We start from the raw sequence: 287,110 nt of genomic DNA, 5'->3' as shown, positions 1-287,110 counted from the left end.
AGGGCAGCCTGTAGCTGTGCACCTCTGGGGCCTGCTCCAAGCTATGTAGCCGTGGCAATGGCACCTCCAGGGCTAGTCTCAAGTGCCTCCCGTGGCCGCAGTGCCTTGGGTCTGGCTGCATGGCTGCAGAAGCGGCGCCTCTGGGGTGTCCTGTGGCTGCAGTGCCTTGGGACTAGCCCTGGATTGTGTGGCCACAGCAGTGGGGTCTCCAGTCTCTGGGACTGCATGGGGCCTCCCTCTGGGGTGGCCGGGACAGTGTGGCTGCAGCACAAAGCCAGGTAAGGTTCCCTTTCATGCGCAGACCCTCCACCCCAGTCCCGTCACTCCCACTCCAAGACCCAGAACCCCCAGCTTGCTCTGACACCCTCCCTTGTTCTTGTACCCTCTCTCCTGGCCACGTATCAGAAACAAGTACAGTACAAGGCTGCTTGTCCTGTGTTCTTGACATGGTCTCCCAGACCAGGCTTAATCTGCATTGTTATGCAAAATATTTCCTGACTCTCTGGCCTTGCCTGCACGATTTGTTACAACTGACTTGAGACCAGCCAGAAATCCACACTTTGGACAAGGCAAACATCACCATTTACTGCCAACTGATTTTTTGTGGGTCAGTGACCCCCAATGATGACCCAATGATTATTTCTCTGTGGGTCAGTGACCCAAAAATGATTCCCCACCCCTCCCATAAATAAAGAAAACATTGAAACCTTTTGTGTTGGACATAATATTTTACTTCAGTTAAAATGAAGTTTGGTAAACTAACATGAGGAAGTTAAAACATTTAATCTGTTTCATAATTTAAATTCATTTAAATTAAACTGTTCTTACTAGCTGCAGCTGGTTCAGAAAATAAGGTCTCTGTACCCAGCAGGGTAGCTCTCAAGCCTGCTCCTTTCAAGGCCGCACTCCTTCCACCCGAGGCCCCACCCCTTCTGGGTCAGCCCACGGTCACTTCCAAAATGTGTGAAGCGGCCCCTTTTCCAAAATTATTTCCCTCCTCTGTATTAAATGTTAAGAGCTAGGACAACAAACTGGAGATAAAGCTTGTTCTTATCATAACTTAAAGCAATATAAGTGCCAGAAAAATGAGATGTGCCTAGAATAGGATTGGCTTCTCATAAAACCAAACAGAAACAATCGAAGCCAAACCAAACAATCACCAAATCAAGTACAGAAAACTTAATTGAGTTAAGGACCCAAACAACACCCAGTAAATCTCCTAGTTTGAAATACTGCTACACTGTACAGTACAACATGATAACAAAGGATGATGTTTCCAATTCAAAGTGCTTTGGAGGGGTTCCAACAGAGGCATAAGAAATAGAAAGGGACCCAGAAAATAGCCCTGAAGGTCAGAGGGAGGGATTTGATGGTAAAGGCATGAATGTGTATATTTAGGGTATGCACATGTTAATTGTTTAATTACCCTGTCATTTCATTGCACTAGCTTCAACATATATGGACTAATGAACAACACCATCTTTGATATAAATCTGCCAGTTTATTGGCAGCCAGTGTAATTAGGTCCTGATCCAAAGCCCACTGAAATAAATGGCAATCTTTCCACTTATTTTAATGGATGTTGGTTGAATCTTTACTGCATGGTGGGCACAATTCAGACGCATGGTTGCCCAAGCCCATGAGGATGCCTGGGTTATAGTGAATTATAAATAGAATGAGACAACAGCGTGATGTGGGAAAGGAAAATGTCATTCTGGGGCATATCAACAGGAGTGTTGCAGATACCTATTTCCTTCGGCCTGGCACTGGTGAGATCCCAGCTGGAATACTGGGTCCAGTTTGGGGCACCACACTTAAAAGAAGTTGTGAACCTAACTGGAGGGATTCCAGAGGCGAGCCAAACAAACGAGGAGAGGTTAGAAAATAGAACATCTGAAGATAGGTTGAAAGAATTGGAAATGTTTAGTCTACAGAAGAGAAGGCTGAGCGGGGGCCTTAAAATATGTGAAAGGCTGTCATAAAGAGGGTGGGGTCGATTATTTTGCATGTGCACCGCAAGAAGGACAAGAGGTTAATCAGCTTGGTCTGCAGCAGGGGAGATTTAGATTCGATACTAGGAGAAACTTTCTATCTAGGACAGGGGTGGGCAAAAGCCTCTCAATGGGCCGAATCCACTGAGGGCTTTGATCCAGCCCACATGGCTGTTCCAGGCTCCCCCCTCTGGTGTGTTGCCTGGGAGCTGGAGCCTCGTGAGCCCTTTTAACTGCTTCTATTTAAAGGGCTCACACCTTCCCTATGCCTGTCAGGCCTCACTAATTTCCCTTAGCATTTCATAGTCACTATCACGATCCTGGTCAGGTGGCTGGTAATATATTGCTACTGCATACTCTTATTATTAGAGCATGGAGATGCTATGGAACATTTTGGGTCATATAAGATTTTTACTTCATTTGATTCTACATTTTCTTTCATGCAAGGTGCCATTCCCCCACCAGCATGACCTGTTCTGTCCTTGCAATATATTTTGTACCCTTGTATGACTGTTTTCCATTGATCTCATTCCACCAACTTTCTGTGATGCCTATCATATATATAGTATCCCAATGTCTGTGACTCTGTAACACTGTAGCATTACGAGTTGCCTCTAGGGGGCGCTGTTGCCTCCCACCGTGGCGCTCGACTGACTTCTGCGCCACTCAGCTGGGCTGCCGCGGGGGAGCAAGCGGCACAAGTGGCTGTTTGGGCCCCACGGTCCCCATGCAGCACCCCTGCGTATGTCACCCTCTTCCCCTCCTGCCGTGGCGCTTGGCTGACTTCTGCGCCACTCAGCTGGGCTGCCACGAGGTAGGGGGGCGGGGTGATGACGTACATGGCCAGGGGGCGGGGCTGTCTATGTCATCACCCCTCCTTCCCCTCTCCCACGGTGGCCCGGCTGAGGGGCGCACCACTAAGCGCCACGGCGGGAGGAGGAAGGGTGGGCGGTGACGTACACGGCCCCGCCCCCTGGGCGTGTACGTCACTGCCCCACCCCCCTTCCCGTCCCACCAGGGCTCAGCTGGGCGGCGGCGGGGGAGCAAGCGGCGGCAAGCGGCCGTTTGGGGTCCGCGTTCCCCATTCATGCCACTTGCCACCCAGGGCCCAGCTGAGTGGCGCTCCCGCCGGGAGGGACGCCTGGCGGGGGCGGGGGAGCGACTGGGAGGCAGAGCGCAATTGGCTTTGGGAGCCCTGTGGTCGCGTGCAAAAGCCGGGTGGGGCAGGGGCCGGGACTCCCAGACACCCCCCCCGCCCGGCTTTTGCATGCGACCAGAGGCTCCCAGTGCCAATTGTGGCCCATCTCCCAGCTGGGAGCCTCTGGTTGTAAGCAGAAGCCAGGCGGGGAGAGTGGCTCCCATCCCCACCCCCGCCAGGCTTCTGCTTGCAAGTAAAGGGAGCGCCTGCCGGGGTTGTGGCCGGAAGGACTCTGGCTGCGGCCAGTGGCTGCACCCCCTCCCCGCCAGATCTGCTTCCTGACCCCCTTCCTCTGTCCCCCCTCATCCCGTTCAGCCCCACGGCCCCCGATATGCCCCCCAGCTCTGCTTCACGCCCCCTCTTCCTGCTGGCCAGCCCCACAGCCCGGACACCCCCGTCAGTGCTGCTTCCCGCCCCCGTTCCTCCAGGCCCCCCCATCCTCCCCTCCAGCCCCACAGCCCCCGATCCTCCCCCCAGCTCTGCTTCCCGCCCCCCCTTCCCCTCCTTCCATGGCACGCTCAGCGGGGAGCACTCAGCTGGGCCCCGACGGGGGAGCAAGCGGAGGCAAGCAGTCATTTGGGGTCCGTACTCCCCATGTGTGGGGAGCGCAGACCTCAAACGGCCACTTGTCGCCTGGGGCCCAGATGAGCAGTGCTCCCGCCAGGGCCCAGCTGGCTCGCCATGGATGGGGAGCGTGGACCCCTAATGGCCGCTTGCTGCCGCTTGCTCCCCCGCCAGGGCCCAGCTGGCTCGCCATGGATGGGGAGCGTGGACCCCTAATGGCCGCTTGCTGCCGCTTGCTCCCCCGCCAGGGCCCAGCTGGCTCGCCATGGATGGGGAGCATGGACCCCTAATGGCCGCTTGCTGCCGCTTGCTCCCCCGCCAGGGCCCAGCTGAGCGGCACAGCACTCGGCCGAGCCACCACAGAGAGAGGGGAAGGGGGGCAGGGCCCTGACGTACACAGCCAGGGGTCATGGCCATGTACGTCAGTGTTACAGATGCACAGACAATGGGCTACTATATATATGACTAGCCAATTAGCCCACCATAAGACAGGATTTTCAGGTCTCTCCTCCACATCGGTCTTCTCTCCATCTCTCTCTCTCTCTCCTCCTCCTACTGCCTCCCCCCCTCTCAGCTCTCCTCCGCCTTCTGCCTCTCTCTCAGTCTCTCTCTTTCTCTTCTCCCCCTCCTGCCTCTCACCCCCGTGCTGCATGGGGAGTGGAAACCCCAAATGGCCTCTTGCGCTGCTTGCTCCTGAGCGGCGCAGAAGTCAGCCGTGTGCCATGGCGGGAGTCAACAGCGTCGCCCAGAGGGAACAGCCAGTGTTTCAGCGTTACAGAGTCACAGACATTGGGCTACTCTATATATGATCCTTCTTTGTTTTCCCTTCCAGATTATTCTGTTTACTGCTTAAATGATAATTAAGGCAAGCACAGATTCCTTTGTTTAGGACAGATCTGTTTGCCAACTTCTACTTGGGCGGGCTGTGGGGTTTGAAACATGTGCAATATCATACAGGCAAATTGTATAATTACACCTACTATGTTGCCACACCTATTTTATCAGGACTACATTGACCAAGAAATTATAGTTTTCATATGATGAAAAGGCATGCCTTCTTCAGAAATGATTACAATAGCGTGAACATGGGTATATTCTGTCACTGTAGGGGTGTATTCTCCACACCTCTGTCAATAGGAAATTATGTATAGAGAGTAGGGACTGGACCTCGGTCTTACAGGAAGTCTGTAGTAAATTGAAACTGCATCTCTAGAGTCTCAGTCCAGCACCTCAACCGTTGGGCCATCCCTCCTCCTGGGGGGACCATGGAGACTTCCCAGAGCCAGAACCTTCAGAATGGAGTAATATTACCAAGGGAACAGGATGGACACTTGTCCTGTCACTGGCCATTCTGCATCTGTTTTGTGGCCTAATAGAGGCCCTAGGTCTTCCAGTGTGATCAACCCAGCACCTTCCACCAGCACATTGTCTTTTAGAATGACTATTACTAGCATCACCTGTCCCATTGTGATGGTAGATGTACACGTGGCCTCCTCCCTCCCTGCTGGTCCCAGGACCCAGGGGGTTGGGCCATGTGTCCTCTTCACTCCAGGGATGCTGGGGCATGCGTGTGCTCTTCCCCTCCCTGTCATGTGTGTGTGTGGGGGGGCGGGGCACACACACTCGGCATGCTGCTCCTCCTGCTCCCCTCCCCATGGTGGGGGAGGGGCCTCAGCAGAGGGGGTGGGGCTGGGGGCCTGCCTCCCCCTGGAAATTCTCAAGTCTTCTTAAATGTTTTCTGTGACAAACATGATGTACACCTCTCCTTTTATATAGAGATGGTATATGTTTTTTTCTGTAACTTTATATTAGCTTACAGATTAAATTTGTAAATGGTCAGTTTAATTGCCATGCAATTAAGTTCAAATGACATGAGAAATAACAGTGTTAAATGTATTAAATTTGGCTAAAATTACTATTTAGTAACAAGATAATTAGCTCTCACTTGTTTACTGTTCTGACACTAAGTGGTGCTTATGCTTATCTTTCATAAGCTTCCTCAAGATGCCGGCTAACACGAATGCATATTAAGTATTTAATATGTTCTCTTAATGTCCTAGTAAAAATCTCATTATGTGTAATGTTATGGAGATTCAAATCACTCATGTGGTACTAAAATTAATCATGTCCACATGTTCACAAATTCTCTTTCATCAGCCTCGATGTACCAATTCAGTATCGCAATAAGTACAGTATCTCACGTCCCACAAATATGTAGCACATAAATAACAGTACTTAGCACACAGACAGTTCACCCATCTATTTCAAAGAGCTGTACATAAGGCCTGATTTTCAGAGGTATTGAATAGCAGCATCTGCCCTAGACAACAGCTGGAGTAGTGGCTGTGCAACATCTTTGAAAAATCATGCTCTTTGGATGAAACCTTAGTGATGCTGAAACCAATAGCAAAATTGCCATTGATTTCAATGATAGAATCATAGAACCATAGAACTGGCAGAGACCTCAGAAGGTCATCAAGTCCAGCTCTAGGCAGGACCAATTCCAACTAAATCAACCCGGCCAGGGCTTTGTCAAGCTGAGACTTAAACACCGCTAGGGATGGAGACTCCACTACTTCCCTAGGTAGCCCATTCCAGTGCTTCACTACTTTCCTAGTGAAATAGTTTTTCCTAATATCCAACCTGGACCTCTCCCACCACAACTTGAGACCATTGCTCCTTGTTCTGCCACCTGTCACTACTGAGAACAGCCTTTCTTCAGCCTCTTTGGAACCTCCCTTCAGGAAGTTGAAGGCTGCTCTCAAATCCCCCCTCACTCTTCTCTTCTGCAGACTAAACAGACCCAACTCCCTCAGCCTCTCCTCATAAGTCATATGCTCCAGCCCCCTAATCATTTTGGTTGCCTTCTGCTGGACCCTCTCTAATGTGTCCACATCCTTTTTGTAGCGGGGGGCCCAGAACTGGACACAATACTCCAGATGTGGCCTCACTAAAGCCGAATAAAGGGGAATAATGACATCTCTGGATCTGCTGGAAATGCTCCTCTTAATGCAACCTAATATGCCATTAGCCTTCTTGGCTACAAGGGCACACTGTTGACTCATATCCAGCTTCTCATCCACTGTAACCCCCAGGTCCTTTTCTGCAGAACTACTACTTAGCTGGTTGGTCCCCAGCCTGTAACAATACTTGGGATTCTTCTGTCCCAAGTGCAGGACTCTGCACTTGTCCTTGTTGAACCTCATCAGATTTCTTGTGGCCCAGTCCTCCAATTTGTCTAAGTCACTCTGGACCCTATCTCTGCCCTCAAGCGTATCTACCTCTCCCCCTAGCTTAGCGTCATCCGCAAACTTGCTGAGGGTGCAATCCATCCCCTCATCCAGATCATTAATAAAGAACTGAACCCTGGGGCACTCTGCTAGAAACCGACTGCCATCCTGACATTGAGCCCTTGATCACTACCCGCTGGGCCCGGCCTTCTAGCCATTTTTCTATCCATCTTACCGTCCATTTATCCAATCCACATTCCCTTAACTTGCTGGCAAGAATATTGTGGGAGACCATATCAAAAGCCTTGCTAAAGTCAACGTATATCACATCCACTGACTTCCCCATGTCCACCGAGCCAGTTACCTCATCAAAGAAGCTAATCAGATTGGTCAGGCACCACTTGCCCTTTGTGAATCCATGCTGACTGTTCCTAATCACTTTCCTCTCTTCCAAGTGCCTCAAAATGGATTCCTTAAGGATCCCTTCCATGATTTTTCCAGAAACCGAGGTAAGACTGACCGGCCTATATCATCCTTCTTCCCTTTTTTGAAGATGGGCACTACATTTGCCTTTTTCCAGTCATCCGGGATTTCTCCCTATCTCCCTGACTTTTCAAAGATAATGGCCAAAGGCTCCTCAATGACATTTGCCAACTCCCTCAGTACTCTCGGATGCTTTAAGTCCGGACCCATGGATTTGTGTACGTTTAGCTTTTCTAAATAGTTCCTAACCTGTTCTTTACCCACCACGGGCTGTCCATCTTCATCCCATCTTACGTCACTTAGCGCAGAAGTCCAGGAGACGACCTTGTCCGTGAAGACAGAGGCAAAGAAAGCATTGAGTACTTCAGCTTTCCCCACATCATCTGTCACTAGGTTACCTCCTTCATCCATTAGTTGCCGCACACCCTCTCTGATCACCTTCTTCTTGTTAACATGCCTGTAGAAACCTTTCTTGTTATCCTTCACATCCTTAGCCAGTCGCAATTCCATTTGCGCTTTCACCTTCCTGATAACCCCCCGGCATTCTTGAGCTAGACATTTAAACCCCTCCCTGGTCATTTGTCCAAGTTTCCACATTTTGTAAGCTTCCTTTTTGTGCTTAAGTTCACCAAGGATTTCCCCTGTAAGCCAATCCGGTCTCCTAACACATTTGCCTCTCTTGCTACACGTCGGGATGGTTTCTTTCTGTGCCTTCAATAAGGTTTCTTTAAAATACTGCCGGCTGTCCTGTACTCCTTTCCCCTTCATGTTAGCATCCCAGGGGATTCTGCCCATCAGATCTCTGAGGGAGTCAAAATCTGCTTTTCTGAAGTCCAAAGTGTGTATTTTACTACTCTCTTTTCTTCCTTTGGTCAGGATCCTGAAATCTACCATCTCATGATCACTGCTTCCCAGCTTGTCACCCACCTCCACTTCCCCTATTAGTTCCTCCCTGTTTGTGAGCAGAAGGTCAAGCTGCGCACGGCCCCTGGTCGGATCGTTCAGCACTTGTATCAAGAAGTTATCCCCAACATTCTCCAAAAACTTTCTGGATTGCCTGTGTACTGCCATATTGGTTTCCCAACAGATGTCAGGGTGATTAATTAATTTATTTCAATAAACCCCATGTGTCTAACTCCGAGCTAAGGATGTTAAGTATAGTATAATTCACTAATGGAATAGTCGATGCATTTTTGCATCGACTATTTGATTAGTCAATAGGGAGGTGCTGACCATTTGAAACATTCCCATGGCATTTCAAAGGGGCAGCACCACATGGAGCCCGGGATCAGCTGGGGACTCCCCAGCTGACCCTGGGCTCCTTGTGGCACTGCCACTTTGAAACGCTGTGGCAGCATTTCAAAGTGGCAGCGCCATACAGAGCTTGTGACCCCGGGCTCCATGCGGCACTGCCACTTTAAAGTACTCCCTCTTACCCCCCCCTTTGCTGCCTCTATCTGATAGAGGCAGCAAGGTGGGGGAGTGTTAAGGGCTTATTGGATGTCAACTATCCAATAAGCCCTTAACACCTTTACTCTGAATAGCCAAAGACTGTAATTCCAGTCGTAGAAGCCACATCTGAAAAGCTGTGCCTAACTGGCTAAGGACACATAATGAGTCAATGGCAGAACCAGGAGTAGAATCCAGATGTCATACACAACAACAGAAATCTCCGTCAAGCTGAGATTTTGTTATAGAAACCCTCTTTTTCACTAGTGACATCCTAGGACCCCTGAGTGTTTTAACCTGAAGCCTTGAAGAGTTGAGAGTACATTTTATTGTATAGAACCGCTGCATGGGGCTAAAGATTTCTTGCATCAAACGAGTCCAATCACCTTTAGAAAAATCTTTCCAGCGACTGGAGTAGCTATTACAAAACAACAATTGATATTTACTATGTCCTGGCCTACTATTTTCTCTATTTCAAAAAAACAACATCCAGATGGGCTGCATGGCAGCAGCATAGTCATTTGCTGCCTAGGAAACCATCGAATAGCCAGCAACCTCTTATTTACCATGCCCCTGCGTTGACCTCATCTCTTTATGGCTGCCTGTCTTTGTTTTGCTCCAGTGCTGTTAATTGTTCTCTGCAAGCGTGTGCCTGGCATTGGACATTCGTTGAAAGATTAACTTGAATCAATAGCAACGGCAAAGGTCGGACAAAATAAAAGATCATTCAGGATTACAGAAATTAAAGCCTTTGAAAAAAGCCAAACAAACAGGTTGGTTATTCACAGCGCTAGCCTCTCAATGACAAGAAAAATTAGTTTGTCTTTGGATTGATTATCTCTTTGGCTATCTCACCTACCACTGGTCCTTATCTGGATCCCTCATCACCACAGGACTTCAACAAGTCACAATTTTAAATGTATTTATCCTCATAACACCCTCCTTTGTGGTAGTTATCCCTATGTCACAAATGGGGAACTGAGGCACAAAGCAGCTCAGAGATCACAGCAAGTTGGGCTATCCTATGGGAAAAATCAACCTATAATATGCAATTCCAGCTATGTGAATAGCGTAGCTGGAGTCAACATACCTTAGCTTGACCACCATGGGAGGTTGACAGGAAAAACTTTCCCATCAACTTTCCTTACTTCTTGTGACTTGGTGGAGTTCTGGGGTCAATGGGGGCACCATCCGCAGTTGATTTAGCGGGTCCTTAATAGACCCACTAACTCAAACCCTTGCCGATCAATTGTCATAACATCGATCTCTGGATAAGTGAAGACAAGCCCTGACTGGCCATGTGGGCTCTACTGCCCTGCACTGATGTTCTATTTCAAGGCAGAGCAGATCAAAGCACATTAGAGAATCCTTAGCACCCAACAGCAGAGTCCACAGTTAGCTCACAGCAACCTGGGCTGTAACTGTAACTTGCTCCGTCCTGCTTTGTGCTAAATGTTTATGTAGACAAGCTCAAAGTGACTTTCCCAAATTCTCACAGGAAGTCTGTGGCAAATCAGCCAACAAAACCCCTGCTTTGCTAGGTTTCAGACTGCTGGCCGTCCTTCCTCCCTAGCAGCAGCTGCACCAACGTCACTAAAAGATGGTCCCAGTTGAAATAGCAGATTGGAACTTCTGTAGATTTTAGGAAAGCTTGGATCTGGTTCTTCAAATTATAACTGGCTCCTGTTTTGCTAATGGGCTGAACCAAAGCCCCCAGAGAAAGTTCAGAACCAAAACATGGCAGCTCAGACCCATCTGTAGCTCGGCTGCTGCCTGGACCAGAAGAGGAACCATCTTGTTGTTAAGATGGCCAGCTAGACTTTGAAAGATGTAGGTATGATTCCTGATTGTGCTACAGACTTTCTGGGGACTTTCTGACCTAGGGAAAGCCATTTAACCTTTCTGTGTTCCAATTCTCCATGGGGAGAACAGAATTTTCCTGAATTGCTGAGGTGCAGGGAAGCTCCATTCATGAATATCGGGGAGAGTCTTGGGCACTATGGGGAGGGAGTACTCTACAAATGCTGTAAACAAACAACCCAACCCATTGTCTGTTTTGATCTCCACATTTCAGATAGCTGCAGTGGCACAGGAGCCAAGCAAACAGAGCTGTAAACAGGGGAGTTTGAGTGGGAGTTTGTAAAGGGAGTTTGGATTGTGGGACTTGTTTGGAGTTTGTTTTTGCTGTGGAGAGGGTGTTTTGGTTTGTTTTTGTGTTCACCGGACTAATAGGATTTTGGTGAGAAAGTAGATAAAACACAGAGGCATTAGTGGCCATGGCCCAAGTAGTAGAGAACAACAGGAGGATGATTGGATGTGGTAGCTGCGGTATGTACATGATTCTGGAGGGGGTACCTGAAAGGAGTTTTGTTTGCATGAAGTGCCGCCTGATAGAGCTGATGGAAGAAAAGATCCGAGGACTGGAGATGCAGGTGGAAACGCTGGTCGAGTTTAGAAGGGGATTTGAGCAGATGATGGGGCAAAGGCATGACGTGGCTGAAGGGGAAAGCTTAGATATGCAGATGGAAGCAGGACCAAGGGCCTCAGAGGGGGGACTGCTGGGCGAAGAAAATGGACAGTGGAAGCATGTGACTCAGAGAACCAGGCAGAGGAAAAGATGGGTCAGTGAAGGAAAAATAGAGCTCAAGAACAGGTATGTGGAGCTGGAAAATGAAGAAGGGGTACACCAGGTAGATAATGAAGATGGAAGGGTGAGGAAGAAGAGAAGAGTGGCTAGTCCCATAGATAAAGGGGAAGACTTAATGGAGACTACACCAATTAGGATTACAAGGGAAAATAGGAATGGCAAGGACTTGCAGCCAGAGGAAGCTAGAGATAGACCAGTGAATCGCACTATCACTAGGAAAAGGCAGGTCTATGTGATTGGGGACTCCTTATTGAGAAGAATAGATAGGCCTGTAACCAGAGCTGATCCAGAGAATAGAAGGGTGTGCTGTCTGCCAGGTGCTAAGATACGAGATGTGGAACTGAGGTTGAAGAGAATTATTAAGGGAGCAGGAAGGAATCCACTGATCATCCTTCATGTAGGAACAAATGATACGGCTAGATTCTCGCTGGAACGAATTAAGGGAGACTATGCTAGGCTGGGGAGGATGCTTAAGGAAATTGAGGCTCAGGTGATCTTTAGTGGGATTCTGCCTGTTCCTAGAGAAGGACAACTAAGATGTGACAGGATTATGATGATCAATAGATGGCTTAGGCAGTGGTGCTATAAGGAGGGCTTTGGGATGTATGGTCACTGGGAGGCATTTATGGACAGAGGACTGTTCTCTAGAGATGGACTTCACCTAAGTAGGGAGGGAAATAGACTTCTAGGATGGAGGCTGGCTCAACTTATTAAGAGAGCTTTAAACTAGGAATTTGGGAGAGACGGTTGGGAGATGCCCAGGTAATCTCTACGCCAGATTTTAACACTGAGAGGGAGGAAAACGAAGTAAGAAAGGATATAGCTGGGGGTGGGAGAATGAACATGAGGAAGGGTGGGGTGGATACTAGTCTAATAGGTCATTTTGGAGGTATAACGTCTGTGCCAAATTCGGTAAAGAATGTGAATGAGGCCAAACAGCAAAAATTCAGATGTTTATACACCAATGCGAGGAGCCTAGGTAACAAAAAGGAGGAACTAGAGCTATTGGTCCAGGAAGTGAAACCAGATATTATAGGAATAACAGAAACATGGTGGAATACTAGGCATGACTGGAGTACAGGTATTGAAGGGTATGTGCTGTTTAGGAAAGACAGAAATAAGGGTAAAGGTGGTGGAGTCACATTGTATATCAAAGATGAGGTAGATTGTAAAGAAATAAAAAGTGATGGAATGGAGAAGACAGAGTCCGTTTGGGCAAAAATCACATTGGGGAAGAAAACTAACAGATCCTCCCCTGGGATAGTGCTTGGGGTGTGTTATAGACCACCAGGATCCAATTTGGATATGGATAGAGACCTCTTTAATGTTTTTAATGAAATAAATACTCATGGAAACTGTGTAATCATGGGAGATTTCAACTTTCCAGATATAGACTGGAGAACAAGTGCTAGTAATAATAATAGGGCTCAGATTTTCCTAGATGTGATAGCTGATGAATTCCTTCATCAAGTAGTTGCTGAACCAACAAGGGGGGATGCTATTTTAGATTTGGTTTTGGTGAGTAGCGAGGACCTCATAGATGAAATGGTTGTAGGAGACAACCTTGGCTCGAGTGATCATGAGCTAATTCAGTTTAAATTAAATGGAAGAATAAACAAAAATAAATCTGAGACTAGGGTTTTTGATTTCAAAAGGGTTAACTTTAGTAAATTAAGGAAATTAGTTAGGGAAGTTGATTGGACTAAAGAAATTATAGATCTTAAAGTGGAGGAGGCCTGGAATTATTTTAAGTTAAAGTTGCAGAAGCTGTCAGAAGCCTGTATCCCTAGAAAAGGGAAAAAATGTATAGGCAGGTATTTTAGACCAAGCTGGATGAGCAAGCATCTCAGAGAGGCGATTAAGAAAAAGCAGAAAGCATGTAAGGAGTGGAAAATGGGAGGGATCAGTAAAGAAAGCTATCTTATTGAGGTTAGAGCATGTAGGGATAAAGTGAGAAAGGCTAAAAGTCAGGTAGAGTTGGACCTTGCAAAGGGAATTAAAACCAATAGTAAAAGGTTTTATAGCCATATAAATAGGAAAAAAACAAAAAAAGAAGTAGGACCGCTAATTACTAAGGATGGAATGGAGGTTAAGGATAATCTAGGAATGGCCCAATATTTGAACAAATACTTTGCTTCAGTCTTTAATGAGGCTAATGAAGAGCTTAGGGATAATGGTAAGTTAACAAATGGGACTAAGGATATGGAGGTAGATATTACCATATCCAAGGTAAAAGCCAAACTTGAACAGCTTAATGGGAATAAATCGGGGGGCCCAGATAATCTTCATCCAAGAATATTAAAGGAACTGGCACATGAACTTGCAAATCCATTAGCAAAATTTTTTAATAAATCTCTAAACTCAGGGGCTACGTCTACATTGGCCCCTTTTCCGGAAGGGGCATGCTAATTTTTCAGATTGTAATAGGGAAATCCGCGGGGGATTTAAATATCCCCCGCGGCATTTAAATAAAAATGTCCGCTGCTTTTTTCCGGCTTTTAGATTACCAAACTGTCCCTCTTTTGGCCTTAAAATCCGAATCTATTTTGTATTAGGTACAACTTGTTGCAGTCAGAGCCACATGGTCACGGTCCTGCTGCAAGGCCGGCTTCCTGCCACAAGGCTTGTCCCGGGAGCCTGCAGCTTTAGGAGGTGCCAGGAGACAGGAACTGTAGATCTGTGATTACTGTGGATGGAGAGTCCACCAGGGCAACTGTGCGTTTTCCTGGAGGCAACTTTTTTTGAAAGACTTCCCTCTTTGGAAAAGGCCTTCCTCCTCATAGAATGAGGTTTACCGATGTTGGAAAAACCCCTGTGTTCTTTCAATTTTCTTTCAAAAGAACACGATTGTAATGTGGATATAGGTGAAGTTTTTTTCGGAAAAACAGCCATCTTTCTGGAAAAACTCTGTATTTAGATGCATCCTTAGAAAAGAGGAAACTAAGGGGAAATATGATAGAGATCTTTAAAATCATGATTGTTGTGGAAAAAGTGAATAAGGAAAGTTATTTACTTGTTCCCATAACATAAGAATAGAGGGTCACCAAATGAAATTAATAGGTAGCAGGTTTAAAACAAACAAAAGAAAGTTTTCATGCAGAACACTCAATCTGTGGAACTCCTTGCCTCGTTATAAGGAGACTTTAACAGGGTTATGAAGACCAGGACTTTAACAGGGTTATAAAAACACTAGATAAATTTATGGAGATCCATCAATGGCTATTAGCCAGGATGGGTAGGAAGGGTGTCCCTAGCCTCTGTTAGTCAGAGGCTGGAAATGGATGACAGGAGAGGGATCACTTGATGATTCCCTGTTCTGACCACTACCTCTGGCATTGGCCACTGTCAGAAGACAGGACACTGGGCTAGATGGAGCTCTAGTCTGACCTAGTATGGCCTTTCTTACATTCTTAATATAGATCCTACCTTTACAGCCTAGGAAACTGAGGCATGGAGCAGAAACATGTCTTTTCCTAGTTATAGAAGAAGAATAGGAAATAAGAGTCCCCTGAAAATCAGTAAATTCTAAATTTATGCACAGAAATATTTTTCCATGCAATGTGCAATTACCTATGGAACTCATTGCCACATGAGGTCATTATGCCAAGAATTTAAAAAGTTTCAAATGGCAACTGAATATTTACAAAAAGTACATCCAGAGTTATAATAGTAAATGCTCACAAAAAATTGGGAAGGTAGATAAAATCTGCTCCAGAATTTAATCCAATCTCTAATTATGAGGCATGAGGATGAGATCTTAATTGCAGAGCAGATTTTGTCACAATTACTGGCTGTGGGGTTTTCTTCTAGCACCCTTCCTCTACTAGCCACAGTCACAGAGAAGACACTGGACTAGATGGAGCATGAGTTGAGCTGGACTGGTGGTTCCCATGGTCTGACTGTCAGTCCCCTATTCTAACCCTACACAATGCTACTTTCAGAACAAACATGGTGAGGAAGCTGTGGGACAGAGTAGGAAATGCATGAGTAAGGGAAGAGACTTTTTAGGTCTCAGTGCTTTTGAAATGCCCTGCCAACTTGAAATGCTCATCTCCATCTCAGGACAAACAGATGCAATGGTACCGACTATTCCCAAACCACTCTGGCATCTAGCAGAGGCAGAGTGTGTGCAGAGATGATAGTTCTTTTGTCCTCACAAGGGTTTTTAGAATGCTATTTCAGCACAGAAAGGTAGCGGTGCACCGAGCTGTCTCCACACTTAATAGAAAGACGTGGGTCCTTTAGCACGGCACGTGGCTGCTGTCAAATGAACATCATCCGCACTATCAAGGCCATGACTGAGTCTTGTGTGCAAGCTCATGTGTTCCTCGTGGATTAAAATGCTGGTGCCACCCATCTGTTCACTGTCCTTTAATCCTGCACAATATCAGGTGAATCAAAATGAATAACTCACGCAACTGGAATCAGGTCAGAAGGGCTTTTCCACATTAGAACTCCCCCTCCCCCGAATACAATGAAGCAGACTCTGCCTCAGGGCTGCTGACAGGGGGGCCCCCAGGGGTAGCTGCTCTAGGGTCTGGTGATTTCAAAGGGCCCAGGGGCTCCCCACTGCTGCTATTGCTACCTCTGCAGCAGCAGTGGCCAGAGCCTTGAAATTACGGCCACAGCCCTCAATGGCCCACACCCTGCAGTGCCAGCACTTCTGGGGGAGGTTCTGCCCAAGGTCCTGCCCTTTCTGGGGGGCCTAGAGCCAGCCCCCCCAGTGCCCGATGAGGTCTCGTCAGCCCTGGCTGAAGGGAACAAGGCTGGACTGAGAGCATGCTTTAGTAAGTGCTAGGAAGGGAAAGGGATTTGCCTCCGTTTCAGTCGACATTCAGTGCATCTGTGTCCCCTAGTGCAGACACAATAAACAGCTATTGCCCATGATTTGCTCCCGTGTCTCTCCCCCTGGCTTTGCCTGTCTATGGAAAGGGATTGCTTTAGTACACGGGACCCATTGCTGGAATTATGGCAAATCACTCATATAGACAAGGCCTTAGAGAAAGCATCAGCCATCACAGGTGTTTCCTATCAGCTCTGTGCTCTTGGGGAACCAGGGCACAGGATCTAGCCCATCTGACTCATGAAAGACCTGCCCCTCCCAGCCTCTGCTTGAGCCAAAGCTGATCAGAAGGAAGACCTACCAAAAGCCATGAAAAGGCCGGGGACAGCACACCTAATTCCTTCTGGGCCAGGGAGACAGGGTTAAGGAAACCTGATTGCCGCATTTGCATCCAAGATAGGACAGGGAGCATACAGACTAGAAAACAGAGATTCCAAGGCAAGAACCGCTCTGTACTGTGAGTCGAGAAAAGCAGGGGAAGCATTGCATGATGGGTAATATCTGCTCCAGATGCTAATGAACCCATGCCTGCACAAGGGTTGTGAATGGGTAATTGGTTAACTGGTTACACAGTAAGTATCACCCTTACTGGGTGATGCCTACTTGTAACCAGTTAACTAGTGCCAGGGAGCAGCCCCTCACCCACAGTCCACCACGGACAGAGGGCTGCTCCTGCCACAGGCCCACCTTGCTGTGGGGTGGGGCGGGCAGAGCTGGCAGCCCCACCTGGCTGGTGAAGCCAGGGTCTGACAGCCCCGGCGGAGCTAGCCTCCTGCCGGTGGGATCCCATTTTCTCCATTAACCGGTTAAACTTAACTGCACACACCCAGTTCAGTAGTTATCAATTCAAGGAATAAATACTGGTATCCAAAATACCAGAGGGTATATCTACACTTGCAGCCTAATTTGAAATAGGGCTGCAAGTGTAGGCATTTGAAATTGCAAATCAAGCCCGGGATCTAAATATCCCGCACTTGATTTGCATGTTCCTGGCTGGGCACCAATTGACAAGCCCGGAATAACTGCCTGCGTCTACACGCGGCAGTGAAATGGGCGTTCGAAATAAAGCCCTAGTTTGAAATACCTGTTAAACCTCATTGCAGGAGGAATTACAGGTATTTCGAACTAGGGCTTTATTTCGAACGCCCGTTTCACTGCCGCGTGTAGATGCGGGCAATTATTCCGGGCTTGTCAATTTAAAAAAAAAATGGCTCCTAGCCAGGAACATGCAAATCAAGCGTGGGATATTTAGATCCCGGGCTTGATTTGCAATTTTGAATGCCTACTTTTGCAGCCCTATTTCGAATTAGGCTGCAAGTGTAGACATACCCAGAGCTGCTAATTGCATCTCAAAGAAACACTGGCCACAGCCAGCAATGATCAGTTTCTATTGTCTAACCTAAACAAAACAACTTTAGCATAGTTCTTGAATCATCTATTTAATCATAAACAAATCTAGTGTTCTCTCTTGAACCAGTGCTCTTTCCCTACTATAAGCTCCTATCTGCACTCAAGTAAGTACTCTGATGCCCGGATTCAAGATCTGCATCAGTTCCATTAGGACTTCATCTTCTCCTGACTGATCATGCTAGGGGCTGAGCCTGTCTCCAGCACCTCAGACCCCCAGCTATCACGGCAGCCTCAGAACCCAGATCGATTCAAGCTTCACAGAATGATGAGCACCATCTCCCGCACTCTTTCTAGGAATAGCCTTCTGAGCCTGACTGGTGTGATCAGTTGTAGTTTGCTAAACCTGACATTTGTAATCCAATTTAAGTGAGATTTAATATTATCATTGGTTGGTTTGGCTCCCCTTGTAGGATTACTACCTCGGAACAAATAACTTTCATGGTTAAGCTGGTTGCTCCCCCGCCCCCTTTTTCTCATGGGAATACTTGGCTTCCCTATTCACTCTACAGCAACACTTCTTGCACCCAAGTGAAAGATCCCTGCAGTGCTCAAATATTCTGGGGTGTTTGCTCATTGAGAGGGTTACTGCCGGAAAAATTGTAATGTGAAAGGGGAGATAGGGAAGTGCTGAACCTGGGCCATATGAGGGTGGCAACTTGGAAATGCTGTTCAATCCAGCCTGCTCAGGTGTACTCCTCTATTCTGGTGCGGTTCCCAGAGCATACTGGGAGTGCTGATTAACCCAACCCTCTCCAATGTGCTCTGTAAAAGTATGTGGGCATGTTCATCTCATTCTAGGGTGGGAAGAACCCAGCCTTGGGGAAACTAGGTCTTGCAGAATAGCTTCATTGGAAGGAAACTTGCAGAAGGGAGAAGAAGAGGCCCGTATGAGAACACGAGTAGTGCATTGTTAGAATTAACAACACCTCCCAAGGAAAAATGATGCTAATAAATCATCATACTTCAAAGTAATGGGCAAATCTGGTAACACAGCAGAACCTAGACATGGAAGGCAAAGAGAACAAGTTATGTGTGGAGGCTGGAGTTGTGTTTCAGTCCCTTGAGATAGAATGGGACTACCCAGGACTTCCTGTACAGAGCAAGGACAAAAGAGACTCAAGCAGTTGAAGATCAGAAAGGAGGGTCTCTAGACTGAAGGAAGTTTGGAGTGTTTTGAGGGAGCCTCGAGGAGAAGACTATGTATGAATTTCTGAAATGGGCTGGAGGCCAGTAAAACATTTCTGGGTCTGAGGCTTAATAGACTAAATCCTGGTCTGATTTACACTATTCAAGAGCATTTTACAGGGATTGAAAGGAAGGGCCTAGCTCCTACCAACTCTATTGCAATTGGACTGAGATGTGTGCATCACTTTTTATTTGAATAAGGATGGAAATGCGATTGATTTTGCTTTGCCTCCTATCAAGAAGGGGGTGTTTCCTGATTCATTGGCCATGAATTCAAGCTGTTGAGTTGATTTGCAGGAAAAATGCTCTCAAGATAGAAATAGCATCAGTGAGGGTCCCAAATGCAGGGAGATGCATTTAGAAGTAAAAAATGATGCTGGTAGAAAGTCAGCTGCAGAGAGGGACACATAATAGCAAAAACTGGATGGCATTTTAAATAAGCAACAGTATAATTGAATCACTAGGTGAGAAAAACAAACAGATATTGTCACCTGTAAATGCTGCAGATCTCAAAAGCTTCTCTGGAATTGAGAAGTGATGCAGAAGATAGCACTGCAGAGATGTTTTGCCAATGCCTCTGGAAAGGCTGTCTGTCTGTTATCACCTGCATATAATGTATAGCTATCTTGAATGGGCAAGTGGTTAAAGAAACATAGATCAAGTTAATGCACCTGGAATGTTGAAGGTAATGGCTGATGAAGTTCTGCTATGCAATCACTAAGGGTGAGCTGGTGTCAACTTGAAGCTCTGTTGGAAAAATAATTATTTGAGGTATTATTTATTACATGTATTTGATTATGGTATGTCATGAGTTGCAACAATGGACAAAGTCACAGTCATCAAGCACTGTCAAGGTAACTCAGGAAATATGGCTTGAAAGTGAATCTGATGTAAATCACATTCACAGAGCAAATAATTCCTAACCTCAGATTTCATTTATCCAGGGCTGTCAAGTCTACAGAAGAGAAGATTGAAACTTATTTAGTCTACAGAAGAGAAGAGTGAAGGGGCATTTGATAGCAGCCTTCAACTACCTGAAGCGGGGTTCCAAAGAGAGAGAGAGAGGCTGTTTTTAGTGGTGGCATATGACAGAATGAGGAGCAATGGTCTCAAGTTGCAGTGGAGGGAGTCTAGATTGGATAGTAGGGAAAACTATTTTACTAGGAAGGTGGTGAAGCTCTGGGATGGATTACGTAGGGAGGAACCTCCATCCCTAAGGGCTTTAAATCCCAGCTTGACAAAGCCCTGGCTGGGATGATTTAGTTGGGTTGATCCTGCTTTTAGCAGGGGATTGGAATCGATGACCTCCTGAGGTCTCTTCCAACCCTAGGATTCTATGACTAAGTTTGCATCATACTGTCTATATCCACACCTCAATGGATGGGCACAAAGATGAAAGCTGCAGGTCTATTTAATTGGTCTTCAGTAAGACTGATAAGTCTGGGAGCCAATGTTCAGCAGCAAGTGCTATCAAAGGCCAAACACTGTGAAAATGATCCACGTCTGCAAAACATGCGAGCACTAAAAGGGGAGAAGAATTGTAAGGCTGGTCTTATGGTCTTATGTACATATTTATAGATACTTGTAAACCATGTGTGGAAGCTCAGGTTTGAAACAATGCAAGGGCTACAGCAACAAATCCAGCAATAAAAAAAGCCACAGTGCGCTGTACTGTATTGGATAGTGGGCAATCAAATTCATAGACATCTTATAACGCCCCTTGAAGGGAAGATACATAAAGTGTCATCTCTAGTGCACCAATAAGGAACTTGAATCAAGAAGCAGTGAAATTTACTTGAGTAGAGCAAGTGTCAGAGCCCAGAAGAGAACCCCTGAGACTTTGCATCCTGGTATTTCCCCGGTGCTAAGAAGGTCTCTTGCATACCTGTGCATGGTCAGTCCTGATTGTAGCTGTAGACCCTATGTAGCCATCACAGTGATAGAAATTCGTTTATTAGATGAGTTAATGGACCCAAAGAGTAAAATTATTGGTGCATCTATCGCAGGGTAGGTATACAGTGCTCAGATAACAGACACAGAAAGTGTTTGACACATTCCAGTTGGGTTCCCAGCCTCATGGTAGCATTTCAGTAAGGGAAGTTAATGGTGTAGCTCAGGCATGTCAAACTTGAAGCCTACTGAGGGCCGCACAAACGAAAACTGATAGCTTTCAGGGCCACCAAAGAAAATGTCCTTCTTTTGGAAAGTTGTGATTATTTATTATTATATATCAGAGGGGGAGCCGTGTTAGTTTGAATCTGCAAAAGCGACGAGGAGTCCTGTGGCACCTTATGGACTAACTGAAGTGTAGGAGCATAAGCTTTCGTGGGCAAAGACTCACTTCGTCAGATGCATCTGATAAAATGGGTCTTTGCCCACGAAAGCTTATGCTCCTACACTTCAGTTAGTCTATACGGTGCCACAGGACTCCTTGTCATTTTTTATTATTATAGATTGTTTTAGGTATATTTTATAATATTTTTCCAGGTCTTGTTTATTATATGGAGCTATACCTATCTCCTAGAACTGGAAGGGACCTTGAGAGGTCATTGAGTCCAGTCCCCTGCCCTCATGGCAGAACCAAGTACCATCCCTGAGAGATTTACACCAGATCAAGAATTGAACTCACAACCCTTGGTTTAAGCAGGTCACTGCTCAAACCACTGAGCTCTCCCTCCCCCCGAATGAGTAGAATACAATAATTTGATGTGTAAAATTATTAGTTACATCCATGAAGACCAAACTCAAAAGTTTAAGGTGCTTCAGCCCACCCTGCTCTAAAACCCAATGCCCTTTCCCTCCCGCAGAGCCAGGCACCTCCCGCCTCCCTGCTCTAAGCCAATGCCCTCCTCTCCCTCAGAGCCAGGCACTCCCAGCCCCGCTCTAACCCAACCATCCTCCCCTCCAGTCCCTCCCCAGGAGCCACCCCCAGCCCTGCTCTAACCTAATGGCAGGGTCCCAGAACCGCCCCCGTCACACGCTTCTCCCTCCAGGTGCTGGGGTGTATGCACAGAGCGGCCGGCCGTGAGCAGTCTTGGCACGAGGCTCAGAACCAGCAGGAGCTGCATTTCCTTAATCAAAGAGCTGGGCCACCCTGTTATAAACAATGTAACCGGGCAGGCCTCACTTAGATAATTTATGAAGATGTAGTTATGGGCCGCAAAAAAATCAATCAGGCCGCATGTTTGACATGACTGGTGTAGCTGAATGTTGAGATGGTTTCACCACTAGATGGAGCTGTTGCTTTCTGCATTCTGCCATAGTTATCACCTATCCCATTTTAACTCTTCCAACTATCGATAACAGCAATGGCAACCTAGGCTAGTTACTGGGCTGCATGAGTGTCCGCCTTCCTCTCAGTGGGCTGCAAGACTATTGTAACCAAGGGTACGTCTAGCTACATCCCTCTTTCGACAGAGGGATGTAAGTTAGGTATTTCGAAATTGCAACTGAAGCCAGGATTTGAATTTCAAGTGCTTCATTTGCATAATCACGTAACGGCGCTCTTTCGAAAAAGCGCTATTTTGAAATTGAAACAGCAGTCTAGATGCGGTTCTTTCAAAAAAATGAGGTTTACAGGATCTTTCAAAAAAGCCTTTCCTTTTCGAAAGAATCGCATCTAGACCGTGGTTTTACTTTCGAAATAGCGATTTTTCAAAAGAGTGCCATTACGTGATTATGCAAATGAAGCACGGGAAATTCAAATCCCAGCTTCATTTGCAATTTCAAAGTGCCTAATTTACGTCCCTCTGTTGAAAGAGGGATGCAGTCTAGACGCACAGCAAGATGGTCTAAGAAGGATAGGGTAGTTCTGCTAATTGTGCTTGTGTACCTAGAATTTGTGGGATGTGCCAATTGAACCATTGCAGTGCTTTGATTAGATGCAGAGGGAGCGCGCAACTCTCAGGAAATGCCATGTGCAATCAGCATGCATCTCACTTCACATGTCCTGGTCTTACATGTGTGTCACTTTAGTAATATTGTCAGGGAAAAAACAAAACAGACAAACCCAGCAGAATCTGGCAACCCTGCATGTGGGCAGCTGCAAACAAAATGTCTCATGGGCCACACATAGAACCCTGATAGGCTCCATGTGGCTCTTGGGCTGTGAGTTGCCCACCACTGATTTATTAGCACTCCTGTGGCTTAAGTGTTGTGTGTGTATTCATTATATAAGATCATGTGAATGAAAAATGCAACACTTCTCAAGTCAGCCTGAGGCTGTATAAATCCCATCAGAACAAAGAGAGAGAACTGCTCAAAACCTAAGTGAAATGTTATATTTTCCTCTCGTGGGCATTTGTTCCAGAGTTTCATGACTTCGTCCAGGGAGCAGAAACAATACCATGTGACTGATCACAGCTCAGCAGCACAGCTTGAATTATGGATTTTGAACTACTGGTGCAATGGTTCTGCAAGCTATTGGTTTAATATAGTTTGTGACATTTCACTGAACAATTACAAACACTTAAAAATGTGCACAAATCACTGCCTACTGCAGACATCTCTCCAAAGGAAAAAGAGATGAAATATGTTTCATGATTTATTTAATTATTCCCTCAGATCCATCAAACAACAAATAATTACTGAATTTTATGGCTGCAGACAATCTGGAAAACATTAAAAGCTCCAAAACCAAAAGGCAAATAAAAAGCACGCAAACAGGTTTTATTTAAAAAGAAAAAAAAACTCAATAGGACCCTAGTCTATCACTGAAACATCTAGTGCTACCCAATCTAAATAACAGATAATAATTTTACTTTCTGTGAGTAATTTGCATGTAAAAAAAATTGCCATGAATTTTTGAGCTAATAAAATTCTAAGAAATATTTGAAACATTCAAATACATATTTACAAATTTTGACCCTGCATTCCAGAATTTAGCCCCAGCCAAAGACATCTAGAACCACTCAGAACCCCTGTGAAACAGATGATCTTTGTGGGCAGAATCACTGTATTTATTTTGAATACAGGGAAACCCTCTCCTAAAGAAAGTCCTGCCTGCAGCTCAGCCAAACGTGGGATTTTCAGGGCTGTTCCACTGGATATCTGACACTTGGAAGCCTGGGAGCTATGATGGATCATTGCATAATTTTCAAAGAAAGATTTTAAATGGGAGATTCACAGGAGAGGGGGATAACTAGTGGTTAGGGCAGAGCCACAAACTTGGGGGACCAGGGCTCCCTATTACTTTGAGTAAACCTTGGAACCTCTTTTTGCCTGTCTGTACAATGGGGATTAAAGCCCTGTCATGTTTCACTAGGGTCTTGTGACACATACATTGAAGATGGGACGTGGTTGGGGAGAACATGCTAGTGCCTAGAACAGACGTATGGAAGGACATAGGAAGAGAGATGCAGTTCCAGAGATGAAGGTCATCATGATAAATTGTAATTTACAAACGAGACTAGGGAAGTAGCATGGGGAGAGAAGAACAAGCAGTCCATAGGGAGAAGGTGGGAGCAGAGAGACACTCTGTGTTTAATCATCTGCTTTTGCAGAAAAACTTGCCAGCTGTCTACACTGGCCACTTGAATTTCCGCAAGAACACTGACGATCTCATGTAAGATCGTCAGTGTTCTTGCGGAAATACTGTGCTGCTCCCGTTCGGGCAAAAGCCCTGTTGGGCAAATCATTTGTGCAAGAGGGCCGGTGTAAACAGCACAGTACTGTTTTCCGCAAAAAAGCCCCGATCGTGAAAATGGCGATCGGGGCTTTTTTGCAGAGAAGCACGTCTAGATTGGCCAAGGATGCTTTTCTGCAAAAAGTGCTTTTGCAGAAAAGCGTCCTTCCAATCTAGACGCGCTTTTCCGAAAATGCTTTTAACGGAAAACTTTTCCGTTTAAAGCATTTGCAAAAAATCATGCCAGTCTAGATGTAGCCTGTATGTCTAGGGCCTTAAAGGTTAACGGGCGACCTACTTTATTTTATATTACTCCACAGTCAACTCTGAAACATATAGCCTGCCATTCCTTTAACTGGTTATCAGATTTGGTGGTAGATTACAATAAAATGAGAAGGTGAATGGGTTAGCTTCAGTGAAATAAATGACAAGGTCTGAATTTGGCCTTCTTGTCTTTATAGTGACAGCTACAGATGAAGGATAGCGAAACTAAAAGGAAAATAACTCACTATCCCCTGGCATATTGTTAAACAAATTATCCTCCCTGCATTAAAGCCAGGTGTTCACTGGCTTCCAAGCAAGATCAGAAAAATTAACTGAAGCAAATCATTGTATCTATTTAGCACATGCCCCACTTACTGTTTAATCGGACGGGGCTAATCAGTATTTTTGTAATCACCTGTCAGGACAGACATCATAGCTAATTCAGCTTTCTTTTTTTTTAAAGACAAAATGATTCAACTACTATCCATCAAGCGCAGATGATTCAAGCTGTTCATACATGCTGTATTAAAATTCCCCTTTTCCATCTGAGTTGTCTGTGCTGCTACAAGTTAGCTTAGGAGCAAAATACTTATACAGTGTACTTGTATAATGCAAAATATTATATAATATATCCAAAATACATTATCTAAGATACTATGGCTATATACATGGTGATCTTCTGGGGATATTTTCTGAAGACTTGTTTTAAAACAACACTAATCAATCCCCTTATTGGAAGTCTCAACAGAGATAAGATGTGCTGTTCTAATCTCCCCTCGTCACTGCCTTACTGTGTGTCCTTTGGCAAATCACTTCATTTCTCTGTGTCTCATCTCTAAAAATGAAGTAAAGATACATGTAGGGGTTTGTGAGACTAAATTTGTTAATAATTATATAGAGCTTTGAGCTGTTTGGACTGAACAGTCCTAAGAAGTGTGTGTCTGTTTATCTACACTAACCAAATCCATTCTCATCTCACACATTCCAGTGAAGATAGTCACACTGGGTCAGACCAAAGGTCCATCTAGCCCAGTATTCTGGCTTCCAACAGTGGCCAATGCCAGATGCCCCAGACAGAATGAACAGAACAGGGAATCATCAAATGATCCCTCCCCTGTCACCCATTCCTAGCTTCTGGCTAATAGAGGCTAGAGACACTATTCCTACCCATCCTGGCTAATAGCCTTTGATGGACCTACCCTCCATGAATGTATCTAGCTATTTTGTAAACTCTGTTATAATATTGTGCAAATATATAGATGGTTCAAATATTGTTATTATAGAAACTTCTAGAGGTGCAGAAGCTGGGAGCTGTACATACATATAACAAAAGGATGGTCTGTGCTTCAAAGATACAGGCTGAACCTCTCTAATCCAGCACGCTCTGGTCTGGCAACATCCCTGGTCCGGTATGATTCCAGTTAGCCCGATGTCCATTTAGCATGAGTGTGGCCAAGTTTCCCACAGTCCCATAAAGTTTGTTTACAGCCACCAGCGCTGGTTCTCAGTGTTCTGTGCTGTTATTTAGCTCTAATTTACCCCAAAATGTCTTCTACAAACCCAATGAGCAATGAAAGTGTTGGGAATGCTGCTAGACGATATTGTCCTCCCGTGGTGTTGGAACAGATTCTGGAAGCCGTATATGAAGCAAGCAGAAGAGTTTATTAACACACAGCACTGGTGGAGTGTCACTTTGCTTGTTAGGCTTGGTGAACACTGCCAGACGATAGCTTACAACTAATTATATAGGATGCTTAATGGGCAGATGAAGTGATGGGGCAGGGTGGGGCGGAGAGGGAAATCCCAGACCCCTGTATAGGTGCTAGTCATAAGGAAAAAAGAAAGCAATAATCTAAAGGTTACATGGGGTACGTCTAAACTACAACGTTAATTCGAACTAACTTAGTTCAAATTAGTTAATTTGAACTAACGGATCCAGAATAAAAAACTAGTTTGAATTAGTGTTTTGCTAATTCGAACTAGCATGTCCACATTAAGTGGACCCTGAACCAGGCTTAAGGCTGGCCGAAAGCAGTGCCGGCAGGGCATCAGATTAGGACTTAGAGCGTGGAGATGCTGTCTCAGGCTAGCCGAGGGCTGTGCTTAAAGGGACCCGACCCCCACCCCGGACAGACAGTTCTCAGGGGTTCCCCGCTTGCAAAGCAGTCCTGGCTTGGATTGCCTGGAGTACCCACACTGGGCACATCACACCACTCGGCCATCAGACCGGCTGCACTTGCCGCAGGCTGCCATCTGGGGAGAGGGGGAATTGGGGGGCTGCAGGAGAGCTTCCACCCGCAGAAGCCCGCAGAGCCAGCCCAGTCCTCCCCATCGGGGGCGCGTACCCCATTCCTCCCTCACCTCCTTCCACTTACCCTTCCCTAGCCCCTCTTCTTGATGTACAAAATAAAGGACAATTGTGTTCAAAAATGGAATCTGTCTTTATTGATCAAAACTGGGGGAGACTGGGAAAAGGAGGTGGGAGAGGGGAAGAGAGAGGGTGGGAGAGGGAAGGGCAACTAAAATGATGAGGGGTTTGGAACAGGTCCCATATGAAGAGAGGCTAAAGAGACTGGGACTTTTCAGCTTAGAAAAGAGGAGACGGAGGGGGGACAGGATAGAGGTTTCTAAAAGCAGGAGTTGGGTGGAGAGGGTGCATCAAGAAAAGTTCTTCATGAGTTCCCATAAAGAAGGACTAGAGGACACCAAAGGAAAGGAATAGGTAGCAGGCTTCAAACTAGTAACAGAAAGTTGTTCTTCACAAAGCAAAGAGTCAACCTGTGGAACTCCTTGCTGCAGGAGGCTGTGAAGGCTACAACTAGAACAGAGTTTAAAGGGAAGTGAGATCAAGTCATGGAGGTTGGGTCCATGGAGTGCTATTAGCCAGGGGGTAGGAGTGGTGTCCCTGCCCAAGGTTTGTGGAAGGCTGGAGATGGATGGCACGAGACAAATGGCTTGGTCACTGTCTTCGGTCCATCCCCTCCAGGGTCCCTAGGGTTGGCCGCTGTCGGCAGACAGGCTACTGGGCTAGATGGACCTTTGGTCTGACCCAGGATGGCCATTGTAAGCTCAGGGCTCAGGGTCGGGGGTCTCAGTGGACCCCCTTGATTCTCTTGCACACCTGCTCCTGGGTGGCCAGGCTGGCAGCTATCCTGCCCTAGACGGCCACTTTCCTGTGCCTAGTGCGGAGGTCGTGGATGAGGTCCACGATGTCCGCACTAGCCCAGGTGGGTGCCCGCCTCTTGCGGTCCCAGGCAAGCTCCCGGGAGCCGCCAGCCTGGTCTCGGGAAGAGGGGAAGGGCTGGGGGGCATCAGGTGGGTGGCTCGATCCGTGCCAGGTGCAGGGTCTGCTGGCTGGGTGCTGGCAGGCTTGCACCTGGCACGGGCACCATAGCCAGCCCGTGCCCCTTTAAGGGGTCCGGGGCCGGGAGGGGGGCATAGAGTTTCCCTGGTGTTGGCCAGAGTGGCCACCAGGGCAAGCTGGGGAGGGCTAGCCTCCCACTAGTTCGAATTAAGGGGCTACACACCCCTTAATTCGAACTAGCTAGTTGGAACTAGGCTTAATCCTCGTAAAATGAGGTTTTCCTAGTTTGAACTAAGCGCTCCGCTAGTTCGAATTAAATTCGAACTAGCGGAGCGCTAGTGTAGCGCCTATGAAAGTTAGTTCGAACTAACGTCCGTTAGTTCGAACTAACTTTGTAGTGTAGACATACCCATAGGCTACGTCTACACTGGCCCCTCTTCCGGAAGGGGCATGTAAATTTCAAGAGTCGTCGTAGGGAAATCCGCGGGGGATTTAAATATCCCCCGCGGCATTTAAATAAAAATGTCCGCCGCTTTTTTCCGGCTTTTAAAAAAGCCGGAAAAGAGCGTCTAGACTGGCCCCGATCCTCCGGAAAAAGTGCCCTTTTCCGGAGGCTCTTATTCTTACTTTGAAGTAAGAATAAGAGCCTCCGGAAAAGGGCACTTTTTCCGGAGGATCGGGGCCAGTCTAGACGCTCTTTTCCGGCTTTTTTAAAAGCCGGAAAAAAGCGGCGGACATTTTTATTTAAATGCCGCGGGGGATATTTAAATCCCCCGCGGATTTCCCTACGACGACTCTTGAAATTTACATGCCCCTTCCGGAAGAGGGGCCAGTGTAGACGTAGCCATAGTGTTTTCTGCCCATAGCTTACAGAATACCTTATATCTAGTTAAACAAGAATTTAAACAAAGCAATAGAAATGTAGCCGTGTTAGTCTGGTGTAGCTGAAGCAAAATGCAGGACTATGTAGCACTTTAAAGACTAACAAGACGGTTTATTAGGTGATGAGCTTTCATGGGCCAGACCCACTTCCTCAGATCAGCTAGTGGAAGAAAATATTTGCAACCATTTATACCAAAGGATACAATTAAAAAAAATGAACACATATGAAAAGGACAAATCACATTTCAGAACAGAAGGGAGATGCGGGCGGGGGGGGGCGGGGGGGGGGGGAGGAAGGTGAATGCCTGTGAGTTAATGATATTAGAGGTGGGGAAGGGTAGATGTCTGTGAGCTAATGGTATTAGAGGTGATAATTGGGGAAGCTATCTTTGTAATGGGTAAGGTAGTTGGGGTCTTTGTTCGCTCTCTGGGGAGGGAGGGGGATTGATCTGAGGATGTGGGTCTGGCCCACGAAAGCTCATCATCTGATAAACCATCTTGTTAGTCTTTAAAGTGCTACATAGTTCTGCATTTTAAATAAAGCAGACATCAATTATCAATTATGTGATGTGGTGATGTGTCTGTCAGCTTGAGGAAGGTATCTCTGCATGGATGTGATCCATTGGTGATGCATCTGGGGATTAAAGCAGAGTCAGTAAGCATTTGTTCCTAGCACCATTGAATGTGTTATATCCTGTCTCTCAACCGTTGTCTGGAATGTTAGTTCTATAATGACCTATAATGGGCTAGGTGGGGGAGGGAGGAGAGGAGTGGTGGTGGTACTGTGTCTGTGTGCCAGTTCCAGACTTGAAATTTAGAATAGGGGTTCTTAACAGAATATCATAGCCTGCCTCAGAAATTTTTGCCCTACATACGGCAATAAAAGCAGAAGTGAAAGATGAAGAAGGAATTTTTTGGTTCACAGAGCTCCAAAAAACTGAAAGAAAAAAAATCAGATCCAATAGTACCAGAACCCAATTTTTTCTTTTAGAAATTTTCAGGAAATAAAAAAAAAGGATCTAGTAAACCTAACATTTTGTGTTTGGTTCTGTTGCGAGAATCACAGGTCCGATGATGGGGAAGGTCCCCCCAAGGGGGGAAGGACAGAACCAGGGGGACCGTTTTAGCAAATAAAGGATATTTATTTACGACAGTGATGAATTTATAGTATTTATTCTAAGATTTTTAATAAACCATGTTAATAATGAATTTATTATATTTATTCTACGATTTCTAGTGAAACGTGTCAGAGATAAGGATGGGAATGGCAAGGGGAATAGTCTCTATTCTAACAATATCCAGCTACACTAATTAAATAACAGTGATAACTACAAACTCTATGTACTACCCAAAACAACTACAACACTAAGCTTATACAACGAAGAAAATCAAATCATACATACCAACTTACACAGCACACGGAACATTTCAAAGATATCGGTTCGGTTGCGAAGGTCTTGGTTATGCCCGAGAGTCGGGGGAGGTGGCTGGTCGGTTGATCAGGCCGGCAGCGCTTTGGAGTATACGGCACACTCACGGTGGTACGTGTGTTGCGAAGGCCTCCTCGAGCAAACTGTGCCATGGGTATTTATCCCCAAATCTGCACATCGCTTTCCTGCGCTTGCATGTTACCACATATGGCCCAATGGTCACCAAGTGGGAGGTCTGTGTCCCAGGGGTTGGGCTGAAACTGAGCAGGTTTCATGCAACCAGGTAAGCCCGGCAGTGCTCACGCCAAGGTGACGGGTGGGAGAGTCTGAGGCTTTTTCTAAAGGCAATGGTATGCAGGAAGGGTGTGGCCGGTTTCTCCCGAGGAGTACTGCAGCCCACTATAGCAAAAGCGGCCTGGCCAAACATTTTACTGGGGAGAGGGGGGGGCAGTTTTTTCTCTCTCAGGTTCTTTTAAAACATTTTTTATTTTAAAATATAAAACTAAAGGAAATTGTGTAACACTATTCCTAACCCAAAAATGGAAGAGGGAGGAGCTTCATTTTGAAATTGTAGATGAGAAACACTCAGATTTTCCAGACCGTCTTCTGGGTTTCTTTTTTTTCATTTTGTTTTTTCAAACACAGGAAAAAATTTCATGCACAAATTTTCATCTAGCTTTAATCCAACATCAATGGCTATTAATTCTGCTGTAAGATCTACCAATGGCGATTTCAGGACTAGGTCTGTTTTGCATCAGGTTGGGTGAGGAGAACTATTAGCAGTTGAACCCTTGCGTTGCCTAATGCAGGTGCAAACAGGGCATGTGATACATTGAGCATAATAGTTCAGAGGTCAATATCTAGAGATCCATATACCTGTGGGGCAGGAGTTACTGCTACTCCATTGACTACAGATCAGTGATTTATTATGAAAGGGCCTGTCTAGAGGAATCATCTACAAAAATGCAAGGAAGGAAAGAGCCCAGGATGGTAATGTCAGCAAATAGGTCCTGACAAGGATCTGACAAGAACAGGGTCACTTGCAAGGTTTCTAAAGGTGCTATGCAGTCAGGTTGTAGCAGATGTTCCTTTACTGGAATTTCTGCATTTGCTCCTGGCCATGTTGTAGGTGGGCAGGCCAAAGGAGGGCATGTCTACACTGCAGTGTTTTTCCAGAATAACGGGCTTTATTCTGGAAAAACAATACTTGCATCGACACTGCTATTGCATTCTTTGGACAAAAATGTGAAAGAATGGAGGGGTTTTTCCAACAGTGGTAACCCTCTTTCTACAAGGAGGAATGCCTTTTCCAAAAAAGCTTTTTCAGAAAAAGGCATGTGTGTGGATGTGGAAGAGGGAGTTCTGTCAAAAAAAGAGGCCTCCAGATGTGCCCTGCTGTCCGCTCTGTCCACACTCATCACAACTCTATAGTTCCTGTTCCCCCGGCAGCTCTTAAAGCCACAGACACCCAGGACAAGGCTTGTGGCAGGAAGCCAGCCCAGGGAGCTGCACCTCACTGCGGCTGCCACTACCACACTTTTCCGGACCCATGTCCCAGCCTCAAGCCCCCGAGAGCCCACTGGCTCTCCCAGGGAGCATGCCAGGGAAACAAAAAGGCCTGCGCTGTCACGGTCTGGGGCGGAGGTCTGGGGCGAGGAGAAGACCCTCCAGGATCTCTGCTCCAGACGGTGCAACACCAACATCTATGGCTGGCTAGCCGACACCCTGGCCATGAGGGACCCCCACCCCAGGAGTCTTCCTCAGGTGCGCAGCAAGGGAAAGGAGCTGCGGCAGGACTACCCCAGGGCCAAGGAGGACAGCTCTCGCTCTGGGGCAGAAAGACACTCCTGCCCCTGCTTCAATGAGATGCACCACACCCTGGGGGCTGGGACAGCCCCTTCCCCACTCCTGGTTGTGGTCTCAGGGTTGGAGACACCAGTCATCACCCACCTGGGGGTCCCAGCTGATGATGATGAGGAGGAGGAGGAGGAAGAGACAGCCAGCACTGTCACCAGACCCTGGAGCCAGTACCCCAGGGCCAGATGTCTCCCAGGCATCCTCTGAGGCTGGGGAGGAATCATCAGGTGAGTGCTCGCAGTTTTTCACACACACAGGGCAGGGGAGGCGGGTGCTGAGGGACTGGGATGCGATCGTCGCTCAGCCTGACCCTCATGCTGCAGTCCATGCATGTGCAGCGCAAGTCTGTTCCATGCAGCCCCATGAGGCAGCCCGGAGAACCCCCAGGCTCCTGCTCACAGGCTCTGGAGAGACCACACACACGTCTGACCGTTGTGGGAGACGCCCTCCCACCACCAGCCACCACTGGAAGGGTGCTGGGGACAAGGGCACATGCACACCCACACTCAGACTGAGGAGTGCATGCCTGCCCGCTCGAGGCACCGCCCACTCCCTGGGACAGCGCAGACGGGCACAGGTGTGTGTGGCCCCTAGGGAAGGCCAGGCTGCTCCAGGCCCCTCTCATGCCCATGGGATCCCACTGTGGACAGACACTTCCCCTGCCTGCTTGTCCATGGGATGGGGGTAGGGGTGGGGAGTATGGTCCCCTGGGCACCTCTAGGCCCCTTTGAGGCTCCTGGGACAGCTGATTCCTGGCTTGCACCGGTCCCCCCACTGCGCATCCCAGACCACACATGGCCTTGCTCCCAGGACATCGCTGTCCTATGTCTCGAGGACTGTTGCTCGCAGCTCACAGAGGAGAGCACGGCCTCAGGAACAGGGTGTGCGTGGATGTCTGACCGCCTCTCTCTCTTTATTCTTCACAGCCGGAGCAGCCAGGACTGACGGGCAATCACCAGCCGGCAAGTCAGCTGCCCGACCCTGGGGGAGCCGCAAGCGCTGGAGGGTCCACGAGGACCTCATGAGAGAGCATGCGGTCATCCTCTGGGACATGCAGCAGATCCTGGCTCAGAAGGTCTGGGATGACGCCTAATGGCGGACCCAAATGTGGACCGAGCTGTGCAGCAGGGCCACAGCATGTGTGCCACCATATGAGAGATGATGGCATAGCTGGCTCCTGTCCCTGCTCCTGTCCCTGTCCCCCCTGAAATGCCTGTCCCTGCCCCCTCCCCCTGCCATGCATGACCCCACTCCAGCCCCCCTGCTTCCTATCCCTCTGTTGTCCCTGGCCACCCCAACCCTGATGTCGCTGTGGTCCCTGGACCCAAGAAGGAATTTCGAGCTGCACCACGTGGCACTCCCGGCCCCAGCTCTGAGCCCCTCTCCTCCATCCAGGTTCTCAGCCCCCCTCCTCCACAGTTTCTTTGATTATACCAAAAATACAAACATTTTGAGTTAATACAAACTGTTGTATTTTTTTAAATACATTTAAAAGGCTGGTGCTCAGTGCTGGGGAGCTGGTGCCAGCCAGGACAGCGAATTCTCGGCTCCCTGCGGGTCCCCCATGCTGTGCTTCAGCTTTGTACATGTATTAAAAGCTGGCAGGTTCTTCATGTATTTAAGAAGCAGAGGTGCAGTGGGGGGCAGGGGACCCAATGCAAGCCGGGAATCAGCTGCCCTGTCTCACACTGGGCCCCCCATGCTGTGCTTCAGCCTTTTACATGTATTACGAACTCCCGGAGCAGCTGATTCCTGGCTTGTGCTGGTCCCCCCACTGCCCACCTGCCTTTTAAATGTATTAAGAACTCACCGGCTCTTAGTATATTTGAAAAGCAGAAGTGGAGAGGGGGGAAGGGACTGATGCAAGCTGGGAACCAGTTGTCCCCACTCGCGCAGGGTCTCCCCCACTGCGCACCAACTTTTTAAATGTATTAAGAACCTACCAGCTCTTAATACATTTACAAAGCTGCCGAGTAGTGCTGGGGACCCGGCACAAGCTGGGACAGCTTATTCCCGACTCATGCCAGGTCCCCCCATCCCCGCTGCACTTCTGCTTTTTAAATATATTAAGAGCCAACAGGATCTTAATACACTTAAAAAGCTGAGGCACAGCATCTGAGACTAGGCATGATCCGGGAATCAGCTGATTCGTGATTCGCGCCTGGTTCCTGTTACCGCTCTTCCTCCCCTGCCCCCTGTGGAGACAGTGCTGGGGGGAATCAGCTTTTAAGCCAGCTTCCCCTGGCACCTGCTCCTGCTCCCCCCACCTTGCTGTGGTTGCGGGGGGGAGTGTCGTGGTTGGGGGGGGGGAAGCGACTAGGGTCTAGTTGACTATGGGATAAGGTTATGCTTATTGGATAGTCGATTAGTCGACTAGCCTTTTACATCCTTAGCTGGACCATGGATGTTGCTGGACCAGAGAGTGCCAGGCTAGAGAGGTTCAACCTGTACCTTGAAAGACTCTTAGGGCTCGTCTACACTGGCTCCTTTTCCGAAAGGGGCATGTTAATTTGACAGGTCGTAATAGGGAAATCCGCGGGGAATTTAAATATCCCCCGCAGCATTTAAATAAAAATGTCCGCCGCTTTTTTCCGGCTTTTAGAAAAGCCAGAAAAGAGCGTCTACACTGGCCCCGATCCTCCGGAAAAAAAGCCCTTTTCCGGAGGATCTTATTCCTACTTTGAAGTGGACTTTGAAGTAGGAATAAGATCCTCCGGAAAAGGGCTTTTTTTCCAGAGGATCGGGGCCAGTGTAGATGCTCTTTTCCGGCTTTTCTAAAAGCCGGAAAAAAGCGGCGGACATCTTTATTTAAATCCCCCGCGGATTTCCCTTTATGACCTGTGAAATTAACATGCCCCTTTTGGAAAAGGGGCCAGTGTAGACGTAGCCATTATGGGTAGCAGGTTTAAAACGAATAAAAGAAAGTTCTTCTTCACACAGTGTGTAGTCAACCTGTGGAACTCCTTGCCAGAGGAGGCTGTGAAGGCTAGGACTATAATAGAGTTTAAAGAGAAGCTAGATAATTTCATGGAGGTTAGGTCCATAAAGGCTATTAGCCAGGGGATAAAATGGTGTCCTTGGCCTCTGTCTGTCAGAGGCTGGAAAGGGATGGCAGGAGACAAATCGCTTGATCATTGTCTTCGGTCCACCCTCTCTGGGGCACCTGGTGCTGGCCACTGTCGGTAGACAGGATACTGGGCTAGATGAACCTTTGGTCTGACCCAGTACGGCCGTTCTTATGTTCTTATGTTCTTATGTAATAGGTCTGGCAGGCTTTTTCACTTTTAAGTTAACTAGATCATCTCCGGAGGAAACAGAGCCACAGACCAAGGAGAGGAAGAGGTGTGTGGGTGCCCTATGCAACTGGGTATTCTACATCTGGGAATGATGGCTCTGGATACTCGCATGAATGAGGATGACTCACATGAGCAAAGGTTGAAAGATGGGGCTCTTAAGTAGCTTGTCAGGTTAATTAGTTTCACCATCAGGCACATTTTTTTTTGTCTCCCTTTGCCCCAGTAAGGGTCAGGTAAGCCCAAATCCAAATCTGTGAGAGGGTGGACAGGAATATTTTAAAACCCTTTCCTCCTACGCTGCCAGATGGCTGCCTTTCACAATTGTAGCTGCCATGCGATCAAACCTGCATGGTGTGGGTGTTCTCACAAGAGACTGAATGCTAGAACAACTCCATTATGTTAAAGCATTCTTATGCTGCCAAACGGTCAAGTACACAGCATGACTTGACCAATTCCTTGACAGTGCCTAACAAATAACAATCAACAACAACAAATTCCTTAGAACAACAACAACACGATTCCTTAGAAAGTCAGGACAACCTGCCTAAAGGACTTTTGCCCGAACGGGAGCAGCATAGTATTTCTGCAAGAAGCACTGATTTCTTACATGAGATCGTCAGTGTTCTTGCAGAAATTCAAGCGGCCAGTGTAGACAGCTGGCAAGTTTTTCCGCAATAGCTGCTTTTGCGGAAAAACTTGCCACTCTAGACACAGCCAACGAGTTAAATAACAGCACAGAACACTGACAGCCAGGACTGGTGGCAGTAAACAAACTTTATGAGTCCAGGGGAAACCCTGGCCACACCCACGGTAAGTGGACATCCAGCTAACTCAAATCATGCCAGACGACAGATGTTGCTGAACCGGAGAGTACCGGACTAGAGAGGTTTAAACTGTAGTGCCAACCTGAAGCTCCCCGTAAACAATGAAAGTATGTCTACACTACCCCGCTAGTGCGAACTAGCGGGGTAATGTATGCATACCGAACGTGCAAATGAAGCCCAGGATTTGAATTTCCCGGGCTTTATTTGCATAAGCCGGCCGGCGCCATTTTTAAATGCCGGCTTGTTCGAACCCCGTGCCGCGCGGCTACACGCGGCACGGGCTAGATAGTTCGGACTAGCAAGCCATTCCGAACTATCTGTACACCTCATTCCATGTTCCACGAGGCGTACAGATAGTTCGGAATGGCTTGCTAGTCCGAACTATCTAGCCCGTGCCGCGTGTAGCCGCGCGGCATGGGGTTCGAACAAGCCGGCATTTAAAAATGGCGCCGGCCGGCTTATGCAAATAAAGCCTGGGAAATTCAAATCCCGGGCTTCATTTGCACGTTCGGTATGCATACATTACCCCGCTAGTTTGCACTAGCGGGGTAGTGTAGACATACCCTGAGAGCATATTTTTTCAAAAGCTATGATTTTTCAACCAATTGGGGCTGTTTTGTTTCTGAGCCTTTATGCTCACAAATTGTGCACCACTGCCAGGGCTGGCCACTCCCAGATGGATGGATCCCCGGGGTCCCAGCCATCAGTACCTCTTTCTGTTACACCTCTGACCCCCATCCCAAGCAGGAGAATGCTCTGATAGCCACCCTTCCAAAAAACTGTTGAAATCCTCATTCCATAACCCCGTGAGTAAGCACTTGCTGACCCCATTGCATTGTCCAACTCCCTCAGGGTCCCACATGTTGTCCTTTTCATTTCCTGCAAGGTCAGCACAATGAAGCCAGCAATTCAAGGTCTACAAACACAAGATTTAAACAGCAGTGCCTCTGGATGGGGGCCAAGAAACACGCTCGTGAGCTGATAGGCTGTACTGATTCGGTAATGCTGCAGTGTAGCATTGCTGTTGTTATTTGTGGCTGGCTCTCCGCACGTCTGCATCGCCAAGCATGTGGAAAGCTCTTTAATTATTAACAGGGAGTTTCGTATTTTATGAAGGGGAGGGCTAGATGCTGAGAATCTTTGACCTCTTTTAAACAGATGTAAGCAGGGGCTGAGATGCTGCTTGCTATCAGCCAGCTAAAAGGAAGGGTGGGTGTGCCCTCTACAAGGCTGTGTCTACGCTGGCATGATTTTCCGGAAATGCTTTAAACGGAAAAGTTTTCTGTTAAAAGCATTTTAGGAACAGAGCGTCTAGATTGGCACGGATGCTTTTCCGCAAAGCATCCGTGCCAATCTAGACGCGCTTTTCTGCAAAAAAGCCCCGATGGCCATTTTCGCGATCGGGGCTTTTTTTGCGCAAAACAAATCTCAGCTGTCTACACTGGCCCTTTTGCGCAAAAGGGACTTTTGCCTGAACGGGAGCAGCACAGCATTTCCACAAGAAGCACTGATTTCTTACAGTAGGAAGTCAGTGCTTTTGCGGAAATTCAAGTGGCTGATTTTCTGGAAAAACTGGCCAGTCTAGACACAGCCTTTGAGTTTTTGGCTAGCTGTTCTTCAAACTCCTTTTTGGCTTTTCTTGTTATATTTTTACATTTAATTTGACAAAGTTTATGGTCCTTTCTATTTTCCTTACTAGGATTTGACTTCCACTTTTTAAAAGATATCTTTTTTCTGTCTCTGCTTCTTTTACATTGTTGTTAAGCCACGGTGGCACTTTTTTGGTTCACTTACTGTGTTTTTTAAATTGGGGTATACATTTAAGCTGGACCTTTATTATGGTGTCTGAAAAGTTTCTATGCAGCTTGCAGAGATGTTACTTTTGTCACTGTACCTTTTAATTCTGTTTAACTAACTTCCTCATGTTTGTGTAGTTCCCCTTTCTGAAATTAAATGCCACAGTGCTGGGCTGCTGAGGTGTTTTTCCCACCACAGGATGTTAAATTTTATTATATTATGGTCACTATTTCCAAGCAGTCCAGTTATATTTACCTCTTGAACCCTATCCTGTGCTCCACTTAGGACTAAATCAAGAATTGCCTCTTCCATTCTGGGTTCCAGAACCAGCTGCTCCAAGAAGCAGTCCTTTAGGGTATCAATACATTTTATCTCTGCATCCCATCCTGAGATGACGTGTACCCAGTCAATATGGGAAGAGTTGAAATCCACTACTATCATCAAGTTTTTTGAATTTGATAGCCTCTCTAATCTCCCTTAGTATTTCATAGTAACTATCACTGTCCTGAGCAGGTGGTCGGTAATAGATCCCTACTGCTATATTCTCATTATTGGAACATGGAATTACTAGCTATAGAAATTCTATGGACCATTTTGGCTCATTTAAGATTTTTACTTCATTTGATTCTACCTTTTCTTTCACGTATTATGCCACTCCCCCATCAGCATGTCCTGTTCTGTCCTTCTGATATATTTTGTATCCTGGTATGACTGTGTCCCATTGATTGTCCTCATTCCACCAAGTTTCCGTGGGTATGTCTACACTACAAAGTTAGTTCGAACTAACGGACGTTACTTCAAACTAACTTTGATAGGCGCTACACTAGCGCTCCGTTAGTTTGAACTTAATTCGAACTAGCGGAGCGCTTAGTTCGAACTAGGTAAACCTCATTTTACGAGGATTAAGCCTAGTTCGAACTAGCTAGTTCGAATTAAGGGCTGTGTAGATCCTTAATTTGAACTAGTGGGAGGCTAAGGCTTCCCAGGTTTCCCTGGTGGCCACTCTGGCCAACACCAGGGAAACTCTATTGCCCCCCTCCCGGCCCCGGAGCCCTTAAAGGGCCACGGGCTGGCTACACAGTTTGTGCCAGTTGCAAGGCTGCAAGCACCCGTGCCAGCACAGCCTGCACCTGCCACACCATGGGTATGTCTACACTACAAAGTTAGTTCGAACTAATGTCCGTTAGTTCAAACTAACTTTCATAGGTGCTACACTAGCGCTCCGTTAGTTCGAATTTAATTCGAACTAATGGAGCACTTAGTTCGAACTAGGTAAACCTCATTCCACAAGGATTAAGCCTAGTTCGAATTTACTAGTTCGAATTAAGGGCTGTGTAGACCCTTAATTCGAACTAGTGGGAGGCTAGCCCTCCCCAGCTTGCCCTGGTGGCCACTCTGGCCAGCACCAGGGAAAGTCGTCTGCACCCCTCCCGGCCCCGGACACCTTAAAGGGGCACGGGCTGGCTACGGTGCCCGTGCCAGGTGCAAGCCTGCCAGCACCCAGCCGGCAGACCCTGCACCTGGCACGGATCGGGAAGCCTCCAATGTCCACGATCTCCGCACTAGCCACAGGAACGCGGCCGTCTACAGCCGCATGGCTGCCAGCCTGGCCACCAGGGGCCACCAGCGCAGCCGGGAGCAGGTGCGCTGCAAAATTAAGGACTTGCGGCAGTCCTACTCCCGGGCCTGCCAGCCAGGGGCCGACCCGGAGGCCTGCCCCCACTTCCACGCCCTGGACCGCCTCCTGGGGGCTCATGCCGTCCCTGCCCCCCGGGACGTGATTGACCCCGGGGCAGAGGGCCCGCTCCTGGTGACGGAGGAGGAGGAGGAGGGCTCTGAGAGCCAGGAGCCTGCCGCCAGCCTGCCCAGGACCCGGGACCCCTGAGGCACCCCACAGACCCGCTCGCCTGCGTCGTCTGAGGCCGGGGAGGCGTCCACCTGTGAGTACCATCGTGTTCCCCTTATGTGTACGGGGGGCTGGGGTGAGAGGGAGCCCCGGGACTGTGCGCCTGAGCCTTGCCCACCAAGGAGCAGCAGCTGGGGATCCTGCAGGGGCCCTGGCCTTGCAGAGGGGAGCTGGGTTTCACACACCTGGGCCCCTGGGGTAATTGACCGCTGGTCTTGTTGCACCACAGCTGCAGCACCTGGGCCTGCAGGACGCACCACACCACCTGCAGCAGCTGCCCGTGCCCGGGCAAGCAGGAGAGCCAGGAACGAGGAGGAATACCAGAGGCGGCATCTCCGGTTCCTGGACCGACAGCTCCGCACCCAGGACCACTGGGTCCGGGAGGACCTGAGGCTGCGCCGGAGGAGTCTGGAGGCCCTGGAGGAGCAGGGCCGTGCCCTGCGAGGCCACCTCCAGAGCCTACTCGACTGCTTCCCATTTCCTCCTCCCCCTGCTCCCCCTGCTCCCCCTTCTCCTCCTGCTCCCCCTGCTCCTCCTGCTCCTGCTCCTGCTTCCGCTCCTGCTTCCAATCCTGCTTCCTCCACACCCTCTGTCCCTCCTGCCCCCCCCTCCACAGCCATTGAGAGGGGTGCAGCTGATGTGTGTGACATTACCCAGGACACTTATGATTAGTGTTCACCTCTGTTTAGAACTGTCTGAGCCCACTTGCCACACAGACATTTTTCATAGAGCAGCTGATGCAGTGAGTTAGTCCTTAGCAGCTTGTAGGGATCCATCTCTTGCTGGTTGCTAGTTTTTTGCTGCTGTCCCATCTTTGTTATTTGGCCTAATTTGCTTTATGTCTTTTTGGAACTAGAAGGGACCATCTGGCTAACATCTAATTATAAAGCTGTGGGGCGTTATGAGAGCCCAGCAAATATGGCTCCACCTACTCTTTTGTCTGTCTAGAGTAAGTTCTTCATCACGTGAAATGAGACGTACAGTCATTCTCCTCTGAAATCAAATCAGAGTTGAGACTGCACAGTATTTGGCTGGCTTGGATGCAGCTCCTGAAAGTATCTGTTGTTTACTTAAAAGAACAGGGCTAGTGCCTGGAAGCTTAGTTGGATGGTACTGTGCCATCGAACACTTGTGCAGCCTAGTCCAATCTTACTGTAGTGCTTACTGGAATTATTCTAGTGGTTCAGCATGACAAAAGTAGAAAATTATTTTGGCGTTTAACCTACAAGCAAGTGAATTGTTAGTTTCAATTTAGGGCACTCTACATCTGAATTGTCATCAGTCAAGATTCATCCCAATGGGTTCCCAACAGGTCCTCTACTCCATCAGTGATGATAAACTTTCGGCTGCGTGCATGCATGCATTTGTGCCCCTGTCTAGTGAATTAACCATGCACAACAGACTTCCGAGAGAGCCCCCAGAGACCACAAATTAGATACGGATCGAAATCACCCAAGCAGTTTATTGCCAAATGACATACAATAATAGCTGGCAGTGAACAGACTTGCCGCTGCACCACTACCCCTTCTGTAAGCCATGGCACCCACTAAGCACTTTGGATTTCCAGTTCCCCCTTATGGTCAGCCAGCAATCACCCTTTGGGGTGCACTTTTATACACAGGTACCAACAAGTTACACGTCATTCCTGACGTATCAGGATGCACCTGGTTATGCCCCTTTCCTCAGAAGTGGGGTTTATTTACTATCCATCATGCTGTCAAATTTGACCTGGTCCTGAACCTAGGTTGGTATGTATTTTATTTGTGGGGTGCCAAGATGTTTCTCAGCAAGGCGTTCTGTTATGACCCTTCTGAGGTCCCCTGTGCCTGGTACCTTTTCATATTCTTTATGCTGGACCTGGCTTATACCATTTCTCTTTAGCCAAGCCTCTTTCCTGCTGCAGTTCTACTGAGCCAAAGTCTTGCTCACTAGAGTTTAGGCCTGCTGATTTTATGTTACCGACCCTCAACTTACTACATGAATGCTCAGATGTTATGGCAATAGAGACTATCTGAGTTTCTAGAGAGAGAAACTATGGGCTAGTGATTATGAATATTGCAATTTTTGAGTACCCAACCCAAGAGAACTTAAATGGGCTTATTGGTCACAAAGGGCTAAGCACTGGCTTTGGAAACACAGGCCTAGAGTGTCTCATTTCAACAATGAAGGACTCTAAAATCATTAGGCTCTTTTGAAGCTATAGACCAGGGGTGGGCAAAAGCCACTGAGCCAGCCGAATCCGAGGCAATTATAGGCCCTGCCCCCTAATTACAGGACCAGGGGTGAGGGGAAGGGAGTGAGATGGGAGGAGCTACAGGGCCGTCCCAAGCTGTGAGCCCGTGGTAGCGGTGCCTCCGGGTCTGGCTCCGGGTCTGGCGGTGCCTCCAGAGAGACCTGAAGCTGTGTGGCTGTGGTGCCCCTGGGGCGGCCCCAAACTACGGCTCCGCTGGGGTGGCCCCACGCTGCATGGGCTCAGTTGTAGTGCCTTTGGGGCCGGACCCAGGCTGTGGTGCCTCCGGAGCGGCCTGTGGCCTCAGTGCCAGTCGAGGATCACGTGGCCGCAGCAGCGGGGTCTCCGGTCTCCGGGACTGCATGGCTGTGGCAGCAGGGCTTCCCTCTGGGGCAGCTAGGACAGCGTGGCTTCAGCTGTTGCTTCAAGGGAGCACAGAGCCAGGTAAGGTTCCCTCTCATGCCCAGACCCCTCACCCGAATGCTGTCCTTCCCCCCCCCAAGACCCAGCACCCCCAGCTTGCTCTGACACCCTCCCTGGTGCTTATACCCTCTCTCCTGGCCACACACTGCACCCTTCCTTGTTCCTGCTCCTTCCAGCTGGCCCGAAACCCTACTCCCAGCCTTCTTCTGCACCCTAGCTCCCTCCCAGATCCTGCACCCCATCCCTATCCTACTGCTGGGAGCTCTGTCTCGTGCACTGTACTCCTCAGTTTTGTCCATACCCCAGAGCCTAAGGAGATCTGAAAGATCCACTAACTCCAGAAAAGTAAATCTGGTCTATGGGAAGTCCTGAACATCAGTTTTCCCCTTCCCTTTTCCTCCCCTCACCCTGTGAGGTTGTGGCACTAGAGTAGTGAGGTGTCTTAGCTGGGGCTGCATCAGTGAGCGTGGGGGGTGGGATTTGGAGGCGTTTTTTTGCTTCTCACTTGTGTGGTCCCCAACTGATTTCTTGTGGGTCAGTGACCCCCAACACAAAAAGGGTTCCCCATCCCTTCCATAAATAAAGAAAACATTGAAACCTTTTGTGTTGGACATAATATTTTACTTTATTTAAAATGAAGTTTGATAAACTAACATGAGAAAGTTAAAACACTTAACCTGTTTCATAATTTAAATCTTACTGGCTGCAGCTGGTTCAGAAAATAAGGTCACTTCCCCAGCAGGGTAGTTCTCAACCCCAGCCCTTCTGAAGGCTTGCCCCTTCCACTCGAGGCCCCGCCCCTTCCAGGTCAGCCCGTGGCCACTTCCGAAATTTGTGAAGTGGCCCCCTTTCCAAAATTATTGCCCACCTCTGCAATAGACTAATAGGTCTGACCCTAAAGTCCTCACTCAGCAAAGATGTACTTTGAAGGCAATAGATGTTTAGAAGGACAACATGATTGTGTGTCAATGAGTCTTAACCCTGCACTTAAGGAAATCAAACAATGAGGCTAAAAACTGTCTACAACCATAACAAGTCATTTATACTGAGAGAGATGTACAGGATTAACAAAAGCAATGGAATCATTTGAACAACTATCCAATAGGAATGATAGGTTCTTCCTTTAGTGTCGATAGATCACACGTGTTTAATCCCATCAGGATCTAGTGTAACATTCCTCTCTACACTATATTCTTCTGGGCTTTCCTTGGTTTCGTTTTTAAGTAACTCAAGCTAAAAAGCCTCCACACAACTTTCAGAATAAAGGGATCTTCAGAAATATTTTAAAAAACAAGGACAATTTTTAGGAGATGGTTTTATTTCATGGGAAAGAAAAATTACGCACATTTCCCCACCTTTAAACAGAAGAAAATTGAAGGCTCGTTATATAAATAGCAAAAGCGAACTAATCCCACAATGTTAATGCTCCATTCTAAGTGACGTGCTAATCATTGAATAAGCAATCTGTGAATAAGTTGCGTTTAACTCTGTCATTTCATAACAATAGAAAGCATGGGATGGAGATAAATTTATCTGCCTGACGCAAAGTGGTAACGATAATAAGGGATGCAAAAATATGCCCTGCCAAACAGTAGTGGTAAAAATAAATCAAAGCCTGAGCACTAAAAATAACTCAGGGAAAGGGAAGAAATTTCCCCACACTGTAATACTTTGGGAGATCTCAAGACATGCAGGGCTGGATCTAATAAGTCTTTCCACTGATTTTATTGGATCAGGTTTCTCAGTTTTATCAAACAAATGGGGATTCTCTAAGAGCCAAATGTAAAAATTCTCACCTCAATCTAAGTGCCATAAGGTACAAATGCTGCCTTGCCTTTTTCTTCCTTGAAAATAGCAAGCTCCAGACACAGTATGGTCTGGTCAGGGCACTTTTGTTGCATAGCATTAAGCAATAAATCTGGTCAGCCAATGCACAGAGTGCAGATCTCCTGTGCACCAAGCAAGCTGCCTGTATGCTGGGAGGGAGAGGAGATACACTGGAATATTTGAGGGAAGGGTATTTGTTTGCTCATGGGAAGAAAAGGAACACAAATTGAATGTAGCACTGATGCTCCCAGGATTTATTAGAATCACTTATCTACCTTGCTTCCTTCTCTATCAATTCACCAACGTCTGATACTGGAGGGATGCAAATTGGAGTTTATCCACCTCAAATTTTACATAACTCCAGACAATCTGCACTGGGAATATTTAATTCATCCTTTCAAGAACATATGGCTGATTTTATATAGTATCCTTTCTCCTCCAGGTACAATATCCCTGCTGTGCTGAATATAAGAGACTTCTCTAAAACCAGATGAAAATGAATTGTCCCTGGTGTTTACATGATTAAATACACTATATTCCTTCAAGAACTGGTTCCTGTTTTATTGGCTTATCTGGTGTTTTTTAGAAACACGCTAATAGTTGGGCTAGCTTAAGTTCCTCCTGCAGCAATCACTTTCTCTTGCAGTAGCAGAAGTTTGGGGATGATAAAAGTGGCCCTACTGGGTCAGACCAAAGGTCCACCTAGACCAGTGTTCTGTCCTCTGACAGTGAGCAATGTCAGATGCCCCAGTGGGAATGAACAGAACAGGGAATCATCAAGTGATCCATCCCCTGATGCCCATTCCCAGCTTCTGACAGACAGAGGCTAGGAATACCATTCCTACCCATCCTGGCTAACAGCCTTTCATGGACCTATCCTCCATGAATTTATCTAGCTCTTTTTTGTACCCTGTTAAAGTCCTGGTCTTCACAACATCCTCTGGCAAGGAGTTCCACAGGTTGATTGTGTGTTATGTGAAGAAATACTTCCTTTTGTTTGTTTTAAACCTGCTACCTGTTAATTTCATGTGGTGATCCCTAGTTCTTATGGGAACAAGTAAATACCTTTTCCTTATTTACTTTCTCCACACCAGTCATGATTTTATAGACTTCTATCATAACCCTCCTTAGTTTCCTCTTTTCTAAGCTGAAAAGTCCCAGTTTTACTAATCTCTACTCATATGGCAGCCCCTGTCCCAAACCCCTAATAATTTTTGTTGCCCTTTTCTGCACTTTTTCCAATGCTAATATATCTTTTTTGAGAGGAGGTGGCCACATCTGCCTGCAGTACTCAAGATGTGGGTGTACCATGGCTTTATATAGAACGATTACTATAGTTTTCAGTATGTATTCACTTATCTAAGAGACTCTGAAAAGCACAAGTCTGCCTGGAAAAAGGCCCCCTCATAAAGGGAAAAATACATTTCCAAGCACACAAATGCTGCCACTTTTATGTGCATTATTTTGATCGTGGACTACATGTCTGAAATGAAACAGCAGCTCTCAGGCTGTAAATATTTGGCGGCAGATTTGATCTTTCCCAAAGTTTGGGTGATTTCAGGTTCAGAGTTTTATTGCAAACCTTACCTCAGTGAATTCTATCAGACTTTTAACTATAGACAGATGTGAGTAGGCTGGTGAGTAGGAATTGCTCGCAAAACCCTAGACTCATAATCAGGGCCCAAGGGTTTTTGGCTTCCTAGGTGAGCTATAATTTTGGCGCCCCTCCCACACATTCAAAATACAGAAAAATGAAGTTACTGCACATGCGAGGACATCATAGTAACACAAATCTGGTAAATTTGATCATTTTGATGTTCACTTAAAGCTATTTTAAAAATTAAACAGAAGGCCAGAATTTATATCATTACGAACATTATTGCAATTAGAACAGAAAGGAATGTATTTGATAAGTGGTATATGTTAACACTAGCACTCAGGTTCTCAAAAACCAGTACTTTACTGTTACTTTAACATTAATAGTCCACACTAAATACACAATCTCAATCTTACAAGGACTTGTGATTCTCTCTTTTTACAATCTTGTTAAAACCTCTTACCACATTTTTCAAGTCCAACACAACACAAATTATTTGTGGGCACAACATCTTCAGGATCACAGCCACAACATGACAGAACAGCTGTTATAGGTTGATGACAGGCCTTCTCTAAGTGGCAAGCAACACTGACTGTACGACTGACCAACACTGGGCTACTGAGAATGACTGAACTGCCAGGCTTCACCCCCAGGCAGTGCTCTTTTAAAGCTATGCTGAGACACATTTTAACTGTATTTACATACACAGCAGTAGTAAGATGAAAGCCTAAAACATAAGCCAATGCAGCACAGGCCTGGTTTCAGGCCTGAGTCCTAGCTAACAATGGACAAAACATGGCTAACATAAAGCAAAACTAAGCTGTGAGCAAGAGGCAGGTCTCAGCTCACAGAACTTGGCACAAACAGGGCTGAAAGTGCAAAACACTAATTGGTAATAGGCCCAGGTGCAGAACACTAATTGGTACTGGTCATAAGTGGAAAGCACATAACATCAATAGCTCATTAAAAAAGACCTTGGTACCCGCTCCTCACAGATAGACTCAGGTTCAGGAAAGGATCTACAGCATGATGGATATAGATGATCTAATCCAGGGGTGGCCAACCTATTTTACAAAGAGAGATGAAACAGCGGTGGAAAAAATGTGAAGAGCTGCACTAGAATTGTTAAGGGGGGGGGGGGGGGAAGAGAGAGGCTGCCCCTTTAAGAAACTAGCTTAGGCTTTTTGGCCATATCAGGCTCCCGTCGACAGCTGATATCCCTAGTGAGCATGGTGGAACTGGGGGCAGGAGCCATTGGGGGGGGCGCAGGAGCGGCTTCGCGAGCCACACTTTTGGGGGAGAAGAGCTGCATGTGGCTCGCGAGCCTCGGGTTAGCCACCCCGATCTAATCAAACCACGAGGTGCAGGGTGATGGGTGGTATCTAAGTAGTGTCAGAGGGTGGGAACCTGATATGTCAGCAGTGAGGTGTGATTTGTTGTACCTGTGTATAAGGTGGTGTCTTGGGGGAATAGTCTTTGAATGACCTAGGGGGCAGTGGGAGTCATTCCATTGTGGCAAGTACATATGTGTAGTGGTTCAGTAGAGTCTACTGACAACTATTACTGTACTTGGCTCTACAATAAACCTGGCCTGGCACCTTTGAACCTTATCTAGTTTGTGGTCTTTGGGGGCTCTCTTGGGTTCTGCTGTGAAAACTAAGTCCACAAGTCAACGCGGCACACATCACTGAGCACACACGCAAGCAGCCTTCTGGTTCTCATCACCAACGGAGCCAGAGACCTGTGAGGACACCTCGGCAGTAAATCCTGACTGGCCCTCTCTGAAGAATGACAACAGCCATTCTCTGCAATGTGAAACAAATAACATAGCTCAGCTTCTGACATGGCAGTGATGCACTGTTTGATGAGTACTGCATTTGACACTTTCATTTATAAGAGATAACATATTAATATTTTTAAAACAGAGAAAATAAATTCACTTCCATCTAATTTGGCATCCCAAGAGACTGCCTCATTCGCCTTACATTTGGGCCAGCCCTGTTCATTCTAGTGTAATTTTGAGAGCTTCACATTAAAGCAATGCAAGCGCTTGCGCCACATCTATACTGCAGGATTCTTGAGCAAAAAGTTCTTGTGCAAGAGCACGTCCACACTGCCATGTGCTTTTGTGCAAGAGCATCCATGGTGGTGTGGACGCTGTCTTGCACAAGAAAGCTCTGATGGCCGTTTTAGCCAGAGGGATTTATTGCGCAAGAAACCCCCGTTGCCCATCCACACGCCTTTTTGCACAAGAGGTCGTGTGGAGGAATAACTCTTGCTCAAAAGCCCTGTGTTCTCATAATTTACTGTGCTTTTTTTTTTTGCACAAGAATGCACTTGTAGTGTGGACGCTCTGCATATTTTTGTGCAAAAATGCCTGTTTTTGCGCAAAAACGCTACAGTGTAGACTTAGCCTTGGTGCCTCTGCATTCCAGCTAGTTAATAGCCAAAGAAGAGGCGGTGACTTATCCTGCTTACTAAGCTCAATGAATTGCCATGGCTTTATCTATGTGATTATGCAAAAGATATTTTGCCCTCTATTCTGCAGGATTTCTCACAAGCCTTTTGTGGAGATTCCTAAGTGCTTTTATTTCAATTAAATAAAAATAAGAAAAATGTCTGGGCACAACGTAGGTGCCCTTGGCTGTTGAATTTCTGCCAGGGTCCAAAGCCAAGCCCCGGATCTGCTTATGTAGCAGTGAACAAGAAAGCAGAGCAGGTCAGGAGGACATGTGATAATGCAGAAGCTCCCTCAGAGATAGATTGTAATACCTATATGTACTGGGTTAATGCAGCACTAAATCCTGAAACACTTTCTCTGATGTTTCCCTTTGTAACAATTCGCTCTTAACAATTTGAGCAACACTGTTTTGTACAAGTAAAATCCAGTCCACTTGCCCCCACCAGGCATGTTGCTGATAGAATGGGTCTGGGCCCAAGAGCACTGAGGCATGGACTAAGCAAGGTTTGCTCTGAATGGAGGTCAGATTGCTACATGTAGGCACGTTCTCAGGGTATAACATTTCTCAGAGGTCAGGAAGCATTTGGCCCCACTCTCCCCACGACCAGTACTGTCACCTGAGGGAGCCTTAAGCATAAGGAAGTCAGACAGACATCTGGGGACCTGGCTGTTTTAAAAGAAGCAGAGGGAGGCAAACCCAAAGAGAGATCCAAATTTGCAGTGGAGCAAGATGAGAAGCACACACCCGCAATCCCCTGCAGCAGCGTGGCCAAATGTGAAGGAATCTCCTGGCCTGATATCTCCCTCCCACTCCTTTACTTCCAGGGGCCCCTGAAGACTATAAGACCTTGGCTGAAACCCAGAAAGCCCTGAGTCATGGCCAAGTAAAGTTGTTTTCCAAATGCAATAGGGATAAATATTTAAGCTGCAATAATATCTTTGTGTTCCTGGTAACTGCCACTGCTATTGAGCCCATTCTTTGCAGGGCTTGTAATTTTTACAGTGATTTTATCTCATTCCCACCTGATCCAAAGTCCCTGGAAAAACTCCCATAGATTTGGTCTTGGATGAGGTTTGGATTAGGCCTGTAAGGTCCTGACAATTAAAGAAACCCAAGTTGTCCTGCCATGAGGGCAGGGGACTGGACTCGATGACCTCTCAAGGTCCCTTCCAGTCCTAGCGTTCTATGATTCTAAGTTAGACAGGTCGGACTCATCAGGGAAATCTCAGGACTTGGGGAAGTTGTTATAATGCCCAGTGGATTGGTTCAGTAACAAGACAACTTCAATCAACCTCAAATCAGAGTGGGAATTAAAAAACAAATCATGTCTGTACATTCACAGAACTTCCAGAATGTTGACACACTAACAATGCAGGGAAAAACCCCAGTCCATGTTCTTGAGACAGTGTTGTGACTCAAAAACGCCTTTTAAACCTTGCATTCAAGTTCCCCGCAAAGATATCACTTGGCTTGTCCTTGGAGCCAGTAAAAAAAAAAAAAAAAAAAAAAAAAAAGATGGAAATTATTATTCAAAGACAGGCAGTCCCCGGGTTACGTACAAGATAGGGACTGTAGGTTTGTTCTTAAGTTGAATCTGTATGTAAGTCGGAACTGGCATCTAGATTCAGCCACTGCTGAAACTGATCAGTTTCAACAGCAGCTGAATCTGGACACCAGTTCTGACTTACATACAGATTCAACTTAAGAACCCCAGGCATCCCCAAGTCAGCTCCTGCTGAAACTGATCAGCAGCTGATTCCTGGAAGCCCGGGGCAGAGCAACTCTGCCTCGGGCTTCCTGTAGTCAGCCGCTGGTCAGTTTCAGCAGCGGCTGACTTGGGGACGCCTGGGGCAGAGCAGCTGGGGTGCTGCTGGGTTGGTCCAGTAGCGCGGCCGCTCCTTGGCGCTACTGGACCAACCCAGCAGCACCCCAGCTGCTCTGTCCCAGGCGTTCTGATTCAGCCACTGCTGAAACTGATCAGCAGTGGCTGAATCAGGACTCCTGGGGCAGAGCAGCTGGGGTGCTGCCGGGTTGGTCCAGTAGCGCCAAGGAGTGGTGCTGCAGGACCAACCGGCAGCGCCCCACCTGCTCTACCACAGGCCCCGGGCTTTGCTCAACGTCTCCCTGGTCTGCTGGGGGGGGGGGCACTAGCTGCGTCCCCCTCCAGCAGACCAGGGAAACGCGGAGCAAAGCGGCGGAGGACCCGGGCCGGACCGCGGCGCTTCCAGCTGATCTGGAAGCGCCGCGAGTCCGGCCCCGGGTCCTCCACCGCTTTGCTCCGCGTCTCCCTGGTCTGCTGGCTCCCCCAGCAGACCAGGGAGACGGGGAGCAGCTTTTCTCACCCCAGAGGAGGCGGGCGGCGGGACCAGGCGTCCCGCCGCTCCAGTCCTCCGGGGAGAGAAAATCCCCGTTCGTAACTGCGGATCCGACATAAGTCACACGGAGTAAGTAGTTCGAATTAGGCTGTCTAATTTGAACTACCGGTATACCTCATTCGTGTAGCCGCGGGCACGGAGTCCGCACTAAGGGGGATTTAAAAATGGCGGCGCTTGACAAGATGCAAATGAAGCCCGGGATATTTAAATCCCGGGCTTCATTTGCAACTTCGAATGCCTACATTAGCCACCCTAGTTCGAACTAGGGTGGCAGTGTAGACATACCTGAAAGGACTAAGGGTATGTCTACACTAGCCCCCTACTTCGAACTAGGGAGGCTAATGAGGGCGACCAAAATTGCAAATGAAGCGAGGAGTAACAGCTAATTCGAGCTAAGAGGTTTACTTCGAACTCCCGTTTCACTGCTGCGTGTAGACACGGGCAGTTATTCCGGGCTAGTCAGTTTCCAAAATGGCGACTGCCCGGGAACATGCTAATGAAGCGCGGGATATTTAAATCCCACACTTCATTTGCAATTTCGGTCGCCCTCATTAGCCTCCCTAGTTCGAAGTAGGGGGCTAGTGTAGACATACTCTAAGGGGGAAAGGGATATGATAGAGGTCTATAAAGCCATGACTGGTGTGGAGAAAGTAAGTAAGGAAAAGTTATTTACATATTCCCACAATATAAGAACTAGGGGTCACCAAATGAAATTAATAGGCAGCAAGTTTAAAACAAACAGAAGGAAGTTTTTCTTCACTCAGCACACAGTCAACCTACGGAACTCCTTGCCAGAGGATGCGGTGAAGGATAGGACTTTATCAGGGTTCAAAAAAGAGCTAGATAGATTCATGGAGGTTAGGTCCATCAATCGCTATTAGCCAGCATGGGCAGGGACAGTGACCGTACCTCTGTTTGTCAGGGCTGGGAATGGATGGCAAGGGGTGGACCACTGGATGATTCCCTGTTCTGTTCATTTCCTCTTGGGCACCTGGCATTGGCCACTGTTGGAAGACAAGACCCTGGGCTAGATGGACTTTTGTTCTGACCCAGTCTGGCCGTTCTTTTTTTCTGAAGCCTCAGTGTCACATTCACCTAACAAATCCAAGCATACGCCGTAGTGAGAGGTGGGAGCAGGTTGATAACTGGGATCTGTGCTTTCAAAGCTCAGGCCTCTCCTATCAGATGATATAGTTGTCTCTCGTGATTCTGCCAGATGTACCTAGATGGCTGAGGGATCTGGGTAATTTCAGCCATAATAATGAATGAATAACTCCCTGTGCATGGCTTCAAAGAGATGAACCACTGATAAGAATGATAATCCTTTCGCTTCCATGGTGACTTCCATCTAAAGATCGCAAAGCACTCTGGGACCAATAGTTAAGCCTCACACTGCATCTCAGACTGCTTGAGGAGTAACCAGGGCCACTGACCGGGGAGGACACAGGGGCCTGGTGATTTAAAAAGACCCAGGGCTCCCACTGCTACTTCAGCAGCAGCTGGAGCCCCAGGCCCTTTAAATCATTGCTAGAGCTCTGGGTGGTGAATAGTGGTGTGCTCCAGATGGCTACCCCCAGCCCCACCCCTTCCACTTGAGACTCCTCCCCTTCCAGGTGCCTGGAACCACCACGGTACACCTGGCCCTGGGAGTAAGTTACTATACAACAAGAGCACGGATCATGATTTTAGACTGCAAGCTCCGCAGAGCAGGAAATATCTTTGTCTTGTAAAGTGCAGAAACACACCCTCAGTGTTTCAAAACAAAACAGCAGCAGCTGACAGTCTACTCCCTGCCATGCCATTTTATTAAAGATGGAGATGAGGGGGTGGGATATTTTGTGGCTTGTAAAAATGCCACAAACACCAAGACATTATGCTGCATTTTAATATGTTAGGGTTTTTGAACTCTTAGTTATCTCCTTCAGAACATTTATTTTGTAAATTAATGATTCTCCATCTAGAGCTATGCTGCAGATTACAAAAACCACATGCAGATGCCTTATTGGTCCCCAAACAGCAATAAAACTAGATACAATGTCAAATGGGCAGCCACAAGAGTATCTATTCCTCTGCAGTGGTTTTACACAGCAAAGCTGGCAAACTCTGATTGCACTGCAGGTCAAAACAGTGGGAAACATGAGATTGAATATAACATGGCAGGAGGCTTCTTACAGAAATATTACTGTTATACTGCAGCTGTTGGTAGGATTCTCTAGAAATCCTTGCACAGAAATGTGCTAACAGAAGAGGAACCTGCCAATGAGTTTCTCAGGAGATGGGAAACCCTTGTAAAACACAATATAAAAGGACAAACTAAACACGACGTAGGCAGGTTTCAGGTGTTAGTTTATGTGTCTAGATAGTCGCAATCCTATGTGAGATCACATTCCCACCAAAATTACATTTGCTAGCCTTTCAAACACATTCTTAAGGGGGAAAGCCGCAGATTCACAGAATTTGTGCTCCAGACCAAAGCATCTCACTTCCTTATAAACCAAATGCTCTCGGTACATCTACACAGTGATCAAAAATCCATGCACTGTGCGTATGTCTACACTACAGAGTGTTGTTGGAAAAACAGCCATTTTTCTGACAAAACCTGTGGAACGTCCACACTGCAATCACATTCTTTCTAACGTAAATCGAAAGAACAGAGGGGTTTTTCCAATGTTGGTGTAAGCAGGGGCTGAACTGCTGCTTGCTATCAGCCAGCAAAAAGGAGAGAGCTGCCCTGGGCGTGGGTGTGCCCACTACAAGGCTGTGTCTATACTGGCATGATTTTCCGGAAATCCTTTTAACGGAAAAGTTTTCCGTTAAAAGCATTTTCGGAAAAGGGCATCTAAATTGGCATGGACGCTTTTCCACAAAAGCACTTTTTGCGGAAAAGCGTCCGGGCCAATCTAGACGCGCTTTTCCGCAAAAAAGCCCCAATCGTCATTTTTGTAATCGGGGCTTTTTTGCGCAAAACAAATCTGAGCTGTCTACACTGGCCCTTTTGCGCAAAAGGACTTTTGCCTGAATGGGAGCAGTATAGTATTTCCGCAAGAAGCACTGATTTCTTACAGTAGGAAGTCAGTGCTTTTGCAGAAATTTAAGCGGCCAGTGTAGACAGCTGGCAAGTTTTTCCGGAAAAGCAGCTGATTTTCCGGAAAAACTGGCCAGTCTAGACACAGCCCAATTGTTTAGCTCTGCAAGATAATTAACTGTTAACTGTTGATATGTAAATAGAGCTCATGCCAGGAGGGGGAGGGAATCCGAGGTGTGGCTATGTAAATCCAATTCAGCCAGGGCTGATGGAGGATCAGTGTTGGAATGGAAAGTGGTATATTGTAAATAATTTGTTGTGGGGGTCACAAATCATGCTACCCCTAAATGTGGGAACTGTAAAACATGCCACCAGTGCTTGCAGGAGAGACACCACCATCATTGTAAGAGGTCTCCGAGGAACAAGCCTTCCCCCTTCCAGAGTTGAGTGAATGGAGCTGGGGGGAAGAGTTAAAGGGCTTGAGTCAGACTGTTTCATATCTGCCAGGTGTGAGCTGTAAGACTGGCCCAACCTGCCCCTTTTCCCTTGGCTGTGTCTATACTAGCACGGTCTTGCGCAAAAACTTGCTACCTGTTTACACTGGGGCTGTGTCTAGACTGGCCAGCTTTTCTGGAAAATCAGCTGCTTTTCTGGAAAAACTTGCCAGCTGTCTACACTGGGGAGCTACGTCTACACTGGCCCCTTTTCTGAAAGGGGCATGTTAATTTCACAGGTTGTAATAGGGAAATCCGTGGGGGATTTAAATATCCCCCGCAGTATTTAAATAAAAATGTCTGCCGCTTTTTTCCGGCTTTTAGAAAAGCCGGAAAAGAGCATCTACACTGGCCCCGATTCTCCGGAAAAAAGCCCTTTTCCGGAGGATCTCTTATTCCTACTTTGAAGTTAACATGCCCCTTTCGGAAAAGGGGCCAGTGTAGACGTAGCCGGGCTGTGTCTACACTGGCATGAATTTCTGGAACTGTTTAAAATGGAATACTATTCCGTTTTAAGTTTTTCTGGAAAAGGAGCGTCTACATTGGCAGGCTGCTTTTCCGGAAAAGCCCTTTTTCCGGAAAAGCATCTGTGGCCAATGTAGACGTGCTTTTCCGGAAAAGAGCCCCGATCGTCATTTTCGCGATCGGGGCTTTTTTTCCAGAAAAGACTACAGGGCTGTCTACACTGGCCCTTTTCTGGAACAGTGTTCCGGAATAAGGACTTATGCCTGAGCGGGAGCAGTATAGCTTTTCCGGAATAGCGGCTGATTTTGTACTGTAGAGCGTCATTGCTTTTCCAGAAATTCAAGGGCCAGTGTAGACAGCTTGCAGTTTATTCCGGAAAAGCGGCTGATTTTCCGTAATAAGTGGCCCAGTATAGACACAGCCTGGCTGCTTGAATTTCCGCAAAAGCACTGACTTCCTACTGTAAGAAATCAGTGCTTTTTGCGGAAATACTATGCTGCTCCTGTTTGGGCAAAAGTCCCTTTTGCGCCAAACTTTGGCGCAAAAGGGCCAGTGTAGACAGCTGAGATTTGTTTTCCGCAAAAAAGCCCTGATTGCAAAAATGGCGATCGGGGCTTTTTTGTGGAAAAGCGTGTCTAGATTGGCATGGACGCTTTTCCGCAAAAGCGCATCGTTATAACGCGAACTCCGCGCCAATCTAGGCACTCTTTTCCGAAAATGCTTTTAACAGAAAACTTTTCCGTTAAAAGCATTTCTGGAAAATCATGCCAGTCTAGACGTAGGCCCACTGTGTGTTCTTGTGCAAGTAAACTGATGTTCTACTGTATAAAATCAGGGCTTCTTGCGCAAGAACTATGATGCTCCCACTCAGGAATAAGCCCTTTTGCGCAACTGTTCTTGTGCAAGAGGCCTGTATAGACAGGCAACATGAATTTCTACTGACATTTTAGCAATAAGAGGGTGATCAGAGAGGGTGTGGGGCCCTTACTGGATGAGGGAGGTAACCTAGTGACAGATGATGTGGGAAAAGCTGAAGTACTCAGTGCTTTCTTTGCCTCTGTCTTCACAGATGAGGTCAGCTCCCAGGCTACTGCTTTAGACGATGCAGTATGGGAAGGAGGTGGACAGCCTTGGTGGGTAAAGAACAGGTTAGGAACTATTTAGAATAGCTAGACATACACAAATACATGGGTCCGGATTTAATGCATCTGAGGGTACTGAGGGAGTTGGCCAATGTCATTGCAGAGCCTTTGGCCATTATCTTTGAAAAGTCGTGGAGATCGGGAGAAATCCCGGACGATTGGAAAAAGGCAAATGTAGTGCCCATCTTTAAAAAAGGGAAGAAGGACGATCCAGGGAACTACAGACCAGTCAGCCTTATCTCAGTCCCCGGAAAAATCATGAAGGGGATCCTCAAGGAATCCATTTTGAAGCACTTGGAAGAGGGGAAAGTGATCAGTAATAGTCAACATGGATTCATGAAGGGCAAGTCGTGCCTGACCAGTCTGAGGCTACATAGACTGCTTTTTTCTACTGACAGAAGATATGCAAATTCAGAGCTAATTTGCATATCATCTTCTGATTGCATTATTGGAAGAGATTTTGTCGAAGAGAAAGAAGTTTAGATGTGGTTCTTTTGAAAAAAAACAACCCTTTTTTGAAAGAACCCTTCTTCCTAAAAAAATGAGGTGTGCAGGGTTCTTTCGAAAAAGGCTTTTTTCCCCAAAAGATCTGTGTCTAAATTGCTTTCTTTTTTGACAAAACCTCTTCTGATAATGCAATCGGAAGAAGATATGCAAATGTGCTCTGAATTTGCATATCTTCTTTTGTCAGAAGAAAGCCGTCTAGACGTAGACTGATTAGCTTCTATGATGAGGTAACTGGATATGGGAAAATCTTCTGTGGATATGGGAAAGTCAGTGGATATGATATAACTTGACTTTAGCAAAGCTTTTGATAGGTATCCTGCAATATTCTTGCCAGCCAGTTAAGGTAGTATGGATTATGTTAGGAGGGCTCTCAGGATATGTCTACCCTACAGTGCTAATTCGAACTAATTTATTTAGCAATAAGCTAATTTGAAATAACACATCTAGTCCCAAAAACTAATTTGAATTAGTGTTTTGCTAATTCAAAATAGCACGTTCACATTGAGTGGACCCTGAATCGAAGGGAGGGCTGGCCGGAACCAGTGCTGAAAGGGCATCAGGGTTGGACTTAGTGTGTGGGGCTGCTGCGTCAGGCTAGCGGAGGGCTGTGCTCAAAGGGACCTGACCCCCCATCCCAGACAGACAGTTCTCAGGTTTCTCTGCTTGCTGGTCCACCTTGCTAAGGGACAGGAAAGCATTCGTGTCTCGGAGTGCTCTGCTTGCCCTCACTTGGGACACCCCGGCACTCTGCAGCATGGAACCAAACCTGTCCCTGGGCACACCGGTGCGTCTTGTGGGGTTGTTGCCATCGGCCCGGCTGCACTGTCTGCAGGCTGCCATCCGGGAGGTCTATCGAGGGGATGTCTGGATCCAGGGGGCCCTGCGGGAGAGCTTCCACTCTGAGGAGTGCTAACAGTCTCCCCAGTCTGCCCCACCGGGAACTTGTGCCCCATTCCCCCCTCTCGTCCTTCCACTTACCCTTCCCTAGCTCCCCCTTCCTGATGTCAAATAAAAGACATGTATTTTCAAAAATAACAACACTCTTTATTCAACACAACTGGGGAGGGGGAGTGAAAGTGTGGGGAGACGGGGGAAAGGAGGCGGGAGAGGGCAGGAGAGAGGGTGGGAGAGGGGAGGGGGAAAATTGGGAGGAGGGAGCTGGAAGGGGGAAGCAAGGGGAAGAAGGGGGAGGGGAAGCTCAGGGATCAGGGTGGAGGTCTCGCCGGGCCAACCACCTCCCAGTATGGCGAGGGTGGGGGCCTCGGCATCCCCGGGGGGATGGGGTGGAGGGTGCGGAGGCTGAGGTGGAGGCTGCTCCTCCTCCTGCTGCCTCCCCCGTCTCAGCTCTCCTCCACCTCCTGTCTCTCTCTGTCTCACTGGGTATGTCTACACTACAAAGTTAGTTCGAACTAACGGACGTTAGTTCGAACTAACTTTCCTAGGCGCTACACTAGCGCTCCGTTAGTTCGAACTTAATTCGAACTAACGGAGAGCTTAGTTCGAACTAGGTAAACCTCATTTTACGAGGACTAACGCCTAGTTCAAACTAGCTAGTTCGAACTAAGGGCTGTGTAGCCCTTTAGTTCGAACTAGTGGGAGGCTAAGGCTTCCCAGGTTTCCCTGGTGGCCACTCTGGCCAACACCAGGGAAACTCTATTGCCCCCCTCCCGGCCCCGGAGCCCTTAAAGGGCCACGGGCTGGCTACTCACTTTGTGCCAGTTGCAAGGCTGCAAGCACCCGTGCCTGCACAGCCTGCACCTGCCACAGTATGAGCCAGCCATCCGAGGGCTCCCAGCCCTCCACTGCTCCCCACGACCAGCCTGGCGGCTCCCAGGAGCCTGCCCGGGGGCGCAAAAGGCGGGCGCCCGCCTGGTCAAGTGCGGAGATCGTGGACCTCATTGAGGTGATTGACCCCGGGGCAGAGGGACCGCTCCTGGACACAGAGGAGGAGGAAGAGGGCTCTGAGAGCCAGGAGCCTGCCGCCAGCCTGCCCAGGACCCGGGACCCCTGAGGCACGCCACAGACCCGCTCGCCTGCATCGTCAGAGGCCGGGGAGGCGTCCACCAGTGAGTACCCTCGTGTTCCCCTTATGTGTACGGGGGGCTGGGGCGAGAGGGAGCCCCGGGACCGTGCGCCTGGGCCTTGCCCACCACGGAGCAGCAGCTGGGGATCCTGCAGGGGCCCTGGCCTTGCAGAGGGGAGCTGGGTTTCACACACCTCGGCCCCTGGGGAAATTGACCGCTGGTCTTGTTGCACCACAGCTGCAGCACCTGGGCCTGCAGGGCGCACCACACCGCCTGCAGCAGCCGCCCGCGCCCGGGCAAGCAGGACAGCCAGGAACCAGGAGGACTACCAGAGGCGGCACCTCCGGTTCCTGGACCGACAGCTCCGTCTCCAGGACCACTGGGTCCAGGAGGACCTCAGGCTGCGCCAGAGGAGTCTGGAGGCCCTGGAGGAGCAGGGCCGTGCCCTGCGAGGCCACCTCCAGAGCCTGCTGGACCGCTTTCCATTTCCTCCTCCCCCTGCTCCCCCTCTTGCTCCCCCTCTTGCTCCCCCTGCTCCCACTCCTGCTTCCGCTCCTGCTTCCTCCACACCCCCTGTCCCCTCTGCCCCCCCCTCCACAACCATTCCCCACCGACGCCCCCGGACCCGCAGTGTGGCGAGACGGGAGAGGCAGCCGGACTCCCACCCCTGAGCTTTCCTTTCCCTTCCTCCCTTCCCTCCCCTCCCCTTCCAGCTCCCTCGTCCCAGGTTTCCCCCTCCCTTCTCCCACCTTCATTCCTCCCTCCCCCCACCCCAGTTCTGTGAAATAAACAGACGTTTTTGTTTGAAAAACAGGTGTCTTTATTTGACAGTAGGTAGGGAGGGGAAAGGGGAAGGGGGGGGGAGTAGGGTGGAAGAAGGCCCCAGTGGGGCATGCAGGGAGAGGTCAGTCCTCCTCCTCCTCCACCTGGAAGCTCTCCCGCAGGGCTTCCCGGATCCGGATGGCCCCCCGCTGGGCTTCCCGGATGGCGGCGGTGCGGGGCTGACCGTAGTGTCCAGCCATGCGGTCAGCCTCAGCCATCCAGGCTGGCAGGAAAGCCTCCCCCTTCCGCTCACACAAATTGTGGAGCACACAACATGCCGCCACCACGGGAGGGATGTTGTGCTTGGCCAGGTCCAGACGGGTGAGGAGGCATCGAAAGCGGGCTTTCAGTCGCCCGAAGGCCCCCTCCACCATGATGCGGGCCCTGGTCAGCCTGGCATTGAAGGCCTGGCGGGAGGGATTGAGGTGCCCCGTGTAGGGCTTCATGAGCCACGGCTGCAGTGGGTAGGCGGCATCCCCCACCAGGCAGACGGGCATGTCCATGTCCCCGACCCTGATGTGGCGGTCGGGGAAGAAGGTCCCGTCCTGCAGCCGCTGGCACACGGAGGAGTTCCGGTACACCCGTGCGTCGTGTGCTTTGCCGGACCAGCCCACATTAATGTCCGTGAACTGTCCCCGGTGGTCACACACGGCCTGCAGGATCACGGAGAAGTACCCCTTTCTGTTGACGTACCGGGACGCCTGGTGTTCCGGGGCACGGATGGGGATGTGCGTCCCGTCGATGGCCCCCCCGCAGTTGGGGAAGCCGAGGGCGCCGAATCCCCGGATGACGGCGTCCGGGTCGGCGAGGTGGACCACCCTGCGGAGCAGCACCCGGTTGATGGCCTTGACCACCTGCGGAGAGAGACACAGCAAAGCGCCAATCAGTGGGGCGCCCGGGTGGCTGGGAGCGTGCGTGTCCTGGCAGTGCCCCGCGCCCCACTCCTGGAAGCAACCCCCCTGGCGGCGTGTAGTACGGCCGGGACAGCCCGACCCCTCCAGTGCGGGGCGCTTTCGCCTCCTCCCGCCCCCCCCCTTTGTCCCTGGGGGTATGTCTACACTACCCCGCTAGTTCGAACTAGCGGGGTAATGTATGCATACCGCACTTGCTAATGAAGCCCGGGATTTGAATTTCCCGGGCTTCATTAGCATAAGCGGGGAGCCGCCATTTTTAAATCCCCGCTGCTTCGAACCCCGTGTAGCGCGGCTACACGGGGCTCGAACTAGGTAGTTCGGACTAGGGTGCCTATTCCGAACTACCGTTACTCCGCGCTACACGGGGTTCGAAGCAGCGGGGATTTAAAAATGGCGGCTCCCCGCTTATGCTAATGAAGCCCGGGAAATTCAAATCCCGGGCTTCATTAGCAAGTGCGGTATGCATACATTACCCTCCTAGTTCGAACTAGGAGGGTAGTGTAGACATACCCTGGGGCGGCCCATCCCCTCCTCGCAGCCCCCCTCCCCCCCGGCTCGGTGGCCGACGAGCGCCGTACCTGCATGAGCACCGCTCCAACGGTGGATCTCCCCACGCCGAACTGGTTCCCGACGGATCGGTAGCTGTCCGGCGTGGAGAGCTTCCAGAGGGCGATGGCCACCCGCTTCTGGAGGGGGATGGCGGGCCTCATGTGAGTGTCCCTTCTTTGCAGGGCAGGGGCGAGCCACTCGCAGAGCTCCAGGAAGGTGTCCCTCCTCATCCTAAAGTTCTGGGTCCACTGTCGGTCATCCCAGCGCTCCAGGACGATGTGGTCCCACCAGTGGGTGCTGGTGTCCAGACGCCAGATGCGGCGGGGCACGCCGGTGCCGGGGCGCCGCCGCGGCTCCTCCATGGCCCCCAGGGTGGCCAGGCGGAGAGGCAGGGGGCTGACGTTCCCCAGGTGGTGCCAGGCAGCCTCGAGCCATTGCTGGCAGGCTTGCAGCAGCAAGTCCAGAACGTGCACCAGAAGGTGCAGGGCGAGCCGTGGCTCCATGTTGCCACCTGCGGCGGCCCCCCCGAAGGGAAGCACCGACACAGATGGGCATAGAGACCGACGCTTTGCTGTCCCTCGGCGAGGTTGGCAAGCAAGCAGGAAAAGCTGAGAACCGGCTGTCCAGGGGGGTCCCTTTAAGCACGAGCCTCAGATAGCCTCAGACAGCAGCCACACAAAGCAACTACTGACCTGATGCCCTGCTGGAACCGGTTTCAGCCGCCCTTAAGTGCCCCCCTGCGTCCAATCAGTGTGGACGCGCTAGTTCGAATTAGCAAAACGCTAATTCGAACTAGTTTTTTAGTCTAGATCCGTTAGTTCGAATTAGCTTAGTTCGAATTAACTAATTCGAACTAAGTTAGTTCGAACTAGCGCTGTAGTGTAGATGTACCCCCTCTTTCTCTTCTCCTCATTATAAGTGGGCATCCAGCTAACAAAAATCATGCTGGACCCAGTCTGGCAGGGGCCAGGCCACAGGTGTTTTATTTCAGTGTGGTTGGTCCCTAAACATTCCATCTCCCTCTAGCATGCCAGGAATTTTTGGCCTCTGACTGCTTGTGTCAGGGAAAGGAATCACGTTCCACCTCACTGCCCCATTGACAGCATAACTTTTTACTCTATTTCTTGGCTGCCGGCCACACAATGGATTGCTGTTTCAATTGCTTTATTAGCTTTATCCTTTAGCTTCTTCTAGACTCCGTAATAATGGCTGATGCGTTTTACCATACCACTCCGTGGCTAGAATGCATTAAAACATTCCTTTGCCAGACTTTAACCATTTCAGCTGAAATACATAATAAGCCATTACTACAGGCTTAATTGATCCAGCCTGCATATAGAGAATATGGATCTTGGTCCCCATATAATGTCTGATCCATGTAAGAAGCTGAGTTACCTTTATCTAAAGGAATTTCTATTTGAACTTATAAAATTTCATGATTTTAGATTGGTGGGGTCTGGATTCAAACCTTGACTACAGCCCAAGTTGGGAGGACTGCTATAATGACTTTGCCAAATTTGCTTCTAAAAAGGGGGCTTTTGTTAATTCATGGAAATGAATCAAAATCTAGCAGTGGTTTCCGAATAATGACATGTTTTCTCCCACTTTCTCTTATCTGTCCTGAACATTTGTTTTTGATAAGGATCAGTTTTATGGATTCTTACACAATAAAAGTCTTATAAGCTTGACAGTCGACTCTACCGTTATCTATCCTGACCTCTAATCTCCAGAGGGACATTTACACTGAATCAGGATAGCTAAAAGCTTTATTAGTAAGGCTTACAATAGAATTAACTCACTAAGTGAAATACACTATGCTTCTAGGAGAAAAGTACTCCAGGGAAAGATCTGGACAAACCTTCAGATGTTAATATCAATGAAAATAGGAGGGACTGAATGACTCAGGGGTTGTTCATGGGATTTATAGACTTTCAGACATTGACTGCCTGTTTGAATCTTTTTATATATTTCTCAGCAGTTGAAAATCCCAAAACAGCAGCTAGTGCATGAGAAGCAAGAAGAGAAATCTAGGATCCTGGTTTCAATCTCTTAGCTGAAAAACAACGACTAGGAAATATTTGGGACCTTCTCCAAGCGGGGCAGCTGTCATTCCTCCAAGACATCCATGGTTTATAATGATGGGATGAACTAGGCTGTGAGGACCCCTAGTGGAGGCTATGAGATTCTGACACACCCTTTCCCAGAAAAGGGCAGCAGAAAGGTCCTCCAAGCCACCGAGAGTGGCTGTGTGCAAAGCAGCCCATCAGAGGTCAGCAGGTCAGTATGGGTGTGTCTACATGGCAAAGTTATTTCAGGATAATGGCTGTTCCAAAACTAGCCAATTAGCCCGTCACGACGGGATTTTCAGGTCTCTCCTCCACGTCGGTCTTCTCCCCTGAGCCTCTGGTCTCTCTCTCTCTCTCTCTCTCTCTCCTCCTCCTATTCCTCCCACCTCTCAGCTCTCCTCCCCCTCCTGCCTCTCTCTCTGTCTCTCTCTTTCTCTTCTCCTCTCCCTCCTGCCTCTCATTCTCTCTTTCTCTTTTCCCCCCCCTTCTGCCTCTCACTCGGGGGAGCGCGGAGCCCAAACGGTTGCTTGTGCCACTTGCTTCCACGCAGCGGCCCGGCTGAGCAGCGCAGACATCAGCCGAGCACCATGGCAGGAGGCGAAGGGGGGGGCGGTGACGTTCACGGCCGGGGGGCAGGGCCTGGAGCCTCTGTCATGCCGCACATCACTGCCCCACCCTCCTTTGCCTCCCACCGTGGCACCTCTGTGCTCCATGGGGACCACGGAGCCCAAATAGTCGCTTGCACTACTTGCTCCCCCGTGGCGGCCCGGCTGAGCGGTGCAGAAGTCAGCCGAGTACCACGGCGGGAGGCGAAGGATGTGACTCAGGCAACAGCACTGCCCAGAGGGAACAGCCAGCATTTCAGCGTTACAGTGTCACAGACATTGGGCACTATTCCAAAATAACTATGCGAGCACCTACACAGCAATTCTGTTATTTTGAAATAATTTCAAAATAACGGACTGCTTATTCCAACTTCTGTAAACTTCATTACATGAAGAATAATGCCTGTTCTGAAATAGCTAGTTCAAAACAAGGCATGTGTAGACACCCCACTTCCGCTATTTCAAAATAGCCCTCGGACTAATTTTGAGGCTCCCCTGTAGTGTTATTTTAAAATAAGCTATTTCAGAATTATTCCAAAATAAGTGTACACTGTAGACATAGCCTATAAGGGTACATCTAGACTGAAAGCTTCTTTCAAAAGAAGCTTTTTTTGAAGAGATCTTCTGAAAAATCTCCTTTCAAAAGAGAGTGTCCACACTTCAAAAGTGGATCGAAAAAGCGATCTGCTTTTTTGAAAGAGTGTCCACACTCATTGGATGCTCTCTCACATAAAAGGCCACCTGGAACCACTTCAGCCAGGGCACTAGGTCAGCAGTTACTTCCGGGTGCTGTTGTCTATGGCTATCTGAGTCATGTGCTTAAAGAGACCCCCTTTGGACAGCTGTTTCTCAGGTTCTGCTTCTTGCTTGCCTTCCTCTCTGAGGTACAGCAAAGCTTTCGCAGCGTGCGCTCTGGTTGCCCTGCTTGGCTGGACGCCACAGCAAGATTTTGTTTTTGGCGATGGAGCAATTATGCAGCAATTTCAGCAGATTGTCTTGACGGTCCTGCCCCAGCCTGATTCCCAGCTCATCTGTGAGTCCCTCTGCCTGGATGCGGGAGCAATGCCCTTGCCCCAGTACATTGCGGTCGAGAGGCGATTTTGGAGGCTGGACATCAGTTCTGACTGGTGGGACAGCCTGGTGATGGAGCGATGGGACCACCAGCAGTGACTCCAAAACTTCTGTATGTGGAAGGCCACCTTCTTGGAGCTGTGTGCCTGGCTCGCTCCTACCCTCTGGAGATGCAACACGCACCTGTGACCTGCCATCCCCCTGGAGAAGAGGGTTGCAATTGCCATGTGGAAGCTCACCACACCCAACAGCTACTGCTCGGTGGGACACCAGTTCAGCATGGGGAAGGTCATCAGGGTCATCTTTATGGAGGTAAGGCACTCTCAGGATACACTCCCTGCAGGGGGCAGGGCAAGGCTGGAAAAGGGGGACTCTTGGGAAAGGGGAGGGAGCGTGGGGGAGGGGCAAGGCCTGTTCCCGGGGCAGGAGGTTATGCTGTCCTGCCCTCACACAGCCATGCTGCTGGGGGGGAACCCTCATAGGCGGTGGCTCCTGGTGTCTTTGTGGGGGAAGGGAGGCGGGTGGGCACCTCGCAAGGGCTTAGACACCCCTCTCATTCTCTGTTTTGTGTGTTTCTATGTCTCCTTCTGCAGGTGGTGAGGGCCATTATCTCTGTCCTGCTGTGCAGGATCATCCACCTCGGAGACCTGGACTCTGTTGTGGCTGGATTTGGTGCCCTTGGAATCCTGAACTGTGGAGGGGCAATCAATTGTCCTTGGATCAGGGGATGGTGATGTCTCGAGAGCAAGGGGGCACAGCAGGCCCAGTCTCACAAGGGCCCTGAGGTGCCCAGGGGACCATCCTGCTTGTTTCCCCCTCCTCATGTACAAGCAGGCCAGAGAAGTGTCTGGCCAGAGTGGGCTCCCATGAGTGGGATAGGGGCCTGGAGTGGCCTTCCCCCCTCTTGCCCCCCGCACCTGGTAGCACTGTCTGCGGGAGTGGGTGGTGCCTCGTGAATGTAGGCATGGCCATGTGCTATGTGTGACACTTGTCGGTCTGTGTGGGGTTGTGTGCGCCCTTGTGCCCAGCCTGGTGGGGGAAGGACATCCCTCCCAGGGGCCATACATGTGTGGGACTGCCCCCCAGGCTGTGAGCAGCAGCCTGTGTGTGCTTCGGGGCTGGCTCCTGAGACCACCTGGTGCACACTGCCACTGCATGTTGAGCAATGATAACGCCCCACCCCCTATGCTCCTTCCTCCCCGGCCCTAAGTGTGTGACAACCTGACAGCACGCACCTGATGATTCCTCCCCACCATCAGCTGATGCATGGGAGATGTCCAAGGCCTGGGGTACTGGCTGTGAACAGGACTGGCTCCGAGCATGTCCAACGATGATCGTGCCCTATCCCCTGTGCTCCTGCCTCCCCTACCCTGTGGCTACGTCTACACAAGTTTTCCATTAAAAGCACTTTCGGAAAAGCACATCTAGATTGGCACGATGCTTTTCCGCAAAAGCACTTTTTGCGGAAAAGCGTCCGTGGCCAATCTAGATGCGCTTTTGCGCAAAAAAGCCCCGATCGCCATTTTCACGATCGGGGCTTTTTTGCGGAAAACAAATCTCAGCTGTCTACACTGGCCCTTTGGTGCAAAAGTCTTTCGGAAAAAGACTTTTGCCCAAATGGGAGCAGAATAGTATTTCCGGAAAATCACTGACGATCTTACATGAGATCGTCAGTGCTTTTCCAGGAATTCAAGCGGCCAGTGTAGACAGCTGGCAAGTTTTTCCGGAAAAGCAGATGATTTTGCGGAAAAATGTGCCAGTCTAGACACAGCCAGCCTGCGTGTGTGCCAATGTGACAGCACTCACCTGATGTTCCCTGCCCGGCATCAGATGATGCCTGGGAGATGTTGTAGCCAGACACAAACCCCATCTTGTTTTTCCACGAACCCCATCTTGTTCCCCGCCCCCAGAGAGCAAGAGAAAGGCAGTCAGCCTTTGATGCCCTGGGAACGCAGGTGTGCTGCCTGTCCCTGACTCTACCATAAACAGAAACCAGACAGTAAATGGGCTAGCTGACGACCCGGGGCCTCCCGTCGCCCTGATGGCTAGTACCAGTAATTGACACGCCTGCACTGTCCCAGGAGAGGAATGTTCGCCCATCACATACCAGAGGTGCCCATTGTCTGCATTTTCCCAGGTGTGAATTATGCTTTGCACCCTTCGTGGGAAACTTGGTGTTCAAAGCCATTTTTCCTAATTGGCCACTTGAGACCAGGAAGAAGCCTACATGACCCAAGGGGTATAAAAAGAGGTTCAGCAGCCCACCCCATTTGAGCTCCAATCATCTATACCTGCTGGCAGGTATTGATTGTCTCCCGAGGTCTGTGGGACGCCCAACCTCGCCCTACTTCTTCCCGAGGGATTGAGAGAAAGACGCTGGCCACGCCAAGTCTGGAACTCAGGGGTGAGAATATATACCTGCTAGGTGTCTATTTTGCATGTATTTAATAAGAGCTCAGAGAACCAAAAGGGTTTCATGGTACCTGTAAGTGACTTATTAGTGTAATTTCTGTCCTGTCCTTTGTAGTGTCTGTGTTATCCGTAACACAGCAGTAGCATTTAACAACTAAGTTTACCCTGTAACAATAAAATAGTAACTGTTTAAGCTTTAACCTGACTCCTTCAGTTGCTGTAACAGAACCAAGCACAATTTAAAGAACTTCAGCCGGTCATTAGGGACAGATATAGGGAGAGCTTGGGCGTTTGGATTTGTGTCACACCCAGGTGGCAAAATCCACTGGGGCACCTTTCAGTCTTTCCCCAAGGCTGCCCGCTGCGAAGGAATTACGAATTCTAGCAGCTGAAATCTAAGGTGTAATAAGTTCTTCCTATAAACTCGGGGCGTCTGAGAGCCTGTTGGCTGCCCTCTGCGACGGGACCCCGGTCCTAGCAGTAAAGTCACAGACATTAAACTATTTTTCGGGGCGCCCTCCAGCCTCCTAGGCTGCCCACTGCAATGAGACTTTGTGTCTCAGCAGTTGAAGACTTGGGTGTAACACACACGCACACACTGCTCTGACCGTCGGCTGACAGATGTCCAGGGCCTGGGGTACCGGTTCCAGGCTGAGGGTAACGACGCTGCTGGTGACCTCCTTGTCCCAAAGCTGATGTTCCTCCTCGTCTTCCTGCTCCAGGAACTCTGGCTGGGTGACCAGTGGTGTCTTGAGGCCTGAGTCCACCAGAGTGGCTGGAGACAGGGCTTGCCCACCACCCAGACCCCGGTGGAGCTCTTTGTAATAGCGGCAGGAGTGGGGCCCTGCCCTGGAGTGGGAGCTGCGCTGCCTGGCCCATGCGTAGCCTTGCTGCATCTCCTTCACCTTGCTCCTCACTTGCTCAAGGGCGCGGGGCTGGTGTCCTCTAGCTGAGAGCCTTGGCCATCCTGCCATAAATGTCTGTGTGTCTGCGGCATGACTGGAGTTCCTGGAGGGACTCCTCCTCGCTCCAGAGCTCCAGATCTCAGTCCCCAACCGGGATGGTGCCCGGCGTTTGGTGCCCCTGGGTGGGACCTTTGATCCCTGGGGCTGCTCCCTGGAAGGGCCAGGGGAGTCTTGGGGGACTTGGGGCTGTGCCATGGCTTGTTCTTGGTGTGGCAGAGAGAGCCATGCAGTCAGGGTGCTGCTCTGAGGCCGGCTTCATGCCCCAGGTGCCTTCAGCTTTAAGACCTGGCTGTAGACAGGAACTATAGAGCTGTGATTAGTGTGGATGGAGTGTCACCAGGGTACCTGTGCTTTTTCCTGGAGGCCTCTTTTTTCGATGGTACTGCCTCTTCCACACCCACACAAGCCCTTTTCCGGAAGAGCTCTTTCCTCGTAGAATGAGGTTTACCAATGTTGGAAAACCCCCTGAGTTCTTTCAATTTTCTTTTGACAGAACACGGTTGCAGCGTGGACATAGGTGACTTTTTTTGAAAAATGGCCATTTTTCTGAAAATCTAGATGCTCTCTAAGAAGAGCTGCAAGGCCAGAGCAAGAGCAATTCCTTGCTAGAACGGAAGGACAGCAGATGGAGCTCCAGGCTAGCTGCTGTGACTCCACTGGGACAAGGCACTGAGATATGGGTGAAGAGTGTTCTGGAGCCATGAGGAAGTGTCCAGGGAATTATAGCATCAATGCAGCTATTAAACAGACACGGCAGACAGCTGCTATCCATAGGTTCCATGGGACCCAGAATAGAGGGTGGGCCTGGTTCCCCACCAAATCCTCATTAGCTATTGACAGAAGTGGCCTGAACAGTGAGGCACCCTGGTGTGGGGTGCTGAATTATAGTGACCCAGCTGAAAAGCAGGGGCCAGAAAGACCCTGAGAGGGTGAAGACATTGCCTTAAAGGAAGGAGCCCTGAGGCACTGCTCTATTCCAGAGCATGGATAAACTGAAAGCCAGAAGAGGGCACTGAGGCCATGTCTTAATCCTAGTGAAGATCAACACTGCCGTGATCGATCTTCCAGAGTTCAATTTAGTGGGTCTAATAAAGACTCGCTAAATAGATCTCAGAGGGCACTCCCATCAGCGGCAAATACTCTTGCTTCTGCGAGGAGTAAGGGAAGCTGATGGGAGCATTTGCCAAAAATGGTGAGTAGGAAGATGGGAGAAAGAGGATGGGATCCAGAGCCTGTGACTAAGTTCCCTACTCCATCACCAACATCCTGTTAAGTGATCTTGAGGAAGTCACTTAATCTCTGTGGGTCTGTCTACACTACAGCGCTAATTCGAACTAACTTAATTCGAATTAGTTAATTCGAACTAAGCTAATTCGAACTAATGCATCTAGACTAAAAAATTAGTACGAATTAGCGTTTTGCTAATTCAAACTAGCATGTCCACACAGAGTGGACCCTGAACTGAGGTTAAGGCTGGCCGGAAGCAGTGCCGGCAGGGCATAGATTAGGATTTAGAGCGTGGAGATGCTGTCTCAGGCTAGCTGAGGGCTGTGCTTAAAGGGACCCGACCCCCACCCCGGACAGAGAGTTCTCAGAGGTTCCCCGCTTGCAAAGCAGTCCTGGCTTGGAGTGCCCTGAGTGCCCACACTGGGCACATCACAGCACTCGGCCATCAGCCCGGCTGCACTTGCCGCAGGCTGCCATCTGGGGAGAGGGGGCAATTGGGGGGCTGCAGGAGAGCTTCCACCCCCAGAAGCCCGCAGAGCCAGCCCAGTCCTCCCCATCGGGGGTGCGTATCTCATTCCTCCCACACCTCCTTCCACTTACCCTTCCCTAGCCCCCCCTCCTGATGTACAAAATAAAGGACACGTGTGTTCAAAAATAGAAACTCTCTTTATTGAACAAAACTGGGGGAGACTGGGAAAAGGAGGTGGGAGAGGGGAAGAGAGAGGGTGGGAGAGGGGAGGGCAACTAAAATGATCAGAGGTTTGGAACAGGTCCCATATGAAGAGAGGCTAAAGAGACTGGGACTTTTCAGCTTAGAAAAGAGGAGACTGAGGGGGGATATGATAGAGGTCTATAAAAGCATGAGTGGTGTGGAGAGGGTGCATAAAGAAAAGTTATTCATTAGTTCCCATAATAGAGGGACTAGAGGACACCAGATGAAATGAATGAGTAGCAGGCTTCAAACTAATAAGAGAAAGTTCTTCTTCACAAAGCAAAGAGTCAACCTGTGGAACTCCTTGCTGCAGGAGGCTGTGAAGGCTAGAACTATAACAGGGTATGTCTACAATACCCTCCTAGTTCGAACTAGGAGGGTAATGTAGGCATACCGCACTTGCAAATGAAGCCCGGGATTTGAATTTCCCGGGCTTCATTTGCATAAGCGGGGAGTCGCCATTTTTAAAACCCCGCTGGTTCGAACTCCGTGCAGCACGGCTACACGGGGCATGAACTAGGTAGTTCGAACTAGGCTTCCTAGTTCGAACTACCGTTACTCCTCATTTCACAAGGAATAACGGTAGTTCGAACTAGGAAGCCTAGTTCGAACTACCTAGTTCGTGCCCCGTGTAGCCGCGCTGCACGGGGTTCGAACCAGCGGGGTTTTAAAAATGGCGGCTCCCCGCTTATGCAAATGAAGCCCGGGAAATTCAAATCCCGGGCTTCATTTGCAAGTGCGGTATGCCTACATTACCCTCCTAGTTCGAACTAGCGGGGTAGTGTAGACATACTCACAGAGTTTAAAGAGAAGTGAGATAAAGTCATGGAGGTTGGGTCCATGGAGTGCTATTAGCCAGGGGGTAGGAGTGGTGTCCCTGGCCTCTGTTTGTGGAAGGCTGGAGATGGATGGCACGAGACAAATGGCTTGGTCACTGTCTTCGGTCCATCCCCTCCAGGGTCCCTAGTGTTGGCCGCTGTTGACAGACAGGCTACTGGGCTAGATGGACCTTTGGTCTGACCCAGGACGGCCATTGTAAGCTCAGGGCTCAGGGTCGGGGGTCTCAGTGGACCACCTTGATTTTCATGCAAACCTGCTCCTGGGTGGCCAGGCTGGCAGCTCTCCTGCCCTAGACGGCCACTTTCCTGTGCCTAGTGCGGAGGTCGTGGATGAGATCCACGATCTCCGCACTAGACCAGGCGGGCGCCCGCCTCTTGCGGACCTGGGCAGGCTCCCGGGAGCCGCCAGCCTGGTCCCAGGAAGAGGCGGAGGGCTGGGTGGCAGCGGGTGGCTGGCTCGAGCCGTGCCAGGTGCAGGGTCTGCTGGCTGGGTGCTGGCAGGCTTGCACCTGGCACGGGCACCGTAGCCAGCCCGTGCCCCTTTAAGGGCTCCGGGGCCGGGAGGGGGGCAGATGAGTTTCCCTGGTGGTGCCCAGAGTGGCCACCAGGGAAAGCTGGGGAGGGCTAGCCTCCCACTAGTTCGAATTAAGTTGCTACACAGCCCTTAATTCGAAGTAGCTAATTGGAACTAGGCGTTAGTCCTCGTAGAATGAGGTTTACCTAGTTCGAATGAAGCGCTCCGTTAGTTCGAATTAACTTTGTAGTGTAGACAGACCCTTTGTGCCTCACTTCCTCATACATAAAATGGGGATTGCCCTCCCCCACAAAGATGTTATGAATGTAGGAGAAAGAAAGAGCCTAAAGCGTGGGCCTAGTGCTTGAAGTGAAGTAAGCAAGTGTTATACTATGAGTAATAGACAAGCCTTGTCAAAAGCAAATGTTTGCCTGCAAGTCAGTGTCTCTCGGCACTGGACCTGCTAGCACTGATAAAAGCACATGAAATATGTAAATACATTCCATCAGGACAGTGCAAGGACAACAGCTGAGTTCATGATAAAATAGTTTGAAACAACAAGAGTGAAAGCATAACAACGGGCAGTGAATGATTTGGAGGAAAGTACAAGGGGAGGTACCAAACGCATCATTAATGTGTAAGATGATATGTAGAGTGTGTATCATAGATTGTTCATTTCAGTCTATAAAAGTTGGAGTACCTCACTTAAGTCTTTGGCTGGCCTGGGAGCAATAGTAAAATCCATACTATTAATTGAGCCGTGTCCATTGTCATGGGGACAAACGCATAGGGGCTCAGAGGCCATCTGACTACTGATGACTCTTAATGTCCTTCAATAAACCTGACTTGGGTGCCTTTGTATCTTATCTAAGTCTGTGCTCTTTGGGGCCTCTTGTAAAGTCTATTGTGCTAGCTACCTGCGCAGAGCTGGCAGAATATATTGAGGGAGCATAAAAAAACACATGCAACCAAATGTTTACCATCACTGACGGAGCAGGAGACCTGTCAGGATGCCACACCAGTGAATCCTGAATTTACTGTATTGCTATGCTCAACTACTATGGTTAGGACAAGATGAGGTGCTCAGACATTATAGCCAGGTCTATACTAAATGGAGCATCGACGCTATGGAGGTCGATCTTCTGGCATTCAATTTAGCGGATCTAGTAAGCACCTGCTAAATTAAATGTTGAGGGCACCACCGGAACACTTTGGAACTCCTTGGAGTTGCGAGGAGTAAGGGAAGCCAACCTCCCAATGTCGGTCCACTAGAGAAATTTGGTTCATGGTATGTTGACTCCAGCTACGTTATTGACATAGCTGGAGTTGTGTGTCTTACACTGACCTTCTGGTATAGGATAGACCTGCCCTATGATTACAGGGTCCAAAGAAGTGTCTTGGAGAGAAGATGACAATGATGTTTCCAATTAGGTACTAAAAGGAAAATGTAAAAGGTGACCATTAAAGTTCCAAGCCAAGGCTAAGAATTAATTCCAAACAGATGAGAGTTGTAAAAGAAAACCCCCCATACAGTAAGGCTTTTTTTTACATTATTTTTGCATTGTGCTAAGAAGCTAACAGCTGCAGTTTGGTACTCTATGTGTAACAAATGTTATATTGTGTCATTCGCACTAGCTAGGTGCTCAAATGACATTGAAAGTTAATGGCTGTTGGTGCCCTAATACCCATTTGTTCCTTAAATCTCTCCCTTTATCACCAGTTAGGGCAGTGGTCTCCAACCTTTTTACACCCAAGATCACTTTTTAAATGACAGACCAAGCCAAGATCTACCACCCCTCCCCTTCCTTGAAGCCCCACCCCTTCCTTGAAGCTCCGCCCCTCTATTCTCCTCCTCTCTGTCACTTGCTATCCCCAATCCTTATACTGCTGCTTTTTTTTTTTTTTTAAATCTTCTGTAGAAAGAGGTTTTTCCAACATTTGGCCTGTCTAGACTGGACTAAATGTTAGAAAAAAAACCTTCTTTTGGAAGCCCCCTTATTCCTCGTGGAAAGAGGAATATCGGGGTGACCGAAAGAGCATGTTTGCTCTTCTACTAAAAAAAGTGGAAGAACAAACGCATCCCTGGATGCAGAAGAGTTTTTCTGGGATATCTCCGGAATCCTGAAAAACTCCTGCAGTCTAGCCGTACCCTCGCTGTGTTGAGACAGGATGTGTGGGCTCCGGGGTGGGAATGAGGGATTTGGGTGTGGGAAGGGGTGAGAGGTGCAAGCTCTGGGAGGAAATCTGGATGGAGGAGGAGGTGGAGAAGGGGCCGCTGGTTCGGGGAGGGGGCTCCAGGCTGGGCAGTGTTGGGGTACTAAGTAAGCCACAGGCTTGTGGATGTGAGGGTGCAAGAATTTGGGTTGGTGTATGTGAGGGGCTCAGGGCAGGGGGTTCCAGTGTTTGATAGGCTCAGATCTAGGGTCTGGGAAGGGGGAATTCAGGAGTGGTCGTGGCCAGGTGGGGGCTTGGCCCAACTGGGGGTTTGTTGGCCAGGCTTCATTTTTAAATAAAATACTGTGTCAAACACAAAAGTTTCTGCATTGTCTTTATTTATGAGAATGGCAGGGAACCTGCCTTGAGTCAGGGGTCTCTGACCCATAGAAAAGTCATTCGGGAGCAGGGGACACAGTACTGGGGAGGAGTGCTAGTGGGTTCTGGGACAGGGAACAGGGTGTCAGTGGGGGCAGGAGAGAGAGGGCAGAAGGACAGGGGATAGTGTGCTGGGTGGGACAGGGTTCTGCAGAGGGAAGCAGGGGGACGGGTTTCTATAGTGGGGAAGGCAGGGGAACAGGTTTCTGCCATAGGGGACAGAGTGCCAGAGGGAACTGGTTTCTCCAGGGGCGGGCAGGATGCCGGGGGGAAGGTTTCTGCAGCGGGGCGGGAGGCCAAGGGAGAGGGAACACGGGGCCAGGAGGGCGGGGGACAGGTTTGGGGCAGGAGAGAGGGAACAATGTTCGGGAGCAGGGAGTCCCCTACACCAGCCACGGAGGGAAGCTTCCGTCCTGCGCTCCTTCCGGGCTGACTGCAGGGCAGCCAGACTGGAGCGAGGAGAAGCAGCTTCTCTTTGCTCCTGCCCGGCTGCCCTGCGCTGAGCCCGGGAAGCTTGCTCCAGCACAGTTGGAGCTAGGCGCAGCATCTCTGGGCTGGGCGCAGGGCAGCCGGGCTGGAGCGAGGAGAAGCGGCCTCTCTTCGCTCCAGCCCGAGAGGGGCGGGGGCTGAGCGCAGGGCAGCTGGGCTGGAGCGAGGAGAAGCGGCCTCTCTTCGCTCCAGCCCGAGAGGGGTGGGGGCTGAGCACAGGGCAGCTGGGCTGGAGCGAGGAGAAGCGGCCTCTCTTCACTCCAGCCCGAGAGGGGTGGGGGCTGGGCGCAGGGCAGCTGGGCTGGAGCGAGGAGAAGCGGCCTCTCTTCGCTCCAGCCCGAGAGGGGTGGGGGCTGGGCGCAGGGCAGCTGGGCTGGAGCGAGGAGAAGCGGCCTCTCTTCGCTCCAGCCCGAGAGGGGTGGGGGCTGAGCACAGGGCAGCTGGGCTGGAGCGAGGAGAAGCGGCCTCTCTTCGCTGCAGCCCGAGAGGGGTGGGGGCTGGGCGCAGGGCAGCTGGGCTGGAGCGAGGAGAAGCGGCCTCTCTTCGCTCCAGCCCGAGAGGGGCGGGGGCTGAGCACAGGGCAGCTGGGCTGGAGTGAGGAGAAGCGGCCTCTCTTCGCTGCAGCCCAGCTGCCCTGCACTCAGCCCGGGAAGCTTGCTCCAGCACAGCTGGAGGTAGGTGCAGCCTCCCTGAGCTGAGCGCAGGGCAGCCGGGCTGGAGCGAAGAGAAGCAGCTGCCTGGCCAGCTGGCTGTGGCTTTCAGCCCAGAGGAGGCTGAACCGCGCTCCAGCTGATCGGGCGGCTTCTCCTCTGCGCCTTCCCATGTGGAGCGTGGTACACCCTGGCTGAGCGTCATGGCCAGGTAGCCTGGCAGCCATGGCACTCAGCCAAAGTGCCCCATGCTCCACGTGGGCTTGCGCAGAGGAGAAGCCACCCAATCAGCTGGAGCGCAGGGCAGCCTCTTTCTGCTGAAAGCCACAGCCAGCTGGCCAGGGTGTTTCAGCCCTCCCAACCTCCCAGCTCCCACCATTCCGGAGCTACTCACCTGTGTTGTTGCTCGGTGAGTAGCTGCTGTTCAAATGAAGAAATCAAATGTTAATGTACTGAGCAGGCGCGCAGTTCAGAGAGGGCTCAAGAGCTACTCTTAGAGCCCCTGAGATCGACCGGTAGATCGCGATCTACCGGTTGGTGACCACGGAATTAGGGTGTGTCTAGACAACAGGGCTCCGTTGACGGAGCCATGTAGATTAGGTTTCTAGACATAGGAAAATGAAGCGGTGATTTAAATAATCGCCGCTTCATTTACATCAAAATGGCTGCCGCGCTGTGCCGATCAGCTGTTTGGCGGCTCAGTGCGGTAGTCTGGATGCCCTGTGGTCGACAAGGGAAGCCCTTGTCGACCGCCCCGTTATGCCTCGTGGAATGAGCCATGTAGTCTAGACATACCCTTACAGAAACAGGGCTTAACTCTGTTGGTGAAAATTAAAACACTTGCTGGGGGGGTGGGGAGGGGAATGGTAAAATAAATGGGATACAAATTTTCTATCTTGGTTTCCCTAGGTTAAGACATCCTTAAAAAGATGATAAGCAGCAGTTTGAGTGTGGTGATTTGAATATAATGTAATCATCTTATTATTATAATAACATTGATTATTTGCATTGCACTAGCACATAAGAGTCCCAGGCATGGACCAGGACTCCATCATGCTAGGCATTGTACAAAGACAAAAGAAAAAGACAGCGTCTCCCTGTCACAAAGAGCTCTCGATTTAAGTCTTGTGTCTCCCTTTAAACATGCGGGTGACAATCTCGTGTGTGGAGAACACTTCCTTGTATTCTGCAATGAAGATTCCAGCTCCTGCCCCCAAGACTCCCAATATAAATGAAAACGAGCAGTGCACATTTCAGAGCCAGCCCTCATGGACACGACACTGCTGGGATGTGAGCTATATTGAGTTGCTGTGGTCTCCTCATGCCCCAAGATTGTGCAAGATGCTGCTGCTGAGCCAAGACACGTGGAAGAAACGTTGTCTAACATGCTTCTATATTAAACCAATGAAAGGCAGGTGGATGAATCCAGTGGCCGTGTGGATCATGTTACTACAGTACATGCAGTTTTTTGTGGTGGCGTAAGTGCCTGGCAGCACACTGCCTCCTGGACAGCTCTGCATTGGAGGGAGAGCGCACTGGGATGATAGTGGTACAATTCAGATGAAAGATAGACCTTACAGATGAGCCAGGCTGGAAGGCAAAGGCTAGCTTTCTGATGCATGAGCATATTGTGCCAACACAAAAGTAGCAGTAGGATGATTAATTGTGAAGGGCAATAGCCTTTTTCATTTCCTCTCTGCCTCTTGGCTAAGATCAACTGTATCATAATATCTGAGCCCTTCTGTAGCCAGAAATTATACCCTGTACAGCTTGCACCTCCCCAAACCAGCACTCTCTGGTCTGGTAACATCTCTGATCCAGCAGTACCATGGGTGTTCCTGAGCCCCCAGCATCCTGGACAATGTGGGGCCAGGGTCAGAGCCCGTGACCCAGGGCCGGGGGCCACCAGTAGCGGGGCCAGCAGCCTGGCTGGGTTGTGAGTCAGCAGCAGCAGAGCCAGTAGCCCCACTGGGACTGGTGGTTGGTGGCAGCCCAGCCGGGGCCAGCAGGAGGTGAGGCTGGAGGTGGGGGTGGTAGCAGGGCCAGGAGCACTGAGGGGCAGCGGGCTGGGGCACCAGTGGTAGGGGACTTCCCCTGGTCCAGCAATTCCCTCATTCAGGACCAGTCAGGTCCAGAAGGTGCTGGACTAGGGAGGTCCAGCCTGTGCTTGCTGGGACATGGACTCCTAGGTAGCTTTTCTTCATGATCTTACCTCTCTGCTAAAGGACTCTCTCTCATGGGTCGTTAAGCAGCAGCCATGTAGCAACTGTTCCTACCTGATATTATGGTCAGACGAGGAAAGAAATTGTGATGGACATTCATATTCAGTAATAGAACCTCATAGTATGCAAGGGGAAAGTTAATCAATATAGCACATGCAACCAAGTTAATCACATTCTCCTCCTCTTAACAAAGGAGGAGAATTTGAACACCTCACTCCAGCCATTAATCAAACAAGCGAGGGATGGAAAAAACCACTTAGGTCACCAAAGACATCTCTTCGCCAGGATGGAATTGCTCCTACATTATCATCAATCATGTGTCTTATTTGCATTTGGGTTCTGATCTAGCTCCCACTGAAGCCCATGGAAAGACATTGATTGTTTCTTTTCCCTTGGGAATGGGATATGTTCCTTTACTCCTTACACCTGCTAAATGCAGTGGTATGCTAAAAGGCTGTATCTAGAACTCCCCCGTGGAATTCAATGGGGAATTTTGCCTTAATAAAATCACCACAAAGCAAACAGAGGGCAGTGACAGATGTAAGCCCAGATCCTCAGATGTATTTAGGGTCCTAACTCCCTCGAAATCAATGGGAGTTAGATACCTCAATAACTTCAAGGATGAGGCCCTACCGCCTTCACAGCAACACTTTCCTATCACAGCATTCCACTTGCAAGCAGCACAGCAACACCCTCTACATTTCCATTTCTTCCAGAGCAGCAGCGTCCTTTTCCTCTCACTGTTCAGCTGAGGCACTCCAGTAATAATTATGATGAAAGGCTCTATCTGTGCCAGTCCAGCAGGCTAGCAAGACTCAAAAGCAGAAATCCCATTGATTTATGCTGGGCAGCCTTGGACTAATTCTATTTTGCTACAAACGGTCTAGCCTTCAAAATTATATATCAGTAATGGACACCAAAAAAAAGCCTTAACTCATGCAGTCCTTTTGCCTACGTGGGTGAGCAGCACACACAGAGACAGATCCATCCGTGATGGATCTTCTGCTCTGCGGTTTGGAGATGCAGAATGGGTTCCTTCCCCGCATGCATGGGCAGAGAGAGGCTTTGGCTGTAAAAGCTTTCATCCTCTGACAGCCATTCAGTGATTCCTATGGCATTATCTGGTGATAATAGGTTAGTGCCTAGAGTAGGTCGCCTTTAGCTATTCTGGTCTCCTTTAGCTATACTCAGCACTCTCCCCAGAAGATTCATTAGAAAGATTCAGGCAGTGGTTCTTAACCTTTCCAGACTACTGTATGAGTGTGTCTAGACTACAGGGTTTTGTCGACAAAAGTGGACTTGTCGACAAAACTATACCTGCGTCCACACTGCCTTTGAGTTATGTCAACATAATGTTGACAAAACTCAGCAGTTTTGTTGACGTATGTAAACCTCATTCTACGAGGAATAACGCCTTTTATTGACAGAGTGGCTTGCTTTGTCGACAGACCTGGATGTAGTCTAGACGCTCTTTGTCGACAGAAGCTTTGTCAACAGTATCTGTCGACAAAACTTCTGTCGACAAAACCCTGTAGTCTAGACATACCCTATCTGTACCCCTTTCAGGAGTCCGATTTGCCTTGCATACCCTCAAGTTTCACCTTGCTTAAAACTACTTGCTTATAAAAATCAGGCATAAAAAGACAAGTGTCACAGCACTGTATTACTGACAAATTGCTTATTTTCTCATTTTTACCATATAATTATAAAAATACGTTAATTTGAATATAAATATTATACTTGCATTTTGGTGTCTAGTATAGAGAGGAGTATAAATAAGACATATTAATTTGTACTAACTTTTTCTGTAGCCTGTTGGAAAATTAGGTAAATATCTAGAGGAATTGATCTTCCCCCAGAAGACTTCTACAAAGCCCTGGCTGAGAACAACTTGGCTGAGGCATATCTAGAGCAGCACAGAGGGTTTCCATCAATGTAGCTAATCTTTCTTTCCACAAGGTGGTAGCTAGGTCAAGAGAAGAATTCTCCATTGACTTAGCCATGTCTACAGGTCGATCGAAATATAATGATCAGAGCATTATTTTTTTCACAACCTAGAGCAGCACTGCCAGGTCTAGCTAATTTTTAAGCATGGACCAGATCTAAGAACAGAATGAGGCTTGCAAACTTGTATGCCCTGTTTCTATTATCAACACGGATAGCTCTTTTACTTTGCCATAGAGCCTTTCTATGAAACAAGGTGCATTCTAACAATTATTTTAACTCATCCACTCCCATGGATGTTTTCTGGCCCACCACGCACCCACGAAAATGACAAAGAAAATTCCTGTATAAAGTAAACTATGCTAAAAATAACATGATATGACTGACTTGAAAACTGACAGAAAATTTCAAGTTATTACTGCAACTTTAATTTAGCCCACTGAGTTTCATCATATATACAGCAGATGTGCTGTTCCCTAAAGAGCCTGTAACTCACTGCTTTCCCTTGCTTTTCTGAGAAAATGCATTATCTAGGATCTCTTTAGTGATGGTGAGATTCAAACATCTTGCTATTTCAATAATTTATTATGCATTTGGTTTAGAGTAAAGAGAATTTTTCCCATGAGTGGGTTCTCTCATTAACAATTTCTACTCAAATTCCAGAAGGAATATTGAGTTAAATTTGTGGCTAGCTTAACTGAACTTTGGTAAAACAAGTTAAACAAAAAAAATTGCAGTATGATGAATTTGTTCGAAGAAGACTATATGAGTAGAGTAGCATATATGTAGCCTATATTGAAAAAAAGGTAATCTGCACAATAAACACATCTTGTCTGGACTAGCATCAACATACAAAATAAATGGCAACATGGAGAATGAACCTAGGCTTTCAATTGCTCGTGCATATTCTTATCATTAGTTGTGTGAGCAAAATTTAGGATATATTTATAAGACCAGGGCTAAAGTTTGTACATTGACTGGTCCTAAACAGAAGTCAGTTTTGACCTTAAATATGCCCATAATTGAATACGCTATGCATTTTATATAATCTGAGTCTTTTCATTAACTACTTATACTTAAGAAGCTACTTTGGTAAAATGAAATTAAACCACTTTATTTATTCAGCTATTTATTTTGCTCAGGAGATGCAAATGAACACACACAGAGGACAAATGTGATTGGGATGAGAGGGATCTGCTCTTATTAAGTATTTGATTATTTAAAATCATCAGAGATTTTGCACACATCACTTGTAGACATCCATAGTCCAAGTTTGGGGTGATATGTGTGACAAGGTTGAAAGGTGATAACATAAACTTGTTTGTAATTGGAAGTAGACTGATACAAACCCCATCCCAAATATAGCCAGACGTTTGAACTGCAAATTAATTTAAAAAAAAATAGCATTCAAATCCTCACACTCAAACTTTTTTTTTTAAGATCTGCTGCCATAATGAACCATCCTGAAGGTTAAAAAAAATCATTTTGCCATTAAAGATGCAAGGGCCATGTTTTCCAAAGTGGGCAGAGATGGAGCTCAGTATATTTGGCCAGAATAGCCTTTGAGAGTCTTTGGATCCCATGTGCCTTACAAAAATTAAAGGTAGGACACAATATAACACAAGCAGCAATTTTCTTATAGTCTGCATTTGTTCTGGGGGCAAATGTCAAGGATTCTTGCTTTCTTCTTTTCTCACACTTTCTTCAGTCGTGCATTGCTCTAGGAATATATTGCCACAGAAAGATATTTCCAAAGCGGTGATTCTGGTCCTTAGCCCGAGATATATCCAAACTCAAGCTCCTTCTATTCTCCTTCTTATAAGACTCTCCAGTCGAAGTTCCAACACTATAAACTTTCCAGTGTCAGCTTCATGACTTACATTTATCATAGCACCTTTATGCTGTACATACCTTAGACTCATAGGGCTGGAATAAACCTCAGGAGGTCATCAAATCCAACCCCCTACTAAAAGCAGAATCAAATCCAAATAAATCATCCCAGCCAGGGCTTTGTCAAGCCAGGACTTAAAAACCTCTAGGGATGGTGATGTGTAAAAGAAATTTATGCAACAATGGAGATTCCACCACCTCCCTAGGGAACCCATCCCAGTGCTTCACCACTCTCCAGTGAAATCGTTTTTCCTAATGTCCAACCTGGACCTCCCCCACTGTAACTTGAGACCATTGCTCCTTGTTCTGCCATCCATCACCACTGAGAACAGCCTCTCTCCATCCTCTTTGGAACCCCTCTTCAGGAAGTTGAAGGCTGCTATCAAATCCCCCCTCCCTCTTCTCTTCTGTAGACCAAATACACCTAAATCCCCCAGCCTCTCCTTGTAAATCATGACTGCCAACCCCCTAATCATTTTTGTTGCACTGGAGCAGTGTGACTAGCTAGGCATTCCTTATGGTACTTTGGAACATCCCCATCATGGGGGTAGGGAGCTGACGTGTTGCTACGTGTCTTGGTTTATAGATGTAATGAACAAACTTCAGCTGTCACATGGCCACTACCTTTGCTCATATAACATTGACTCAAATTAAATTATTTGCCTTCCTCCCGTCCAAAATGACTGTAGTATGTGGTAATATATTAGATATGGATAATTTGGTGGTGTCTAAAAACACTTGGTGTTCCGCGTGGATAATCAGTCATTTGCTGGTGCAAATAACACTTGCAACTTATAAGACATTTAGTTCTCAAAGGGCTTTTCAAACATTCTGTAATAAAGCCTCACAAAATCCCTGCTTGATAGGCATGTTATCCCCATTTTATAGACAGGGAAAAATGAATGCATGAAAAGCTCTACAGCAACTTTGGAGTGGTCTCTGACTAGAGATAGCAAAAGCATGCAAAAATAATATCTTGGACATGATCATCAGAGATGCTCTGCATCCATAAATCCAAGTTTGTCAGAAGCTGGGAATGGGTTAGAGGGGAGGGATCATGTGATGATTACTTTTCCCGTTCACTCCCTGAGGGGCATCTGGCATTGGCCACTGTTGGAAGACAGGATACTGCTAGATGGACCTTTGTATGACCCAGCATGGCCATTCTTATGTTCTTCTCAAACCATTCAATTAAACCAGGATGGCGTGAGACTATAACATAAGGGGGAGAAAAACTACTTATTTTAGCTCGGTAAAGCATCTTGCAGGCTTTCGGAGGCTATATAAAATAACTATATTTAGATAATGACCTCCTCATCACCAATGCAAAAAGCTGGCACTGGTGCAAACAGAGAAGCAGCACTCCATTACTGCAATGATAGGTGGCAGTATAAAGTCCGAAACGAAAGGCCCAGATGTTATGTACCAGCTGCAGCCAGACCCCTTTCGCACCAGAGTTTGGAGTGCACAGACATGGGATGCTCTGTTGCATCCTCGCCCCAAACGCAGCCCGGCAATCCCACGGCCCTGTTAAGCAAATACACTATCCAGTCCCTTTCCCGAAGAATCGCAGCTAGCATTTCTGTGGCGGCGGAGGCGGGGGGAGGGAAAAGCATTTGCTTCTGGGGCTGCCCTACTTCTTCTGGGTCAAGAGAGGAAGCAAAGAAGCTTAAAGAGAGAGTGTGGCTAATACACGTGACTTGCAAGTTGCTGCTGCCTGCACCCGCACTGCCAGTGCGAGCGAGCGAGCGAGCGGCAGCCACGCTGCAGCGCTCTGGGCTCCGCGGCGCTTCCACCCGCCCCCAGCCAGGCGCGCAGCGCAAAGGGACACGAGCGCAGCGCACCCGGAGCAGCGCGTGCGGACCCCGGGAGCGGCGCGCGCCAGCTGGGGCGCAGCAGGGCTCAGGCAGCCGCCGCGGTTGCTGCTCTCCCCCCTTCTCGCCTCCCCTTCCCATTGCACATTCTCTCCTGGCGGCGGCGCCCCACTTTGCAGCAGCCCCACCAGCCCCCGGCAGAGGAACATGGCGACAGGGAGCAGCTGTGGGGAGCTGAGCCTGCCCTGCCTGGCAGCCCTGCTGCTACTTGCATGGAGCCCCTCTCCGCCGGCCGCCGCCAGGACCCTGCTGCTGCACGCGGGGGCTGCGCCCCGGCCTCAGGACCGAGGCTTCGTGCTGCTCCAGGGAGAAGCGCTGAGCCCGGGTGACAGAGGCACGGGCAGGGCAGGCGAGAGGCTCCAGCCGCGGAGGAAGAGGAGCGCTGCGCAGCAGCAAGAGCCCATTAAGGTGTATGGACAGGTGAGTAGCTTGGCAACCCCTCCGACTCCCCAGCTGCAAACCTGCCCAGGCCGAGGCTTTCCTTGCCATACAACCTCCCCCCTCCGCCAAAAGGGAGCAGCGCGGGCAGTGGTGTGCACGCCTTGCAGCTCCCGGGCACTCGCCCCTTGCATCACATCCCCCTCCAGTTGCAAAGGGACACGGAGCCGTTGGGTGGCTCTGTGCAGCGCTCCCCTTATAGAGGGGGTGGCGAAAGCAATGCGCGCAGTCATTCCCTCCCGCTCCTTTGGCACGCACCCGTTCTTAATGCGACCGCAGCATCTTCAATTTGCACCCGCTGTCAACTCTCCTAGCTCAAAGAGGAAGAGACCCACCATGTCCGTTCCCAGAGCTCTCCTTCAGTGTTACATCTAATTTTCCCATTCCTGTATGTAAGAAATTTTGTTATGTGCACGAGGCACGTGTGGATGTGCACCACCATAGAAACTTATGGTGGTGGCTGTGGGTGCTCTGCTAATCAGCTGGTTAGCATTTGCATTTCCCCTGAGTGGTCACCCAAGCACCCAGTTTACAGGCACCACTGCTCTCCTCCCATTTTTCAGGAAAGTAGCTCTGGTAAGACACAGGTCCTGTTAGATCCAACTGACATGGTGCATTGCTTCCTGGCTGGGGAGCTCAGAAGTGTTTATTTTAATATTTGGCAGCTAAAAGCAAACAAAGCAGAAGAGAGCATTGCATCATTCCAGCACAAGGGAGTAAACACTGTTCTGCTTAGAATTGACTAATATTAAAAGCACCGTGCAGGCACCCCCTTATCAAATAATTGAAAGTGAAAGTCGGAACTATTTTACTTGGGGGTCTCTCTGGATAGCAAGGTGCTGCAACAGGAAGGGGTAAATTGTCCTCTGCAATACAGAGTTTAGGCTATCTTATAAACAATCTTATGCAGTGTAGGTGGCTTTCTCAGAATGTCTTGTCAAGTAATCAGACTTCCTCTTGAGCTTTAAAAAAACACCCGTGTTGTTAAACCTGCTGCTTTAGTGCATAAATTCAGGGTAGATTTGTGGTACTGACAATCTGACATTCATTTGTTGACATAGTGGGCAATACAATGAAAAGAACAAATTTGACTGACAATTATAAGTAGTTTAATATCAACTGTGCAGGGCTCTGTTCTGACACTTCTTGCTGTACAAATAACTTCCACTCCCACTAAAGTTGTGCCCAGTCCCATTTTGTATGTGAAATATTTGCCTTTTGCTTTGAGCAAAAAAGGCTGGGTGGCCTTTTTCCTGTAGTCAGGACATGTGCAGGGAGTTATAGGTTGAAAGTTTGGGTGCTGAAAGTTACTCAGCCTAGAAAGTGTCCCGAAATTACAGTTTTGAGGAACTAACCACAGATTTTTGACACAAAATAATGTTTCCCTTTCAGTTTGTAGCCCGCAACACTTCAACCTTCCAACTCCTTCCCCGGGCATTGGCCTAGAGACTGTTTTAGTCACATAGAGCAGCAGCAGGGAACCTTTGGACTTGAGTTATCTAAATGTTAGCATCAAATAAATACACACAGGCCCACGGGAGTGGGGGGGGGAGGGAGCAGTTGCCCCAGGGTCCAGTGAGTCAGAAGGGCCTGGGACTCCTGGTCACCACGGTGCTGGCCATAGCCTTGGGGTCACCAGAGCCCAGTGCAGCACGCTCCGGACAGTGCTAAGAGCTGGTGGGGGGTGGGGGTGGTTGCAGCATGGTCTGGGCAGTGCCGAGGGCTAGATGTCCCAGCGCTGACACTTTTGCCCAAGGCCCCGCCCATACTGCAGCATGGGGCCTGCCCTCCCCCCTCACCTCACGCCGGGGCCCAGCGATTCTGAATACACAATACTGTGTCCCTCTAAAACGGGATATAATCCTCTACAGAATTATTTTCCTAGAAGAAGGTAGGTCGTTTCTTTAGGAACGACTAAGGGAGGGGTGGGGAACCTCAGGTCTGATAGTTGGATGCACCCCCAGCTTGCCTGGATGCAGCGCCCAAAGTTCACAGCCCCCCCCCCACATTGGGGTGCCTGTGCTGGTGCTCCAGCCCCCTCGCAGCCTCACTATGGGGCTGGAGCACACAAAATCTACTAGGCTGTGCCCCCCTAGGCGCTGATGTGTGAGGGGAATGTGAGGAGTGTCTTTCTGCTTCTCATTCAGGCACCACATCAGTGAGGGTTTTTTGTGTGTGGCCCTCAACCCAAAAAAGGTTTCTCACCTCCGGACTAAGGGAAAAGAGATGATTACAATAGCAAATCGCGCATCTGTCTATAGAACTACAATACACATCCTGATGGGTTGGAGGCATTTTATTCAGACTGAACATACATCTGAGCTGCACTTTGTATTATGTGGAGGAGTGATTTGCACATAGTACTTATCATCCCACCCTTCTGCCATAAAAGAAATCCCACCCTAGGCTGCATTTTATACCAGTCTTTCAGAAGCCTTCTTGGGACAGATCTGGGATCTGCCCTCCATCAGCTACTGGGGGTCAAAGAAAGGTGTCTTGTTTCTGAACAGCGAATGGTGTGGAGACCGAACAGGAGCACAGAAGTTTTTACTGTAGTCTCCTTGCTCCAGTTTTAATATTGAACAAGTTTCACTGCACTGGCCACAGACTGATGAAACCCTTTGTTGAGAAATGCAGAGGTCACTTTAAGCAGGGACAGGAAAGGAGTGTTGCAATGCAGGCTGCGAGAGGCAGTCCTGAAGCTAACATAGCAATTGGTCCAATTTACAGAAGTGTAGGCCTCGCTACGTTAAATTATTTGAGTGATGACTTTTCCTTGGGCTCCCTTCTCAACACTGTGAGTTAATTGCTGCTAAAGGGAAGTGTAACTGGCCATTGCTTCATGCTTCTGTTTGGGTTTAGCCAAATAGAAATATCTAGTTTCCCCCCACAATCTAGCATGTAATGCCATTTCCGCTCATCACATCCTACAGATGTTTTGAAGTAGGGGATGTAGATGCTTTGGTGCAGTAAGAGCTGCTTTAATGTAGAAGCAAGAGAAGAGCAGGTTGGGGTAAGGGAGAAATGACGGAGGAGTCGTCAGGTTTTGTTGCTCTGAAGAGAGCCAATTCCTACACTTTTGAAGTGTTGCTTGTTGGCTTCCCTGACACTGAATTTAAGATACATAATGAGGTCATTTTAGAAGAACCTGACACTGTCTTTCACTTTTGGTACCACCGGTTTATCAGTGCCCACTCAGTCTCTGGTGGCTTTCTTTCAACCCTCCTGAACAGCTTAGGTGGAAAGTTTTTGCATCAGTCTGCAACATCAGTCATTGAGTGAAACTGATCACAGTAATTCCAGTACCAACCAGACCTGGACAAATAGAAAGCAGTAGGAGTTAAACATCAAAGTTCCACTCTATTTGGCCTTTTCTTGTTGGCTTTCGTTTTCAAAGAGTGCTTTCCCAGGAGAACTGAGTCACTCTCACTAACAGCCTCATGCACCATTTGAGGCTTGAGTTTTAACCTCTCACCCTTCCACTGCTGCAAAACAAGCTATGAGAAATCTAAGGCCCAGGTTCCAGGTATCAGAGGGAGAATGTCAGCTTGAAACTTCATTTCAGAAAGAAGTTCCTGCTACAATCTTGCAATTTTAACTATGACATGAAGTTGTTCTGTCCTCTGTTAGGTACCTAAACAGGGAAACTGTAGAACTGGTTGCACCTTAAGCGGTCTACTACTTCTCCCTCAGTCACATTTTTTTTGTAACAATGGCAGGGAAAAGAGTCAGATAGAAGGGGAATTTTAAAAAGAGTTAGTGTCAACTTTAGACTCCTGTTGAGTGACTTTGGACTGATCAGTCCAAGACTGCTGCAGTCTGTTCAGTTTCTGTCCTCTGTTCATGATACCCTCTGAGAAATGCACATCTAGCAAACTCTCATGCAGGCTCCATCCAGAGTTTACTAGTCCCCTGCTTTTCCTTTGACTTGAACAAAATGGGCAGTGTGATTCTTGGGGGTTACATGGATTTTCCTGGCACAATGTGACAGACACATGACTTGGGGCCTTTGCTAGTGGTCATGTCAGCTCTCATATGCCCATTGTTTCTCCAATAAGAAATCCAGCTCTGAGCCCCCTTCTCCTCCATCCCTCTCCAAACAGGAAGTAGAGAACCCAAACAAAAATGCAACACTAAGCACTGTTCAGCTTTTGAGAGATCTTTGCAAACCTGATCCTGGCTCTGTAAAATCTTGGACAAATTGCTAATCCTTTGATTTTCCTCATCAGTAACTAGGGGTTAGTACTTTCTACCTCAAAGGGAATCCTGCAATTAATTGGTTGTAGACTGCCTGGCTCCTAGTTGTGTATCTGCAGATCATCAGGGAGTCAGAAACAGGAAGGAAAAGACCTAAACTTGGAGAGGAGGGGGAGCTGCCAAATTAGGGCAGTAAAAATGGGAAACTTTTTGTTCTCAGTTGTCCCTTGGCTTAAGGAGACACGCCATTCTTTTTCTCCCCCGCTGCCTTAAGCGATAGTACCCTGGATGGTTTCCGATAGCCAATTTTCAAAAGCCTTGAGCACCTTAACTTGAGCTTTACTCAATAGGAGCTGCAGGAGCTCAGCACCTTTGAAAATCAGGCCCTGAACTTGAGACATACAACATACCGGTATTTGACTTTGTGCTGTGCCCCAAGTCAGACTTCTTTCCTTTGCCCCCTCTAGTCTCCATCTCTCTCTTGCTTGTGCTAAGGCATCAGCCGCTGTGTTTCAGCCCCATAAGCTGCAAACTAGATTTAGAAAACTCAGTTTCAAGATAAGTGTTTTGTTCCTGGGGGCGGTAGAGATGAATCATTCATCTGCCAACACAGTGCAGCTTTGGGTGCAACTCAGAGCTCTGTGCAGCCTGGGCAGGCCTGCCAGTGGTTCTGGAGCCTGCAGCCAGAGCACTTAGGTTGCCTGTGGACAGCACCTTCCTGTTGAAAGCCTCATCAAGCCATTGGACTCACGACAGTTGTTGCTAACTTGCCTGCAGCTGCTCCTCTCCAGTCCAACAGTTCACGCGCTTTGAACTTCTTGCTTCCTTCCATCTCTAGCATTCACACGCCTAGAGAGTCCCAGGAGTGTCAGACCAGCCTGCTGTCACAGATCTCTGCTGGGGTTTGGAGCACATTGTAGCCACCTGTATAAACTTCCTGGGACAGCCCAGGTGGGAGAGATGTGCAGTTCTGTAAGGGGAATTCCATTCGGAGCGTGCATTGCTGTGTGTGCGGTGGTGAGTGGGGATGTGAAGGACTAGTCAGCTAGTTGACTGTCCGATAAGCAAATGCTTATTGGATAGTGGACAAGGTTGTTGACTAGTTGCCCCCCTCTATCAGAAAGAGGCAGCGAGGGGGTGGGGGAAGGAGGAAGCAGAAGTGGGCACTTAAAAGCAGCAGCGGCATTGCTGCTTTGAAATGCCGGGAGAAGCTTGACGCCAGACTCCACAACGTTTCCAAGCGGTAGCGCTGGATGGAGCCCATGGTCAGTGGGAGTCCCCAGTTGACCCTGGGCTCCACCTGGCACTTTCGCCTTAAAAGGCTGAGAGGCCCGGTTGACTAGCCAGTTACTTGCAATTTAACAACCCTAGTGGGAAGGGGCGAAGAGAGATTCTTCAGTTGCTTGCCTGTTCTCTGGACTAGCTTCCTCCACCACTGTGAAATTCAGTCTCTTAATCCCTCTTGGAAAAAGAACCAGTATAAGTGAGATCTCAGTGGCTGTTTCCCAATTTCTGATGGAAACAAAGGAAACAGACATGTTCAGGAGTGCAATTTCGACAGCCTTGTTCCTTCTTAAAGTCAAGGGAGCTATATGTCATGATTTGACCCCTCGTTGGCCACAGAGACCTCTCATCCAGGCCTTTGTCTCCTGGACTAATTTTTATAACTTCTGACACCCATGCTGTCCTCCCTGCTCCTCTTCAGACAGAATAGAGCAGCAAAAAGTGTCTTGCTCACTGATTTCATGTTAAATCCCCTTTGAAACCTGCCACTGACTTTCTCTGCTGTATCAAGTTTGTTGTGGCTGTCAACGCCCTGTTTAATTCTGCCCCTTAAAAACTACTTTGCTACATTCCTTTTTGTAATGCCCCTACAACTTCACCCTGCCAACAATGCCAGCCTCCCGTCCAATTTGATCACTGTTCCCACTCCCGGGTTCTGCGTGGAGCATCTTCCTCAAACGCATCTGCAAAGCCCTTTAGCATTTAATTTAAACAAAAGAAACATCACTAAAACTAGGCCTGTCATCCTCTCAGTGACCCATCCTTTTAAGACATGTGTTTTGGGGGCAGAAACGATTTCTTCTGGAGTTTATAGAACACGCCATGCACTGAGCCCTACTGCAACACATTGATTAAACGGTTACTTGGTAAGCATCATCCTTAACAAGTGATGTTTACCAGGCAACAGTTAACTGATACCTGGAAGCAGCTACTTCCCCGCGGCCCAGCTGGCAGCCCAAATGTGGGGGCTAGGAGCTGCAGCAGTAGCACCCAAGGTGGGGCTGGGAGCAGAGGGGCTGGAACAGCGGTGGGGGCCTGCAGTGGGGGCCTCTCTCGCCTGACCCCAATGGGCAGAGGTGCCACTCTAACTCCACTGGAGTGCCCCCCTGCTCACGCCCCTTTTAACTGTTAAATGGTTAAATGCAGTGTCAGCACATTTTACATCCCTAGTTTTTACAAGGGTGGGTGGAAATAGGTGAAATAATTTTCTGAGGCCATGTTGCAGTGCAGAGTTTAAGTTTTAAGAGTCCCAAGCAATATTCCCCCATATCTTTTCCATCCATATCAAGAATAACTTTTGTTATGTGTGGCAAGGTATGTGCGAATGTGCACCACCACTAGAAACACAAAACCTAGCTGTGGGTGCTCTGCTAATCAGCGGGACAGCATCTGAATCTCTCCTGAGTGGCCGCATAAGTGCTCAGCTTACAGGGAACACTGATTCCATTCTGGTACCCTGTGCTCAGTCCAGTAACTGTTTTGTTTTCAACCTGATTACATTTGAGGATTGCCAGATCAGTTCTGTTGATTTGTTTACCCCACAGCTATGGGTACAAAACTTTTTGGGGGAGGGAGCCAATTGTGAGGGGGAAGAGGAGGAGAGAAGAGATATGATGATGTGGTTGGAGAAAGAGTATAGAAATCTGCTTGGCATGGCAAATTCCATCTAACTATGTGAAAGCCAAAATCAATTTCACTACATTTGAAATGAACCATACTTAATTTTGACCTAATTTGCCAGCCCATCAATTATGGGCCTTTGAAGAACAGAGTTTAACTTTCTAGCATCCGGCTTCTGTGCTGCATGTTGGTCGGAGTCTAGTACAAACAATAATTTAACAGCTCTTGAGCATTGTTAGGTAGCCAGCCTGCCTGCACTGTCAATGTACCTTTTGTATATTTCAGACAAGCTTACTCATAGCAATGCAGAAACTCAGCCAAAAGCTCCATTTTCTCCTATTTATTCCCAACAGATCATGTTGAAAATCATAGCATTACCCAGCCTGTATAAATCAGTTAGTTAACGAAAATGTCCAATATCACTCTCCCTCATCCCCAGACACACACTATACACATGGTGCAATCAAGGCACAAAGAAGTGAAGTGATTTATACAAGGACACATAAGAACAAGCATTGTGGGTCAGACCCGTGGGACATCTAGTCAAGGAGCCAGTACTAGAGCTGCAGGGGGCATGTAGACAACAGGGCAATTTTGAAGAGGGCTATCCACATCTCCCCTTCCTAGCTGCTGTCAGGTGTTGTTTTAGGGTCCCCCTACGCACAGGGTTACATCCCTGACCATCTTGACTAATAGCCATTGATGGACCTATCTCCCATGAACTTACCTAGGTCTTTTTTAAAATCCAGTTTCACTTTTGGCTCTTAACATCCCGTTGAAACAATTTTCACAGGTTAATTGTGCCTTTTGTGAAGAAGCACTTCTTGTTTGTTCTTGTTTGCTGCCTATTCATTTCATCAGGTGATCCCAGATTTTGGTGTTGTGTGAAACGGAAAATAACAAATAGCACCCAGGAGCAAAAACAGGACTGTAGCCCAAGTCTATAAAGTCCCAGTCCACTGATCTGTCCACTAGGCAACATTGCCTCTTGTAAGTTTCACAGTAGTGGGCCAACCAGTGTCTGCAAATATCTACTCTCTCTCTCTCTCTATCTATATGAGAGAGTTTGTGAAGCAGCAAGACTGTCTGTCTGTCCATCTGTTCAAGAATAAGAGCTAGAACCACCAAAGTTGGTATGCAGCTTTTTCACATCATAACTTAAAGCAAGGTCTGGGTTTTGTTGTATGGGGGAGGCAGGGCTGAAAGCTCCCCCCCTCCCCAGCCCTGATACATACAGGAATGCATAACACTGTACAGACAATAAACAGAATCATCAGGTAGGTGAAAGGGGCTGGCTGGGGGGTTTCTCTTCTGCCCCTGCCTTGGACTGTCCTAGCCCCAAGCCTCCCACCCACCAGGTGCTCTTTAGGAAGGAGAGCAGGGGGCTGTAGCTCTCTCTCTAGGGATAGGAGTAGTGAGTGACTCAACTAGTTGCTCCCCCCCACTGCCTCTATCAGAGAGAGGCAGCAGGGGAGGGGGAGCAGGAGCCAGTACCAGGGGGAGCTGACTTAAAAGCCGGTTTTCCCCAGCACTGTCTCCGCAGGAGGGTGGGGGAGCCAGAGGCATAGTGTGGGGACCAGGCCGGAACCAGGAATCAGCTGATTCCCAGCTCCTGTCCGGTCCCAGACGCCGCACCTCTGCCTTTTAAATATATTAAGAGCTGCCTGTTCTTAACACATTTAAAAGGCAGAGCCACAGAGGGGTTAGCTCACAGGGCCGGGAGCTAACTCCACTGTGGCTCTGCAGTTTCCCTCTTTATCAACTAATCAAGTAGTTGAGGGAACTTTTATTGACTACTCGATTAGCTGATTAAACTCAATTTAATGTCCCTATCCCCCCTCCCCCAATTCATATGGGAACATTGCTGGCTGGTCCCCTTTGTCAGGGAGTGAGGGGAAAGTGCACAGTTTGTGCCATTCCTCGCTCGCTCTGGTTGGGGATCGCAGAGGGGGCAGACATGCACCCCTCCCCCAGCTGTGCCCTCTGGAACTGCTGCGGTCATGGAGAGGCGTTTCTCACCTGGCCCTAAGCCGGTGTGGTGAGAGAGCTGGGACAGTCCTCTCTTCCCTGGGCAGCCTGCACACTGAGCCCCTCATCCCCAGCCTCATTCCAGAGCAATGATTGAAATGAAGAAAAACAAAAATGACTTGAGTTAAGGACCCAAGCAATGGTGGGGCAATCCTCTAGTATAAACGATAGCTGTCTGCATTTACATTCTGTCTTCAGCAGTGGGCTCTGCCCCTGCTTGCTTCAGGCTGAAACGTGGCAGGTAAAGTATTTACTTGGGAACTGTGCTGGGTCACAGTGTTTAGGCTTAAAAACAACAAATAGTCCGGTAGCACTTTAAAGACTAAAAAAACATGTAGATGGTATCCTGAGCCCAGCTTGTTCCTGGTCCCAGACGCCCGGTTCAGAAACAGCCCACTGTTCCTGTTAAAGCAGGTGGAGAGAAGTATTCATGGTTTCATTGTATTTTTGTCATGCAACAGCAAGTTTCAGTGTTTGGCATTTGGCTGGCCATTTGGGCAAATGCTGCTCTTAGTGACACTGGGGTAAGTCAGCAGTTGGGCTGGTGCAGTCAGTAGCATTATGCTAGTTGCACAGTTTGACCCCGTGTCCTTCAGCAGGAGTGCTTAATAACATATTTAGCTACAGTCCAAACAACAGAGTGGTCACAGCCCTAGTGCCGTTGCTGTTACCTCTAATGTTTTCCATATACTGATATTAGCAGAGCCTTAACTTTCCTGTTCCCATATTTGAAGTCCAGCTAAATTCCCTGGGATTTCACAAATTCTTTCTCCATGTTTGGAGACTCCAGTCATGCTGAATAGCTGTGAGCCCCAGGAGCACTGATTCAGTTTGGTGGAGCTGAAATCTAACTGGGTGCCAGTCCCATCTGCTGAGCAGGGAAACCAAATTATCCTAGGCTGTGTCTACACCACGCGATCTTGCGCAAGTAAGCTGACGTTCTAATGTGTGAAATCAGGGCTTCTTGCGCCAGAACTCTGATGCTCCCACTCAGGAGTAAGCCCTTTTGCGCAACTGTTCTTGTGCAAGAGGCCAGTGTAGACAGGCAACATGAATTTCTTGCGCAAGAAAGCCCTATGGTTAAAATGGCCATCAGAGCTTTCTTGTGCAAGAGAACGTCTACACTGGCACGGATGCTCTTGTGCAAAAGCACATGCCAGTGTAGACGCTCTCTTCTGGAAGAGTTTTTGCACAAGAACTCTTCCGCAAAAGAGTTCTTGTGCAAGAAGATGCCAGTGTAGATGTAGCCCCAGTGTTTGTGAATGCCAACCATTGCACACATCCATCCCCTTAAAAAGGGGTTTGAAAGGAAGATTTCTTGATAGGATGTAAGGAGCAAGGAGAAAACAAGTGACTTCACTGTAAAAGGATTATGCTAGTCTGATAGGGTATGTCTACAGTACCACCCTAGTTCGAACGAGGGTGGTAGTGTAGACATACCCATACTTAGTGCTTTGAAATGAATCATCGGGTATGTCTACACTAGCCCCCTAGTTCGATCTAGGGAGGCTAATGAGAGCAACCAAAATTGCAAATGAAGCGCGGGATTTAAATATCCCACACGTCATTGGCATGTTCTCGGCCAGTCGCCATTTTAGAAATTGACTAGCCTGAAGTAACTGCCTGTGTCTACATGCGGCAGTGAAACAGGATTCTGAATCAAAGCTGTTATTCCTCCTGCAATGAGGTTTACCAGCTAATTAGATTTAGGTCTTTAATTCGGAATCTCATTTCACTGTTGCGTGTAGATGTGGGCAGTTACTTTGGGCTAGTCAATTTCTAAAAGGGCGACTGGCCGGGAACATGCTAATGAAGCGCGGGATATTTAAATCCCGCGCTTCATTTGCAATTTCGGTCACCCTCATTAGCCTCCCTTGATTGAACTAGGGGGCTAGTGTAGACATACCCATCCATATTTCATACTAGTGCACAGAAGAGGGTTAGAATAGCCTTGCCTAAAAGCCCCTTGCTTTTGTTAATAAGAGCCATAGAATAATTTCACTTCTGACCCACTAGCACACAGAAAATTGCACAACTTTCTCAATAGCTTGTTTGAAGATCTCATAACTAAACTGCTTAAAGCATCGACTTGTTTCCTACAAGGTTTTCTTTTAAGCCTGGTTAGACAAATACCTGTCAGGGATGGTCTAGATCAGGGGTTGGCAACCTTTTCAAACCAAAGAGCCAAACTACATTACAGTTCAGAACAAGTGGTCAACAAAGAGCTGTATAAGAATGCCCATTTGCATGACTGAAAATATTATTGATAATTGACATAATAATTAATAATAGCATAGATGAAACGTTCTCACAGATTTATTTAACGGGACTTCTGCTGCTGAATCTTTTCACGCATTTCTTCGACGTTTACATAATTGGTCAAATCCAGCTCCATGCACACATTCAGGCTGTCTTCTGTCAATCTTATGGCATGGGGCTGGGGTTGTGCGAGTGCAAGAATTTGGGTTGGAGCGCATGAGGGGCTCAGGGATTCGGGTGTATGATTGGCTCAGAGCACAAGATTGGGAGTGTGGGGGTGCAAGAGTGTTATGGCAGGGGGCTGGGGACGTGGGGCTGCAGGAGTCTGGGCTGAGCTGTCTGAGGGGCTCAGAGCAGAGGGTTTGGGTATATAATGGGCTCAGGGCACAGGGTTGGGGTATGTGTGGGGTCTTATGGCAGGGGACTGGAGATGTGGGGGGATGAGGAGCTCAGGGCAGAGGGTTCAGGTATGTGATGGGCTCAGAGCACAAGGTTGGGGATGTGGGGGGCATGAGCGGCTCAAGGCAGAGGGTTTGGGTGTATGATTGTCTCAGGGAACAAGGTTAGGGTATGTGTGGGGTGTAGGATTTTATGGCAGGAGATTGGGGAGGTGGGTGCATGAGGGGCTCAGGGTTGGTGTGTTGGGGGTGCAGGAGTGTTAAAAATGGCCAGGCTTCATTTTTAAATAAAGCAAAATATTATGTCCAAAACAAAAGCTTTCACCATTGTCTATTTATTGGAGGGACGGGGAATCTTTTTTTGGGGGGGCCACTGAGTTTGGGTGAAGGAGGCAATAGTGACCCGAGGCACAGGATTGGAGTGCAGGAGTTTGGATTGTGACCTAAGGAAGGGGACTTAGGGTCGGGGGGGGATATGGGCTTAGCGGGGGGGGGGCAGAGGGTTTGGGTTATGTGGAGTGGGGGACAGATGGTTTGGGTTGTGTGGAGTAGGGGGGGCAGAGGGTTTGGGTCGTGTGGAGTAGGGGGGCAGAGGGTTTGGGTCGTGTGGAGTAGGGGGCAGAGGGTTTGGGTTGTGTGGAGTAGGGGGCAGAGGGTTTGGGTCGTGTGGAGTAGGGGGCAGAGGGTTTGGGTCGTGTGGAGTAGGGGGCAGAGGGTTTGGGTCGTGTGGAGTAGGGGGGGCAGAGGGTTTGGGTTGTGTGGAGTAGGGGGCAGAGGTTTGGGTCGTGTGGAGTAGGGGGCAGAGGGTTTGGGTCGTGTGGAGTAGGGGGGCAGAGGGTTTGGGTCGTGTGGAGTAGGGGGCAGAGGGTTTGGGTCGTGTGGAGTAGGGGGGGCAGAGGGTTTGGGTTGTGTGGAGTAGGGGGCAGAGGTTTGGGTCGTGTGGAGTAGGGGGGCAGAGGGTTTGGGTCGTGTGGAGTAGGGGGGCAGAGGTTTGGGTCGTGTGGAGTAGGGGGGCAGAGGGTTTGGGTCGTGTGGAGTAGGGGGGGCAGAGGGTTTGGGTTGTGAGGAGTAGGGGGCAGAGGGTTTGGGTCGTGTGGAGTAGGGGGGGCAGAGGTTTGGGTCGTGTGGAGTGGGGGGGAAGAGGTTTGGGTCGTGTGGAGTAGGGGGGCAGAGGGTTTGGGTCGTGTGGAGTAGGGGGCAGAGGGTTTGGGTCGTGTGGAGTAGGGGGGACAGAGGGTTTGGGTTGTGAGGAGTAGGGGGGACAGAGGGTTTGGGTCGTGTGGAGTAGGGGACAGAGGGTTTGGGTCGTGTGGAGTAGGGGGCAGAGGGTTTGGGTTGTGAGGAGTAGGGGGGACAGAGGGTTTGGGTTGTGAGGAGTAGGGGGGACAGAGGGTTTGGGTCGTGTGGAGTAGGGGGGACAGAGGGTTTGGGTTGTGTGGAGTAGGGGGGGCAGAGGGTTTGGGTTGTGAGGAGTAGGGGGGACAGAGGGTTTGGGTCGTGTGGAGTAGGGGGGACAGAGGGTTTGGGTCGTGTGGAGTGGGGGAGGCAGAGGGTTTGGGTTGTGTGGAGTAGGGGGAGCAGAGGGTTTGGGTTGTGAGGAGTAGGGGGGGCAGAGGGTTTGGGTCGTGTGGAGTAGGGGGGGCAGAGGGTTTGGGTCGTGTGGAGTAGGGGGCAGAGGTTTGGGTCGTGTGGAGTAGGGGGGGCAGAGGGTTTGGGTTGTGTGGAGTAGGGGGCAGAGGGTTGGGTCGTGTGGAGTAGGGGGCAGAGGGTTTGGGTCGTGTGGAGTAGGGGGCAGAGGTTTGGGTTGTGTGGAGTAGGGGGGACAGAGGGTTTGGGTCGTGTGGAGTAGGGGGGGCAGAGGGTTTGGGTCGTGTGGAGTAGGGGGGGCAGAGGGTTTGGGTCGTGTGGAGTAGGGGGGGCAGAGGGTTTGGGTCGTGTGGAGTAGGGGGGGCAGAGGGTTTGGGTTGTGAGGAGTAGGGGGGGCAGAGGGTTGGGTCGTGTGGAGTAGGGGGCAGAGGTTTGGGTTGTGTGGAGTAGGGGGCAGAGGGTTTGGGTCGTGTGGAGTAGGGGGCAGAGGTTTGGGTTGTGAGGAGTAGGGGGGGCAGAGGGTTTGGGTCGTGTGGAGTAGGGGGGGCAGAGGGTTTGGGTTGTGTGGAGTAGGGGGACAGAGGGTTGGGTCGTGTGGAGTAGGGGGCAGAGGTTTGGGTCGTGTGGAGTAGGGGGCAGAGGGTTTGGGTCGTGTGGAGTAGGGGGCAGAGGTTTGGGTTGTGTGGAGTAGGGGGCAGAGGTTTGGGTTGTGTGGAGTAGGGGGACAGAGGGTTGGGTTGTGTGGAGTAGGGGGCAGAGGGTTTGGGTCGTGTGGAGTAGGGGGGGCAGAGGGTTTGGGTCGTGTGGAGTAGGGGGGGCAGAGGGTTTGGGTCGTGAGGAGTAGGGGGGGCAGAGGGTTTGGGTCGTGTGGAGTAGGGGACAGAGGGTTTGGGTCGTGTGGAGTAGGGGGGGCAGAGGGTTTGGGTCGTGTGGAGTAGGGGGGGCAGAGGGTTTGGGTTGTGTGGAGTAGGGGGCAGAGGGTTTGGGTCGTGTGGAGTAGGGGGCAGAGGGTTTGGGTCGTGTGGAGTAGGGGGCAGAGGGTTTGGGTCGTGTGGAGTAGGGGGGGCAGAGGGTTTGGGTTGTGTGGAGTAGGGGGCAGAGGGTTTGGGTCGTGTGGAGTAGGGGGGGCAGAGGGTTTGGGTCGTGTGGAGTAGGGGACAGAGGGTTTGGGTTGTGTGGAGTAGGGGGCAGAGGTTTGGGTTGTGTGGAGTAGGGGGCAGAGGTTTGGGTTGTGTGGAGTAGGGGACAGAGGGTTTGGGTCGTGTGGAGTAGGGGGGGCAGAGGGTTTGGGTCGTGTGGAGTAGGGGGCAGAGGGTTTGGGTCGTGTGGAGTAGGGGGGGCAGAGGGTTTGGGTCGTGTGGAGTAGGGGGCAGAGGGTTTGGGTCGTGTGGAGTAGGGGGGGCAGAGGGTTTGGGTTATGTGGAGTAGGGGGCAGAGGGTTTGGGTCGTGTGGAGTAGGGGGCAGAGGGTTTGGGTCGTGTGGAGTAGGGGGGGCAGAGGGTTTGGGTCGTGTGGAGTAGGGGACAGAGGGTTTGGGTCGTGTGGAGTAGGGGGGGGCAGAGGGTTTGGGTCGTGTGGAGTAGGGGGGGCAGAGGGTTTGGGTTGTGTGGAGTAGGGGGCAGAGGGTTTGGGTCGTGTGGAGTAGGGGGGGCAGAGGGTTTGGGTCGTGTGGAGTAGGGGGCAGAGGGTTTGGGTCGTGTGGAGTAGGGGGGGCAGAGGGTTTGGGTCGTGTGGAGTAGGGGGCAGAGGGTTTGGGTCGTGTGGAGTAGGGGGCAGAGGGTTTGGGTCGTGTGGAGTAGGGGACAGAGGGTTTGGGTCGTGTGGAGTAGGGGGGGGCAGAGGGTTTGGGTCGTGTGGAGTAGGGGGGGCAGAGGGTTTGGGTCGTGTGGAGTAGGGGGCAGAGGGTTTGGGTCGTGTGGAGTAGGGGGCAGAGGGTTTGGGTTTTGAGGAGTAGGGGGGGCAGAGGGTTTGGGTCGTGTGGAGTAGGGGGCAGAGGGTTTGGGTCGTGTGGAGTAGGGGGCAGAGGGTTTGGGTCGTGTGGAGTAGGGGGGGCAGAGGGTTTGGGTCGTGTGGAGTAGGGGGCAGAGGGTTTGGGTTGTGAGGAGTAGGGGGGGCAGAGGGTTTGGGTTGTGAGGAGTAGGGGGGGCAGAGGGTTTGGGTTGTGTGGAGTAGGGGGCAGAGGGTTTGGGTTGTGTGGAGTAGGGGGCAGAGGGTTTGGGTCGTGAGGAGTAGGGGGCAGAGGGTTTGGGTCGTGTGGAGTAGGGGGGGCAGAGGGTTTGGGTCGTGTGGAGTAGGGGGCAGAGGGTTTGGGTCGTGTGGAGTAGGGGGGGCAGAGGGTTTGGGTCGTGTGGAGTAGGGGGGGCAGAGGGTTTGGGTCGTGTGGAGTAGGGGGCAGAGGGTTTGGGTTGTGTGGAGTAGGGGGGACAGAGGGTTTGGGTCGTGTGGAGTAGGGGGCAGAGGGTTTGGGTCGTGTGGAGTAGGGGGGGCAGAGGGTTTGGGTCGTGTGGAGTAGGGGGGGCAGAGGGTTTGGGTCGTGTGGAGTAGGGGGCAGAGGGTTTGGGTTGTGTGGAGTAGGGGGGGCAGAGGGTTTGGGTCGTGTGGAGTGGGGGGGCAGAGGGTTTGGGTCGTGTGGAGTGGGGGGGCAGAGGGTTTGGGTCGTGTGGAGTAGGGGGGGCAGAGGGTTTGGGTCGTGTGGAGTAGGTGGGGCAGAGGGTTTGGGTTGTGTGGAGTAGGGGGGGCAGAGGGTTTGGGTCGTGTGGAGTAGGGGGGGCAGAGGGTTTGGGTCGTGTGGAGTAGGGGGCAGAGGTTTGGGTCGTGTGGAGTAGGGGGCAGAGGTTTGGGTCGTGTGGAGTAGGGGGGGCAGAGGGTTTGGGTTGTGTGGAGTAGGGGGGGCAGAGGGTTTGGGTCGTGTGGAGTAGGGGGGGCAGAGGGTTTGGGTCGTGTGGAGTAGGGGGCAGAGGGTTTGGGTCGTGTGGAGTAGGGGGGGCAGAGGGTTTGGGTTGTGTGGAGTAGGGGGGGCAGAGGGTTTGGGTTGTGTGGAGTAGGGGGGGCAGAGGGTTTGGGTCGTGTGGAGTAGGGGGGCAGAGGGTTTGGGTTATGTGGAGTAGGGGGGGCAGAGGGTTTGGGTTATGTGGAGTAGGGGGGGCAGAGGGTTTGGGTTGTGTGGAGTAGGGGGCAGAGGGTTTGGGTCGTGTGGAGTAGGGGGGGCAGAGGTTTGGGTCGTGTGGAGTAGGGGGGGCAGAGGGTTTGGGTTGTGTGGAGTAGGGGGGGCAGAGGGTTTGGGTCGTGTGGAGTAGGGGGGGCAGAGGGTTTGGGTCGTGTGGAGTAGGGGGCAGAGGGTTTGGGTCGTGTGGAGTAGGGGCAGAGGGTTTGGGTCGTGTGGAGTAGGGGGGGCAGAGGGTTTGGGTTGTGAGGAGTAGGGGGGCAGAGGGTTTGGGTTGTGTGGAGTAGGGGGGCAGAGGGTTTGGGTCGTGTGGAGTAGGGGCAGAGGGTTTGGGTCGTGTGGAGTAGGGGGGGCAGAGGGTTTGGGTCGTGTGGAGTAGGGGGCAGAGGGTTTGGGTCGTGTGGAGTAGGGGGGCAGAGGGTTTGGGTCGTGTGGAGTAGGGGGCAGAGGGTTTGGGTCGTGTGGAGTAGGGGGGCAGAGGGTTTGGGTCGTGTGGAGTAGGGGGGGCAGAGGGTTTGGGTCGTGTGGAGTAGGGGGGCAGAGGGTTTGGGTCGTGTGGAGTAGGGGACAGAGGGTTTGGGTCGTGTGGAGTGGGGGGGCAGAGGGTTTGGGTCGTGTGGAGTAGGGGGCAGAGGGTTTGGGTCGTGTGGAGTAGGGGGCAGAGGGTTTGGGTTGTGAGGAGTAGGGGGGGCAGAGGGTTTGGGTTGTGAGGAGTAGGGGGGGCAGAGGGTTTGGGTCGTGTGGAGTAGGGGACAGAGGGTTTGGGTCGTGTGGAGTAGGGGGGGCAGAGGGTTTGGGTCGTGTGGAGTAGGGGGGCAGAGGGTTTGGGTTATGTGGAGTAGGGGGGGCAGAGGGTTTGGGTTATGTGGAGTAGGGGGGGCAGAGGGTTTGGGTTGTGTGGAGTAGGGGGCAGAGGGTTTGGGTCGTGTGGAGTAGGGGGGGCAGAGGTTTGGGTTGTGTGGAGTAGGGGGGGCAGAGGGTTTGGGTCGTGTGGAGTAGGGGGGGCAGAGGGTTTGGGTCGTGTGGAGTAGGGGGGGCAGAGGGTTTGGGTCGTGTGGAGTAGGGGGGGCAGAGGGTTTGGGTTGTGAGGAGTAGGGGGGCAGAGGGTTTGGGTCGTGTGGAGTAGGGGCAGAGGGTTTGGGTCGTGTGGAGTAGGGGGGGCAGAGGGTTTGGGTTGTGAGGAGTAGGGGGGCAGAGGGTTTGGGTTGTGTGGAGTAGGGGGGCAGAGGGTTTGGGTCGTGTGGAGTAGGGGCAGAGGGTTTGGGTCGTGTGGAGTAGGGGGGGCAGAGGGTTTGGGTCGTGTGGAGTAGGGGGCAGAGGGTTTGGGTTGTGTGGAGTAGGGGGGCAGAGGGTTTGGGTTGTGTGGAGTAGGGGGGCAGAGGGTTTGGGTCGTGTGGAGTAGGGGGGCAGAGGGTTTGGGTTGTGTGGAGTAGGGGGCAGAGGGTTTGGGTTGTGAGGAGTAGGGGGGGCAGAGGGTTTGGGTCGTGTGGAGTAGGGGACAGAGGGTTTGGGTTATGTGGAGTGGGGGGGCAGAGGGTTTGGGTCGTGTGGAGTAGGGGACAGAGGGTTTGGGTTATGTGGAGTGGGGGGGCAGAGGGTTTGGGTCGTGTGGAGTAGGGGACAGAGGGTTTGGGTTGTGTGGAGTAGGGGGCAGAGGGTTTGGGTTGTGAGGAGTAGGGGACAGAGGGTTTGGGTTGTGAGGAGTAGGGGGGGCAGAGGGTTTGGGTTGTGTGGAGTAGGGGGCAGAGGGTTTGGGTTGTGAGGAGTAGGGGACAGAGGGTTTGGGTTGTGAGGAGTAGGGGGCAGAGGGTTTGGGTTGTGTGGAGTAGGGGGCAGAGGGTTTGGGTTGTGAGGAGTAGGGGACAGAGGGTTTGGGTCGTGTGGAGTAGGGGGCAGAGGGTTTGGGTCGTGTGGAGTAGGGGACAGAGGGTTTGGGTTGTGAGGAGTAGGGGACAGAGGGTTTGGGTTGTGAGGAGTAGGGGGCAGAGGGTTTGGGTTGTGTGGAGTAGGGGGGCAGAGGGTTTGGGTCGTGTGGAGTAGGGGGCAGAGGGTTTGGGTTGTGTGGAGTAGGGGGGCAGAGGGTTTGGGTCGTGTGGAGTAGGGGACAGAGGGTTTGGGTTATGTGGAGTGGGGGGGCAGAGGGTTTGGGTCGTGTGGAGTAGGGGACAGAGGGTTTGGGTTATGTGGAGTGGGGGGGCAGAGGGTTTGGGTCGTGTGGAGTAGGGGGCAGAGGGTTTGGGTTGTGTGGAGTAGGGGGCAGAGGGTTTGGGTTGTGTGGAGTAGGGGGCAGAGGGTTTGGGTCGTGTGGAGTAGGGGGCAGAGGGTTTGGGTCGTGTGGAGTAGGGGACAGAGGGTTTGGGTTGTGAGGAGTAGGGGACAGAGGGTTTGGGTTGTGTGGAGTAGGGGGCAGAGGGTTTGGGTTGTGAGGAGTAGGGGACAGAGGGTTTGGGTTGTGTGGAGTTGGGGGGGCAGAGGGTTTGGGTCGTGTGGAGTAGGGGGGGCAGAGGGTTTGGGTTGTGAGGAGTAGGGGGCAGAGGGTTTGGGTTGTGTGGAGTAGGGGGCAGAGGGTTTGGGTTGTGAGGAGTAGGGGGCAGAGGGTTTGGGTTGTGTGGAGTAGGGGACAGAGGGTTTGGGTTGTGTGGAGTAGGGGGCAGAGGGTTTGGGTTGTGTGGAGTTGGGGGGGCAGAGGGTTTGGGTTGTGTGGAGTAGGGGACAGAGGGTTTGGGTCGTGTGGAGTAGGGGGGGCAGAGGGTTTGGGTTGTGTGGAGTAGGGGGGGCAGAGGGTTTGGGTTGTGTGGAGTAGGGGGGCAGAGGGTTTGGGTTGTGTGGAGTAGGGGGCAGAGGGTTTGGGTTGTGTGGAGTAGGGGGGGCAGAGGGTTTGGGTCGTGTGGAGTAGGGGGGGCAGAGGGTTTGGGTTGTGTGGAGTTGGGGGGGCAGAGGGTTTGGGTTGTGTGGAGTAGGGGACAGAGGGTTTGGGTCGTGTGGAGTAGGGGGGGCAGAGGGTTTGGGTTGTGTGGAGTAGGGGGGGCAGAGGGTTTGGGTTGTGTGGAGTAGGGGGGCAGAGGGTTTGGGTTGTGTGGAGTAGGGGGCAGAGGGTTTGGGTTGTGTGGAGTAGGGGGGGCAGAGGGTTTGGGTTGTGTGGAGTAGGGGGGCAGAGGGTTTGGGTTGTGAGGAGTAGGGGGCAGAGGGTTTGGGTTGTGTGGAGTAGGGGACAGAGGGTTTGGGTTGTGTGGAGTTGGGGGGGCAGAGGGTTTGGGTCGTGTGGAGTAGGGGGGGCAGAGGGTTTGGGTTGTGTGGAGTTGGGGGGGCAGAGGGTTTGGGTTGTGTGGAGTAGGGGACAGAGGGTTTGGGTCGTGTGGAGTAGGGGGGGCAGAGGGTTTGGGTTGTGTGGAGTAGGGGGCAGAGGGTTTGGGGGGCAGAGGGTTTGGGGCAGGGCTGGGGGTAGGGAGGGGGTGGGGTGCAGGGACAGACTTTGGCCAGAAGACTTACCAGTGAGTATCCAGGCCAATACCTCAGCACATTTCACGGGAGCCTGCTCTGCCCCACGGAGGCTGCAGGTCCACGTGCTCTGTGAATAAGAGCTGGAGGGGAGGGGGAATTGGTTCTGGAACCAGGCAGCTTCCCTTGGCCAGAGGCCAGCCAGAAGGATTGTGCTGGGGGGCTGGAGCAGCTGTGAAGCTCCCCTCCACCCTCCCTTCTGGGATCACAGTTTGTGAAAAACAAATGGCCCCGCAGACACTTTTCTGAGCAGCGTGCGGGGGTGGGGCACGCAGGGGAGTCTGCCTGGGGCCTCCCTGCTGCGTCCGTGGTTTGGACTGTTCTGCCCGGGCCTGCTGTTGTGCTAGTGCAGGCTCCCTTCTGTGGGGGGAGCTAAGGAGGGGCTGGGCTTGAGCTTTAAAAGTGCCATATTTGGCGTGCGAGCCATAGGTTGCCAGCCCCTGGTCTAGATCAGTAATGGGCAACCTAGACTGGCGAGGGGGCCACACGAGTGGCACTTCTTCACCTCCGTGGGCCACAGGATTGTTGGAACCAAGACGGGGTAGTTTTGCTCACCGTGCTTTTGTACCTAGGGTATGCAGGATGTGCTGATTGAACCATATTTCACTGGATGCAGAGGGGGTGCATAGCTCTTCGTGTCAATATTGTGTGCATGGCGGATTTGAACTTGGGAGCTCTGGAGCTCCATATAGGAGCCTCTACCATTTGAGCTAAAAGCCAGCAGGCTCTCAGCCCATGCTGTAGTGGTCTTTTGTCATCAGTTGCTGTGGTGTCGGTGCCGTTGCATGGGACAGTGAACCACACTAGCACTATGTCTACTGCAGGTTTCCTGCACAAGAACTTTTCGCAGAAGAGATCTTCCACAGAAAGTTCTTGTACAAGAGCATGTCCACACTGCCATGTGGCTTTGCACAGAGAGGGCTCTCCCAGTGCCACCTCCACAAGGGGAGTAGCTAACAGCACTGGGAGCCAGACCTGAACTGCCATGGACGCTCTTGCGCAAGAAAGGTTTGATAGCCATTCACAGAATGGCCATCAGAGCGCCAGTGCTTTTTCTGATAGAGAAAGAGGAATAACTCTTATGCAAAAAGCCTTGTCTTCTGACGATCTACTGTACTTTTTCTTGTGCAAAAATGCGCTTGTAGTGTGGACCCTCTGTGAATTTTTGCGCAAAAACTCTGCAGTGTAGACATAGCCAAGGAGTGTGGGTTACACAATCAGCATCACACTTTACATTTGTCCCACTTCAGTAAAACCAGGAAAAAACCCTACGTAGACAGAAACTAGTGGAATCTGGCAACCCTGCCCTTGGCCAATGATAACCAAAATGTCGCCTGGACCACACATAGTACTCTGATGAGCTGTATGCGGCCCTTGGGTTGCAGGCCACCCACCACTAGTCTAGATAGTGCTTGGTCCTGCCATGAGTGCAGCGGTTTGGTCTCAATGACCTCTTACCCCTTCCAGTTGCACGATTCCTTCTTCACAAGTTAAGTTTGAGGTATCACGGACAACTGCTCAGGTACTTGTGGGGGAGCATCGCAGAGCGAGTTCTTTATGAGTATTTTTAAGGAAACATAGAAATCTTTTCAGTCGACACCTGGAAGTCTAGGCACTTTCAGATCCTGTATTTGCCCCAGCCTAAAACAACAGTCTGCTGTCTCCTGCTGTCTCCTGCTGCTGCCCTATGAAAAGTCCACAGAAACAATGAGATGACTCTACTGTAGTGGTTGCCAGCCAGTAGATGGGGATCTACCAATAGATCTTGGAGCCTCTGACAGGTGATTCTGGCTGTTTGACCAGTAAGCTTTCCAGCGCCACTGTCCTATTCTCCTGCCCTCGGCCTTCGAGCTGCCCCCTGGGAGCCTCCTGCTTGCTGCGCAGGTTGTGGGAGGGATGCTTATGTCAGGGTGTTTCCCAAGCCCACACTTCTGTTCCCCATCTCCATACAGAGAGAAGGGGATGGAGGGAGATCGGTGAAGCAAATCTCTCTCACTCACTCACTGTGAGTGTCTGTCATTCTGACAAACGCTGCCCTTCCCTCATCTCCTGACCCCACACATAGGTGGGTGGTTGTTTTTGCTTCTTTTACTGCTTGCAAAGGCTAGGTCTACACTGCAAGGGTAAGTCAGAAAAGGGTAAGTATCTTTTTCCGCTTTACTGTTGAAAGAGGCTTTTCTGAAATTTGGCGCTTCTACGTGGTGCTGAATTTTGGAAAAAAGTGCTCTTTCAACACATCCCTTATTCCTCATAAAATGAGGTTTTCAAAGATCGTGAAAGTGTGTGTCTGCTTTTTTGAAAATTTTTCCAAAAAAGTGCACGCACCGTTGCTTTTCCGGGATACCTGGTGCAGTCTAGACGTAGCCAGAGTGGGTTAGTTTTGGTTTTTGACTGGACTGTGCATTTCATAATTTTCATTTCTCTTACGCTTACATTTAATTCTTTGAGTAGTGAGGTCTGTCGTGGCTGGAGTCATTATCCCTGTGGTAATTGCTGGTCTTGCAAGGGGCAGGCATGTCCCTGTAGCCCCTGAGAAAGGCAGAGCAGGGGGACTCTCCATGCTGTCCTTACCTGCTGACACCCCTCCTGCAGCTCCCATTGATCGATAACGGGGAACCGTGGCCAGTAGAAGCTGTGGGCTTGATGCCTGTGGATGAGGAGCAGCACGTGGCGCCATGGAGCCATCACTGTACATGTCAGCTGCTTTCAAGAGTGGTGCAGGGCCAGAGCAGGAGTAAGCCTGCCTTAACCCCACTGCTCCACCATCCAAAAGCCATCTCAGTTAAATGGTGCCCAGCCAAAGCCTGTATCCTAAACCCCTGACCCAGCCCTGAACCTGCTCCTGTACCCAATCTCCTGCTGCAAACGTGAGCCCTCTGCGCCCAAACTCCTTCCTAGAGCTTGTACCCTGAAACCCCTCCTGGACCCCAATCCTCTGCCCTGGGCTAATCCTGGAGCCTCTCCCACACTCTGAACCCCTTGGCCCAAGACCAGAGTCTGCACCTCAACTCCCTGCCCCAGCCTGGTGAAAGCGAGGTGGTGAGCAGCATGAGGCCTCAGAGAAAGTGGGGGAAGGGGAGCAGGGGCAGGACCTCAGAGAAAGGGCAGGAAGGAAGTGGGGTGAGGGTGTTTGGGTTTGCGGTAGATCTTACATTGCACTGAAATTGAAAAAGTGATCGTGTGGTTGAAAAGGTTGGAGACCACTGCTCTACTGAGTGTTGCCAAATGATTCAAGCAAATAACAACTTTGTACTTGAGACAGTTTGTTATCTGTCAGCCTTTTGAATTACTCGTTTTGTTGCATTGTTTTGAAGTCTAGGAGTAACAAAATGTGTTGAATTACACGTTTAAAAGGAGCTACATACAAGGAAGGGAGACTGTGATGAAATACTACGACACATGTTTGTGCAGTGCTGGTTTTATGATGTGCATAGCAGCAGCCTCCGAGTGCACGCCTCTCAGGATGTTCATTAATGAAGTTCCTTGGGGAAGGAGGGGCGGGGCTTGGGTCCATTCTGTTGTTAGAGTCGTAGTCAGCTTGCTGATTCTTAGCCGAATGAATGCACTGCTGCAGATTTAGATGACTGAGCCGGTTAAGAATAGCTTTAATAGCAGGCATTCAGCTATCATTACAGTTTTATGTTTAAGGATTCTTATGCTTGATGGCTTGTATTTTTTTTTAATTAAATTCAGTGCTTGTGACATATTACCAGCCCTGCTTCAGTTGTGGTCTGGAGAAACTCTTTCCTCATTAGGAGGGGAGTGCTTAGTGCTTGCTGCTAAGCCTAGATCATTAGCAAGTCAATGCTAGCCTGTTGGGGTCACTTGCCCTCAACATACAGGGGCTTGTCTACGCTGGCAGGTCATTGCATTATAACTTTCTTGCTCAGGGGTGTGAACCCCCCCTCTACCCTCCAACTGTGCGTCGAGTGCCAGGCAGGTCTGGCTCCCAGTGCTGTTAGCTACTCCCCTTGTGGAGGTGGCATACCTAGAGCCCTGGGGGAGCCCCCGTCCAGCACTTTTGCTGGGACTACGCTGCTGTGTTAAAGCATGTTGTGTTAAGCAGGGCCACAGCAGCGCTTTAAACAGTAATGTGTCAACAAAGCCTAGGTTAAGGTCATCAGCTTATTTCAGAACTTCACTGCTTTCATTAAATCAGCACAACGCGCTGTAATGGGCACACAGCTTCAACCTGCCCCATGTCCACACACAATTGTCCCCCATCTGACTAATGTTTGTGTAACAGTGACTTCAGTTCTAGGCACAACTTTGTATGCAGAGTGGGCTTGTTGTGACTTTCAAGCACACAAACAATAATATTTCTGTAGTTGTTGGAAGCACTAAAATAAAGACAAATGCAGAGGGAGGTTGAATCACTGCAAACAAACATTTTCCCCTCCCCCAATCTCTGAGCCATTCCACAGTTTGGCTCATCTGTGCAGCTCTCTGCATTGGAATCCAGAGGCTGCATTGGAAGCACGGAGCATCTGAGAAGGTTACCCCATCACAGAAAGGAACGCAACCAGGGAGCATCTACATTAGGGCTGCGTCTAGACTGGCGCTCTCTTGTGCAAGTACTTTTAACTCAAGAGTTCTTGGCTACGTCTAGACTGGCATGATTTTCCGCAAAAGCTTTTAACGGAAAAGTTTTTCCGTTAAAAGCATTTGCAGAAAAGAGCGTCTAGATTGGCACGGACGCTTTTGCGCAAAAGCACTTTTTGCGGAAAGGTGTCCGTGCCAATCTAGATGCGGTTTTGCGCAAGAAAGCCCTGATCGCCATTTTCGCCATCGGGGCTTTTTTGTGCAAAACAGTGTTCTTGCGCAAGAACTTGCAGCCAGTTTAGACAGCTGTCAGGATTTGGCCAATGTAGACACAGCCTAGCTGTAAATCTGCATAGGACAGTGCTTGTAGGTGGAGCTGTTGGGATGGTCATCTTGTTTCAGCTAAGCAGCTGTTCCAGTTAAGAGAAGACACTTAAATGGGGGGTGGGGGAGAACCTGGAAGAAACCCAGGAGCAAAATGTTGCACTAACTACAAATACAGTAAGATCTTCATTGCATTTTGCCTTTTTTTTCCCCTTCTGAACTTTTTGGTAGCTTCTATATTATAGGGGCAGCAATTATAATTTCATGCAGATTTCGCACCTACTTAATCATTTGGAAAAGATCAAAACATCCCCATTAAGTGGAATTGATGCCAATAGTGTCTCAATTAAACAGCAGACTTTGCCATTCTCTCATTAGGCTGAATCAGTTCCTGGGGAAGAGTTCCTCAGTTAAGCAGAGTACTGTGCACTCTGGCATATGAAGAGTTGCCAAAATTTAAAAGGTTTTAACTAAGGAAGGCACCCAGGCCAGGAGAGTTACATTGTTAGCTAATAACCTTTGTTTGCAGGTATCTCTACAGTTCACTGTACACATAATATACTCAGGTGATAAGCATCAGACATTACCAACTTGGGGCATGGCTGAGACCAGCAAAACAGAGAAACAAGCCTCCAAGTCCCATTCTTAATCCCCACAACAATTCAGTTCTTAGTTTCTCAGGATCATAAGAAGACCATACAGCTTCCGATTGGAGGCTCAGAGGACTTGGAGAATAGAAGCAGAAAGAACCCCTAAGCCTGGGTCAGTGCTGCATAGAAAACTCCAGGAAGCTTGGGAGTGAAAAAAAGGGAAAGCCCATTTGTGGGAGTGTCTACCTAATAGCTGAGCTATTTCTACATTCTCCCTAATCCGGAGTCTCACACCCTACTCAAGTGCATGCACCTTCTTGGGAAAACCATTGACAAGCAGCAGTTTATCTGCTATATAAAGATTCACCCTTAAATAGTCTTGTTAAAGGTAACAGGGTCATTTGGGGGCTAATTAGCTGATATTAATAATGAAACTCAGCTGTCTTTGCTCTCCTCCAAACACAGTCCCTCTCCTTCCCCTTTCCTCAGGCGTTTGCTCTAGAGCTGAAGAGATTTAGGCACCTACCTCACACAGGTGTCCTAGGCAGGGGATATGCCCTAGCATTATTTGAAAGAACCAAGAATTATTTGTGCTTGTATGTAAAACACAGAGTGAAGTGTTGTGGATGCAGTCTGTGATACAGCCAATCACAGTCCTGTCTTCATCTAAATTTTCCCCAGTATAAAGAACAGGAAAGACAACATGCAACTGAAAATATGATTAAGGAGAATCAAGCTAGGACCAGAATATTCCGACTGTCTTTAGGAAATACTGCAAAATTGCCAAAGGGCTTTTGGCTCTAAGAATAACTACCATTGACACACCCTTAAAGCCTTTCCAACAACCAATAAAAATAAATCATTAAAAATAAAATTATTTAATGATTAAAATAAATTAAAATAATTAAATCTATCCCCAAACAGCTATCCTACTCCCCAGGCAAAGATGTGACCCCAAAAAGGGAGAAATTCAGAAATTCCATGAAATTTGGTAGAGACTTCAATAGTTGCTATTGAGTTTTAAGTGGCAGGTACCCTGGTATTGCAATGATAGGTGGTAGTGAAGAACTCTAAGGTAGTTTGTTTAATTCCAAAAGTTTTCCATAATATCTCATTGGGGAGGAGGCTTTTAGGAATTCATAGCAGGCTAAAGCAACATAATATCGGAGTGCATGAGAGCCCAGCTGTTAAACGTGGCATCATTTAGAACAGGTTGAACCTCTCTGGTCCAACACCCTCAGAACCTGACTGGTGCCGAACCAAAGAATTTGCCAAATCATGGAAGGTCAATATTGTCTAGCAGCACACTGCTTAGATGACATTTAGGGGTAAATTAGAGCAAAGTAACAGCACAGAACACTGAGAGCCAGGGCTGGTGGCTGTAAACAATCTTTATGGGACCACAGGAAACTTGCCCACATCCATGATAAGTGGTCACTGGCTAAATAAAATCATGCCGGATCATGCATGTTGCCAGACCTGAGAGTGCTGGACTAGAGAGGCTCAACCTGTAGTAGCAAGAATCCCACTGTGCCTGCCAAATGTTCCTCATCCCGTGGAATGCTGCGCATGTCAGATTTGCTGTGCCCTCACTTTTGCTGCTGGATATTATTGCCATTGCAAATAAAGGATCATAGAACTAAGAGCCCATAGAGAGCTAGTTATGCTAAAGGAGGGACTTTTGCATTTCAAGTTTCCTGCAGTCATACCTTTCCTTGTGTGCCTCTGATTTTGGTTCTCTTGCACACATTTGGACAGGTTGAGAGGTGTACTGACAGTCTTGTCTGGTGTCTGATTTGCCTTCTGGGTGCATGTACTGTAGTCTCTCACATGTACAGTAGCCTTGTCTTTGCTAGTCTTGGAATGAGGCAATAGACAATTCCAGTGTGACAGAATTGGGTTCATTGTTGTTGATAGCCAATCCTTTCAATAACCCTGTGAGATAGGTATTACTACCTTCCTCAGTGGGGGAAACTGAGGCACAGAGCAGCGGTGAATTTAAAGTACAAGTACACACATTGAACCATTGGTATGGCTGGGATTAGACCTTACAAATTCTGAGCCTTCCATGCAGCATGATAGACCACCCCAGCTCTTGTAGTCATTAGAAATCATGCAAGGCTGGTGTGTGCTCTGTCTGTAGCTGATGCTGTTTGCTGACCTACATCTCCTCAGCATTTTCTGGCATGTCGCTTTGGCTCAGCTCGCCTGTATCAGGGGCTTTCTCTTACTGACAGGCAGTGACTCAGTGAGGGTGCAGCAAGGAGTTGGTCACGTGACTTTATGGGCTGCTGCTGACAGGCCATAGGAACATTTTCATTTTTCTTTCATGTAGCTATTACATAAGTGGAGTTTTTATTCCATTCTTCTTTTCCCCAGCAGAGCTCTCAGGATAATGGCTTTGTTTTTTACAGGCTTATTTTCCAGTTGCTAGAAGATTCTCCCAAACTCTTAACACAGGCTGCAGTCCTGTGGTGGTCAGGGCGAGCTTTCCATGCTAAAAAGTGTGAGAAAGGTTTGCAAGTTTGATTCTATATTTTTTATAGTTCTCCCAACTCCCTAAACCTGTCAGTCTGCTTCTCAAGTGCCCTGCAGCGTCTGTGACTATTCACAGGTGCAGCATGGATGTAAATTGCAAATCTGAGTGGTGGTCATTCCCACTCACTTTACGCTGCTGTAAATCACTGCCCATGGTGAGGAACTGGATCTTCAGTCTGTCTGTGGCCTCCTTTACACTTGTGTGTACCTGTTTAGTTAAACTGCTATAACAGGACTCTTACTTACGTTAGAATATGGCAGTGGTCCCCAACGCGCCGGGGCATTTGTGTGCACCCACCGACAACCTGGACCGGCCCCGCCCCCGGCGCACGGGAGGCACCGGCCCCGGGCGTGCGACATGCACCGGCGCTGGGTGCGCGGCGCTCGGGCAGCCCCAGCCCCGGGGCACATGCGGGCGCTCGGGCGCGCGGTGCTCGAGCGGCGCCGGTGCCGGCCCCAAGCGTGTGGCTCGGGCAGCAGCGCCGGCCCTGGGCCCATGGCACAAGGCGCTCGGGCGGCCCCAGCCCCGGCCCTAGGGCACACGCCAGTGCCGGGTGCAAGGGCATCCCAGTCCCCTGGCATGCCCCCGGACGTGCGGCCCCGCCCCCGGGCGCCCGACACGTGAGTGGCCCCCGCCTCCCGGGCGCCCGGGAGTCTCTAAAGGTTGGGGACCACTGGAATATGGGCTACTTGGGGCTAGTCTTGACTGACTGAAATAAGGTGGAGTAAGAGTGGCTACACAACCTTTCTTACTGTATCAGTTTAAAATCATGTAGACAAGACCAAAATGAGAGAACTAGGCGGGGCTCTCTAGCGGTTAGCATAGAGGTCAGGACACTTGGGTCTCTTCCTGGCTTCATTGGTGACTTCAGGCAAGTCACTTCTGTGTCACCGTTTCTTCCTTCCGAAAATAGCATTAACGACTGTGATCTGCCATATTAAAGTGCTCTCAGCTGAACAGCATCTTGTTGGTGTTCAGTGGCAATATTGTTAAACATTTCTTCTGCCTGACCGAACTCTCTCTGTCCTTTTCAGCTTGGGAAGTAATGGCTTTTCAAAAGCTGTATTCACTTTTATGTGTCCCTTCTCCCTTTTGTGCTAAATTTTACAACTCTTCATTGGCTGGTTTTTATTCAAATTTTTACCCATAGCCCTCTCCCCAAACCTACCAATCCAAAGCAAATTAATATAAATGCAAAAAAAAAAAATTAACCCCCTTTCCCAGCACATCAGAAATATAAATTACCATAACATCTTAAAATAATAACAAAGTTTATCCAAGGTGGGGCTCAAGCTCTCCATCTCTCTAGGGTTCCAATCCAATGAGGCACTTCAACATTAAGCATGGCTGTGGTCCACTAGGCATATGCTTATGTATTTTATTGGATTGGGTCCTGTTACTATACAAAGTAAGGCAACAATGTGTACATTTGTATTAGTGCTTTTAATTAACTGTTGAAACAATTTACCAGGGTAGAGTTGAAGTCTATTACAATGTTTAATTGCTGATTGGATGTTTTGCTAAACAGCTGTGCTAGGAATTACCTGGGAGAGGAAGGTCTGTGTTTTATGGCATACAGAATGTCAGACTAGATAGGCACAATGGTCCCTTCTAGTTTTAGAATCTGTGAATTTGTTTCGGTCTTCACCAAGAAGTTTGATAATGAAGGGCCTGATGTAATGCATCCTAGAATACCCAAGGAGCTGATGGAGGAGGTATCTGAGCCTTTAGCTATCATCTTTGGGAAGTCAGGAGAGATTCCAGAAGACAAAGGGCAAATCTAGTGCCCATCTATAAAAAGGGAAATAAAAAAAACCCAGGAAACTACAGAAACCCAATTTAATTTCAGTGTCAGGAAAGATAATGGAGCAGGTAATTAAGGAATTCATCTGCAAATATCTGGAAGACAATAAGGTGATAAGTAACAGCCAGCATGGATTTGCAAAGAACAAATCATGTCAAGCCAATCTGATAGCTTTGTTTGATAGGATAACAAGTCTTGTGAATAAGGGAGAAGTGATGGACATGGTATAGCTAGACTTTAGTAAGGCATTTGATAGTGTCACATGACCTCCTTATCAATAAACTAGGCAAATACAACTTAGATGGGACTTCTATAAGGTGGGTGCATAACTGACTGGTTCTCAGGGTATGTCTACACTACAAAGTTAGTTCGAACTAACTTTGATAGGCGCTACACTAGCGCTCCGCTAGTTCGAATTTAATTCGAACTAACGGAGCGCTTAGTTTGAACTAGGTAAACCTCATTCCACAAGGATTAAGCCTAGTTCGAACTAGCTACTTCGAATTAAGGGGTGTGTAGCCCCTTAATTCGAACTAGTGGGAGGCTAGCCCTTCCCAGGTTTCCCTGGTGGCCACTCTGGCCAACACTAGGGAAACTCTACTGCCCCCCTCCCGGCCCCGGACCTCTTAAAGGGGCACGGGCTGGCTACGGTGCCCGTGCCAGGTGCAAGCCTGCCAGCACCCAGCCAGAAGACCCTGCACCTGGCACGGATCGAGCCACCCACCCGATGCCCCCCAGCCCTCCCCCTCTTCCCGGGACCAGGCTGGCGGCTCCCAGGAGCTTGCCCGGGACTGCAAGAGGCAGGCACCCACCTGGGCTAGTGCGGACATCGTGGACCTCGTCCACGATCTCCGCACTAGGCACAGGAACGTGGCCGGCTAGGGCAGGAGAGCTGCTAGCCTGGCCACCCAGGAGCAGGTGTGCAAGAGAATCAAGGTGGTCCACTGAGACCCCCGACCCTGAGCCCTGAGCTTACAATGGCCGTCCTGGGTCAGACCAAAGGTCCATCTAGCCCAGTAGCCTGTCTGCCGACAGCGGCCAACCCTAGGGACCCTGGAGGGGATGGACCGAAGACAGTGACCAAGCCATTTGTCTCGTGCCATCCCTCTCCAGCCTTCCACAAACCTTGGGCAGGGACACCACTCCTACCCCCTGGCTAATACCACTCCATGGACTCAACCTCCATGACTTGATCTCACTTCCCTTTAAACTCTGTTCTAGTTGTAGCCTTCACAGCCTCCTGCAGCAAGGAGTTCCACAGGTTGACTCTTTGCTTTGTGAAGAACAACTTTCTGTTACTAGTTTGAAGCCTGCTACCTATTCCTTTCCTTTGGTGTCCTCTAGTCCTTCTATTATGGGAACTAATGAAGAACTTTTCTGTATGCACCCTCTCCACCCCACTCCTGCTTTTAGAGACCTCTATCCTGTCCCCCCTCCGTCTCCTCTTTTCTAAGCTGAAAAGTCCCAGTCTCTTTAGCCTCCCAACCTCTGATCATTTTAGTTGCCCTCCCCTCTCCCAGCCTCTCTCTTCCTCTCTCCCACCTCCTTTTCCCAGTCTCCCCCAGTTTTGTTCAATAAAGACAGATTCCATTTTGGAAGACACGTTATCTTTATTTTGTACATCAAGAAGAGGGGCTAGGGAATGGTAAGTGGAAGGAGGTGAGGGAGGAATGGGGCACGAGCCCTCGATGGGGAGGACTGGGCTGGCTCTGCGGGCTTCTGGGGGTGGAAGCTCTCCTGCAGCCCCCCAATTGCCCCCTCTCCCCAGATGGCAGCCTGCGGCAAGTGCAGCCGGGCTGATGGCCGAGTGGTGTGATGTGCCCAGTGTGGGTAGTCCGGGCAATCCAAGCTAGGGCTGCTTTGCAAGCGGGGCACCCCTGAGAACTGTCTGTCCGGGGTGGGGGTCGGGACCCTTTAAGCACAGCCCTCGGCTAGCCTGAGACAGCATCTCCACGCTCTAAGTCCTCCTCTGATGCCCTGCCGGCACTGCTTCCGGCCATCCGTAAGCCTGGTTCAGGGTCCACTCAATGTGGACATGCTAGTTCGAATTAGCAAACGCTAATTGGAACTAGTTTTTAGTTCTAGATACGTTAGTTCGAATTAGCTTAGTTCGAATTAACTAATTCGAACTAAGTTAGTTCGAATTAGGGCTGTAGTGTAGACCTACCCTCAAAGAGTAGTTATTAACAGTTCACAGTCATGCTGGAAGAGCATAACAAGTGGGGTTCTGCAGGGGTCTGTTTTGGGACTGGTTCTGTTCAATATCTTCATCAATGATTTAGATGATGGCATAGAGCAGTGGTCTCCAACCTTTTTATGACCAAGATCACTTTTTAAATGACAGAACAAGCCAAGATCTACCACCCCACCCCTTCCTCTCTATTCTCCTCGGGTATGTCTACACTACAATTTTAGTTCGAACTAACAGACGTTAGTTCGAACTAACTTTCATAGGCGCTACACTAGCGCTCCGTTAGTTCGAATTTAAAGCCCTTTTCCGGAGGATATCTTATTTCTACTTGCAAGTAGGAATAAGAGATCCTCTGGAAAAGGGCTTTATTCCGGAGGATCGCGCCAGTCTAGATGCTTTTTTCCGGCTTTTCCCCAAGCCGGAAAAAAAGCAGCGGACATGTTTATTTAAATCCACGGGGGATATTTAAATCCCCCGTGGATTTCCCTATTCTGACTTATCTGCTTTGCATAACTATTCCGTATTATGGGGCCAGTGTAGACGTAGCCCTGCAGTGTAGCCTTACCCTCGCTGGGTGGAAGCAGGATGTGTAGGCACTGGGGTGGGAATGAGGGATTTGGGTGTGGGAAGGAGTGAGAGATGCAAGCTCTGGGAAAACATCTGGATGCAGGAGGAGGTGGAGAAGGGGATGCTGGATTGGGGAGGGGGCTTCAGGCGGGCCAGTGTTGGGGTCAGATGTAGGGTTAGGGTACTAAGCAAGCCACAGGCATGTGGATATGAGGGTGCAAGAATTTGGGTTAGTGAATGTGAGGGCAGGGGGTTTCATTGTATGATAGGTTCAGCTCAAGGATCTGGGGGAAAGGAGAGCGCTGGAGTGTTATGATGCTGTGGCCAGGTGGGGGCTTGGCCCCAACTGGGGGTTTGTTGGCCAGGTTTCATTTTCAAATAAAATACGATGTCAAACACAAAAAGTTTCTACGTTGTCTTTATTTCTGAGAAGGGCAGGGAACCTGTTTTGGGTCGGGTGTCACTGACCCACAGAAAAGTCAGTTGGGGCCACACAAGTGAGATGCAAAATAAAAACTCCAAACCCCCCACAAGCCTCACTAATGTGGCCCCAACTGTGCTGGTGGGAGCAGGGCACATGGTATTGGGGAAGGGTCAGGGGGTACCAGAACAAGGGACGGGGTGCTGGGTAGGGTGCCAGTGGGTGCTGGGGCAGGAGACTGGGTGCTGGGGCAAGTGACAGGGGGCTGGAGCAAGGACCAGAGGGCCAGTGGATTCTGGCGCAAGGGCCTGGGGCAGAGGACAGGGTGTCAGTGGAGGCAAGGGACAGGGTGCTGGGGTGGGGACAGGGTGCCAGTGGGAGCAGAGTGCCAGTGGGAACAGGGGCCAGGGTGTTGGCTGGGGCAGGGAATGCTTGGCATGCGCCTCTTCCCCCCCCCCCCCCCCCCCGAGGAGGGAAGCTCTGGCAAGAGCCTCCTCCTGGGACTCCTCCCCCCTCCCCCGCAAAGGAGGAAAGCCCCGGTGCGCGTTTCCCCCCGGGACTCCTCCCCCCCCTCCCCGGTGCGCGCTTGCCCTCGGGACTCCTACCTCCTCCCCCGCAGAGGAGGGGAGCCCCGATGTACACGCTTCCCCTCAGGACTCCTCCCGCTCTCCCCGATGCACGCTTCCCCTCAGGACTCCTACCTCCTCCCCAGCAGAGGAGGGGAGCCCCAGTGCGCGCCTCCCCTCCCCTCTCTCCCCTCGTTCCACGAGGAGTAATGGTAGTTCGGAATAGGAAGCCTAATCCGAACTACCTAGTTCGTGCCCCGTGTAGCCGCGGGCATGGAGTCCGCACTAGCGGACATTTAAAAATGGCGGCGTCCGGCAATATGCAAATGAAGCCCTGGAAATTCAAATCCAGGGCTTCATTTGCAACTCTGGTTGCCTACATTAACCACCCTAGTTCGAACTAGGGAGTTAGTGTAGACATACCCTAGGAGTCAACAGTCTGACACTGTTGCAAAAAAAGCAAACATGTTTCTCGGATGCATTAACAGGAGCTTTGTGAGCAAGACACGAGAAGTCATTCTTCTGCTCTACTTTGCACTGATTAGGCCTCAATTGGAGTATTGTGTCCAGTTCTAGGCATCACATGTCAAGAAACGTGGAGAAATTGAGAAGGTCCAGGGAAGAGCAACAAAAATGATTAAGAGGTAGAAACTATGAGCTATGAGGCAAGGCTGAAGGAATTGGGCTTGTTTATTTTGGAAAAGAGAAGACTGAGGGTATGTCTACACTGCCACCCTAGTTCGAACTAGGGTGGCTAATGTAGGCATTCGAAGTTGCAAATGAAGCCCGGGATTTAAATATCCTGAGCTTCATTTGCATCTTCCCGGGCGCCACCATTTTTAAATCCCCCTTAGTGTGGACTCCGTGCCCATGGCTACACCTGGCACGGAGTAGGTAGTTCGAATTAGGCTCTCTAATTCGAACTACCGTTACTCCTCGTGTCTCTTGAGACATACCCTGAGAGAGGACATGATAGCGGTTTCCAGGTATCTAAAAGGATGGGAGGGGGAAAAATTGTTCTCCTTGGCCTCTGAGGATAGGACAAGAAGCAATGGGCTTAAACTGCAGCAAGGGAGGTTTAGGTTGGACATTAGGAAGAAGTTCCTAACTCAGGGTAGTTAAACAATGGAATACATTTCCTAGGGAGGTTGTGGAAACTCTATCACTGGAGATATTTAAGAGCAGGTTAAATTGACATCTGTCAGTCAGGGATGATATAGACTGTGCTTGGTCCTGCCATGAAGGCAGGGGACTGGATTTGATGATCTTTTGAGGTCCCTTCCAGTTTAAGTGTTCTATGATTCTATGAATTGGAGTGCCAGTAATGATCTTAGGCCTTGTCTACACTAAAAGGAAGATTGCAGTAATCGATTTTCTGGAGTTCAATTTAGCGAGTAAGGGTAAGACTTGCTAAATCGAATTCAGAGAGCTCCCCTGCAGGCATCCAGTACTTCTGCTCTTGTGAGGAGTAAGGGAAGCCAATGGGAGTATTTTCTCCCATCAGCCTTCTGCTGTGGCAATGCTGCCAAGCTCAGGTAAGTCGACTCTAGCTATGTGTTCTACTTAGTTGGAGTTGTGTACCTTAAGCCGAGGGGCTAGGTCGAGCATAGACCTGGTCTCAGTGCTAACCTCCATGGCTAGAAATATTTTAAAGTTGCTAGAGCAACTTGAGGGTGGTGAGGAATTGACTGTTTCAAGTTAGGGATGTGAACGACTAGCCGACTATCTGATAAGCAAATGGTTATTGGTTAGTCGACATGCTAGGTGACTTGTCGCTTCCCTTCTTCCCCCTTGCTGCCTCTATCAGGAAAAGGCAGCGGGGGCCGGGGGGGGGGGGAGCAGGGATGCTTCAAAGTTGCAGCACCATGTGGAGCTGGGGTCAGAACCCAGGCTTCACACGGCACTGCTGCTTTGAAAGCCCCCAGCTGGCTTAGGCTGCATGTGGCATTTCAAAGCGGCAGCGCCGTGTGGAACCTGGGGTCAGATGGGGACTTGCCCAGTGACTCCGGGCTCCATGCGGCCCTGCTGCTTTGAAATGCCACATGGAGTCTGACTCTGGGCTCCTCATAGCATTTCAAAGCAGCAATGCTGCATGGAGCCTGGGGTCACCTGGGGACCCTGGGCTCCATGCGGCGCTGCCGCTTTGAATGCCGCGGGGATTACGGGGCCCGCAGGGAACTGCTTGAGTCCCCCGCTGGCCCCATGCTCCCCGTAGTGCTTTTGCCTTTGAAGTGTAGCAACAGAGTAGTTTTGCTATCTGCGCTCGGCTACCTCGAATTTGTGGGATGTGCCGACTGAATCATAGCAACGCTTTGATTGGATGCAGAGGGAGGGCATGGCTCTGCACACAACATTGGCTGTAAATCAGCACACACCTCACTTCACATGACCTTGCTTTATGTGCATGTCACGTTAGTAATACCAGTAGGAAAAAAAGTGTCATGGTCAGAAACCAGCGGAATGTGGCAATCCTGTGAGTGAGCAACAATAAACAAAATGTCTCCTGGGCCACACATAGAACCCTGATGGATTGCGTCTGACCGTTGAGCTGCAGATAGCTCACCACTGTTCTAAGCTGTCTTTCTGGTTGAATGGCAGCATGTGTATCTGTCATGTTCTCACCTTTCATTGGCATTAGGTTGCTCCGGGATACAATTGCTGGCACCCGTCTGACATAATTGCGGTTGGCCAGCTTTTGTACCTGGTCTCTTGGGGAGCAGAAGAACAATGGATCTGAGATACACAATTGCATAGACTGATGGGTCTGGGTCGGAGTAACCTGTAGTGATTTTTAGATATGAAGTACTCTTGGCTTTTTCTTTTATGCTTGGTCAGGGTACTTGTGTACTGTGTGCATTGACTAAGGAACTCTTGTTCTTAGGAAAAAACAGCATGAACATTAGTACTGAAGAGAGGTACTGGCTACACAACACTGCTGACTGAATCCATAGGACAGATAGCTGTAATGTAAGCTTCCCAAACATTGCTTCTTGCTAATATGCTACGCCTCTGGCCACTGAAGCCTCCCCCCACAGCATGAGGAAGAGAAATCACTGGACCTGCCCATGTGCTTAAATCCTGCCTTGTACTTTTGGGGGCCTGTCATTTGAGTGGAACCAGTTTTGAAGACATTCTTTTGTGATGCAGCAAGGCACCTTCGAAATCATTTCTCAGAGGCATCCAAATAGCTGAGAATTACAACTCCCTGTCCCCACTGACTGGATCTGAATATGAACAGGTGGCCTAGAGAACCCTTGTACTCTGTTAAGGCATCAGTCCTGGAGCTGTGCAATCCTTCAAGGACATAGTCCTAAAGCCAACCAACTGTGTGTTAGTGTCTTCTCAGTTACATCGAATGTTCCGTTTACTTATATGAATTAAATCAGCTACTGCAAACACGTTTCTCCAACCTTTCACGTTCATAGGAAGGCAAGAAAGCAATTGACTCATGTGGGAGCTGTCTGTGTGTTTCTAAGTCCATTGTCTTGGGTAACCATTTTATATACATTTAATTTGTATTTCAGGTTAGCCTGAATGATTCTCACAATCAGATGGTCGTTCATTGGGCAGGAGAAAAGAGCAATGTGATTGTGGCCTTGGCTAGAGACAGCCTGGGATTATTGCGGCCTAAGAAAAGTGATGTAAGTATGTGGATTTTTTTATTATTATGATGAAAGCATTGAATGTACTTTTATGAGAGGTGACATGCTTTTCTCTATTTTGCCACTTGGTAAGAGCGTGCTGCTCTGTTATATGCTTGAAAGAAGATGTCTTATTTGTCTAGACTTTAAGGAATTTAGACTTTCTTTCTCCATAGATTCAAATTCTGGTAGGGTCAGCTCAACGGTTGAACCTGTGGAGGTAGGCAGATTGAGTCCCAGTGATCTGTGAATTCCATTGCTTGTAAATGTCCTTGACTTAGTGCTGCTAATATGACATAGGGAATAGAAAACAAAGCCTTGACTTGGAGTTTCCTTGATGTCTTTTTTTTAGGGAGGAGGGGATATTTGTCCCATCAAGGTGTCACAAGGTTCAGCTTTCAAAGCCTGTGCTTCCTTCCAATTTCTGCAAAGACCCCATATCTCTATATGGATTCAAATTCCCTATAGCGCAGTAGAACAACACTATTTAGTCTTCCTCTTACACCACACAGTGTTTAACTGGCCATCTGATAACCTCGGTGTGTTTGTGGTGGCACTACCTCCTTCACTGCATTAACCTGCTAGCTAGAACAGTTCAGTTCTGTTTCAGTGAATTTCATACTGGCGAAAGGTGGCAGATGGATAGCTTTAGAAATGTAGCATTCTCTTCCCACTGACTGAGAGCCACGCAGGCCTCACCAATCTGGCCTCAGCTGCCAATGTGCTTCAACCTGGATCTGGAGGGAAAAGGGCATTCATTGTCCCAGCCTCATTAAATCACTGGCCAGGCAGCTCAGCCTGCCAGGAAGAGGCAGCAGAGTGCCATTTGTTATGGCAGTTATTGTAAGGTGGACCCCTGCCCGGAATGAACTAATCTGAGGCCCTTTCGCAGAGGGCATGAAACAGGGTGATTACTTCTGGCTTATTCTGGCTCATGCTTGATTCATATTGGTGCAGTAAAATAAAAACCATCATTTACTAATTACAGTTTTTAGGCCAGATTCACCACTGCCCTGCTCTTGGGCAGCCGCGGACACCTGGAAAGCAGGTGTAAAAGCACTGCCCCAGTCAAGAAGCAGTGCTTGGTGTTCATTTTGCACTGGCATAAATGACTGCTCCAGGTGCAGGGCAGGGTGAGCAAATACACTGCTGTGGTACCAATCCACAGAATGGCAAATGCCTAATTTGCTGTGATGAATTCAACATTTGTGGGCAAGAAAGGCTGAGGGGGAAAGGTCTGTGTCCCATCCCAGGCACCTAGACAAAACCATCACTTACATCTCTACAGGATTGGTAAGTAACTGTACACTCCTTGGGGAAGTGTAACAGGGTGGCACTCACCTCTGTGAGCGCCCCCATCTGGCCGAGTGCATCTGCCTGCACTCCCTTATGCAGAAAGTCTTCAGCTACTCAGTCCTTTGGCCAAGTCACACCCTGTGTGAAATACAAACCCCTTCAGCGTAGACCTTTAACAGGGACCCATCTCCGTGCCCTCTTGTCTAGTCTCTCTCATTCTGTTTCCCCACTTGGAGAGAATGGTGTCTCCAGGGCTTTCCCTCCTGGAGATCACTTCCGCAGCCAGCCAGCCAGCCTCACAGTCTGCACTGCTTGAGCTCTGCCGTGCACTAATTACTGCTCTGCTTTGCAGCTCTCTTTGTAGGCCTCCCTGGTCCCTGATTGGCTAGTTCCTCCAAAGCTGCGCCAGCCTCTTGGAGGACTTTTTTATGGCTCTTTTCTGAGATGGGTGTGGGAGGACCACCATGTCACAGGCAGGGATGTCTTTTGGCTCTGTATTTGTATAGAGCCTAGCACAATGGGGTCCTTGTCCATCACTGGAGGTACTAGATACTGCGATCATGCAGAATATTCATGAACACTTCAGCACCTGTGTTGATTTTGGCTGGAGGGAGGAAGTAGATAGCCTCTTGGCTGTTCTGCCAGCTGGATAAAAACAATTGCAGTAGTTTGCTTAGAAAATTACTTCAGCTCTGTCTGTCGGATAAGGTGAGTGAGTCCATATCTTCACTAAGCAGAATCGATCAATCTTCTGAGTTCGATTTATCAGGTCTAGTAAAAACCTGTTAAATTGAACTTAGAAGGTGCTGGTACTCAGGGGACGGTCCTCCTGCTCCTGCAAGAAGTAAGGGAAGCCGATGGGAGTTTTTGCTCCCGTCTGCCTCCTGTTGTGGAGATGGCAGGGAAACTTGAATCAAGGTATGTCAATTCCAGCTATGTAATTAACATAGCTAGTGTTATGTATCTTGATTCAGCTTTTCCCTTTTGTGTAGACCTGGAGTTAGTAATGCCTTCTATTGGCCCAAAGTATGTTGGTGAAAGACCAGTTTTCAAGCTACACAGAGCTCTTTTTTAGGTCTTTGTAGTTTGAAAACTTGTCTCTTTTCCTAACAGAATATGATCCAGTATTACCTCACGTCTCTTGTTTGTCCAATATCCTGGGCCCAACATGGTTACAATAAACAATATTGGATTAGGGGTTTGGCGCACAGGCTGTGCAGAGCGTACAGCTCTCATGATGTAATAGCCTCTCTGTCTTCGCCTTTGTGCATTATCCCCTGTGTGTATTACCTTTGGTTTCCAACATTGCTATTGCCCCTGGAGAAGAGAGTAGATTCTGTCCCTTCTGCATCCTGGTTTTTTCCCTATAGTTGCATGCTTTAAGAAGCCATTGTTCTCATGTGAGAGGCAGGGAGTGCCATCATGGAAATTAAACCTGTGTCTCCATAACAGCAGGGTTGTTTTCCTTTGCAGGTTTATGTGTCGAACGATTACGGGAAGACGTTTAAAAAGATATCACAGAAATTCAGCTTTGGGGCAGGAAACACCAGTGATGTGGCCATCTCACAGTTCTACCACAGCCCTGCTGACAACAAAAGGGTAAGAAGTGAACAAGCAGAAGTATATAAGGCTTCCCCACCACACAACTACCCCAGTATAAAGAACTTGTGTGACTGAACATGAAGGAGAATACGTGATTGGTATATAAACACATCTGTAAACCAGTAGAACTTCATCCATTCTTTATGTACCAGCATAATGATATTGGTAAATATTCATACCCCTAACTGGAATAGTTACACTAGTACAGATCCTAAATAATCTAAATAAATAAAGTGTTTTAAGTCTGTCTTAAAAACTCAGGTGTGCCATGCTAGCTATAGTGTATCTTGTCAATTATAGAATGTTCTTTTTATTGTACTCTTCTCTGACTTCTCTCTGGTCTTAGTCTGTGAGCTGGAACAATGATATGTAATTGTTATTTAGCACTACTAAACAGTAGATCTCAAAGTGCTTTAAAGAGAGGTCAGTATCATTACCCTCATTTTATATATGGGGAAACTGAGGTACGGAACATTAAAGTGATTTGTCCAAGGTAACCTAGCAGACCAGTGTGAATAGAATCCAAGTCTCCTGAGTTTCACTTCACTGTGCAGTTGACTAGACCAACTTGTCTGGTTAGGTGTTTTTTAATGGGACAACCTTCCTGATAGGTCAGGAAAGCACTCAGCTCCTGCAACTGCAAATAGAAATTGTTGTCTTAACATAATGTTCTTTGTTATCTTAGTGTTGAAGGAAATAGCTCCAAGATTTACAGCCGAGAGAAAATATTTGTCTCTTGAGAGTTGTACATTGAATTTAATCAAGAAAATGGACTTGTTCATAGTTTCTCTAGTAGGAGTCAAGGCAGTTTTGTTATTGTTATGTGCCATTTGTATGCTCTGTAAAAGCAAATTGTGCCACGGAGTGGGGGCAAACAGATAACAGATTCCCACCTCCCCCCCCCCTGCAGAGTTTAAAGTTAAAAGGCAAAAGGTGACAGATGATGCAAACAAGACAGCTGAGCTCAAACGCTTCCTAGAAGAGGCGGGTTTAGTGATTCCTTGAAGGTGGAGATGGGATGGTGTGGATGAAGGCTTAGAGGCAAGAACAGTGAAGGGTTCAACAGGTGTGTGAGTAACAATTCCAGTACATAGGGTGTGCTAGATACAACAGAAACTATGTAATTCCTGTGTGCTGGGTGAGGGCCATGACCCCTCCGTAGTGTGCAGCCCCCTCCCGAAGGCTTCTCTTGCACTCCACACTTGGGAGTGGAACACAAACTCAGCAAAGTTCATGTTCAGCTTTCCAGCACACAGTGTTGGCGTGGGTAATCAGTCAGCATGCCTTCACCCATCCCTAGTCTCCTGCCTTCCTCTGCAGCACTCCCCACCCGGGGAGGGGAAGGGGTTAATGTCATGTTACTTCATTGTGTCATTCTATTTAATTGTGCCCCAGTAACTCCAACTCAAGTTTGCCAAGTTTCCAAGGGAAAAAATGTGGATTTTTTTTTCTAAATCCCAGCCCTGAAAACTCATCCTGGGATCAGACAGTCAGGCTGGAACCTTTCTGGCTTGGTACACTTGGGACAAGACAGGCCCCTAATATAGGATCCGAGACAGAGAAAGAGAATGTCCATCTCCAAGTTCCGCCTAGTTGCACCTGTACAACTCCCTTAGCATTGGTGTAGTTCAGGGGTGGGCAATAACTTTTGATGGGGGGGCACTCAAAGAATTTGGAAAGTGGTTGAGGGCTGCACTCTTCCATGATATTAACGGAGGAGGTGTGGGGTCTGGGATGGAGGTTGGGTGCAGAAGGGAGCTTGGGTAAGGGAGGGAGTTTGGGTGAAGGAGGCAGTTCTGATTTAGGGCAGGGGGCTGGGGTTCAGGGGGTGGGATTGTGACCTAGGGCAAATAATTGGGATACAGGAGAAGGTGCAGGGGTTTGAGTTGTGAGCCAGGGCAGGGGTGGACTGTGATTTGGGGCAGGGGATTGGAGTGCTGGATCTGGGAGGGGGTATGGGTGCAGGAAGGGGGCTGAGGATTTGGATATGTGGAGTAGGAGGCAGAAGTAGGGGGCAGAGGATTGGGGAAGGCAGGAGCTGGGGTGCCAGAGGCAGGCTCTGGCCAGGAGACCCAGCAGCCAGTTCCTGAATCAGTCTCCTTGCCTTCCCCGCCCCTGCACAGGCTGCAGCCATGTGCTCTGTGAATATCTGGGAGCCCCTTGTGCTTCCTCACTGCCTTTTATCAAAACAGGCAGCTCCCAGATGCTGACCAATCGGAGTATCTAGATAATTTCACGGAGGTTAGGTCCATAAAAGGCTATTAGCCAGGGGATAAAATGGCCTCTGTCTGTCAGAGGCTGGAGAGGGATGGCAGGAGACAAATGGCTTGATCATTGTCTTCGGTCCACCCCCTCTGGGGCACCTGGAGCTGGCCACTGTCGGTAGACAGGCTACTGGGCTAGATGGACCTTTGGTCTGACCCAGTGCGGCCGTTCTTATCTTCTTATTGTGCTGGGGGTGGGAGCAGCTTTTGATGCTTTCCCCCCTCCCCTCTGGTCTCAGTTTTTAAAGTGAAACTGCCCCACAACCACATTTCTGAGCAGCGTGCAGGTGGGGTGAGGCAAGCGGTGAGCCTGTCTGAGGCTCCCCTCAGCATTCACAGGCTGGATCCAGTGGCTTGTCGGGCTGAACCCAGCCCTTGGGACGTATTTTGCCAAGGCCTGGTGTAGTTGCGCAGGTTTTCCTTGGCCCTGCAACTGAAACTTAGTTAACAGTCCCGATGCTGGTGTGAGGGATGGCAGACACTCTGATTCTGCAGTGCTTACAGGCAGTGTTCCAAGATTTTCCAACCATAAGTGGAGAGAGTTTTGGCTTGTGCACTAATTTGAGGTCATGTGGGCTGGTTTGGATGTGTGCCACCGTGGTACCCAATTTAATCACACACACGTTCCTGGCCACTGGAGCAGCTGCCTGCCTGCGAGTGCTGCTGCGCAGCTCTCCAGAGGAGGTGGGTGGGGAAGAATTTTTTGTGCATGGCCATGCAGGCGCGCACCTTAGCAGACACTTATAGGAGTAAAAAGCAGCCAGGCTTCCTTTTTTCCTCTCTTTGTAAAATTGACCCTAGCATGTTTCTTATGCAGTGGCTAGGTCCCAAGAGGGTGCTCTTGCCTTTTACAGGTGCTATCACCTGTAGGAGAGGCTGTGTCAGACTGAACATCACAGGTGGCTCAGCTCCAGTTCTGCTAGCATGAGTATTGCAGATTAGATTGCAGATTAGATAGTAAGCTTTCCTGCACCACCTTTGTACACCATATTCCACTGCCAATGACTTCCTTATTCTGTACAGTTAAAGCGTCTTCTGCTTATCATTCTCATTGGCTGACTGCTTGTTTTTTGTCTCCCTCCCTGCCCCAACCCACCTCCTGTTCTGCAGTACATCTTTGTGGATGCCTATACCCAGTACCTCTGGATCACCATGGACTTCTGCAACACTGTTCAGGGCTTCTCCATTCCATTCAGAGCTGCAGATCTCCTGTTGCACAGTAGGATCCCTGACCTTGTTTTGGGCTTCGATAGGTCGCATCCTAACAAACAGGTGAGGAGCTCCAATCAGACAGGAATGCCCTGTAACACGGCTTCTGTTGCTTTTCTGAGTACCTAAAATGTTACATACATGTTGGGATGTTTGGCGTGAGCTGTTCTTGATACACATTGTCCTTTGCATAAAGGGGTTAAGAAATATTTGACATGCATTGTCTATCCATTCATGTATCTACCCATCCCCGATTTTGATATGTCAGCTGTTCGGACGGCATCCATCTTCCATCCTTACTCTGGCATTGCAGTCAAATGTGAGTAAGCAGTAGTCCCTGGAGTGACGGTCTCCGTGTGCACCATGCACCCGAGTCTGGAATTTTTAGATTTTTTACAAGCCAGATCCATTGGCCTGAAGATGTGTTGTAGCTCTTCCTCATGCTCCCGATGGAGGGCATACAGAGTGATGCGGGCTGATGCCTCTCCAGCTTCACATTCACAGAACTCACTGGGGCAGGAACTAAGACTCAGAAAATATTTGATGGAAAAGGTAACAAAGCCTCTCGGATCTGGGTTGGGGACTCTCCTCCCCCCTTAAGTCAGACTCACTAAACTGATAGCAGCCCTCCAAGCACTAGTGGGGGATGGAGGCTAAGCTGTTAAGCCTTTGGAGAAAGCTTCCCATGAGAGTAAGGGGCACTGTCATAGACAAGCCATCTTTGTCTCCAGCTGCCCTGAAGAGGAAGGATCCTTCTCCAGTCCTGTCCGAGTCAGATCTGGCAGATACAGGCACTAAGGACTTTAGCCTGAATCAGTCTACGCAGGAGAAGGAAGTGCACATGAGTTTACATCCAGCAGTTCCACACACATTGACTCTGATGGTGAAGACTCGGAATAAAAGGCTCCCCGAGGGTTGCTCTGGTCCACTTCAAGAGTCAATATACAAGTAGCAACTTGGTCCCAGAGGGAACTGACTGCCATGGTGACCAAGGAACCTCCAGGTCCAAAGTACCACCAACAGACTCTCCTCTGATTCTGGGACAGTCGGAGATCTGTGTGTCCTTGCAGGACATCCTTGGTCTTTCCTGACCGCCTTCATCCTCCCTATTGGGACCAGTGTTCCCTGTATGCTGAGCACTTAGGCAGCCACCCAGGAAAGATTCGGGTGTTGCCCAGCTGGATAGCAGAGCTCCCATAGTGCCTCAGCATGTTTTTCTGTTGGTGGTGCACATCCGCACATGCCTTGGTGCACATAAAATTTATTCTGTACATGGATGGAAAAAGTTAAAGGAAACATTGATAGAGACCATCTCTGTGTGAGACAGGAAGAGTCTATTTCAAGGAGGCAAAGTCATTCTTCCTTCCTACTCTCGAGGTGCAGCCATCAGTACTGTTAATGCTTTCTCTTGGACCAAATCACTGGCCTGCAGGAGTTTCTGTGACATCGGACAGAGCTGAAATGGGACAGGAGTCCTCTAATCAGACATGATTGCCAAAGGGACACGAAATCCTCATGCTACTGGGCCCTTTTCTAGTGGCTGATCCATTCTACTGGCAATATTGGGTACCATGGGAAACCTACCCTAGTCACCCAGGATTGGTTCACGATTCCTATTTGCCATTACCTGGTCATCCACAACTGACCATGTCAGAGTATTTGGAGGAAGATGGTCAGCAAGATTTGACAGTCCTGGGAGCAGTTTTTCAGTAGCTGAGGCGGTAACTCCATCTTCTCCATCTCTACTGGCTCAATTCTAGCAATATCAAGAGCTCATGCATTGGCTTCTGACAGAACTACAGATTCCTTTTGATGCAGTCTGGGAGCCTCATCGAAGTTTAGCCTATTGGTCCCAGTCAAGTGACCTTCGACATCAGTGAGGCCATCATGGACCAGCCAAGACAGTTTGTCACACTCCTGTTTGTTGTGCGTCTGCTCCTGAGAGGGTCGGGAAGCCTTACTTACGAAAACTCTCCCCTACTGCTGAACTCTTTGGAGATTCAGGTGGCTATAGAGCAGTCCAAGCAACAGCACCCAAAGACTACTCTCTCCAATAAGGGACATAAGTGACTTGACTTTCTAGAAATTTTAATAACCTAAACTGGAGAGAGGCAGAAAAGTCAGGCCCTCTTGGCTAAATCTGATTTCACAGTTTTATGAATTTAAGGCCAAGCCCTCTGAGTAGAACAGACTCTGCTTCCAGGCCTAAGTTGATGTCCACAATTCCTTCCAGGCTGTGGTGGATGCAGCAGAGACTGTCGGTTTGCCCTTTGGTACACCAGCCTATTCCATGAGAAGACAGAGGAGTTTCTCCTCTCCTGCAAAGACTCAAGGATGATGCTTTGCTCACGGGGCCGTTATATTCTCCTACTCTCAAGAGAAAACATCATAGATGGGGATGTAGGGTAAGACCATCTTCAGAAGCCACTACCCAAGAGACAAGCACAGGAACCCAGCCCCTGCAACATCCGCCCTTACTTTGAACTCTATCCCTCAGGTGAAGTTTCTTTTTACAGGATTGTCAAGTCCTGTTGCCTCTTCATTTCCCTCCGTAGATATTCAGTGCCTTACACCAGTGTTTCTCAACCAGTGGTACGAATACCCTTAGGGGTACTCAAGAGAAGTCTGGGGGGTACGTCAACACAACTGAAATTTGGAGAAAACTGAATTTTTGTTATAAGTTTTACAGTTTATTTTTGTACTTTTTACACCCAAAAATTTCATCACTCGCCCAGCTATGATTAAGTTGTTTACACAAATGTGTTGCAATGGTAGAAAAAAAAATTGTGTGTCTGAAATCTGTAGGTACTGGGGGTATTTTTTTTTGAAAAAGGGGTACTTTATGAAAAAAGGTTGAGAAACACTGGCCTACACCATTTTCCAAAAGCTGGAGGGTTGTAATGACAAACATTTGGGTATTAGAAATTATTCATGGTGGCTATCTGATCCAGTTTCTGGTAAATGCTACATACAAGAGGTAAACTTCCTTTTCCTCCTGGAAGCCACAGAAATATTCCACTTCAACATTAAGGGTGTGTCTAGACTACAGGGTTTTTTTTGAAAAAAGTGGCCTTTTTTGCAGACTAGACGCTCTTTTTCGAAAAAGCCTCTTTCGAAAGCTGCTTGCAGTCTAGATGTAGCCTCAGGGAAGGAATTCTGTTCCCCTTAGTTCCTGATCTCCAAGAAGAATGGGGGATGGAAGCCACTTCTCTCTGTTTACTGTCCAGAGAAGGGCAACATGAATGGCCAAGGGGCAGTTCCGCCCAAGGTTTGGAGCTCTCCTCTGGCGGGTAAAGCTAGGGAAGGCTCTCGGGCAATCATTGTGACTGGGAGCCACTTCCGAATTTTTTGAAGTGGCTTTGGGCCGCCCTGGAATGGGTGGGGCCTGAGGCAGAAGGGCAGGGCCAGGATATTTCCAGGCTTCCCCGCCCACAGACCCCTGCCCTCCCCCACCCGCTCGCTGTTCTGAACAGCTGGCGGTTCCCTCTAGTAGCGTGCCCCTGGCAGTGGGAGGAGACTTTGTGTGCTCTCCTTGGCTGCCCTCAGCTCAATCAGGGCCTGGGGAGGGGAAGCACGTGAAGTCTCTGGCTCCCTGCCCTGCTCTGCCAGGGAGCGCTGCTCTTCGAATCAGCCGCCAGCCGGCCCCTTGCAGTGGGAGGAAACGTCACGCGCTCCCTCTGCCCCCAAGCCCTGATTGGCCTTGGGATGGGGGCGTGTGCAAAGTCTCCTCCCATCCTGCCCCCATCCTGCAAGGGGTGTGTAGTGCTTAGAAGCGCTGTGCCTCTCGCAGGGCAGGAGACTTCACGTCCTCCCCATCCCTGCCCCATGGCCAATCAGGGCTTGGGATTGTGTGTGTGGGGGGGGGGGAGCACGTGAAGTCTCCTCCCGCCCTGCCAGGAGCATGCCGTGCTTCTAAGTGTGGGGGTAGGGTGGGAGAAGACTTCGCATGCTTCCCCCCGCCAGGCCCTGTTTGGTCTGGGGTGGGGGAGCAACAACAGGGCTTCCACTGGCCGGATCAACTTGCTGGGTGGGCTGAGTCCAGCCCATAGAGGCTCGGGTTCCCAGGTAGGTTTAGAAAAAATACCAGACACACTTGATGGGGGGGGAGGGGCGGGGGCAGTGCGGCTGGTCGCAGGAGAGGGCGGGAGCGGGGGCACCGCGGCCGGCCGGAGGAGATGGGGGACCCAGGGGGCCGGGGCTGGCGGCCGGGGGTCAAGGCAGCGCGGCTGGCCTGGGCAGATGGGGGAGGGGTCGTGGGCAGCGCGGCTGGCCTGGGCAGATGGGGGAGGGGTCAAGGCAGCGCGGCTGGCCTGGGCAGATGGGGGAGGGGTCGTGGGCAGCGCGGCTGGCCTGGGCAGATGAGGGAGGGGTCGTGGGCAGCGCGGCTGGCCTGGGCAGATGGGGGAGGGGTCGTGGGCAGCGCGGCTGGCCTGGGCAGATGAGGGAGGGGTCGTGGGCAGCGCGGCTGGCCTGGGCAGATGGGGGAGGGGTCGTGGGCAGCGCGGCTGGCCTGGGCAGATGGGGGAGGGGTCAAGGCAGCGCGGCTGGCCTGGGCAGATGGGGGAGGGGTCAAGGCAGCGCGGCTGGCCTGGGCAGATGGGGGAGGGGTCAAGGCAGCGCGGCTGGCCTGGGCAGATGGGGGAGGGGTTGTGGGCAGCGCGGCTGGCCTGGGCAGATGGGGGAGGGGTCGTGGGCAGCGCGGCTGGCCTGGGCAGATGGGGGAGGGGTCAAGGCAGCGCGGCTGGCCTGGGCAGATGGGGGAGGGGTCAAGGCAGCGCGGCTGGCCTGGGCAGATGGGGGAGGGGTTGTGGGCAGCGCGGCTGGCCTGGGCAGATGGGGGAGGGGTCGTGGGCAGCGCGGCTGGCCAGGGGAGATGGGGGAGGGGTCAAGGCAGCGCGGCTGGCCTGGGCAGATGGGGGAGGGGTCAAGGCAGCGCGGCTGGCCAGGGGAGATCGGGAGGAGAACTGGCCGGCAGGAAGCAGGGCTGGCCAGGAGGGGGTCGGGGGCAGTGGAGCTGGTCGGGAAGGGTCGGGGAAGTGGAGGGGCGGGGGCAGGACTGACCTGGGCACATGCAGATCCCGGGCACTGTCAGTCCCATGCACGGTCCGGAGAAGCGCGAGTGAGTCTGGCTGCGGCTCCACCATGCGCTCAGGAGCAGGGACAGGGCTTCTCCTCCTCCTCAAGGCATCAGATGCAGCCTGGGCTCCCAGCGCCGATCGCGCCCCGCCTCCCAGCCCCTCCCTCAGCCCCCGCCAGGCTTCCATCCAGTGCCCAGCCAGAAAAACAGGAAATACCGGACATTGCACGTGTCTGGTATTTTCTGGATTTTTTTTACCAGACAGAGGCCCCAAAAACTGGACTGTCCGGTAGAAAACGGGACACCTGGCAACCCGGATGGAGGCCCTTTTGCCCACCTCTGTTCTAGTAGCTCTAACCCAGCGCTCTCCAACCTTTATAACCACAAGAGCACTTCTTCAATGTAAGTGCAATGTAAGATCTACCTCCAACCCAAATCCCCTGGCCCGGCTTGCTTCCTGCTCCTTCTCTGAGGCCCTGGCCCTGCTCTGCCCCTTCACCAAGGCCTCACCTTGCTCACTCCATTTCCCTTCCTCCCCGAATCTCATTCGCTTTCACCAGGCTGGGGTAGGGGGTTGGGGTGCAGGCTCTGGTCTTGGGCCAAGGGGTTCGGAGTGTGGGAGGGGACGCCCTGAAGGTAGGGAGGTGGGGTGGGTTCTGGAGTGGCCTAGGGGATACAGCATCTGCCTGGGGAGTACAGTGTTGGGGGCTTGAGTCTCACCCACCCTGAGAGAGGCCAGACAGGTACCCCACAGATGGAGCTGGCTCCCACATTAGGTTGCCAGGATAAGGGTTGCCCTGAAGGTTCTGGGGTGGCCTAGGGGCTCGCACATTCACCTGGGGAGCACACGGCGGTGGATTTAAGTCCTGCCTTGCCCATCCTGGGAGTGGCCCAACAGCCAGTGCTCACTAGTCAAAGAATTAAATTTACGTGTAAGAGAGTAATGAAATGCAAAGACCAGTCAAAATAATCCACTTTGCAAGCAGTAAAAGTAGTAACAACCCCCCGTGTATGTGTTGGGTTAGTAGATGAGGGGGAAGGACAGTGTGTGTTTGTGAGAATGGCAGACACAAACAGGCTATGTCTACACTCGCGGCTTCTTGTGCAAGAAAACATCCACACTGCCATGTGTGCGCTGTGCTTTTGTGCAAGAGCGCCCATGGCAGTGTGGACGCTCTCTTGCGCAAGAAAGCTCCGACGGCCATTTTAGCCATAGGGCTTTCTTGCGCAAGAAACCCCTGCGGAGGGTCCACACTGCCCGCTTGCGCAAGAGCTCCTGAGCAAGAGGGCTTACAGCTGTTAAGAAAGAGCGTAGCTCTTGCGCAAGGAGCCCTCTCTTTCCATGCCGTACTGTAAATTTCCTTGCGCAAGAGTGGGCGGGCAGTGTGGACGCTCTGCGGATTCTTGCACAAGAACGGCCCTACTTGCGCAAGAAGCCGTGCGTGTAGACACAGCCACACAGTGTGTGAGCGTGACAGAGATTTGCATTGCCAAGCTCCCTCCATCCTTTTCTCTTTGTGTGGAGATGGGGTGCAGGAGTGGGAGGAGGAGGGACACCCTGACATCAATGCCCTCCTACTCCCTGCACAGCAAGCAGGAGGCAACCAGAGGGGCAACTCTGATGCAGAGATCAGGAGCAGCAGGACAGGCAGCTGAAGTACCCGCGCTTGCTAGCTTCCCCGCCAGACCAGTCAGGATCACCTGTCAGAGGCTCCAAGATCTACTGGTAGATCCCCATCTACTGGTTGGTGACCACTGCTCTAACCTAAGCCAGATAAACCAGAGAGCCGGTTGTGCTTAGGGTGGACTCACCCCATAGTACCTGCTATAACGAAAAGGCTGCATTATGCCCTTTGCCCCCAGAATCATCCCTAAAGTAGTTTCCAAGTGCCATGTGAGTCAGGCCATTCACTTACCATTTTTTTCTAAACCATAAGTCTTGAAAAAGGAGAAAAGACTGGGTTCTTTGGATATTCTAAAGGCTTTCATTTTTTTTCCTCCACAAAGGACGTTAGAAAGACACCTGAACTGTTGTTCCCCCTCTCCCATAGCAGAGAGATCAAGAGGTCAAGGTATATTGGCTCAGAGATTTTCCAAAATGGGTCTCACTGAGTTACCAATTAGCTCACATTCCTCTGCCAGAAAGGCAAGTTGGCTGCATCTGTGAGAGACATCTCTCTACTGGAGATCTGTAGTGCATTACTTGGAGTTGTTTGCATACACACAGGGTCATCTGCAGATACAGCTGTGGGGAACGCAGTCAGCTATCACTTCTGTGTCCCTGCAACCAGCCTGCGTGTGACTGCTGCTTGTTAATCTCCCACCTATGAAATTCACACAGGGACCACCACTTAAAGAAGAAATGGAGTTTGCTTCCCTGTAGCTGTACCTGTAGCTGAGCGAAGTTGTCTTTATTTGTATTTCCACCCTCTTTGCTGCAAATTGTTTGTACTGCAGTAAAAATGGGAAAGTGGCCCACACCACCTTTGATACCGTTGGTTGGGCGCACAAGGAATGCCTACCGCACATATACAGGCCAATGGCCACTGCTTGTAAAAATAGTCCACATGGGGAAATTGAGGCACAAAGAGTAAGAGCTTCAGCCACGATCACACAAAGCGTCAGGGTCAAAGCCAGGGCATGAACCCAGGAGTTCTGGCTTGTTGGTCCCCAGGCGCTATGTAACATTCCTTCATGATTCTTCTCAACCATTTAACGTTTGAGAATGGCCTGCAATGGGGGCCATCCCCTTTGGCCGAGTGCCTAGGCCTGTACTCCATGCTGTGGCTGCCCTGTTGGAGTTTCTTGAGCCCTAAAGAGGAACTGCTTCACTCTGGCCCAAAAGCTTCCTTTTAACCTGCTTGCTGAGTCCTGATTCGTTACATCCTTTGTGCCACTCGATGGGTGCATCTACATAGCACCCTAAACTCGAAATAGCTTATTTTGAAATTTGGTGCATCTACACAGCACCAAATTTTGAAATAACGTGCTATTTCGAGACAACCCTTAACTTTTGTGTAACGAGGGTTATCGGGATGCTGAAATAGCACGTCGGTTATTTCAAAAAATATTTTGAAATAACGGGCAGCTTGTGTAGCTGTAGGTAGCTATAATAGCTGTGCAGTGTAGATGTATCCAAACTTTCCTGGGGGACGTCTCTATGGTTTGCCCCCAGCAGGGGTTTTGGGGCCTGGTCCACCTTGTCACACAGCCATAGAGTAGAAGTGAGCTCCAGTGCACCTTAAAGGAAGACGTGAGCCTTATTATTTATACTCTGCTATGGGAAGAAATAGGTAGGCTCAGAAACACTAGACTATATATTTCATGTTCTGTAGGCTTTATGGTTGGCAGTGGCCAAAGTGTTTATCTTGAAAAATCACATACCAGTATCATGTGGATTTGTGCTTTAGTATCTTCTTGCCATGATTAGTAGATTATTTTCCCATCTAGGGGCAGAGCGCACAGAACATCCACCCCATCCTGGCTCTACCTAGCCAGCACATTTCCTTTTAAACACAGAAATCTTTTTTCCCTTTGGTAGCAAGGATAAAGGTGGTGGTTATATTTTTTGGCAGAAACAAGCTGTGACAGCCTTCTCCCCACTTCGACTAATCCACTGCCTGCCTCATTAGTAACTCATGCCAGAGAACTGCCAATACGGTCAGGAGTGACCTTTGGATCATTTAACATGGGCTGGCAGCTTTGCATTGCAAATGTTTGCAATAGGCCTTGCTCTGCAAGTTGCCGCTTTGGCACAAAACAAGGTTTTGGTTTTTTGGCGGGTAGTGTGTACAGCTTTTGAAATGACTGTGCATGGACTTTCTGCCTGAAAACACAAATAAAAATCTGTTAAAAAAAAACGACCTCCCCTCAAAAGTACAGATAGTCTGATCTTTTAGTTATATTTTAGGGGGCTGGATTTTCTGATCAGAGAGGGACAGCGGAGATGGGAGAGCCAAGGCGTGGGGGTGGATAAAGCAGCTCTGTGTGTGCTCTGTTGATTCTGGTGTGCTGCTGGCATTTGTGAGTGATTCCTGCTATAGGATACAGCAGCCCCCAAATCCCTCTGACTTAAAGCAGCCTCTTCGGGTTACAACTGCACAGTGCTGACTGAATTCAACAACTACTCCTGCGCATACTCCCATCTGTCTCCTCCTTTGCCTGGCATGCTCTCAATGGTCAGCTCCGCTGTGCTTCTGTTCTGTAGGAATTTTCCCCCAGGACTTCACAGTTCATCTGCATTCCCTGCACACCACTGGCACTGACCCCTATGATTTTGTTAGCTTCTGTCGCTAGGTTAGTTGATAATTATAGAAGAGTACAGGTTGAACCTTGCTAATTTAGAACCCTCTGGTCTGGAAACATCCATTGTCCAGAATGATTTGAGTTAGCTGGATGTCCACTTTTCATGGGTTTGGCCAAGTTTCCTGTGGTCCCATCAAGTTTGTTTATAGCCACTAGTCCTAGCTCTCAGCGTTCTGCGCTACTTTACCCCTGAATATTTTCTAACAGCCCAGTGCGCAGTGGAAGTGTTGGTGATGCTGCTGGACAATACTGACCTTCCATGGTCCGGCAAATTCTCTTGTTCAGAACCGATCAGGTCCTGAGGATTCCAGACAAGAGAGATTCATCCTGTAGAACTGGAAGGAACCTCAAGAGGTCATCAGGTCCAATCCTCTGCATTCATGGCAGGAACAAGAACTATCTAGACAAGTGGTGGGCAACCTGTGGCCCATTGGGATTATATACATGGCCCACAAGATACTTGTTTACTGTAGCCCACGTGCAGGATTGCCAGACTCCTCTGGTTTCTGTCCACATTGTTTTTTCCCTACCAGTATTACTCAAGTGACATGCACGTAAAGCCAGGGCGTGTGCAGTGAGGTTCATGCTGATTGCATACAACATTGACCGTGAAAACTGGGTGCTCCCTTTGCATCCATTCACAGCATTACTATGGTTCAGTCAGCACAACTCTGCAAATTCTAGGTATACAAGGACATTTAGCAGAACTACCCTGTCCCAGGAGAATGTCTTGGTTAGGACACTCCTGTGGCCTACTGAGATGAAGGTGGACTATTCACTAGCCTAGGTTGCCCATCAGTGATCTAGACTATCCCTGGCAGGTGTCTAACTTGCTCTTAAAAATTTCCAGTGATGGAGATTCCACGACCTCCCTAAGCAATTTATTCTATGTTTTACTACTCGGAGGCTACGTCTACATTGTGCTTTCTTGCGCGAGAACATATGCAAATGAGGAGCAGTGATGAATATTGCTGCACCTCATTTGCATACTTAATGAACTGTCATTTTTGTGTAAGGGGCTTTTGTGCAAGGCGGAGCAGTCTACACTGCTCCTTCTTGTGCAAACCCCCCTCTTGCTCAAGAGCCACTCTGCCTGAAAATAAGTGGCAGAACAGCTCTTGCGCAAAAGCCCCTTGCACAAAAATGATGGCTCATTAAGTATGCAAATGAGGTGTGGCGATATTCATTGCGGTGCCTCATTTGCATACGTTCTTGCACAAGAAAGTGCAATGTAGACGTAACCGGAGAGTTAGGAAGTTTAACCTAAACCTCCCTTGCTGTAATTTAAGCCCATTGCTTCTTGTCCTATCATCAGAAGTGAAGGAGAATAATTTTTCTCCCTCCTCAGGGACAGGGTTAATCTTGCGGTTAGATCAGTTGTCTGAGTCATCTCTTGGGTTCTCATTCCTGTTTTTGCAGCTGACTCAATGTGTGACAGAGCAGATCATTTCACTGAGCTCTAATTTACCTATCTGTAAGACCAATATAAAACTTATCATCTTGGTAAGGGTCTACATTCCTGTTTGCAAAAGCTTTTGTATAGCTGCAGAAGAAAGATGCCACAGAAGCACAGAGTAATATTATTTTAAAGGATTAAATGAACATGCTGTGTTTCTGAAGTGGAAAGGACCAAGATTAATGCTCACACATCACTCCTATCAGACACAATCAGACAACGCCATTCTGCTAGATCAGTGAAAGGGCAATAACTAGTCCTTAGTCACTCTACCGCAGACAGCCGTTATTGCCTTTTACTCTTGTTTCTGAGTTAGAGCTTAATTCTCCACTCGGTACGCGCTGAACTACATTGCTAATGGGAGGCAATGGTACATTTATTTGTAAGTTATGCTGGATGTATTGATGATCGCTGCCTTTTTTAAAATCAAACTGTTTGCACTGAACATTGGGTCTGGAATCTGGCTGGTTCTATGCGCAAACCAGCAAAATAATGTAATTATGATTTAAATGCCAACGGTGTGGTTGGTGTTGTGATAGAAACAGAGAGCAAGACGGCTTCTATTGCAGAGGTCTCATGCTTTCTTTTGCTTTCACATGAGAGGTTATTCCTAATTCTGATTAGCCCCCCATGAGGGCATCTCTGCAGGCAGTAATTTGGCATCTGTCCAGGCTTTAGGAGTACGCATCCACCTGGCATCTGTTCCCTGCACATGCTATACATCTACAAGTAGATCACTATTGCTCCTGGCAGCATTCATTTGCAGAGGAGTACCGCACAGAGCTGCTTAGAGTCAAAGTACAGGTCCGCGTCAGCCCTGCTCATGTATGTTATGGCTTGGGGAAGCAATGTGCTTTCCAGAATTTAGCCCTTTAATTTACTCAGTCTGGGGAATGATTTAGGCTCCAGTGGCTAGAGTATGGATGCATCTACAATGCACCTGTAGGTCAAAATATGATATGCAATTTGAGCTACGCAAATTGCGCATCTTATTTCGACTTAATTTCAAAATAGCTTTGTCTACACAGTGCCAAATTTTGAAATAAATTGTTCCTTAACCCTTGTGGCACGAGAGTTATAGGGACGTCAGAATAGCGAGCCCATTATTTTGAAATCTATTTTGAAACAATGGGCTTGTTCAAAAGATGTGGAATACCTATTTCGGGATATCTCCAGTATCCCAAAATAGCGCTGCAGTCTAGATGTACCCTATCTGAGTCTCACCTGTGTCACTGACATTTTGTATTGCAGCTCTGGCAATCGGATGATTTTGGACAGACCTGGATAATGATTCAGGAACACGTGAAATCTTTTTCTTGGTACGTATTGAATCTTTGGGTCACTGTGGAAGTTTTTCCCTTTTTTGTCCTTTCAGGCCTCCTTAGGTCTCCCCTATTTTTTGCCAAGAACTTGGGCTCAGAAGACACTGGAGAGTATGAGATGCAGAAATGTATTCTCCCCCAGAGTTAATTCCATAATAAGTGGATATTATAGATCACAGCAGTTTGCCATGGGAATATGAGGCAGAAGGGGGACAACTGAAAGCTCATAGAATTTCAGCTTGACTCATATTGTGTCTCCATAGCTTCCACAAGTTAAACGTTATAAAGCTGTGTTGGTATTTGGATCGACTCTGTGAAGGAAAAGCCAGCATCCAGCAAATGCTAGTGTTGGGGTGTGTTTACAATGCACCGTTATTTCAAGATAACTAGCGTTATTTCGAAATAACAATTGGAGCGTCTACACAGCCATTCTGTTATTTTGAAATAATTTCAAAATAACAGATGGCTTATTCCAAAATCTGTAAACCTCATTCTATTAGGAATAACACCTATTCCAAAATAGCTATTTCGAAATAGCGAAGGCGTGTGTAGATGCTCTACTGCTGCTATTTCGAAATAGCCCCTCCCTAGGGCCATTCTGAGTTATTCCACCCCAGTGCCTCCTGGGGTTCTAAATCGAGATAGTGCGTCCACATTAGGGGAGCCTGTCTCAGACCAAGTTTGAGGCTTCCCTGCAATGTAGATGTGGTATTTCGAAATAAGCTGTTTTGGCATAACTATTCTGGAATAGCTTATTTCGAAATAAGTGTGCAGTGTAGACGTACTCTTGGTGATTCAGTAGTTCATTGTGAATCTTGATGCTAAGGGACAAGGGATATCTTTTTGTTCTGGGTTTGTACAGCACATAGCACAGCGGGACACTGATCTAAGACTAGAGTGCCTAGGCACTGCAGGAAAACAAATAATAATTAGAGGCACTGGGCTATTTTAAAAACGTAATGTTCATTGAAGATTGTGTAGCGGTTTTAGCAAGACCCAGGGAATGTTTTCCAAAATTCTCACTCATGCAATTATTCCCTGAACTCCTTTTGCAGTTTCAGGTAGAGACTGTGTTCTCCTTCATTTCCTGTCCTAATCAGTTGTGCTGATGTGCACTGTCAAACAATTGCAGCAGAATATCTGAACCAAGATCTGCTGTGTGGGTGTGAGGGGACAGTTTTACTCTAAATCTTAAAACGTTTTTCATTCAAAAGACTTGATCCTGCTCACACTGAAGGTGGAGATTGAACTCCTGTTAACATCAATGGTACATGATTTGGTCTTAATAAAGTTAAAAAAGGTTTCTTGAGATCAAAGCTACTCACAGCCAATCCATGCCATCTATTTGCAGGGAAACTTGCAGTAATAGCCCCATCTCTGATTGGGAGGTGTTTGTTTTCTGGTTCCTTAAATGGTCACTATAAATAGATTTCAGAGCAGTAAACACAAAATGGCACATGCTATCCAGTTCTTGGTTGCTTTCTCACTATGATTCTTTTTTGTTGTCCAGTGCTGGAATCTGAGTTTCTACCTAGCAGGGTTTTTTTCATTTTAATGATAAATAACGCGTAACTTGCCCTGATAATCTCTGAAACATGCACATGGGACTGAACTTCAATAGTTTCACTGAACACCTTTGCATTTCACTTATGAAACTGAATAAAGTTCTCTTCTTATACCTTATGAGGAGGCTGGGAAGAGAATGTCTTTCTGACAGATGGATCATACATTTTCAGTTTTCCTTGTTTTCAACCAGCTTTAAGCTGCTTAATTGGTCTTACCAATGGATCTTGAATGTCAGTGGAACACAGCGGAGAGAAAGGTGTCAGCTATTTTTGCAATTCTCCCCCTTTATTTTGACCAGCTCTTCTGTGAGTGGTTTGTAAATTCAAACTGGAATTTCGATCCAGATTTGGCAGATAGCCTCTTTTTTTAGAATGAGGTGAACCAAAGACCATGTTCTCATTATCTAGCTGCTGGGTGTTCACAATCCTGATCCAAGTTTTGCAGTTTGAGCCCATCTCTTCTTAAATGACTTTGTTTTTAAATAGCTGATACTGCCTTGATAGCCGGGTAAGCTCAGAAATAATATAGCTGTTTTCTTTCTTTTTTCTGTCCAAGGGGCATTGACCCATATGATAAGCTGAATACAATTTACATAGAACGGCATGAACCTACCGGGTCCTCAACTATTATTCGCAGCACAGATTTCTTTCAAACCAGGGAAAATAAAGAAATAATTCTGGCAGAGGTTGAAGACTTCCAGCTCCGAGACAAGTATCTGTTTGCCACAAAGACTGTGGTAAGTAGCTTGTAAGAAAATCACTGTGTAGGCTGAAATTTTACAATGATCTGCTGGGTGACCTTGGGCAACTCACTTCACTGCCTCAGATTTCCCATCTGAAAGACAGTGCTAGTGATATTGACCTGCTTTGCAAAGTGCTTTGAGCTGTATGGATGAATAGTGCTGTATAAAGAACTGGGTACAGTAGAACCTCAGAGTTATGAACACCAGAGTTACAAACTGATCAGTCAACCACACACCTCATTTGGAACTGGAAATACAAACAGGCAGCAGCACAGAAAAAAAAAAAGTACAGGTAGAAATTCTCTAGTCTGGCACTCTCCAGTCTGGCAACATCCATGTTCCGGCATGATTTTAGTTAGCAGGATGTCCACTTTTTTTGGGTGTGGCCAAGTCCCATTAAGTTTGCATTAACATGGCTGCTGCTTTTTTCCGGCTTCTAGATAAGCTGGAGAAAAGCGCCAGTCTGGACGCGATCCTCCGGAAAATAAGCTCTTTTCCGGAGGATCTCTTATTCCTACTTGAAGATCTCTTGAAAGTAGGAATAAGAGATCCTCCGGAAAAGAGCTTATTTTCCGGAGGATCGCGTCCAGACTGGTGCTTTTCTCCGGCTTATCTAGAAGCCAGAAAAAAGCGGCAGCCATGTTAATGCAAATGCCGCGGGGGATATTTAAATCCCCCGCGGATTTGCCTATTCCAAAGTGCTACATTTGCATCCCTATTACGGAATAGGGGCCAATGTAGACACAGCCCTGGAGTGAAAATGACTCCCTCCACCAGAATATTAATATTCAGCACCCTAGACATGACAGTAGCACTTCTGCTGAGAGCTGGGAAACATATGAATGAGTCATCTAGAGAGATGATTAGAACATTTAGCAAAGCTAAAATGGTGTGTCCTGCTGCATCAAAGTACATTGGGATGTTTTGTGTAGTTCACTGTAAAAGCATCTCTATGCAGTGTGGATAAATACAGGAGTCCAGTCTCCAGGGCTGTTCATCTGGTGCTTTACCTTTGCACATACAAACAAGAATGGCTAAATGGCTCTGCTGGAAAGACACTGTCTGAAATGACCGGATAAACCAAGTGCCAGTATTTTTCCTCAGTGATTCGCAATGCAGGGTTAAAAGGAGATCAGCTTGGAACAGCAGTATTTTTATATATTTATTTGATTTTAGTGAGTTAGGCAGAACTAGGTCAGGCCGCAAAGGACTGGAATTGTGGCAAGAAAGAACTAGATGCCTATAAGTAAAGGGAAGGCAGAAATTGACAACTGGGGTTTTCTTTATTTTAATCTGATCTAAAAAGCTTTATTCTTTCCCCCTGGAAGGTAAAACACATTGGCTGTGTCTACACTGGCATCCCTTCCGGAAAAGGGATGCTAATGTAACACTTTGGAATAGGCAAATCCACGGGGGATTTAAATATCCCCCGCGACATTTGCATTAACATGGCTGCCGCTTTTTTCCGGCTTGGGGAAAAGCTGGAGAAAAGCGCCAGTCTAGACGTTATTCTCCGGAAAATAAAGCCTTTTCCAGAGGATTTCTTATTCCTACTTTCAAAAAAAGCGGCAGCCATGTTAATGCAAATGCCGCGGGGGATATTTAAATCCCCTGCAGATTTGCCTATTCCAAAGTCTACATTAGCATCCCTTTTCCGGAAGGGATGCCAGTGTAGATGTAGCCGTTATGTTTTAACCTTCCACTGCCAGCAAAGCATTTTTAACAAGCCAGCCCCTAGTCATTTTTCTGTGGTTCCCCCAAAAAGTTTCCTGTACTTTCTGCAGTAGTGAGTAGCGAGTGTAACCCAGATCTGCAGTACAGTTTACTCTTAGCCATGTAAATACTCTCAGCAGCTAAATGCATGTCTGGAGAAAACGGTTTGAGGGAAACTTTCAGTTGCTAAATGATATGTCCTGCAAAAACTGAAGCCTTTACTCTTTGTTTGTATTGAGCTGGCATTGGGCTGTCTCCAAAGCCTGTAGAGGGATCAGGCCCTGACTCATCTGAGAGAGTTAAGCTAGTCTCTGTAACTTTATTGTCATTGGGAGCTGCGTGCTTTTTTGGGCTAAATTAACCCCAACATGAAGTAGACATTGCAAATGTGCACTCAGAGTTGTCTCCTTGTTCTTCTGTGAGATACAGGCCGTTGTCCCTCACATCTTTGTTATCTTTGCCCTATTACCTTAGTATCTAAACTCCTCATAATCTTTACTGCATTTTTCCTCACAGTGACCCTCTGAGGCAGAATACTTCTGTTATCTCCATTTTCCAGCTGGGAAACTGAGGTCCAGAGAATCTAAATGTCTTGTCCAAGGACAACAGTGAGATTGTAGCAGAGCAGGGAAATGAACCTGAGCCCCAAACTAGAGCCTAAACCACTGTTGAAGGGCCATGAATCAGCCCCCAGTGCTGCAGATTCAGGGAGAGGTTTTCAGGATGTTTCTCTTCCCATCTGTCTCCTCCACCTGGAGCATATGCAGCAGGAGGGAGGAGCTGTGATCTTCTGGGCCCTCAGTGATTGGGTAGCTCTCATTTGTTCAGTGCAAGACACAGGCACCTTCATTGTCAGGACTTCTCTTGATTTCAGTGGCAGTTGTGAGGCTTCAGCACCTCAGAAAATCAGATCAGTTATTTTGCAGCCTAGATACAGATTGAAGTGCCTAACTTGGACATCCCTTGTTTGGAAATTTTGGCTATGATTTTTATGAATCATGTGATACTCATCCTCCAAACTATAAAAATCTAAATTGAAACATTGAGGCTAACGTGCAAAAGGCATGAATAAAACCAGGCGTTTTCATTTCATTCAGCCTGGTTGGAAGAGCAGAGAGTGGGAGGAAAACATCAGCCTTTGACAACCTGGCTAGTCAGTTAGAAGGAAAGGTTGTTTTTATCTTCCAAAAGTGTGCTCAGAACAATGAAGAAGCTGAAGATTTGGTGCTGTGCATTTTAAAGGGATCTCACTCTTATTTCTTAAAAGGACAAGGAAATCCTCAACAGGTTCAAACTAGTTTTCTAGCTATAAATCCCATCGATTGGATATCCAAGCTCCTGTTTCCTTAACACTAACAGGATATGGGGCAAATAGATAAATAAATTGCAGAGGGGTTGCTGAGTTACCACTAATAAGATCACATATGCTGGCATAGGGCATACAGTTTTCAGGTTTGACAATCACAGGGAACACTGCTAAGGCAGTTTTATGTTTTTAGTATCCTAGTGTCACAGGATCTCAGCCAAACTAGCCATCAAGTTACTGTGTTGTGGGTTTTTTATTTTTTGGAGAATGGGTAAGGTATTTGCTTGCTTTTCTACTGTGGATTTTGTTAATTTGTATCTGCTCTGCCTTTAGCCTGTTTGATATGCAATTGTATTTAGGAATAAAAAAAGATTCCTAATATTTTCCCTTCTTTTCCATAGCATTTATTGGGCAGCCAGCAGCAAACTTCAGTTCAGCTCTGGGTTTCCTTTAACCGCAAGCCAATGCGAGCTGCACAGTTTGTAACCAGACATCCAGTTAAGGTACAATGGACTTGATTTATGGCATCTATTTTTTTCTCCCTTAGCAAAAGGCACCTGAGTTTTGTATAGGATCTGAATAGCATTTTTTACTTATTAACTAGTATTTGTAACACTTAGATTGGTAGCAAGAGCAGTTTTATTCTGTACTTAGTTCAAAACAGTTTGGCGTCTTTTGTTTAGAATGAAATGGAAGTAACGTGTAATGAAAACCCTGCCTTTTTAAACATGAGTGGCTACGTCTAGACTGGCAAGTTTTCCCGCAAAAGCATTTGCTTTTGTGCAAAAACTTGCTAGCTGTCTACACTGGCTGCTTGATTTTGCGCAAAAGCACTGACGTTCTACTGTCCAAAATCAGTGCTTCTTGTGCAAATGCTTTGACGTTCCCGTTCGGGCAAAAGCCCTTTTCTGGAAATGTTTTTGTGCAAGAGGGCCAGCATAGACCGCTAAAAACTGTTTTGCGCAAAAAAGCCCTGATGGCGAAAATGGCGATCGGGGCTTTCTTGTGCAAAACCGCGTCTAGATTGGCATGGACCAATGCTTTTTTTGCGGAAAAGCATCTGTGCCAATCTAGACGCTCTTTTCCGCAAATGCTTTTAATGGAAAAACTTTTCTGTTAAAAGCATTTGCAGAAAATCATGCCAGTCTAGACGTAGCCGAGTAACTTTACCCATGTGTGTGATGCCTATTGATACAAATAGGGCTACAAACAAGAGTGAAGTCACTCATGCATACATGTTTGCAGAATCGGGCCCAATAGAGCTGGGTGAAATAGTTCTGGCAATATTTTTAAGCAGTGTAATCTAGAGGGGAATGGCCTCTGGATTCTAAATACTCTCAGCACTGCTGTGCGCCAGAAAATTATTGTCTGTGTGCAGCCCAGGCTGCATATAGTACGAGTCTGAATGCACCGGGCAGTTGTAAGGAGCCTTCCCTCCTCTCATGTAAGGGTCTGGCACAATAATTCTGGCAACTGTGGGAGCACCTTGCTAGCATCACTGTGGATACAAGTCAGCCCAGAGAGTAATGTCATGTGTCCCCCCCCATCTTCTCTGCCGCTGATGGCAGAGGGGAGGAGTTGCAAACATGTTCCCTGTGCATGATGGAGCTGGGGGAAGGATTGTGCCTCTGCAGGCACCATACCTCCCAGACTGCCCCGTGGGCAGCCCGCCCCACACTCATTGTGGGCAAGTACTTTTGACAGTACTGTCTGGTCTGGAATGTTCCTTGCTCTGCCACACAGATGGGACCCCATGGGATCATTCAGGGTTCAAAGAGCCCTGTGGTATCATCCCAGCAAACGCAGCACCCCCAGACTGGCACTGCTGCCCAAAGCAGGAGCACACAGAGGAGTGTCAAGGTGCCTTCATGGTGCTGGCAGGGTGTGTGCACACAAGTGGGCATGTTCTGTGCTCAAGGTGCTGATGGTTTTGTTCAGCTCTGAACAGAAACGGGCAGGCACAAGTACGGCTAGTCAAGCCAGTGTGAGCTGGGCGAGTTGTGAGCAGGGGGCAAGTGCTAGTCTTTATTGGATTTCTTTGCAGCTGGACCGCTCTTTGAGATGGGGTTTGGTGGAGGGGGAGAAAGGGACACACACTCGTGTGCAAGAAACAGAGGGGAGAAATTTGTTCGCCAAGTGGAAATGCTGAAAATGGGTGGAGGGAGGATTTATTGTTAGGTGCCCAAGAGGAAATGACAAATGATGGAGGGTGGAAAACCCCTCAGTGTGTGTCTAGGAGAGTGATGGATGGGCTGAGTGAATTGATGTCATTGTAGGAATACTACATTGTGGATGCATCTGAGGAGCAGGTGTTTGCGTGTGTCAGCCACAGTAACAACCGCACCAACCTCTACATCTCCGACGCAGAAGGCCTGCAGTTCTCTCTGTCTCTGGAAAATGTGTTGTACTACAGCCCTGGAGGGGCCGGCAGCGATACCTTGGTCAGGTAAGGAGGGCTGGGTTGGCTTGATGGAACTCCCTCCTGTGGCTGGGTGGCGTGAGGGATTCAAGATGAGGTTCATCTGAAACTTGAAGAGGATGGAACAGGAGGGCATCAGGGAATGAGTGTTGATGCAACCCTTCAGATAAAGAGACAAACCTCAGCTCAACCCAGCGACTCCCCTAAGAGGTAGGCACTGTGCCCATTTCACAGAGGAGAGGGAGCTGTTAAGTGATTCATCCAAGATCACAGAAAAGGCAGGTAGTGGAGCTGGGATCAGGTCTCAGTAATTCTGAGCTCCCACTCCTGTGCTTAGATGTGACCCAGTCTCATTGCTGCAGGGGATCAGTGGGGTGCTAAGGCAGCTAGCTGCCTGTCCAGGCACTGCAGACTGTGCTGCTCCCCGGACATGGCCAGCTCCTAGGTGAGAGTGGGGGGCAGAAGGGCCCTTGCCCCTGCCCCTGCCCCAAGCACTAGCGCCACACTCCCATTGACTGGGAACCTGCTGCGGCTGCTTCTGGAGCGCAGCATAGTCTGCAGGGCCAGGAGAGGCAGGAAACTGTCTTAGCCCCTCCCCCCTGCTGCACTGCCGCCTGGGAACCACTCAAGGCAAGGCCCCTGCCCCAGCCCTGACCCTTCCCCAAAGCTGCAGCTCTCTTCCTCAGCCCCCCCATCCACATTTTAGTTCAGTTATGCTGGGTCATGGGAATCAACAATTTTCTTCAGCTGCGTCATGAGATAAAAAGTTTGAAAACTGCTGCCCGAGGCTGTGTTCCTACTTGTGATTCCATTCCGGTGACGGTGTAAGACCAGCGTGAGGGTGTGGAGCCAGGGCACAGCTCTCGCTGCCTCGGTCTGGAGGACCCACACTGTGAGGAAGGTGGTTTCTTACTGGTCGCTTTGAGGTGGCCTTCTAAAAGTGTCCAATGAAAGGACTCAGGATAGATGACAGCAGTAAATTAGCTACCCCGGTGAAACACTCGTTTGGTCAATTGGCTTTCCGTGCTTTGATCTGGATATTTCTCTGAGAAGCGATCGTACTTGCGCTTTCTGCCCACAATGGCAGTGCTTACTGCCGTCAACCATATGACACTCACATGCGCTTCATTGCAGGTATTTTGCCAACGAGCCTTTTGCAGACTTCCACCGTGTTGAGGGTGTGAGAGGAGTGTACATTGCCACCCTGATAAACGGCTCTTTCAGTGAAGAGAACATGAGGTCTGTCATCACCTTTGACAAGGGTGGAACCTGGGAGTTCCTGCAGGCTCCAGCATACACAGGTTATGGAGAAAAAATAGATTGCGAGGTAACTGATGTTTGAGGAAAGGAGCATTTTTAACCTCATTTCCTCTGTGAAGAATTGTTGGGTCAGTCATTAACCATTTGCACCCTTGGAAGGATTGGTTCGAGAATGAGATTACAAACAGTGAGGGTGGAGACCAGGTTTAAACTCCCTATGGCAGTAAAAGTATCAGAGACTCTTGAGGGACAGGACCTTGGTTTGAAATTGTGTCAGAAAGATGGTACCTCCTACAGCCCCCAGCATCAGCCCAGAGCATTGGGTCAGTACTGAGGTGAGAGCCTTTCTTCCCACTTCCCTAGCCGGCTGGCTAGAGAAGGCCAACATTAGCCTTGATTACTGACGAAGCTCCTCTGTTTCTGTTGCCAGAGGAGGAAATGTCGGTTCTGGTGGAGTCAGTGGAAAGGATCTGCGGAGGTACCAGTTTGGAGACATTGCGGGTGAACTCCAGGCCCTAGTGAAGTCAGTGTCAAAGCTTCCATTGACGTCAGTCGGGCCAGGATTCCACCTGTTGTCTCAATATCAAATCACACAGAGGCTAAAAATATACGGCTAGATTTCGCTTTGTGTGGGGTAGAAAGGGTTAAGAAGCATCCAGTCTTTGTGAATCCTGCATACAGATGTGCACAGTCTTACTGGAGAGTTCAAGCCGTGCTCCCTGCCGTCTTCACTGCCAAGTCTAACCCTCTCAGTTGTGGGCCAGGCACCGGGACCTGGCATCCCCAACTGACTTCACAAAATGTTGCACCGATGATGCAAATGATGCATTGATCATGCATCACATATTTTAAAGACCTCCTCGTTGTGGAAGTTTGTGAAAGGAAAATTCAGGATTTTTTTCCCTTCTTCCAAATGTCTTATTAGACTTTAAAATACTTTTCTTGTGGGCTGAGAGAGTGATGTCATGCACCTTCCTCTGCCCTCAGCTGTATGCGCCCCCCCCGCTGCGTGGCTTCTGGGGCATGCTGCTTCCCTGCCCCCCCATGATTCCCTACTGGCTCTGCGCCGCATGGCTCTGGGGTTAACTCCTCCCCACAGGGGAGCATGGAAGCCATGTGACCTCTTAGGGACTTGCGGGGAGGGGGTGTGCAGGAGCTGCAGGGGCGCAGGTGGGAGGAAAGGGGGAGGGGTGTGTGCAGGAGTGATGGGGGGTTGGTAGGAGAAGGTGGGGGCGCGGGGAGCCACACAGCCTTGTGGGGGCTCAGGTGCGGGGGCTGGGGTGGGGGTGCGCGGGAACTGCAGAGCCTCGGGAGGCTTGGGTTGGAGGAGGGGATGTGCAGGACATGTGCGGCGTTGCCAGTGATCCAGGAGGAGGGGGTACACAGGAACTATGGAGCCTTGCCCCTCACTGGCAGGGGGCCAGAGCCACGTGGCCTCCCCCCATGCGGCCAGAGGGAGAGGTCCAGGTGCCATGCCCTCTCCCCTCCCTGCCAGAGGAAGAGGGCTGAACCAGCTGCAGCCTCAGCCCAGCCCAACCCGCCGCAGCCAAAGGAGAGCCAGAGCTGCCTACCCTGGGAGATGGTGGTTGGCGAGTGTAGCAAGCAGGGGGCACCACCTCCCAGTAGCTTTGAATGAATGTTTTGAAGGTCACAGTTTTTCTAGGCATTGTGTAGATTACGGTGGAGTCCACTTTTTTATGATGCAGAAGAAACACATGATAGATTTAGTTGCATTTTGCAGGGCACTGAAAAAATCCAGGCCACATCCCTTGCAAACAGGGTTTCATGATAAGAGTTCACCATAGGCAGATTTTACATTATATAATCATATGTGTTTCTTGGCTTTTGTGCGGCGGAGTCTTTGTAGTATCTGAGCACCTGACATAGACCTGCGAATTTATCCTCACAGCACTCCTGTGAAATAGGGAAGCATTCTTCTTTTAGATGGAGAAACTGAGGCACGGAGGTTTGTGATGCAGGAATTCATTGCACAGGCTTCTGTACAGACAGACTTTACCCTTATTGAAGAGATTTCCATTGTGCCAGAGAAACAAAACTTTCCATCACAGTCTTCATATTGGATCCTTAACCTGATCTGATATTCTGTAGGGCTGTGTCCAGACTCCATGCCTCCGTCGACGGAGGCATGTAGATTAGCCAGCTCGGAAGAGGGAAATGAAGCCGCGATTAAAATAATCGCGGCTTCATTTAAATTTAAATGGCTGCCCCGATCTGCCGATCAGCTGTTTGTCGGCAGATCGGGAGAGTCTGGACGCGATGCCCCGACAAAGAAGCCTTTCTTCATCGACACAGGTAAGCCTCGTGAAACCAGGTTTACCTGTGTCGATGAAGAAAGGCTTCTTTGTCGGGGCATCGCGTCCAGACTCTCCCGATCTGCCGACAAACAGCTGATCGGCAGATCGGGGCAGCCATTTAAATTTAAATGAAGCCGCGATTATTTTAATCGCGGCTTCATTTCCCTCTTCCGATGTGGCTAATCTACATGCCTCCGTCGACGGAGGCATGGAGTCTGGACACAGCCTAGGAGCTCAGGGCATGCCTGCGCTGGGGAGTTAATTCGAAATAACTCCCCTTATTTCGAAATAACAAGGTGAGTGTTCACACTGCCATGTCCATTATTTCGAAATAAAGGGGAGTTATTATTTTGAAATAATAGCGCCTGCTTGTGAAGAGGAAAAAGGTTATTTTGAAGTAACTCCCTAGTGTAGACAGAGCCTCAGTGTAGGGAGTGAGGGGACAGGTATGATGTGTCGGTGGCATCTTGTGTTGCTGAGATGAGACACCACAGAGTTTCCATTGGAGTTTCCTAAACACTGAGGCTACGTCTAGACTGACATGATTTTCTGGAAATGTTTTTAACGGAAAAGTTTTCCGTTAAAAGCATTTTCAGAAAAGAGCGTCTAGATTGGCACAGATGCTTTTTGCGGAAAAGCACTTTTTGCGGAAAAGCGTCCGTGCCAATCTAGACGCGCTTTTCCGCAAAAAAGCCCCGATCGCCATTTTCGCGATCGGGGCTTTTTTGCGGAAAACAAATCCAAGCTGTCTACACTGGCCCTTTTGCGCAAAAGGACTTTTGCCCGAACGGGAGCAGCATAGTATTTCCGCAAGAAGCACTGATTTCTTACAGTAGGAAGTCAGTGCTTTTGTGGAAATTCAAGCGGCCGGTGTAGACAGCTGGCAAGTTTTTCCGGAAAAGCGGCTGATTTTCTGGAAAAACTGGCCAGTCTAGACACAGCCTGAAGGCTTTAGGCACAGATATATCTGACTGGTGGTCTAGCTGAGAGGTGGCCATGGTTTCTTCTGTGCTTTATGGGGATGCTGGAAGGTTGAATTTACAAATCTTTGGGGAGCATTTTGAGATGCTCACACAAAAGCACAAAAGAATGTGGCACATGGAATGCCTTTTACAATAGCAAGTGGCTTAGTATGTTTTTCTATTCCAGTTTTCTAAAGGCTGCTCTCTTCATCTGGCCCAGCGACTGAGTCAGCTGCTCAACTTCCAGTCACGTAGGATGCCCATTCTCTCCAAAGAATCTGCTCCAGGACTGATCATTGCCACAGGTATATTTTTCTCAATCTGTGAGTACTGAGTGTCTTCAGTTCCTGTTGACTTGTGGGTGCTCAGCGCATTGCAGGATGGAGCCATTACAGCTATTAAAAACGTTGTTACAAAAATCAATTAAAATATGAATTTTGCAATCCTTTGTCTTCTGCACTCCTCATACAATTATTGATGCATATACATTTCACCGTCCTATTGCTGGAGGTAGAAACCCATCACACGTTTTATAGTCTATTCTTGCCACTCTCAAAATGAAGGCCTTTCTAAAGCATACACGTATTAATATCTGATTCCACTATTTTATTGCAGAAGGCTTGCTCTATTGAACATTTAAAACACAGCCAATTTCATCTGGCCATACTTGTCTTGACGTTGCTTTCCTAAAACCTGCAACAATTTTTTAAAACTTCTTATTTAAAGTAACTCATTTATAGTATGAAAAGTTAACTTCTCAGCACCTCTCATTTGATTACAAATAAAATACTTCAGTGGTGGCTGACTATATTTTAAGAACACCTCGTAAGAAATACCAAGAGAAATGACGCTGTCATTTTCCTAGGCTCAGTTGGCAAGAATATGGCAAGCAAAACGAACGTGTACGTTTCAAGCAGTGCAGGAGCAAGATGGAGAGAGGTAAGGATGCCATTTGCATTGAACCCGAATAGCGGTTTAGCTAAGAAGGCATCTGTGTGGGGAAGTATTGCTCTATTGGTTTATAACTATTATATCACAGTATGTTATGTATGCAGGGTATCCTTAATTCCGACCCCCTTGTATAAGTGAATCGACTTTTGTTGAAATGTGCTGAATACCCTAGAAATGAAATTCAAAAGGACTTTGCGTCTACAACCAATGTTTCCTGGCCCTACTAACACATGGATTAATCAGGATACATTCTGACAGAGAGTACAGGATGTGTTATTCTTGCATTTCAAGCACAGAAGGGCTTGGACGAGTAGGAAGCAAGGAAAGTACCAGTTTTCTGTTTGTATATTGCATCATTCTGCAAGAAATTTTCCAAGTGTGTTAAAGATGCCAGTGTACATAGATGTCCATAGGAATGCAAAGCATTATCATTAATTAAAACAGTGGTCACCAACCAGGATATCGGGATCCATCATTCAGTCCTGGAGCCTCTGACAGGTGATCGTGACGGGTTTGGCTGGGAAGCTGTCCACTTCAGTTGCCCCTGCCCCCACTGTCCTACTGCTCCTGCTCTCTGCCTTGGAGCTGCCCCTTGGGAGCCTCCTGCTTGCTGTGCAGGGTGTGGGAGGGAGAAGAGGGGAGGTGTCCTTCCTCCCCCCACTCCTGTACCCCGTCTCCACACAGAGAAAGGGGAATGGAGGGAGCTTGGCAATGCAAATCTGTCAGTCTCACACACTGTGGCTGTGTCTACACTGGCAAGGTTTTTCTGGAAAATCATCTGATTTTCCGGAAAAACTTGCCAGCTGTCTACACTGGCCGCTTGAATTTCCGGAAAAGCACTGACGATCTCATGTAAAATCATCAGCGCTTTTCCGGAAAAACTATGCTGCTCCCGTTCGGGCAAAAGTCTTTTTCTGAAAGACTTTTGCCCAAAAGGGCCAGTGTAGACAGCTCAGATTTGTTTTCCGCAAAAAAGCCCCGATCGCAAAAATGGCGATCGGGGCTTTTTTTGCGGAAAAGCGCGTCTAGATTGGCACGGACGCTTTTCCGGAAAAAGTGCTTTTCCGGAAAAGCATCCTGCCAATCTAGACACGCTTTTCCGAAAATGCTTTTAACGGAAACCTTTTCCGTTAAAAGCATTTCCGGAAAATCATGCCAGTCTAGACGTAGCCTGTGTGTGTGTCTGTTATTTTCACGAACACACACTGTCCTTCCCTCATCTCTTGACCCAACACGTACATGGGGGGGAGGGGGGGATGGATTGTTACTACTTTGACTGCTTGCAAAGTGAGTTCCTTTCATTGTTTGGCTGGTCTGCGCCTTTCATAACTTTCATTTCTCTCCTGTGCTTAAATGTAATTCGTTGTGTAGTGAGTTCTAAAATGCTGAATCTGGCACGCCTGCAGTAATTATCCCTGTGGCAATTGTGCTCCTGGAGGTGGCTGGCATGTCTGTGCAACCCCTGAGATGGTCAGAGCTGGGGGAGAGGGAGTCTCCACATGCTGTCTGTGGCCTGCAGATATTGTTCCTGCAGCTCCCATTGATCAATAATGGAGAACCATGCCAGAACAGGCTGTGGGATGGGTGCTTGTAGATGAGGGGCAGCACATGGAGTCACTGCTGTACATGTCAGCTGCTTTCAGGGGTGGTGCAGGGCTTGGGGCAGGAGTGGGCCTGCCTTGGCTCTGCTGCTCCATCCCTGGGGCAGCTGTCTGGCCACTTCCAGGGTGGGACTTGAACCCACAGCCCTGCTCTCCCCAGGAAAGAGTCCTGTGCCTCTCAAGAACGCACCCCACCACCCTACCTTCAGAGGTGTCCTTATCCTGCTTTCCTAATGCAGGAGCCAGCTCCATCTCTGGGGCAGCCTGTGTTGGTTGCCCAGCCACTGCCTAGGTGGGTAGAGGGATCAAGCCACCACCACCCTGTTCTCCACAGGCCGATGCTCTATCCCTGACTTTACTGGAATCCCACCCTCCCTTCCGGAGGTCCCCTACCTTGTTTCATAAATGCAGGAGCCAGAGCCAGCTCCGTTCCTAGGACAGTCTGGGTTGGCTTTCTGGCCCCTCCTGCAGTGGCTAGGACTCAAGGCCACCACCCTGTGCTCCCCAGGCAAATACCCTAATACCCTCTGCCTAATCCACTCCGCAGCCCAACCCACCTCCCTACCTTCGGTAGGTCCCTTATTCTGCCGTCCTAATGCAAGAGCCAGCTCCATCCCAACTGCTCCCAGGGTGGGTTGGGCTCAAGCCCACCACCTTGTGCTCCCCAGGCAAATGGCCTAGCCCCTTGTCCACCCAAGAACCTCCCCCCCCCATATCTAGCCTTCCTTCCTGATATGGTAGGCAGCTTGATCCCTGGGGCAGCCTGTGCTGGCTGTCCAGGTGCTGCTTGAGTGGGGGCCACGGACTCTAGTCCGCCATACCCTGTGCTCCATCCCCTAGGCCACTCCAGAGCTCACCCCAGGTCCCAAGGGACCCTTATCCTGTACTGCCTGCCTGGGGGGTGGAGGGGACTCAAGCCCACCCCCCTGTGCGCCCCAGACAAATGGCCTATCCCCTAGCCCACCTCCCTTCCTTCAGCAGGTCCCTTATCCTCCCTTCCTAAGGCAGGCGCCAGCTCCATCCCTGGGGCAGCCTGTGTTGGCTGTCCGGCCGCTCCCAGGGTGGGTGGAGAGTGGGTGGAGGGACTCAAGCCCCCAATCTTGCACTCCCCAGGCAAATGCCCTATCCCCTAGGCCACTCCAGAACCCACCCCACCTCCCTACCTGCAGGGTGTCCCCTCCCACACTCCGAACCCCTTGGCCTGAGACCAGAGCCTGCACCCCAACCCCCTACCCCAGCCTGGTGAAAGTGAATGAGATTCGGGTGAAGGGAGGTGGAGTGAGCAGGGTGACACCTCAGAGAAGGGGCGGGAAGCAGGCCAGGCCAAGGTATTTGGGTTGGAGGTAGATCTTACATTGCACTTAAACTGAAAACCGATCTTGTGGTCAAAAAGGTTGAAGACCACTGAATTAAAATAATTAAAAACCAGTTAAAAATTGGCAAAACTAAACAACATTGAGCTAATTGGCACAACATACAGCTAGAGCCTTCTGTGGCTGAAATATCAAGACCAGCATAATGCAGCTGGACCATCAGGCTATGTCTAGACTGAAGGTTTCTTTCGGAAGAAGCTTTTCCTGAAGAGATCTTCCAGAAAAACTTCTTCCGAAAGAGAGCGTCCACACAGCAAAAGCGCATCAAAAAAGCAGTCACACTGACTGGATGCTCTCTCGCATTTCAGCTGTGATTACTATGGATGGAGTGGCCACCAGGGCACCTGTGCTTTTACCTCTTTCCTCTTCTTTCCAAAGAACTCCCTCTTCCTTGACCACACATGCCTTTTTCCAAAAGAGCTCTTTGGAAAAAGGCTTCTTCCTTGTAGAATGAAGATTACCAATGTTGGAAAAACCCCTCCGTTCTTTCGATTTTCTTTCAAAAGAACACGATTGCAGTGTAGATGGCCATTTTTCCGAAAAAACCTCTGTACTGAAGACAGACCTTCAGAGTGTGTGGTTAGGAAGGCTGGCCTTGTGTTACCTCCAGTTGAGAGAATTGGCTTTCCATTCCCACCTCTGCTACAGACTCCATGCTTGCAAATTTTGGCAAGTCACTTAGTCAAGAGAGATTAATCTTCAGTCCCCATCTACATTTCCTTTGTTTCTCTTGTCTCTCTAGATTGCAAATTCTTTGGAGCAGTACATAGCATAGTGGGGCTTTGATGTCAGTTGGCACCTCTAGGTACTGTTGTAATGTTAACAATAGAACATTCTGGGGTATCACTGAGGATTGCTGCCAGGGGAGAGTATTGAATTCAGGGGACCTGGGAGAATAAGAATAATGTTTACATTCCTCTTGTTCTTAGTGCTGTTTTCCTTTGGATTTTCAGAGGCATCAGACATGTTGGATTAAAGCTTTCAATGTACTTATTTATGTGTCTTTATGTTTGAGTATTGCCCCCTAAGAATGCAGACAGAACTCAGACAAACCCAGTGTTTTCTGCCTGCATGGAATGAGATGTTCTCAGTTTACGGGTGTTGAATGTTATTTACTAACTGGGTGTTCTGGTCTGTGGCATGGTTTGTGGTCTGTCTGTACATTTTGCTGTTAGTGTAATATGGTATTTCAACATCTGTAAACTGTTTAATCCTGTGAATAAAACTGCCTCCTTTTCCTCCCAGTAAATGCTGTGCGGTTTGGTTAATGTCTGGGTATCTGGGGCAGCAATGGGAACAGGCCACAGTTTTTGTTACCTTGTCCAAAGAACCCCTGTCCTTGAAAGCATATACATATCAAAGATTCATACTAGGAACTTCTGGGGTGACATGGAAGTGTTTAGTCTTAAAAGGCGAGATAGCCACATAATTCTTCCTTGACCAGGCACAGTGGTGCTGCATGTAAAAGTAAAAATGTGATGAGTAAGAGAAAGAGTCGGTTCACAAGACCCTGGCTTCTTAGTTACGCAGTGTGAATTTTAAAATCTTCCTCTTTGTGCAAAGAGAGGAGCAGAAGGGAAAGGACTGAACACTTGTGAGTTTGTATCCATGCAAGAGTGATTCAGCTTCTGCTTTGTGGTTCTGGCAAGCAGCTGTGTGAAAGTCATCTGCTCCAGCCTGGAAAACTGAATGGTCTGTCGAATTGCTGGTCTTATTTCAGAACAGAGCCGTGGGTGGGTATGACACACGACAATTCTTCTCCTCGTGGTGGATGTGTGAACTGGCTGTTGGATCACTTAATGTGTGGTTTCCAAGTGCTCCTTGGCTTCTGAGTTCGAAGAAACCTCACAGATTCAAACAGACTATTGAGTGAAATCCTGGGAAACCAACAAATCTCCACTCAGGTCACCAGAAGCTTCGCAAACATCACAAACTGCTCTAGCTTTAGGGAGCTTCTTTTATTTAGGGTATGTCTACACAGCAGGGCTATTTCAGGATACCAGAAGTATCCCGAAATAGCTACCCTGTGTCTTTTAAACATGCTTGCTATTTCAAGATGTGCTATTTTGGCATCCCAGGAGCCCTCGTTCCATACACTATTTTGAAATTCAATTGAAATAAGATACACAATTTGCATAGCGCAAATTGTGTATCTTATTTTGAGTTTAGGATGCTGTGTAGGCGCTCCCTTAGACTAGTGCATCTCTTCTCACTTGGGTGAAGTTATTCCTGATTTTCGCCACTTTGAGAGGAGACTAAGGGTACGTCTAAACTACATGCCTCTGTCGTCAGAGCCATGTAGATTTGTTGTTTTGGCAAAGGCAAATGAAGCCGCGATTTAAATGATCGCGGCTTCATTTACATTTACATGGCTGCCGCGCTGAGCCGACAAACATCTGATCAGCTGTTTGTCCGCTCAGCGCGCTAGTCTGGACGCTCCCCTGCCAACATCAAAGCCCTTTGTCGGCAGCCCCGGTAAACCTCATCCCACGAGGAATAACGGGGCTGCCAACAAAGGGCTTTGATGTCGACAGGGGAGCATCCAGACTAGCACGCTAAGCGGACAAACAGCTGATCAGCTGTTTGTCGGCTCAGCGCGGCAGCCATGTAAATGTAAATGAAGCCGCGATCATTTAAATCGCGCCTTCATTTGCCTTTGCCTATGTGTCTAATCTACATGCCTCTGCCAACAGAGGCATGTAGTCTAGACACAGCCTAAGAGTCCAGAGTCTTATTCTTCCCTTGGTTACAGGGGTGTAAATTCAGAGTTCTCTCTTCTGTGTTCTAGTTGATATTTAGTGCTGCCATGAGGGAAGTGACTGGACTAGATGACCTCTCCCGGCCCCTTCCAGTTCTATGATTTCAGTTGACTCCAGACATCAGCTGGCGTTCCACTGCTACAGCCCAGGAGACCAGAAAGTCAGCACAGTTCAAACACCCCAGTTTTTAAAGAAAATGTTTCAAAGCACGGATTTCAGCCCTAATTGAGCAAAGCTTCAATGGGACTTTAGCTCAGATGTCTAAATGCTCGTGTGGTTATATTTTATAGTTCAGGTGATGCTTTATGGTCATATCTGAGCCATCTCAACATTCACTCATTAAGGTCCCCGTGTCAATATTTCTTTTCTCAGGTGCTGTCTGGACCTCATTACTACACATGGGGAGACCACGGTGGTATTCTTGTGGCAATAACACAGGACACAGAGACAGACCAGCTCAAGTAAGTTACTGGGACAGAGGACTTTTTTTTCAAACTGCCTAATGGGAGCAGATGACTTCCCAAGATAGAATAGCAGTGAAAACGATAGAATAGCAAGTGACCCCTTGATTTGGCCTTTTACCTATCCTTGATATCCTAGTCCATGACCCTTTCCCCTACCGCTTTCTAAGAGAAGAAACATCTCACTAGTAGAACAGGAATAAGCTGAGGGTATACAGGATATCTGCCTGTGGCATATGCTAGATTTCCATGGCTCTGTGCCTTATTCTTCACTGTTCTCTTTGTCTTGCTGCTGTGTTGCAGTAGTGTCTGTGTGCTAGGGATGTAGGAATGTAGCCATTTAAATGGATAATCAATAAGCATGAGCTTGTCAGTTACTCAGTGGCTACATGTGGCTCCCAGGGAGCTGGCTGCCACCCTGTACTGGCAGCAGTGAGGGGCAGCAGCCAGCTCTCCAGGAGCAGGTGGCAGGTGGGAGACCGTACTCTCCAGGACATGGCTTAAAAGCCAGTTCCCCGCACTCACTAGCTCCCAAGGAGCTGACTGCTTCCCCATGCTGCTGCCTCTGATACAGAGGCAGCAGTGCGGGGCAGCAGGGGGTGAGCACCAGGAGTCGGCTTAAAAGCAGTTACAGGGTTAGCCAATTACCCACATTTTAACATCCCTACTGCATTCATGAACAACACTGCTGGCTTTAGCCTCAGAGCCTCTATAAGGTGACGTGATATTATGCCCATATCACAGATGGGAAACTGAGGCACAGAACAACTAAGTCTTCTACAAGAGAGCTGTAGTATTATTTTTAAATACACATCCCAAATTTCTCAGGGACAGAGCTATTCACCAGAATTGAGGAAAGGTTTTTTTAAACATATTCCCAACTTTTTTGCCTTCTATAATTCAGTCTCCCCTCCTCTTTACCCAAGGTGCCTGAGACCCAAATATTTAACACCCACTATTAACAATGTGGTGCCAATGTGTTCTGGACTTTCTTTCTGTAGCAGCCCACTTGTCCTGGCAATTACTCTTTGAATGCTGCATCCTAAGGTACTTGGAGCCTTGGCAAAATATGATGAAAATCAAATCTCTTATTGCTACACATGACTAAGAAGCAAACACATGGCTTAGTCAGTATGGCTTCCTTGTGGTTAGAGCAGTGGTCTCCAACCTTTTTGCACCCAAGATCACTTTTTAAATCTCAGAACAGGTGAAGATCTACCGCCCCGCCCCTTCCTTGAAGCCCCGCCCCTTCCTTGAAGCCCCGCCCTCTCTATTCTCCTCCTGTCCATCACTTGCTATCCCCAGACCTTACTTAGACACTCTGATAAACAGTTTATTTTTAAATTATGCGATACATAAAATTAAAATCACATATTTATAGTTATGAAATAAATGGTCTGTTTTTTATTCATGCTATTTAAATCTAAAATGAAGCATTTATAATTATACATTTTGGAGGGACAGAGTTCTGCGGCTGGGAGCAGGGGAGAGGGAACAGGGTGCTGGGAGGGCAGAGGACAAGGTTCTGCAGCAGGGGACATAGTGCCAGTGGGGACAGAGTTCGGGGAGTGGGGACAGGAATGGGGACAGAGTTCGAGGAGTGGGGACGGGAATGGGGACAGAGTTCGGGGAGTGGGGACAGGAATGGGGACAGAGTTCGAGGAGTGGGGACGGGAATGGGGACAGAGTTCTGTGGCTGGGGACAGGGGAGTGGGGACAGAGTTCGGGGAGTGGGGACAGGAATGGGGACAGAGTTCTGTGGCTGGGGACAGGGGAGTGGGGACTGTTCTGTGGCTGGGGAGTGGGGGTTGCGAAGTGGGGTGCCAGTGGAGGCAGAGAGTCCCCTGCATCTCCCTCCTTCCAGGATTTCCCCCCCCCAGGAAACCAGCGCGCGCCTGCCCCGGGGCCAACCCCTCTCCCGTGCAGGGAAGCCCCACGCATGCGCCTGCCCAGGGGGCCGACCCCCCGCTGCAGGGAAGCCCCACGCGTGCTTGTCCCGGGGCCAACTCCCCCCTCCTGTGCAGGGAAGCCCTGTGTGCGTGCCTGCCCAGGGGGCCAACCCCCCCCCCACACAGGGAAGCCCCGCGCGCGCTTGTCCCGGCACCAACCCCCCCCGCGCAGGGAAGCCCCTCGCGCACTCCTGCCCCAGGGCCAACCCCCCCCATGCGCGCTGGAAAATCCCCTGCGTGCCTCCCGCGGGGCTGACTCACCCCTCCTGTGCGGTGCAGGGAGCCGATGCTCCCTCCCGCAGTACACCCAGTAGAGCACCTAGCGCACTTCCGGAATCACCGGAAGTGGCGCTAAGCTGCGGGACTTCTGTCCATCCCCGGGAAGCCTACACTACCTCCATTTTCACTTGAGGTAAGTAGTGGGGCTTCTCAGGGGTGGGAGGGAAATGGGGGCGGGGCAGACAGGACGCCTCGCGAGCGACTGGTCGAGGCCTCGCGAGCGACCAGTAGATCGCGATCGACCTGTTGGTGACCACAGGGTTAGAGAGACCTTTTACCCAGAGGGGAAGATTTTTCCTAGTGCTGTGTCACCAAGGCTATATCTACACTGCAGGGTTTTGTCAGAAAAAGATACGCAAATTACAAACTGCAATTTGTGTATCTTTTTACGCTTGTTTTTTCGGAAGAGGCTTTTCCGACATTTGGCCTGTCTACACGGGGCCAAGTGTCAGAAAAACCTCCTCTTTTGGAAGATCCCTTATTCCTCAGACAATGAAGAAATACAGGGATGTTGAAAGAATGCACCTGCTTTTTCAGAAACTGTTCTGAAAAAGTGGATGTGTTCCCTGGGTGCCGCAGAGTTTTTCTGGGATACTCTGGTATTCCGGAAAAACCCTCAGTCTAGACATAGCCTTAGTGGTTAGTTTAGTCTCTGAAGCATAGGGATTTATATTCCCACGTTATGGAACTATGAATTTTCCTATTGTCCATGGACCAGGGATGTAAGAGTCTAGCCAGTGAACTGAAAAGCGTGATCTCATTGGTTCCAGTTGCAGTTAAACTCTTCTGCCCTGCCGGCACGTGTGAGCTCCTGACAGGTGGCCCCACACCCAGGAGCCAGGTGCCTCACTGTGCTGTGGGCTCGGCCGTATAAGCCAAGCCCCCAGTGCTTGTCACTGCGAGGGTTTTTAGTGATTACATGGTTACTTTTTAAAACCATTTTTTACATCCCTAGTTTAGACAAACGCCTGTCAGGGATGGTCTAGATGGTGCTTGGTCCTGCCGTGAGGGCAGGAGACTGGACTCTATGACCTTTCGAGGTCCCTTCCAGTTCTGTGATTTTGGGTTTTGGCTTAGTTTTCCTTTTTTGCACTGCAATGGCCATGTCTACTAACCCAAGAGCTTACTGTAAATATTACAAAGGAGAGGTTTCAACATGACTAAGACCATGGACTCTTAACAAAAGCTAAATATGTAACAGATGCATATTAAAAGGGAGCATGACTGCTGACAGAGCTTTCATGTCCGAAAACTAAGGCCCAAAACAAGCATCACTGTTGTATCAAAGAAGCACATGTGCTGCCTCATCTAATGTCCCTTGACCCACTTCAGGATCAGTCTCCCTGAAAAAGGTAAGAGAGCCCTACGGGGACTTGTCAGATCTTGTGGTAGGCATCTCAGAAGTTTACTATCTGCAAATCTCCTTTCACTACATTGTTCCTTTTGTGCACAGACTATCGTGATCTTTGGCTTTTTCTTTTTGACAGACTTTCCAACCCTGTAGTTACATGCAGCTGTCACTGTCCTATGACACATGTAGGTGTGTGTGTGTGGTGTGAGAGAAAAAGAGAGAAAACAAGGTATTGGCCAGATAAATTTTGCAGCTGCCTGTCTCTGCTTCAGAGAGAACATGGTCTGCAGGAATCAGGAAATCTTCTAATCCTAGCTCTTCCACTGACCTTGAACAAAGTCAAAGCTCTTTGTGCCTCAGTTTCCTTAGCGGTGGAAAGGGCCAATGACACTGACCTTTCTTGTCAAGCACTGTGAGATCGAAGGATGGAAAATCCAAGTATTAGGAGTAACAAACACAGTCACAGTAGCACTTTGAAAGTACCTGACTCTATATATGTATAGAAATGAGCAAATAAATCCCAATCAGGAGGCCACCAATAGTTTATTTCAGCAGTCTCACTGTCCTTGTCTCTGCCCCTCTAGGTACAGCACAAACGAAGGGGAGACCTGGAAAACATTCACTTTCTCAGAAAAGCCGGTGTTTGTGTATGGACTTCTCACTGAGCCAGGAGAGAAGAGCACCGTATTTACCATCTTTGGCTCCTATAAGGAGAACGGCCACAGCTGGCTGATACTGCAGATAAACACCACTGACGCACTTGGTAAGGGCACCAGTGTATGCATGAGCCATTGAGTTTTGCACACACAGCATCTGTTTACCCAATCCCTTCTCAAACACAGGGGTGGCTATTCACTGAAAAGCAGTAGATCCTCACAACTTCCCCCATTGGACATTCTTTCGGGAACAAGCAGGGCCTTTAGAAAGTTCATGGACTGATGTACTCTCATCACCTATCTTCAGAGAGGGAGAAAGAGGAAGCCTAGTCATCTGAACTGGCTGATAACATTTTCAAAAACACCTGACTTAGGAGCCTAAGTCCCATTTTCAGAAGTGACATAGGAGCCCAAGTCTCATTGAAAGGCACGTTAGCTCTTCAACGGGGCTCTGCAGAGTCCAGGCACTCCACCCACATGGTCCTTTTCACAGGCCCAGAGCCTAAGGGTGCATTTAGACTGGCCTGTCTAAACTGGCTGCGAGTATTTGTGCAAGAACACTGACGTTGTAATGTACAAAATCAGTGGTTCTTGCGCAAATACTCTGACGCTCCCACTCAGGGAGCCCTCTTGCGCAAGAGGCCAGCGTAGACTGGCAATGTTAATTTCTTGCGCAAGAAAGCCCGATGGCTAAAATGGCCATTGGAGCTTTCTTGCGCAAGAGAGCGTCTACACCGGCACAGATGCTTTTGCGCAAAAGCAAATCTTTTGCGCAAAGGCGCATGTCAGTATAGACGCTCTTTTGCGCAAATACTTTTAATGGAAAAACTTTTCCTTTAAAAGTATTTGTGCAAAATCATGCCAGTCTAGACGCAGCCTAACTATATCTACACTACAATAAAAAGCCCCTGGCACCACCTGCAGGACTAAAAATATGCTGACATTTGTCCCCTCCCCACTTTGTGGGGTCTCATATTCCAGACTGCAGCCTGAGCCCAAAAGTCTGCAATGAAGTTTTATAGTCCCATGAGTCCTAGCTCAGCCCTGCTATGACCCATGCCACAGGTCTTTCATTGCAGTATAGATGAATGCTAAGATGAACCCCAGCCTTCAGATGATGGGAAATTTGGTGATACTGTGTCCCTGCAATGGGGTCAACTCACTGCTGCAGCACCTCCTGCTGGTCATGCCAGGAATTAACTCTATCAACCCACAGCACCCTCTGCTAGCGATGTCTCATCACCATCACTTCCCTTCTGCTCCCTGGCTGGACCCATGTCAGTCCTGATTCAGAACATCTGCCTTGTGGCACAGCCCTACTGCCCCTCCCCCCTGCCAGGGGAGCAGCAACCCGCTATCTTATCTCTCACCTTAGGGGCCCAGTGCAGTCCTCAGTCTAGTCTCTCACTCCAGAGGCAAACTACAGTCTAATCTGGCCACCTTCATCATTGGCAAGTGTAGGCGAAGAAGGGGGAAGCCAGCCCCACACACTACCTGGGCCCCAACCCAGGGATCCTGTAGCAGCAGCCTCTCACTGCCCCTCCTTCACTCCTAACATCCCCTGCTTCCCTGGGCCACTTTCCCACAGCCCCAGCACCTTTGGCTTCCTCCCAGAGCCTGTCAGACACAGCAAGGCCATTCCTAGTGCTAGCGCTACAGTCACTAGAAAACCAGCCTCCCCCTGAGACTTCTTGCAGCAGACTCTCCCTTTCCCTGGTCTGCAGCTGCCCTCTTATCAGGCTCAGCTGTGCCCTAATTATCCGCAGCCACACCTGTGGCTGCCTGACACCCAGCCTCCCTAGACTGGTTTTAACCCTTGCAGGGCCAGTGCAGGGCAGAGACCCCATGCAATTCCAGTGTCAGGTTCTATGTCCCTCGATGCCCATTCAGTTTCCAGTTTGAAATGGCAGCCAAGGATATTTGCACGTTTCCTCTTTAGCTAAAATCTCCTCTTCGGTAATTGAAGGATTTGTAAAAAAGGGAAAACAACAACAACAACCCCCCCCAACAACCCACTTCCGAAAGCCGTGCTGATGAATGATTTATAACAAATTTCAGCTTTGACTGCACCACAGCCTTTTAATCAAAGAACAGTTAAACGTGGCAGAAGAATTTTGCCTGACTAAAATTTATAACCGATTCCCTTGATGTTTTGTTGTAAATGGATCTGTTTGGTAATCGGACTGACTTCAGTTAGGTAGGTCGTCACAAATGCAGTGTCATTGCTTTGGAGTCATTCATTCCCTTCGGAGCCACCGAACATCCCTCAGCTCTTGAGTTGGAATTGTCTCTTTTTCTACTTGTTTTGGGCATGTGGGCCCAACTCCATTGATTTCTATGGAGCAGCTCCTGATCCCTCCGCTGTGAATGACAGGGGAAATGGCTCCACAAAAGGATTTCAGCCACTACCAACTTTGTCCTGAACTGAGCAGTTAATCTGAAGGAAGTGGAAAGGTTGCACTAGCAAGACTTTGAGCCATCCAATTCCTCTGTTAAACCCAAGGCACCAAAGGTATCACGATGCAACTTTTCCCTCACAGCCCCAAGAACTGCAAACTGTGTTTGGGGAACTCAGAGTATGGTGGAGAGGAACCCCCCTGCACACTGCAGAGTGCCGCCAGAGCACTCAGACCTGGAAATCACCTCCTAATCCCTGCACGCCCGCTCTGTAGAGTGAAGGCTCCGAAAAATCCATGTAGCAATAGATCTTCTGGTCCATAAATCCATGCTAGGCGGATGGACCAGTGCACAAGGGGTGCTAATGCCTGCATGGGCTCCTGGGAGGCCCTTATGTTGTGAAACCAGCACCTCCGAGAGAGGGGAGGAAATGTGGGAGTCAGAAACGTTAGCCTGAGGTGCTGTTCTTGGCATAGGAGGTGCAGGGAATGTGCATGCTCATCTACTATATCTTTGAGAGAATTTGTTTTTGTCTCTGTCTGTTCAAGAATTCCTCCTATATGGTACGAGCCAGGACCACCAAATTTTGTGTGCAGCTTCCTCTTCTCATAACTTAAAGCAAGGTTAGGGTTTGGTTGTGCCAGGGAGCTGTGATATGCTTAGAATGGGATTGCGTCACAGAAAACCACACAGAAAGGAGACAATCACCAGGCAGCTGAAAGGGACTGTCTGGGGGTGCCTGTCCATCCCCATCTGGAATTGCCCTGGGCTTGAGCCTCCCACCCTCCAGGCTGAAGTTCCCCCCTGATTTGTACGGGAACATTGCTGGCTGTTCCCCTTCATCAGGGAGTGAGGGGAAAGTGCAGAGTTTGCTACATTCCTCACGCTGGCTGGGGAGCACAAGGGGCAGATAAACCTGGACCTGCCCCAGGTAGGGGACATGCGCTTCTCCCCCAGCTGTGCCCAGTGGAGCTGAAGTGGCCATGGAGAGGTGCTTCTCACCTGGCCCCAAGCTGCTGCAGTGAGAGGGCTGGGATAGTCTGCTCTCCCTGGGGCAGCCTGCACACTGAGCCCCTCATCCCCAGCCCCACCCCTGAGCAATGGAAGTACAGAGCATGTACATTGTCATTGTATTTTCTAAAGATACAAACATTAATTAAGGACCTGAGCAACGCTGGGTAAATCTTCTGATATAACTGAGGCTCCTGAAAAGTACTAAGCCTGACACTCCAGAACGTTGAACCTCCTGTGGGTGTTGCCAGCGGTGAAAAAAGCAGGGTGCTAGTAGGTCACCTGGTTTCCTGGGTTAGCATCTTCAGCCCCCTAGCATCTGGCACCCACATTGCACTGGGGTGAAGGACAACTCAGGGCAAAGGACAGAGGAAAATCAGGCCCACTCTTTCTAAATCTTGAGTCTTGGGTATGTGGGTCATGATAATTTTTTTTTAACTCAAGCATGTCATTTATTATAGGCGTCCCTTGCACAGAAAATGATTACAAACTGTGGTCACCCTCCGATGAGCGAGGGAATGAGTGCTTACTGGGGCATAAGACAGTTTTCAAACGGAGAACGCCTCATGCGACTTGCTTCAACGGGGAAGATTTTGATAGACCAGTTATGGTCTCCAATTGCTCGTGTACAAGAGAAGACTTTGAATGGCAAGTACCAATTATTTCCCTTTAGTCTGTTGTATTATTCAGTTATAAATATCAGTAACTAACAACAGTGAGCAAACCAACAGTTCCCATTTATTTAACTCTTTGTATCTATGGACTGATTTTATAGCACCGAGGAGACTAAGACTGAAAGCACCCTTTCACTAATAGGGAGTAAGAGGCTTAATTAAAGTCCTTAAAATGGCTGAGGATAATGGTTCAGGAGAACTATTGTAGAAAAGCTAGTGATGTGATTGGCACTGCTATGTGATTTTATTTTTAATTTACACTTCAGTGAAACTAAACAGCTGTCAAGATAAGAGAGCTTTGCTTTGACAATTACCTGCAATGGTTATTAGTTAATGTGTAAATTGGTGGCCAAGGACCCCATTTTTACAGAGAGTTCTGCTCCCTTTTAGGTATCTAAATAAGGAATAATGAGGAATTTGGTTAGAAGGGTCAGACTGGATGCAATGATTGTGGAATTGGTTTCCAGTTTTGCAATTAACTCACTGTGTAAGCTGGGCAGATCACTTGACCAGTCTGTGCCTTGGTTTACTTTTTTCTCACCCATTGCAAAAAAGGTACATGTTATTTCAGTAGAATTTTGGAGTTACAAACCCCTTGGGAATGGAGGTAGTTCGTAATTCTGAAATGTTCCTAACTCTGAATGAAACTTTATGGTTCTTTCAGAAGTTTACAACTGAACATGTACGTATTGCAGCTTTGAAATTTCACTATGCAGAAGACAAATGCTGCTTTCTCTTTCTCTTTCTCTTTCTCTTTCTCTTTCTCTTTCTCTTTCTCTTTCTCTTTGAGGAGTTTATGTTAACACACTTGTGTACTGTATTTGCTTTCTTTGGAGGAGGAGTGGTGTCCCAGCTGCTGCCTAAGCGTATTTCCAGTTCCAAATGAGGAGTGTGGTTGTCTGGTCAGTTCCTAACTCTGGTTTTGTAAATCTGAGATTCTACTGCATTCCCATTTTATAGATGGGAAACCAAGGCACAGGGATTTGCTCATGGTCACCCAATAGTCTTGTGGCAGAATTGGGCATGGAATATAGGTCACTGGAGTCCCAGCCCCATGGTACCACTCATGCTCTAATGTACTTGGTGATTGTGAGGCTTAATTTAATGCATGTAAAATGTTTGGAGGTGCTGGTTATAAACTGCTGTCTGACTAAAGAACATTGTTATTAATCTGAACGTTACCACTAATAAATGAATGGTTTTCTCAAACATTTGTGTTTCTAACTCTCTGGTGCGAAGAATGCATGGAAGTAGCAATATAACATTTCCTCCCCTACTTCTCTCCTCAGTGATTTTGGTTTTAAACTGAGTGATGATTTATCATTAGAAGTTTGTGTCCCTGATCCTGAATTTGCTGGGAAACCATATTCTCCACCCGTGCCTTGCCCCGTTGGCTCAACTTACAGGAAGACTAGAGGGTATGTATTGTCCATGGTCAAGAAACTTGACTTTTCAGATTATTACTATGTACAGGTTGAACCTCTCTAGTCCAGCACACTAAGGACCTGGCTGGTGGTAAACTAGAGAATTTGCCGACCTATGGGAGGTCAGTATTGTCCAGCAGCATTACCAGCACTTGCACTGCTTATTGGGCTCTTCGAGGATATTTAGAGGTAAATTAGAGCTAAATAACAGCACAGAACACTGAGAACCAGGACTGGTGGCTGTAAACAAACTTGGCCACACCCATGCTAAGTGGGCATCCGGCTCACTAAAATCATGCTGGACCACAGATGTTGCCAGACCAGAGAGTACCAGGTTAGTGAGGTTCAACCTGTATTTGAATTACTGTAGCTCCTTGGACCCCCAAGTGAGACCCCTTATTGTGCTAGATGCTGTACAAATTCAGAACAAAAAGAGGGTTCCTACTCTAAGGAGTATACAGTCCAAGTTTGTGAGTAGTGTTAAAAGAAGGATCAGATTAATAAGTAATTATAGAATCATAGAATCCTAGGGCGGTAGAGACCTCAGGAGGTCATCAAGTCCAGCCCCCTGCCCAAGGCAGGACCAATCCCAACTAAATCAACCCGGCCAGGGCTTTGTCAAGCCGAGACTTAAACACCTCTAGGGATGGAGATTCCATCACCTCCCTAGGTAACCCATCCCAGTGCTTCACCACCCTCCTGGTGAAATAGTTTTTCCTAATATCCAACCTAGATCTCCCCCACTGTAATTTGAGATCATTGCTCCTTGTTCTGCCATCTGTTACTACTGAGAACAGCCTCTCTCCATAGAGTCATAGAATACTAGGACTGGAAGGGACCTCGAGAGGTCATCGAGTCCAGTCCCCTGCCCTCATGGCAGGACCAAGTAGTGTCTAGAACATCCCTGATAGACATTTATCTCACCTACTCTTAAATATCTCCAGAGATGGGGATTCCATAACCTCCCTGGGCAATTTATTCCAGTGTTCTTTGGAACCTCCCTTCAGGAAGTTGAAGGCTGCTATCAAATCCCCCCTCACTCTTCTCTTCTGCAGACTAAATAAACCCAAATCCCTCAGCCTCTCCTCGTAGGTCATGTGCTCCAGCCCCCTAATCATTTTGGTTGCCTTCCACTGGATCCTCTCCAATGCGTTCACATCCTTTCTGTAGTGGGGAACCCAGAACTGGACGCAATACTCCAGATTTGGCTTCAGTAGTGCCGAATAAAGGGGAAAATCACTTCTCTAGATCTGCAGGCAATGCTCCTTCTAATGCACCTAATATGCCATTAGCCTTCTTGGCTATAAGGGCACCCTGTTGACTCATATCCAGCTTCTCATCCATTGAAATCCCCATGTCCTTTGCATTCTCCTTTATAGGGAATGCATCCATGGAGTACACAGTAGAACATGATTTCACAACCTTAATTCCTACACATGAGAGAATGCTGTTTTTTTTGGATATGTCTACACTTGCACCCTCTTTTGAGAGAGGGATGCAAATGAAGACATTTGAAATTGCAAATGAAGCTGGGATTTAAATATCCCACTCTTCATTTGCATATTCGTGTTATGGTGCTATTTCGAAATAGAGCTATTTCAAAATAACAGATGCTGTTAAGATGCAATTATTTCGAGAGAAAATCCTTCCCCCAAAATAACTGGTAAACCTCATTGTATGAGGAATAAGGGTTATTTTGAGAGAAGGGTTTTCTCTCGAAATAACCGTGTCTTAAAAGTGTCTGTTATTTTGAAATATCACTATTTCGAAATAGCGCCATAACACGAATATGCAAATGAAACATGGGATATTTAAATCCCGGCTTCATTTGCAATTTTGAATGTCAGCATTTGCATCCCTCTCTCAAAAGAGGGTGGAAGTGTAGCCATACCCTTCCCTTAAGAAATTCATGTTTGTATATATTTATATATTCCAGCTACCGCAAGATCTCTGGAGACACCTGTGCAGGAGGCGACGTTGAATCACGGCTAGAAGGGGAGCGGGTGCCATGCCCTCTAGCAGGTGAGCCTAGTGGGAGCACGGCCACCCTGGTGGCTTCCTAGCAAAGTCTGTGTTTCTTTGTCTGTTTGTTGAGGGACTATCCACAAATTCCCATGAAGCTCTCAGAAATCTGAGACAGATCATGCAACTAAAATACTGTAGCTGGCAAAAAGTCTTTTTGTTTTTCTCATCCCTTATACAGGTTTGGCGGGTTTAACTTTGCTCTCATTCGAGTCAGTGAGATTTTCTGACGTGGGAGCAGTTTTGAATTTATATTTGTAATTGAGGAGGCGTTGGGATGCTCTCAGGCCGCTGGATTGGATGAAAGAGTAGGGGCTGAGTTCCACAATGTGATAAACACTCTTTGCTCTCTGAAGTGGAAGTGGAAGGGAGCTGATACATGGGAATAGGTGATAATTAGGAACCAAACACCTCTGCGATTTCCTGACTCAGACTGTAATCAGGTTAGAATAAGATTAAAACCTAAGGGAGCAAGAATTGTACCTCTCCATCCCTTCACCCATTGTACAGAGACCCCATACAGCCAGGACCCACTGTGTCTGACAGCCATTTGGGGCTTTCTCTGCCTTAAGACTGCAGTGGTGTGAGCCAGACAAGACACACAAAGAAATCATCTCCTCCCCTTCTCTTTCCAGACCTGAGGGCACTGCAGTGATCTCATTTATCCCTGTGCTGCCAGCGTAATTTGCATTCTGCTCATTAGAGCCTTAATTGAATCTTCCATCATGAGCAGCATGCAGTGTGCAAGAGAGCGAGGAGAGAGATATCTGCAAGGGAGAAGGTAGGGCATGATCCAAAGCAAGCCAAAATCGATAAGAGTTGTTGTCTTGGTGTCAGTCAAGATAACCTACTCTTCCCCCCTTCCTCCAGCCCCCCAGCTGGATTGGTGTCTTAGGAAAGGGCAGAATAGTGATCAAAGAGCAAACCTCTGCGGTTAGGATGAGAAGCAATGAGCTTAAATTGCAGCAAGGGAGGTTTAGGTTTGACATTAGAAAAAACTTCCTGTCAGGGTGGTTAAGCACTGGAATAAATTACCTAGGGAAGTTGTGGAAACTCTATCTCTGGAGATATTTAAGAGCACATTAGATAGACATATGTTAGGGATGATCTAGATCCATGGAGTCCAACCAGTTCTGAAGCAGTAATCACCATAGTTGGCCAGTTGAGTGTATTGAACTAGCCACACTCAACCGACTAAATAGCCACATTGTTCAAGCCAACTAGTCACACTCAATTGGCCAAATAGCCACATGTGGCTAGTGGCTAGCATGTTGGACACCATGGATTTAGATGGTGCTTGGTCCTGCCATGAGGGCAGGGGATTGGACTTGATGACCTCTTGAAGTTCCTTCCACTTCTAGTATTCTGTAATTCTATGAAATCTCACTTATTTGAGTTTTTTGTATGGAGTCCTGAGAAGTTCAAGTCCTGGAGCAGGACCTCACAGTACTATGTGCTGTACAGGATGGTCCCAACATTCTTTTTCATTATAATTATTTATTTTAGAGTAGAACCCAAAGACTCCAGTTGGGGGATCTATCAACTTAGGCACTTTTATAGCTCACAGACATTAAATACATTTAGTCTTCAGAAAAAGTACCTGGACACATTTTTTTTTTGCCAGTGTTTTAAACTGATTTATTTTTTATATTGACAACATATAATATTATAAATAAGAAAGAAATTACAAAAACCACTTTTGCAATTTTCATCCTATTTCTTACCTACCTGAATAAATAGTAGTAATGCTTTCCTTTCACTTTTGCGGGTGAGTGACAGTCATTTGTGGTTACTGATTTACACTAATTAAAATCTTCTCTTTCCAAAAACAAGGGCCTGATTCTCGTTTGTGGTAAGGTCCTAACTGTACCATTTTGTTCAGAAATGAAGAAGGCCCCATTTACTCATCTTGTCCCTAAGGGAACTCATGGGAAAAGGGTTCCATATCAATATTTTTCTGTACCTCTAGAAGAGAATGAGTTTATTCTGTATGCCACGCGCTACTCTATCCACCGATACGATCTCTCTTCTGGAATCAGCGAGGAATTGCCTCTGACTGGATTACGAGGGGCAGTGGCTCTGGACTTTGATTATGACCACAACTGTTTGTACTGGGCAGATGTGACACTTGACATTATACAGGTGAGTGGGGTTCTGGGCAGTTTCCACTGAGCACATCTTCCTAGCAAAACGTATACCTTGTGTGATGTAACTAGGTGTAACTGCCCAGTGGATAGAGCAGTGGACTGGGATCCAGATGACTGAGCACCACTCCTGCCACTGGCCTGCTGGGTGACCTTACTTAAGTCGCTTCCCATGCCTCAGTTTCACCATCTGTAAAATGGAAATAACGATCCCGACCTGCTTTGTAGAGTGTTTTGAGGTCTGTTGATAAGAAGCGCCATGTAAGAGCTAAGGATTCTTATTATTAATAAAAAACACAGCCATAGCCAGCATGGAGCTATGTCCGTGGAGGTACATTTTCCTGTCTTTGAGATCCTTTGCTCCAATGAATTTCGAACTAAAGCCCCATATCCTCCAGAGTAACTGTAGTCTGAATTAGGGGCTTTAGTTCGAACTATCTGTGTAGCCGCGGGCAGGGGGTTCGAACTACCGGGCATTTAAAAATAACAGCACCCGGGAACATGCAAATGAAGCCCGGGATATTTTAATCCCGGGCTTCATTTGCAAGTTCGAATGACTACATTAGCCCCCCTAGTTGGAACTGGGGTGGCTAGTGTAGACATACCCTTAGTCTTTAAGATGCTGCAGGACTCCTCGTTTTTGCAGATACAGACTAACATGGCTACCTCTCTTAGAAGGGCTAGTCTGGTCATCAATGTCCTTTCAGTTCTTAGGGCCAGATCCACTGCTGGTGTAATGACTTTACACTGATTTATACCGGTGGAGGCTCTGTCCCTGTATATCTTATTTGTAAAATAGCAGCTACTGAAAATTGTAATTGTAATGTTTGTTTTAAGCTATACTTCATTGTTTAAACCCCAGGCTTGGAATTTTCTGCTGAGGCACAGACCTTAAATTGAGTGTGTGGTATTCTTTTGGGTGAGACCGTGAAAGACATTACACAGGCTATGTCTAGACTGCAGGCTTCTTTTGAAAGAGCCTCTTTTGAAAGATCGCGTCTAGACTGCAGGCGGATCTTTCGATAGAGGAAATCCGCTTTTTCGAAAGAGAGCACCCAGCGAGTCTGGATGCTCTGTTTCGAAGACGGCCTCTTTACATTGAAGAACGCCTTCTTTCGAAAGAGGAACTTTCGAAAGAAGGCGTTCTTCCTCGTGAAACGAGGTTTACCGCCATCGAAAGAAAAGCCGCGTTCTTTCGAAATAATTTCGAAAGAACGCGGCTTGAGTCTGGACGCAGGGGAAGTTTTTTCGGGAAAAGGCTACTTTTCCCGAAAAAACCCCTGAGTCTGGACACGGCCACAGTGATTTCACCTATCTCCTGCGGTGAATGGAAAGGAAGGATGCCACATGTCACAAGAGTATTTTCTCTATTAGCCAAACATTTCTCCCATTTCTTCTCCTTTCCTGGACATCTGTTTATCTCTTTGCTCCACTCAGTCTCAGAGAAGCTGTAATAGACAGGTTTGCAAAGTGCTTTGCCATGCCAATACGGCAGGTAGGCTTTTCTTCTTAGTGGTTCCTTTGCTAATTCCCCACCCTAAGCATCTGAATGCCCTAACCTGAAGATTTTGTGTTTGTTTGTTTCAGCGTCTTTGTCTAAATGACAGCTCTGGACAAGAGATAATCATTAGCACTGGCCTAGAAACGGTGGAAGCGTTGGCCTTTGAACCTCTCAGTCAGTTGCTTTACTGGGTGAATGCGGGGATCCCAAAAATTGAGGTATGTCTGCAACTGATCTTCATGATAGCAGGTAACAGTAGCCATGTTGGTTTAGGTTTAGCAGGCCTTCAGTCTGCTGCACCATGTACAGCCATGAGTCCTCATTCTTGGAAGTGGCAACTGAATGCTGATTATCATGATCGGGGCAGTATTCTGGCTTATTGGGATTACTTGTGCATAAGGTAGAGTAGGGTTCAGCCGTTTGTATTTAAGATGGAAGCTCAGTGAATTACAAGGTGCATATGCCAAGGAATGCACTAAACCAGTGGTGGTCCACCTGCAACCTGAGGGCTGTATGAGGCGCACTGGGGTTCTGTGTGTGGTTCGCAAGACATTTTGTTTACTGTTGCCCACATGCAAGGTTGCCAGATTCTGCTAGCTTTCGTTCTTTTTTTTCCTATTATGGAAGTGAAGTGCATGCTTATTGCACACAACACAGACTGTGAGAGAGCTGTGTTTCCCTCTGCATCCAATCAAAGTGCTGCTACGGTTCATTTGGCACACCCCACAAATTCTAGGTACACAAGTGCAGTAAGCAAAACTACCCTATCCTGGGAGACCCTCTTGGTTATGACAATTTTGCAGCCCACTGAGATAGAGGGCCACTTATGTGGCCTGTTCACTAGCCTAGGTTGTTCCTCACTGCACTACACACTTGGCAATCATATAGGCACCAAAAGATACATAGCAAGGGAGCACAGTTGTACATCCTGCAAGGCCATCGTACAGCTCTAGTATGAGACTGCTCTGTTTGGTATTCGGTCTGCAAGCAGTCTACGTCCCTTGAGGATTTGCTGTGATGATGGTCAAAGAGGAGCTTACACTGTAAATCAGTTTGACACCTTCCAAATCCGTAAGACACTTTTAAGGCTGGCTGAACAGTACAAAAAAAGGATTCACATGCATGCTCATAATGAAATGTAGCAAGTTTGCTCCATGGTTGTTCACCAGTATTTGGACAACTATTGATTCCTTCAGGAAAACAACAGTGAATCGTGAAAGATGTATGAACATTATTACAAAAGCTATCCTTCCCAAATTTACATTACTCACTCTTCTTCATTATTGTAGTTAAAAGACTTAGTCATCCTGCCAGAAAGCAGAAACAGTATTGTGCAGTTTATGGCTGGTGACAAATTCTAGACAACAAATCGTTCAAATGAAGAATTTTGAGCAAAGCTCATAGACACAGATTTGCTTACCTACGCTGTTCTTCAACTATTTACCCAGTAACAAGCATATTCATCAAAATTAAGGGCAAGTTGTGAATGACTGGTGAACTTAAGGGATAAATTTGTCAAGCAATTCACTTGCAACAGGTTATTTGAGCTGCATTAAATGGAACAATTTTCTCTCTGTATTGTGAAGGGATAGAATTAGCTGCACATATTGTATTACAGCAGTAAGCACTTTTTTCAGCAGTGTGGAAATCACACAAGTAAATGAAGCTCATAACATTTTATCACTTGCCTTAAGATAACTGCTTGCCAAGTATGAATGCATTGAATTGCCACTTGCTATATGTTGTAATTAAATGCTGCAGAATTTCATTTAATTGTAAACAATGCAATTGCTTTTCATAAAAACAAAAAACACGCCCGTGTCTTGTGCACTAGGTTGCGAACCCAGATGGAGACTTGCGACTTACTGTTCTGAATGCTTCTATACTCGAACGACCCCGAGCCCTGACTTTGGTGCCTAAAGAAGGGTGAGTAGAAGCTATCTGTAAATTGTTGTGTTAATTTGTATTGTTAAAACCAACTAAGTGAATCCAGCACTTCTCATCAGTACTAAATTTATATAAGATAAAAGTAGTGAATTCCTCCATGTGCTCCTGTGGAAGCTGTTTTCCTCTGTTGCTTTCTCTCACCTGAAGGCCAGTTAGCTGGGCGTTAGTTTGACTGAGAGCAATTTTCCATTTCCCTCACAAATAATTTTCCCTTGATAATATCCTGCATAGCTCACTGGAGGCACAACTCCAGTCTCCTCAGTGGATGTAATTGTGCCAGTGTGTGAGAAGTTGACCTCTTTGAAACTGTGGGCCTGCTGAACAGGTACTTTCCTGGTGGTTCATGTGGTTCAGGAGCCTTGATATTTCCTCTGCTGGGTGCATTCCCTTGAATTCAGTTGAGCTCCTGTTAAAAACATATACTCTTTCTGTGAAATGGATGGGATTTAAAGAGGGGGTTCAGAACTTGTGTTTATCTTCTGTTTTGTGTGGACCTCTGTTTAGATGAGGCATTTCATTACTATTTTAAATTAACTCTGCCTATGGACATTATTAGGTTGATGTTCTGGACAGACTGGGGAGACTCTAGACCTGGCATTTACAGAAGTGATATGGATGGTTCATCAGCCAGTTGCATTGTCTCTGAGGGAGTGAGATGGCCAAATGGCATTTCTGTGGATGATCATTGGATCTATTGGACGGAAGCCTACATGGATAGAATTGAGAGAATTGATTTCAATGGGATGCAGAGATCTGTGATACTGGATAGTCTTCCTCATCCCTACGCTATTGCTGTATTTAAGGTATTTATATAGTGTGTGTAGATAAGTATAGTAGATATCGGGGCTCGGCCCAAAATGCCAGTTTTGGCTGGAACTGTGATAAATGCTGAGCTGTGTTGAACAGGGATGTTAAAAAGTGGATAAATGGGTAATCGTGTCACCACCGAAAATTGGTCACCTGTAGCATGAGGCAGCAGCCAGCTCCCTGGAAGCTGGTGCGCATTGTTAGGCTTTTAAGCCAGATTCCAGCATGTATTGGCTCCCACCTGCCATCCCGCTCCTGGGGAACCAGTTGCCGCCCCGCGCTGCTGCCTCTGCTACAGAGGGCGGGAGCCTGTGTGTAACCATTCACGGTAACAGATATGCCCGGGCTTATCAATTAACTGTGCAAATGGTTATCTTATTACATCCCTAGTGTTGAGTGGCCCCAAGCTCACCATGAACTTTGACCCAGTTGACCCAAAGATTTGCAGTCTTAACACACATGTGACTTTTGTCTCAGGTTGTGCACAGGTCAAATTTTAATTTTAAGGTCTAAATTTAATTGTGCACAGGTCTAATTGTTAACTTCTTTCCCTTGGGCTTAGGAAATATTCTGAAAAACCAGTTCTCCTGAGATTTATAGGGTTGAGAGCTGCAGTAATCTGGATAGTCCTTGATTAACATCTCTCAAATGTCTGTCCGCTTATCTGAACCTAGCTCCATATTTGTGCTTTACTAATTCTTGATAACATTTGTACTGCTGTGTCCATATAAGCAGACATGAGCATTTAGGGGCTGGAAATTAGAAGACATGGGTTCTTTTCCAAATCCTGCTGTTGACTCACTTTGTGTTTCTACTGTGAAAAACCACTGAATACATTCTACTTTCCCCATCTATGAAATGGGGGTAATGATACCAACCCAGAGAAATATATAAGAACATAAGAACGGCCGTACTGGGTCAGACCAAAGGTCCATCTAGCCCAGTAGCCTGTCTGCCATTTTGTTGCCCAATCACTCTGTGTGGTGAGATCTTCTTGGAGTCCCTCACAGTCTGCTTGTACAAAGTAGTATTAGAGGTTTATGAAACCTTGCTGGCACAGGCAGAATCGATGCAAAAAATTACCCTCAATTTTAAGTTGAAACTGACTTTATGAAATTGGTCTTCTGCATTGGCTAGTTTGATGAAGAATCAGGATTAACTGTGAGTCCCTGATCTGTAAATCCTCCTTCAAATCCTGAATTGGGGAAAAAAATGTTCAGAGTTCATTATATTTACCTGTCTCCACCAAAGCTTGGACTAAGGAACTGAGTTTCTGTTTCAGAATGAAATCTATTGGAATGACTGGTCGCAGCTGAGTATTTTTAGAGCATCTAAATACAGTGGGTCAAGGATGGAGATTTTAGTTGGTCGATTAAATGGGATCATGGATATGAAAATCTTCTACCGAGGAAAGACAACAGGTAATGTGGAGCGTTTGAAAAGACCTTTCCTAAGAAGACTATAGAGCAGGAGAGAGCAAAGGGGCTTCCGTGGGCCAGATCCAGCCCGCCAAGCGAATTGATCTGGCCTGTGGAGGCCCTGCCACTCTCCCTGCCCGTAGGCCAATCCTCCCATCCTGCAAGGAGTGCAGAGTGCTTCTAAGCGCCGCACACTGCTTTCAGGATGGGCTAGGGTGGGAGGAGACTTTGTGCGCTCTCCCCACCCCCAGGCCAATCTGGGCCTGGGGGCGGAGGGAGTGTGGGAAGTCTCCTCTCGCTCTGCAAGGGCTCAGCGCTTAAAGTCAGCTGCCAGCTGCTGCTCAGTTGGAGGTTGACTCTAAGCGTGGCGCTCCCTTGCAAGGTGGGGACAGGGTGGGAGGAGACTTTGCATGATTGATCTGGGGGCAGCAGGAGGGAGCACGCGAAGTCTCCTCCCACTGCCAGGGATACTGGGATCTAGAGGGAACAGCTGGTGGTTCTCTCTGGGGGGGACAAAGACTGCCCACTCCCTTACCCCAAGGTCTGTGGGTGGGGTAGCATAGAAGTGTCCTGGCCTGCCCCTTCTGCCAGAGGCCCCGCCCATTCCAGGGCAGACCGGAGTCACTTCAAAATTTCTGAAGTGGTCCCCAGTCAAAAATTATTGCCTACCCCTGCTATAGAACCATGGCGTTCAAGCAGTTCTTGAGAACTAGCCACACTCAACCAGCCAAATAGCCTCACGTGGCTAGTGGCTAGCATGTTGGACACCACGGCTATAGAGGTATGGGCTGAGACTTTCAAAAGCTAAGGAGGATGTTTGGCTGCTTAATTCCCCTTGAGTGGGATTTGGGAGTCTGTCTCTCTTAACTGCTTATTTGGCCCCATATGAGTATCTGAGTGCCTCACCGTCTGTAATGTCTTTTATCCCGAGAACACTCTGAGATCCCTGGGAAGTGCTATTCACCCATTTTACAAATGAAGAAGTAGGGCACAGACCTGGGGGGTTGGCAGTGCAGGGAACTGCACCCAGGTTTACGAAGCCTATGCTAATGCCTTAGTCATTAGGTGGTCCTTCCTCAATTTTTTATTGTTGTGTCCAAATACTTCCAAATTCCTTAGGAAAGTGGTTCTCAAATGTTTTGGCCTACGGTCCACATGGCTCTATGCAGATCTTTCCATGGACCACCAATTGTTAATGGAAACTCGCTGTTAATTACATAATTACATTTTGCTAGTGCTGCAGGTAGGTAGAACGGTTTAATTTAATCAGTAAGAAAAGAAATATTAATTTAAATTATTAAACAGATTAAGCATTTTAACTTTCTCATGTTAGTTTATCAAACATCATTATAAATAAAGTAAAATATTAATTTATGCCCAATGCAGTGGGTGGTGGGGAGGTAGTGGAGTGTTCTTGGTTGAGGCTGGAGTGGCCACCAGGGCACCCTGGGAAGGCTGGAGGTTCCCTATTTTGAAATAAGTGTCTACACAGCACTTATTTTGAAATAGCTATTTTGAATTTGGTGTTAGTCCTTGCAGAATGAGGTTTACCAAATTTGAAATAAGCGCTCCGCTAGTTCGAATTTATTTCAAAATAGCGGTTTGGCTGTGTAGACGCTAGGAAAGTTATTTCAAAATAACTTTGCTGTGTAGACAGACCCTAACAGATTTATTTGGGCGTAAGCTTTCATGGGTAAAAATCTTTGTCAGATGCAAAATGTCTTGAAATTAAACAGTAGCATGAATATTTAGAATTCAGAGCATAGAGTTAATAAAACTGTGACTTAGATGCCTCCAAATGGCTTAGAATGAATTTAAAGTAGCATCTTAAAATGAGCCCACCTGAGCAGAAAGTCATTGACTCTAGTTTCCAGGAGGTGCTCTGGGCTCCATCTGATCCCTCTGAAACATGTATTTAAGCCTCAGCCTGATCTGAAGGAGGCTGGTAAGTGCCAATTAACTAGCTCTGAGGTCGTTATGATTTCAGGGGCTCGTTAGCATGGAAGCTGCTAATGGGAAGCCCCTCCTTCCTCCCTGATTAATTAGTGTGATTTATTAGTGACTCTTTGGAAGGTAGTACTTTGTGGGGTTACCTTCAGACCAGTGTCCAGGATAGTGCTTCTCAACACTTTCCAAGTTGCTACACAAAAACGTTGGGAACTCTTTAGGGTGTTTTGTCTTCCCTCTCCAGCACGAGTCATAGAATCACAGGGTTAGAAAGGAGCATGGGTCACTTGCTGGAATCATCTGGATTTATTTCCTGCCATGCTAGGTCTTGGCCATTGGTGCATCTTAGTCCTTCCTTTTCTCTGTCTAGGCGCCTGTGGATTGTAATCCTTCGCTCTCATTTTGGTTGCGGAGTTTAGTGTGTTTGCAGCATGCAGTTCTAGTGGCTGGTGATATGCGGCAGGTTGGACTTCATGATTTGATGGTTCCTTCTGACCTTGGGCTCTAGGACTCTTCCTACCTAGCTCTTCAGAAAGGAGAGTGGTCCCAAGTGTTAGTTGGAACTTCCAAGCTTGATGTAGAGAGAGAGCACATTGCATTCTCAGTTTTGGCTTATTATTCATTATTATTTATTTGTACTGTAGGAGTGGCTAGAAGCCTCAGTTTTAGACCAAGACCCTGTTGTGCTGAGCACAGTATATACACAGAATAAAAATACATTTCTTCTCCCAAAGAGCATGGTTTGATTTCCCCATCTCAACTGAATTATAAGGAAGTGGGGGATCTGCACAGTGTATCCTGGTTACATATTAATCTCTAAAACACCTCTCGTTAAGATCCAAGGGCCTGATCCTGTGAGGCACTGAGTGTGCATTCAAGCCCCACAGAAGACAAATGGGAGTGGAAGACTCTTGGCATCTCCACAGCCCAGACTTGAAACGTAACCAAGTGCAGCTGACACACAAATGCCCAGAGAGACTGCATAGCAGCCTGAATTGAGAGGCTAACCCGAGATGTAGTGTCCGGTTCCCTGCTGTGTACGCAGCGCCCAGTCGTTACTTTGTTCCCTCCCCTCAGGGCGGAATGCCTGCATCACCAGGCCGTGCAGTTTGCTGTGTTTGCCCAAATCAAACAACAGCAGAAGCTGCAAGTGTCCCGAGGGAGTCTCCAGCAGTGTGCTCCCGTCAGGGGAAGTGAAGTGTGATTGTCCACACGGATACGTGATGAAGAACACCACCTGCATCAAAGAAGGTAAAATTCTGTTTAACTCCTGCTGCAATTTAACCCTGAAAAACAATCAGTTCCTTAGTTTGGAGCTAGATGAGCATGACTTTACTTTTTACCTACCTTATAAAGATTGGAAAGAGCTACAATCACTTGGCAAAGACCATGGTGCTGTGCCTAATTGTTGTTTGTTTGTTTGTTTTCTAACACACACTGGGCACTAGATAACACCTGTCTGCCTAACCAGTATAGATGCTTCAACGGGAACTGCATCAACAGCATCTGGCAGTGTGATAACGATAATGATTGTGGAGACATGAGTGATGAGAAAAACTGCCGTAAGTGTCCTTCTGTGGTCGCTGGGTATATGTGTCCTGGTCAGTGATTGTTTATTGAGCCTGGCTGGGGGTAAAATGCTTCAACAAGTGAAGGGATCAGTAATGACGACTATGGTCTTTCCACCCTTCCTACAAGCCTTTGTGGTGTGGGATATCCTCATAAAGCTAGTTCAGGTACATCCAAGGAGAACGCCACCTTCTGAATGAAAACAAAGAACCCAATGAGTTTATGAAGGGCAGAAACAGCCACCCGGCGAAGCCGTCACCAAGTTGTAGCTGTATGATTCAGCCCATTACCGAAATAGGCCACATTCAAAGTTACAGCCCCAATGTCAAGCAACTGAACAATAAGAGGGTAAAGTCCAGGCCAAACTGTCTTCCCGGCAATGCAGCTCCTTAGGTTCTTAACTGATGGCTGTGTAGACTCAAGGTCCCCTGTTAGGCCAAGGGAGTTGCAAAGCCAGATTCTGCATCTTTTCTTCTCTGCTGCGGGAGGGCGCTGTCTCCAGACCTGGTTTTGCAGCATGGAGCTGAGTTTAATCCCATCAGACCATTAAGCCCTTACTACCCTGAACCAGGAGGAATTCACCTAGCACGTAGCCGTGACCTTCTCTTCACAGACTCTGGCAGGAACCGCTCTGAGGTGGCTCTTTCCTGTCCTTGAATTCCGCTTACTTTTGTTTTAGCATGTGAGTTTGGGTGTGGGAGGAGTGATTTAACTGGTGGCCTTGAAACCTCTTTTCTCTCTCCCCTGCCTTGTTTTAGCCACAACAGTCTGTGATAGCGAGACTCAGTTCCGCTGCCAGGGCTCAGGAACCTGCATCCCGCTGTCCTATAAATGTGACCTCGAGGATGACTGTGGGGATAACAGTGATGAAAGCCACTGCGGTGAGTGTGATCAAGAGCGAGCTATTTGGCTCCGTTGAGTGTCCTTTCCTTTCCCCCTCCTAGGAAGAATAGCACTGTGTTGTCTCCACCAGGCAGGAGGTGAGCCTGCCTAGATGGAGGCAGGGCAACACAGTGTTTCTGCAGAGCACTGACAAGGACCCGTCCTCTGCACTGTCCAGGGCAGCCATTAGGCAGCTAGTACTGTCGTGGAGCAAGGGGGGAATGAGATGCACAGGACACGGGAGCACTTAAGTGCAAAGACAGCCCATGTCCCCTACACACCGGGCACCGTACCTTGAGCGGGCAGGGAAGCTCTGGTATCAGATGTTCCCAGTTCCCTTCCCCTGCCAAGCTCATCTGCCATAAAACAAAATAACGGGGCAGGGATTACAAATTATACTTCCGCAGCTTCCCAGGATTTGGTGTGTTTGGTCTCCAGGGTGAAAACATAGGTGCCCTGAGACACGGAGACAGGGTAGACAGCTCTAGGAGCTAGTACCTCGTAAAGCCATTGGGGTTACAAATGCAATTGCTGTGGCATTAGGTTCCCCATCATCCCCTTCCATCCAGTGGCTTCATACTTGTAAGAAATCCTTGGCCTTCTGCTGCACGTCTCAAGCTCAGTAATAGCAGGGTTAGGACTCAGTCTCCTGCATTAACAATCTAACCAAAAGGAGAGTTTCCATTTATTGTGTGCAGTTTAGAGTGCAGGATGGCACAGTGTTGAGCAGTTCCACCTCTATCCAGTAGAGGGTAGTAGGATAGGTACACACTAGCAAGTTCAGGGCAGTTTCCTAATTTCCCTAATCCCTTCTTTCAGTGCTATTCTGGCTTGATTTTGAAAGGCAGCTGAGCAGCTGCAGCTCCCAGCGTGTTGAATGGAGGGTGCAAGTGCTCTGCACTGTTGAATGTGAGGCTGTCAGCCTCTAAGGCTGATAGTTTCTAAGCGTCAGACTGTTAAATCCATGGGAAGAATGGAAGAGGCGATGTGGTAGCTCTTGATCTTTCAGGGCTAGAGATAATGCACTAAAATTGCTTTCAAGACTAGAAAACGTGTTCTGAGCTGCGTAGGTTGCCAGTTCTGAAATGTCAGCTCTTCCATCTAAGACAGCAGCTTGTGTTCAGTTGCTCCACCTGAACTTTCGGTGCCTTGTTTGTAGAAGCTCACCAATGTAGAAGTGATGAATTCAGCTGCAGGTCGGGGATGTGCATTCGTCTTTCTTGGATGTGTGATGGTGATAACGACTGCAGGGACTGGTCAGATGAAGCGAACTGCACTGGTAAGTACTGGAATGTAATTGAGAATCTTCTGCCGGACTTGCTCCTTGCTAGCTTATCAGCTGCTGTGTTTTTAAAGGGGTTGCATTAGGGTAGCTCTATGTGGAAGAGCATATGCTGCCAGGACGGTGTCGTTTAACCTTTCTGTGTCATGAGACTGACTCTTCCAATGCCCTTTTGTTACTGTATTTTGTGCGAGTGGCTAGTGCTGGGTAGTCCTGTTTGGCAGAGGTGTAGAAGTTAAGATGGAAACACTGCCGTGTCTAAAGGACTGAGCCAGTGCTGACTGATGTCAAGGGAAAGAAACCTGTGGGCTTTGGACTAGACCAGAGCTTCTCAGACTTCATTGCACTGCGACCCACTTCTGACAAAATGATTACCCAACCCCAGCAGTATTCTCTCTAATCTTTTCCATCCTTGAACAGATTTTTTTCCATCTGTGTACAAAATAAATGTTTTTCTGTGCACTGAGGCGTGTGCATGTGTACCACCAGTAGAAACACAAACCTAGCTGTGGGTGCTCTGCTCATCAGCTGGATGGCATTGGAATTGCTCCTGAGCAGCTGCACAAGCTCACAGCTTACAGAGAACACTGGACCCCAGTGCCCTCTAGATTCTAGAGTCTAGAATTAGGGCCAGTGCTAGGGGGAATGAGCAGGGCAGTTGCCCAGGACCTGAGGCCACAGGGGACCCTACAAAGTTAAGGTGCTTCAGCTTTGACTCAGCCCGGGAAGTCTAAGGCCAGGCCTGGTGACCCCATTCAAACGAACTCGCGACCTATTTTGGGGCCATGACCCACAGTTTGAAAACAACTAGACTAGATCCTAATGTAGCAACAACATGAGCTAGTGGATTGAGCATAGAGCCAGAACCAATTTCTAATCCCAGTGCTGACAGTAACTTGCCACGAGACGTGGGCTGAGTGGTTTAACTTCTATACTTCATTTTCCACATCTGTAAAAATGGGATAATAGTCACCCGCCTTGAAAGGGTTTCTAAAGATGAGTAAGTTAATGTGACTTCAAAATAAGCTGCATTTACGTATTTATTCTAGCATGAATGAAGAATGCAGAGAGAACCTTTGCTCTGAATCATCTTTCTTCTTAGCTTAAGTATCTACTCTACCCTTACAATATTCTCCTGTATTTAAAACATTCCCCAGGTTCTTTGGCAGACAGGAAACGTTGATCAGTCTCCCTTTTTCATCTCCTTCATATTTATTGGCAAATTATGTTTTATTGTATGTAAATGAAACACTGTCTAAAATTCAAATCGGGATAGCAGCCCAATGCTTATGAGTGACCCTACAGTAATAAAAACAATTTCAGGGGAACAAATTTTTGGTTTAACTTTCTGTGGGTTTATAAATAGTGAGGGGGTCACATGATCTTTGAAATTATTAAAACTAAAAACCTCTCACCAGCAAATGCCCCACAAACATGTTGCTAGATGTCCTGTTATTCACAGGTGCTGAACAAGCCTGTCAGCTGTGGGTGACCCAGCATGTACAAATCAGGCCAGAAAAATAGCAAGATCATATTCCTGAGCGAATAAGCTAATTTACAGTCTTGATTTAGCAGCTTAATTGCTGCATTTCTGAAAGTGCTGACTGGTTTTTGATGTGCGCAGTGATTCATTTTTGGTTTTATTTGTAACTTTGCACCGATGGCATGAAATCACCATTGAGCTCATTCATCTGTAGTGCTGTTTACATCTGACAGTGCTTCAAAACCTGCTTTAAAAATTTATTACCACCTGGTCTGCTATAAAAACAGGCTTGCCCTGCCCTTGAGGAGCTGTAAAGTTAGGAGGCATATTTGTAACCATTGTAACCAAAGGTGCTCAGTGGTTACAACAGAATAGACCGAAAATAGTCTGAGTGTGCACTGACCGAATTTTACAGCTTGGACTTTGCTCATTGTGTCACAATAAAACACACTGCAGAAAAGAAGGTGGGTTTTTTTGTTTGTTTTTTGCAATTTCTGAACTATTTATTTAAGAGAAGGGGCACTCTGCTCCAATAGTTCCTGTCTTCAGCGTGGCTTTGCCTCTTTACCTACCCTTCCAGTGTGGCTTGGTGAGCTATAAACTGGATTCAATTTATCCAAAGTCATGAACAAAGAGCCTGATTCCCCTTTCACTGACAACTGATTTACACCAGTGAAACTCAGCTGGAGAAAATGGAGTCACTCTGGACTGACATTGTACACAGTGTCAGTCATCAGGCCTTGAGTTACTGGACCCGTTTCTTCAGTGATGGCAGCAGAGTTTACATTAATGGAAAACAGATGTAAGTGAGAAGAGTCCTAAGGACATTCTAAAATTCAGTCCTCGCTTTCCCTACATTATATCTGCTCTGATATTTTCAGTTAAACAGTCTTCAGTATCTACACGGTGAAGAAACTTCTGATTGTAGAAGGTTATTTAATTTAGTAGAAAAAGCATAACCCACATTTGGAGGTCGGAAGTTGAAGACTAGAAACAAAGTGAAATTTTGTAGGGAGGCTAAGGCTATGTCTAGACGACTCTGAAGTTTCAAAAGAGGATATGCAAAAAATGAGGTTTATGTGGCAGACCTTTCGAAAGTGAAAGTTGTCGGGATGCAGTTTTTCTGGCAACCCCTCCCTTTTTCGTAAAGCCATGTAAACCTCATTTTTGAGGAAGAGCGGCTTTTCCAAAAAGGGAGGAGTTGCCAAAAACCCCGCATCCCACAGAATTTGCATATCCTCTTTCGAAACTTCAGCATAGTCTAGATGAGCCCTAAGTAACTTCTCTGGAGATGTGGTGGATTCTCCATCATTTGAAATATTTAAATCAGGACTTGCTATCTTTCTAATAGATACACCCTAACCCAAATAGAAGCTGTGGGTTAGATGCAGAACTTACTGGATGAGAGCCTCTAGCAGTGGTCCCTCAAATGCTTTCCACCCATGTGCAGAATAAATGTTGTTATGTGCACCAAGGCATGTGCAATGTGCACCACTAATATAAACACATGATGCTGGCTCTGGGCACTCTGCTAATCATCTGGGCAGCATTTTAATCTCTCCTGGATGGCTGGTTGGGTGGTCTCAGCCTGGTTATGCAGGAGGTCATCTTAAATAATCAGAATTGTCTCTTCTTGCCTTAAAGTTATGCAGTGTAAATTCCTCAATGTTTAAATATGGTTTTCCAAACATATATATTTTAAACCATAAATATCCTGATTCTGGACCATGTTCTGGAGAATTTATTTCAGCAAACTCCCTTTTATATCAATGGGAGTTATGCATTAGCCATAAACACAGAATAGGGATGTATGCAATTATTAAATCCATACAAAATTCCATTTGCTTCAGGTCTGTATGGTTCAAACTGTTCAGCATGGGAAATCCAGTAGTTGGTATTCCAACTGGGTGGGTGTGAAGGGAGATATATTGCTATTGCTGATCTCTCATGACTTTCTGAGCAAGAATTATTAGAGGAAGAAGTGAACCTATTTCACAAAGAATTTTTTTTATCTTACAATAGAAATTATCTATAATAACCACTATTATTTGAGAAACATGTGGTCTGACTCTGCTGGCAGCATTTATTGCTCTTATCTAAAATAATCCATTTCACAATACCTAATAGAATATTAATAGAAATGTAGCCGTGTTAGTCTGGTGTAGCTGAAGCAAAATACAGGACTATGTAGCACTTTAAAGACTAACAAGATGGTTTATTAGATGATGAGCTTTCGTGGGCCAGACCCACTTTTTGATCTGAGGAAGTGGGTCTGGCCCACGAAAGCTCATCATCTAATAAACCATCTTGTTAGTCTTTAAAGTGCTACATAGTCCTGTATTTTGCTGATAGAATATTAGTGCCAGATGACGTTGTATTTTAATATACCTGGAAGGGCATGTCACTAGCCAGGCTAAAATGTAGTAGCATGGAATTTAATTAAGTCATATGTTGCTGTTCCAGATAATGAAGAGTATTCTCTCATGTTAACCTAGTTTTTTATTTGAAGTGATACAGCACATAAATTAGGCTCCAAAACTACTTAATTTTTTTTTGTAAAATTTGAGGCTGAGATTTTCAGAGTGGACTCTTAAGAGAAGTGGGGGCCCAAATTCCATTGAAATCCACTGGGAATTGGGTGTCTAAGTCTCTTCGGAAGCTTTGAAAATCCCACCTAAGTCCCACCTTTGTGGGCCAGGACTCTCTTATCTGGCAACGTTTGGACCACCGATGTTGCTGGACTGGAAAGCCCCAGTGGCAGAGGTTGTCGGCGGCTCGGAGCAGAGCTGGCCAGTGGGGACAGCAGAGCCCATGGGGCACCAGAACCTGCAGCTGGTAGGGCAGGGAAGCCGGTGGGTTGTTTGGAGCCAGCAGCGCTGCCAGAGCTCGCAGGGCAGCAGAGCCCACAGCCGGTGGTCTTTGAAGTTCCAGCAGGGCTGCTGCAGCTCACAGTTCCAGGAGGCTTCAGAGAAGAGGCCAAGTGGCTGAGAAGAGGAGCCCAGCTGGGAGGCTGGTGCCCCTCATCCCAGACCTCCCCTGGTCTGGCAAATTCCCTTGTCTGGCACTGGTCAGGTCCCAAGGGCGCAGGACCAGAGAGGTCCAACCTGGAGTTAAGAATATCTCTGAGAACCTAAAATACAAGCATGCTCCCTTTTTGACACACAGTGCCAGGTCTGACACTTGTGTGCAGATCCTCCATGCCAGCAGATGGTAACAGTGCTCAAAACCCTTTGGATGGTACCATCCCCTATGTAGATGGGGGGTTGCCAGCTCACCAAGTTTTGTCCATTGCTGTCCCAGCAAGAGTCAGATGTCATTTCGTTTGTCAGCTGACCCAAAGGCCTGACAAGATAAGAAAGGGCTGACTCCAGAGGTTTCAGAGAGCTTTGGAAACAGTCGTTAACCTCCACAGTCAATCTTAGGTGTTACAATAGGTTGGTAAGTACTGCCCCATTCTACAGAAGAGAAACTGAGGCACAAGTTGACTGGCTCAGTCAGTAGCCCACCCAAATAGAGTCTGACGTCCATTACAGGACACTAAATCAACACGGAGCGTGCCGAGTACAATGGAGTTCCTGGCCCATGATTCTAGCTCGTAGGTGCTACCACAAAACATTATTTATTATATTAGGAGTAGTAGTAGTAGTAGTATGTATGTGAACATATATTTAAATGTGTCACACAAAAACAACAAAAGAAAAGAAGGGTGGTTTATTTATCAGTTCATTGCCTCTTGAAAGCTCTCTGAATCTGCCAGTGCTTTCCTTTTTCTATTTGTTTTCAGCAGTTTACCATACGTGTGAAGCCTCCAGTTTCCAGTGCCACAATGGGCATTGCATTCCCCAGAGGTGGGCATGTGATGGCGATGCTGACTGCCAAGATGGCTCTGATGAGGATCCTGTCAAGTGTGGTAAGAGCCCTTGCCGTGTCTGAGAGGTGAGTGGGAGGGAAATGGGCCAGTGATTCCAAACTAAGATCCATTGTTTTGCGGAATGGAAACCAACTCTGTCCCTCTTAAACAGATGCAACGGAACAGCAGCAAATTTGCGGAGCCCTAAACACATACCCTTCTGGCCATCGTTATTATTTAGTATGTTGTGGCACCTGTTCCAGGCCAGGGCCCCTTGGCGTGTGTAGTCCCTGCCCCAAAGAACCTCCTTGCTAACCAGACAATAGGGTCAAAGGGTGCAGCTGATCCTGGGGGTTCTCTGAGGTTGTCGAATCCTTTGGGATTGTGCCATTCTGCACTAACAAGCAGGACAAAACCCTCCTTGCGTTCCGTACTTAAGACTGCTTTTTAAAACACATTTTAGAAAAAAAGTGCAATGGGTTCCAGTGTCCAAATGGAACCTGCATCCCGAATAGCAAGCACTGTGACGGATTGCACGACTGCTCCGATGGCTCTGATGAACAGCACTGCGGTGAGTATGAACCAGGTCTTGGGATTTGCAGCCCCAGAGGGACCAGTTAAATAGAAGACCTTGTCTGGAGCGGAAATGAACTCCTCATGCTTCAAAAGAAAGCAGAGGCTCCTTGCACAATGTACATATGTTGCTCTATTGGCAGGGTGGTGGGCAATTCCTTCTTGATACCTACTGCAAACAACTTTCTCCCTTACACAGGGCACGAGCCTGGATATCTACGTAGCTTTATTATTGCTCATCAAAATGATCTAGTCCTTGGTAAGATCTAGCCACTATACATGACTCTCTGTGAGTCAGAGAGGGTGGTTAAGCACACATAGCAGTCTTGTTATTATTTGTATTTCCCTAGAACATAGGAGCTTAGTCATGGAGCAGGATCGCATTGCACTGGGCACTGTAGAAATGTTTCTTATCGCTGTGTGCTGAATTTCTGGTCATTTCCTTTTGATTCCTACAGAACCCCTGTGCACACGTTACATGGACTTTGTATGTAAGAACCGCCAGCAGTGTTTGTTCCACTCCATGGTGTGTGACGGCATTGTCCAGTGTCGGGATGGCTCAGATGAAGATGCTAACTATGCTGGATGCTGTAAGTGTGACAGAAATACAAAGCACCTAGCAGCTGCCTAAAACCAGGCACTTTTCATCAGGAGATGGCAAAACACTTTCCAAAGGAGTTCAGTACCACTGTCTGCATGGTGGGAACAGCAGCATTGGGCAGTGAAATAACTTGCTTCCCCTCACCCAGCAGCAGAGCTGGGACTAGACCCCTGATCCGCATAGCCCCAGTCCAGTGCGCCATCCACTAAGCAGCACTGCTCTGAAAAGATGCCAGAAGGGAATAAATCAAAAGTTTTAGGGAAAGCACAGCTGGGTTTAGATCTGGGCTACTTAGCTTTGGAAGCCTCAAGGGCCACAGTGATACTCACAGCACATGTCGAGGGCTGCAACTTAAGTGTGGTTGCATATACATGCAAATATATGCAAATAGCTTCTTTCACACTGATGGGCATGAATACAAAGATTAAGGCAAGACTACACAACACACAGGCCCCATTTAAGTCAGATCTGCTGATATGAATAAAATGCAACAGTTACCCTATTTCCACCCATATGTCAGCACTTTTAATGAGCAATGTCAGTCCAGGAATTTAACTGCTAAAATGCATATCAACAGAAGACCATTATATTGACTTGTGTTGTGGAGCATGTTCCCCATGGAGGCCATGTTCAAAGGATCCCATCTCTGGGCCGCATGTTGAGCTCCACGTAAACTCAAATTGCACCGTGGGCTGCAAACAAATGGGCTGCGGGCCACATGTGGGCCATGGGCCGCATGTTGAGTAGCCCTGGTTTAGAGTCTCATTTCTGGACAGTGTCCGTGACAAGCCAAGCCACATGTATGTTTCTTTAAATCAAACCTCATTTTGGATATTGGTGAGCTAAGTCCTACTTTGTTGACATTAAAAAACCAGGGTTCTGTTGGTTGATGTTTCAGGAAGGTTGTCGCCAAAGCACAAGCCATTGCATTTTATCCCTGGGAGACTTATAGACCAAATTTAACAGGACCTGCATGTTTGACAAAGCAGGGCTTTTGGCCCATAGGACTCTCCACTGGCTTTTATGGCGAGTGGCTGCTTTGGGGCCAGTAGGCACATACATCCCCTTCCGCAGCCCAGTCCAGCTGATTCAGTGAAATGCCACCCAAGGCAGCTGGAGGAGTGTACATCTGTGTGTGATCTGAGATGTACACTCCTCCAGATCCGGAAGGTCAACTTAAGGTACGCTACGTCAGCTATATAAATAAGGTAGATGGAGTTGACGTACCTTAAACTGAGGTTTTTGCCATCTTCACAGTGGAAGGTCGACAGGAGCAAAGGAGTACTGGTGCTGAACAGAGGCACCCTCAGCATTTGATTTAGTAGGTCTTAACTAGACCTACTAAATCAAACGCCAGGAGATCGATCTCTGGCATATAAGTATAGACATGGCTCCAGACTGGATCAGTGCATCATCTTGTACTGTATCCTTTCTCTTCCAGTGTCCTGTGCCAGAGGTTTCAGAGGAAGGTGCAAGGGCTGTTGGTTATGGGCTTTTCTGCCTGCAGAGGATGTTTCCTCCAAACTCTAGCACTCAGAATTTGTTCTCTGTCTTGCTACTATATAAGGAATGTGCTTCAGCTTTTTGGAAGAGTGTGGTGAGTGCTTCCCGTGCACCAGCTCCATGCCACCAGCCTGGCCAGAAAGCTGATCCATCTCCTCCAGATTGCTAGCAGCATTGTCTGTGTGAAGTAGTGCCAGTCCTTGCAGGCCAGATGCAGAAGGAGCCAGGAAATTGGCTGCATCTGTGCATGCTGCAATGTGGTGGTGCCCTGCCCACCTGTCCCTGCAGTTTAGCTATACTCTGAGTCTTTGTACTAAAGTTCTCAGAAAGAACAACTGGACTCAGCTTTTTATTTTTAGAAACTGCGCTTTGTCCCTCTTAGCCCAAGACCTAGAATTTCACCGGACCTGTGACCAGTTCAACTTCCAGTGCCAGAATGGCGTATGCATCAGTTTGGTGTGGAAATGTGATGGGATGGATGACTGTGGGGATTACTCGGATGAAGCAAACTGTGGTGAGTAGAGAAGTTCATTTACCCTTCCAATCCCACGTCTGTTGAGGTTTTGAGTTTCACAGCATTGCCTTGCCCTAGGGTGCTGAGTGGTTCCTACGGGGAGGGCTGCCATCACGTGATAGTAAGAGGGGTTGCTAGCATTTCCTGTTTGTAGATTTCAGAGTGTTTTAACAAAGGAGAGCAGTATCGTTATTATTATTTTGCCATTAGGGAAACTGAGTCACAAAACAGTAATGTAGCTTGCTCACAGGCCAGTGGCAGAACTGCAAACAGAATTCAGATCTTGTGAATGCCAGTCCTGTGTCTGTCCACTAGAGACCATGCTGCCTCCTATGACCACACTGAGTTCTTGACAGTGTGATCGTGTAGGTCCTTCTCTAGTCTTTGGTTGACTTGAAGCCATATGTGAGTGTGTTTGCTGCACAGATTCCCAGTCCAATGTAGACACAGGTCTTATATTGGAGAGCAGGGTTAGTAATTATTACCTGGAACTCATAGGAAAACATGTCCAGCTAAGCAATACAACCTCATGTTCGTTCGGACTGTGTTAGTCATGTTCTCTGCTCCAGCGGTTTTCAAACTTTTTTTCTCATGACCCAGTTGAAGACAATTGTTGATGCCCATGACCCAACGTAATTTGACTAGAGTGTGGGCTCTGAGGTGGGGCTGAGGGTGAGCTTTGGAGTGAAGGAGGGAGTGCTGGCTTTGGGGGAGGTCAGGCTGGGGCAGAAGGGACTTACATCAAGCAGCTCCCAGTCAGAGGTGGTGCTAAGGCAGCTTCCTGCCTCTCCTGGCCCTACAGACCATGCTGCACCCCAGAAGCAGCCAGCAACAGGTTCCCAGACATGGGAGCGCGGAGCTAGTGCTCAGGGCCGGGGCAGAGGATGGAACCTTGTACACTCTCCACACTCTACCTAGGAGCCAGGCCTGTTGCCAGCCACTTTTGGGGCACAGCACCATCTGAAGTGCCAGAACAAGCAGGCAGCCTGATTTAGCACCCCCACTGGTCACCCTGCAGCAATGAGATCCATGCCTGACATTCCATGGCCCAGTACTGAGTCATGGCCCGTAGTTTGCAAACCACTGCTCTACTCCATTACCCTCTGCTTCCTCATTTGCCTTATCATGCAATGTCTGATTTTCACTGGTGAACTCTGGGGAGCAGAGGCTGCTTCTATTCTCTGTCCTTAAAGCACCTAGTGCGCTTTGGGTGCAGTGTAAATACCAATGACAAAACCATAGTGGAGTGGTGCTTGCTCCTTAGGAAAACAGCCTGACTGCACGACTTAGATGAGCTATCGGGCATCATTAGTCAGGGTTCAGCTGTAGCCAGGACCGAGCCTGTTTCCTGGAGGAGTCATGGGAATATCCTATCGTTGTTAGAAAACCCAACGGAAGCCCCGAACTGCTCTCGCTACTACCAGTTCCAGTGTCAGAATGGCCACTGCATCCCTAAGCGGTGGAAATGTGATGAGGAAAACGATTGCGGTGATTGGTCTGATGAGAAGGACTGTGAAGGTAAGAGCAAGTGTAGCTGCTGCCTCCGTTATCTGTTGCTTAGCTTCTCAAGCCAGAAAGGACTTTTGTGTGATCATCTAGTGTGATCTATGAACTAGAGAACAACTTTTCAAAAAGCTTCCCCTCTTGATTAAAAATAGCCGGGGATGGATAATCCATCAGTTACAGATAAATGGTTCCAAAGGCTAACAACACTCCCTGTGAAATACTTACACCATATTTCTGGTGTGAATGTGTCTAGTTTCACCTTCCAGACATTGGAGCTTGTCATACCTTGATCTGTTAGACTGAAGAGTCCACTATCAAATTTTTGTTCCTCGTGTAGGTTCTTACAGACTGCGATCAAGTCACTCTTTTACTCGCGCTTCGTTAAACTAAATAGATTGAGCTCCTTGAATCTGCCTCCATAGAGGGCATGTTTTCCAATCCTTTAATCATTCTCATGGCTCTTCTCTGAACCTTCTCCAATTTATCAACCTTCTTCTTCAATTGTGGGCACCAGAACTGGACACAGTATTCTAGCAGTGGTTGCAGCAGGGACAAATGCTGATGTAAAACAGCCTCTACTCCTACTTGAGATTCCCTTGTTTATACATCCAAGGATCACCTTAGCCTTCATGGCCACAGATTCATAACCAGAGTTCATGTTCATCTGATAATTCACCATGACCCCAAGCCTTTTTCAGTCACTGCTTATCAGAATAGAGCTCCCCACCCCGCTCCAGTTTGTAAGTATGGCCTACGGGCTTTACTCCTCGGTGTATGATTGTACATTTAGTTGTATTGAGACATACACTGTTTGCTTGTGTTCATCTTACCAAGCAGTCTAGATTGCTTTGAAATAGTGACTCATCATCTTCCTTCCTTACCACTCCCTGAATCTGTATCACAGTATCTTTGCTCTCTGCTGAGTCTTTGGTATAGTTTCGTTAATTCAGAAGCAGTAAGTTCAATTTTTACATTGATCATAGCTCAAAACAAAAGCACCCTAAATAATTTTGGCACAGTATGTATACTTGATCTGCATACACCTATGTCATATGATCTGCTTAGAAACCAGGTCTAATTCAACTGATGCAGTCCCCCAGTGTGGATGTACTGACACCAATTTAAGTGTGTTCACATTAGGATGCTGCAAAAGTTAATGGAATTGGTTTCTTAACAGATTAAATGAAAAAGGGCATGCACATGTAGACCAAGTTGTTTGGATTGCGTACTACACTGTAAGGCTATGTCTGCGCAGCATGGTTATTTGGAATAACTAACGTTATTCCGAAATAACATAGACCGCATCTACACAGCAAGCAGTTATTTCGACATAATGTCAAAATAATGTCGAGCTGGAAAACTTCTTACTCCAACTCCAGTAAGCTTCATTTTACGAGGGGTAAGGGTAGTCGGAGGAAGAGTGATCTCTCTTGGACTTCCTGCTGTGTAGACAGTGCCAAAAGGCAAAATAAGCTATTTCGACTTCAATTACGCAATTGACATAGCTCCAATTGCATAGCTTATTTCAGCTTTAGCCCTGTGAGCAGACATACCCTAAGCTGGTGCTCTCTGTGTCTATTACTGCCTCTTCCCTCGGGTACAAGATTGGTTAAAAAGAAAACTCAGGTAACATCAATTCAATTCTCCTTCTCTATGTGGGCTGCAATCCCTAGAGCCTTTCCCTTTTCCTAGTTCTCCAGGTCGAAGGATGACACCCGTCCCTTAAATCTCATATCGGTCATGTGACAGATAGGTGAGCCCGTCACCCTTTCCTGAAAGATTTATCTGGTCACACAGGGCATCTGGGCTTTCCAGATTAAGGTCCCAAGGCTGCCATCAGCTCTGTTTGGACAGAGTTGGGTTCCTATTCTTTCACTCAGCTTCGTTTTATCTTTCGGTTTGGCTCTGGGAGCCAGCTTTGTGCTGCTAGAATAAAAATAATGCATTCCCCACCCTCCCCCATTTTCCAGCTGACACCCTGGGATTTTGTCTTTCAGTCTCCTGGGAACAGAAAAAGCTTTTAGCACATAATCAGACATTGGAACATGTCCAGTCAGATCCTCTCTTACGGGTTTATTTTTAGGGTCACCGATCCTCCCCTTTACTACATCAGCCCCAGCAACATGTCTGCCTAACCATTTCCGGTGTAACAGCGGCACCTGCATTATGAACAGCTGGGTTTGCGATGGATACCAAGACTGCACAGATGGTTCAGACGAGGACGCCTGTCCTACTTTATGTAAGAGTGTCTCTTCCCCTGTCCCTGGGTACTTCCTGCACGCGTGTTCCTGAGAAATAAGCCTCAAATGTAAATGTTAGAAGACTTCCAAGTATTGGGCCAAACTGGGTTAAAAGACATCATGCCATTCCCTCACGTGAAGTTGCATCCACTTGTACCAGGGGAGAATTTGGCCCACGCACCCTGAGTTCTGAGAATTAGTGGGAGGATTTGCCAGGCAGCAGTGGCTGTTTAGAAAATACATCTCTGTCCCAGCTCAAACTAGCTTGGTACATGCTTCCAACCATAACACCCTCTGATTGTACACAGGAAGAGACACCTGAGACTAGGGATGGAAAATCCTGTTCAATTGGCTGTTTCAATATTATGTTGAACCAATTAGCTGATCAAAGGGAGCGCAGGTGAGGAGCCGCTCCCGTCCAGCCTGCGGAGGCCAGGCTGGAGACGCTTCCCTGCCACAGGCACCCCACGGACAGAGGCTGCTCCGCTGGAGTGGCCCCTGCCTGCAGGGCATCCAGAGCAGCCCCGGCCTATGGGGTGGCCCCACCATGGGGCTGGAGCAGGCCCCTGCCCTTGGCAGGCAGGGAGCTGCTCTAGCCCCCACAAGTTAATGGTTAACTGGAACCAGTAAGCTTCATCCGTTATGGGTGATGCTTTTACTGGTTAACTGGTTAACTTTTCATATTCCTCTCTGAGACTTTTGAGTAGTCAGGGCGGAGCATGCAGCAGGAGGTTGCTTTGCAGACTTCAAAGTCTGTACACCTGAGCATATGCCAGCATCCCTATTTGTAGGTTGCCTTTACAGTAGCAGGGGCGGTGTTTTTGCACGGCAGCCCCTGAAGCAGTGAGTCCCCAGGGGTTTAGATAAAGGAGGCTACAGTGTATTTAATGCCTTTGTACAGGAAGAGGCTGCCATCTAGCGGAGTGGGGAGATGTAAACCTATTCTGAACTAGCTGAAGCAGTAAAGAACTCAGTATATCAACCACTATGATTGCTGCGGGGCCGGGGGGAGGGAGGAGTTGGGTGGGACAGGTTGTCATTCTTCTATTGCTTGTGTAGTTTGCTGATTATTTTCTTCTTCATCCTCTTGATTCCAGTAGTCAATGTAACTGCGACATCCACCACCTCCCTGGGCCGGTGCAGCAGGTTTGAGTTTGAATGTCAGCAGCTGAAGAAGTGCGTCCCGAACTGGAAGCGATGTGACGGCGTGAGAGATTGCCAGGATGGCACGGATGAAATAAACTGTCGTAAGTGCTTGTTTCCCACAAGCTGAGTGGTGCTTTGGCTCTCTCTGAGCATAGCTCTCTTTAAGGACACAGTGCTAGTGGAAGCCATGCTAGTGCTAGGAAATGAGACACTGTCGAGCAATTGGTGCAGTAGCAATGTTAAAACAGAAGTATATTTATTAGCAGTATTATGGTAGTGTCTAGGTTAGGGCTTCATGGTACTAGATGCTGTATAGACTAAGTGAGAGATGATTAAGAACTGGAATAAATTGCCTAGAGAGGTTGTGGAATCTCCATCATTGGAGATATATAAGAGCATGTCAGGCAAACACTTGTCAGAGATGAGCTGGATGGTTTTGGTCCTGCCTTGAGGGCAGGGGACTAGACTTGATGGTCTCTCGAGGTCCCTTCCAATTCTCTGATTCTCTAATATAAAATTCTATATGGAGTTAGAGTTGTAGGAGACCTCAGGTTGTCATCGAGTCCAACCCCCTCCTAAAAACAGGATCAATCTCAACTAAATCATCCCGGCCAGGGCTTTGTCAAGTGTGACTTAAAAACCTCTAGGGACTGAGATTCTACCATCTCCCTAGGGAACCCATCCCAGGGCTTCTGTTTTTTCCTAATATCCAACCTAGACCTCCTCCACTGCAACTTGAGACCATTGCACCTCGTTCTGCCATCCATCACCACTGAGAACAGCCTCTCTCCATCCTCTTTGGAAGAAGGCTGCAATCAAATCTGCCCTCACTCATCTCTTCTATAGTCCAAATAAGCCCAAATCCCCCAGCCTTTCCTCATAAGCTGCCTCGAATAGTTTAAATAGAGAGGTGGGGTAAAATATTTTAAATAACAATAAATAAATGAATAAAATAAAATAAGTCACGTGCTCCAGACCCCTAATCATTTTTGTTGCCTTCCACTGGACTCTCTCCAATGCATCCACATCCTTTCAACAACAGGGGCTCAGAATTGGACACAATGCTCCAGATGTGGCATCATCAGTGCTGAAGAAAGAGGAATAATCACTTCTCTAGATCTGCTGGCAATGCTCCTCCTAATGCAGCCCAATATGCCATTAGCTTTCTTGGCTGCAAGGGCACACTGTTGACTCATATGTCAGTTCTCATCCACTGTAACCCCCAGGTCCTTTTCTGCAGAACTGCTGCTTAGCCAGTCAGTCCCCAGCCTGTAACAATGCTTGGGATTCTTCCATCCCAAGTGCAGGATTCTGCACCTGTCCTTGTTGAACCTCATCAGATTTCTGTTGACCCAATCTTCCAATTTGTCTAGGTCACTCTGGACCCTATCCCAGCCCTCTAACATATCTACCTCTCCCCCTAGCTCAGTGTTATCCACAAACTTGCTGAGGGTGCAATCCATCCCCTCACCCAGGCCATTAATAAAGATGTTGAACAGAACCAGCCCTAGAACTGATCATTGGGGCACTCTGCTTGAAACTGACCTCCAACCAGACATCGAGCTGTTGATCACTACCCATTGAGCCCAGCAATCTAGCCACCTTACAGTCCATTTAACCAATCCATACTTCCTTAACTTCCTGGCAGGAATTTTGTGGAAGACCATACCAAAAGCTTTGCTAAAGCCAAGTTATATCACATAGGGTATGTCTACACTACCCTCCTAGTTCGAACTAGGAGGGTAATGTAGGCATACCGCACTTGCAAATGAAGCCCGGGATTTGAATTTCCCGGGCTTCATTTGCATAAGCGGGGAGCCGCCATTTTTAAAACCCCGCTGGTTCGAACCCCGTGCAGCGTGGCTACACGGGGCACGAACTAGGTAGTTCGAACTAGGCTTCCTAGTTCGAACTACCGTTACTCCTCGTGAAGATCTTCAGAGTGCAAAATGAAACCTTAGCGCACCCTGGTTACCGGCATTGTTAGTGGGTGATATGCTGTCATGCATTCATCCCAAAAGATCTCAGCAGGGTGTTCTAATATGGAAGGAACAGCAATTACATATTCTATACTGGGGTCACTTTGCCCAGGAACAAGATGCAGTCACCTCTGCGTTTCAATATGGCGGTGGCTTGGCAGTGCTTGACAACGCTATGGAACATGTTCAGGACAGGAAACTTGTGTATGAGCACTCCTGCTTTGAATCATGCAATGCTTTTCCATCTCCCAGCTACTCACAGCACATTGTCTTGCCCTAATGGTTATAAATGTGAAGATGGGGAGGCCTGTATCAAGACGACAGAACGGTGTGATGGATTTCTGGACTGTTCAGATAGTAGCGATGAGAGAAACTGCACTGGTAAGTAAATACACTCTTCACAGAGGTTCCTACACTTTCCATAGCATGGAACACATTATAATACAGAGATTGTGTCACTGGTGCCTGTCCTGCCTTGATTGACCCTCCTCTGCTCGCAGTCATATGGTCCATCTTCCTTCCTGATCACAATCAGACACCTCCTGCTTCCACACACATAATTTCCTTCAGTGGAGCTACAGCAATTGTAGATACAGGCAAATAACACGTGTCACACGAATACGGGAGGTTCCCTGATTAGCACAGTCAACAAGTGGGTGCTTTTTTGCAATATCCGCCTGCTGTGTCTTGCTCTGAAAATGTATCGCTGGGACCACAGGCGCAGAGCTAAGCTCCCGCACCTACAGCGCCTCACATGCCCTCTTTCCTTACCTCTGGAGCCAGATGCGTTACACTTGGCTTGGGAAAAAAATTGCGCCCCAGTCCATTCTAGGTAGATAATAACAATATTGATCCCTGTCTTTTCCCAGATGTGGGATTCAGCCATTTTCCCAGTGAACAGCTCGGGGTACTGAACATCATTCGGTTGGCAGTTCTTTAATTAAATATTGATTCGCCAGGCCGGGGGCTAAGGAGCCCCTGAGCCCCACAGCTGGGCTAGATTGCTGAAGAGAGGCAAAAAACCATTGTTTTTTCCTGCTAAACTTGCTGCTACAGCTGTAGGGAGATTTCCTTTCTTCCCTGGGGGACTGGCAGGCTCATTGGTTTAATTTTTAGCTGATTAGGAAACTTCAGCAGGAACAGCTCAGAGCTTTCCATTTAGTTTCCTTAATAAACTAGAAATAAAACCAGTGAGCTCAGAAGGGTCTTGGGAGCAGAGCTGGAGTCCACCGCTCAGAGGCCTGGCATCAGAGCAGTGTAACAGAGGGGGAAATGCGACACAGTAAAGAGGAGTAAGGGGGCAGCCGGTAGAGCAGCGGGGTCATATGCAGGAGCAGGGAGTGGAGAGCATAGAACTACCAGAGAGTGTGGGTAGTAATGATAATACCCCTAGGCCTTTCCAGCTGAAGATCTCAGAGTGCTTCATGAACTGCAGGCAGTTAAGCATCATACAGATGGAGAAAAAGAAGCACAGAGAAAGGCTGGGCACTAGCAAGAAATTAGAAACTATGTGTCCTGATTGCAGGTCCCCTAGTGAATGCTGCCCTCCCCAGAGCTGATAGGCAGCAGACTTACCCTGTGATCCTGAGCCTCCCACACATCCTCCCAAGGAAGGAAGATGCAGATGACCTGAAAGAATAATGACCAATTCTGTACACGGCTGGTTAGCACCAGCTCTCTGTGTAGGTGCTCTGTATTATCCAAGCCTCTCACAAGCATCAGTGAATGAATCCTCCCAACATGCCTGGGTGGTAGCAAAGTGCAATTTTCCTCCATTTGCAAATGGGGAAACTGAGGCACAGAGAAAGTAAAAGACTGGCCCAAGATCACAAAGGGAGACTGTGGCAAAGTCAACTATGAAACCCAGATCACCCAAGTCCCATGGCGATGCTCCCCCAAGACCAGCCTTCTTCCCTAGCCTCCTTTTGTGTTGTGCAGAAAAGGTCCATGCCCTGGACAGTTGGTGACCATGGAGATCCATGACCTTGAGGCATCCCACAAATAGTATAGTGACTTCTAAGGTGAAATGAGTGAAAAGGGCCACTCCAGAACCATCATCAATACACTTCTCAAAAATTTCAGACGGTGCTTTGTGCAGGAACATTGGCTGGTTAAGTGTATGCTTTAGTCCACATCTATATGTATTGATTCTGCGATGTAACCCTTTACCCCTCACTCTGTAAAGTACTGCTTTTATTTTCCTCCATAAAATAATGTTTTCTCTTGCTTGCTTAGATGACACAATTGTGTACAAAGTCCAGAATCTTCAGTGGATGGCTGATTTTTCTGGTGATGTCACTGTAACGTGGGCCCGACCTAAAAAAATGTCCTCAGCATCCTGTGTGTATAACATATATTACAGGTAAATTGCACAAATCGTTATTATTTTTTAAATTGGATGAAGTGCGAGAGTAGCACTAGCTCCATAGTGACTCCTCTTCTTTAAAGTGAGGTAGATACAATTCTATGATTTTTTAAATTTAAAGCAGTTTTTTTATTTTGTTATTTAAAATATAAGTTTAAAAAATTGCTTAAAATGATATCTGTTAAGTATTAGTATGTTATAATCTCTTAAAATATTCAAATAAAATTTAAATACAATTTTAAATATGCTCAGTCCATGAGCTCTATCAAAAATATTGAGTTAAAGGCTACTTTTATGTGTAAAGAAGAATCAGGGAGATACTCCTAATTTTCGAGGTCATGCTTAATATTTATAATGCATTAAAGTCAGTCTAAGTAGCATAAGAGACTGTCTCATTTTCAAGAGACGATGTTGAGAGTAAGCACATAAACACCACTTTCACTTACACATATTTGAAACATTTCCCAGGCTAACCTGAAATAATGTTTAATCAACTGTTAACCCCTCAGTTTTATAAATGATGTACTGGTAAATGTGAAACACTTTTTGATACAATAAATGTATGCATTCAAATTATATAAGATTGCTTTGTCTAATAAAAAAATTGTAGATGCTGTTTTGTGTTTAGTTTAATTCCAGTTACCATGTGACTAATAAACTAAAAGTTTTATCATTTACAATTTTCTAAAATACTAATATGTACAATTAATAAGGATATGAAAATGCGAAGCTACACAATTCCTTAAACAAATGTATATAGTTCTAGAGAACCCTTCAAGATAAAAATGTACCAAACCTCGTTAAATGCTCTATTTAGTTGTAAATCAGCATGCTTTAATAGTTATATCAACTAATGAGGGTGCACCGCACTTTAGTAAATAACTCCTGTACAAATGGAAAAGTTGATTAAAATAGATTTAAACTGCGTTTTCCACTTGGTGATTTAAATAACTGATTTACTATGGCAAAATGCATAAAGTGAAGAGTCTGGAAAGCATAGAGACAAATAATTTGTCTCTAATCTCTTTTGGGTAAAGCCATTTCAAGTCCTAGTAACAATAATGGGGACACATTTTTTCAAGCAGAAAAGAGACTTTTAAGTTGACTTTACAAGGTGCTTAAGGGAACACCTCCCTTTAAACCAGGGTGGAGTGAAATCAGTTTAAAGGTAGGCACTCCCATAAATACTCCTGTTTCCCCCCTACCCCTACCACTCAGTCCACTGGGATTCGCAGGCTGGATTGCACAACTGCTCTGGCCCACGATGGCCTGCCAGCCAGGAGTTTAAGACCCCTGGCTTAGTCAGATCTTCTGTATAACACATGCCCATAGATCTTCTCCAAAATAATTAATGTGTAAACTAGATCATACCTGTTTTTTAAAAAGCCAGTTGTGAATTAAAAACTGCTGGTAATATAGAATCCACCATTACCCTTGAATTTGACTAGCTTCAACTTCTTGCCATTTGTGTATAGTCAGTTTCCCCTTTTGCGTGGCACAGAGCTTCAGTGAGAGAAAGAGTGTCAACAAGCTAAGACAGTGTTATTAAAAAAAAATCAGAAAGTGGTCTTTAATTCCTATATTGAAGCTGTCTAACTTTAAGTTTACAGTGTCCCTTTTAACAAAAAAAGCAGGCCTTTAAAGTGTAAAGAGAAGATGGGTGTTCTTTGGCTAAGCTAACGCCGCTGGCTTCAACAATAATTCCTGAATTAAGTGGCTATATTCTCTCACAGGATGGTTGGTGAAAGCATTTGGAAAACTTTAGAAACTCACAGCAACAAAACAAACAGTGTCTTAAAAGTCCTGAAGCCGGATTGCACCTATCAGGTCAAAGTTCAGGTCCAGTGTCTGAGCAAAGTGTACAACACAAATGACTTCATCACTCTTCGTACACCGGAGGGATGTAAGTGGCCTTTGCTTCTTCTGTTTTTAATTCTTGGAACTGTCAGGTAGCACTGCCGGGGAACAGATTCTCAGCTGGGGTAAATTCCCATAACTCCACTGATTTGAGGCTCTTCCTCTAGATAATTTTGTGTATCTAACCATCACAAGCCTCTCCTTGGGAAATTCATCTCCTCTACAGTACCGTGAAAGGGTCTGTGGAAGGAATAGTGAAGTCGCTCCATTTCGTCTGTGATTTTTTTTGGGGTGGGTGGTGGTAAAAGGTACAAAATTAAATTTTGATTCTGACTATATTGGGCAAAATCCTTGAATCAAGCAATTCTTGTTGACTCAAGGGGGTCAGATTGTACCCTCTTGGTAGCATATAAGCCTGTTTATTAGTATGAGGGTATGTCTACACTACAAAGTTAATTCAAACTAATGGATGTTAGTTCGAATTAACTTTGATAGGTGCTACACTAGCGCTCCGCTAGTTCGAACTTAATTCGAACTAGCGGAGCGCTTAGTTCGAACTAGGTAAACCTCATTCTACGAGGACTAAGCTTAGTTCGAACTTACTAGTTCGAATTAAGGGGTGTGTAGCCCCTTAATTCGAACTAGTGGGAGGCTAGCCCTCCCCAGCTTTCCCTGGTGGCCACTCTGGCCAACACCAGGGAAACTCTATTGCCCCCCTCCCGGCCCCGGACCCCTTAAAGGGGCACAGGCTGGCTACGGTGCCCGTGCCAGGTGCAAGCCTGCCAGCACCCAGCTAGCAGACCCTGCACTTGGCACGGCTCGAGCCAGCCACCCGATGCCCTCCAGCCCTCCCCCTCTTCCCGGGACCAGGCTGGCGGCTCCCGGGAGCTTGCCCGGGACCGCAAGAGGCGGGCACCCGCCTGGGCTAGTGCGGACATCTTGGACCTCGTCCACGACCTCTGCACTAGGCACAGGAAAGTGGCCGTCTAGGGCAGGAGAGCTGCCAGCCTGGCCACCCAGGAGCAGGTGTGCAAGAGAATCAAGGTGGTCCACTGAGACTCCCGACCCTGAGCCCTGAGCTTACAATGGCCGTACTGGGTCAGACCAAAGATCCATCTAGCCCAGTAGCCTGTCTGCCGACAGCAGCCAGCCCTAGGGACCCTGGAGGGGATGGACCGAAGACAGTGACCAAGCCATTTGTCTCGTGCCATCCCTCTCCAGCCTTCCACAAACTTTGGGCAGGGACACCACTCCTACCCCCTGGCTAATAGCACTCCATGGACCCAACCTCCATGACTTTATTTCACTTCTCTTTAAACTCTGTTCTAGTTGTAGCCTTCACAGCCTCCTGCAGCAAGGAGTTCCACAGGTTGACTCTTTGCTTTGTGAAGAACAACTTTCTGTTACTAGTTTGAAGCCTGCTACCCATTCCTTTCCTTTGGTGTCCTCTAGTCCTTCTATTATGGGAACTAATGAAGAACTTTTCTTTATGCACCCTCTCCACCCCACTCATGCTTTTATAGACCTCTATCATATCCCCGCTCAGTCTCCTCTTTTCTAAACTGAAAAGTCCCAGTCTCTTTAGCCTCTCTTCATATGGGACCTGTTCCAAACCTCTGATCATTTTAGTTGCCCTCCCCTCTCCCACCCTCTCTCTTCCCCTCTCCCACCTCCTTTTCCCAGTCTCCCCCAGTTTTGTTCAATAAAGAGAGATTCTATTTTTGACCACACGTTTTCTTTATTTTGTACATCAGGAAGGGGGGCTAGGGAAGGGTAAGTGGAAGGAGGTGAGGGAGGAATGGGGTACGAGCCCCCGATGGGGAGGACTGGGCTGGCTCTGCGGGCTTCTGGGGGTGGAAGCTCTCCTGCAGCCCCCCAATTGCCCTCTCTCGCCAGATGGCAGCCTGCGGCAAGTGCAGCTGGTCTGATGGCCGAGTGGTGTGATGTGCCCAGTGTGGGCACTCCGGGCACTCCAAGCCAGGACTGCTTTGCAAGTGGGACACCCCTGAGAACTGTCTGTCCGGGGTGGGGGTCGGGTCCCTTTAAGCACAGCCCTCGGCTAGCCTGAGGCAGCAGCTCCACGCTCTAAGTCCTAATCTGATGCCCTGCCGGCACTGCTTCCGGCCATCCTTAACCCCGGTTCAGGGTCCACTTAATGTGGACATGCTAGTTTGAATTAGCAAAACGCTAATTCGAACTAGTTTTTAGTTCTAGATGCGTTAGTTCGAATTAGCTTAGTTCGAATTAGCGCTGTAGTGTAGACATAACCTGAAATAGAATTTGGGGTAGGGATGTAAAGGGTTAACCAGATACCCAATAAGCATTCACCTGGCTGGAGCATCTCCTGCTGTGAGATCCTGTTTAGCCGGTTAATTTTTTAACCAGGATTTTGCATCCCTAATTTGTGGTTTGACTATTGATACATTTACCTCTTATATGTGTGAAGAACAAAGACAGTGTGTTACCATTGTCCAAAAGCAGATGGAGTGAAAAGATATGAGAGATGGAGCAGGGTGTGGTGGGATGGTAATACAGGAGCATACACTAGAAGGTTGCTTGGCTTTCTCTCTCAAGCCAAGGTCAAGTAACCAGTTGGGAGGGGCAAGGAGGAGGGATTGTGGGAGGAGGTAAAACACTAAAAGACCTGCAAAATTCCTGCCTGCACCTGACAAGAATGCAATCTCATGCCCTACCCCTCCCATGGGGTACAACAGAGTTGGATGAAGACCCAGATCCATGACCCGCCCCCCCAAACAGCATGACCATAAGTTATAAGGAGTGAGATTATGAGGTGGGAATTGCGGGAGTACTGGACTTGCTAAGAAGGAGGAGGGGAGAATTGGGAACAGGGAAATGGAGAGGTGGGGCACAGGAAACACTCGGGGATGTCAGGGGGGTGAGGATTTAGGCTCTGCAGTGTCACAGCTAGGAATGGAACACGGGAGCAGACTCTGTCACTGTAGAGAGATAAGCCCGACTGATGTGAAGGGCTTTGGCATATGCTTGCTTGGAAACTAACTCCAGTAAACACTGCATTGTCTGCACTTCAGACTTGTCCTCTGCTCTCTGTCTACTACATGATAAGAATAGGGGAGAGGGTGCAAGGAGAGCCCCCTGACGTCTCTAGTTACAGCATCTCCAAGGAATGCATAGTACACATTCAGTGCCTGGATCATTCTTCCAACCTCTCTTCTTCCCCTGACTTGCACATACAAGGCAGCCTCCCACATGTGGATCTCTGATTTCCCATGAGCAAGAGGGAGTTGCCCCTTCCTCTTGATGTTGCCAAGAGCAGTCTGCTGGCTGAGGATCCACAGGAGGGTTGCACTCTTACACTGATTCCCCTGTGCCCACTGGCTCCATGGTAGTTAGATATAAAAATAACCAAACTCCAGTAGGGCATCCACTGCTCACTAAGGCTATGTCTAGACTGCAGGCTTCTTTCGAAAGATCGCGTCTAGACTGCAGGCGGATCTTTCGAAAGAGAAATCCGCTTTTTCGAAAGAGAGCACCCAGCGAGTCTGGATGCTCTCTTTCGAAGACGGCCTCTTTACATTGAAGAACGCCTTCCTTCGAAAGAGGAACTTTCGAAGGAAGGCGTTCTTCCTCGTGAAACGAGGTTTACCGCCATCGAAAGAAAAGCCGCGTTCTTTCAAAATAATTTCGAAAGAACGCGGCTTGAGTCTGGACGCAGGGGAAGTTTTTTCGGGAAAAGGCTACTTTTCCCAAAAAAGCCCCTGAGTCTGGACACGGCCTAAGGGTATGTCTACACTACGGGAAAAGGTTGAATAAGATACACAACTTCATCTATGTTAACGGCGTAGCTTAAGTCAAAGTACATTAACTTAACTTGTAGGGACAAAGTGAGAAAGGCTAAAAGTCAGGTAGAGTTGGACCTTGCAAAGGGAATTAAAACCAATAGTAAAAGGTTTTATAGCCATATAAATAGGAAAAAAACAAAAAAAGAAGAAATAGGACCGCTAATTACTAAGGTTGGAGTGGAGGTTAAGGCTAATCTAGGAATGGCCCAATATCTAAACAAATACTTTGCTTCAGTCTTTAATGAGGCTAATTAAGAGCTTAGGGATAATGGTAACATAACAAATGGGACTAAGGATATGGAGGTAGATATTACCATATCCGAGGTAAAAGCCAAACTTGAACAGCTTAATGGGAGTAAATCGGGCGGCCCACATAATCTTCATCCAAGAATATTAAAGGAACTGGCACATGAAATTGTAAGTCCATTAGCAAAATTTTTTAATAAATCTCTAAACTCCGGGGTTGTACCATTTGACTGGAGAATTGCTAATATAGTTCCTATTTTTAAGAAAGGGAAAAAAAGCGACCCGGGTAACTATAGGCCTGTTAATTTGACATCTTTAGTATGCAAGATCTTGGAAAAAATTTTGAAGGAGGGGAAAGTAGTTAGGGATATTGAGGTTAATGGCAATTGGGACAAATTACAACATGGTTTTACAAAAGGTAGATTGTGCCAAACCAACCTGATCTCCTTTTTTGAGAAAGTAACAGATTTTTAGATAAAGGAAATGCAGTGGATCTGATCTACCTCAACTTTAGTAAGGCATTTGATACAGTACCACATGGGGAATTACTGGTTAAATTGGAAAAGATAGGGATTAATATGAAAGTTGAGTGGTGGATAAGCAGCTGGTTAAAGAGGAGACTACAGTGGGTCATATTGAAAGGTGATCTGTCAGGTTGGAGGAAGGTTACTAGCGGAGTTCCTCAGGGATCTGTTTTGGGGCCAATTTTATTTAATCTTTTTATTGCTGATCTTGGCACCAAAAGTGGAAGTGTCCTGATAAAATTTGCGGATGACACAAAGTTGGGAGGTATTGCCAATTCAGAAAAGGATCGGGATATCATACAGGAAGATTTGGATGACCTTGTAAATTGGAGTGATAGCAACAGGATGAAATTTAATAGTGAGAAGTGTAAGGTTATGCATTTAGGGATTAATAACAAGAATTTTAGTTATAAGCTGGGGGCACATCAGTTGGAAGTAATGGAGGAGGAGAAGGACCTCGGAGTCCTGGTTGATTATAGGATGACTATGAGCCGCCATTGTGACATGGCCGTGAAAAAGGCTAATACGATCTTGGGATGTATTAGGCGAGGTATTTCCAGTAGGGATAAGGAGGTGTTAGTGCCATTATACAAGGCATTGGTGAGACCCCATTTGGAATACTGTGTGCAGTTCTGGTCTCCCATGTTTAAGAAGGATGAATTCAAACCGGAACAGGTACAAAGAAGGGCCACTAGGATGATCCGAGGAATGGAAAACCTGTCTTATGAAAGGAGACTCAAGAAGCTTGGCTTGTTTACTTTAACCAAAAGAAGGCTGAGGGGGGACATGATTGCTCTCTTTAAATATATTAGAGGGATAAATACCAGGGAGGGAGAGGAATTATTTAAGCTTAATACCAATGTGGACACAAGAACAAATGGATATAAGCTGGCTAGTAGGAAGTTTAGACTTGAGATTAGACGAAGGTTTCTAACCATTAGAGGAGTGAGGTTCTGGAATGGCCTTCCAAGGGAAGTAGTGGGGGCAAAAGATCTATCTGGCTTCAAGATTAAACTAGATGGGTTTATGAAGGAGATGGTTTATGAAGGAGATGAGATAACATGATCTTGGTAGCTAATTGACCATTCATTATCAGTGGGAAATAGGTCAATGGAGGGATGATAGGAGTTACTATAGAGAACTTTCTGGGTGTCTGGCTGGTGAGTCTTGCCCACATGCTCAGGGTTTAGCTGATCGCCATATTTGGGGTCGGGAAGGAATTTTCCTCCAGGGTAGATTGGCAGAGGCCCTGGAGGTTTTTCACCTTCCTCTGTAGCATGGGGTACAGATCACAGCTGGAGGATTCTCTGCATCTTGGGGTCTTCAAAGTATTTGAAGGCTTCAATATCTGAGATATAGGTGAGAGGATTATTCTAGGAGTGGGTGGGCGAGATTCTGTGGCCTGCACTGTGCAGGGGGTCAGACTAGATGATCATAATGGTCCCTTCTGACCTTAAAGTATATGAGTCTATGAACTTTTTGTGCTGTCCACACTGCAGGAAGTCAAAGGGAGAAGACTCTTCTTTTGACTTCCCTTACTCCTCGTGGAAGCAGGACTACCGGCATCAACCAGAGTGCCCATCTCAGTTTGAATTAGCGTGTCTTCACTTGACTCGCTAATTTGAACCCTGGAAGATCAACAGCAGCAGCTTTGATCTTCTCTGTAGTGTAGATGAACCCTAATGTCTGGGCCTGTGCTCTTGACTTTTTCCCTTTGTGATTCTGATGAACAGACCTCTCTGTCCAGTCTGTTACTGACACGCTTGTTTCTTTTGTAGTACCAGATCCCCCTCTCCATCTTCAGCTGTCTCTAAAGGAAGAGGTGGAAGGCGTGGTGATCGGCCGCTGGGCTCCACCCGTGTCTGCCCATGGCCTGATCCGAGAGTACATCGTACGTATTATTCTGCAGTGTGCTCCTCAGTCAAAGCTGAATGGGAGCCGGGCATGAGGCTACGATTCCTTCCTCACTGCAAAGGACCTAAAGCTTAGGGCTTTGAGAATTCGATTCTTCTGAATGAAACTACCTGCAGCTGTTTGCTCATGGTGAAAGCCACCTGCTTGCCAGGCCTGTGCACCACTTTATGTTGCACAGAAACCTGTTTTGTGCACATGAGACTGAAGTGGCCAGAGGTATGAGTCGCCTCCAGTGCATGCATCCCATCTGCTGGAAGTTTCAGCTCTATTCAAGCCCTTAACATAGCTCATGAGCCCCTTTGCACAGAGGACCTGATTCAGCAAAGCACTTCCTCACATGTTCACTTATAAACCTATGCTTGAATCTCATGGAAATCAATGAGATTTAAACGTGCTACAATGTTTTCCTAAATTATTACTGTTAGTTATTATCTGTATTAATGTAGCCCTGTGGTCACCAACAGGTCGATCCTGATCGACAGGTCGATCGCGAGGCCTCGACCAGTCGATCGCGAGGCATCCTGTCTGCCCTGCACCCATTTCCCTCCCACCCCCGAGAAGCCCCACTACCTACCTCCAGTGAAAATGGAGGTAGTGTAGGCTTCCTGGGGATGGACAGAAGTCCTGCAGCTTAGCGCCACTTCCGGCGATTCCGGAAGTAGCGCTAGCTTCTCTGCTGGGTGTACTGCGGGAGGCAGCATCGGCTCCCTGCACCGCACGGGAGGGTGAGTCAGCCCCAGGGGAGGCGCACGCACGGGGTTTTCTTGCGCCGGAGGGTCGGCCCCCAGGCAAGCGCGCGCGGGGAGCTTCCCTGTGTGGGGTCAGCCCCGGGGCAGGCACGCACTGGTTTCCCTTTGGGGGCAGGGGAATCCTGGGAGGAAGCAGATAAAGGGGACTCTGCCTCCACTGGCACCCCACTCCCTAGCCCCCACTTCCCAGCCATAGAACTCTGTCCCCACTCTCCTAACTCTGTCCCCACTTCCCTCCCCACTCCCCGAACTCTGTCCCCACTCCCCGAACTCTGTCCACACTCTCCTGTTCCTAGCTACAGAACTCTGTCCCTATTCCTGTCCCCTCTGGCATCCTGTCCCCAGCTGCAGAACCCTGTTCTGTGCCCTCCCAGCACCCTCTTCCCTGCCCCCCGCCGCAGAACTCTGTCCCCACAAAATGTATAATTCTAAATGCTTCATTTTAGATTTAAATAGCATGAATAAAAACCAGATCATTTATTTCATAACTATAAACATGTGATTTTAATTGTATACATCACATAATTTAAAAATAAACTGTTTATCAGAGTGTGAAGTAAGGGCTGGGGATAGCAAGTGATGGACAGGAGGAGAATAGAGAGGGCGGGGCTTCAAGGAAGGGGCGGGGCGGTAGATCTTCGCCTGTTTGGAGATTTAAAAAGTGATCTTGGGTGTAAAAAGGTTGGAGACCACTGCTGTAGCCCCTGAGAGCCATAGTCAGGGACGAAGCTCCTCTTGTGGTAGGCGCTGTACTAACACAGAACAGAAGGATAGTCCCTGCCCACAGAGCTTACAATTTAATGAACTGGAAATGAGAGTGAATTTCAGCTCAGATAATTCAGAGTCTGAGCATGTCCTTTGACAAAATTAGCTATTTTCTCAGTGAGGAGAGATTGAGCCCAAACAAGAGCAGAAGACACAGTCAGTTATTGCAAAAATCATGTAAATATTTTTCCAGGTCCATAAAAGTAATGAGGAAGATGAATAAGTGCCTCTACACATACTAATTTGAGAGGGGGAGACATGTTAGTCTGTCTGCAAAAACAGTGTGACACCTTAAAGGCTCAGGGCACGTCTACACAGCAGGGAAAAAGTCAAATTAAGCTACGCAACTTCCACTACGCAACTTCAGCTAGGTCAATTGCATAGCTGAAGTCGAAATAGTGTAATTAGGCTTTTGGCACTGAGGGTTATAGGAGTTGGAGTAAGAAGAGACATATGAAAAGAGAGAGATTGCCCCTAATTCTGTGGGGATGGATTCCTCTTTGCGTTAAAAAGAATTAAAAAGTTAAAAAAACTTGGTAACTTTAACATGTAGCTCTCTCCCCCTCTACCCATAATAAATCCAACTTTTATACTTGTCAGTGTTGGTAAGATGGAGCTTGTATTCGTTCTTTAATAAAAATTAAGTTTTTATTTGATGAATGTAGCTAATAGTCTTGCTGACCATTGATAAAGACCAAGGTGCACACGATATAGGAGAACAGAGGGGAATCTTCCATACATTTCTTTAAAAGTGGGTCTTTGCCCACGAAAGCTAATGCTCCAATAAATCTGTTAGTCTATAAGGTCTATAAGGTCATCACTTTTGCCGATTCAGACTAACACAGCTACCCCTCTGATATTTGGCATACGTTCTTGTGTGTCCCAGGCTCTCATTTGGGAAAAATGCAGCTATGGGCTTTTTTCTCTCAGTAGAAAGGGTTCCACATAGTAAAGGGTTCCTCATAGAAAGGGTTCTCTCTCCATCTCTGGATTGAGATTAGATGGGGAGGGTGTAGAATTGTTTGGTTTTGATTAGATGTGGACTGTGTCCCCTGTCTCCTCCCTCATCTGAGCATTCAGATTGGGGATTGGATTTCTGGCACCTGTTGGGTTTTAATGGTCCATGCCATGGTACTGTAAAGCTAACCATCCATCCAGCATCCTATGCTATGGTATTGTTGATTGTGACCCTTTTGTTTTCATTCTGTTAGGTGGAATACAGTAGAAATGGCTCCAAGGAATGGTCCTCACTTAGAGCCAGCAAGAACTATACCGAAATTGAGAACTTGCAGATCAACAAATTATACACACTAAGAGTGAGTATGTGAAAAGCCAGTGAGTCTAGGTGCATTCTCAGGTTCTTTTCTTTTACTGGGAGGCCTGAGCACTGCACAGCTAAATGACAGGCTAGTGCCCCAGGAACAAGTTGAGATAGCTAAAGCACATAGGAGGCCCGCATGTTTGCTGACTCCTTCATTGTGTGCTGACAAGAAAAGGCAAAACTAAAGGCTTACATTCTGTCCTGGGATTTCCACCACATCCAAGAAGCCCAGGTGTCAGTTTTAAAATTCATCCACAGATATCACAGTTCTGACGTCACTCCAGTTGCGTGTGATATAGAACAGAGACAACTTTGGCTATAGAAAGAAAGAAGAAAGGGAGAGGGCCTGATATCAGTCTTCAGACATGTTAAGGGCTGTTGTAAAGTGGACTGTGATCAATTGTCTCTGTCCACTGAAAGCAGGACAAGAAATAATGGGATTAATCTGCAGCAAGGGAGATTTAGGTTAGATAACAGAAAACATTTTGAACTAGAAATAGTTAATCCCTGGAACAAGATTCTAAGGGAGGTTGTGGAATCGCCATCAGCTGGAGATTTTTAAGAACAGGTTGGACATGCATTTTCCAGGGATGATCTAGGTTTAATTGGTCCTGCCTTCATGCAGGCAGCTGCACTTAGATGACATTGCAAGATCCCTTTTAGCCCTTTATTTCTTGAGGATGGGTCAGCAGAGATGCTAGGGAAGGCTTAAAGCTAAATTAAAATCAGATCGAAATTGAGTTTGAGAGGAAAACCTGTAACACAAACACTGCAATGAGTACAGCTTAATCTGCCAATTTTCCACGTAACTAAACTCTCATTGATAGCAATGGCCATTCAGATAGCAGGATTCAATTGTCATGAATCAACGTTATTCTTACTGTTGCTTGTGGAATCCCGTGTGTGCAAGAAGCAGATGCTTTTTCAGATATGTTCTATACCTTCTGTCTATAGGACATTTTCTAAATAAATCATTGGGGCCAAATTCTCTGCAGGCATGGGTTTCATAGGAGTTGTGTTAGGTTATACTGAGCAGAATTTTTCCAGCCATCCTTATTTTACATGCTTTTTGTAAAGATCTCGCCATATACTATTATCTGTGATGTATCTCAATAGATTACTTTAATTAACTCTAAGCAGGTCTGCTTTATCTCTGTTTATATTACCAAGTAATTTGTTTTGTTTCAAAGTCCATTTCTCATCAGCTCCATTCTACTAGTAACTCTTTTTAAGCTCATTCTTTGTTCTCATTATAAAATTGTAACTAACCTTCTCATTTGAAAAAGGTGGCTGCGGTAACTAGTCGGGGTGTAGGAAACTGGAGTGATTCCAAATCCATAACCACCATGAAAGGCAAAGGTAAACATTTTTATACATTTCAATTTAAAAGAAACTTAGACAAGACAGAAAAAAACCCTAGAACATAAGCATTAAGATGAATAGTAGTTTTCTGTCTTTTCCCTGGTGATTTAATATTTGTACTGAATTTACTGTACTGTGTATAAAAACCAAGACAATGCAAGATCTATAGCATTTATACCTTAAAAACAGTATTTCAAATTAAAAATCATAGCTATAGACAACAAAATTCCATACTCCTGTTACTAATAAAATATTTGAATAGTGATAGAGAGGTAGCTCTGTTAGTCTGATCTTGCTAAAACAAAAGGAAAAACCGTGTCGCACTTTAAAGACTAACAAGATGGCTTAATAGGTGATGAGCTTTCATGGGCCAGACCCACTTCCTCAGATCATATTCTGGAAGAGAATTGGCATGACCATATATACCAAAGGAATACAATGAAAAAAAGTGAACACATTATTAAACTGACAAATCAGATTTAGTACAGAAGGTGAGCTGAGGGAGAAGGAGAAGGAGGGAGAGAATAGCTATTTATGAGTCAATGAAGGCTAATCAGGGGTGATAAGTAGGGAAGCTATCTTTGTAATGGTTAAGGTAATTATCATCTTTGTTAAGGCCCATTCGTAAAGTGTCAAATGTAAGCATGAATGAAAGTTCTGAAGTTTCCCTCTGTAATCTGGTGTTAAAGTCTCTTTGAAGTAAGATGCATGTAGTAAGGTCGTTAAGACTATGTCTAGGTAGATTGAAATGAAAAGCAACTGGTTTTTCCTTGTGAAGATGTCTGATTTGTGGGCTTTAATTCTTTGGCGAAGTGTCTAAGAAGTCTGTCCAATATACATAGCAGAAGGACACTGTTGGCACATGATGGCATAAATTATATTTCTGGATGAACAGGAATATGTGTTCTTGATCATATAACTGACATGGTTAGGTCCAGTGTTGGTGTCACCAGAGTAAATATGTGGACAAAGTTGGCAATGGGGTTTGTTGCAAGGGAAAGTTCCAGGGTTGGTATTAACGTGGTGTGTGGTTGTTGGTAAGAATCTTCCTGAGGTTAGGTGGTTGTCTATAGGAGACAGACCCATGTCTGTCCCCAGAGTCTCCCAGGGTATGTCTACACTACAAAGTTAGTTCGAACTAACGGACGTTAGTTCGAACTAACTTTAATAGGCGCTACACTAGCGCTCCGCTAGTTCGAATTTAATTCGAACTAGCGGAGCACTTAGTTCGAACTAGGTAAACCTCATTTTACGAGGATTAAGCCTAATTCGAACTAGCTAGTTCGAATTAAGGGCTGTGTAGACCCTTAATTCGAACTAGTGGGAGGCTAGCCCTCCCCAGGTTTCCCTGGTGGCCACTCTGGCCAACACAAGGGAAACTCTATGCCCCCCTCCCGGCCCCGGACCGCTTAAAGGGGCACAGGCTGGCTACGGTGCCCGTGCCAGGTGCAAGCCTGCCAGCACCCAGCCAGCAGACCCTGCACCTGGCACGGATCGAGCCAGCCACCCGATGCCCCCCAGCTCTCCCCCTCTTCCCGGGACCAGGCTGGCGGCTCCCGGGAGCTTGCCCGGGACCGCAAGAGGCAGGCACCCGCCTGGGCTAGTGCTGACATCGTGGACCTTGTCCACGATCTCCGCACTAGGCACAGGAAAGTGGCCAGCTTGGGCAGGAGAGCTGCCAGCCTGGCCACTCAGGAGCAGGCATGCATGAAAATCAAGGGGGTCCACTGAGACCCCCGACCCTGAGCCCTGAGCTTACAATGGCCGTACTGGGTCCGACCAAAGGTCCATTTAGCCCAGTAGCCTGTCTGCCGACAGCGGCCAACCCTAGGGACCCTGGAGGGGATGGATCGAAGACAGTGACCAAGCCATTTGTCTCGTGCCATCCCTCTCCAGCCTTCCACAAACCTTGGGCAGGGACACCACTCCTACCCCCTGGCTAATAGCACTCCATGGACCCAACCTCCATGACTTCATCTCACTTCCCTTTAAAGTCTGTTCTAGTTGTAGCCTTCACAGCCTCCTGCAGCAAGGAGTTCCACAGGTTGACTCTTTGCTTTGTGAAGAACAACTTTCTGTTACTAGTTTGAAGCCTGCTACCCATTCCTTTCCTTTGGTGTCCTCTAGTCCTTCTTTATGGGAACTAATGAAGAACTTTTCTGTATGCACCCTCTCCACCCAACTCCTGCTTTTAGAGACCTCTATCCTGTCCCCCCTCCGTCTCCTCTTTTCTAAGCTGAGAAGTCCCAGTCTCTTTAGCCTCTCTTCATATGGGACCTGTTGCCAACCCCTGATCATTGTAGTTGCCCTCCCCTCTCCCAGCCTCTCTCTTCCCCTCTCCCACCTCCTTTTCCCAGTCTCCCCCAGTTTTGTTCAATAAAGACAGATTCCATTTTTGAACACAATTGTCCTTTATTTTGTACATCAAGAAAAGGGGCTAGGGAAGGGTAAGTGGAAGGAGGTGAGGGAGGAATGGGGTACGCGCCCCCGATGGGGAGGACTGGGCTGGCTCTGCGGGCTTCTGGGGGTGGAATCTCTCCTGCAGCCCCCCAATTGCTCCCTCTCTCCAGATGGCTGCCTGCGGCAAGTGCAGCCGGGCTGATGGCCGAGTGCTGTGATGTGCCCAGTGTGGGCACTCCGGGCACTCCAAGCCAGGACTGGTTTTCAAGCGGGGAACCCCTGAGAACTGTCTATCCGGGGTGGGGGTCGGGTCCCTTTAAGGGCAGCCCTCGGCTAGCCTGAGAGAGCATCTCCACGCTCTAAGTCCTCCTCTGATGCCCTGCCAGCACTGCTTCCGGCCATCCTTAAGCCCTGTTCAGGGTCCACTTAATGTGGACATGCTAGTTCGAATTAGCAAAACGCTAATTCGAACTAGTTTTTAGTTCTAGACGCGTTAGTTCGAATTAGCTTAGTTCGAATTAACTAATTCGAACTAAATTAGTTCGAACTAACTCTGTAGTGTAGACATACCCTCAGAGTGTAGCATCCTGTTCCAGTATAGGTTGTAGGTTATTGATAATGCATTGGAGGGGTTTAAGTTGGCGGCTATAGGTGATGACAGGAGGTGTTCTACTGTTGGTTTTCTTGGGCCTATCTTGAAGTAGATGGTTTCTGGGTATTCGTCTGGCTCTTTCAATTTGTTTTTTTATTTCCCTTGGTGGGCAATTGAGATTTACAAATGCTTGGTAGAGATCTTGAAGTTTCTGGTCTCTGTCAGTGGGATTAGAGCAGATGCGGTTGTACCTAAGGACTTGACTATAGACGATTGTGTATGGTGTATCCTGGATGGAAGCTCGAGGCCCACGAAAGCTATTAAACCATCTTGTTAGTCTTTAAAGTGCTACATAGTTTTTCCTTTTAATAAAACCTTTGGTTATTCATACTGAAAGACTTTAAAATCTAGTTTGTTGAGATTAAGTTCTGTTGATTTTGTATTCTGTGTTTCAAGTAGCTTGGATTGTAAACGTAGACTAGTCAGTTTCATTCACATTTTCATGCTCTAGAACAGTGGTTCCCAAACTTTTCGGCATCACACCCCCTTTTTGATTTTTGAGAAACCCTCATGCCCGCCCCTCCCCCACCCCATAGCAGCAAAACTTATTGAGCAAAAAAAAAAAGGAATTGATGGCAGGAGGGGGCTGGGTTGCCTCGAGCCCCCCCTGGAATTTCGGCATGCCTCCCAGTTTGGGAACCGATGCACTAGAACAATGTTTCAATGCAGACCTTGCAGGGTCATGTTTAATTACAATAACAAAACCTTATTTCTGTTGCATTTTTAAAAATCATGCAATCATTTAACATATTAGATTTTAAATAACTATTTTAAAACAAACCTATATTTTCACTCCTAAATTGCTGACAGTGTCCTTTTTTAAAGTTCAGCATTAAATTGTTAGATCTAAGTGCTCTCTCCCCACTGTAACAAAGACAGGGAAGAGGAGTCTGTGCCACTGAAAATGCAGTATCCTTGGTAACACGAACTGCAACCAGTAAACTAATCAGTAGAACTAGTTGGGAAAATGGAGGAGGAATTAATTACAACAGTTTTCATCTGTGTTTTATTTTCATCTGAATTTGTCAACCAGCTCTGCTGTCTATAACCTCATTCTCCTGTGCTTACCCATTATTCTAAAGTACAGGCCCCATCATGTAATGTTGACTATAAAACAGGTCTTATCTTAATGCATTCGGAGGCAGATGTGTATCTTTCCTTCCACAACTGAGCCTTTTTGTAGCAGAGAGGACAGTTTGCCTCGCCACTGCTGCTGGGAGGGAAGGCTTATTTTACGACACCAAGCAGACACGATAGCAATCTAAACAGAAAAGATAGGGGCAGAAGGGAAGTAAGACAAGACTGCAACGAGGTGTTTTCCATGCATCCTGCTATTTATTACATTTTCCTTCAAGGAAAGTACCAAGTCAGTTGGGCCTCTTGGAAGCAATGTGTTACTGGAACAGGCTGAACCTCCCAAATCCAGAACTTGGTCTGACAACATTCATGGTCCAGCAAGGCCACGGATGTTGCTGGACCAAAGAGTCCCAGAGGTGGGAGCAACACGGGGGTTGGGGAGCCCTGGCTGGGCCAGGTGGCATCTGGGGAGCCCTCCCTGCTCTGGACAGAGAACCCCTGGCATTAGTGGGGCCTCCTGGCTGGGGAACCCCCAGCTGAAGTGGGGCTGGCGAAGGCGGGCAGCTGGAATTCCCAGCAGTGGTGGGATTGACCCAGTAGTGGGGCCTGGTGACTGACGAGGCTGGGGGACCCCCGGTGCAGCAGGGCCAGCAGCAGCTGGGGGTGGCCCCGGCCATTAACCCCGGCAAACACTTTGGGGCAGCAGGGTGGGGAGCACAGGCCGAAGCCCAGGAGCAGTGCAGCCAGCAGGGGAGCACTGACCTCCCCTGGTCTGGAAACTCACTGGTCCAGGACAGCTCAGGTCCTGAGGGTGTCAGACCAGGGAGGTCCAACCTGTACTTGTATCTTTCTCAATACAGCTCTGATTCTGCTTCATTGAAGTCAGTGCAAACTTCAGGAGTTGCAAGAGCAAATAATTGCTTGTTTGAACTGAGAAGCAACACAAAACCTGCATGTGATCCATTCTGTCCTTCACCCTGTGGCTAGAAAGACAGGAAAGCATAGGCCTGCACTTTAGAATGGCGAGTGTGTAGGATCCCATGCATTTATGCAACCCGGGTTAAAACAGTAACTTTTTTTCAAGATATACCTTACAAGCTTCAACACACTACTCCATCAGGTTTCTGTAGGAGCAGGGATGGGAAAGATTCTAGCAACTTTTATAGATGGGGAAACAGTTGGAAAAACCTTCAGGGTAGTAATCAAAAGCTGCATTTATCCAGCTGCATAAAAATAGGATTGTGTTTTAAGTTTTCAATGTAGAATTCATGTCTATTTCTTCCTTTCCCTTTAGTCATTCCGCCGCCAACCATACATATTGAAAGTTGCAACGAAAACTCCATAAGTTTCACCCTAAAAGTTGACACTGATATTAAGGTAATGTCAGAACTTCCTGGCTAGAACCAGAACAGAGCTAGATGAAAGTTATAAATATTTGGCAGGATAAACATTTGTTATATAACATGGCTACAACAACACTGTGAACATAAAAGAGAACAACAATCTTAATCTTGTTCAGACAAATTACTTGTCCGCAAGATAAGCAAATCATGTGGCTTGAAAGCAAATATATGGCCAACCCCAAAGATTTGGGATTTTGTTGAAAGAATTATTTAATTGTTAATTTGTAAGTACTTTGCCTCAGTCTGGTATTTACTATGTAATGAGAGGGTTCCAGATCCAATATAAAAGGCAGAGGATGCTGGCAGGACTATATCTGCCTTGTAATTTAGAAAATTAATGACACTTCCTTATGCTGTGGGCTAACATCATTCCATCTCATGTGGAAAGGTAAGTCTACGTGAGATGGATGTTTCCTAGGGTATGTCTACACTACCACCCTAGTTCGAACTAGGGTGGTAATGTAGGCAACCGGAGTTGCAAATGAAGCCCGGGATTTGAATTTCCCGGGCTTCATTTGCATATTACCGGGCGCCGACATTTTTAAATGTCCGCTAGTGCGGACTCCGTGCCGCGCGGCTACACGCAGCACGGACTAGGTAGTTCGGACTAGGCTTCCTAGTCCAAACTACCGTTACTCGAGGAGTAACGAGGAGTAACGGTAGTTTGGACTAGGAAGCCTAGTCCGAACTACCTAGTCCGTGCCGCATGTAGCCGCGCGGCACAGAGTCCGCACTAGCGGACATTTAAAAATGGCGGCGCCCAGCTTTATGCAAATGAAGCCCGGGAAATTCAAATCCCGGGCTTCTTTTGCAACTCCGGTTGCCTACATTACCACCCTAGTTCGAACTAGGTTGGTAGTGTAGATATACCCCTAGAGAGTTTCAAAAGGAAGACTGAGAAGTGGGCCTTTTTTTGTCCCGAATAGTCAGTTTTCACTCAGATTACAACAAAGTTACCTGTACTTACTGTATGTACTATAAATTGTTTGATAGATATTTGTCTGTGTTGCAATTCTATGTAAGAACTAGCCAGTAAAGCAATAACAAAGAATAGCTTCCCCATGCCTTTGCCATTAAAAATCTGAGGGAAACAGATTTCCTATCCTACTAGAGAGATTTTTTGCGGGGAAGGGAGAATTGTCCCATTTCGAAATGGGGGAAAAAAGTAAAAATCTCAAAAAAAGTAGGAACTGATAATATGAAAAACACATTTCAGATGGAGACAATCAAAATATTTCATACGCTGGATTTAAAAAAGTTTTATTTCAATTCTCAAAGGGGGTAACCAGGTGAGTCTATATCTGCAGAATTCCTCATGGTTTTTATTTCAGTATTAAGTTTTTATTTTAGCTTCTTAGAACTAAACTAAAATTTTTTAAACAAAAACTGTTTGGAATAAAAAGGTGAAAAATTTCATTTCAGAAAGTTTTGTTGTTTTTTAATTTGGGAGATTCGATGACACAGACGCCTTCTTGCAAACAGTTTCAATTTCAACAAATCAACATTTTCTGACTAAAACTCCTGACCAGCTCTATTAAAAATACCCAGACTTTTTTCTTCAACCTGGTTTCTCTCATGTCCCCATCCCATTACAGTGCCTCTGTCCCTTAGGGAGGAGAGATGGGGAATGGATTGAGACACCCAGGGTGCATCTACACAGCACCCTTACCTCGAAATAAGCTATGCAATTTGTGCTACACAGATTGTGTAGCTTATTTCAATGTTATTTCAAAATGGCTTATTTCAAAATCTGGTGCTGTCTACACAGTGCCAAATTTTGAAATAAGGTGCTATTCTGAAATGTCCCTTATCCATCGTGCAATGAGGTTTACAGGGACGTCAGATTAGCGAGCCCATTATATTTCAATATAACGGGCTTGCTCTGAAGATGCAGAATAGCTATTTCAAATAGCCCTAGAGATAGTGCCTTGGGGAGGGTAAATAAGCTCCTTCTTTGACTGTACCAATTCCCTCAGTTGTTACAGGAAATACCACCCAAAGGCTTAAAACAGCATAGCAAACGGCTCATCCATTCTGTGCGGTGTTTGTCCTTGACAGGTGACTGGTTATATTGTGAACATCTTCTGGACGTTTGATACCCATAGGCAGGAAAAAAGGACTTTGTTCCTAGATGGAGAAAAGTCAGCACAAAGAGGTAAAACTTGTAGCTGGAGCCCACTTGTCTGGGACATCCCGATAAGCCGGTACTGGTAGTTCAGGCTTTTTCTGCAACTATTGCTCAACTGAATAGTCCATAGTTTAGGAAGATTACTCATGTGAGTATGAATTATTCTGGTGAGCAAATGATTTCAGGGCTGAGCTACAAATCCTTGACACTTGTGAAAACCCCCAGTAACTTGGGATTCTCGTGATCATGAAGCCCCCAGACTCTGGGTGACAGTGGCACATGTAATCCCTGCCCCTTTCCTTTCACAGGATTCTGGGGGGTGGAGGAGGGTTTGTCGTGAACCTGCATCCTCATTCTTCCTCCATGCACTGCCAGAACAGGAACCTGCACCCATGGATGTGCAGAGTTCTGCCTCTGCTGCTCCCTGTTCTCCCCCACAATATGCACCTGAATCACTTTGGGAAGGAGGAAGGCTTATATATGAAGTGGAAAGACAAGAAGAAAAATCTACTGAAAATGCCAAAGAAAGATCCAGATTTTCAGACCCTGGCTCCTGTTGTGGCTAGACATAGGGAGCAAAGCAGGTGCAATTTTGCATCTCATGAGTACGTGCAGATTTATTTTATCCAATTTAGATGTCTTCAAGACCAGATTGGCTAGATCAGGTTGACCACTTCACTGTGGTATTAAGACTGCAGCTTAGAAATTGATACCTTCTCAGATTCGGATCATAGCACCACTGAGGCTAATCAGACGTGGCCCTGATAATCGGTTAAGGTGAAATCTTTGCCATTTACTGTCAGGATCCACTGTTTTAATTAAGTGACATTCCCAGGTGTGACTGTATTAAAAATTACTCCTAGTGAATGCAAGTAAAAAAACCCAACTAGCCTAATGACTGTGTATTAGTACTTAATGTTTATTAAATATTTATCTACTGTCTGAGTGATTACAAATAATTTGCTTAGTCCAGTGGCTCAACTCTCTCTTCTTGTTTAGTGGGTAATCTGACGGCACACACGCCATACGAAATTTCTGCTTGGGCCAAGACTGCACTGGGTGACAGCCCTTTGTCTTTTGCACATGTTGTGACCAGCGGTACAAGACCCCCGTCGCCAAGCCTCAAAGCCAAAGCCATCAATCAGACTGCTGTGGAGTGTACCTGGACTGGACCAAGGAATGTTGTAAGGCTTCCTTCCCTTCTTACCAGTCACAACTTGTCCTCATTTTAGCCTTAGAATCTCAGGCCATAAGCCATTCAGACAGAATATTTGATGGGTTTGTGTGGACATCCAGTCCTGCCCCGTACGAAAAACATGGTGAACTTTGCACCTTTATAGTGATTCGCACCACAGACTCTGCAAAACACATCTGAAAATTCATGCACATCACATCATGTATCCACTCTCTTTGGTTCATATATTTGTACCCAACACAATAGGAGCCAGGCCTTGATATTATCTTGATACAAGCAAAATAAAAAATAAACTGTGATAATCCAGTGCCATTTACTGTAGCTTAGGCCCCCTGAATGAGAGAAGTCCTGGCTTTGAGTAGGTTTTCTGGTCTTGAGTAGGATTAGTGAAAGTGGATGAGACCTTTGCGAAGGCATATGGCCATCTTTGGTAGATACCTGAAGCAAAACAGATCAAAGCAGTTAAAGACAGGGAGTGAAGAAGGCAGCTTGCAGCTAGGGAATTGAGGCAGACTGTGGATGCCCATGGTAATTTGGACACCTGTAATATACATTTGACTCCTCTGATGTATGAAAGGTTCCATATGATCTTTCATGACACCAGTTGGTCTGGACCAAAGTTTTAAGTCTCCTCCAAAGGACAGGATCCCGTCCACCTCAAACTACAACATAATGCTGTGACCTCAGGTGGTTATAGATGATGAAGACTAGGACTTTAACAGGGTTCAAAAAAGAGCTAGATAGATTCATGGTCCATCAATGGTTATTAGCCAAGATGGGTAGGAGTGGTGTCCCTAGCCTCTGTTTTTCTGGAAATGGGTGACAAGAAAGGGATCACATGAGGATTCCCTGTTGTGTTCACTCTCTGGGGCATCTGGCATTGGTCTGCTGTTGGCAAACAGGACCCTGGGCTGATGGACCGTTGGCCGTTCTTATGTTCTTATTCAAAGGGAGGGAGGTTGGACCTCCTGCTGCATTTCCAGAACCTCTTTTGTCCTAGGCAGTAATGCATGACCCTAGATTTAAACAGATAGTTTGGGTCATTTGGTAGCTTATATCCCGTACAGCCACAGAGCAGCGGAATAGCTTCTTTTTTGTTCTACTTTGCAGGTCTATGGTGTTTTCTATGCTACGTCGTTCCTAGAACTATATAGAAGCCCTCAGAACACCAGTACGACTTTACACAACATCACTGTGATCGTGAACAAGGACGAGCAATACTTGTTTCTGGTAGGATGGTTTTCTATTTATTCTTTGCACACCTACAGCTTGGGCTAATATGTGGTACTGATGCCTTAAGACTTGCTATTAACCAGCATGTTGTCACTTCAAGGTCCGAGTAATGTCTCCGTACCAAGGACCACCTTCCGACTACATTGTGGTGAAGATGATACCAGACAACAGGCTTCCTCCTCGGCACCTGCATTCAGTGCTCACCAGAAAGACATTTGCTGTCATCAAGTGGGAGTCGCCCTATGATTCGCCTGACCAGGATATGGTAATATTTTTGCGCACGTGACATGCCAGTGGAAAATGTTACTCAACTCAGTAACAGATCCATTTGGGAGAGATCCGCTCTAATGATAAGATCAAGTGCTCTATGAATGGAGAGCAGTCCGCATTTTAGTGGTTCAGATTCTATTCTTATTTGCTTTGGGATAACTCAGACCTAACACCACTGAAGTCAATGTAGAATTCAACTTTCAAGTCTAGTAAAGACCCGCTAAATTGAACTCAGAGGGCACCCCCAGTGGGCAGCCAGTACTCCTGTTCCTGTGAGGAGTAAGGGAGCCAATAGGAGTGTTTGCTCCTGTTGGCCTCTCGCTTTGGGGATGGTGGGGAAACTTGAATCATGGTAAGTCAACTCCCGCTACATAATGAACATAGCTGGAGTTGTGTATCTTTATTCAACCTTCCCCTTTAGTGTAGACCTGGCCTCAGTGATTTTGGGTGACTTCACCCAACTGTAAAATGAGAATAATGATGCCAACCTCCTTTATAAAGTTCTTTGAGATGATACTGATCTGCTCCTGAAAAGTGTGATAAAAATCAGATAATACTATTGTAGCTATAATAATACAGGAGCTATGAATCCTCCCTGTAAAACTGGAATGTCAATTTGAATGTAAAAATAGCAAAAGATTGTATTTTACATTGAAATACAACACAGTGCAAACTTTTCTTTCCCATCTTATTCCCAGCTGCTAGATTTAGTTTGTCAGTAAATAGCGTTCGGATGTTGGGCCATCTGCTGATAATGTGCTGTAAGAAGTTGGAAAGCCCACTTGGCTTCACAGGTTTCCAGCATATAGAAAATGTTGTTAAATGTGGTTCAAATGTGGTCTTGTGTGCTAACTACCATTTTGTATCACCAGCCACTGAATGGGAAGTAGGAGCGTCTGTTGTTCACTCTGTGTCCTTTTCTTCCCTGCAGCTATACGTTGTCGCAGTGAAAGATTTAATTAAAAAAACAGATAAAATCTACAAGGTGAAAACTCGGAACAGCACAGTAGAATACACCATTAAAAAGCTGGAGCCAGGAGGAAAATATCATATACTTGTTCAACTGGGAAATATGAGCAAAGAATCCAGTATGAAAATTACCACAGGTAAGGAAAGATTACCTTTGGATGTTGTGGGAGGTTAGTGCATAGTTGTCCAGTAGGAGAATTTAACACTTTTCACTAAAACATACAAACAGCCACACTGGGTCAGACCAAAGGTCCATCTAGCCCAGCATCTTGTCTTCTGATATTGGTGAATGCCAAGTGCCCCAGAGAGAATCATGTGACCTATCCCCTGTTGCCCATTCCCAGCATCTGGCAGAAGTTAGGGACGCCATCTGTGCTCAGCCTTGCTAATAGCCATTGATAGACTTGTCCTCCGTGAACTTACCCGCAGGTTGAACCTCTCTAGTCCAGCATGCTCTGGTCTGGCAGCATCCGTGGACAGGAACACCAAGGACAGGGTAGGCCCTCTGCTCAGTGAGGAGGAAGAAACAATAACAGGAAGTTTGGAAATGGCAGAGGTGCTTAATGACTTCTTTGTTTCAGTCTTCAACAAGAAGTTTGATGGTGAAGAGATGCCTAACATAGTGAATGCTAGTGGAAATGGGATAGATTTAGAAGGTAACATAAAAAAGGAACAAGTTAAAAATTACTTAGAAAAGTTAGATGTCTGCAAGTCACCAAGGCCTGATGAAATGCATCCTAGAACACTCAAGAAGCCGATCGAGATGATATCTGAGCCTTTAGCTATCATCTTTGAAAAGTTATGGAAATCGGGAGAGATTCCAGAAGACTGGAAAAAGGCAAATCTAGTGTCCATCTATAAAAAGGAACCCAGGAAACTACAGATCAGTCAGTTTAACTTCTGTGCCAGGAAAGATAATGGAGCAGGTAATTAAGGAATTCATCTGCAAACATCTAGAAGAAAATAAGGTGATAGGGAACAGCCAGCATGGATTTGTAAAGAACAAATCATGTTAAACCAATCTGATAGCTTTCTTTGATAGGATAACAAGTCTTGTGGATAAGGGAGAAGCAGTGGACATGGTATACCTTGACTTTAGTAAGGCATTTGATATGGTCTCGCATGACCTCCTTATCAATAAATGAGATAAATACAACTTAGATGGGGCTGCTATAAGGTGGGTGCATAACTGGCTCGATAACTGTTCTCAGACAGAGACAAACACCTACAGGATCTTTATAGCGCATCCCTAAAACTGAAATACCCACTTGGAGAAGTGAAAAAACAGATCGGCAGAGCCAAAAAAGTACCCAGACATGAACTACTTCAAGACAGACCCAAAAGAGAAAATAACAGAATTCCACTTGTTATTACCTACATTCCACAACCCAAACCCCTCCAACACATTATATACAACGTGCAACCCATCTTGGAAAATGATCCCTCACTCTCAGAGGCCTTGTGGGAAAAGCCTATTCTCACTTACAGACAACCCCCCAACCTGAAAGAAATTCTTTCCGGTAGCCATGCTTCACAACCACATCATAAGCATCCAGGAACCCAGCCCTGCAGCAGCTGCAGTGCCAACTCTGCCCACACATCTATAAAAGCAAATTCATTATTAGAGCCAACAACATAAGCTACCAAATCAGCGGATCATTCAACTGCACATCCAGTAATTTGATCTATGTTATAACGGATGGCTGGGACATTATTAACCTAACATTCAATGAATATGCCAACAGCCCTTTGTCTGTGTAGATTCTTGCATTAGGACTCTTCCTATCTAATTGCTATCGGATGATCTTTATCTGCTTCTTTTAACTATCCAATCTTTAGGTGCTTATAGGTTACCAGTTCTGCCTACTTGTTTCTCTCTTTGATATTTTCATACCCTCTGCTCCTTGTTTCCCGCCCCCTCCTTTTTTCCCTCCTCCCTCTTCCTTCTCCCCTATTTATTTTGGGTCTTCACATCCTAAACTCAAAACTCCGGTCATCTGAAGAAGTGAGCTGTGCTCATGATACCAACTACATGTTTTGTATACAAGTGCTACCAGACCATTTTTGTTTTTTAAGTTTATCCTGTACAGACTAACTCGGCTACCCTCTGACGCTTCTGGACAGGCAAGGCACTGCGTTCAGCTGTATGGAGTGGAAATCCATCAACTTCACAAAGAAACTCGCACAGATCCAAACTGACATCATCTTCCTTTCCAAGTGCAAACAGATGGACATCATACCTAAGGGCAAAAAACCCAGTACAATCTACATATCCACTTAGGAAGGAACAATCAGTTTCACACATACAGAATGGGAGGTGACTGTCTAGGAAGGAGTACTGTAGGAATGGATCTAGGGGTCATAGTGGACCTCAAGCTAAATATGAGTCAACAGTGTGACTCTGTTGCAAAAAAAAGCAAACATGATTCTGGGAAGTGTTGTGAGCAAACACTTAACAAAAGTGTTGTAAGCAAGATTCGAGAAGTCATTATTCAGCTCTACTCTGCAATGATTAGGCCTCAGTTGGAGTATTGTGTCCAGTTCTGGGCACCACATTTCAAGAAAGATGTAGAGAAATTGGAGAAGATCCAGAGAAGAGCAACAAAAATTACTTAAGGTCTAGAAAACGTGAGCTATAAGGCAAGGCTGAAGGAATTGGACTTCTTTAGTTTGGAAAAGAGAAGACTGAGGGCACATCTAGACTACCCTCGGCTTCTGAAAGAACATATGCAAATTCGACACAAATTTGCATATCTTCTTCCGATCTCTTTTTTGGAAGAGGGTTTAAAAAAAAAAGCAGTCTAGATGGGGGGTTTTGTGCAACCTCCCCCCTTTTTTTGGAAGAACCCTTATTCCTTCAAAAATGAGGTTTATAGGGTTCTTTCAAAAAAAGGGGAGGGGGGGTTCGGTATCTAAAAGGGTGTCACAAGGAGGAGGGAAAAAAATTTCTCCTTGGCCTCTGACGATAGGACAAGAAAGAATGGGCTTAAACTGCAGCAACAGAAGTTTAGGTTGGACATTAGGAAAAAGTTCTGAACTCAGGGTGATTAAACAATGGAATATATTGCCTAGGGAAATTCTTTGGTTCAGCACTGGTCAGGCCCCAAGGGCACCAGACTAGAGAGGTTCAACCTGTAGTTCTTTTTAGAATCATGGCCTTCACAAAGAGTTCCACACAGGTTGACTTCATGTTGTGTGAAGAAATATTTCCTTTTGTTTGTTTTAACAACTTGCTGCTTATTAATTTGATTTGATGATCCTTAGTTCTTGTGTTATGAGGAGTAATAGCACTTACTTATTTGCATTCTCCATACCAGTAATGACTTTATAGACTGCTATCACATCTCCTCTTAGTCATCTCTTTTCCAAGCTGAAAAGTCCCAGTTTTATTAATCTCTCCTCATACGGAAGCTGCTCCATACCAATAATTATTTTTGTTACTTTTTTCTGAACCTTTTTCAATTCCAAGATACCTCTTTTGAGATGGGGCAACCACACTTGCTTGCAGTATTCAAGATGTGAGCGTATCATGGATTTATATAGAGGCAATTTGGTATTTTCTGTCTTCTTATCTAACCATTTCATAATGATTCCCAAACATTCTGTTCACTTTTTTGACTGCCACTGCACATGGAGTGGATGTTTCAGACAGGATGTCATGGGCTGGATTGCAAATATGCTCAAGTCTGAAGATGGCCCCTAGGCCATGAGATTGAGACCCCTGGGCTAGATGGACCATTGATTTGATCTAGTATGAGACACCGGTGTTCTTATGTCATCCAATCTATTTTCCATACTTGAGGACTGATCCTGAGAGATAATGAGCATCTGTAACTCCCAGGAAAAGCACTTAAAAAAACTCTTAAAAGAGGGCAGCCACTAACAGTGTCAGGCAGGGAATTTGTCACCTTCTTAAGTGTAGGCATTAAACATGTCTTCTTTGTTGTAGTCAGCAAGCAGCATGCCTACCAGTCATTTGCTCCTCCCATTGATTCCAGTTGCAAAACTCTCATTGATTTCAGTGGCGAGGGTCCTTCATATCGTTTCAGTGTATATAGAACACTGCCGAATGTTAGATAGATAGATAGATAGATAGATAGATAGATAGATAGATAGATAGATAGATAGATAGATAGATAGATAGATAGATAGATAGATAGAGGGGGTGGGTGAGGATAGATAGATAGATAGATAGATAGATAGATAGATAGATAGATAGATAGATAGATAGATAGAGGGGGTGGGTGGAGATAGATAGATAGATAGATAGATAGATAGATAGATAGATAGATAGATAGATAGATAGATAGAGGGGGTGGGTGGGGATAGATAGATAGATAGATAGATAGATAGATAGATAGATAGATAGATAGATAGATAGATAGATAGATGGGGTGGGGATAGATAGATAGATAGATAGATAGATAGATAGATAGATAGATAGATAGATAGATAGATAGAGGGGGTGGGTGGGGATAGATAGATAGATAGATAGATAGATAGATAGATAGATAGATAGATAGATGGGGTGGGGATAGATAGATAGATAGATAGATAGATAGATAGATAGATAGATAGATAGATAGATAGATAGATAGATAGATGAACTCTCAGTGATCTTGTTTATTGCAGTTTCTAAAAATAGAGACAATACTATTAAGTAACACGTTTGCCTATTTTCCCCATTTGCAGTCTCACTATCTGCACCAGATGCCTTAAAAATTCTAACAGAAAATGATCATATTCTGCTTTTTTGGAAGAGTTTAGCCTTGAAAGAAAGCAATTTTAATGAAAACCGGGTAAGTCACTACATTTGCTTTGGTTTTGGGGTTTTTGTTTGTTTGTTAATTAAGAAGCTGGTATGGTTCAAGGTGAATTAAGTGCCGTTTTACAGACCAGCTTGAGAACACAATGCACTGACGTGCATATCAGTGTGTGCACATTCCTGTGTGTCTGCCTGTGGCTAGATAGATAGGAATCTCCCTTCTTTCCCAGCATGCCTTGCCCTACACTATCTCTGCAATACAGCTGTTCCAGTGGACTCCATTACCCAACCTGTCTTACTCTTCTGTTGTTGAAGGTGAGAGACACTGGTGTGGAAGAACCACAAGGAACCAGGGTAGACTGAAGGGAGAGGCAAGTTCCAGCCAACCCTGCCTGCTTATAAAACTTCACCTTCAGGACTCAGGGCTAGGGTCAGCATTTTGGTGTTTTTAAGGCATTCCAGATTGCTTCTCTGAGCTCAGTTCTTCCCCTTCACTGACCCAGATGCCCATTCTAACCTGCAGTGGAGTCGCAAACTGGCCTAGGAGGAGTAACTTCATGAACTCATTAAAAAGACAGTACACCTCCCTGTTCCACAAAGTTTTCCTGATATTCCTCTTGCATGCAGATAGCTTTGTTTATTCATCAATGAGATGAGACCCATTTCAGTAGCTTTTAAGAATATCGATCGCCCTTTCTGAAAATCTCCACGGAGTAGGACAATCAAACAGTTCAAGGAGACACCAAACCTTTCGTATGGAGGTCGTCACAGCAGTAGTGCTTGAAATACCTAAAGACTGAAAGAAGATCTACAGGAAGTGGAATTGGTGGTGCTCAATCCTAATCCAAGAGGATCCATGCCACAAAAGTATCATTCTGTCTTTGGCAGTGTGAGAGAGATGCTAAGCACTGAATAGCCCATGGATAGAGCCCTGTGCAGATACAAAATTGGTATTCGCATCTGCAAAAGTGATGTGCGGATATCCACATCCATAGAGCAAATACCCACAGATATAAAACAGATATCCACAAATTTGCAGGGTTCTACACACAGAATTTGTAGCTGCATCTGCCTCCGTATCTGCAGACATGAGTGGCAGATATGAATACCTGTGGGTATCTGTGGATTTGCAGGGCTCTACCAATGGAGGCTGAAATCTCTCAGCACTAGACTAGGCCCTTGAGGTTAGGGTGAATGTTTATATTCCTGAAGAAAATGTGTATAATTGCTGTCAACAGGGCTAAATACATTAGCAAAAAAAAAAAAAGGGGGGTGTGTGTGTGTCTGAAATAACAAACCCTGAAGAACCGAGTGATCTGGGTTTTATTCTCTGGATTTTTTCCTTGCATTTCAGGGTTATGAGATACATATGTTTGATAGCACAATGAATATCACAGCTTATCTTGGGAACACCACAGAGAACTTCTTCAAAATTTCCAACCTGAAGATAGGCCACAACTATACATTCACAGTTCAGGCCAGATGCCTTTATAGTGGACAGATGTGTGGGGAGCCTGCTACTCTTCTGTATGATGAACTAGGAGCTGGTATGTTTTCATTCATTGTGTTTCTGCCTTAAACTAGACATGATCAAAGCCTGTCTTTTAAATACAAAAACAAAAGCTGTTTTGTTGGGTTTTTTTACTGTGTGCTCTTCAGGCCAAGGGCTTCGAATATTATAAATTCCAGTTACGTGTTTTGCTAGAGGGCATCTAGAGGGGATCACCACTGTTAGCAGGATTTAAATGCCATTGTGATTTTATACCATGCAGAGTCATTATTCCACTGGAAGATCTTTAGGAAACTAAACCGACAGCAGTTACCCGAACACTGTAAAGCAGCAATTGCAAATGGCATTTTTTTTCCCATTCATAGGTGAAGATGCCTCTGCATCGAAAACTGGTAAATCCACAGATGTAGCGACCATCGTGGTCCCAGTATTATTCCTATTGCTCGTGACCATGGGGATAGGGTTTGTTGTATTGTACATGAGACACAGAAGACTGCAGAATAGCTTCACTGCCTTTGCAAATAGCCACTACAGCTCCCGCCTTGGCTCAGCCATATTCTCTTCTGGTGATGATTTAGGTAAGTAGCACTATTCCATGTCCTGCAATTTTATGAGAGGTTTGTGTATCTATCCACTGAAGCTCTCTTGATGCACTGATCTGAGTAGCTGGTAAGCTGTTGAAATGTTTGTAGTTCTTGGTCACATTTCAGTAGCAGAGAGCAGGTCCCAAACTTCCTCAAAGCGACGCACAATTTTATGTTTCTGAAGCACATTATTTGCAGCTCTTGTGCCATCTGCCCTTGACTCTAGTCCCAGCCTACCTCACAGGCAACATCTATAAGAGTGTAGTCTACACGTCGCTGACCGTACCTTCTCAAACCATGGCCTGACACATACACAGCACTGGCCAATAAGGATGTATGGCAGTGATGGGCAACTAGTCTAGTGAGTGGGCTGCATGAATGGACAGATACATCCTCTTTCTTCCTTTTTATCTACCATCCCTTGGCATTTTCAATACATGGAAACACAGATTCAGCTCCTGCTTGGGCCAACTCAGCCACCTTCTCCCTGTTGGAGTTTCTGTCCTATGCCCATTGGAAACAAGAGTCCCATGCACTTCAAAGGGTTAGGATCTCTGAGCCAAGCTCTCTGCTAGAATAAATCCACTGAATTCCGTTGAAACCAGAAGAGAATCTAGTTCCATGTCTGTGTTGAGAGAATACTACAGAATACTACAGAATACTACAGAATACTACACTCACTGTCAGAATCCAAATTTATTCTAGTGTCCTCAGCCAAAATTGTCCCAGTTTCAGCTCCACCCCAGAGACTGCTGTATTTTCAATGGCAAATAAGTTCTTGTGCGTGTGTGTTGGGCTGTATTCAACTCTTGTACAAGTTCCATTGACTTATGTGGGAGCAGAACAGGCACCTAACTTCTGTTTTGGGGACACTTTGGAATGAGTCTCTGGGTTTGTTCTTGTTCCTGTTGAAGTCTGTTGGTAGGATTATATCCCATGTGGTCGATCAGGTCCTGCATAAATAAGATGCTTTTTACTATTGTTAACTCCAAGGTCTCGCTTTAATGCCAAACTGCCATGTCTGTACCAAAATCTACACATGAAGCAAATTGTCCTCTGCACCTTCAGTTAGGGAGAGGAAATTGGCTCAAATGGTCAAGTGCTTCCTTAGCCTGCTCCACTACATTATGCCTAGATTATGCAGGAGGTCAGACTAGATGATGTAATGGTCCCTTCTGGCCTTAGAATGCATCAAACTGCTGTAGCAACATGACAGAGCATTGTGTTTACTTTCCAGGCGATGAGGATGACGAAGCCCCTATGATAACTGGATTCTCAGATGATGTTCCGATGGTCATTGCATGAAGCACATTTCTGACTGTAAACCAAATGGTGTAAATATTTCATTTGATAAAAATAGTTGATTGTTTATTTTAAAAAATGCACTTTGAGTTGCAATACATTATTTTTATATGGGCCAAAATAATAAAAAAGTACACTTTGTAGTAATCAATTGTGAACTGCAGACCAGGTTGATTTAGAAACAAATTGCTTTGTTTTAACATTAATTTAGTCTTACAAGGCTGTGCTTGCTGGGCATGCTTTTAAGTCTGTGAGATGTTTTCTCTTCACTAAATTGGCTACTCTTTTTTATTTTTCTAAGACAATAAGAAATTTATTTTAAAAATTCAGGAGATTATATATAGTGAGGGAGACAAGTAATATAGTCCCTGATGGTTTTACATTTACTTAAAAAAAATCAACCTTTGGACTTTGTTTTATATGAAAGTGTTTTTGTTGTGTTAATTTATTGGGAAACATGCTTTAGATCAGATTTCCAGAACTGTCAAACTTTGTACACATTGTGTAGAATGTGCACCATTTTATCTTGCACGGCAATAGATTTTTGCTATCACAATCATTGTTACTGCCATAATAATAAAAATAGTTAATTTTAACCCCCCCTCCCATTGTTAAAAAATGGAGTCAAAATTTTAAAACTCTGGGGCCAAATTCAGCAAAGCACTTCAGCACTTTCTTACCTTGAAGCATGTCTTAAGTCCCAATGAAATCAATGGGATTTACACATGTGCTTCAGTTCTTTGACTTTTCTGAACCAGACCTCAGGGCCAAATGTGCAACACTTACATTCATAAAGATCTAAATATGTTGGTGGCCTCATTTTCAAAAAGGGGACCCACAGCTCCCATTGATTCTGTCCCTGAAGCCAATCAGACCACTTTTTGATCCTGATTCAGTCAAGGTACTTAAGTATGAGCCTGCTTATATTCACGTAAATATTCCCATTCAAGTCACCACTCATGTACATAAGATTTATGTACATGCTTAAGTATATTGCTGAGTCAAGGTCTAATTTAGGTGATTAAGGTCCAGATTGTGCAAATATTTAATACATATTAGTAACTTTAGACATGTTAGTACCACTGACTTCCATAGTACTAGCAAGTTACTTGTATGGAACTGTTTAGAGGTCTAGCCCTTAATATGGATTTAGATAATTAATCCTAAACTCCACAATTTTCAGTTCTGACCTTTTCTGCCTGACAGAACTCCAGACCATGGAGTCCTGTGCATCACCAGCATTGCCCTACATGCTGTAGGGTTACCTAACGTGTATTTACGTTAGTCTGATCCTTTAGTTAAATACATTATTGATAAAAATTGGAAACTAAGAGGAAAAAGAGGTCACTGTCTTTAAAAACACATTTCAGTACATGCTGTCAAATGCAGTTTGACCAACGTGTTTCCTCTATTGAACTTCTTTAGGATGCTGTTATATTGATGGGCAGGCGGAGGGTGGGGTGGAGACATGCTGTCTTAAACTAGAGAAAGTGCTTTGAATGCAGGTTTTTCACAGTCTTATGAAGCTCTACTTATCTGAAAATCTGAATTTATTTGGGGTTACAAAAGCATATTATATTCCTTCATTACTATTTCCTCAAAATAGTTGTGGTTTCAACTTCAGCTTCAGAAGTAATATATATATCTATTCCGATCATTATCTGTTCTGCACTTACTGCGAACACACCATCAGCTACAAAGCTAAACGTTAGCAGTTAAAAACATCTGGTACCATTGTCTAGCTTTTTGTGACAGTAGAGTTTGAATTCAACCCATAGAGTCAAAACTACTTGCCAGCCCAAGAGCAAATACTGTAAGTGAGTGTTCACGGATCACATCTATACATATTTTATATTTGCAACACATATTGGCTCTATACCAGTAAAATACAATGTGTTGTCCTGTCATTATATAAATATTTTAACCAAAAGTATCTTTGTTGTGTAACTTGAAAATATAATTGCAGTCTTCCTATGGATAGGGTGAGGCCAGCAAGGTCAATTATGTTTAGATAAACAAGTGATTAATTTCAAGCAAGAAAATGTACAAATAGTAGAAGTTCTATATGGTTCAATACACTACAGAAATACTAAATCAGCTGCTGGCAGAGTGTCATTCCCCAGTGACAAATGAGCTCTTTTTCTTTTTTTTTAAATGGGGGGGAACCAAAATGGAATTGGATTTTAAGGACACTACTCCTTTATTTAGAGTTATGACTTGCTTGTTTTTACTTTGTGTGAGGGCCAGATGCTATTGTGAGCAGGGCCAGTCCGAGCCATTTGCGCACCCCGGGCCCCAGGAGCGCAGCACCGCCCCCGGGAGTGCAACTCATGCACGGCCCCGCCCCTGGGCACGCGCCACTCCCGGGTGCCCGGCACATACGCGGCCCCGCCCCCGGGTGCCCGGCGCATGCGTGGCATCACCATGGACGCGCGGAGCATGCACGGTGGCTCCCCTGCCTGGCCCTGCGCGGTGCCCCCTACATTGGGGCGCCCTGGACAGTATCCTGACTAGCCCATACCTCGGGCCAGCTCTGATTGTGAGATATACATTTGGAGGAACTCCAATAAAGTTTGTTGGAAATTAAATCACCTCCGATTTACACCAATATATCCAAGATCAAAAATTTGACTCAGGGTGACAAATCCCTAGATTTACTGAATACATTTCTGGGAAGCTGGGGGGAAGTAAAAAAAAAAGAACGAATCCAGGGATGTGGTGGATTTTTTGTTTTGTTTTGTTAAATAGATATTACTGCACAATCTCTAAAAAGAAATAGTGTAATAGTATCTCAAAAGGGGTATGTGTGTGTCTCTAGACACTGATACTGGTCAAATCCTGTATGCTTTACTTACCTAAACAGTCATGTTGACTTCAGTGGAAAGACTCACCTGAGGCAAAGCAGAATTTAACCCATGCCTTTTGTTCCTGTGTAGGGACACACACACTAAGACCAATTCCAACTATTAATAACTCATGGCCACTTTAAATAAACTGTAGCGATTCTCCAGTAGGATGTTTTCAAACTTTTGAACCTGGCAACCTACTTCCCCTGGGTGACTGATCATTGCTGGTCACTTAGACTGAGTTCACTTCTCAGCTGTACAAAATACTGACTCTTTCCAGTGTGAGCCACTTAGTTACAAATGAAAAATACTCCTGGTTAACAGTGCCTCGGTTGATGCAATGTGGGTGGAATAAAGCTCAGTGCCTGGGTATTGCTTTAGCCTGGGTATTGCTTTAGCTCACTTAAGGGTTGAAGTGTCATGAAGCAGGTTATAGGCCTCAGGCAAGCTCTCCTCCATGCAGAGGAGTGTGTGTGTGAATTTTACTTTGTGTGACTAGTACTGTCATTGAATGAGAGCCTCAACTCTCAAAACTTTCCTCCTACTGCAGAAATAACCACTGTGCTCTTGTCAAACCAGTCTTACAGGGCTAGTGCATTTTATATAAATGGAAAACTGTATGTTCCAGGGAATATGAGCAAGATCAATGCAGTGATGGATAAATTGTATATTTTTATGAACTTTTGAAGCACAGAATCTTGTTCCCAGATATGGGCAAGGGGTCGTTGTAAATACGGTGCACACAATATAGATCCAGATTTTGTTCTTGTTTTGGTGCAGTAGTGTTATGAAATGTGAAGCAAATTGTCACCCTAAGGGTGCATCTAGACAGCACCCTTCTGTCAGAATAAGCTACACAATTTGTGCTACACAATTTGCGTAGCTTTATTCTGAGTCTAAATTGAAAGAGCTTAGTTTGAAATTTGGCTCTGTCTACTATGGCAGTGTCAGACCCATTCTTGGGTCCTAGACCCCTGCTCTGTCCACGATCCACAGTCTCACTAGCCCTTCCCAGTGTTTGGGCTTCTGCCTCTTGGCTGTACAGGCACTGGGACAGACACCCTGGTCAGCCTGGGCTGAGTAACCAGTCCCCCTCCATCACTGGCTGGGCTCTCAGCCCACTTGGGGAAGGAAGCCCAAACGCTCCTTGTCAGGCCCCTTACCTTCCTCCTCTATTCTGGCAGTGCGGATGTTCTGTTTTTCAGCTTCTCTATCCTTTTCCTTATCAGCTCTCACTTCCCTTCACCTCCTCCAGACTCGTCTTCCACTCTCCCCTGCCCTCCCTCACAGGCAAGGTTTTTAAAGAGGTCCTGTGTCAGTGGCAAGGCTGAATCAGCTCACCTGGCCCTTAATTGATTTATAGCAGCCCTGTCTCAGCTTCCCCTGATTAGCCAAGACTGTTGCTGGGTTTTTTTGTTCTTTGGGGTTTTTTTTTTGAGCTGCCTCTCTCCCCATCCATCAAGTCCTTTAACCTGCCCTATCACACTACACAGCATCAGATTTCAAAAGAAGGCACTATTCCAACAAATCCCTTAACCCTCGTGAACAAGGACGCCAGAATGGCTGTGTCTAGACTGGCAAGTTTTTCCGGAAAATCAGCAGCTTTTCCGGAAAAACTTGCCAGCTGTCTACACTGGCCGCTTGAATTTCCGGAAAAGCACTGACGATCTCATGTAAAATCATCAGCGCTTTTCCGGAAATACTATGCTGCTCCCGTTCGGGCAAAAGTCTTTTTCCGAAAGACTTTTGCGCAAAAGGGCCAGTGTAGACAGCATAGTACTGTTTTCTGCAACAAAGCCCCAATCGCGAAAATGGCGATCGGGGCTTTTTTGTGGAAAAGCGCGTCTAGATTGGCCAAGGACGCTTTTCCGCAAAAAGTGCTTTTGTGGAAAAGCGTCCTGCCAATCTAGACGCGCTTTTTCGAAAATGCTTTTAACGGAAAACTTTTCCGTTAAAAGCATTTTTGGAAATTCATGCCAGTGTAGACGTAGCTAATATGTCCACCAAAAGGGTATCCATTGTACCTGACTCTTCTAGCTTGAGAGGGGTAGCCAAGTTAGCCTGTAACAGGAAAAACTTAAAAAACAACCAATAGTCTAGTAGCATCTTAAAGACTAACAAAACATGTAGATGGTATAATGAGCTTTCGTGGGCACAGCCCACTTCTTCAGATGACCGGAGTGTTGGATGTCCAGACTCCGGTCATCTGAAGAAGTAGATTTTGTTTTTGACTATTGGTTATTTTTTTAAATGACTCTTCTAGTTATGTAACCCTGAGTGAACTTTTGAGTCTGTTTTATTGTTCATGGCACACATTAGAAGTAAGCCAGCACTCTTAAGTCCATTTGAACTAAAGACAACAGATGAACGTTTTAATTATATTGGATCATTGGTTTTTTATCTTATATAGTGAAATATACATGAAGTTTCCATTTCCTAAACTTGAAATCTGAGGACCCCTTCAGGAAAATGAAACCAGGCCCAGTTTTTCTCTGCACTGTGAACAAATTACTTCAGTTCTCTGTATAGCAACAGCCTTGTCCATAGAATGATAGTCTATATTCAGCTGTCTATTGAAAGCGCTACAGTGATTTTATACGTAGCACTGCCACTAACTGCAGCATACATTCTGCATGTAGTACTTGTACATGATTACCAGGAAAGTAGTTTTGATCTCAGTCACAGATCAAAAATAGTTAGGATCATGAAAATCCTGACTAACAAACCCCACATTTACTCTTCGTGGCTTTCTAGTGGAATGGTACAGTTTGGACCTCCCTGGTCTGGCACCCGTGGGACCTGACTTGTTCCAGATGAGGGATTTTGACAGTCCAGAAGAGGTCATTTCTGGCCCCCGCAGCCCCCGTTACCCCCCCAGTCCTAGCTCGGCCGTTGGCCTGCCAGCCACCTCCTCCCTGCCACGGGCCCTTCTGCCCTGCCAGCCCCACCACCATGTGTCAGGCTCCCTAGCCTCGCTGGGCAGCCATGTTGGTCTGCAGGGCTCCCAGCTGCCAGCCCTCCACTGGGACTCTCTGGTCTGGAACGTCCATGGTCCTTCTGGACCACAAATGTTGTCAGACCAGAGAGGTCCAGTTTAGAGAAGTTCAACCCGTACTCTCAATTAATGGAATTTTCACTTTTAGGTCACCAGACGGAGTCCAGCACAACTCAGTGTTTGGTAAATGAGTTGAAAGATCTCTGCCCATTTCTCAATAGACAGGTGGTCATTACATTAAAGCCTAACCACAACACAGCACTAATTAATAAAGCTGTTTCCAGACTCTGAATCCAAAAGCATATGGCCAGGAGCCTGGCCTAGAGACGGTTGCTCCCGGGCTGGTGTGAAGTAATATTGGTAAAGCTGGTAGAGCTTGCTTTACCACTGACCATGCTCAGTGGACAGAGGAGCTTCAGTCTCTAGGATGCTAAACATTCCCCTAGCAAACCAGGATGCCCTTGTGCCACAAATACATGTACAGAGAATCAGCATGTTTTCTCTGGTTTACCGGGACCTCAAATGATTTAATGACAAATGTCGCTGATTTGTCAGTCCAACTTTAGACACTGTATTTCAAGAAAGATGAGAGTAATATTTTCCTAAATAAATTCCACATCTTTTTCAAATGGACTTCAGAATTTGACTGGCCTAATTGAGTTAGTAACCTTGGAACCAGGAAGCTTCCTCACTATAGTATCAACTTCAAGGGGTTTACAAACAAACAGTGATCATTCTAAACTGGCAGCACATAATATAAACAACCGATCTCATCAGCATTAGCTTCTCCTCTGTAAGCTCTTTAGCGTGATGCTTAGATATTTATCATTTTGATTGCTTTTTTATGTTTTTTTTCAGTTACTGATTTCTGCTGATTTTAAGTGTCTTATTGCACAATTTTGAAGGATTTTTTTATTTTTCAATGTCAAACTTTTTTCACTGAATAAAAAACAATTAAATGAGTCAAGAAAACAGATGTTTTAAAAAAATCCACTTTACGTGTATCCTGAGATGGTGATTTGTTTTTTTGTTTGTTTTTTTGGAGTACAATAAAAATGTTTGATGCTATTTCTAAGCACTGGGTTGTTTTTTTATTATTTAAAGGATGTATTTTGTAAATAGATTTATCAATGACAGAGTCTGAAATTGACCTGCTGTGTTGTGCCAACAAATCCCATTTCACTGATGCCAGCTCTCATGGTTTTAATCACAAGCCTCATGATACTTAATGTTTTCCTTAAAGCCTCAACTCCCGGAGTCACATGATTCTATAAGACTCTCAGCTTTCCTCTAAAAAATAAGTTTCTAGCCCTTGTGGTCAGAGAGATAAATTTGTAAATGTGACCTCTAAAGAACCCAGCATTCATGAATTTCTCAAGAACAGCATGGTTTTCTAGGCAGTCTCAAGATTTTGTGAGAACCTGACTTACGGCTTTTGAACATTGGGATTGACAAGACTGCATTGGGGCTTAAAATATAGTCCACATGCCTGAATGTCTCCCGTAATGAGCTTTGATACAGAAGTATGTGCATGTTTGTATGATGAATCTTGTTTAACTTTTATTATGTTTTCAGGATAAAAAAGTTCTGTGGATAGTGATCATTTTCATGGTAAATATTTTCACATTTAGCTTGACAACTGAGCACTGCAGAATCCCCATCACACATTATCTTATCCTTGCTCTTTGGCATTTATGTTAAGATGGCTCTAGAGGGCACAATCAGGCAATACTTCCTCCTGCCAAGCACAGTACAAACAGAGATATATTCCTGTCTCAAGCAGCTTAACACACTGGCTTGATCTTTTCCCCTCCTCTCCCACAAGGAAACCATCTTAGCTACCACTGCATCCTATAGAGAAGGTGAGCATCTATAGCGGGGGGGCAACACAAGGTGAAAGTATAAGATGTCTAACTTCCAGATTTTTCACACTGTATTTTTACCATGATAATACTTGTATTGCCCAGCTCTTTTCATCAGAAGATCTACAAATCTGTCTCATTACTCCCATTTCACAGATGAGGACACTAAGGCACAGTCTTATTTTTTCCTGAACACTCCTATCATGCTTATCTTATAGTTGCATTGTAAGTTCCTTGAAGCAGGAGACTGCCTTTTGTGTTAGATTTATATTGCAGTCAGCACAATAGGGTCTTGGCTCACAGCTGGGCCTCCTACTACAATACAAATAAATAATATTCCCATTATGTCCATCCAGAATCAAACACTGCAAACTAAACATGATGGCTACGTCTAGACTGGCATGATTTTCCACAAATTCTTTTAACTGAAAAGTTTTTCCGTTAAAAGCATTTGTGGAAAAGAGCGTCTAGATTGGCACGGACGCTTTTGCGCAAAAGCACTTATTGCGGAATAGCATCCATGCCAATCTAGATGCGGTTTTGCGCAAGAAAGCCCCGATCGCCATTTTCACCATTAGGGCTTTTTTGCGCAAAACGGTTCTCAGCTGGCTACACTGGCCCTCTTGCGCAAAAGCATTTGCACAAGAGGGCTTTTTCCTGAACGGGAGAGTCATTGTATTTGTGGAAGAACACTGACAATCTTACATTAGATCGTCAGTGTTCTTGCGCAAATTCAAAGCGGCCAGTGTAGACAGCTGGCAAGTTTTTCTGCAAAAGCACCTGCTTTTGCAGAAAAACTTACCAGTCTAGACGCAGCCGATGACTATAGAACCAGTGGCTGTCAGCACTAGGGATGTTACATTTAGATTAATTGGCTAATCCAACAGTTGATGCAATTTGCATTGACTATTCGATTAGTCGAGAAGGGCACCTCCATGGCTGTTGCTACACTTCAAAAGTGAAACACTTCAGGGAGCACGGGGCAAGCAGAGGACTCAAGCAGTCCCCCACTGGCCCCGTGCTTCCTACAGCATTGCAAAGAGGTAGTGCCACATGGAACCCAGAGTCAGCAGGAGAGACCCCAGCTGACCCCCGGCTCCACATGGCGCTGCTGCTTTGAAGCATCTCTTCCCCCCCCCCCCTTGCTGCCTCTTTCTGATAGAGGCAGCCAGGCCGGGGGGTGGGATGGAAATGACTTGTTCACATCCCCGGTCAGCACAGCAAAGCTAGAATTGCCAAGATATTTCTTGAAAAGCATTAGGCATTTCAAGAAACAAACGAACTCAGCCCTCAAAACAACAGCTGAAGACTTGGTTCCTGTGTTCTTTCCCTCTGTGACCCAAGCTTGTTCTGTCCCGGGCACCAGTATTTGTATTAACCCCTCTGGGCAAGATAAATGCAAAGAAAAAATAACTCTCCAAAGCAGGACTAGAGCCTGGTTGTAAGAATGTAGCTCCCAACTGTCCATGAGAAGAAAAGGGTCAGCAAAAAGAAAGATTGGGTTCTTTGAGTACCTGACGATTCCAGTTTGCGTGCTGCATGCACAGTCGTCACAAACTTTTTCCCTTAGCAGCTCACATGGGGTCAGCTCGGGAGCCCCCTGGAGCAACGCCTTCATGGTGCTCAATATATGACCCTACCGAACTGACCCTCACTGTCAAATCCTTCCTACCATCATCCATGGTGGCCTTTGGAATTGGGACTCTCTTGCTTTGCAAATGCCTCTAGTATTTGTTTTATAGTTGTTAATACTGTTAGTGTAGGTGACTGAGCAGGATCTTTCCCATCCACCCACGGATGTAAAACCCCATTTAATCAGTTAATTGATCCAATTTAATCAACTGTGTTCAACGTGTTAGCCACTTAAAAGAAGGTGGGGGGCTAGGCAGCCCCTGCCTGCGGCTTGCTGCTCTGGCTTGGCTGGGCCCATCACCGCTTGGGGGCTGGGAGGCAGGTGGGGCTGCCCCAGCCCTCCCTCCAGTTACCCGTCACTGATACGCCTCACCCAATAAGGGTGAGGGGGTTACTGGTTAACCATTCACATTCCTAATCCCCTCACCTCTTGTCCTCCAGGCTATGGCACAAGCTCAGGGCTTCAAGCCTGGAAGCACAAGCACAAGCCAAATAGTAACCCCCACAACTCTTGCCCACAGTGTCTGGGGCGGCACACCAGACCAAGCGCTGCAAATTCTGCAGGGATGAAAAAGGAGCAGGATTTCTGTTTGAAGAAGCTGCTCACGGAATCTGCACTTCATCCAGTGTCTTCAGACCACCAGGACTTGGGCCTGAACACTCCGGCATCGGTTTGCTAGTTGGTGCCAAGGAAGGACTCTAGGACTCTAGTGTGAGTGACCCTCGGCACCTGCGATCCCTCTACTTCCCCAGTGCCACACAGGTGGCATGCACAGACATAGAGGGCAGGGCGCTCGCCTCAGAGAGCTGCAGCACTGACAGGGAATGCCTTGCTGCAGCCAAGGAAGGGCCTGACTTCCAGACAGCAAGAGTTGGTGCTGTCAGCTCCAGCACCTCAGACAGCACCGTCATGTCCAGCACATGGCAACTGTCCGGCCGCACCGCGCCAGGTGGTGCTGTTAAAGCCACCTTCCACCCCAGACACTTTTGAAGCCACAAGAAATTGCATAGAGCTGACTGCAGCTCAGTCCATGGTTATTAGGGACAAACCTCCAGTATTGATGAGACCAATGCCATCCACAGGCATCAGTCTGAATCCCTATCACCAGCACCGAGCCCAGAGAGAACACACTTGGTACTGGGACATGATGATCTATGCCCCCTGGCACCCAGGATGGATCAGCACTCGTCCACAACACCCTCGCAGGACTGGCACTGACAAGCTGCACCAGAGCCCAGCTGCCGATTGCCAGCACCAGACACTCAGCACCAATCTTGGGGAAACCATTGTGGTACTGGTCCCATTTCTCTTCCACATGGCACCAGTGACTGGCGCAGGGGGCTTTGGAACCACCACGGTCATTGCCCTGGACTCTTCAGAGTCTGAGGCAGTCAGCCCAGGTCAGGCAGGTGCCAAAGGGATGTGCATGTGGCCAGGCAGCCACGGAGGCAACGGCCCTTTTGGGCACCCTGGGCTTACCGTCAGGCCCAGGGTACCCCTTCCAGAGACTCTAGGTCTATGGCCTCAGGACCTTGCCTTTCCCAGTCATCTAGAGATAGATCAGCCCCTTGGGGAGCTGAAACTGAGCTCTCCAGATCTCCCCCTCAGACTACAGAAGTGGGGCTGGAACCAGCTCGTGGTCATTCCAATGCTCATCCTCCTTCCCTTCTGTGGGGGTAGCTGGCAAGAAGGAACTGAGTCAACAGTGGGCCTTTGTAGCCACGAAGGCTAACGACATATTAGGGTCCATTAGTAGGAGCATTGCCAGCAGATCAGGGGAAAATGATTATTCCCAATTATTTGGCACTGGTGAGGCCACATCTAAAGTACGGCATCCAGTTCTGTCCTCACGCCCCATTACAGAAAGGACACTGGAGAAGTGCAGCAGAGGGCAACACAAATGATGAGGGGGCTGGAGCACATGACTTATGAGGCCAGGCTGAGGGATTTGGGCTTCTTTAATCTACAGAAAAGATGAGGGAGGGGGATTTGATAGCAGCCTGCAACTACTGTTAGGAGGGGTTCCAAAGAGGCTGGAGAGAGGCTGTTCACAGTAGTGACGGATGGCAGAACAAGGAGCAATGGTTTCAACTTGCAATGGGGAAGGTTTAGGTTGGCTATTAAGTAAAAACTATTTCACTAAGGCTACGTCTAGACTATACCTCTCTGTCAACAGAGAGATGTATATTAGGCATGTTGAAATGGCTAATGAAGCAGGGATTTAAATATCCCATGCTTCATTAGCATAAACATGGCTGCCACTTTTTTTCAAAACTGAGCTTTTAAAAAAAACCCGGCAGTCTAGATGCAGATCTGTTGAAAATAAACCCTTTTTCGACAGATCCTATATTCCTCAAAAAATGAGGTTTATGGGATCTGTCGAAAAAGGATTGATTTTCAACAGATCCGTATCTAGACTGCTGTTTTTTCCAAAAAAGCTCCATTTCGAAAAAAAGCGGCGGCCATGTTTATGCTAATGAAGCAGGGCTATTTAAATCCCTGCTTCATTAGCAATTTTGACGTGCCTAATCTACATTTCTCTATCGACAGAGAAGTGTAGTCTAGACACAGCCTAAGAGGGTGGTGAAGCACTGGGATGGTTACCTAGGGAGGTGGTGGAATCTCCATCCCGAGAGGTTTTTAAGTCCCGGCTTGACAAAACCCTGGCTGGGATGATTGAGTTGGGATTGGTCCTGCCTTGGGCAGGGGGTTGGACTCAATGACTCCTGAGGTCTCTTCCAGTCCTACGATTCTGTGGATTGAAGGGGGGCAGGTTGGCAGGATCATATATTGGGCAGCATGATCCAACAGGAACTGCTAAGGGAAAATGTTTGTGACAACCATGCATGCAGCATGCACACCTGATAGGAAGGAGTGTGAACACCACATCTCAAAGAACAGTTATGAGAAGGTAACTTTTTTTCTGAAGATCCAAAAGTCACAAGGGTGTACATCTTGCATCCTGGCAGACACAGTCAGTAGAAAACAACACAGGGCTCTTCTAGGACATGGGGTTTCTTTCTTTCCCATAAACTCAAGCCCACATCCCCGAAGTCTCCAATGTCAAGTCTAGCTGATATTCCATTGGTGTACACTCAGCTGGCCAAGCTGCCTGGCACTAACCATGGTGCTAAAAAGACAGGATTGTATTGCTTGCAAGTGCAGTGGGAGATACTGGACCCAAGTCAGGTGGAATAGAGGCCAGTGGGGAATTGGTTGAAGGAAGAAATGTCACATCAGTCACAAGGAAAGGAGCTGGAGCACAGAGCCAGAGCAAAGCAAGAAAAGAAGGCTGGTTGCTCACACTGCAGGAAGCATGTCTGGGCAGGGCTGCTGGTTATTGTTATAAAATGTCCCTGAGCTAACTTCAGAGGCAGTTCTATTCTTCATAACACTTATCAATACAGCATCTTCCCGCCAAAGGTCTCTGTCACAGGGCAGACTCAGCCCCATGGCACCTCCTGCTGGTAGCTTTGGGAATTAGCTCGCATCTGCCTGCCGGACATCTCCCTCTGGCTGATGTCTCCCCATGTCAGTTCTGGTTCGCGTTGCCCGCAGACCACAGTGTCTGCAGGACATTACCCTCCTGTAGTGCCCACAATTGTTCCCTCTCAATCCTCTTCTGGGAGGGTGTTTATCGGTCTCTGCACTCAGGGGTCCTTCCCTCCCCAATCCGCCTAGACCAACCTTGCCTCAGTGACCAACTGCCAGTCTTCATCTCGCCCCTGCCACAGTGGCAAACTGCCACCTGAAATGGCCACTCATCATTGGCAAGGGAGTGTGAACCTGCTGCCTCGTCCTATCCTGGCTGCCCCCCTGCAGCCCTAGTACCTCAGGCTTTGCCTCAGGCCCTGCACACTGGGGCTGTATCTACATTGGCAAGATTTTGCACAAAAGCACTGGCATTCTAATGTGTGAAATCAGGGCTTCTTGCGCAAGAACTCTGATGCTCCCGCTCAGCAATAAACTCTCTTGCGCAAGAGGCCAGTGTAGACAGGTAACATGAATTTCGTGCGCAAGAAAACCCAATGGTTAAAATGGCCATCAGAGCTTTCTTGGCCAGGAGAGCGTCTACATTGGCACGGATGCTCTTGCGCAAAACCACATGCCAGTGTAGACGCTCTCTTGTGCAAATACTCTAATGCAAAAACTCTTGCGTTAAAGAGTATTTGCGCAAAATCTTGCAATGTAGACGTAGCCTGGGAGTGAGAACAGGCCAGCCCTGCGCTGTCTTGGGAAGCCCCAAGATCCCCCAGCAGTCAGGTCCCTCTCCCTCCCCAGCTAGAGCAAGAGTGTCTCTTCTGCTTCCTTGGGAGCCCTTATTTATACAACCCCTAACTGGACCCTAAGTGGCTGTATCTGCCTCAGCTGCAGGCTTTGCCCTCAGGCCTCTCCCAGGGCTGGGTTTTACACTTAAAGGGCCAGAGCAGGCCAGACACCCCATCACAGTCTCATAGGGTACGTCTACACTACAGCGCTAGTTCGAACTAACTTAGTTCGAATTAGTTAATTCGAACTAAGCTAGTTCGAACTAACGCGTCTAGAACTAAAAACTAGTTCAAACTAGCGTTTTGCTAGTTCGAACTAGCGCAGCCACACTGATTGGACGCAGGGGGGCATTTAAGGGCAGCTGAAACCGGTTCTGGCAGGGCATCAGGTCAGCAGTTGCTTTGTGTGGCTGCTGTCTGAGGCTATCTGAGGCTCGTGCTTAAAGGGACCGCCCTGGACAGCCGGTTCTCAGCTTTTCCTGCTTGCTTGCCGATCTCGCCGAGGGACAGCAAAGCGTCGGTCTCTGTGCCCGTCTGTGTTGGTGCTTCCCTTCGGGGGGGGCCGCCGCAGGTGGCAACATGGAGCCACGGCTCGCCCTGCACCTTCTGGTGCACGTTCTGGACTTGCTGCTGCAAGCCTGCCAGCAATGGCTCGAGGCTGCCTGGCACCACCTGGGGAACATCAGCCCCCTGCCTCTCCGCCTGGCCGCCCTGGGGGCCATGGAGGAGCCGCGGCGGCGCCCCGGCACCGGCGTGCCCCGCCGCGTCTGGCGTCTGGACACCAGCAGCGACTGGTGGGACCGCATCGTCCTGGAGCGCTGGGACGACTGACAGTGGACCCAGAACTTTAGGATGAGGAGGGACACCTTCCTGGAGCTCTGCGAGTGGCTCGCCCCTGCCCTGCAAAGAAGGGACACTCGCATGAGACCCGCCATCCCCCTCCAGAAGCAGGTGGCCATTGCCCTATGGAAGCTCTCCACGCCGGACAGCTACCGATCCGTCGGGAACCAGTTCGGCGTGGGGAGATCCACTGTCGGAGCAGTGCTCATGCAGGTACGGCGCTCGTCGGCCACCGAGCCGGGGGGAAGGGGGGCTGCGAGGAGGGGATGGGCCGCCCCAGGGACAAAGGGGGGGGCGGGAGGAGGCGAAAGCGCCCCGCACCGGAGGGGTCGGGCTGTCCCGGCCGTACTACACGCCGCCAGGGGGGTTGCTTCCAGGAGTGGGGCGCGGGGCACTGCCAGGACATGCACGCTCCCAGCCACCCGGGCGCCCCACTGATTGGCGCTTTGCTGTGTCTCTCTCCGCAGGTGGTCAAGGCCATCAACCGGGTGCTGCTCCGCAGGGTGGTCCGCCTCGCCGACCCGGACGCTGTCATCCGGGGATTCGGCGCCTTCGGCTTCCCCAACTGCGGGGGGGCCATCAACGGGACGCACATCCCCATCCGTGCCCCGGAACACCAGGCGTCCCGTTACATGAACCGCAAGGGGTACTTCTCCGTCATCCTGCAGGCCGTGTGTGACCACCGGGGACAGTTCACGGACATAAATATGGGCTGGTCCGGCAAAGCACACGACGCACGGGTGTACCGGAACTCCTCCGTGTGCCAGCGGCTGCAGGACGGGACCTTCTTCCCCGACCGCCACATCAGGGTCGGGGACGTGGACATGCCCGTCTGCCTGGTGGGGGATGCCGCCTACCCACTGCAGCCGTGGCTCATGAAACCCTACACGGGGCACCTCAATCCCTCCCGCCAGGCCTTCAATGCCAGGCTGACCAGGGCCCGGATCGTGGTGGAGGGGGCCTTCGGGCGACTGAAAGCCCGCTTTCGATGCCTCCTCACCCGTCTGGACCTGGCCGAGCACAACATCCCTCCCGTGGTGGCGGCATGTTGTGTGCTCCACAATTTGTGTGAGCGGAAGGGGGAGGATTCCTGCCAGCCTGGATGGCTGAGGCTGACCGCATGGCTGGACACTACGGTCAGCCCTGCACCGCCACCATCCGGGAAGCCCAGCGGGGGGCCATCCGGATCCGGGAAGCCCTGCGGGAGAGCTTCCAGGTGGAGGAGGAGGAGGACTGACCTCTCCCTGCATGCCCCACTGGGGCCTTCTTCCACCCTACCCCCCCCTTCCCCTTTCCCCTCCCTACCTACTGTCAAATAAAGACACCTGTTTTTCCAACAAAAACGTCTGTTTATTTCACAGAACTGGGGTGGGGGGAGGGAGGAATGAAGGTGGGAGAAGGGAGGGGGAAACCTGGGACAAGGGAGCTGGAAGGGGAGGGAAGGGAGGAAGGGAAAGGAAAGCTCAGGGGTGGGAGTCCGGCTGCCTCTCCCGTCTCGCCACACTGCGGGTCCGGGGGCGTCGGTGGGGAATGGTTGTGGAGGGGGATGCAGGTGGGACAGGGGGTGTGGAGGAAGCAGGAGCGGAAGCAGGAGTGGGAGCAGAGGGAGCAAGAGGGGGAGCAAGAGGGGGAGCAGGGGGAGGAGGAAATGGAAAGCGGTCCAGCAGGCTCTGGAGGTGGCCTCGCAGGGCACGGCCCTGCTCCTCCAGGGCCTCCAGACTCCTCCGGCGCATCCTGAGGTCCTCCTGGACCCAGTGGTCCTGGAGACGGAGCTGTCGATCCAGGAACCGGAGATGCCGCCTCTGGTAGTCCTCCTGGTTCCTGGCTGTCCTGCTTGCCTGGGCACGGGCGGCTGCTGCAGGCGGTGTGGTGCGCCCTGCAGGCCCCGGTGCTGCAGCTGTGGTGCAAGAAGACCAGCGGTCAATTTCCCCAGGGGCCCAGGTGTGTGAAACCCAGCTCCCCTCTGCAAGGCCAGGGCCCCTGCAGGATCCCCAGCTGCTGCTCCGTGGTGGGCAAGGCCCAGGCGCACGGTCCCGGGGCTCCCTCTCGCCCCAGCCTCCCGTACACATAAGGGGAAAACGAGGGTACTCACAGGTGGACGCCTCCCCGGCCTCAGACGACACAGGCGAGTGGGTCTGTGGGGTGCCTCGGGGGTCCCGGGTCCTGGGCAGGCTGGCGGCAGGCTCCTGGCTCTCAGAGCCCTCTTCCTCCTCCTCCGTCTCCAGGAGTGGTCCCTCTGCCCCGGGGTCAATCACGTCCCGGGGGGCAGGGACGGCATGAGCCCCCAGGAGGCGGTCCAGGGCATGGAAGTGGGGGCAGGCCTCCGGGTCGGCCCCTGGCTGGCAGGCCCGGGAGTAGGACTGCCGCAAGTCTTTAATCTTGCAGCGCACCTGCTCCCGGCTGCGCTGGTGGCCCCTGGCGGCCAGGCTGGCAGCCATGCGTCCGTAGACGGCCGCGTTCCGGTGGCTAGTGCGGAGATCGTGGACATTGGAGGCTTCCCCCCAAACCTCGATGAGGTCCACGATCTCCGCACTTGACCAGGTGGGCGCCCGCCTTTTGCGCCCCCGGGCAGGCTCCTGGGAGCCGCCAGGCTGGTCCTGGGGAGCAGTGGAGGGCTGGGAGCCCTCGGATGGCTGGCTCATCCTGTGGCAGGTGCAGGCTGTGCTGGCACGGGTGCTTGCAGCCTTGCAACTGGCACAAAGTGAGTAGCCAGCCCGTGGCCCTTTCAGGGCTCCGGGGCCGGGAGGGGGGCAATAGAGTTTCCCTGGTGTTGGCCAGAGTGGCCACCAGGGAAACCTGGGAAGCCTTAGCCTCCCACTAGTTCGAACTAAAGGGCTACACACTAGCCTCCCACTAGTTCGAACTAACGGAGCGCTAGTGTAGCGCCTAGGAAAGTTAGTTCGAACTAACTTTCTAGTGTAGACATACCCAAAGTGCTTAACACTCATGTTGAGATGAGCCTCATGGCACTCAGGGGCAGATAGTGTATTTCAGAGAGGGGAAGCTGAGACAGCGAAAGGCAAAATGGCTTTCTCAAGGTCACACAGGAAGCCATCGGCAGAACTAGGAAAAAAAGCCAGGAGGCCAAAGTCCCACTCTTGTTCCTTAGTCTCAAAGACAGCCTTGGAGGCCTGTTTAAATGAGTAATTCACAGCTCACCAAGGCTATGTCTACACTGCCCCATCTTGCTCAAAAAAATATGCAAACAAGGAGAAGTGTGCAATATTGCTGCACCTAATTTACATAATTAGGCTCAGTTTTTGTGCAAGAGCCTTTTGTGCAAAAAAGAGCTGTCTACATAGCTCCTTTTTGCACAAAACCCCCCTCTTGCGCCTGAGTCGTTCTTCCTCTTTTTTTTCAGGAAGAATGGTTCTTGTGCAAGAGAGGGGTTTTGGGCAAAAAGGAGCTGTGTAGAGGGCTCCTTTTTGCGCAAAAGCTTCTTGCGCAAAAACGGAGCCTAATTAATTATGCAAATGAGGTGCGAGGCGACACCACCCCATTTGCATTTTTTTTGCACAGGAAGGAGCAGTGTAGACATAACCCATGTGTTTTACACAGCCAGGGCCGGATTAAGGGGGGGGGCTAGCTGGGCAGCTGCCCGGGGCGCCAACGTATGGAGGGCTCCTGATGGCAGCTGTAAGGGGCGCCACGTGCCCAGGGCCGGGGGCTGCGTGGCGCCCGATTGCAGCTGTAAGGTGCACTGCATGCCGGGGGGGTGGGGCTGCGCACACCCGTGCGCCCGAGTTCAGAGCCGCACATGCATTGCGCGCCCGCTGCCCAGGGCGCCATAATGGCTCGAGCCAACCCTGTACACAGCTCATGGCTAATCTGTCGAGATACTCAGATACAATGGAGCCTCTTCAACCTCGGGTCTGAGCTGACACGCTGACAGGAGAGTTTGACTCATCTAGCTGTATCTACAGCATTGCTGTTAGATTACCATACACTTAGGTAATCTTGCCCTGAGCATAGCAATAGCTGTGAGCTCGCTGTTACAAGCACATGTCTTCTGGGAGAACATGCTTGAAGAATATAAGACAATTTAGGGTGATGAAAGTGAAAAAAAAATGGAAAAGAGACTCAAATGCCTTAACCTTGGAGAATACGCCAATGACTTGTTAGGTTCCAGTCACCGTAAACAACCAGGTCACGTTCATTGAGCTCTGGAATGTGAGAGCCAACTCCAGCAGGTGGGGCTAAAGCGTTGGACCAGTTCCTCATTCTGAGATGAAACAGATGTGGGGTCTTCAACTCTAGTTGTGTCCTGTGACTTGTGCTGCAGCCAATATCTTAGTGCTTTGTTAACAATTCCCAAATTAAAGGCAAAGCTCCTTCCATGGCGGTGAACCCTATGCAAGGGGCAGCAATAACAAAGTGAGCTAAGATGGAAATATGGAACAAGGCAGTCTCCCAGGTCTATTTCCTTTACAGCAGGCCCACTGGATGCTCAACAGTGGAGTTAGAAAAGAGCAGGCCTGACTTCAATTCTGGTTATGCTGAGTTGGTGACTGAGTAGACCATATAGAGTTCTGAGTGGGCTACTTCCAAAACAAATGGGCTAAAGAATGAATATTCAATTCTGTGTGTGGAAATATTCAAAGAATTAGTGCGCTGAACAGCAATGCATAAGACCAGTAGATGGCAGCATAAGCCTTATTTTACCGCTAACCAAACTGAAACTCCGTATGCTCCACCTCCTTTTCCCTTCTCTCTTCACTTTTGGTGGCCTCAAAAATTATTAGTTCCAGATGAGCTCTTGGCATTGTAATACTCCATTTAACCCACTCCACTCTGAGCTGACTCAGTGCAAGTTTGAATGTAGAATTGTCACATGTAACTATACATCAGAGGCGTGTTGCTGAGGGGTTTTAGATGCCCCTTGTGCAAGTGGAAGAAGAAATATAATACACACACACGGCGTCAACCCATGGTCATCAATAACAATGGCACTTTGTACAAATGATTCTTGCTAGAGTGGAACTGAATTTATGTATTGGAGCAGGAACCTCTGGACTGGGTGTCGCTTTGAAGATTAGTGTGAATAAACCATCCCCATGAGCCTTTTGGTTTATAAGGAAAGAGCCTTTCAAGTCACACATGCTGCTATTGTTGGACACAACACATGCACTGTCTGCTTGTAGCGACTCTACTGATACACGCTTGCCTTTTTCAGATCTTACCTTTATTTGTACACCATTTTAAATTCACCTCCCCTGGGTTCCATTCCATTAGAATCATTTCCTGGGGATCAGGGAAAAAGGAGGCTTGAAAAAGTTACACAGACGATGTAGGTTTATAGGATATCACTGTGCTACAATATCGGCACAACTGAGATGAGTATGCCTTATGCAGATAAGAGCTCTCAAAATCATCATTAACGCTAGTGGATGCTCTCGGACAGCAGAATCTGTTATGTTTTAGGGCTGGACAGGTTGAGACGCTCTTAACCGGGATTCTCTCCTCTGACAACATCCATGGTCCAGCATGGCTGTTGCAGGGCCAGAGAGTCCCAGTGGAGCGCCAGTGGCAGGGATCCCTGTGGGGCCGGCAAGGCAGTGGGCTGCCCGCAGTGAGTCCGCCATCAGTGTGTGGCAGGAGGTCTGCCCAGCAGGATTGGGCGACACGCACATGGCTACCAAGTGGGGTTGCAGCTTGGTGGGAGGAGTCTGTGGCACACAGCTGCCTGTGGGACCAGAATCCCCAGCACGGTGTGCTTGGCTGCCCGGCAGGATCCAGAGCCCCAGCACGGTACGTGCGGCTGCACAGTGGGACCTGGAGCCAGGGCAGTGATGGCTGCCCAGGGAGGACAGCAGGGCCAAGAGGAGGTGAGAAGCCGGTCAAGAGGCCAGTGGGCCGGGTGGGGTGGCCAGCAGCAAGGGGCCCAGAAATGACCTCCCCGTGTCCAGCAAAATCTCTCATCTGAGATCTGTCAGGTCCCCAGGGCACCGGACCAGGGAGGTCCAACCTGTATTCATTGACCCGAGCTTTGCAAATAAGGAAAGCCCTAGCGAAATATACTAAAAATTGTACATTTGTTTGCCTGTATGACTCATTACACTGAGCCTATAATCTAAGGATATCAAGGCACGTGAAGATTTTAAATAAGCCTCACAACTGCCATTTCAGATGAGTGGACTGAGTATTTTATTGATTCTTTGCAGATGGGTAAACTCAACGTTTTATGCACCAAACAACTTGCATGTTTCAAGTCATTCCTTAATGTTCTTCCTCACGGCCTCTTCAATAACTAAAGCTATAAAGAATAATAATAATTAAAAAACCTTGTCCAAGCCTACATTTTGTCCTTCAGATGAACTCTTTTGCATGAGTCTGATTTAATTCCTTGGGGCTTCCTCTATATTTGGACTATGAAGAGCTTACAGTTGGCTCTCAATCAATGATACTAAGGCCAGGTCTACACTGGTAGTTTAGGTCAAACTTTGCTGCATTAGGCCACTCCACCAAGCCCATTTCATTGACTTTTAGGGCCATTCACAAGGAGTAATGCTAAATTTGACCTTGCATGGTTGACTTTACAGTAGTACAGATGCTGCACTGCGAAAGTTGACGTTCTTGGCCTCCAGGAGGGCTGTGTCTACACTGGCACCCTTTTCCGTAAAAGGGATGCTAATGAGACACTTCGGAATTGCAAATTCCGCGGGGGATATTTAAATCCCCCGCGGAATTTGCAATTCCGAAGTGTCTCATTAGCATCCCTTTTACGGAAAAGGGTGCCAGTGTAGACACAGCCGTCGTGTCCTGCAGTGCCCTCAATAACCACTCTGGCCACGACTTTCAACTCTCCTGCTCTCTAGGTGAACAGAAAAAGCCCTGGGAAAATCTGAATTTAATTCCATGTGACCAGTGTGGCGAGCAGACCTCAGAGCAGGCAGCACACCTGACTGAGTTCCACAAGTTCCCAGGGTCACAGATGATCACCAGCATGGAGCCTGCAGGAGATCCTGGTCCTTACTGCTGTGTGAGGAGAGGAATCTGTTCTCGCAGGATTATGAACCAGCAAAAGAAACACTGATATCTATGCCAAGATCACAAAGGGCATGGAGGAGATGCCAGGGATGTCCAGCAGTGCCGAGTGAAAATAAAGGAGCGAAGGCAGTCGTACCAAAATACAAAGAGACAGTCTGAGGCATCAGTGCAAACATGCTGCTTCTATGAGCAGCTGCATGCGATCTTTGGGGTGGGGAACCGGACGAGCTTCCCTAGCCAGTCCATGGATTGCTACTGACACACTCCTCAGGCAGTCTAGGGCAGCAGTGTGGAGGGTAACATGGATGAGGAAAAGGAGGAAAATGGTTAGCACGTGAGCGGGGCCACCAATGTCACCAAGAGTCAGTAACTTTTTATAACCTTGGAGACAGTCCCCGCCTGCCAGGATGACTCAGTCTGGCATTGACCCTGGGGAAGGCATTTTGGGTGACATTACGTTTTTATTTATCTTGCTAAAAGTGGGTTAAGGTAATTAGGTGTGCTCGGTGGAGGCCAGTGTGCCTACACAGCAGAGTGCCCCGGAAAAGCTTGTTAACGTGTCTGAAGACATGCAAGGAGGATTCCATCGCTATCCAGCTCTCATAGATGTACTCGTTAAGCCTTTCCACAAGGTTTCTGGGGAGGCCTGCCTTATTCTGTCCTCTGTGGTAGAACCCCTTTCCATGTCAAGCCAGCAGGAAGAATTCTGGCCTCGTTGTTTTCTGGCCAGATCTCACATGGCAACCTGGATGAAGCTGAACACAGACGTCACATGAGCCTCTGTCCTGACCTGCTGCCACGCCCAGACCCTCTACTCCTTCTGCCCACTCCTGGAGTGCTGAACACACAGGCATCACATGAACCCCTCCTCTGCCACAATGCCCGGACTCCTCCCTCCAGCTGGCTCATGCCCTGGTCTGTCTCGCTAAATTGAATCCAGCTGCTCCCCTAACAACTCTGAGGTGTACCAGCTGCTTAGTGGCTGCTTAAAAGCATAACTGTGGCCTTGCACATTACACATCCCTATTGTCTCTAGACAGACCTTCCTTTTATTCTAACAGATTAGGTTTTACACTCTATGGTGTATCGCCTGTAAATTCTGCCCTTCATTTTTCATTACAGCAGGAATAGCCATGGGCCTGCTGCACACTCCCCTGGTGCTGCTAGCTGTCTGTCTGGCAGAAATCCACAGGTAAAAATGGACTAAGGATGATATATTCGAGGAGCAAATAAAATCCGTCCGGTTGGACAGGGAGTGCTTAAGTGAGTGGAATATGCTAGTGGAGGAGACGTGCATGGAGCGTGAGGACAGGAAAGTGTGCAGGGAACTGGAAGTGAAGATCCAGGAGACAGTCTTGTTGCCCATGACGGATGCAATGGACCTCATGGAGGTGTCCCAGATGTCTACATGCACGGACGTCCCCTCCAGCCCTTGTGGACCAACATCCCTCCCCACTCCCAAGGGGGCAAGTCTGGCCAGCTTCACGCTCAACTCCCAGAGATGCACTGTGAAGCAAAAGGCTGTCCTCAGATCAAAGGAAGTGGTTCTGGCCCACGAAAGCTCATCATCTAATAAACCATCTTGTTAGTCTTTAAAGTGCTACATAGTCCTGCATTTTGCTTCAGCTACCCCAGACTAACACGGCTACATTTCTCTCAATTGTGATTACTGACACACTGACCCCGACCCCCACAATCTCCCTCTCTGGATGCCTTTGCTGTCCCTGCTGCATTCCCTAAATAAAATTGCACAATTTCTGAACAACAATCTCTTTATTACTTGTATTGAAGAGAGTTACAGACAAGCACACCGAATGCAGGGGCACTTCTTTGACAGCAACATGCATGACTCTTAAAACTGGCCATTCATAAAACTGCCTCTCAAAGCCTCTCTAATTCGCATTGCCTCTCTTTATTGTCCTGGTATCTGGCTGCTCAAAATACCTAGCTAGGCGCTGTGCCTCAGCCCCCACCCTGCCAGCTAATTCTCCCCCTTACTATCACAAATATTATGGAGCACCCAGTGGGCTGCCATCACAAAGGGAATGTTGCATTTGCTGAGGTCTAACCTAGTAAGACTGCGGACCCTTCCCGTTAAATGCTCAAAAGCACATTCTGCCACCATTCTGCACTTGCTCAGCCTGTAGCTGAAGTGCGCCTTATTGCAGTCCAGGCTGCCCATAAACGGTGTTATGAGTTGGGGAACAAGGGGTAGGCTGGGTTGCCAAGGATCACTATTGGCATTTCCACCTCTCCTATTATGATTTTCTGGTCTGGGAAAAAAATTCCAGCTTGCAGCTTGCCAAAGAGGCAGGAGTTCCTAATAATACATGCATCATGCTCTTAAACTTGATAGTAGCCACCTTACTGGGGGCTTGGTATTTTGAACTATGTCAAATTCTTGCACACAGTGGGACATGCACATTAGACTATGAAAAACTGAATGCTAAAAAGTTCACTTTAATAAATTGGAACTTATCTCTCAGTGTAGGCATGGCCTGAGAGGCAGAGATGGACTTTGCCCGAATAGGCCTTCTCTTGTGTAGAAATTCCCACACAACTGGCCTCTAACACTATATACATGGATCAATATGGCCCCATGCTTTGGAGCTAAACCTGGATATAGCTTTAGCAGCAGTTTAAGTGACTGGCCCAAGACCAAACTCAAGTCAGTAGTAGAGCTGGGACTAAGACCAGAATCTGCACTCCTCAATCCCCAACTCCCAACCACTAGCAAAGGTTCACACTCGCATAAGTTGTATGGAAACCACTTACATGGCCCAACCATTGGTCAAAATCAGAACTCATACTGCCAGTCTGTGGCTTTCCAGCTGCATACCACCCAACGTTCAACTTCTAACAGAGCATAGAGTCCTAGGGCTGGAAGAGACTTCAGGAGGTCATCAAGTCCAGCCCCCTGGACAAAGCAGGACCAATTCCAACTAAATCAACCCGGCCAGGGCTTTGTCAAGCCGAGACTTAAAAACCTCTGGGGATGGAGATTCCACCCCCTCCCTAGGGAACCCATCCGAGTGCTTCGCCACCCTCCTAGTGAAATAGTTTTTCATAATTTCCAACCTAGACCTCTCCCACTGTAACTTGAGACCATTGCTCCTTGTTCTGCCATCTGTCACTACTGAGAACAGCCTTTCTTCATCCCCTTTGGAACCTCCCTTCAGGAAGTTGAAGGCTGATCTCAAATCCCCCCTCACTCTTCTCTTCTGCAGACTAAACAAACCCAAATCCCTCAGCCTCTCCTCGTAGGTCAAGTGCTCCAGCCCCCTAATCATTTTGTTCACCCTCTGCTGGACCCTCTCCAATGCATCCACAATGGCACTTTGGGGTCTGGCCATTATTACATTGAAAACACCCAAATTATTCAGTATCTGGTGATTTATATAACCCCCTGTGGAGAGATTAAAAGGGTGCAGACCTTTTGCACAGGACTGAGTTTAACTGAGGGTAGCCTGAGACTACAGAACACATCAGAAGCAAAGCTCGTATTAGGAACAGAGGATTTCCAGTGCCTGCTCTTACGCCTAATCCACTAGACCACATGGCTTCCTTAATGGCCTTGGGAATATGCAAGTAGCTAGCTTTGGCAGAGATCTGAATAGGTGTTAATACAGATTTTTCCCAACATTGTTTTAGCCTTCATTGCTTATCGTATTTCCATCGCTCCCCTTTCCTTGTTCCTTCCCCCTCTTCTTTGTAAGCTCCTTTGTTCTAGTGTTTACAGTAGCATCGATTTGTTGTCAGAAAGCAACTTGGCCTTGAAGGTTCTGTATATACAGTAGGAGTGCAGCCAACTGGAACCTGCCCCGCTGGCATTTATATACCGGCTTGATGAAATGTGTCACGTTAAACTGCTTCAGGTGTTGATGCGGTTCCCCTCTCTCCACTGCACAAGCATATGAGGGTAAATCCTGCCTCCCTTCCAGGGGCTATCAGCGTGGGACCCCCACGCCAGCATCTGCATGTTATTGTCTCTGTGTAGGCATGGGGGAAGCTGGAAATGGGGTTCATGAATCCGAAGAGACAGCAGGGTTCCAGCGGCTGCAGATATGTCCCCAGGTGCTGTGGACAAGGGATTCCCTCATTTTGCGCCCCCCTCCCCTGCCCCTGTGGAACTCTCCCAGATTGTGCTGGCACATGGGATTTTTCCCTGGCAGCATCAGCCCACTTTCTGGCACCCCAGAATTTAGCCTGGCAGCTGAGCACTGATTTCCACTGCAACCCTCCATTGCCAAAACCTAATGGCATCCTTTGGGTGACGATCTCAAAGGCCCTTACAAACTAGCATGCTACAAACCCTCCTGTGAGGTTAGCATTCTCTCTTTTTTAGAGAGAAACTCAGGCAGAGAGGTTAAGTGACTTGCCCGAGGTCACATAGGAAGTGCTGGGAACAGAACCCGGAAGACCTGACTCTTAGCCTGGCACTCTTATGTTCTTGGGTCTCACTCCAAATTCAGCTAGTTAGGAAAAAAAATATGAAAGCCATATTTCATACTTGGAGAGGGTCCAGCGGAGGGCAACCAAGATGATTAGGAGGCTGGAGCATATGATTTATGAGAAGAGGCTGAGGGACTTGGGTCTGTTTAGTCTGCAGAAGTGAAGAGTGAGGGGAGATTTGATAGCAGCCTTCAACTTCCTGAAGGGAGGTTCCAAAGAGGCTGGAGAAAGGCTGTTCACAGTAGTTACAGATGGCAGAACAAGGAGCAATGGTCTCAAGTTGCTGAGGGAGAGATCCAGGTTGGATCTTAGGAAAAACTATTTCCATAGGAAGGTAGTGAAGCACTGGAATGGGTTCCCTAGGGAAGTAGTGGAGTCTCCATCCCTAAAGGTGTTTAAGTCTTGGCTTGACAAAGCCCTGGCCGGGTTGATTTAGTTGGGATTGGTCCTGCCTAGAGCAGGGGGCTGGACTTGATGACCTTCTGAGGTCTCTTCCAGCTCTATGGTTCTATAATTCTATGAAAGCCCAGAAAATTTCCTGTTACACATTGATACAACCTCCTCCCTGTCCCCCTAAAGGAATGTAAACGTTATCTGTTCCTATTAGAGGGAAGTTATTCTTAGCCCTTCAGGTAGCTAAATGGCTGCCTTCAATCACTGGGTAAAATGGAATCTAGGGATGTCACGGGTCAACTGGTTAACTGGTAAGCATCACTGGTGAACCAGAGGCCTGACTGGGCTGGAGCAGCCCCCTCTATGGCCCCCCTCACGAGCAGACACAAGTTGTCTCTGGTGTTACTATATGTCACCTGAAGACCTGAGGGATTTTCCTTTCTAAGTTACGATTAGGGCATGATAAGTAACATAGCGCAATGTGCATACTCTGATCATTCGCTTAAAAATTGACAGAAAAAGCTTTAGCTCAAAAAAGCCCATCAAGCCCATTTGGATTTCTTAGGGTTTGAGTTTCTCACCCTCACAAAGCAATTCTTACTCTTTTGGGCAACCGTCTGGCTGATTATGAGGCTACTCACGCACAAAGGGGATACAGTGAGCAAGAATGGCAGGATAAGCTATCTACCCATTGCAGAAGGTCAACAAATAGCAGAAATAATTTTTACAGTAAAAGAGCTGAAAAATGTTTCAGGAGGGGGTGGACATTATTAACAGTCCCCCTCACAGTATTAACCGTCCCCATCACAGCAGGCTCTGGGCATTTCTGCTCTTCTGTTCACGCACCTTAGTTCACTTGACTTAGTTTACTTAAGTGAGTTAGTTGCCCAGGCCTCTTCCTGGTAAAGCTACCGAGCCCCATTTTAGACGGAGGTGAAATGGAAAGAGAAAGTTTTGACAGACCAGACCCCAGATCTCACATGACAGAGGTGGGGAAAGAGCCAGCATTGCGAACCCCTTCCAGCTGCACTTTTTATAAATTCTAATTGAAAGCATCATTGTGATTGTTTTGTCTAATTTCCTATATAACAGGCCAGAAATCTTCCCTAAAAAATTCCTTGGGCAGCTCTTTTAGAAAAGCCTCCCATAGTCAGTGGGGAGAGCCCACCAAGACCCTTGGTAAGTTGTTCCAATGGTTAATTAGTCTCACTTTTAAAATTTACATCTTAGTCCTGTCTGAATTTGTCTAGTTTAAAATTCTAGCCATTGGATCGTGTTTTACCTTTCTCTGCTAGATTAAAGAGCACTAAATATTGGTTCCCCATAAGTAGGTACTTACTCACTGTGATCAGTTCATTCCTTACCCTTACATTTAAGCTAAGTAGTTAGAGCTCCTTGAGTCTGCCCCCATAAGGCAGTTTTCCATGCCTTTAATCATTCTCATGGCTCTTCTCTGAACTCTCAACATCCTTTCTGAATTGTGGGCACCAGAACTAGCCACAGTGCTCCAGCCGTGGTTGCACCAATGCTAAATTTAGAGGTAAAATAACCTTTCTACGCCCACTCAAGATTCCCCCATTTATGCACCCCAGGATTGCATTAACTTACTTGGCCACAGAATCACATTGGGAGCTCACTTTCAGCTGAACCTCTACCAGAACTTTTCAGAGTCCCTGCTTCCCAGGGTAAAGTCTAATCACAAAATCATCCTTCCTCTACACTTCACTTAACCTCAGTTCTCCTGCATCCGATCCACTGCAGACTATATATCTGAAAATGAATGAAATCTGTAGATTTACTTATTTTTTACAATAACCATAAAAGGTGTGAAATATTCATCTGTATCATCTGTGGATAATCAGCTAAAACATGTGAATTCTACTCATATTTAATGAACCAGAAAATGGCTTTAATTTTGGTAGTATGTATGTTGTAGTCTACTATATATATGGCTGCATATTTTAATAGTCTAATTAATTGCTTTGAGAGACTCCAGCTTAGTTTCCTTAATTCTTGTGCAGTCACTGTATGCAACAAAAAAGTAGGCATTAAATAATTTAGCCCAGGCATTGCAGAATCACGCAAAACTCATCTTTTCTGCCTAGATTGTTGCATTGGAGGGGAGTAATTAAGAACCGAATTAAAGAGTGCCATTTAGAACTGATGCACAAGTGTTACTTTTCCTGGTGAGTCGCTACAGAGCCATTACCTCAGCGCTGTGCTGTTGGAGATACCATCCATCAGTTGAGATGGAAAACTAAAGCCCTGACAGATAGGGAGCTGGTGTGCCTGTCCCAACAGAACAAATCCTTCTGGTGTTGGCTGCACCTACACTATGGTGTTACATGGACATGGCTAACCCCAACATAGCTATGCCTGAGTAGTCTCTGGAGTGAAGACACAACCTCTGTTTTAGTTTGCCATAATTAGTGACAACCTTGGCCAGGAGAATATTGGAAACGGCTGCTGTCCTCTACAGATGAAATTCATCTCTATGGAAGGAGCTCATGTGAGGTCTGACCGCTTTGCTGAGAGCGAAGGCCTAGTGCTTGGCCTTTGCACAGGAGTGCATTTCACCCCAGATGACAGCCCCTGAGGTTCTTCCACAGACAGGAGCTTAGGCCAAGTCTCCAATAGACCTGGTAGGACAGCTTAGATACATAACTCCAGCTAGCAAAATGCTTACCTTAAGCTGAGCCTTGGTGGTGTCCACACTATGGGAGGCTGATGGGACCATTTTCCTCCCTTCTGTGTTTGTGGCATCATGAGCGTGGCACCTAGGGGCTATCCTAACACAAATAAATAATAATTGTTCTACCTTCCCTTGAAACTGAGATACCAAGTTAATAGGCATCACAGAACCTTTAGACAGAGAAATATTCCTGATGGTCCTTTTTAGACTCATGGCTGAAAACCATCTTGCCCTCTTGCTACTCTAACCTAAAACAAGAAGGGGGAGGGGGAATCCCCACTCTGACTTGACATGGATGTCCTCAGGGCAGTCTCAATGTATCTCAGAAGTACTGAACCATTCAGAAAGTCATCGGCGTTATTTGTTCCTTTCATCTGAATGCCTGGGAGTGAAATCCTCCAATTCATCTCTAGCCAGATGGATCAAATGCTGAATCCATAGTGTTTTACACACCAGTTCCTTCACACCCCGCCCGCTTCCTGTCTGCATCCAGGGCCCAAGTGTGAAACAGCGACAGAGAAATGCAAAGCAGTTACATGGTTGCCCATCAGCAGGTGCAACCGAGGGACAGAGGTGAAGGGGGGAAATTCTGCTGTTACACAGCTGTCAATCTTAACCTGCGGATTAGGATGAGAGACAATTTGATCGTACAGAATGGAGAATTTGTTAGAGAATAAAATCTTCTTGTGAGCAGCGCCCAGTCAGTCAGAGAGCTCAGTTCTGCCACTCTCAGTTATGCTAAGTGATCCCTTACTCTGAAAATTGTCCTGCTGAAATTAGCAGGGTGACTCATGTAAGTAAGGAATCATCCCACGTGAGCAAAGGCGAGGTAGCAATAAGGTCTGAAGTCAATAAAAAGAACTCTACAGAGTTGAATTACAAATGATCCCATAGCTAAGGGTTTTCTGAACCATCCTGTATGATCGCATAGACAGTCCCACCCCCACTACAGAATTCTACAGGATGTTTTAAAAAACTCTATTCTGTATTAAACACTAGAGGGCTGTGTCTAGACTGGCCAGTTTTTCCGGAAAATCAGCCACTTTTCCGGAAAAATTTGCCAGCTGTCTACACTGGCCTCTTGAATTTCCGTAAAAGCACATGACGATCTCATGTAAGATTGTCAGTGATCTTGCGGAAATACTATGCTGCTCCCGTTCGGGCAATAGTCCTTTTGCGCAAAAGGGCCAGTGTAGACAGCCCAGATTTGTTTTCCGCAAAAAAGCCCCAATCGCGAAAATGGCAATTGGGGCTTTTTTGCGGAAAAGCGCGTCTAGATTGGCACGATGCTTTTCCACAAAAAGTGCTTTTGCGGAAAAGCGTCCGTTCCAATCTAGATGCTCTGTTCCGAAAATGCTTTTAATGGAAAACTTTTCCGTTAAAAGCATTTCCAGAAAATCATGTCAGTCTAGATGTAGCCGAGGTGTTTATTTAATTTAGTGTAATTTGAGAAGAAGCATATTCAATTTATATGGAACTTTACATTATATTCTAAAGGATTTTGCCACAATGTAGAACTAATTGCAGGGGTGAAATACATCCCTGTATAGAGGGTACCGCTCAATTCCAGTTAAAGCTCTAGTCTAGCCTGGTCCTTCAACTGCACTGTTAAGTACAGTGCTTACAATTTTGCAGGATTGAGCCATTTCAGTTTAGTATTATTTTGTTGAATTCAAAATTAATGAATTAAAAGATTTTTTACCCTATCATAAAGCCAAATAGAATTGTCCGGTATATACTGTGAACAGACGGTTTATTTTTCCACCACAAATTATAGGGTATGCCGGTCAAGGGCAGGAATAGGAGAGAGGGACAGTGCCAGGAGGGATTCAGAGCAACTTGTCACTTTAGGGTCCTTTAAACATCTCTAGTGAAATGTATGAGAGTCAGATTTGGATATTCATATAGTCTGTGTTGTGGGGTGCTCCACTCACCTCCTCCTGGTCACTCCCGGAAAGGCATAAGGATCTTGCACAAAAGTTTTTTTTGGTGCTAAACGGAAGTGGCTACACTGCTTCTTTTTGCGCAAAACCCCCTTGTGCAAAAAACATCAGCAGAAAATATGCTAATGAGTCCGTCATTAGCAGGGCTCGACAAACTGCGGCGAGAGCTACTCGCCAGCCCCGCACCGCCCATGCGCCAGACCGGCACTGTGCATGCGCGCAGCACTGGTGAATGGGGCACACGGAGCGACCGGCTGAAATCTACTTGCGATGGGCGAGTAGAAACAGCGGTTTGTCGAGCCCTGGTCATTAGCATACTCTCTGCCGTAAACACCTTATAGTGTAGACATAGCCTGAGAGCAGCCTCATCCAAGCTGACAGGACCATTCATGGAGTAAGATGCTAGTCAGCATGAATAAGGCTAATGGAAGCTGACCATCGCTAACATGCAAAGATGAAAATGATTTGTTTTCTGAAGCTTTACTACTGGACAAAACAAGTTTTATCTCTTGGCCACAAGTCTCTTTTCTCTTTGCCCTTCAAGGAGTAGGACCCACGTTCAAAGTTTTGTAGGAAAAATGCCAAAAATCCCTATAGAATTATAGCTGTTTTATAGCTTTGAAGTATCATAGAAGCAGCACCTCCTTTATGTCCATGGTTCTTACTTTCAGGAGCCAGAGTTCTCCAGGGCATAATTTCTTTCAGGCCCTGACACCAATTGAGAGCCACTTTCCATGGTTCACATATAAAAATATTAGTCCCTCAAGTTTCTCAAGGGACTAATTCAGTAACGAGTGCAGTTTAGACAACTTTGAGTTGCTAGGAGTGTGAAACAAGACCCAACATGGTATTTTTTCTGTCAGGTATACCACAGGGAAACTCTAGAGTCAAGATGGTTTTGTGCTTAGTGAACTAGATGGGGACTCAAGAGAACCATTTCAATCATCAACCTGGACACACACTTCCCATGTGACATGAGTATGGCATTCAGTTTCACTCACAGAATGGGAAGTGACTGTCTAGGAAGGAGTACTGCAGAAAGGGATCTAGGGGTCAGAATGGACCGCACGCTAAATATGAATCAGCAGTGTGACACTGTTGCAAAAAAAGCAAACATCATTCTGGGATGCATTAACAGGACAGTTGTGAGCAAGACACAAGTAGTTTTTCTGCTCTACTCTGCACTGATTAGGCCTCAGTTGCAGTATTATGCCCAGTTCTGAGCACCACATTTCAAGAAAGTCGTGGAGAAATTGGAGAGGATCCAGAGAAGAGGAACAAAAATGAATAAAGAAAACACGCCCTATGAGGGAAAACTGAAAACTGGGTTTGAGAAGACTGAGAGGGGACATGATAGCAGTTTTCAAGTACCTTAAAAGGTGTTAAAAGGAGGAGGGAGAAACATTATTCTTCACCTCTGATGATAGGACAATAAGCATTGGTTTAAACTGCATCAAGGGAGGTTTAGGTTGGACATTAGGAAAAACGTCCTACCTGGCAGGGTGGTTAAACGCTGGAATAAGTTACCTAAGGGGGTTGTGGAAACTCCATCACTGGAGATATTTAAGAACAGGTTAGATAATCTGTCAGGGATGAGCTAGATCAGCGGTTCTCAAAGTGTGCTCCTTTGGTGTGAGCCCAGCCTCCCTCCGCCCCCGTGCATCAGGGAGCAGCTCCTGCTTCACGAGCATAGGGGAGGAGGTGCAAAGCAGCGCACCCTCTAAGCTGGGCAGTAGCACAGTTTCACAGGTGATTCGTCAGCCCCCCCACTCAGTGCCTGGAGCTGGGGTTGCCAGATACTTTCACAAAAAACACCAAACGTGGCAGGAAAAAAATTGGAAATTGGTTGAGCAAAAAAAAAAAAAAAAGTTGAGCTGATTGACTGGGCAGGGCTGATTAAGCACCTGTGAAGCTGTGCTGCCATGCAGCTGAGAAGGAACCCTGGTGCAAAGGCGGGGGGGGGGGGGGGGGAATTTCCTCTTTCCTAAAGGGAGTGGGGGAGGAAGAGGCTCAAACAGGGAGAGGCTGCAAGTGGAACCAAGTATGGAGTGTTTCCAGACACACGGGCAACGGGAGGCTGCGGGTTGGGGGCAAAAAGGATTTCCCTGAACTGCTCAGTGGGTTTCACGTTGGTGGTGCAGGGCTCAGCTCAGATCCTTCCCATCACCTCTTAAGGGACCTGCCACTGTGAGGGAGGGGGAAATGCAAAGGGGCTCTACCCTTGTCCGGGCCATGCAGGAAGCAAAAGCTGAGAGCAGGTGAGCTGTGTGTGCTCAGCTGGGCTCTCAATGCCCTTTCACCTTTCTCTGGCAAGCACAGTGAGTAGACGCACAGAATCCTAGGGCTGGAAGAGACCTCAGGAGGTCATCGAGTGCAGCCCATCCCACTGCTTCCCCACTCTCCTAGGGAAATTGCTTTTCCTAATATCCAACCTAGACCTCCCCCACCGCAACTTGAGACCATTGCTCCTTGTTCTGCCATCCATCACCACTGAGACCAGCCTCTCTCCGTCCTCTTTGGAACCTCCCTTCAGGAAGTTGAAGGCTGGTATCAAATCTCCCCTCGCTCTTCGCTTCTGCAGACTAAACAGACCCAACTCCCTCAGCCTCTCCTCGTAAGTCATGTGCTCCAGCCCCCTCATCATTTTGGTTGCCCTCCACTGGACCCTCTCCAATGCGTCCACATCCTTTCTATAGTTGGGGGGCCTGGAACTAGACACAGTGCTCTAGATGTGGCCTCACCAGAGCCAAATAAAGGGGAATAATCATTTCTCTAGATCTGCTGGCAATGCTCTTCCTAAATGCACCCTAATATGCCATTAACCTTCTTGGCTACAAGGGCACACTGCTGACTCCTATCCAGCTTCTCATCCACTGTAATCCCAGGTCCTTTTCTGCTGCATTGTTGCTGAGCCAGTCAATCCCCAGCCTGTAACTATGCTTGGGATTCTTCCGTCCCAAGTGCAGGACTCTACACTTGTCCTTGTTGAACCTCATCAGATTTCTTGTGGCCCAATCCTCTAATTTGTCTAGGTCACTCTGGACTCTATCATGACCCTCCAACATATCTATCTCTCCCCCTAGCTTAGTGTCATCTGCAAATTTGCTGAGGGTGCAATCCATCCCCTCAGCCAGGTCATTAATAAAGTTGTTGAACAAAACCAGCCCTAGAACTCATCCTTGGGGCACTCTGCTTGAAACTGACCACCAACCTGACATCGAGCCGTTGATCACTTCCCGTTGATCACTACCCGATAATGTAGCCAGTTTTCTATCCACCTTTCTGTCCATTTATCCAATCCATTCTTCCTTAACTTCCTGGAAAGAATAATGTGGGAGACAGTATCAAAAGCTTTGCTAAAATCAAGGAATATCAATCCACTGACTTCCCCATGTCCACAGAGCCAGTTACCTCATCACAGAAGGCAATCAGGTTGGTCAGGCACAACTAGCCCATGGTGAATCCATCTTCACTTTTCCTGTTCACTTTCCCGTCTTCCAAGAGCTTCAAAATGGATTCCTTGAGGATCCCCTCCGTGATTTTTCCGAGGATTAAGGAAAGGCTGACCGGACTGTAGTTTCCTCGGTTGCCCTTCTTCCCTTTTTTAAAGTGGGCTGCAGTCAGGTCTTGCAAACAGTGACTAGCAGGGGAAAGTTTCCACTCCCTTTGCTTTGTAATTTGGATTCCTTTGCCTGTTCTGGCTGGTGGGTCTAAACTTCGGAGGGAGCTCCTTCTTGCAAAAAGGCAGAGAGTGATGGTGGTTGGGGGTGTAGTTGGTTATTTGCAAACTCTTGAGGAGCGGGTCCCCATGGAGCAGGCTAGTCGGGGCCGGGGAGTTTATAGCAATGCTAGGGAGCAAGGCTTGGTGATGGGACAGGTGGAAAGGAACTGTGGATTGGTTCTGCAGGGCCCTGGGCTTTACCCAGCCCGGTTACTCTGAGGACAGCAGTGCCTGTCAGCCAAGTGAGTTCAGTGTAATACCAGGGCTGGGCCTGACCCTTAGGAAAGAGTCCCCTCTAGTCACTCTGAGGCTGAAATGCCCAAAGGAGGGAGGAGAGGGGAGGCAGCAAGATGCCTGATTTACTTCGAGCAGGGGATGGGACCAGAAGGCATCCTGGGGTCTCTTCCAACCCTCCTCTTCTATGGCTCTGTGTCCATGAGACTAGCTGCACAGGCTCCCCACAGTGTGGGGTAGTAGGAGGGGCTGAGCTAGGTAAGCACTCCCCTCATGCCCAAACCCCTGCATCCAAATCCCCCTCACTCAGCCCCCTGTCTGAGACCCTGCACCCCCAGCTTACTCCTACACCCTCCCTCCTGGCCAGATACCCTACTCCCAGCCTGCCCCTGCACCCTACCCCTCATTCCCTACTGCACCCACCTTCTGCACAGATCTCGCACATCCTCCCTATCCCTCTCCCTGGCAGCCCTGTCCCGCACACTGAACCCCTCATTTTTGTTCCCACCCCCAGAGCCTAAGGGGTCCACAAAATCTACCAACTCCAGAAAAGTAAATCTGGCCTATGGGAAGCTGTCAAGGGGTGACCTTGTCCCCTAGAGCACTCCCTGCCAGCAGTCCCAAAGTACAGTTCCCTTTACTAGGGTAAATACGGCCTCACTGGCCTAGTCCCCAAAAACACTTCCCTTCCTCAGAGTATGGACAGCCCTGTAGGCCTAGTGCACAGGTAAGCCTCTCAAAGAACCTGAGAGCGGAGTTACCATGGGGTGTGGAAAGTAGGGGGCTCGGGCCCTCCCACTCCACCAGGCCCCAGCCAAGGGTCATGTTGGCAGTGGTGGATGCCACTCCCTACTCAGCAGGAATTCCGTCTGAAACGCGCCGAGCTCCTGGAGGACAATCCTCCGCCCTGGGCCACTTCCTACCGTTCTGGGTGTGCAGTGCGATCCTCGGGGTGTTGTTTGGCGAGTGGGTCCTCCTGGACGGCCTCACTGACCAGGGTTGTCGCTGTGGCTGCTGCTGCCGGGGTTGCTGCTGCTGCTGCTGCTGCAACCATTCAAAAGCTCCATCCTGAGCTCCTTCCCCTCCAGCCATTAGCCTCAAGTGAGTTAAGCAGCTCTTTCTGGGTGTGTCTACACTAGCCCCCAGTTCGAACTAGGGTGGCTAATGTAGGCATTCGAACTTGCAAATGAAGCCCGGGATTTAAATATTCCCGGCTTCATTTGCTTATTCCCAGGTGGGCGCCATTTTTAAATCTCCTTAGTTCGAACTAACTGCCCGCGGCTACACGCAGCAGTCAGAAGTTAATCCGAACTAAATTCTTAGTTTGGATTAACTGTTACTCCTCCTGCAATGAGGTCCTGCAACTAAGGACTTAGTTCAGATTAATTTCTGACTGCCGCGTGTAGCCGCGGGCAGTCAGTTCAAACTAAGGGGATTTAAAAATGGCGCCCGCCCGGGAACAAGCAAATGAAGCTGGGGATATTTAAATCCCGGGCTTCATTCGCAAGTTCGAATGCCTACATTAGCCACCCTAGTTCGAACTGGGGGCTAGTGTAGACATATCCTCTTATGCATGGCCTGTAAATTAAAAGGGGAGCGGCCTCCCCTGCCCTTTGGGCTGGGTTAACCCTGTCCTGAACAGTGCAGGGTGGATACGCCCCATCACAGAAGTCCTGAACCTCAGTCCTCCCTGTCCCTTACCCTCGCCCCATGGGGCTGGAACGCCGGAGAGTGAGGTGTCTCAGTTGGGGGCCACATCAGTGAGGGTTGAGGTTTTTTGGAAGGGGTTTTTTGCTTCTCACTTGTGTGATCCCCAACTGTGGGTTGGTGAGCCCTGACTCAGAAAAGGTTCTCCACCCCTACCATAAATAAAGAAAACATGAGAACCTTTTGTGTTGGACATACATTAATATTTTACTTTATTTAAAATGAAGTTTGATAAACTAACATGAGAAAGTTAAAACACTTAATCTGTTTCATAATTTAAGTTAAACTGTTCTCCTTAGCTGCAGCACTAGCAAAATGGCTGAGGTGTAATTATGTAATTAACACTGAGCTTCCATTAGCAACTGGTGGTCCTGCAAAGGTTTGCATTGAGCCAGGTGGTCCATGGGCCAAAAAGTTTGAGAACCACTGATCTATATGACGCTTGGGTGTGAGGGCAGGGGACTAGACGTGATGACCTTTCAAGGTCCCTTCCAGTTCTGGTATTCTATGATTCCATGATTTCATATCTCTGTACCTCAACACCCCTCTGTAAAATAAGGGTGATAATAAGGGTCTAGATCACAGGCAGTTCGGGGCAAGGGCCATTTAATATATATCCACTGCCTGCCATAATAGTGCCATGATCTCAGTTCACACGGCTAGAATATATATGTAAGTAATGACAATGATATACCATTGGTGATGCAGCAGTGTGGAAAAGAGCATCCAAGTTCCATGTATTTACACCAGTGTAAATGAATCCAGAATGTGGCCCTGACTTGGAGTAAAGACTCCAGGTTAAGTTCTTTACCAGAAATCCCCCCCCCCCCCCAAAGGATGTGCTTTTATTTGGAAAGGGTAACTTGCAAAACAAGGTATTCAGAACTTTAGCAGCTCTGAAATCCCTGTTGGAAATGAAGAACACTGCTCCATGACATATGGAAAAGCAATCACAAATCGCGGGTTCCCAGGGTTTTAGTCCTATAGGAAACCTTCTATAAACTCACCAAAGATGTAATATTTCTTTGGTTGGAACGAAACATCTCAAATGGCTATCCTGCCTGCTTCGGGTAAAGGGAGAAGTTCTTTTACTTTTTGGGCATGGGCCAAAAATGCTTTAAAACTGGGATCTGTAAAAGTTAGAATCTAGTGCAAATAAAACAGCTGGTTTTATAACTGATGTAACTGTACTGATTTTTTTTCTTCATTACAGAACTAAATTGATTCCAGTGTGTTACAGGAAGGTGCCTGTAGCCCAGTGTAGAGAAATGCATGCTTTCTATTTTGGTAGCACCTAGAAGCTTCAACCAAGACTGGATTCCATGGTGACAGGCACTAGAGGTAGTTAGTGCATGCTCTGAAGACCTTAACATTTAAATAGGCAAGTCGAAAGAAATATGGACATGGGAAGATGAAGTAACTCGCCCAAGGTCACACATCTAGGCCGTAGCACAGTTCACATTTGAACCCAAATCTCCTGTTTCACCATTCACTGCCCTAGTACCTTACAGCCCACTGCCTTCATTGTCAAGTTTGATCTCTATGCTAGTGTAGATCCAATGACTGAATTGGACCCTGGTTGTGAAAAACACCTTACAGAGAAAGGCTCCATAGCTATGTAAAGAAACACATCCCTTCCTGGTGTATTGCAGAAGAGTCTTGATATCAAACAGTTAAGGATGACAGACAGGCAAAACTGCCTACTTGGCTATTCCTCTGTCAAGCAAGCACTTTTATAACAACTTAAATGGGAATGCTTTTTATAGCTAGGGTCTGAAATAACAAACACGCTCAATTACACTTTATAAATTGATACTTTCTACACAAAGATCTCTGCAAGAAGAAGAATCCATTTGACTTTTTGTTATTGTTGTTTTTCATCCTGGAATCACGAATTGCTGCAAAGCAAACTGTGCCAACTAACTGCTTTCTCTGTTTCAAATAACCGGTGCAATCAATCATTTTCAATCACAGGAGCCCATTACAGTTTTTAATTATTTTTCAGTGATGATATTGGATAATAAATAATAATAAATATAGGAATCAGAATCTACCTAATCTACTTCTGCATGCAAAAAGAGAATAAAAATGTTATATAATCTGCTGTGCTCTACAAGGAAAAAATGTCTCCTTTCTTCATTGTCATCTACTCTCATCTGTAAGCTCAAACAGATCACAGTATATCTTTTAATTGCTTTAGTCCATTAGGGCAGACTCACCAATCTACATTGGTTAAAATTTTTTATTATTTTAAATGTACAGTACTTTGCTCTACAATTTGCTTTGACACTGCAAACACATTAATTGTCCCAGCCAGAAGCCCTTCTGCTTCTCATTTCTATTCCTATTTCTCCCCTTTGATTGGCTTGCAAAGAAATTGCAGAGAACCAATCACAAGCGGCTTTTCCATTCATGTCCTAGCAACAAGCTCTGTTCCAATCTTTCTCTAGCAAACTGACACCTGAAAAATTACATCATGAATAATAGCGAAGCAACAAGGGCCAAGAAATTTTTTTTCATCTGTCTGCTGCAGAGTTCATTTAAGGTGTTTCAGTCTAGATTCTTAAAGCTACACCGTTCTAAATTTCTGCTGCACTTTTTGCATTCCTTTTCTTTTTTTCTTAGTCAAATGTGTTGGCTAATGGTTTACAGAAAATGCATTTAAATTCTCCCCATCCAAAAAATGTCTATGGTCAGAAGCCCAATGATCATCTTTACTGATGGGCTTATTAATTAAAGAAGATTGAAAGAAAAGCTAATAGAATGCTATACAAAATAAATACATCTTGCATTTTAATAAATAAAATAGAGAAGCACAGATATCAATAACTGTAGGTGATAAGAAGAAAAACATTTTCTGTGACATTTCCTTTGCTTACAGTTCATGCAAATTTTTGTCTAGAGCATGGCATGTATTTTCAGACACAAGCATTCCATAAAGGCTGTACTATATGCATGAAATACTTAAATTTACTACTTAAAGGTTTAACATAGGCTGCACATCGTTTTTTCTATACAAAAGATCAAAACCTTGTGCTTGCTTTCCTTGCTATCATTTTTAATTCATGAAGGCAGAAATACCTGCAGATATGGTACAACAGAAAACCCCCTCCCTCCTTTGTGCTGTGTGTTCTTAAAAGAAAATTGGTAGAAAAGATTTTAATGATACTATAGATTTATATGATTAACAACAAACAAATTAGATTTTTTAGCATGCCAGAAAAAAATACAGCACAGAACATACAATTGCAGATGATTCAACAGGGACAAAGACAATGAGAGAAGGGGACTGAATTCATTCAATTTAAATGTTAATTGTTCATTCCAGTAGTCAGACAGTCCTTCAGCAAGTCAGAGAAAAACCTTTTTATTAGCACTGCACCAAAACTCATTCACTGAGAAGAATTTGTCATTTTATGGAGGGAGAGAAGAAAAAGAAGAAAAAAAAATCTACAGCTAGTATAATACTTGCACAAAGAACTGTAGCTGTACTTGGAAGTGCTCGCAATACCCTCACAGACCACTTGGAGGTCTCTAACACCACTCTGCCTCGTGACTGGGAAAAAAACCTATATGCATTTGAGCAACAAAGTTTTATTTATTGCTCTCGGGTGAAGGCTGAAATGGGGTGGGTTGTGTCTCGAACCACAAATTCATATTATGCTCTGGGTGTCCACCACTTTATTTATTTATTTATGCGGGCGTTCGCATAAACAGTATCTCATGATGCAGCAAATAGTTACATTAGTGTCTGAGTTCTGACTAAATTCTCAGCTCTTGAGAGCAATCAGTGCTGGCAGCAGGGTGAGGCTGGAGACTCTGGCGTGCTGCCTCGCTACTTGAATAACCGCATGACTATATAAGGCCAGAGGAGGAAGAAGAAGGAGAGCAAAGAAAGAGGAGAAATATTAGGAGTAGAAATATGAAAACGGAGCAAAGAGAGAAACTAATCTAAATCTTTTTGTCACTTTCACTTTGAATCAAGGCCTCAGGTTATAGAATTGGCTTCCTATCCTGTTGCAACTGAATTACAGGGACTACTTGAATAGCAACAGAACTTTGCACTTAACTTCAGAGCACGTTACAGATGAATTAACTCCCTGAATCCATCATCTCTCCTACTGTAAGAATTATGACCCTATGCTTTAGAGCTGGGGAAACTGAGGCAAATAGGAAAGATGGCTTACTTTTTAAAGGATTCGGGAGATCCAGTTCCTGGTTCTGTAACAGGGCAATGGAAATACTGTGGGAGTTCCATCATCTCCATGAACTTGCTCACGCCTGGGGGTGGAGGAAGGGTGAAGAGACAAAAGCGGAATCCTGGGTGAGGGCTGGAACAGGCCCGGGGTCAGGTAGGTACCCCTGGACCGCCTTCTTCAGCTGAGCGCCAGCTGCTGCCCCCCCCCCCCATACTGAATCTCAGCATCTCTCCTCACTCCCTCTCTTATTCTCCCCATTCTCATTCCCATGGAGTGTTGCTCTGTGTGTGAATTTGGGCAAGCCACTTAATTGCTGGGCTTTGGTTCCCCGTCCATTGAATGCGGATAATAAACCTTCCTTTCTCCCCACTCCCTTTGTCTATCTTGCCTGTTCAGATTGTAAGCTGCTTGGGGCAGAAACTTGCTCTCACTCTGGGAATGTCCAGCGCCTATCACAATGGGGCCCTCATCTCAGAACTACTATAAAATAAACAATTATATAGAGAGGGTAAATCAAAGTGACTCACCCTAGGTCACAGCAGGATTCTCAGCAAGTTGTCAAATTTCAATGAAAAGCAAGCTGAACATTTCATCTCCCTTCCCCGCAGTACATTTGCTCATTCGCTCTAGCAAGAATTTTTCAGCCCCAGTTCCCATTCTCAGGTCTCTAGCTGATACTTCTTGATTGTGGTCAGAGACCAGCAGGTTTGTAGAGCTGCTGCCACATGCAGAATGAGTTGGAGAGTCTCACAACTGGTCCATGGCTGATAGTCCCACCTGTGGGTTGGGAATGTTGCTAAGGCAACATATTTTAGCCCATATAAACAGAACCCTCACCTCACAGACCATCCGCAAGATCTAATCCCCAAAAGGCCTCCACTACTCAAGATCAGCCCTAGAACTCTGGTGCCCCCTGCTTCCTGCAGTGCCCGTTGGCTGGGAATGGCAAACCATGGCCAACAGAAGCCGCAAACGGCCATACTTGCAGACGTTCAAGTAAATAAAATGTTTGGAGGCCTGCCAGGGGCTAACCCTGGTGAATTGCATCCGGCCTGCTTCTGAACTCCTAGTTTAAGTAGAAAGCTGATTTGTTGTGGAACAAGGGGATTTACATTTTCCACAAGGGGCTTCAGAGTGGCTATAAAAAGAATAGATCTTTCTTTTCTGCAACAGGACAGCCTGTGTGGGATGGTAATATATCGAAACCTATTGACATTTCCCTAAGAGAAGTGTTCTCAACACTGTGTAGGATCCCTCCCCCCCCAACACTGGGAGACTGTTAGAGCAAGAGACTGGACATCAGGACATGTGGGTTGCCCTTTGACACGCTGTTCATGTCATGTCACTTGATTTCACAGTGCCTTGGTTTCTTTTAGGTCAAATTAGGGATGATTTTATCTCAGGGTATGTCTACACTTGCAGCCTAATTCGAACTAGGGCTTCAAATGTAGGCATTCAGAATTGCAAATCAAACCCAGGATTTAAATATCCCGTGCTTGATTTGCATCTTCCCGGCCAGGTGTCACTTTTGAAATTTACAAGCCCGAAGTAACTGCCCTGCTGCAATGAGGTTTAATAGGTAATTCGAACTAGGGCTTTATTTCGAACGCCCATTTCACTGCCGTGTGTAAACGCAGGCCGTTACTTCGGGCTTGTAAATTTCAAAAAATGGCGCCCGGCTGGGAAGACGCAAATCAAGCACGGGATATTTAAATCCCAGGCTTGATTTGCAATTCTGAATGCCTATATTTGCAGCCCTAGTTCGAATTAGGCTGCAAGTGTAGACATACCCTCACTGAACTCTTTTGGGACTTACGTAATATTTGCAAAGCACCATGTGATCCATAAGTGAAAAATACAAATCTAACAATATTTCTGTGCACTATTGCATAAACACCTATTGTTATAGTTAGAAATAACAGTCTCTGGTAATACCAATATAGGGCATATTGTCATGTGTATGTGACTAAGCATTTTTGTCCCGACCCAAAGGACACTGAAAGTAATAGTGTCTTTTAATTGACTTCTGTCAGCTTGATGCAATCTGCATTTGTGCTCTACTAAACTTTCATCAAGTGGTCTAGTGCTAACAGAAGAGGATCTTGAATTAGACAAAATACCTAATCAACTGCATTTACTCCATGCTTCAGACATCCACCTGCATTTATTACATCTTAGAGCATGCAAACCGCACCAAAGATTTCTCTATAGCCCAAATCATGCCATTGTGAAGCCTTATTTTGCATTGGTTAGGGAAGCAATTTATCATTTGAGATGACTTCGAGTTAGGAAGCATCTGATTACAAATAAGAATTCATAAGCCGACATTACAAATGCACAACTGTTAGATGAATCATGAGCTCTTGAGTGAATTTAAACGGTGTTGGAAAATAGCTGTATATTCCATCCTAGAAATGGACATATATTAGTGAACCCTAATTTTTTTTTATGGATGTGTTATTCCTCTTAAGCTCAACGGGGCACTGGAGGTTTGCAAGGAATTCATGACCCTACAATGTGTAAAATGAAATGGTACTATTTAAATATGTTACAAATAAGACAATACTTTCTGGAATTGGCCTTATTCGGGGTAAACTGAAGTACTGACAATAAAGCTGAATTGGCCTTATTCGGGGTAATCTGAAGCACTCCACCCATGAGTTTAGCAATCATTTATGGCTAGAGATTTTCCAGTATAAATTACATATACCTAATTCTAGCTACATTCTATACCAGAGGTATTACCAGAAATGATCAGCAAAAGACGATACCTTAATTTCAACAGATGCTTACATTTCTGCTATTTAAATGACTCATAATGCAATTACAAGATCAGCAGTAAAATAAAGGAAAATTAAAAGAAATTCAGGTTAGATAAACCCCTTAGATCTATTTGAAAATCAGATCCCTTAACAGGGTGCTGCTCTTCCGAAGAGCCTGAGTATCCTTGACATGCATTTGCTCTTGTACTCCTAAATCACTTAGGTACATTGAAAACCTTGCCCAAGATTAGGATCATTTTTATGCTCTGATAGAAATTAAACATATCTGACATATTGAGTTTATGATTTTAACTCTTACCTCTAGCTGTTAAACTTGGCACAAGAGGTGAGGGGAGTGGTACAAAGGGTTAATTTTAGAAATAAGGAATACCACAGAGACAAGTGAAGTGGAAGTTGAGATAACATTAGATCTTTGTATCAAAAGGCTAGAAAGTTAGTGTCATGCAGGCTAATTCTGAGGAGGTTTATCTAGCACGTAATGAGACTCTGTGCTGCCATCTGGGCTAGATAAAATTCTTCATTAAATAAAGGGATGTTCTCCTTTGTTTTACAGACCTGCGATACCAAAAAGCTGAGATTGAGACAGGAAATGTAGGGAAAATGTTGCCTATAGCAGTCCATGTAAAGAGCAGTCCAGTTGTTAGGGTGTTAACTTGGGAGCTCTGTGGACCTGTCTCTACTCTCACATTGTTCTCTCTTTGTGCCTCAGCCCCACCTCTGTCAGATGGGGATAACAATTGTCTCATTGAGCATAAATATGCTAAAGCTTGTGAGGTGCTTGGATAATATAGTATTTCAGACAAAAAGAGTATCTCTGATAAACAGATGGATAGATGTAGAATTGCCCATTGGTTAAGGTAAGGTTCAGGAGATAGAGGACCTTAGTTTTCTTCTCCACTATGACAATAATTCATGATGTGATCTTGGGGACAAATTTTGTAATAGTCCCTGCCTCAGTTTCCCCATCTTGTAAAAATAGATACAATAACAATAATACTGGTCCCTCACTTTGAGATTCTTGTATGAAAGATACTCTGTAAGTGTCGGGTGTTATAATTGTTAATCCATCATTATCCTCATTTTCTGCGAAATAATCTTTTTTAAGTAAAACATTTTTCTCACATTGTGTAATGCCTTGATTTTGTTCTCCTGGTATTTTCAGATATTAGCCCTTGACTGATTTAGTCTGTATACAATCTTGCATTGCTACTGCTGTCAGATGGACACGCAATGTTTGGCTCCAAGATTGTTTCTAAGAGAAAAAATGTTCTGCCTCCATATTAGAGCTGTGTACTTGGGTACTGTAGATATAATGTCCAAAATGGTGGCTCTCTGATATTCACCGTCAAATATTTGAGAAGAGTACTTTCCATTGTCTACAAATATTTTTAAGGCTCTGGAGGCCAAAATATGAGATCTGGTTTTTCTCAAGACATGACTCCCTGATGTGTTAAAAAAGCCAATGAAAAATGGAACTGCCCAAAAAAATACTGAATGCTGGTGCATTCCTTAATTTTATCACATATAACTTTTCATTTATGTTCAGTGATATGTTGTTTTGAATCTCTGTGTGATAGGTTGCCATTTGAGTGTAAATCACCTTAATTTTAATATCATATAATTTTTTCCTCTGTGTGTGAGCGTAAAAATGAATTGCAAAAGAACCTTTCCAAGTGCTAAGCCAACCAATATCTTGCAAGATAGCTGGATCAAGCCTTTGATGTTTTGAGACCAGTTTTCAGGGATGCTAAGGATCTGCAGCTCTCATGGAGTCCAACAGGAATTGTGGGTAATCAGCCCAGTCACCTTTAATACATCCCATGTGCAAAAGACTTTGGCCAGGGCTAGGATCACTTGATGCTACAGAAGCCAAAAGACTTCAGCTCTAGTGTTTAGAAACTAGATTTACTGTTGTTTCTGTCATGCTGAACCTCAATATTGGAACATTTAAACACACAGGCTTGTAAAAACAGGACTGTGCTTCCTTTGCTTTCAGTTATAAATGTATTACACATACAACCCCACCTCCCACTTCAAAAATCATTATTAAGGTTACAAAATCAAGTGGTCCAAAGTTAGGAAATGCCAGAATTGAGACTGCCTATTCAACCTTAATTTGGCTCCCTTGCACATATGTATTGTGCTAAAGATTTTATGGTTCATTTGCAGTCTTTATTCTTTACCTGGCATCCTTAATACCAGAGGGTGCCACCAGTCTTGCTGTAATATCCACACACTCACACATATGGATTAGTTTATTTGTTCTAAATGCACCACTATTGACCTGTTTGATACATAAGCCTGGTGCAAGCAGAATGAAATGGATAAAATATGACCCAATTATGAGCCAAATCCTGCAGATCTGCCTCATGCAAGTCTACTGATTTTAATAGGCATTTTGCTTGAGCAAGGACTGCAGGATTTTGCAGGACAGTTATTCCCTGGCAGCATTTCCATCAGAACCCATATAAAGAAAACCAGTAGTTAATCAGCCCAGGCAGAGCTCTCGGGAGTAAAATATGCGAAGGAGCAGAGGGAAAGCGCTGTAATTTTTTCTCACAGAATTATAAAAGCCTGGCCTACCTCACTGTGCCAGAGCCTGCCTAGAGTTTCATTAGTGATTACATGCCCCCTGAACACCTGCGAGAGCAACTCATAAAGCAAGCATTCATGGGTCCTGGCAGCACCAGCATGGGAACTGCAGGCTACAGGGCGACAGTCATTGTATCCCCAGATAAAAACATTCTCTTACCAAGGCCTCTGAAAATAGAAGCTGGCTGCAGTTTCAGTTCAGCACCACAGGGTATTAGAAAAAAAATATAGAAGGGTTACTTCACCCCACTCCTTTTTAAAGTCAGGACTAAGTGCATGGCTGTGGTACTCTTGGGAACCCTTTGGACAGTCAGTGGCAGCCACAAGTACTATAGCAAGGTAAATTGCCAGGGATCCAAAGAAATGGTTGCTCACAGGAGCATCTGGCTACAGTGCAACTACTGCCATAGCAGGCTCCTAGCCTGCAAGCTGCTGTAAGTCAGACAGGCTACGCTATGCTTTGATGTTCAGCAACATCGGGGCAAAAGAGTGCTGCTTGGGAAAATCAGCCTATCAATCATCTGGAAAAGCAAAGGTAATAAGAACAATGACATAAAAAAAGATTAGCATACTGGGAAGTATTTTAAGGTGCATCTGTTTTACCTTTAATAAACATAAGCACTTGTACTATATTAATGAATAAGTGGTGAAAATGCCAGCAGTAAAACCCAGCATTAAAATGGCTCCTGGCATGTAGGACTCAAGGTGAAGTGTTTAACTGTCTGACTGAAGTGTCACCTATTGTTGAAGTCACCTTAAAACTCACCTACAGGTTTGGGGCTGGGGCTGGATAGGTGCTAAGTCTATTTGAAGTGCTTATCAGGCTCCTATGACCACAGTAGCCAAGGACCACACAAGCTTTAATCCTCACCACACCTCTGTAAGGTAGGAGAGTGCTATTATCCCCATTTGACAGATAGGGACTTATGTCACAAAGAGGCTAAGTGACTTGCCCAAGGTCTCACAGGATGTCTGTGGTGAATGGGATGTATGTGTGCAAAAGTGTAGCTGCCCTGGGGCCTAGTGATTTAACTGCAGTAGCGACGCCTGAAGCCCTGAACTCTTTAAATCGCCCCTGGAGTGCTGCACAGTGTGCTCTAGGTAGCTCCCCTTCAGGAGCAGGGAGCCAGGCCCCTGCCTACATTGCTCAGGGCCCAGCAATGGGCTGTCAGCTCCCCTGGTGGAGGAGCAGGGATGGAATCCAGGTCTCTAGTGTCCCACTGCTCAACTACTGGACCCTCCTTCCTTCCTGTCTGCTAAGTGCCCTCAACTTGAAAAAGCTGTTCAGAGACTCGCAAAGGGGTGGGCCGGCTGCCACTGTTACGTTTACCTGCCCCTTTGCAGGTATTAAATGGCCACATCTCTTGTTGGCCACACAGCCAATGGGAGCGTCGGGAAGTGGCCTGGACCAGGACACCACTTCCTGTCGCTTACGTTGGCCACGAATGGCGATCTGCAGCCAGTGAGAGCTGCAATCATCCAATACTTGCAGAGGCGCAGGTTAATATCCTGCCAGGGATTAACACTATGGATAGAAATTTGCCCACCCCGCCCTAGAAGGCTAGATCCCTCTGGTTCTAATCCTGCTCCCATTGAAGTACATGGCAAAACTTCCAGGCTATGTCTACACTGGCATGAATTTCCGGAAATGCTTTTAACAGAAAAGTTTTCCATTAAAAGCATTTTTGGAAAAGAGCGTCTAGATTGTCAGGACGCTTTTCCGGAAAAGCACTTTTTGCGGAAAAGCGTCCGTGGCCAATATAGATGCGCTTTTCTGCAAAAAAGCCCCGATTGCCATTTTCGTAATCGGGGCTTTTTTGCGGAAAAGAAATCTCTGCTGTCTACACTGGCCTTTTTGCGCAAAAGTCTTTCGGAAAAAGACTTTTGTCCGAACGGGAGCAGCATCGTATTTCCGCAAAAAGCACTGATTTCTTACAGTAGGAAGTCAGTGCTTTTGTGGAAATTCAAGTAGCCAGTGTAAACAGTTGGCAAGTTTTTCCGGACAAGTGGCTGATTTTCCGGAAAAACTGGCCAGTCTAGACACAGCCCCAGTGACTTTCATAGTGCTGGATCAAGTCATTATTATTTAGTGCCTAGGCAGTCTAATTGAGGATCAGAACCCTGTTGTGCCAGGTGCTGTGTGGATGTGTACCTGGCTCTGAGAGCTCAACATCTACATGACAAGTCCAAGGTGACTCTCCTACATCAGCTGAATTATGCTCATGAAATGGGGAGAAATTAAAAAATGCTTCCTTGCAGGTTTGCCATAAATAATAATAGATCTAATCCCTCCCTGTTCTGTTGTGCCCAAGACACTTTCCCAACTCAGACAACTTTCACTTCATCCACAGCTGAAATGCAGGAACCTCTTGGGTGAAAGGCAATAGCTGTCTAATGGCTCAGACTACCATTCCAACCTAATTTAGGACAGGAAGTGATGAGGAATACACTATTCAATGGCATTTGTGAAGCACATTTCGGGGCCGATCTAAAGTCAGTGTTGGTGTTTTTAAAATACTGACTTCAATGGAGTTTGGATGAGGCCAGAGCTAGTTTGCAATTTAGCCACACAATATGTAAAATCGAGTCCTTTGGATTGGGAAGTCTAGTGGGAGAACTAGTCCAGTGGTTCCCAACCGCCGGGACATGGCCTGCTGCCAGGCCGGGACCTCTGGCTGCTGGGCCGCTGCAGCTCTGGGAGCCTGGGCTGCGACTGTCGGGAGAGGCGTGTTCTGCACCTCCTCTCAGCCAACCAGCGCCCAGCCACGGAATTCCCATTGACTATTTGATTAATTAATGAATCTAAATTTAACATCCCTAGTGTGTGTGTGTGTGGGGGGGGGGCTCTAAGAGGCGGGGGAGCTGGCACTGAGACATTTGGGCTTTGAGGGTGGGAGGCTGGCACGGGGGGGTTGGGTGCAAGGGACTCCGTTGTCCGTGGGGTAATAAAAGGGTGGGGGGGGGGGGCTCTAGGAGTTAGGGCTGGCATTTGGGGCTGGTATTTTGGTAGACCGGTAATGTTTATTTTTCACATTTGCATATTTATAATTTGCATAATGAATATGTGACTATGCAAAAGTTGGTGAATGGGTTTGCTGGTCCCCAGTATCAAAAACGTTGGGAACCTCCGATCTAGTCCACCAGATCCCTTCATCAACTTATCTCCTGTCAAACACAAGTAACCACGCTGCCAAGATTGAATGCCCAAAGAGAATTTATATATAACCTGGTTATCTAGTCATGTCTATAACATACAAAACAATGTCAAAAAGTAGGAAGCGATAATTAAGGACTCCATGAACTCCTTGCTTTTGAGGGAAATGAGGAGTGAAGGATATTTTAAGACATATGACTACTGAAAATACTTTTTTTTAATTGCATCTTTATTAATCTATGAAAGGGTTAATGTGTACAAGACTATGACTTCACAGCCAGGGATGTCATGCCCAAAATGCACAGCCAATCATTGTGTGATATGGAAAAAATTTAACTTTTGTTTGTAAGGCACAAACAAAATACGAGAGACATTTCATTTATTTTATTCCAAAGGGCTTTGGATCAGCCCTTAGAACTTGTCAACTCTGGGAAACTGCATCATGTTATAACACATTTCAGCTAACTTGATGATAAACATGACTAGGCAGTGAATGTAGACAAAAACAATTGGGTTTAAAATCCAAACTAGCTGGTCAGATTGTTCATTGCAGAGCAATTTTAAGTTGCAGGCTATACTTACAGGCTACATCTAGACTGGCATGATTTTCCGGAAATGCTTTTAACAGAAAAGGTTTTCCGTTAAAAGTATTTTCGGAAAAGAGTGTCTAGATTGGCAGGATGCTTTTCCGCAAAAGCGCTTTTTGCGGAAAAGCGTCTGTGGCCAATCTAGACACGCTTTTCTGCAAAAAAGCCCTGATCGCCAATTTCGCGATTCGGGCTTTTTTTGCGCAAAACAAATCTCAGCTGTCTACACTGGCCCTTTTGCGCAAAAGTTTTGCGCAAAAGGGACTTTTGCCCGAGCGGGAGCAGCATAGTATTTCCGCAAAAAGCACTGATTTCTTACAGTAGGAAGTCAGTGCTTTTGCGGAAATTCAAGCAGCCAGTGTAGACAGCTGGCAAGTTTTTCCGGAAAAGCAGCTGATTTTCCAGAAAAACTGGCCAGTCTAGACACAGCCACATAGTGGAAACATAACAGGGCCATAAGGTTTAACAACATTAAGAAAAGTGCCCTGGATTGTATTTGGACAGGAAATTGATTTGACTCCTTAACTGGAAGAGAAAGCTCTTTAGCAGGACAAGCAGCCCCTAGCACGTGCTAGACAAATTACATGAGAAGAATTGAATCTGCAGTACTAAGTCACCAGTAGCATTGCTAGCTGCTGAGATGTCTCCTGTCCATGCATTGTCCTTGAACAGACTGTGAGAGCTCAGAGAATCACAGGACAGAGCACCAGAGGTACAGCATACATAAGAAGATAACAATCCCTAGGACCTACTTAATTATTAGACACCAGCTTGTGCAAGATCTGAACTTCCCCGTATCTCAAGTGTGTTCAGACCTGAGACTTGGGTTCAGACCCATTTCCCTTAATACCATAGCATTCTGCTGATTGGATGCCTAGGATACTGTCATCTTATTTTCTCCTCCATTCTTACAATTAACTCCCCACTGGTACTGAAAACTGTGCCCGAGGGGCAGACCAGACCACATAGAGGGTAGTTAAATTTCAGGCTTCTCTGATGTTATACATAGACTGCAGTTTCAATGTCAGAGGTTTAAAATCCAAGTTAGTGAGTGTAGAACATAAGGGGCTGCTATTTTCATATCATGTGGCAGATCTTAGGAAATAAGTGTCTGATTTACAGGGTAGGAGCAGGTGACAATATAATCTGCCCTTGGATTTCCAACAGCTTTAAATCTTCTCCATAGGGGTTCCACCACGGAAGGTAGTTGAGGGGACTCTGCTGATTCTGCCCATGCTCTCTGGCCAGTGCTAGCCACCGTCTGACATTCTTGGTGGATACTCCACCTTGGGATATCGAACAGGAGGGAATGGGAGTTTGATACCATGACAGATCCAGGGACAAACATATGGGGGGGAGGGGGTAATAAGGTACCTAGTGTGATCTGGATTGTCTCAAAAGTTTGCAGTATCTGTTACTTATCCTTAAGAGAGTGAATAAAATAGCATCATCTTCAAAAGAAGAAGAAAAAAGGAGGAAAATATGCAGGGAGCTCTGCTGTGTGTGTTTCTGACTGGGTAATATCTGTAGCAAATTTTCCCAGGAGACACAAACAAACACATGCCGAACCAGAATATCAATGAGGTCTTTTTTAGAGCAGGCACATTAAAATGCAAAACAGGAGATAATGAGATAAAGCAGCAAGTTACAGGTTTCTTAATTCCAGATTTTTAAAAGCTACAAAGTCGTTTTAGAAAGAGAACTGGGTTAAATCCTAGCACAGGATTTGGCTGCTGGGCAACTTTGCCCAGTTTCCAAGCCTCAGGGATTGAACCAGGGTTCGAATAAGGGGAAAACACCAATGATCCCAGAAAAACCAAAGCAACATATTTCCTATGATGCAGAGGGTCTCCCTAAGAGATGCTGCTCTAAATCTGCAGCCCTGGATTCCAAAGGTCTGGTTTTGATGCCCCACGATGCTCCAACAGTGTGTAGAGAACATAAAGGGGGGCAAAGGGGCAGGAAAGAATTTCCCAGATTCAGGAGCAGCGTAGGGCTCACATAAGTGGGTCCTTGCATTGGGGACAGGTGGGAGAGAATATGCCCATAGCACTCAGCTCCATAGGCTTCTGAAAATGAGAGCAGCCTCTTAGATTATTCTAATGTGTGCTCAGGACTCCTTGGACTCTGCAGCAGCCCAGAATTCAGACAGTGACCTACTAAGGTAGCAAAAAGCCATCTTTGTCATGGTGTTGCACATCTCAGGGCTCAGGGAAGACATGGAATCTTCCCCTCAAATCCCATAGCACGAGACAGTGGTTCCTAACTTTATGTATGATGCGGACTGCTTAACCCATTCACAAACTTTTGGTGGACCAGTAACATTTTATTTGCATATTTAAATAAGGAATATGCAAATATGCAAATACATTTTACCTGTCTGCCTAGCCCCAACCCAGTCCCTTGCTCCCCAGTGCCTAACACCCTTTGACCCCACCCTTATTTCCCATGCCTTTTGACCCTTTAACCTCTGACCCCTACAGCCTATGCCAACACTCTCTTGCCCCGTGATCCCGCCATGCTCTCACCCAAAACCCTTGTGCCCCCATCCCCACGCTACCCAGAAGGATGCTGCCCCCCTGCCCCAGGAGCGTGGTTGTAACTGCTGCATGGGCAGGTGGAGTGGTTGTGGCTGGCATGCACACGTTTCCTTCTTCTTTGTGTCCCCTCCCTCCCCAAGTGTGTCTTGCACCCACATGAGTAAAAGGGGGAGAGAGCGGAGCCCCAGTCGGCTGCCATTACCACCTCTTCCTGCCGCCGTCTCAGCTCCAGTGCCGCCGGCATGGAGCGTGGCCATTGGTGGCGTGCATGCTCCCACCTTCTTCGTGCCCCACCCTCTCGCCTCCTGCCCCGCCTCTTCCTGCTGCTGCCAGAGCTGAGCTGCTATGAACAGCTCTCTTGAGCTCCAGCAGCCAGCATTTCGTGGACCGGCACCAGTGTGCGGACCGGCGGTTGGGATCTGCTGGCATAAGAGGCAGTGCAAGTGAGTGTCAGAACTGGTCAGATCATGATGCACATCTGAAAATAAGATGCAAATTTAAACAGCGAGGCTAAGCGAATAGGACAATTTGCCAACAGTTATAGAGGCTTTTCCATCACTGGCAATTTTAAAGTAAAGATTGGATGACTTTCTAGATGAAGATCTGCTCTAGTTCAAACAGGAAGTGATTCAGGGAAGTCTAGGGTTGCCATGTGTCCAGTATTGAATTGGACAGTCCATTATTTTCTCCTCCTGTCCAGTAAAAAAAATGTCCAGTACTTTCTGATTTTTTCCCAGCCAGGAAGTGAAAATCCCAGGCTGTCTGGGTCAGTATGGAGGCAGTCTGGTAACCCTAGTGCTTACTGGGGAGCTGTCTGGCCCGGCACAGGGAGGCAAGATGACGGGCGGCCACCGGCAACCTGTTAGGGCCAAAAAGCCTCACCACACA

The 287,110-nt window shown here is 47.5% G+C and overlaps 2 protein-coding genes and 2 long non-coding RNA genes across 5 annotated transcripts; 1 reads left to right on the top strand and 3 right to left on the bottom strand.

Annotated features, from left to right (window-relative positions):
- Positions 1–41,625: 41,625 nt before the first annotated feature.
- Positions 41,626–44,698, bottom strand: LOC142824495 (uncharacterized). The gene is made up of 2 exons (XR_012899354.1): positions 44,633–44,698; positions 41,626–42,835 (listed from the first exon to the last, which is right to left on the bottom strand). It is a non-coding gene; the product is annotated as an uncharacterized LOC142824495 (long non-coding RNA).
- Positions 44,699–82,996: 38,298 nt separating this feature from the next.
- LOC142824489 (sortilin-related receptor-like) lies at positions 82,997–240,713 on the top strand. 2 transcript variants are annotated; one of them, XM_075916502.1, is made up of 48 exons: positions 82,997–83,531; positions 120,652–120,768; positions 123,538–123,663; positions 127,041–127,202; positions 139,229–139,296; positions 141,421–141,601; positions 145,028–145,129; positions 146,903–147,072; positions 148,180–148,372; positions 151,770–151,887; positions 152,448–152,521; positions 158,639–158,727; positions 162,891–163,069; positions 166,832–167,018; positions 168,334–168,462; positions 170,405–170,490; positions 172,460–172,632; positions 174,222–174,353; positions 175,970–176,061; positions 176,639–176,885; positions 178,172–178,310; positions 181,332–181,505; positions 181,703–181,816; positions 182,582–182,704; positions 183,865–183,984; positions 189,258–189,380; positions 189,784–189,891; positions 190,352–190,483; positions 192,380–192,511; positions 193,895–194,029; positions 196,101–196,256; positions 197,355–197,504; positions 199,635–199,763; positions 201,618–201,744; positions 203,481–203,650; positions 209,974–210,086; positions 212,835–212,939; positions 214,231–214,303; positions 219,730–219,812; positions 221,897–221,993; positions 222,966–223,150; positions 224,272–224,391; positions 224,495–224,659; positions 225,596–225,770; positions 230,326–230,432; positions 231,753–231,945; positions 232,274–232,486; positions 233,730–240,713. In XM_075916502.1, the coding sequence occupies exons 1-48, from the start codon at positions 83,259–83,261 to the stop codon at positions 233,795–233,797; spliced, it is 6,627 nt and encodes a 2,208-aa protein (XP_075772617.1). In that variant the 5' UTR covers positions 82,997–83,258; the 3' UTR covers positions 233,798–240,713. The 2 variants fall into 2 exon arrangements, with proteins under 2 accessions (XP_075772617.1, XP_075772618.1); XM_075916503.1 differs by having other exon boundaries at positions 83,005–83,531; positions 189,255–189,380.
- Positions 240,714–243,870: 3,157 nt separating this feature from the next.
- LOC142824435 (uncharacterized) lies at positions 243,871–250,698 on the bottom strand. The gene is made up of 3 exons (XM_075916386.1): positions 250,331–250,698; positions 249,849–250,135; positions 243,871–244,113 (listed from the first exon to the last, which is right to left on the bottom strand). Exons 1-3 carry the CDS (start codon positions 250,674–250,676, stop codon positions 243,871–243,873), a joined length of 876 nt encoding a protein of 291 aa, XP_075772501.1. The 5' UTR covers positions 250,677–250,698.
- A 23,397-nt stretch (positions 250,699–274,095) lies between these two features.
- On the bottom strand, positions 274,096–275,438 carry LOC142824452 (uncharacterized). The gene is made up of 3 exons (XR_012899329.1): positions 275,094–275,438; positions 274,555–274,648; positions 274,096–274,222 (listed from the first exon to the last, which is right to left on the bottom strand). It is a non-coding gene; the product is annotated as an uncharacterized LOC142824452 (long non-coding RNA).
- Between the last annotated feature and the right edge of the window lie 11,672 nt (positions 275,439–287,110).

Source organism: Pelodiscus sinensis, unplaced genomic scaffold (genome assembly GCF_049634645.1).
Source record: "Pelodiscus sinensis isolate JC-2024 unplaced genomic scaffold, ASM4963464v1 ctg35, whole genome shotgun sequence".
NCBI classification, from domain to species: Eukaryota; Metazoa; Chordata; order Testudines; family Trionychidae; genus Pelodiscus; species Pelodiscus sinensis.
The sequence above is the reverse complement of the archived record's forward strand: the minus strand, read 5'-3'. Positions and strand labels throughout refer to the sequence as shown.

Excerpts from the sequence above, each read along its gene's own strand:
- LOC142824435 (XM_075916386.1), bottom strand. The coding sequence starts at position 250,676 with ATGGCTGCCAGCCTGGCCGCCAGGGGCCACCAGCGCAGCCGGGAGCAG. Across the intron at positions 250,136-250,330 it reads GGCCGGGGAGGCGTCCACCT|CTGCAGCACCGGGGCCTGCA; the intron begins GTGAGTACCCTC and ends CTTGCACCACAG. Across the intron at positions 244,114-249,848 it reads CCCCTCTTGCTCCCCCTCTT|TGTCTGGGGTGGAAGGTGGC; the intron begins GCTCCCTCTGCT and ends TGGCTTCAAAAG.
- LOC142824489 (XM_075916503.1), top strand. The coding sequence starts at position 83,259 with ATGGCGACAGGGAGCAGCTGTGGGGAGCTGAGCCTGCCCTGCCTGGCA. Across the intron at positions 172,633-174,221 it reads TGACACTTGACATTATACAG|CGTCTTTGTCTAAATGACAG; the intron begins GTGAGTGGGGTT and ends TGTTTGTTTCAG. Across the intron at positions 178,311-181,331 it reads CTACCGAGGAAAGACAACAG|GGCGGAATGCCTGCATCACC; the intron begins GTAATGTGGAGC and ends CCCTCCCCTCAG.